This window comes from Meriones unguiculatus, chromosome 11, assembly GCF_030254825.1.
Source record: "Meriones unguiculatus strain TT.TT164.6M chromosome 11, Bangor_MerUng_6.1, whole genome shotgun sequence".
Taxonomy (NCBI): domain Eukaryota; kingdom Metazoa; phylum Chordata; class Mammalia; order Rodentia; family Muridae; genus Meriones; species Meriones unguiculatus.
The window spans coordinates 109753410-110038133 of record NC_083359.1 but is presented as its reverse complement, the minus strand read 5'-3'; the positions used below and the strand labels follow the sequence as shown (position 1 = coordinate 110038133).

At 50.3% G+C, this 284724-nt stretch overlaps 3 protein-coding genes and 4 long non-coding RNA genes across 13 annotated transcripts; 4 read left to right on the top strand and 3 right to left on the bottom strand.

The window, feature by feature from the left end:
* The first annotated feature begins 34469 nt into the window (after positions 1–34469).
* LOC132646513 (uncharacterized) lies at positions 34470–38369 on the top strand. Its single transcript, XR_009584812.1, has 3 exons — positions 34470–34589; positions 36225–36958; positions 37616–38369. It is a non-coding gene; the product is annotated as an uncharacterized LOC132646513 (long non-coding RNA).
* Positions 38370–85324: 46955 nt separating this feature from the next.
* Positions 85325–92716, top strand: LOC132646432 (uncharacterized). Its single transcript, XR_009584699.1, has 3 exons — positions 85325–85519; positions 86283–87135; positions 88468–92716. It is a non-coding gene; the product is annotated as an uncharacterized LOC132646432 (long non-coding RNA).
* Positions 92717–96520: 3804 nt separating this feature from the next.
* Positions 96521–142651, top strand: Ppp2r5a (protein phosphatase 2 regulatory subunit B'alpha). The gene is made up of 13 exons (XM_060364926.1): positions 96521–96701; positions 119572–119768; positions 122781–122882; positions 132681–132773; positions 135243–135373; positions 136252–136311; positions 137177–137285; positions 137747–137800; positions 139501–139551; positions 139731–139850; positions 139934–140061; positions 140595–140696; positions 141604–142651. Exons 1-13 carry the CDS (start codon positions 96521–96523, stop codon positions 141734–141736), a joined length of 1461 nt encoding a protein of 486 aa, XP_060220909.1. The 3' UTR covers positions 141737–142651.
* A 1363-nt stretch (positions 142652–144014) lies between these two features.
* On the bottom strand, positions 144015–170611 carry Pacc1 (proton activated chloride channel 1). 3 transcript variants are annotated; one of them, XM_060364928.1, is made up of 8 exons: positions 169839–170611; positions 162214–162310; positions 154465–154674; positions 152938–153089; positions 149255–149397; positions 147631–147775; positions 146295–146402; positions 144015–144814 (listed from the first exon to the last, which is right to left on the bottom strand). In XM_060364928.1, exons 3-8 carry the CDS (start codon positions 154574–154576, stop codon positions 144653–144655), a joined length of 822 nt encoding a protein of 273 aa, XP_060220911.1. In that variant the 5' UTR covers positions 154577–154674; positions 162214–162310; positions 169839–170611; the 3' UTR covers positions 144015–144652. The 3 variants fall into 3 exon arrangements, with proteins under 3 accessions (XP_060220911.1, XP_021506725.1, XP_060220912.1); XM_021651050.2 differs by lacking the exon at positions 169839–170611 and adding an exon at positions 164826–165000; XM_060364929.1 differs by lacking the exon at positions 169839–170611 and adding an exon at positions 163925–163987.
* Positions 170612–172078: 1467 nt separating this feature from the next.
* Positions 172079–180426, top strand: Nenf (neudesin neurotrophic factor). Its single transcript, XM_021651053.2, has 4 exons — positions 172079–172453; positions 176140–176200; positions 176936–177039; positions 179935–180426. Exons 1-4 carry the CDS (start codon positions 172190–172192, stop codon positions 180109–180111), a joined length of 606 nt encoding a protein of 201 aa, XP_021506728.2. The 5' UTR covers positions 172079–172189; the 3' UTR covers positions 180112–180426.
* A 2881-nt stretch (positions 180427–183307) lies between these two features.
* On the bottom strand, positions 183308–194758 carry LOC132646431 (uncharacterized). The gene is made up of 3 exons (XR_009584698.1): positions 194335–194758; positions 193914–194072; positions 183308–192400 (listed from the first exon to the last, which is right to left on the bottom strand). It is a non-coding gene; the product is annotated as an uncharacterized LOC132646431 (long non-coding RNA).
* A 20592-nt stretch (positions 194759–215350) lies between these two features.
* On the bottom strand, positions 215351–251844 carry LOC132646430 (uncharacterized). Of its 5 annotated transcripts, XR_009584696.1 has the most exons (4): positions 251433–251844; positions 235014–235218; positions 225937–229000; positions 215351–218567 (listed from the first exon to the last, which is right to left on the bottom strand). It is a non-coding gene; the product is annotated as an uncharacterized LOC132646430 (long non-coding RNA). The 5 variants fall into 5 exon arrangements; XR_009584695.1 differs by lacking the exon at positions 225937–229000 and having other exon boundaries at positions 217563–218567; XR_009584697.1 differs by lacking the exon at positions 225937–229000 and having other exon boundaries at positions 217571–218567; positions 235154–235218.
* Between the last annotated feature and the right edge of the window lie 32880 nt (positions 251845–284724).

Here is a 284724-nt window from a genome sequence, read left to right as displayed (position 1 = left end):
CTCAGACTCTTATAAACAGCTGGGAAAGTGAGTTCAGGAAACAAAGCGAAGATTTCCAGATATTGGACAAGAGGCAGCAGAGATCTGTGATTCAAGAGAAGGGAGCCAGATGGAGGAGCACACAGCTGTGGAGCGAATTGTCACATAGCAGCCAGAATGGAGAACACAAACAGATCAGAGGACTTGCTGAGTTTGAGAAATGAGGCTGAAGTTTAGGGAAATCAGGTCATCGGGAATTTACTAGATGAAATGCCCAAGAGGGAGTAACAACCCGGGGAAAGAGCTCCATGGAGAACATTGCGTGCGGCTGAATGCCAGCCTGTGTTTGCATAGGAGAAACTCCCTCAGCACACAGCCAAACATCAACCTCTGAAGAACAATCTGAAAAGTCCTGAGAACCCAACTCTGGCTGGAAACATTATAGTTCTGGCTAACCAGACTACAGAGACCTTACGACAGACAGTATTTTCCAAAGATGGCGGGGCACTTCCAACTTCACCCACGTGCTCTTCCACATTCTGCTCTTCCATGTTAAGGACAAAGTTGAATTCCATTCTTCTTTAACCATGGTCATCATGGCTTCTACCAACTGAGCACATAGTGAGGTAGTGTTAGCTTTGGGGCTAGACAGGAGAAGGCAGTGAAGCTTTCCGACACCACCTCTCTCAGCTGGCACCTGTGCCAACACAGGTGGTCTCTGAGGATCCTGAAAGACCTTGGGAGTGCTGCAGGAGGAAACAGCCACACGTGGGAGTAAGTCGGAGTGGACTGATGCTGGCGGTAGCCCATTTCAAGGTGACCCTGGAATGCAGGTAAGGGGACAGCTGAGCCGCTATGTGCCTGAGTCACTGATAAAGAAAAATCACAGAGAATTTAAGGAACGGGAGCCAGAGAGATGGCTCAAAGGGTAAGAGCACTGACTGCCCTTGCAGAGGACCCAGGTTCTGTTCCCAGCGCATACACAGGGATTCACAATTGCCTGTAACTCCAGTGCCTGGGAATCCAATGTCCTTTCCCAGTCTGTGGGCTACGCAGTCATGTGGTATACATACACTCAGTCAGACAAACACACAGAAAGTTTTTTAAAGGAAACAGATTCACAGATAGAACGGGGAGTCCAGAGCAGGCATGGCAATGGGAGCCTACAGCGGTCCAGTGAGCGTCCATTTGGATCAAACCGTCAGCAGTGTGGTGCTGAGAAGGGCTCAGAAGTTGGCTCAGTCGGTTTCGGCCTGGGGACAGGGACTTTCTTTTTGCTTATTGCACTGTAATCTCCAGTTCCTGCAACAGCATTTGGCATGCAGCAGATTAACAAAAAAGCATCAAATAAAATGTTGGGCCTGTTAAGTGTTTGAACTGTCCTCCCCCATGAAGACAGCTACCTCTTGCAATACAGGTGCATCAGACAACCACAGACAAGCTGTATGCACGTGACAGGCTGACAGTTCATCTTGACTGCCACCTGGGAGACACAGGTTCATCTCTGGGCTCATCTTGTAGGAGTTTCCAGGCTGAACTGATTGGGTGGGAAGCCTCAGCTGTGAGGGAAAGCCCTCATTCTGTGTGCTGAGGGTCTGGATGGAAAGAACAGGAGAACGGGAGCACCAGCATCCATCTCTACTTCTTGATTGCGGAGACAGTGTGGCCAGCACACTCACACTCCTGGGGCTGTGCCCCAAATACCATGGTGGACTGTGTCCTCAACCTGTGACCCAGACGAAAGCCTTCCTAAAGTTGCTCCTATGCTGCTTAGCACCAACCTCCGAGTGAATCACCCACCATCTTCCTAAGTCTACCTGTGGCCAGCATTTGCTACTTTGTGAGTTCTTCTTTCTTCCAGCCTTCTTCACCCCTTTCTTCTTCCCTTTTAACCCCTGACACTAGATAGGAGAGACTTGGCGGCATCCAGCTCCCTGGGGAAAGTTGGATCTTTGCTCTCAGGATATCTAATTTCTTGTTGTTTCTTCTTTGTGCACAACTATTTAACAAACCGCAATCAGCAGCAACCAACAGCATGCCCCACCTCTCAGGCTCTAGAATGTATGTGCCTCCTGAAAAGACCCCAGAATTCCAGCCAGCACACAATCACAGAAACTAGCTGCAGCTGGCAAAATTGCGCCAGCGCTAGAGCATGAGGCGAATTACAGTCAGCTGCTATGAAGCAGCCCGTATCTCCACCCCTGGGATTAAAATGAAAACACAGCCTTGCAATATTTCTGTGTTTTTAAAGAAACAAAAACTGCAAAACTCTCATTGCATCTACCTGCAAGAAAGCTCACCCCAGCTGGGCTTGACTGTTGACATTCCCTCATAGGAAAAGGGCAGGGGTGGGGGTCTTTGGACCTTGTCTAGTGTATCCAGCATCTCTTCCCAGGCACCTGTACCCAGTCCTGCCCCGCCTGAACAGGGCCTTGGGGTCTCAGGGAGGGGCTGTAGGGGAGGAAGGCCAGCTGCCCAGCCTTGGGCGTGAGTAGCCGTCATCCAGCCTGCCTCAGACCTTCCAGAGAGGCTGCTCTGTCACCCACGCTCTGTAAGTGAGCCTAATAAACTCATTGGTACCGCAGGGTGAAACTTGGTGGACTTTATGAAGAGGGGAAAAGAATTTGAGCAACCTTTTGTCAATGTTTCTGTCACAGAAATGAAAAAAGTACCTAATGTAGGCAGGAAAAGACAGTGTGGCCAGCCACAGCCACTGTTCCGGACACCCTCGCCAGGGACAAAGACCTCCTTGTGTGTGAACTCATCATTTCAGTCCATCTGGCTTGCAACAAGACTCAAAAGTGGTAGAGGAGGGAGAACCGAGCCTGTGTGGCCTGATTCCAGAGCCAGGCTGCCATTTGAACAGAGGTGTAGAGCTCAGAGCTGATGGGATGCTAGGGGCCTACAGGAACATTTTAATCTTTAGAGTCAGAAGAGGATGACAATAGCGATAATGAATATATGACAAGCCCAGGGTGGCTTCTGCTCCTGTTTGGCTGCGCGGCTACGAACTGTCACTTTAGGGATGTTTATGGAGAAAGCCATCCCTGAAAAACCACAGCGTGGTCCCAGCTGACACAGTTCTCCTCTAAGGTGCTGGGTACTGTCAAGAGATGGAGGAGGGGTGGTGCCCTTTCCCCTCCCTTTGTCATCCCACATAGTTTCTGATTTTGTATTATAAAAGAGCAAACAGAAGCTCTGGTAGACTAGAGAGAGAAAAGGCCACACTGAGGCCTGAGCCCTCCCATGGACAGTAGCTGCCTAGTCATGCCTCAGAGCCACAGGCTGATCCATGCAGGGACACCTTCCCAGATATGCCCCTGCCTGTCACAGGCAGTCCTCCCCAGAGCCACCCAGCTCCACCCTGCCTTCGTAAGCCCTTATCCATCATCTACCTCATTCCCAGGGCCACACCTGTGTCCCACAAAACTTTGGGCAAACAGGGCTGAGTGGCTCTACCCCACCCTAGCAGCGGGCACAGCTCGGCCTCCTGCCTGTCAGTCCTTCCGGAGAATAGGAAGCCAGGAGCAGCCTGGGAAGGCCTTGTCCTTATTATTCCCACTTCAGGCCGAGTGCCAAGTCCTCTCCCGTGCCAATGGAAAGGCCTGCTAAGACCCTGAGGGCCTCCTCTGCCCTCATCCTAACCCTCAGTCCAAACCCGGGGTCCAGCTCTTTTCCAAGGCCTACAGAGAAGCTGTGCTTCGCCAAGATGCCATTGTTAGCCTTCTTCCATGCGCTGCGCCTAGCTGGTGGTCGGGCAGTTGGAAGTGTCTGAAAGCCTAGTTTGGACCTGGGAAGAAAGGGCTTTGCAGCTCGCTCCGGCTGGTGGTGTAGCTTGGTTGGTGAAGTGCTTGCCAGGCATGCATGAGGCCCTGGGTTTAGAAGCCACCACTGGTACTCTGATGCCTTTTTGTGTCACCTCTCACCGTTGTGTGGTGGCTGCGCTCTGGGCTTCTCATCGGTTCGGGCCCGTCACATGCTTGCTGAGCATGGCATATGGCCACAGCTAAGCTCTAGTGGCACCACGCTGCCTGTGCGGCCCGAAGACCTGAGCCTGGTTCCTGCAGAGAGCTCCCCCACAGAGCTGTCCTCCGACCTCCACACAGGCTGTGGCGTGCAAGCCTCCAGACGCGCACATGTGTGGCCACACAATGATTTTCTTAGTTAAGCTTGGCTATGTGGAAAGAAGACCCCCATACAGCCTAAGGGACTAAGTTACTCATCCTCTGGAACCCTTCCCAAGAAAGAACCCAGTAAGGACCTCATGGATTCAGCCTTGGAGTTTTCTAAAATGAAAACAGACTCTTTGTTTTGTGTGTGTGTGTGAGCGTTGGCTGTCTTAGACTCACTTTGGAGATCAAGCTGCCTCTGCCTCCTGAGTGCTGGGACTATAGGTATGTGTCACCATGCTCCGCTCCTGCCTTGACTTCTTAGGTGCTGGACTTCCAGGTGTGAGCCTCCACCCCTACAGACAAGACAGTTTGTCAGGCTCATGAATCAGCAGAGAAAGGTGCCATGCACATGTGATTTCTGAGAGAAATGAGGGACATCTCACACACATACACACACACAAATGCTTCCTCCGTGCCACCGTGTGAAATGCCCATCGCTCGGTCCTGGGACCTCCTCGGCCTGAGTCTCTATCTAAAGGCACCCTGCCACTGGCTCAGCAGGGAGAAGCACTTGCCACCAACCCTAACAGCTGCAGCTCCACTCCTACCCCACCCAGCGAAGAAGGAAAATGCAGTAAGTTATTTTAAAGAAATCAGAAATGAAGGGAGAACAGAAATGTTAGGGGTTGCTAACGTCTCACAGAGCGCACAGCACACAACAGACACACTGTTCTGGGAGAGACAGAACGAGATCAGGACGTGGAACTCGGGTTAGTAGAATCTGGGTTTGGCTAGCTATCCCCACCGGTCAAATCTGCCTCCATCTCTCTGCCTGTTTCTTTTGTTACTCTTTTTTAGATATGATCCTACTACGTAGTCCAGGCTGGCCTTCGACTCCTCTTTCTGCCTCAGCCTCCCAAGCATAGGATTATAGGTTTTTAAAGCAGGTGCTTGAGGACCATGATCATGCCCATCTGTTTATATCTCGTTGGGGGCTACTTTTCCACTATAGCCATGTGAGAAATAATAGCAGCCAAGAGGTGCTGGTCAGCTTTTCCTTGCTGTAATTCAGTGCCTGAAGCAGGCTGCTTAGTGAGGAAAGAGGCCTGTCTGTGCTCATAGTCCCAGAGGTGTGGGGTCTAAGCAGCATGGGGAAGGCTATGCTGAAGGCGCCTTTGTGCGTCACCACAGGCAGGAGCGTATGTAGGTCTTTGTAGTCTGCCTCTTCCTCATAATGTCAACAAGGATGAATTATGGGCCCTACCCCCCAGTGACCTAATCACATCCCTAAAGCTACTGAAGACCGAAATCTGAGAGGTTTCCACCCTCTTAATCCTATTCACACATGGTACAGTCCATGAGAGAGTAGAAGCCCTACCTCCATGATACTGTAGATACAAGCCCCGCCCCCCAACATACAAAAGTATCCTTCAGGCTTCCTTTCCCCATCACTGCAAAACCATCCCAGGATCACAGTGTGTGGATCCTGAGAGGGGATGTGAGGCAAGAAAGGCCAGGAGTTGGAGAGACTCGGGTGGTTGTGAGTGCAGTGAGGACAGACTCAGCTTCAGTGAGACAGCTTGTCTGATGGGGGAACAAAGGCACTTAGGGGTGTGGAGGGGCTTTCAGGGTGTGTGCACGTAGTTGGCTGAGCCAGAGTGCCGGGGCTGCCTTGTTTGCATAAAGAGGAACTCTAGGTGCTGCTGGACCTGACTTACAAGGGGAGAGGAAGGTTAGCCTGGCTACCAGGCTACGTGACCTCCTTCAGGGGGCAGAAGTGGGGTGCAGGCCTCAGGAATGGCGGAACCATCTTACTTCTGGGGTTCTCAGGACAAGATTTCTGGGATTTTGACTCACCTCGACCCCACTCCTGCTCTGGGCTGGCTTCCCTTAGTCCCACAGCTCCCAGGCCAAAGGAGGTGTTAATGGTAACTTTTGTTCAAGCCAAGGGGGGAAAAACCATAAAGAATGGATTAATAATTGAATATATGATGGTGGAGTCAGCGTGAATCATACTTTGGTGCCAATTATACAAGTCTTATCACCGTTGCTCATGTGTGTGGTCCTGTAGATCAAGTTCTTGTTTTTCACTCAGGCCAAGCAGGTGCTCTACTGGCCCCACCCTAAGTTTTCAAATTAGTTTTATTGAATTTAGTTTTGTTTTTGAGGCCTGGGCTGGCCTCAGTCCCGGGCTCACCCCTCCCAAGCTGCTGGGACTATGGGCACATTCTAAAAGGCCCAGCGTGTAACGTATGTGTGTGCATGTGCATGCAGATGCTAGAGGAGGATGTTGGGTTCTCCACCACCCCCAGCTGCTTCCAACCAGACTCTCTCCCTGAGCCTGGAGTTCAAGTCTTCCCGCTAGGCCAGCAGCCAGTTACAGTCAGCCTCCTGTTTCCGCCCCCGACGGCACTGTGCTACAGGTGTGTGCGAGAGCGCACCTGGCCTATCATGTGGCTGTGGGACCTGAACTTGGGTCCTCACACCTCGTGACCACTGGGTCGCCTCCCCCGTCTCTCACATGTATATGTGTGTATTGTTTGTTGATTTACTCATTGGAGTTTTTAGGGGGCAAATTTAAAGCAAGATTTATTCATTATTAAATTAATATGAGAGATGGACTTTGGTCAGGACCATTCTCTGGAGTTTCCCAGCTGGAATGGCTTTTTTTTTGGAGACAGGCTTATTTATTGTTTTTGTTTGTTTGTTTTTCTATGTAGCCCTGGCTGTCCTGGAACTTACTGAGAACACCAGGCCTCCAGAGTGTTGAGATTAAAGACTTGTGCTGCCATACCCAGCTTAATTAAAAAAAAAAAAAAAAAAAAGAGCCACAAATGCAGATGGACCACGGACTGACAAGTCGTGATACAGCCCTCCTTCCTCAGCTCTGAGAATGCCTGCTCTACCCACACAAATGCTGGAGAGCTGACCACAGCTGCGACTGACATTTAGCCAGGAGGCACAGGGGAAGATGCTGTTTTGGGAGAAGCTGAGGCCTTCGTGGGACGTCGTCACGCTGGTGCCCCCCAGTCGGGCCCACCCAGCATATGCAGACAGTGGAGCCCAGCTCCTGTCAGGCCCAAGTTGCTTCAGGCCCACACAGGTCAGCTTAGGTGCCCTGGCTCCTTGGAAAGAGCGCACCCTGGGGCAGGCTCCCCAGCAGCAAGCGTTGCCTGCAGCCACCTCTCACAATGGTCTGGCGCTGGGGTTTAAAGGGCTCCATAAAGAGCCAGGAGGGACTTCATGTATTTATTAACCAGCTGCTCTTTCCTCCCCAGAACACTACCCCAGCTGGCCCCCTTGCTTCTGCCTCAGCATTTCTTCTAGGAAAGCAAGAAAACATTGCTTTTCCTAAAGTTAGAACAGGTGAGTCTCTTTCCCCATAGTCTGTGTTCTGAGTGGGCTCCCCAAAAGCCACTCTGTGGCACTAAAACCCAGCCCCTCGGACCATGGCTTCATCTGGAAACAGCCATAGCACATCGCACGGAGTTACAGCCATGTAGGCGAAGAGTGACCCTAATCCAGGAGGACTATTGTCTTGATGAATGGAACAGGCTCACGCCTGTCATCCCAGCACTCAGGGAGGCAGAGACAGGTGGATCTCTGTGAGTTCAAGGACAGCCTATTCTACAGAGTGAGTCCAGAACAGCCAGGGCTTGTTACACAGAGAAACCCTGTCTTGAAAAAAACAAAAACAACAATAACAAAAAAACAAGGAGGAGGAGGAGGAGAATGGACCACGCACACCAGAGGGGAAGGTGGGCAGAGGTTAGGGTGAGTAGGCAATGCCATAGGAATACGTGGCATCACCAGCAGCTGAAGGAGGCCGAAAGGAGCTTGCCCTAGAGGCTTCTGGGGAAGCACGACCCCAACAGCTACCAATTTCAGTCTTCTTACAGCGGTGATAGCATTTCTCATGTCTTGTGTCTCCTGAATTGTGGTACTGAGCTCAGGGAATTGAATCTTCTCTTCAAATTAAATACTCTGGAACCTTCCCAGCCAGCTGGCTCCTAAGCCACACCAACCCCATGGAGGGTGCGGCTTTCCTTCACACCTCATGCTCCCTTCATGGCTCCTTTGTCACACTTTATTACCCGTCCTTTTACAGATGTGAAGTACAAAGGCAGGATCAGAGACCGAAGCTTAGAAGAAAAGACCTAGGAAGGAATATTTTAATAAATCTTTAACACGAGGGTAAAATAAAGAGCCATGTTCAGAATGAAAGCTGAGACACACCCAAGGGTGTGGGCTACTCGGGGAGGAGTAGAGAGAGCGAGAAGTGCCCAAGCGCCCTGGAGGAGACGCGTCACAGCCTGCCCTTCTCCTCCTCTTCCTCCTTTTCTCTAGTGCTTTTTTCCTGTCTTGACTTTTATTTAAAGATAAATGATTTGTGTGTGTGTTATGTATATGTGTGTGTGCACGCTGTGTATTGCAGATGTGTGCACATGGAAGCCAGAAGAAGGTGTCCCCTAAAACTCTCTGCCGGTTCCTTTGAGGGGAGCTCTCAACCTGAACTGGGGGCTCATATATTCTCTAAGAGGCTGGAAACCGGCAAGCCCCAGCAATCCTCAGTAAGGAACTGGGGTTACGGGTCAAGATGCCTGTCCAGTCACAAGGGTGCTGGGAGCCAAGCTCCGGTTCTCACCCACGCACTGTCCTGCCAGCCTCCTCAGACATCTGAGGGCCTCTGACAGCCCAGGTGATAACATGCAATTGCAGTTTAGTGTGGGCCTCGGAGCCCACTGCATGAATGCCTCGGTTCTGCCCTGAGAAAGCCAGCTGGGAGTTACAGGGCAGAGAGGGCCGACCTCCCCACCGGAAATGACTCCTGTGTTTGTAGCAAAACAGCTTGGAGTTTGAGATGCAAACTGAACCAGGTTGCTCCCACACCTACTACCGTCTGGCTGCTCTCGACTGGCTTAGCTTTGGCTGTAAAGGTGGCAGCTGTCCCAGCTTGCAGCCTCTGTGGTAGTAGCAGCTCAGAGAAGCCAGTGCCTCCACCAGGGCCTGCCGCTGCCTATTCCAGAGGCGTAGAAGTGAGCTTCCGTCACACCAGTGACGCCAGCAGTAATCTCTTGTACATCATTGTTTTAAAGGTCATTTTCAAGATCCGCCCCCTTTCCAGAGTACTGCCAGTGCTCAGGGATGTCTTCCTAGGTGGGACTGGACGCCTCATGAAGCATGGCAGGAGGAGGCTGTAGTAACACGGACCTGTGCTGATTCTGAGTGTGTGTTGTGGAATACTAGTGCGTCGTTATAGTATGGAACATGAAAGCACCCTATCTGTCTCTCTTGCCCCATATCAAAACCTGAGCTGAAGCTAGGCTTGATGGCACATACCTACAACCCCAGAGCTTAGGAAGCACAGGCAGGTGGCTCCCCCGAGTTTAAGGCCAACCCAGTCTACTGAGCAGTTCCAGGGCCACAGAGCGAAACTTTGTCTAAAAAACAAAACAAGCAAGCAAGCAAGCAAACCAAAGCCCAGCCATTTGCCCCTTACTGTGGGGAAGCAGTCCTGAGTGGGAAACCGCGGCAGAATGGGTCTGGAGGCGCTGGTCCTGCCGAGTTACTCATGGAAATAGTCCAGCTGCCTCCACCTCCCATGACCCTGGATCTCTACCCTCCTTTTCCTTGGAAGAGAGTTCATGATTAAAAAAAAAAAAAAAAAAAAAAAAGAGCAGGTCAGGCAGGGCTGCCACCAGGATGAAGGGAGCTGCCTCTTCTCAGGAAGTGGGCGGAAGTGACCTGAAGTTCAACCTTTCCCTTCCTGGAAGCAACATATCAAAAAGAAGAAAGCTATAAAATGTGGCTTTTTTTTTTTTTCAACGAAAAAGAGGAAAATGAGCGTGAATTTACCATCCAAGTGATGTTTATTATATATAGAAAAAAAATAGTCTCTGAAATTTGACACCTGTCTGTATCTGTGTGGAAAGCTTAGAATTTAAAGAGAGATTTATTTACATGTCTGTGCTGCGTGCCTGTGGAAACCAGAAGAGGGCATCAGATCAGACTTAGAGATGGTGTGGGCCCCTTGACATGGGTGCTGGGACTGACCGTGGGTCCTGTCTTAGTGACTTTTCTGATCTAACAAAACGCCATGGTCGAAGCACCCTATGAAAGAAAGCATTTCATGGGGCTCGCTTACAGTGACAGAGGGTCCGGAGGCAGAGCAAGGGTGCAGAGCTTGAGCTTGAGCTTGGTCTCACATCTGGATCTGCAAGCAGGAGGCTGACAATACAGGGGGATGGCTCCAGCCTTCGGAAGCCTCAAAGCCGGCCCCGGGGACACATCAGCCACTCAATCCCAGACAGTGGGGACCAACTCTTCAAACCTACACACACAAACACACAGAATTAAAAGTATTAAAAAAAAAATTAAAAAAATTTAAGTATACTCAACTGTTCAAGCCTTTATTTAAGTTTTCACTTCCCTCTGTTTTGTTCTGTTGTTTTTTCTTCTTTGTGCTGGGAACTAAAATCAGGACCCTGAACAAGCAGGCTGACACTGAGCTACCCCTGAAATGTTCACGTCTGTCATGAAAAGGTTGTGTTTGCCCGGGCAGATTTGTATTCGTTGATGGCTCCTTTTACGTGTGGCCCTGACTGGGCCGTGAGGGGGTCCAGCGTTTTCCCAGAGGATTTTTCTGGGTGTGTCTGTGAAGACCTGTCTGAAGGAGAGGAGCACTGCGGTTTGCAGACCATGCAGAACATTCGGGTGGGTAGGCGGGGCTCTTCCTCAGCGGAGGACCTGAGGAGACCAGCGGCTGCAGGGAGAGAGCGCATGCGCCGAGGGCTGGGACTTCGGCCCATTCCGGTTTCCAGATCTCAGAGGTCACCTCATCTTGGAACTCAAGTCTGTCAGTTTTCAGCTGAAATTTTCCCAGGAGCTCCTCTGAGAAGCGATGGCTCTAACCCGGGGTGACCGTTTGGAGGCAGGAAGGACCCTTGGAAGTCTTCAGGGCTAAATGAAGCCCTAAGAGTGCTTCTGAAATGGGATTGAGTGAGGGTCTACAGGAAGGGGGGACACACACCAGCGTCTTCTCTTTCTCTGAAGGAAACAGTCGCCTAGGCCTAGCACAGCACCAACAATCTTGACCCCTCACGGGGCTATTAAGCTTCTTCAGCCTCTAGAACCGACGGAAAGTAGATTCTCGCCGCTGAGCCACGCAGACTCCGCGCATCGCTATGGCGATTGTACGGCAGTGCATGCCTGGCGGCATTACACAGGTGAACTAATGACTGGGAGTGTTGCTCAATGGTCAGAGCACTTGCCTAGCGTGAACAAGACCCTGGGCTCTCGATGAAGTTCCCAGTGGAGAGTCCACAACGAACACAGTATTTCAGACAGCAGCTTTTATTCTTACTCAGAGGCATTTACGCACATGTAATGGTGAGAATATGTCCTTTTTCTAAAAGGAAAAAAAGCCTACTGGAGAAACACTTTTCTACATAAATAAACAGGCTTTTTCACCTAAAAAAACCATGGCAAGATGGCCAGCAGGTGTGGTGGATTGAATGGGAAGGGCTCCAGAGGCTCACAGGCTTGAATCATCCGCACTCAGGGGAGATGTTTGGAAAAGATTAGGTGTGGCCTTGCTGGAAGAGGTGTGCCGTTGGGGGTATGTGGGGGGGGGGGGTCTGAGGTTTCCAAAGCTCATGCCAGTCTCCCTCAGCCTGCCCCTCAGATCAGGGTGCAAAGCTGTCGCCCTCAGCCGTGGCCCTGTGCCTGTCTGTTCCCTGCCATCACGGTCTGAGCCCCCAGTCCTGAGAGATCTGACAGCACCAAGTCACCCTCTGATGTCACACACTGTGCCGTGCACCCCCAGCTAGAACACAAAACCAAACCGAAAATAAAGTCCTTTTTATGGAGAGCATCCTTTTTAAAATTGCATTCACTTATTTACCTGTGTGTGTGTCTGTGTGTGTGTGTGTGTGTGCACGCGCGCGCTTGCGTGTGCGTGCACACGTGTGGAGGTCAGAAGACATCTTGGGGGGACTGGTCCTCTCCATCCGCAAGATGAAACTTGGGGGTTGAGCTCAACTTATCAGCTTTCGTGAGAGGTTTTTGTTTTGTTTTGTTGGTTTTTCAAGACGGGGTTTTTCTGTGTAGCTGTGGCTGTCCTGGACTTGCTTTGTAGACCAGGCTGGCCTCGAACTCACAGAGGTCCTCCTGCCTCTGCCTCCTGAGAGCTGGGATTACAGGCGTGTGCTGCTGCACCGGCTTGGCGGCAGGTTTTCTGATGTCTCCTCAGCCTCTCTTTTGTAACCAGTAGAAACCCCTCTCCAGGGCCCCTCCCTCCTTGTACACTCATCTCTGAACTCCTGGGAAAGTGTATGTGGCTCATAAATTCCTCGGGAAAATCACTGGGTCAAGAGCCCCGTTAAAGAGTATTTGATTTGCCTTTTAATTGGGGTGTAATACTCCAGGGATGAACGCGCCCTCACTCGGCTATTCACGGTGGACATTTTGAAGCTCTTAGTCAAATCTGCTTCCCAAGCAGAGAATTGAGACAAGGAGCCGGCCTGGGGACTGTCTGCCTAAGTCCCTCCAGTCCAGGCCTTGTCGTGCTCTTTGCTGGACTGTAGATGAGCCGGGTCTCTGTCCAGAACACATGTGCCAGGCTGGCCTCAGAGCCACAGGGTCAGCCACCTCTGCCTGCAGGGTGTGGGTACTGAAGGCTTGTGCCCACAACAGCTTGGGTTCTGTGGAGACAGACGGTGACAGTGTCTCCCAGAAGAGGCCATCGACCTGCATGCCCCTGTCACACTCTCAGGACTCAGTGTGTACTGAGCGGGTCAGGGAGGGACGGAACACAGTCTTGTTGGGGCAGGGGTGACAGGCGCTCTGCTCTGTCAAGGTGAGAGATGGCAGGATCAGGGGTCCCTTCTAAGGCAAGTGACACTGTATGCGTCAAGACACAGGACAGTCAGGGGCCTTGGACTTGGTCAGTCCAGTCAGACAGGAAGTCAGCAGCAAGCAGACAAGCCAGTGCCAACCCGGACAGCGAAGAGCAGCAGCAAGGGCCAAGAACCTGGGCGTGGGCGGGCGTGGAGACTGCAGGAGCCTGAGGAGCCTGCAGGAGCGGAAGAGCAGGCCTGACCGGTGGCCGCTTCCTGCCCCACCTAAGCAGCGAGAGCTCACCAGGTCTGGCGGGGACCCCTGGACCGTGACGGGACAAGAGCACCGAGGGTACCTCGTTCACAGATTCTGACACCCAGAGCCAGTTGGGCACAGTCAGTCCAGCAAGCATCCCAGAGGACAAAAACTGAGCGCAACAGTGCCAACTTCGGGAGGTTGAAGTGAACCAGGGCTACACAGAGAACCCCTGTCTCAAAAACCAAAACCCAAAACCAAACGAAACCAAAACAGAAAACTGCCATTCTTGATGCTACTGTCTCTAGACATTATTTCCTCCACTTTACTTTTTTAAAGTTAATATTGTGTGCGCACACTTGTGTGTGTGCATGGATGTGTGTGTGCAGAGATCAGAGGGAAATCCCATGGAACTTTCCTCCATTTTCTCCCCTGAGCCATTTTGCTGGTCCTCCATGTCAGATGAGGAAAATGGGGCTCAGAGAGGGGCAGAGCTGCTGAGGCACAGAGCAGGCAGCTGTCAGTCCCGGCTCCGGTCTGTTTTCTCTGAAGCTCACTCTTCTGAACGCTGTTCTATGAAAACAGAAGCTGTTTAGTCCCAGTACTCCGGAGGCAGAAGCAGGCGGGTTTCCAAGTTCAAGGCCAGCCTGCTCTACAGAGTGAGTTCCAGGACAGCTGGGCTACACAGAGAAACCCTGTATGTAAAAAACAAAGCAAACAAACAACAACAAACCCCCAGAAACTGTTTCCCTGGTCTGAGCCCAGCCACAGGTGTTTAGAAAGCAGTCAGCAAATGCTCACTGAATGAAGACTCATCTGACATGTATTTAATCCTTATGCTCCGTGTGGACACGCTACATCCTGACTCCACTGCTTGAGCCTACAGTAGAGGGCTATTTCCTTCAGTTCTAACAGAACTTGGAAGAAGACATTCTTGTGCTTCTGACCTTGCTTAATTCCCAAACCGTGACCTCCTGAGACAGGGACTTCAGCCACCAACACGTTAGCCTAATGAGTATGAAGCATTCAAAAACTGGAGGTGAGGCAACCCAGCTGTGTCCCTTAGTCGTCTCCTGACCGTGGCGGCTGAGGGTGGGAAGGCTAGTGTTGGCTCACACTCCCAAGATGTACAGGCCAGCCCCGTGCGAGAGGAATGGCGCCATAGTCAGTAAGAAGGTGGCCATCCCGGTGTGAGAGGAATGGTGCCCACAGTCAGTAAGAAGGTGGAGGCTGGCATATCGCTTGCCAGCTCGAGGACTGGCGCTGTCCCTATCAGGATGCACCCCTCTCTTCAGTGAAGGCTGAAACATCCCTTCGGGGTTCTGTGGTGACTGTACTTTATTTAGATTTATTTTATGTACATTGGTATTGTGTGTATGTCTGTGTGAGGCGTCAGATCCCTGGGACAGTAATTATAGACAGCTGTGAGCTGCTGTGTGGGCGCGGGGAATTGAACTCAGGTCCTCTGGAAGAGCAGCCAGTGCTCTTAAACGCTGAGCCATCTCTCCAGCCCCCCACGGTGACCCTAAGTCTATCAAGTTGTCAATGACAACTTAGCACCTCACCGGGTGTGCTGTGCTGGCAAAGGCAGCCTGGGCGGGGATGGACATGGCTGCTTAATTCTCCCTGCATTAGTGCAGCGCTTGTTGCATTTGCATTTGATGCTCTCACAGGGCTGGGATGTGGCTCAGAGGGCAAGCGCTTGCCTGCATGTATGACGTTCTAGGCTCAGTCCCGGCACCACATGGTCTGGGCATGGTGGCGCACACCTGTAGTCTCGGGACTTATGTATAAGTCTGTGGAGGCAGGATCAGAAGATTAAGGCCAGCCTGAGACATCTGAGACCCTGTCTCAAAAAAATATATATATATTCTTTTTTTCCGAATAGCTAAATGAATAGATTTTGCCTTTATCCTCACTCCAGCTTGTTTCTTACGTGTGTGTGTGTGTGTGTGTGTGTGTGTCTGTGCCACAGCACTCATGTGGCTGGAGAATGACTTGCAGGGGTCATTCTCTGTTTCTAACGTGTGGGTTCTGGGAACTGAACTCAGAACATCCGATTGGCAGCCCCGGTCCGTGCTGCCCCACATTGATGGCCCTTGTTCTAGTTTCAACAATAAAACCGTATCTGCTCTGTGTAGTTCTAGTGCCCAGAGAGAGATCGCTACATTCTGGGGACCCTCCAAATCTAATGACCATCATTATGTCCACCCAGGGCTCAGTTCCAAGAAATGGCACCGCATAAACATGGTCGCAAACACACCCACAAAGGACCGGAAGCAGGAGAAAAGCACTCCAGGGGAGGCCGAAGTCCTCCCAGCGTCAAGAGTGTTTCTAAACAAACACAAAGCGAATCAATCACACCTGCTCTGGAGCCTGCCAAAAGAACAGAGAGCAACTCCAAGAAAGTCAGGCTGGCGCCCACAGAGCCCGGCAGGGCCAAGCAGGAAGTGGGGGAGGCTGATTAGAGGCTGGAGGGAGACACATGTGGACACCGTGTAATCCCAGCAGAGATGGACAACAATTGGCTTGTATGGGATGATCACTGAGCACACAGGTCACCCCCTCCCTGAAGCCGCTGCCAAGGGGCAGGCTGGTAACCGAGTGGTCGGTTATCCGGGCAGACCAGAAAAAAGCTGCCGATACAGCCCCTGAAGCAAGGACAGGGTCAGAAGTCACAGCCAAGTGTCTGACCCGAGTCCCTTCTCTACAGATGCAGTTCTCAGCAGTCAGCGGAGAAAGGGTCACGTCTTCTGAGTCATCTCAGACTTGCTGAGAAATCTGTACTTTATGTTAATTTTTGAAATCTGCATTAAGAACATTGGTTTTTAGAAATTCATGCTTGCGGTGGATTACCGAAGAGAACACGAGTGCTAAAACAGTTCGGGACCTCATGGTAGCTTATTCCCCAAACTGCTTTTTTTTACACCTTGGTCCCACAGACAAAAGTTCTGGAATCCAGAACTCTGGGTCTGAGGAGTCAGTGTTCCCCTGAACTGTTTCCAACCTTTGAATCTGGGACAGTCCTCAAGTGATTTGAGTTGATTTGACCCTTTTGGTATTTTGTGCCATGACATGTGGCGTGTCTTCTCACCTGGGAAGTAGCCAAAGGAGCCTGCCATCTGCACTGTGGCTCAGAACACCAGCATCTCACATGGTTCTGAAAGATGCACCCACAGGCTTGCAACCTGCTTCCTACTAGCAGAAAAATGAATGCTCTGCAGTCTTGGCCCAGCCAGAAGGGAACTCAGGGGACTCAGGGACAGGAAGGATTAGCTGTCTGGACTTGAAGGTCGAACTTAGACCATCTTGACTGCTCCCAGATTCTGAATCCTATTCCCGAATCTTCTTTCTCCAGCATTAAGAACCAGCCACCCATGCTGGTCTCTGAACTCCGCTGCTGACCACAGGAAAACACCTCTGCTTGTTCTTGGCAACGCTCGGTCCCACAAGAACAAAAATAGAGCTGTGCACCTCTCCCGAGCACTTTGCTTTCACTGATGAAGAGCAAACACCCATTTGGTTTACTTTCTCTTCCAACCTCAGGAAACCTCTTGACAGAGAGATTGGGAAGGTTTAGTGAAGCCAAGAGTTTAACTTTTAAAACCTAAACCATCTGACAGGCCCCATAAAATGATGAAAGCCAAGAACCTTGTGGGCGGGTCAAAACTCTTGCACTTTGTGTCTCGTTCACTAAACGCGGTTCAGCATTTACTCAGGCGCTGTAGTGCAGACAGAAGAACATCGGGGTAGCTCTGTACGCCACACAAGATGGAATGTCCTTGTTTCCTTTGCTTGTTTTTGGTTTTGGAGGTTGGGTTTTTCTGTATACCTCTGGATGTCATGGAACTGGGTCTGTAGACCAGGCTGGCCTCAAATTCACAGAGATCTGCCTGCCTCTGCCTCCCAAGTGCTGGGATTAATGGCGTGTGCCACCACTGCCTGGCAAGACAACTTTCTTTTTCTTTTTTAAAATAATTTGCTTATTTTTATTTTATGTGCATTGGTGTTTTGCCTGCATGTATGTCTGTGTATGTGTGTGTGGGGCGGGTCCAATCTCGGAGTCACAAACAGTTGTGAGCTGCCACAACTGTCCGAGTTGTGGGTGCTGGGAATTGAACCTGGGTCCTCTGGAAGAGCAGCCAGTGCTCTCACCTGCTGAGCCATCTCTCCAGCCCAAGAGAGAGCTTTCTTCCATCAAGAGTGCCCTAGCAGGTGGGAGGCACTTCTGATGTGACTGATGAGCTCTTACACTATTGGTGTGATGTGGAGCAGGATGACCTTCTGCTATCTCCAAGCCCTGGCTTTGTTTCTGTGAACACTGGACTGGCCTGTGATGGGAAAGTGTACAGACTCAGTAAAAGCAAATTCAGGATCACAGCTGGTTGGGTTCTGAGGAATATTCCTTTGGTGCCGTGGCCATGGTAACTACCCAATGTAAATACTAGCAATATTTTTGGATGTTTCCATCATGGAGAATCCAGAGCTTAGAATTCTTGCTTAGAATCCTAACCTGGAGGCAAGCGAGGCTGAGATTCTGCCATCAAGCCTGTCCCAGCCTCCACCCCTCCCACCCCCGTCCAGCTCCATCAATGACAGTCCTAGCTCCTGGGCCAAGCCTTGGAGTCACACACGACTTTTTCCTTCACAGTTTATAGCCAAACTGCCAGCAGAACCTGCTGGCTCTACTTTCAGTCTTCAGTCACCACTCTCGTGTTCTCTCAGGCTGGCCGTCATTTTCCGTCACCAAGACTCTTGCTCCAACCTTTGGAGCTGTCTCTCAGCTCTTCTCATCCAGATTTTCACAGTGCAGAACCAGAACAGGCAGCGGAAATGTTCTAGGTGACGGTCGCCATTCGAAGCAGCTACACATTTGCTAAAACTCACAAACAGTACACTTAAATTGGCAGAAGCTTATTTAAACTGTATTGTGACAAAGCTAATTATTATTAATATTTGCTTAAGACTATGAAAAACAATTTGCCATTTCATTCAAAGTAAACCGCAAAGGTCTTGCAGTGGCTTTTAAGGTCCTATGGAATCAGTCTCACAGAAAGAGAGAGGGTGCATTTAGTATGAACCCCACAAATTGTTGCTGATTTTTGGTTAAGACAAATATTGTCCTTTCTGTGGGGAAAGCTTGAAAATACATAAGTGTGTGCATGTGTGTGTGTGTGTGTGTGTGTCCTAGCCTTCCCTGTCTCTCTCTGTGGCCTCAACACTAAGAGAATGAAAGCCTTTATGACCTTCATCCCTGTCTCTCTCTGTGGCCTCAACACTAAGAGAATGAAAGCCTTTATGACCTTCAGCATGCTCATGTTTGCTCAGCCCTCTTGTTGGGAGCTAGAACCTCGTCCATTCTGGAGCCAGTCCTGGTCTCAGTGCCCCCTGGTCACCATAAGGAACGTCAGGACCGAGGTTTGCCTCACCAATCCCCACACACCCTGCTGAAGCCATCGACGGACTAAAGCGGGTTCCCTGCCCCTGGCCCGGGAAGGTGGGGCCGGGGCTGTCATCTGCTGAGCAGGTGTGACAGGAGGACGGGCGAGTGGAGTTACTGTGGCTGGGCACGGGCTACGGGCAGGATGCTGAATTAAACATGGCAGGAGGCCGGCCGGATGGAAGCAAATGGAAATCTTGATTAAAAAAAAATATCAAAGAATTGTTCCCTCAGTGATTAAGCTATCTGGAGAACCCAGCCATTTCCAAATAGCCGGCCAAATTTCTGATTGTCTCTGCGCTCGGAACAGGCTGCCATGAGAGCCGGTCCCACCGTCCTTCCATTGTCAAGAGCACCACGTCCGGGGGAACTGCCAGCAGACTTTTCCCGAACGGGGATTACAGGTGCTTCCCTCCAGGAAAGGCGAGGAAGCACGAGTGTGCTGCCAGCCTGCGGGGAATGCTGGCCCTGTCCTCAGGAAGTCAGGCTCCGAGCAGGCCCTGTGTCCCCAGATGGCTCTGTCGGGAGAGAGCCCGGCTGGCCAGAGCCTCTTGGGCTCCTGAGTGGGTACGGGGGTATCACTGGAAGTTAGGGAAACTGTTACCAAACAGGCGTGCAAAGGAGCCTAAGCTGGGCCCGACAGTCCCCGTGACGTTTCCAGACATGTGAGGACAAGGGGAATTCACCCAGGAAGCAAATCAGGGAAGCCACCAGCATGCCGGAGCCACGCGTGCACCTGCGCTGGGGGTGACACCCTCTGGGCGGTGGTGAGGCCCCCTGTGCTGTCGGCCTCCTTCCTCCCCGTGACACACATCACCCTGGGCAGAGTCTCCCCGAGAAACGCCGACGGCCAGGCAGGCTTGTGTCAGCCATCCGTGTGTCTAAACGAAGGAGGGCTTCTCCTGCCCAGTCAGCAAAGCGGCTCTGGCCAGACTGCACTCCTGCCTCTTCCCTTCCTCCACACACAAGCGTGCGTACATATGCATGCACATACATGCACGCGTGCTTGTCACACACCATCTCCCCAGTTTCTCACCCTCAGGCCTTTTTAGATTCTTTCCTAAAGACATGAGCAGCAGGACAGCGTTACCCTTCCGGACCGCCTGGTGCTGAGGCTGTGTCAGTTGCTGAGGCCTTCCACCTTCGAGTACAAAATGCTGAACCAGATGCCCCGCCCTGCATTCTTCCAAGGGTGGGGCCCTGTGTTAACACGTGGGGCCGGGCACAGGTCAGCCTTGAATGGGGAAGACCGGGTGCCATCCCCTGGGGCCACACAATGGCTGTAACTCTAGTCCCAGCAAATCAGGCCTCCAAGAGCACGAGGCACACACACACACACACACACACACACACACACACGTGCACAGGGAAAACACGCATGCACGTTAAATAAGTCTTTAAATGTGTGGAAATGACTGCAGAAACTCTCATAGTAGTCTTGAAGGGATGAGGAAAGGCTGTAAGCCCATCCGGCCCTGGCAGCTCCTCTCCCACGAACAGGACGGGGCTCTCCAGAAGAACGAGGCTCTCCAGAAGGTCCTCTGTTGGCGTCATGTTTTCTGCAGTCTGAGGACCACAGGAAGACCTGCCTCAGGCACACTGCTCTTGGTTTTCCTAGGATCCACAGGGGAAGAAGAATATTCTCAAACTTAGAAGCCGGACAACTGCACAACTCGTGACAATAGTGCAAAGCACGCTCAAATGTCTGCTTCCTCCTTCCTGGAACAGCCAAACCTGAATGAAGATGTCCTTAGAGAGACTTAACCCTCTCCTCACGTTACAAAAGTAATGCGTGCTTGTTAAAAACGCTTAGGAAATGAAGAACAGTGTGGGGAAAGAGCATAATCCTGGCTCTGTGTTGTTCTCTCTCCAGAGATCCTTTGTTCCAGTTTACAGGTGTCAACAGAATAACTGACTGGGCAGGACAGTGCGTCTCTGGGCTGAGGCAGGAGGATGGAGGGTTCATGGCCCATGGCTTATGTAATGAGAGCCTGTCTCACGAAACCAAACGGTAGGAATACAGACAGCTTTCTGCGCCAGGCTGTCCCTAACGTGAGATAGCACTCACACACATAGGTATCAGGTCGCGGGCTTTCTGAGGCTCACTCTTGGAAGTCTGGCTGTTTTTATATATATTTTACGTATATGTGTCTAGTATGTCTTCAGGTTTTAATTCCTCAATGAAAAAACAAAAACAAAAATCCCTCACATGACAAGATGTGTTTCCCCTCAAAGCTCGGCAGAGCTGGTCAGTCTGCTCACTCAGACCGGTTGGCAGTGAGGCCCAGCCTTTGTTCTCCTACTGTGTGGCCATGGCCTCAGGCTCTGAGGTGGGTGTGTGCATGCACAAGCCCAGAGAGAGGTTGAGGGTGAAAGCGCCATTGTCTTTTCTTGTACCAAAGTGTTTTGGGTAAAGCTGTGGCTGAGGGGCTTGGAGACCACAGCACCCCTTGTCTTCTATCCTAGTCCCTGTTCCCTCCCATTTTCCTCTTCCTCCTATCGGCACCCTGGGAAAGGCAGGAAGAGCCGCTGCACACTTTTCTGTGGGTCCTGGAAGGCTCTGTTGTAGGACAACAGGTGCGCTCCTCACCCCGAGCTGTCCCGTTCAGGAACCTTGTGCTCCCGGCACAGTGAGGTCAATGTCTCAGGCCCTTTGGTTTTTGAACCAGTGAAGCTGGAGGGACTGAGTTGCCAGAGGAGAAGCTCGGGGGCCTGCAGGCGATCAGAAGGCCAAGGAAGACAGCCCAGCTGACATTGGCTTAAACAGACCAGTAAAAGGCTGATGTGTAAAAAACAGCTTTGTAGACCACACACACACACACACACACACACACACACACACACACACACCAGTGCATCACGGGCCTTTACATTTGTGAGTCTGTTTGAGCCTAACCACAAGGCTTTGAGAGGGGTGTCAGTGTCCTCATTGCACAGATGAGCTCACCCAGGCTCACCAAGATCAAATGCTCTGCCAGGGCCTCAGGAAGAGCCGGAGCAGAATCTTCCCATCTGGGTTTTATTTTTTGTTGGGCACATTTACGTTCCATAGACATTTTCTCATGCAAGAACATTCACAAATAATCCTGAAAAGTGAGAATAAAAATGAAAATCTGTCTTGTCCTAGAAACTTTAGTCAGGAGACCTGAACTAACAGTCCTTTCTCTGAGATTATTTTATACACATAATCCCATATCAGGACCACTGGAAAAAAAAAAACCAAAACAAAACAAAAACACCATCCAGAAGTGCAGGTAGCCTTCTCAGCCCAACCCCGTGGAACCAGGGGTTTCCTCACTGTAGAATCAAAGACACAGTGGGATCCGAGGAGCCAGCAGCTCGCCTCAGCAGTCGTGGTCAAACTGGCCCAGGCCAGGCCACAGTGGGCTCTTGGTAAAGGGCCCTGTGTGCTGTGGGGCATAGGAGAGGCTGGCAGAGCCTCGCCCCCGGCCTCTGAGCCAGCAGACGCAGTGGGTTTGGTGTTCCAGCAAACCTTCCTGCGCTTGCCTGACTTCCCTTAGCTTAATTCATGTCACTTCTTTGTGGTTGGTGTGTAGAGTGCCTGTGTGTGAGCATGCAGGCATGCTGTGGCGTGTGTGTGGCAGTCACAGGCCAGCCTGCAGGAGGTGGTTCTCTCCTTCCACTATGAGGGTTCTAGGGTGGCTTGGTGGCTTCTGAGTGGCCTCACCACCCTTGACTACTTTTAGAGCGTTCTCCCTCTTTCTAAGGCTTTCCCTGCAAGTGACTTCCCTTCGGACACTTGCTGAGTGGTCACAGGCACGTTCACGACCGTCCACATGGCCCCTGTCTGGTGTTTTCAGGGGCCTTTGGCCCACAGCGCCATCATAGGGTATGCAATTTACCACATCTGCGGAGGGCACAGCCCCGGACCCTGTGCATGTCCCTCACCAGTCAAGAGTCATCTTTTCAGTGTCCAGGAGCTCACATCTGGATAGAAGCAACAGCGGGGCTCACTTCCCCAGAAGAAAACGTAACCCCCCAGTTTTAAAAGCGGCCTTTCAGTGCCGAGACTGAGCCTGCAGCCTGGAGCTTGTGCGAGAAATACTCTGCTGCGGAGGACGTCTGTCCGGGCCTTCCCACACTAACGTCAGGGCTCACCTGGGCTAGCCTCGAACCCACTCTTCAGCCCAGGCTGCCCTTGAACTTTAGATTTCCCTGACTCTTTCTTTCCAAGTAGCTGTCTGCAGGTGTGTCTGCACCACTTTCTTGCCTGGAGTCCGAGGAAGCCGGAAGGCATCAGATCGTCTGAGACAGCAGTTATGGATGGTATGAGCCATGCTGCAGGCATCGGGAGTCCAACCACAGTCCTCTGCAGGGGCAGCCAGAGCTCTAAGTGCTGAGCCATCTCGCCAGCCCCAAGATCCCATTGAGAGGGAGAGACAGAGAGACAGACAGAGGCAGAGACACACACAGAGCTAAAGAGAGAGACAGAGACATAGGCAGAGAGACAGAGACACACATAGAGCTAAAGAGAGAGACAGACATACACAGAGAGACAGAAACAGAGAGAGACAGAGAGAGAGACAGAGACACACACACAGATAAAGAGACAGAGACATAAGCAGAGACACAGAGACAGAGAGACAGAGACAGACAGAGAGATCTGTCCTTTGACTCTCCTTCATAAGCAGCTCTGGCAGCTTCTGCGGACTGTGCTGTTCCTCACCGCCCGCCTCTGGTGCTGTCTTCACTCTCCTCAGCCCTCAGCCTTGCTCTCAGTGGTCACACAGGCTGAGGTGTTCACGAGCATCAGGCTCCAGGTGGATGGCAGCGGTGGATTTCTGCGTGTTTCCCTGCACCCCCACGCCCATCTCTTCCACTCCGTCTATATGTGTGTGCATCTGTGGACACAGACTCACACACAGACACACATATACACACAGACACACACGCACACAGCCCCCCGCCCCCAAATCTAGACTCTGAGCTGGCTAGGCAATCACTCTACCACTGGCCTGGATATCAGCCTTTGGTGACTTCAGACTGCAGCTGAAAGGGTTAGACTAACTTTGTAACCTATATGTCTTCTAAGGCCTATAGTTTTGAGTTTTAGGTCCAGGTTAAGCTAAAGCCTCTTAGTACCTTTCCAGAGAGAGAAGGAATGTGACCCTATCTGTGAGGACAGATATAAAAAAAGGACAAGCAAGCAATGACCTTCACTCAGCAAAAGAAGGACCAGACCCTTGTCCTTGAGATAGCATTTCTTAGCAACGAACCTAGACTTCTTCTGAGTAGCTTTTGACCTCCAGCCAAAAGTCCGCAGCCCCTAATCTTCAAGGATGAGCTAACCACCCCCACCTTCAATTGCAGCTGCATCCACACTTGACAGGACTGGCCAAGCTTGAGCACCTAAGACTAACCAATTATCTTACTTTATAGCTTCCTCATCCAATCCTAAATTGCCAAAACTGCAACTTCAAATTTCCCTCAATTTTTCTTTTAAAAACCTAAAGGCCTTTGTCTCCTGGTGCCACTCTTTGCTGACTGGCAGGGGTGACCCCGTTGTACAATGGTTAATAAACCTCTTGCTTTTGCAACGAGTGTTGGTCTGGGAGAGTTTCTGGGAAGGGCGCGATTGAACTCCTGAGCTGTGAGACCCCAGGTCTTACACAGCGACCAGGGAAGAGCAAGCGGGCAACTGTCAAGGTCAAGGCCAGCGTGGGCTGCAAACCAAGTCCCGCCTTGGACAGACAGGCCCACGACAGAGCTTAGGTGTTCTGCTAGTGGCCAGAAACAGTCTTGTAGTCGCATCACCCCAAGGGATGTGGTTGCCCCCAGGCCTGCGTGTGTGGGCACGCTGCTTTACCCGGCGTCTGTAGAGCCAAGGGAGACCAAGCGTGACTGTGGCCCAGGCAAGCTGCCCATCCGACTCTGGTCCCTGTGCCCTCTGCCACCACCGCAGCCCAGCGTCCTTCCCTCCTTGGACCAAGCTGGGAGCAGGTGGAGCCCAGAATGCTTCCGCATTCTCACCTCCGCGCATGGCCACGACCACATCCCAGCCTGGGAGCCTCCGAGGGCAGGTGTGCTGCCCGGAGCCTGGGCTGGGGACGGTCCCACTCCCTGAAGAGGATTAAGGAACTTCCCGGGCCTGTTGGGTGGCTCAGCCTTGGGAATCCGTCCAGGACAGAGCTGGTCTAGCTCCGAATCACAGCATGCTTTGTCATGAGTCAGAGCTGGCGAGCATAGACGTTCCCACTGCCGAGGCTAGGACAGCCACCACGATGGCTCCTACAGCCTGGGCTTGCTGGCTGCTTTGCTGGTTGGTGTAAGCTTCTAGCGAGGCTCTGTGCGGGGTCAGGTCTCATTTATTCCTGTGAAGGGCCACAGGGGGAGCATGGACGACCCAGAGGGAGAGATTAGGAATTAATGAGTCAGATGTTCTGTGTCAAGCAGCTCGTTTACCCTCCTAACGACTCTTCTTACTCTGGGGTGGGGAGAGGAAGAGGCTGTGTCAGGATGGAGGAGCTGGGCAGGCGGTGTAGGACATGGAGAGGAGGAGGGGAGCCAGCAGGCAGGCTACAGAGCAGTGTCCCTGTGGTGATCACACACCCCTGCTCAGCCCCGCACGTCTGATAGCATGGGCAGAGGGGTGGGTGAACACAGCAGCCATCTTTCTGTTCCGTACAGAGGTCTGCTGCCCCGGGACCATCAGAGGAGCAAGGCTGGGAGATAAGTATCTCTGTGTCCAGGAAGCAGGAAGCTGTGCCCTAAAAGTGTTTAAAGGTGGGATTTTACCTTGTCTTCCCACGAGCAGGGGAAGGGCCCCCTGAGGCAGGAACGGGCCTGGGGAGCCCACCGGGGGCCATGTCCTGTTGCCCTCTACGCTCAGTATGAGCACGTTTAGGAAAGGGCCGAAGGGACCTCGTTTGCTCCTTCTCTTACGTGGCAACCCAGCACCATCTGTGCCCCATACATGGAATCCGCTTCGTGGCTTGATCTAAATTCTCCAGACGTGTACAAGTCCTGTGGTTTCTGGTCCACTCAGCCTGTGAACAGAGTGAGACAGTGGAAGATGAGAAGTGGCGGCAAGGTGTTCTGAAATCTGCAGCAGCCTGTGCACCCTTAGCTGTCACTTCGCCCGTGATAACCCGGTGTGACAGCCTCCATGTGGCCAGTCCCCCCAGGACGCAGAGGACTGTGTTCTCGCACATCTTCAGGCATGTGCCTAATCACCACCATCCTGGTTCTGCTTAGATGAAGGACAGCGTGCAGGGTGAGGCGGGCTGCCTTCTTGCAAACCATCCTTCTGGGTCCCCAGCATCTGGTGGGGTGTGTTAGCCACTCTGGAGTCAACCTTTTCGGTGACTGGGTTCTTCAGAAATGCCTCTCATTGAGGAGTGACAAGGAATCTGCTCGGACTGTTGATTGATTGACTCAGAGTGAGCTTGTCCAAGCAGTTTGTACAAGAATCTTCTTGACAGGGGCTCAGAAGAGGCGGAGTGGGGGGTGAAGTTAGCCTGTGAGTGTGTGTGTGTGTGTGTGTGTGTGCACATGTGAGCATGTGTGTGTCTGTGTGCACGTGGGCACATGCCTCTGTGTGTATGTATATGTGTGTGCATGTGTGTGTGTGCTTATGTGTATGTGTGTGTGTATCTGTGGCCACTGCTAAGCTTCAGCTTTCCCATTTGGCTGTCTTTTTCCAGAGAAGATGGGGTGGGTCCTGATCAAATTGTGAGCTACCCTAGATTTCCTTATTTTGTGCCTGTGCTTTCTTCTCTCTGCTTCTTCTCTGCTTCTTTCAGTCATTGCTCCTGGCTTTGGCTTTGGTGTTTCTGATATTTAATTTAAATCTTAAACTACTGGGCCTCTGGGATCAATGGTCAGTTCTTCTGGGGGGCCATGGGCTAGCCAGAGTTCTCCTTGCTGCTGAGGAAAGAGAACACGCCCTTCTGGGTGATCTCAAACAGGCCTAACACTGGCCTCACACTTGCTGTGTCACCACAGCATGTGCTCTTGAGCGTTCACTGAAATGCGGTCCACCCCACACAGCCAGCAGTCCTCCCGAGCAGCCGCGACAGAATACCTCGCACTGCGGACTCAGAAGCATGCAGCCTGAGGACTTCAGTTTGGTGTAGAACCCTCGGGTTTTTGATTGCTTGTTCGTGTTTGTTTTTAAAGCCTCAGTGGTACAGGGTTGTAATTCCAGCTCTGGGAGGGCAGACAGCAGAGTTCCTGGGGCTTGCTGATGGCCAGCCTTGCTTCAGCCCCAGGCCCCAAAGAGAAACCCCCTGCCCACCCACAAACAGAAACCCAGGGAGCTGGCTCCTGGAAAAGAACAGCTTCTCACCAGAGGCAGCAGGTCAAGAAGGGCGACATTCGACTCTATCAAGAATAAAAAATGTCCATTTAGGATTCTGGACTCTACGAAAATGTCTTTTGGAAAGAATAGCAAAGTGAAAGGCGATTTCAGGCTGGCTGGGGTGACTCATGCCTGTAGCTTCATCACTTGGGGAGACCAAGACAAAAAGCCACATCCTGTGACAAACAAACAAACAAACACAAGCTGAGAGGATTTGCTGCTGGGAGTTACTCAAAGACAGTTGCTTGAAACAGAGGGAAAGAAAAATAAAACAAAACAAACATCTCAGAGGCCTATGTTCTGTTGGAGGGGCTGGAGAGATGGCTTAGAGGTTAAGAGCACTGGCTGTTCTTCCAAAGGTCCTGAGTTCAGTTCCCAGCACCCACATGGCAGCTCACAACCATCGATAGCGAGATCCGGTGCCCTCTTCTGCCGTCCAGGTGTTTCTGCTCAAGTCAGGAAGCCTACCTCGTGCCTCGGGCAGCGCTCACTGACACACAGATGGGCTGGATCCATTAGCCGGGGACACAGTGAGTGTGGGAGGAAGGAGGGGTTAACAGCAGGACTGCTGCACTGCCAGTGAAGAGCTCACAGTGGAACGGGTCCTGAGGAGTCACCTGGGCACCCGGGGCTCCATCTTTTTCAATTGCAAGGTCTCAAATTTTGACTGGCTGATAGAATTTGGCATATTAGAAAAGCTACAATGCTAAAACGACACAAAATCAGCAGTATTGTCTGCTGCTTCTGTGGAATACTCTGACCACCCCACGGAAGGAGCGCTGACTGCGCCCTCTTACACCAGGGCCTGTAAAGAGCCGCATAAGCCCCTGCACGCACCGTCTCCTCCATGTTCCTGAGACACAGGTTTTGGGAGTTCCAGTCAGAACTGAAGTTTTTGTCTGTTGCGGTGGGACATGCTGGCTCTGTGTTACATGGTTCTTTCTTCTTAGAAGAAAAAAGTTTGACTCCCTCTCTGTCCCCATAGTACGATGGGCTTGATACAGCGTCCTGCCCGAATCCTCAGCGGAACAAAGAAAAACAGAAAAACGCCGTTCATTAACCCAGCTTTGCCCGTGCCCTGTGGAAGGTTTCCCAGGGCCAGAGAGTAAATAGGAAATGGGGTTCCAGCTCCAGGAAATATCACTAAAGTTGAAGTTGACTGAATTCCGGCTCTGCTGCTGTCCAGACCCTGAACGGGCCTGGACCTAGCAAAAGCCCAGCGGGTCTGGCTGTTAAAAGGAAACCATCAGCTGCCCACGGGTGTCTCTTTCCCTGCCCGGAGCTGCTCGTGGGAGTTTCTTTGCCAGGAAGCAGGTCACTTCCTGGCAGATGATGAGGAATCCAAACTGGTGGACACTTACGTTGCTCCGCAGTCCTGGCTACTGTGAATTATTTGCAGTGACCATGGGCGTGCAGAGGCCTCTGGCACACACAGTCCACTGCCTGCGCATATGATATGCTGTGAATGGGACAGTGGCTCCTTGCCCTGTCGTTGGTCTTCTGGGAGACCCCAGCTGGCCCTGTGGCCTGTATAATGGATGCTTTGCCGTGTGCGAGGACTCTGCCCCCCATGCTCTCAACAGCATTTGCTCCCTCGGGGTTTTGGTGACGCTCACTGGGGCTGAGGCTCGATGATGATCAGATCATTTCCTGCTCCTGGTTTCCTTTCCTTGGTTCTGAAAATATCTGTTTAGGCTTTTGAGTGTGTTTATCTGTTGTCTTGCTTATAGTGACTCCGCTTATAGTCATTCAGTTTTGCTGTGAATCTGTAGTGTTCTAAAAAAAAAAAAAAAGACAGAAGACCCCCAGTCCCCAAAGGTGTGACTACGTAAATGAAGGCAGTGAGGCGATGCCCCACGCAGAGCAACTGCAAGGACCCTGTACAGGCGCCGAGCTCTTGGCTATAAACCCCGCTCCAGCGCACAATGGGCTGGAGAAACAGTTAAGAGGTTAGAAAGTGCTGGCTGCTCCTGAAGGACTGAGGTCTGAGTCCCAGGACCCAGGTCTGTGACTGTCTGTAGCTCCAGTTCTCGGGGAAGCCATGTCTTCTGTGGACTCTGTGGACCCAGGCACACACACGGGACCCAGGCACACACCCATGCAAAGGCTCCCCATTCATAAAATAAAAGGGCCAAGGAGAGCCTCTGCAGTATCAGCGCTGCAGACACCCCTCAGGACGAGATCAAGGGCAGCGTGAGCGAGACAGAGCGCCCAACGCTGCCAACCCTGGCGGGGTGTGTGACAACGGGACCTCACCGCTCTCAGAGCGCACTCCCACACCAGAACCTTCTCACCAGGGCCATAGTCTAAAACATACCTGGTCCGAACTTAAAACTGCCAGGTGGGCGACTGTGAGAAGCAGGCGAGGCCTAGAGAAGCTAGTAGTCGAAGCTGCTGTCTGGGCCTGCAGTTACATGCTTGTGATCTCAACACTCCTGGGGCTGAAGCAGGAGATAGTAAGGAGTTTGAAGCTAGCCTAGTCTACACAGAGAGAGATCCTGTACTTAAAAAAAAAAAAAGGTGAGGTGTGCTGGACCCCGACACTCAGGAGGCAGGGGAATCTTTGTGAGTTTGAAGCCAACCTGGACTACGTAGGGAAGAGTAACAGGCCAGGGTGATATGAGTGTGAGCCTGTGAAGGTCAAAGGTCAACCTCAGAGCTACCTAACCACCTTGGCTTTGCTTGTTTTTTGAAACAGGGTCTCTCACTAGGAAGGACCTTGTCTTAGTCAGGGTTTTATTGCTGTGAAGAGACGCCATGACCACAGCAACAAAGGAAAACATTTGACTGGGGCTGGCTCACAGTTTGGCTCACAGTTTAAGAGGTTTAGTCCACCATCATCCTGGTGGGAATCATGGCTGTGCAGGGCTGGGCTGGCAGGCAGCAGGTATGCAGCCTCGCTGTTGTCCACACTTACCCGTCAGTGAGGCCAGGACAGCTTAGCCCATTTTCCACCTGAGTGTGTGTGCCTTGTTGTCCCTATGCTTGACTTCAAACACAGACTATATTCTATTAAAAAAAAAAATTAGTTGTGGCAAAGTGAAAATTATAAAACTTTCTAACCATTTGTAAGTGTGCAGTTCAACCCAGACTGTTATTTTTGATGCTTGTTTTGTAGACTGACCTGAATCTAACTGGTAGACACTATAAGCGTGGTATACAATACCTATTTTACGAAACCACGAAGTCCCTCGGATGCCTGAACACCACTCCCAGAGAGAGGCTGAGCGAAGTTGTTTATTTATTTATTTATTTTTTTTTTAAAACTGTTTAGCTGTGTTTAATGGCCAAACATTTCTTTTTGGAAGAAACTCCAGTAATGTGGCGGTGCTGGGGAAGCCTTAGTGGGTGACTCGCAGCACGCCCTACCTTCTCCTTTGTATAAAAGACAGAGAGTCCTCGGCTTTCCTCAGCCTTCTGGGGAGGAAAGGAAAACCATAGGCTGCTGTCTGGCTAAGGAGGGAGCTGGGTGAGCAGGGATGAGTCCAGAGTCCTGGAGCATTCTGGGAAGGGGAAGAGAGAGGCACAGAGCGAGCTGCTCTCTCAGAAGAGAACTCTGTTTTCAGCACGGCAATGGGCAGCTCACAGCTGCCTATAACTCTAGCTCTTCTCACCCTGGGAGTGGGCTTTGCTGGATGAGGTTAAGTCTGCCAACTCCAGAGAGCCATTTACTTGCGCTTGTGATGGTGGACCCTTTCCTCAGCAGGGCCCTAAGTCTCCGGCGTCACACAGGCCTGGGGGAGGGTGCAGACCAGGCCCTTTCCTGATGAGGAAGCTGGTGCACTTAGCAGGTTATTCCCTGTGCTAATATGCCTTAGGCCTTGACCTTCCAAATGACCTTTGACTTGGAGAGTCCCTCCCACCTACGGGATTATTAAGAACTGCCTTTTCCTTTTCCTGACAAGACCAGGCTACTGCACAGGCACCGCACCACTACATGCAAAGGAAGCATCCCTGACCCCTGACCTGCCGAATCAAACACGCTGCAATCCCTCCCGCTGCCAAGGTTTATAAACCCCTGACTTCAGCTAAATGTGCTGCTGGAGTTGCACGCTGTGTGATACCTGCAGCCTTCCACCAGGCCGGCTGAGATTTGTCATTGGTCCCCCATTTGTCACACTTACATTGGCCCATTTGTCATTGGGCCATATCTCTCGGCCTGCTTTCTGGACTGCTGGGCCTGGGACTCACTGGGTCTGGTTCTCGGCTGCAAGCTTAGCACAGCAGCTTAACCAAGAGCCGTAACACTTTGGTATCGCCATAGGCTTTGGAACGCCCTAGCTTCCGCTGCCACTGGCGATCTCATTGTAAAAGAACGAAACTGTAACACTGTGGAAAACCTTTCCACACCCCGGCTTAGCACATGGCCTCGCCCTAAAGTGCTCTAGCTGCTCCTGAGAGAAGTGGAACCCCTGTTCTCCACCCAGAAGCCATTTCAGGCCGCTGCTGAAATCCAGGCCCATGCCAAATGGAGAGAGACACTCACGGGCATACATTGCACATGCACACGCAGGTCAAAATGACTTTTTAAGGCCAAATGTAGCGGTGCATGCCTTACTCCCTGCAAGTTCAAAGCCAGCCTGGTCTACATAGTGAGTTCCAGGACAGCTGGGGCCACATAGAGAGCTCCTGTCTTCAAAGAGTTTTTTAAAGGTTAGTTGAAGTTGCTGTGATTGGCTTATGCAACAGCGAGCAGCCCAGCATCAGGGTCAGACTGTCGGGGTCTGTCTCGGCCTCTCCTATCTTTCCTCTCCTTACCCGTCTGGTTCCTGCAGTTTAGCTTGGAAGAGAGGGCATCTGGGCAGCGCGCCCTGGGCAGACTGTCCCCCAGGAAACACAGTGTCTTTATTTATGGTCTTTCCTTTTCCCCCATCAAGTCAGATCTCACTTTCTCCACTGAGGAAGAAGGGACAAAGCCGGTGCTTAATATGCAAAAGCAGTCACTCACATCCGGATCCCTGTTACCCCACAGACAGGCCCACATCAGCGCCAAAGCCCCGGGCTGTGGCCTTCACTGAGCGGTTGTACTCACCTCATTTTTGTTGTCTTCCAGAGTAACACAGAAGGAAATTTGTATATAATCACAAGGAAAGCAAAGATATTGCACCTACTGCTGTCTTTTCCTGACACATCATCTCATTGGATTTTGTTCTGTTCTGCGTGAGACCGGCTTCAGGCTCACCACGCAGCCAAGGGTGATCCTAAGTTTCTAAATTCTCCTGCCTCCACCTCCCCATTGCTAGAAGTACAGGTGTGCACCACCACACCCCACTTATTGAGGTTTTACCTTAAAAACTTTTCAAAAGGAAAAAAAAGTCATGTAAAGGAATTGCAAGCAAATATTAGATACAAATAAAGAATAATTGCATATTGGGACAGTAAGGTGGCTCCGCAGGTAAGGGAGCTTGCTGTCAAGGCTGAGGGCCTGAGTTTGAGCCTCAAGACCCATGAGGAAGGAAAGAGCAAAGCTGCTCTGTCACCTCCACATGCAGCACCCCCAAAGAGAATAAATGAAAAAAAAAAAAAACCTAAAAAAATCAAGAGTGTTGATATGTTAAGTCATTACTAAATTGAGGACACTCTAGAGCAGCAACACCCAAGAGGCATGTGGGTAATTTTAAATGGTCCAGCAACCCCATTTCAAAAGGTGGTTGAAACCAATAAAACAATCACATTGTCCTTTAAATTTGTAATAAATATTAACTTAATGAGATATTTAATTTTCACGTAAACCTTTGGGGTCCGGTACATCTTTTATACTTTCTGTCCATCTTAACTTGAGCAGCTCCATTTTAAATGCTCAAAGCTGCCACACACCCGGCTTTCACGGGGGAACAGGATAGTTCTAGGTTTCTTGTTACTTCATTCTCACCCAACCGGGAAGGAAGAGAGGCCCCAAAGGCGCCTCTCTCTTTCAAGCCGCCCATTGCTAATTAAATCCCTAAGCAACGGCTGAGTCACTCTCAACTGTGGAAAACAATTTAAGAAATCTGTCTCGGAGCCAAGAACACAGCTCCCCACGTACAAGGAGGGAAAAGGGCGAGTCCTCCTGACGAGAGGCCTTGGGGATGAAGAGTGTGGGAATCAGGTGCTGCTGTGTGGGAGGGAAGAGGTGAGCGTCACTAAGGGCCAGAGGGGAGCCGAGGACAGCAAGGGTCCCCCGCTGAGTCATGCCCCTGCCCCTCCCTGGGACAGGCACTTAGAGGCAGAATCCAAGATGTCCTCGCTCAAGTCTGGTGGATGGCTCGCTAATTCACGGCCCTGAGCGCCAGTGGCGCCTGCCCACAGCGTACGCAGACTGCAGGACACGGCGTGTCCACGCGAGCCGTGTGGACAGACTGCCTTGTCTGCGTGCCGCACGGTCTGCTGGCAGGCGGATGGCGGGCCCCACGCTTCCCAGGGAAGGAGCTGTTTCTTCCCGCTCCCCTGCTCCTCCTTTTCATCCGCCCCCTCCTCGTGGAAGACTCCTTTGAGAAAAGCAGTATGTGGCTGGGAGGCAGCAGGAGGCTGAGGTGGAGATGGGGGCTCAGAATCAGCAGGGCTGCCCCGTGGCGGCTGACCTGGGGCGGGAGAGGACTGTTTGCCAGGAGTTTGAGAATGCCCTTGACCTCAGCCCTCGTGCGGTGCATGATTGCCTGGCTACGCTGGGTAACCCAGAGGGAAGGCATTTTCTCCCGCAGACCCCGGTAGGGGAAAGCAGGGCTGGCCTGGAGGCGGCGGGCAGCTAGCCTGCCATGCTGCGCGGACGCCGGGCTGGCCGCCCTCCAGCTCTCCCGCTTCCCACAGCTGACCTTGCGGAGCGTCTCTCCGTCAGACTGTTTAAAAAGGCTGGCTTGTTTTTGTTTGGTGTATGTGCCTTGTTCGCGCATGTGTGTATGCTCTGTGTAGTGGCTGAGGAGGCCGGAAGAGGGCATCAGGTCCGCGGGAACTGGAGTTACAGATCGCTGGGAGCCGCCACCCAGGCTGGGAACCGAACCCCGGCCTTCCTCAAGAGTCGTCTCTTTGGCCCCTCTGCCTCACGCTCCTAATTTTAACGCTGAACAGAAAGATGCTTTTACCAGATAGAGTTTTCTGGAGGTGAGCTGAAGCCTCATGGTGGGTGGAGAATTGGTGCTGGAGCATCCGGCAGACGAGCCACCGTCCTCGCTGGAACCGCAGCCCAGAGGCAGGGGGGAGGCTTGTGAAGAGTGTCCAGACTGTGCCCTGAGTGGGAAGCCCCTTCTGGGAGAGCAGACTCACTTTTCCAAGAGGGGAGGGTCACAGACAAGCCCGACTGTCCCCGCTCCACGGCACTGGTGTTCCAGAATATTAAGTGCTCATCTGAATGGTGCTAAAAATACTCAGAGGCCAAAGGACGGTGGGAAAGACAGGCTGTGGGACCACACAGGTCTCCAGGGGGACTGTCGCTGGCGCTTGCATGCTGAGTCTGAGCCTGCCCCTCCATTATTGCCGGGGAGTTTATGACAGCTTTCTTTAGGCTTTGGGGTGAGGGTTCCTTAGGTCTCATGTCTTACGGTCCATAAACAGAGTCAAATGGAGCACCCCTTCATGAACACAAGGCTCCAGGGAGCCCTTGACAGCGGTGGTGCGGGCCTGGCCCTGGGAGGCAGATCAGCGAGGACCAGCTGTGCGGGCTGTGGAGAAGGTCATTACTAGATTCTCCCTCGTCCCTCCTCCCCATCCTCCTCCCTCCTCCCTGTCCTCCTCCTTTTTTCCTGCTGTCGCTGATTTATACCTTTGGCTCCTTTTTTTTTTACTTTATATTTGGAGACAGGGTCATACTAAATTGCCCAGGCTGGACCTGAACCTCTGATCCTGGTGTCTTCACTCCTGAGCCTCTGGGATCACAGACCTGGCTCACTAGCTGTGTGTGCATGTGTGGTATGTGTGTGTGTGGTATGTGTAGTGTGTGTGCATGTGTGGTTTGTGTAGGTATAATGTTCTTTTGAAATGTATACATGTTACCCTTGTTCATTCAAATGCCTCTCCTCTCCCCCACTCTCTGGTTTCAATCCCGACATTACATTGTGATACTTATTCTAAGTATCACCTGTCTCGACTTTGTGTAAACATGCCAAAATAAAGCAACCAGCCACAATGTTGAGCAAGGGGAAGGAAGCAGGAAGAGAGGGAGGAGCCAGAGGACAGAAAGGTGGGAGGCAGAGGAGGGAGAAGGACAGGAGAGAGCTAAGAGAGGAGAGGCAAGAGAGAGATCTTGAAACAACATAGAGAGATAGACTGGACCTAATGTATCACTAAAAGCAAGTGTAATGTGGAAATTCTAAATGTTAGGAAACTATGAGGGCTTGGAGGTTTAGGATGGAGTAACTATTGCCCAGCATTGTGTTCTAGGTTAACTAAATAAATCATAGTCTCTGTGTGGTGATTTGGTTAGACAGCTGTTTAGGATTAACAGCAGCGTTACTAAAAGATATATTAATAGTAAATAAATCACCAGATACATCAGGCTTGTGTGTGTGGTGCTCACATAGGAATGCACATTCATGGAGGCCAGAAGTCAACCTCCAGTGTCCCTTCAGAACCGTCCACATTTGAGGGTCTCCTATCGGGACATGGGGTTCAGCAGCTTATCTAGACTGGCCGTGCTCTTCTGCCTCTGCCCCCAGTGTTAGGATTATAAGCCACGTGGCTACATGGGCACAGGGCTCTAGGGGTCAAGCTCTGGCCCTCATGTTTGCTGGCACTTGTCTAGCTGGGCCCAGTCCCCGGCTCCAAGGCCCTGAGTCAAAACCGCAGCAGCAGCAAACACTTTCACAGTGCTTCTCAGCTAGGCTTTCAGAGTCCCTGCTCAGCGAGGCTCCTGCCCCCAGATGGGGGAGGAAGGCTTCCCAGGCAGGGTTTCTACGGAATGTGAAATAAAGGCCTCTACTTGTCAGAAATACCTAAACAGATAAAAAACTGGTTTTCTAGGGCCGGGAGAGGGGCCCTCAGTGTCCACTGGGCCAGGTCATCAGCATATATACAGACTAGGATTGTTTCCACGGTTCACCCTGTGGTGAAATGGTGGCTTGTTTTCTGGTCTGTTGGTGTGTCACATAGCCAAGGCTGGCTCTAAGTTCATCTGTCATTGTGTTATTTATACAACAAATAGGTGATTTTTAAGAAATACAAGTTCAGCGCTCTCGCTTTCTTCACTTTTCTCTGCTGCTGGGACCTGGATGTTCATGTCATATTCTGCTCCCTGAAGCGCCTGTGATCCGGTGCCTCTGTTTCTTGTTCTGTTGACTCTCATGTGTGTGCTTTGGTTCTTATGTCATAGGAGGCCACATGGAATCCCAGAATCAACAGATTGCCTATGCTGAAGAAACACAGGGTTCAACAGGTACAAACCTTTCTGGGTCTTCTTTATTTTTCTGAGAGCCGGGAGACGTGGAAAGGCAGCTCCTACAATTCCTCCTCAAGGCACGTCCTCCTGAAAGGGAGACTCCAACCTATGGCAAATCCCTTCCCTGAAGGGGTCATGAAAGTTATCAGTATCTAAAGAGAACTGCTAGCATCAATCACCAACAAAATGGAGCCTGGAGGCCATGGAAGAGGGCATGGGCGCCTATGATGGATTCCTCGGGAATGCAGCCGGGCAGTTCTGTCTGGGCGGCTTGCCTAGAGAGGGGACATTTGCCTGACTGCAGCTGTCTCTAAAGGAGCCATCCAGTTCTGGCTACTTCAGAATAGCTTGCTTGGACTCCTTTCTCATCTTTAAAGGCTCACCCTCTGCCCTAGCCTCCTCGAATGTGCCCTGATTCAGCATGGCGTGTGTCCTGTAATCCTCTACTGTTCTCCACTGTGCAGAGCTGACCAACAAAATAGGCCGCCTAGAGCTGTGAGGTAAACAGAAGCACACAGAGGTGTTTGTTCCCCTAAAGGATCCGTCTTTCTTTCTAAGCAGCCGTCAGTTTTCTGTGAACGCCTTTCTGCCTCTGCGACTTCCCTACTCTATTTACAAGCCTCAAGTTCTAGCCACTCTTTTCGAGCTGGGTAAAACCCTATGACAAGGTAATTGATAGAAGGAGTTGGCAGCAGGCAGGAAGGCCTGGGCTGGGGCAGAAGCTGAAAACTCACATCTCATTCCTAAAAGCTGCAGGTGGGGTGTGGGGGGGAGAGTGGGTCTGTCACAGGGTTTTGAAACCTCAAAGCCGATTCCCAGTGGCATCTCCTCCACCAAGGCCTTACCTCCAGTCCTTCCCGAACAGTTTCATTAACTGGGACCAAGCGTTCAAGCATATGAGCCTATAGGGGCCATTCTCGTTCAAACCACTGTACTCACTCTGAATGTGTATTTATTTATTTGTATCTTTTTATTATTTAATTTATTTTATGTGTTTTGTCTGTACTTATGCCTAGAACTGAGTTACAGACAATTGTGAGCTGCTATGTGGGCACTGGGAATTGAACCTGGGTCCTCTGGAAGAGCAGCCATCCCTCCACCACCCTTTTGGCAGAGCCAGGGGCGAAGGATATGATGCAGTCTCACTAGGTAGCTCAGGCTGACCCGGATGCCCTAAGCCAGTGCTCCTCAACCTCGCTAACGCTGCCCTTTAACACAGCTCTGCACGCTGTGGTGACCCAGCCACGAAATCGTTTTGTTGCTGCCTCATAACTCTAATTTTGCTGCTGTTATGAACTGTAAATTGGTGTTTTCTTTGGTCTTAGGTGACCCCTGTGGAAAGTTTGACTCCCAAAGGGGTTGCGACCCACAGATTGAAAGCCACCTCCCTAAGGCACCAGCACTCGCAATTTGTCCTCCTCCTGTACTGAGGATGGTAAAATGACCAGGGTGTTTGAAGGACCTCATGGAGACTGTCATCAGAGAAGGCCACCTCATCCTGGGTTTCTTTCCAAGAGCCCTCACCGACCCTCGCATCACTGGTCAGACCTGAGTGACGTGCTCTTTCCTAAGCCAGCGTCTGTCAGTGTGGCTGGAAATGTCACAACTGATTTGGTTGACACCTGTGGGGTATGATCATTCTTTCTAAGCCTTGAGAGGAAGGGTTGGATCAATGGAAAGGGAATTCTGCTGACAAAGAAGAGAGGAGAGACAGGAGCTGAGTGGACCAGCTGCTGTCGAAGGCAAAGAAGAAAGGAGACACAGGAGCTGAGTGGGCCGGCAGCTGTCCACAGCAGTCTGAGAAGGTCACTTCAGGAGGCCCAGCAGCTCTGTCACTGGTTTTCTCTACCATACTTGAACCCGACCTGCACACACTGATATAAGGATGCCCTCTTAATTCACCTTTTCCCTCAGAGATTAAGTGAACTGATGGAAGCCCTTTGTTTATTAGTTATCAATTACATTATCATCTTTTATTTTGAGATTATGATATAAATATGTCATTTCTCCCTTCACTTTCCTTCTTCCAAGCCCTCCGTGTACCCCTCCTGCTGTCTTTCGAACTCTCAACACTCTTTCTCATTAGTTGTTAGATGCACATATGTATATACCTATATATCCCTAAAGACAGAAATGTAACCAGCTTATTCTGCTCAGTGCTACTTGGATGGGTGTTTGTAGGGCTGGTCGTTTGGTGTTAATAACCGGTCAGTGTGCCCTTCCCTGGGAAAGACTGTCTCTCCCACTCTCAGCGTTCCTTGGTTACCTGCAGTTCTTTGTGAGGGCTGAGGCCTTCATCCTGTCTGCTTCATCCTGTCTCGTGTTGACCTTGCTCAGCTCACATCTGGGCAGGCACGTTGGTGAGACCTTACGGGTGTAGCCTCTGAGATTCCTAGGTGACAAATCTCGAAGCAAATTGCCAAGTCTCTGGCTCTTATACGCTTTCTACCCCCTCTTCCACAGGGACCTCTGAGCCTCATGAGCAGGAACAGTTCTGTAGATATATCCGTTGGGCCTGGGCTCGGCAACTCTGCGTTTTGATTGGTTGTGGTTTTCTGCAATGAGCTCAATTTCTTACAAGGAGAAGCTTCCTTGATGAAGGGCGAGGACCACCCTCACCTGGGGTCTAAGGACAAGTGTTTAGGATGTAGTTAAAGATGAACAGTGGTTGTAGGTTCTCTTCCAAGATCCACGACTCCACCGCCCTGGGTAGTTGGCTGGCTTTTCTAGTTTTTCCTCTTATTGAGCATGTCTCAAGTGTGGCTAGAGAGCTGGAGAGCACCAAGTGTGCGTGCCGCTGCTGCGCCCTCAGGTTACCGTGCCACGTGGCTCCTAAGCAGCACGGCTGGGTAGGACTGTCACAGTTGCTTTCACAGTTTGGAAGCGTGTACGGTGCCTCCTGCTTCCCTGAAAACCAGCCCTCAGAAAAGAGGGTTCCGGGTGAGCTCCAGCTGCCGGCTTTCCGTCCAGCATTGGAAGGGCGTGGTGCCTTCAGCCTTAGGGCCTACCTTCCCGCTCTGGGGCAGGCCACCCACGGGCAGCAGCCGTAGCTGGCAATGTCTCAGGGGTCTCTGGAACAACCGTGACAACAGCTCGAAGAGAGCTTCTCGTGCCGGGTGCTGGGATTTTGGTTAATGGCCTTTGGCCGGGGGAGCATTTTCAGCCCAGGTGAGAAAATTTCATTTAAACTGTATGCGTGTATTTATACCCAGACCTGCCTGTGTTGTGGGGGTTTTAAAGGAAGGTAGTTAATAGTGCAGACACTCTACAGGTAATTCACCCCACCATCCTCTTCTGTGCTCATCTTCCTTCCCCCTCCCTCATCAGAGTCCCCTCCCTTTCCCAGTGATGGGAAATGGGAAATGATGGAAGGTTTTTAAAACCTAATTGACAGCGTCCAGGAGAGAGGACACAGCACATCCGACAAGTGAGGGTTTGGAGGCCGTGCCCTCTTGACTGAGGCCCCTGTCTCCTCTCTGTTGTGGGCTGGGCCTCTTAATGCCTGCAAGGCTTTGCTCCCCAGCTCACTGGGACAGGGCCCGCCTTGCGAGGGGGTTGGGGGGAGTGAGTCCCACCCCTTTCCTTTCCAGCGAAATGTAATAAATATGAAAGTAAAACAAAAGACAGGCAGACACAAGGCAGACTCAGGAACTGGGAAAACATGCTTTGAGAAAAGCATGAGAGAACAGATGGGCAAAAGGGCAGACATGCTCTGCCCATTGGCACTCTTTTACGTATAAAGGCTGCTTTTACGTATAAAGATTTATTTATGGCCCCTCATTTTGACAGCTTCTTCTAGCAGTTTCTTTAGTCATTCAGAGGCAGGAGGACGAACAAAGAAAGGGTCCATCCCAAGAAACACCTCCTCCTCCTTCATCTCCCTGCCACTGTCTGGGAATGCATGGCTGCATGGCTGCAGGAAGCCGCTTCGACAGCCACCCAGCCGTCATGGGGCATCTCTGCGCTTTCCTCCAACCCAGCAAAGGAAGAGCTTTGCTAAGTGACAGTGACGCGCTATGTCATCTCAGTGTTGGGCTCTCTCTGTGTCACCTCCCGTTCCCCAGCCCCACCATGATGAAAGACTAGCAGCCTGTGTGTGTGTGCGTGTGTGTGTGCGTGTGTGTGTGTGTGTGTGTGTGTGTGTGTGTGTGTGTGTGGAGTTAATGTAATAAACAAATGCCACTCCAGCATGAAAACAAATGAAGGAAGGGGAGAGATGGAAGGGCAGAGGCAGCCATGGCTTGACTATCCTCTCTGGCAGCCATGATGAAATTCAGTCCTGTTGTAGCAGAGTTGGGGGGCAGAGGTGGTTGGTTGCCTCTGAGAATGGCTTTACATCCTTGTGGGATTGCTTACGATAAAAGAAGTTTGCACACCCTGGCTCCCCTCCATGGATTCCTTAGCCTTCCACCATGAGTGACAAACGAGGGCCACCCTCTTCATGCAGGACTTTATAGCCTCCACAACCATGAGCTGAATAAACTCCTGGTGTTTATAGTTTACTGTGGTCCCTGTAACTGCAGCTGCTGGGCAGCGAAGGCCGAGGAGCCTCGAAAGCAGTCACGGTGGCTGTGAGTGCTCAAGCCATGACTTCCAGAACAGCCTAGGAACTCAGGCTTCATTCTCTAAGGTCCCTTCCCACCCAAAACACTGAGGCCCTGCTCTCTCCTGAGATGAAAACCGAGTCCTCTCTTCTCCCCAGACAGTGGTTCAACACACATGGTATACACAGGGAGTAGGAGGGGGAAACCTCTTTCCCTAAGCCCGTTTCCCCTGCTTGTAATTTTTTGGGGGACATCTCAACAGAGAACAGTGTGGGAACATTCTAACCAATGCCTTCCACTCCTTTTCAGGGAGTCACAGTTTTACTCAGGGTGTTTCTAAAGAAGCAAAGCCTGGCGGACAAGCTCAAGTTCTCTTAGCCCCTCTCCCGACTCTGCTTTCCTCCTCCTCTCTGGATTCAGTCTACCCTGAAGAGCGCTCCCAGCCCATGAGGGCGTCCTGTCCTCGGCCCCTTCTGTTACTGTGTGTCCTGGCCACCATAAGGCGAGCCATTCTGCTCTACCATCACCATCTTATATGACATGGGATTCTGAGGCAGGGGCTAAGCCAGGGAAGGTTGAGACAGGGAAGTTATCGGGATGGACTTGGTGTCTTAGTCAGAGGGTCTTTGTCAGAATCCCAGGAGACATGGTGCTGCGGCAGGGGACTGGTGACAAGGACGCAGAGGCTGCTGTGGCATGGCTGCCTCCATCATTTTCTGTTGCTATCACTGGGTAATCGACAAAGAGCAGAAATCTATTTTTACAGTTCCAGGGCTGGGGAAGTCTGAAGCCTGGGGGTGGTGGGCGTCTGGTGAGGGGCTTCTTGCCATATGATTGTCACAGTGGAGAATGTCACCTGAGAGGAAGAATGTGCTGAGAACACGGCAGAGGGAAGGGAAGATCCCACTCTCAAGGCAACCTCACTGGTCTCTCCACGAGGGCAGGGCCCTCGTCGCTTACCTCCTGGGGTCCACCCCTCAGGGTGGTGGGATGGAATTAAGTTTCTAGCAAACAAGCTTCCAGGGAGCATTCAAACCATAGTTGTGGTCTAGGGTCAAAAGAGCCAGGCTGCCTCTTGCGTGAGGGAGAGGCAAGGGTCCTCCGCTAGGGTTTCTAAAAAGGTGGCAGCCCTGCTGACCCGCTGCAGCTTCTGCCCCAAGGATTCGCCATCACACTGTTGTTTCAAGCTTTCGAGTGATAACCTGGTGCAGCCGAGGCTGGAGGCCAGCAAGGAGCTGGTGAGCGCCCACTGGCCCACTGCATTGCAGTACTGATGCTTGATTGTATTTCTGTTTTGTCTTTGAAATAGGGTCTCCTTTTGTAGTCTAGGCTAGCCTTGAACTCCAAATCCTCTTTCTTCAACCTCCTGCAAAGGTGGGATCGTGTTTATATTTGGATTACAGAATTAAAACAACGATATCTTTGTGTTTACTGATTGGTTGGTTAAGGGAGAATCTTCCGATGGGGCTCTGGCTGGCTCGGGACTCTGTGTGAACCAGGCTCACCTCAAACCCATTGGGGTTTTCCTGCCTTTGCCTGCTGGGTGCTGGGCTGAAATTATGCTCCATCATACTTGGATCTGAAGCAGTGGTTGTGTTTTACGTGTTTTCTGAGCTCCCCTGGTGGTTCTGAAATCTCGGGAATGACTTGATCTAACAACACGTGGTGGGATTCTTTTGGGGAAGCATCCCAGGGTTTACACGGGGCTGGAAAACAACTGTTGGATGTTCCTCATTTCCTACAGCAGTGACTGTCCTGGCTGTGTCAGTCTGGCAAATAAATACCTAAGGGAAAGCTGGGAGGAGACAGCTTCATGGCGGTTATGCTCTGCAGGTGTCAGTTCAGGACACGTGCGCGATTGTTCCAGGGCTGTGGTGAGGAAGAGCTCAGGAGTGTGTGTGCCAGAGCAGGGGTGTTCACATGGTGCTAGCCAGAGCAGGGAAAGTGACAGGAAGGGCCAAGGACAGGACACCCTCCACAGGCACGCCCCTTGTGGCCTACTTTTCACACGTACATCCTGCCTCCTAAAGTTTCCACTGCCTCCCAAAATAGCATCGTCTGCTGAGAGCCAAGCTGCGACGCACAGGCCCGCCAGGCACGCTCCAAACTCCAGCACTTGCACGTATTCCTGTGTACACTTACACACAAGCTCCACACGAGTACCTAGAATGCTCATACTAGAGATTCATTTCATCCTCCAGACTACAGAATAAACCTTAAAATCCTTAGCATGTGTGTGCACATGACAGGGGTGACCCCGGAGAGAGACAGGATGCAGGGAGGCACGAGGAAGAAAGCTTTCTTGTTGACCTCAGTTCCTCCATCTTAAGTGCGGCAGTACAGGCACCTATCGCTATACTTAAAAACCCCACCCAGGCGCTTTGCCTGCTAGACCAAAAGCCAGCAGTCCTCGGGCCAAATCCAAACATGGCTTTCTTTGGTCTACATGTGCTCCAGGTGTGCCTGGTGCTTGAGGCGGTTATAAGAGGGTGATGGATCCTTGGAACAGAAGTTATGGGTGTTTGTGAGCCACCACGTGGGAGCTGGGATCCGAACCTGGGTCCTCTGCAAGATCGGAAAATGCCCTTAACCACTGAGCCATTTCTGCAGCTTCTGGATGTTCTTTTTTAGCCCTCTTTGCTGACAACCTGCCTCAGCTTTTATCTCATCCTTAAAATGCCAGGGAGCTGGAGATTAAGAGTGAAATCAGCTTGGGGAGAGGGTGGGGATGGTGTGAGTATCTGAGCCCTCAGGACTTACAAAAAGAGACGCCTAATCAGCTCCAGGAGAAACAGATTAGAACCAGAGACTCTTAAGAACTGGAGTTGACCCATACTCTCTCTTAACTCCTAAGAATGTCAAGAATTTCCCAAGATTATAAAAGGTAGATTCCTGTGGGCAAGGCAGGGGAGCTGGGAGAGGAAACAGACAGATCTTATGGACGGCACCGACAAGGCGGGCTTCCTAATGAGCAGAGCTCAGGGCAAAATAAAAAACTCAAGATTAAATGATTAGAAATTTCAAGATGGCAGATGCAAAGCATGGGGTCTGCCGAGTCCAGAGAGCAGCGCAAACACACACACACACATACACACACACACACACACACACACACACGGACAGCTGTTGCTGGACACAGGTGGCCAAGCCAGGAACCCGAAGGAAGAGAGATACCCTCCAAGGCAAAGCATCACCAACACGTGTCTCATGTGCATTTTAGAGATGGGCAGAGGAAGTGGGCATCCTTCCCGCACCCAGAGCTGGGGCACCATCACTCCCTCCTGTTTGCGGGGCACTCGGAAGCAACCGGCTTTCAGGAGCCCAGGGTAACCAGGCACTCAGGAGAGAGGCTGCATCCTGTCACCACGAGTGTTCCCCGGGTCCTCTGAGAAGGGTCTCAAAGTCTTCATGAGGGCTGTGCCCACTGAACCAAACACCAACCAATCTCCTGGGGAACAGAAACTGGAGCGCTGACGGGGTAGCACCCGCGTGTCCAAGACCGCCTGCTCTTCTGTGGGGGAGGCCTCTCTCCAGCAGCTGAAGGTGTGACCACCTCTCCGGAGCAGGCACACCAGGAGGAGAGGGCTCCGCCCTGTGTCTCCTGTGCTCATCCAGCACCTGCTTGAGAGAGCTTGGCCCCATCCAAGCGGGAAAAGGAGAGATGCTGAACCTGCCGCTGAGGTAACCTTCAGGTCTTCAATGTGGTTTGGCTTCAGGTCCTGCTTCCAGGTTCCCAGAGTGCTTTGTGATATTCTACTTGGACTATGCCCCAGCCTAGAATAACTCTATTCCTCTTCCAAGATCAGCCATTTCCCTCCCCTCCTGCCACCAGACCCAGACACTGCCAGCCTGAATGCCAATGCTTGCTGCCGGAACCCCTGAATGCTATTAGGTTTCTCTGTGTAGCCCTGGCTGTCCCGGACCAGGCTGGCCTCAAACTCACAGAGACTGCGTGCCTCCAGTTTGGGTGATCTTAACAATGGTTTCGTCACGTCGGCCTCCCTAGGCCGCCTGTGCTCCCCTCTCTCCAGCAACAATGCTCTGGCCTTGCTTTATGTCCTTAGCACTTGTCCATTCCTCGACTCCGTGACGTATGGATTCCCAGCTAACTGACACTCAGCAAGGATTAAAGGGTTCAGCTGCAAAGGCTTTGAGAGCCTCTGTGAAAGTCAGAGTGACAGTGCATCTGGCCTCTTTCCTACTGGGAACAAAACTCTTGGCCTCCTGCCAAGATCTTAAGGGTTAGTTTTTAAAGAACAGTTGGGACTAGATGTGAAGAGAGAGTTGATAGTTGAGGGTGCCCACTGCTTTGCTGGTAGCTCCAACCCCAGGGCCATTTTGAATGTTGCGTTCTACCTGGGTGCTGGGGACCCTGCCTGTAGGCAGCCTTCCTAACCAAAGGCCTCCGGGCAGAGAGACTTCAGATAGGTGATGACAACATGGCAGAAGGCCAAGGAGAGTCTTCTCTGTGTCTCTCTCCTTTCCTAGATGCGCATTTCAGGATTCCTGAAACCCTGGTGGGGCGGGGGAGGGGAGAGGGAGTTCTCCAGTATCATGCTGAAAGATCCAGTGTAGATAATGCTTCCCCTTAGGGCCACCAGCTCACAGCAGGTTGGAGGTACAGGCCTCCTCGCTGAGCGCCACCGTGGCTTGCTTTCCTTTCCTGTTGCTATGGCACGATACCCTGGAAAGAGTTTAAGGGGACCCTACGTCATGGCAGGAGCGTCAAAGCAGCAAGGAGCTTGAAGCAGCTGCTTACAGCACACCCACAGACATGGTGGGCGACCGCTGCTCAGCAGGCCGTCTCCATTTTATACATCCCAGGTTCTCTGGCCAGGGAGTAGTCTTCCCACACAACAAACTAAAGACCCTCCACATGCCTGTCCAGAGGCTCACCTCCTGGGGAGTCTCTCAAGCTGACCATTAACTCCACCTCACACCTAGGAGCAAAGGTCAGGGTTCTGCAGAGGACCTGAGAGGACTTGGGTGTATAAGCCTGGGGTTGCCTCTGACCCCATTCGAGGGGGAGACCATGGAGAAGAAAGGGCAAAGAGGAAACGGCCAGGGCAAGGCCAGAGCCTCTTCCTCCGCAGGCTGCTCTATCCTGCATCTCCCAAGCGTCCCAGCTTCCTCTTCTAAAGGCTTCAGACCTGTAGCCAGGCAGTGCGGGCACACGCCTTTAATCCCAGAACTTGAGAGGCAGAGGCAGGTGGATCTCTATGAGTTTGAGGCCAGCCTGGTCTACAGAGCAAGTTCTAGGACACCCAATGCTGTATAGAGAAGCCCTGTCTTGGAGAAAAGAAATCAGACCTATGAGTAGGTACAAAGTAAGGTTTACAGGTTTTTGTTTTGTAAACTAAGAATTTCAAAAGCAATTACTGTTTTTATCTTAATTATTTTGATGTCAACAACTAATTAATGAAAAAGTAATTAATTAGTCAACAACATTTAAGCCACCAAAGGCTAATGAAAAAAGGGAGGCAGCTTAATTGACCTCAGCAAAAACTTTAAATCCTAGGAAAAAAATTTTTTTTTTTTCAGTGAGACAGAAGTTTCGTGTCTGACTTGATTTTAAAATAGTAGACAGCTGGAAACGCAGAATGCGAGTCTGGCCTTTCAGGCTGTTGGATTCAGACGACAGAGCATCTATGGGTGCAGGGCACCGGGTGACGAACAGAGAACAAGATGAAGGTTTCAGGTCGAGGTAGTCAGACCGCAGACACAGCCAGGTCAGGCCTCCAGCAACCCGTGGGCACCTCGCATGTCTGTGCAGGGCAGAGGCGGGGGCGACGAGGGTGCGTGGGGAGCTGGGCACTCCGGGCACGCTGCACTCGAGGCTCAGCGTCCACGATGGGTTCATTGTTCCAACGCAGAGTGGAAGGAAGGTTCACCTGACTCACTCTCTGAGGGTGGGGCCAGGGTGTGCTGGGGGGAGTGGCCGCAGAGGCTTTGCCTCCACAGTTGGGGGGCTGCGAGAGGAATGCCGGGATCCCCTTGTTTTCTCCTTCTCAGGCCAGGACCCTAGCTGGCAGAGAGTAGCTCCCCAACTCAGGCTAGGCCTTCCTTTCTCAGTAAACCTCTCTGAAAAGGAAACACAGCCTCAGACACACCCAGAGACCGCTCCCATGGTGACTGTAAATCCGGTCAAGCTGACAATCACCAAAGAGCAGCTAGCGAAGGCGAAGGACCAGGATAGACAGACAGGTGCTGCTGGGATGGGACAGGCGTGAATTCGGGAAGTCTGCTGACAGGAACAAAGGATGCACAAGCCTGTGGCAGCGGAGAGATCCGAGCCAAGCGGGAAGGACAGATCAGCTGGGCCTGCGCTGTGCTCAGTGTGCGCGTCACCCTGCCGAGAGGAAGCCAGAGGTGGTGTAGGCGACAGAGGAGCGTAAGGTGCTTCCAAGGGACGGTCACCGGGAGAAGGGAGCCTTGCTGCTCAGAGAGGCCAGAGGAAGGGAGACCAGACAGGAGGTGATGGGGTTAAGGGGGCACAGAGGATTCGTTAAGGGAGGGTGGTGGGTTAGTAAGGGAGGATGGTGGGTTAGTTGGGGATGGATGATGGGTTAGTTAAGGGAGGATGGTGGGTTAGTTAAGGGAGGATAGTGGCTTAGTAAGGGATGGATGATGGGTTAGTTAAGGAGGGTTGTGGTTTATTTGACTTAGTTGAGGATGGATAGTGGATTAGTTGGAGCAAGGAGCAGAGACTTTTAAACAAGGACCTGTTTATCAGCAGCTCATGTCAAAGCTGTGTAGTGTCAAGCAAGATTGAAGGTGGGCGTGTCATTTGGGGTTAGGGAGACCTTTATGAAAAATGTCCCTTGGAGCCATTTATTTCAACAAACGGTTTCCCATTCCTCCACTCCCTCTTCCTCAGGAAGCACTTTCCGTTTTAGGACTGGTAAAACGGCTGGCATTTCTGTAACTTTTTGAGGTTGGGAGAAGTTTCCTTCCGTCCGTGTCAGGATGGAGTCCACACAGTAGGCACCATCAGCAGACTCTGACTTCTTGGTTCTGAGACACGGCCTATCTTTGTAGACCCTGGGGCCTCAGACTTGATCCTCCTGCCTCTGCACCCCTAGCATTGGGATCACCAACACTGGGCACCACAAACAGCCGGACTTTTGCCTTCTGAGACCAGCTTCCAAGGGCGTTCCCTGGGCTCCAGCAATGGCGGAGGTCTGTGCTTGCAAGAATACACTGAGTTTTCTGGAAATATCTGAGATTTGGTGACATGAGTGGCTGCTCAAAGGAGCAAACATCCAGTTCCACATGAGGAGACCTTCGACTGGCTGCACAAACGCCCAGGAATGCCACTTGCCAGATCAGCCCACTTCCCAAAGGGTTTGCGAGAAAAGCTGGCTGGGAGGAAAGGCCGCTGGGGGAACTTCTGCCCTAACGCGCAGCCCTCGGAGACTCGCTTGAGCGTTCACGTCTTTCTGACTTCTTACACAATCTCTGCAGTTCTTACATACTGAGAAAAGTAGGGCTTGACCCGGGGTGATTACAAGATTGGCCTCCCGTCTGGCAGGGGCTTGAGCTGTGGGCATGGGCTGATTAGTCAAGAGGCCAGAGCAGAGGCCAGCGAAGGCCATGGTCTTGGAGGAAATTCCTGCAAAGGCCAACTGGCTAGGCACAGCCTGCCTTCTGCTCTCTCTGCTCAGGTGGTAAAGGGGACCAGGAGAGAGGGCACGGACAGCTCCTCACAGGACAGCACACTTCCTTAAATTGCACGCTGGGTCAGAAGCGGGACCTCAGACACGAAGAGGCCTTGATTAGGCACCTTTTTGAATGAGGCAGCATAGCAAGATGGGAAAATTTCTGGGATACTGAAGAGTTCCAGGAAAAGAAAGGAGAGGTGATGAGGGTGAAGATGATCAAAATACACTATGTACATGTATGAAACACTCAAAGGGGGAGCTGGAGAGATGGCTCAGTGGTTAAGAGCGCTCTCTGCTCCTGCAGAGGACCTGGGTTCAGTTCTCAGCTCCCACATGGCAGCTCACAGATGTCTGTAACCCCAGCTTCAGAGGACCCCTCCCCTTTCGGGCGTCTTCAGGCACCAGGCATGTATGTGGTTCAGAAACACTCATACATATAAAATTAAAACAAATAAATCTTTCTAAGAATTCTGGTTAGATTTATTTTATGTGTACGAGTGTTTTGCCTTCGTGTGTGTCTGCAGCACACATCTTGAGGAGATGGTGAGCTTCCACGTGGGTACTGGGAATCCAGCCTGGGTCCTTTGCAACAAGAAGTTATTAACCGCTGAGCCAACTCTCCAGCCCAAATCTTTTAAAAGTAATAACACACATACACACACAAAATCGCAGTGCCCAGGAGACAGAGGCAGGAGAATTTCTGTGAGTTCAAACCTAGTCCAAATAGTAGACTCTAGGTCAACCAGGGACAAATAGAGAAAGCCTATCTAATAAGAAAAAAAAAAAAAAGAAGAAGAAGAAGATAAGATGAAGAAGGAGGAGGAGGAAGAGAAAAGGAAGGAAGGAAGGAAGGAAGGAAGAAAGGAAGGAAGGAAGGAAGGAAGGAAGGAAGGAAGGAAGGAAGGAAGGAAGGAAGGGCCATGAGAAGGGAAAGGACTCCCTCATCCAGAGTCTGGTTGAATCCTCATCAACCGAGAAGCCAGAATTTCCACACAATTTTTAAGAAGGTCCCAACATAGAGGCAGGGTCCTTCCATACTTAGATAGTTTTGTGACAATAACAGTGAACACCAGGCTTTAGGCCCTGGGTAAGACCTCGCTGCTTTCCCAGATGTGTTCTGGAAACTTCAAACAGGATCAGTGACCTCATTGACAGTGGAGACAGCCTGCCCCCCGCCGGTGACCCCTGCCTGCGTTATCCACTACAATCCTGCCTGGAGCCAACAGGATTTGCCCTGCGGCCCTGGGCTTCTTATCAACCCTCTGAAGGCAAACAACGCCAGAACAGAATTCATGGCCACAGCTATGGCTGCGGTGAAGACAGCGGAGTGTGACTCTCTCAAAGCTCTCAGGCACACCCTCGTCTCCTAATGCCTCACCTGCGCTTCTGGTACACGTTCTGTTAACAGACGCACACCTCTGCTGAACACTGGCCCATCCTGATCTCTCCCACTCTGAAACTGAGGATTCAGTTTTACCTGAGACCAGTTTCCTGAAGATTGAGATAGCTGCTTGGACCACTAGCGGTGACAGGGTGGAGCTGTCTCCCTGTGCCTGTCACCTCTGGAGGGAAGACTCCCCCCACACACACACACTTCAGCTGTGACTCCATGGTGTGGAACAGCCCCGGCAGATGCAACCTTCCTGCTAACAGAAAAGCCAGGCTGCCTGCTGCTGTATTCAGAAAGGTCTGCTGCAGGCTTCAATTTGCCTCCGAGCAGCTGAAGGCCCACAGGGCACAGCCCCTTCATCCGTCCGTCTTCCACGTCCTCTTGCCACACTCTTTCCTCACTCACCTGGCCCTGTCTTCCTGGCAGCAATGGGGTTTTCTTCTCCCCGTCTCAGCAAAGAGGCTTTTGTGCTGGTTTTCTTACTCACAGCACAGATGCCCTTCATCACAAGGATTTCACTTTCACGGTTTTTCCGAGTGGCTATGGACAGAGGCTGATGGTTAACAGGCTGATGGTGAAGCGTGGGCAGCACAGAGCCAGATCAAGGCCTGGCCCGGTCTGGCTCTGCTAGCTCCTATGACTTGGGATAAACTTCTTCACCTTACCAGGCTTCAATTTCTGCTCTGGAAGGAAAGCCCGTATGTGTGGCAGTGTTGCCATGGGGACTGAAGAAGGAAATGCATATCCGCACTAAGCATTGCCAGGCCTACGACAAGTGTTACCTGCGATCATTGTCTGCCAGTCTAGAAGGAGCTGTTCACCAGAGGCCTCTGTAGAAGAGCTTGAAGTAGAGAGGACGTTTCGTTTTGGTTTTGTCTAGCTTCTGTTATTGTTGTTTAGTCTGCTGAGGCAGCCTCATGCTATGTAGCCCAGGCTATCCCGGAACGACGACACGTCTTCCATTCCTCAATATCCCAAATTCTGGGATTGTAGATGTGGGCTATCATGCCCAGAAAAATGTCTTGTTATGAAAAAATGCAGATGTGCAGTGAAAATAACTGTATAAATGACCATATACCCCCTCTGTTGAATGATATAATTGCTCACATTTTATCCTTTCTATTTTTCTGATGCACTTCAATGTGAGATGTAGAAATCAATTAAAACACATGAAAGCACATCCCTTGGAGATGAAGACATTCTCCTGCCTGTTGGCTTTTCTATGCTTTAAGAAGCTGACACCAGCAACCTAACTTCACCGGTTCTCAGGCCGTGTAACCATTCCTGTAGCATTCAGCACCGTCTTCTAAAAGATTTGTATTTTCTCAAACAAGAGCCAGTCAAAACCAGATGTGCTATCTGTAATATGAGTGCTTGGAGACTGAGACGGGAGGATCTCAAGTTTGAAGCCAGCCTTGGCTACTAAGCGAGTTCAAGGCTAGCACCGGCTAACAGCCAGGCCTGTTTTAAACACCCTTCTGCTGGGCTTATCCAGTGTGGGTCTGCTCTGCCATCACAGAGCGCAGCGCTCAGAGGCCTGTGCTGTTGCTGATTCAGCTGCTCCAGCCTCTGCCTGCAACGCCTCACTGAGGCCCTGGACGCAGGTGCACAGCCGGGTTATTGAACTTGTTGGTTGTTAATTAGTTTTACGCCATTACCTGACGTCTTCTCGTGTGTTTTATATCCCCTGTGCTTGCACCTAATATGAAGGTTGTCAAGAAAAGACGCAGGAGGGGCAGCCATGGCAGCACACACCTGTAATCTCAGTGCTTGGGAGACAGAAACAGGAGGATCAGTAGTTCAAGGTCATCCTCTACAATATAAAAAGGCTAGGGTTGGCCAGAGTTACACAAGACCCTGCTTAAAAAAAAAAAAAAAAAAAAAAAAAAAAAAATTAAACGGGGTGTGGTGATGCAGGCCTGTAATCCCAGCACCCAGGGAGGCAGAGACAGGTGGAATTCTGTGAGTTTGAGGCCAGCCTGTTCTACAAAGTGAGGACAGCCAGGACAGCCAAGGCTACACAGAGAAACCCTGCCTCAAACAAACAAACAACAATAATAATACTTTAATGTGGACGGAAAGAGGTAGGTACGAAGGAAGGCGCTCTAAGCTCAGGGACCCCCCCCACAGCACCTTGATCTGAGGAGTGTGGTTCCCTGCTGGGGAGTGTGCTCCACCTACCGGTACTGTGTTAGCCACCCCGCCCCTTGCTGTGACAAAACTCAGGAGCATGAGGGGCCAAGAGTGCTTTGGCGCAGGCCTTCTTTGGCCTTGCAGTCCACCCTGGCGAGGAAGGCCCTGGTCACGCAGCGGCAGTCAGGATCCGGGCAGATGCTCTTCCTGCAGCCTTGCACCCCCCACCTCAGATGCGCTCATGCCCCTCCCAGGCGCGCCAGAGGCCTCGCTCTCCCTGGGGGAAGTGTGTCATCAGGGGTGGGCTTGGAGAGTTAGAACCGCCTGAATCCATACACCCTCTCTGAGCCCAGTGTTTGAGTGAAGATGGAGGCTTCCAGCTGCCTGCTCCAGAGGCCTGCTGCCTGCTGCCATGGTCCCCACCATGCTGGACTCTTAGCCCTTGGAACTCCACAGAGGCGGAGGCAGAGGCAGAGGCAGAGGCAGGCAGATAGATGTCTGTGAGTTCAAGGCCAGCCTGGTCTACATAGTGATTCCAGGACAGCCAGGGCTATCTAGAGCAATCCTGTTGTTTTCTGTTTTTGTTTTTGTTTTGTTTTTAAAGTAACTAAGGCAACGACTCTAGACTTTAGGTCTTGTCATGCTGACAGTTTAATACAGAACAGCGATGCCTTCTTCCCACACAGCCTCCTCCCTGGGATGCCCAGACTCCACTTTAATACTCTGCCAGAAACAGGGACCTACACTGGACTGTCTTTTCCTCCAGTCACATTCTGGTTGACCCCCACTAGAGTCTGCACAACACTGAAATGTGTGAGCACAAAGCGAATCAAGAGAAACGTACACGCTGTAGAGAGCACTGGCCTCTCAAACAGGTGTGGGCCACAGAGGGGAGAGGACTGTCAGCAGCAGGTCTCAGAGCCGTGGGCACAGCCCTCCAGACGCAGCCAGCACCCGTTCAAACCTCAGGTCAGGGTCAAATGAGGAGCTAAAACATTTTGAGAACACTGGCTGAATGTTGGGTACACAACTGTCACCCCAGCACTCAGTAAGCTCACTCAGAGGGGTCGCGGGCTTGAGGTCAGTCTAGACTACAAAAAAGACCTTTTCTTAAAAGAAAAAAATGAGAACACTAGAGGCGACGAATGCGCGACCCTGGACTGTCTGCATGGCCAACTCTCATTCCTGCCTACCCTTGTCACCCTGTTTCCCTGTTACCTCGCCTTGCCCAGATATTGGCTCCTAGTCAAAATACACACGGCCATTTAATTATTAATCTAAGCACAGCATGGCTGGGGAGCGTCACTGCAGGGCCTCTGTGCGTGCACGCACAAATAATCCCCTGACTGTCTGGCTTTCCTGCTCCTCTGTGTGTTTCTGGGCCCCTGTCCCTCTCCATTTGTGGAGATGGCCACAAAGTGATTAGCAACAGGGGACTGACTACTAAGAACTTTTTGGTTCTCTTCCTTGAAGGTGTGTGGAAAATTTTGGCTGCTGTGGAGAGCTTGTGTTTACAGGAAGTGAGTGACCTTGGGTGTGGAATGGAGTGTGTATCTGTGACCAGGAAAAAGGCCAGTGTTTGTGTTTGGTGATGGTTTTAGGCCTCACTGTCAGTAGGGACATTTACAAGCTTGCTGACAGCCCAGGGCTCCAGGAGCCATGATGGTGACTTAGCCAGTGGTTTTTACGGATCCGTATAAATGCATTCTGTTTTTATATTAATACTAGGGAAGTGAAGCTGAAAGATAACCACAAGAATAGATTTGAGAGATGCTATTTGGAGCCATTGGGAGGTCTAGAGAAATAGATTCAGCCTGCTGCTATATCCTTTCCCCCAGGATTCTAATTCCTCATCCTGAAAAAGCAGTAAACGCCAGTGAAGAACTTGACTTTCTAGGGAGGGTGCGAGCAAGCAGGCGAAGAAGGACCGCTTCCTTCTTCCATGTGTGTGTGTGTGTGTGTGTGTGTGTGTGTGTGTGCTTGTGTGCTTGTTTTGCTACATAGTTCAGGCTAGCTTTGAACTCCTAATATTTCTGCCTCAGCCTCCTGGGTACTGGGATTATAGACATGCACTATTCTGCTTGGATATTTTTTTCCTTCATCCCTCCCTTTTTTTCTTTCCTCTTTTAATATGCTTGTTATATCTTTAACCTAACTCAGTGCTAAGTGCTAAGGATACAGAAATTAATAACATATCCTCAGCCCTCTTGGAACTCAGAAAAATCTGGGAATAAGGAAGAGAGAGAGAAAGAGAGAGAACATTAAAACACTGGAGGAGTTCCTGGTCTTGCTTGGCTTGGGAAAAAGATAGGAAGCTTCCTAAAAGAGATGCTTGAATGATTGACTAAAAGTGAAGCTGGGCCCAAGGCCTTTCTTTCTCAACAGACCAAGACACTCATGTGGTTTAAGAACGATAGCTGAAGGGAATGAGGTAGAGGGCTTTAGGGATGTGAGCCTTCCACAGATGGAAGATGTATTAGTCAGGGTTCTCTAGAATTACTTATAGAATGAACACACACGCACATACACAATGGGGTTTATTAGAATGACTTACAGGCTGTGGTCCAGCTAATCCAGCAATGGCTGCCTATGAACAGAATCCAAGAATCCAGTAGTTGTTCAATCCACAAGGCTGATGTCTCAGCTGGTCTTCAGCGTGTGGCTGGATCCTGAAAAAGCAGTAAACGCCAGTGAAGAACTTGACTTTCTAGGGAGGGTGCGAGCAAGCAGGCGAAGAAGGACCGCTTCCTTCTTCCATGTGCTATAAATAGGGTGCTGTGGTTCAGAGTAAAAATGGATCTTCACGCCTCAGAAGAGCTGAATTAAAGGTTTGTCTCCCACCTTAAAGATCCAGATGAAGAGTGGGCTTTCCCGCTTCAAAAGATTTCATGAAGAGAAAAATCCCTCGGCTGGTTGTGGTGGTGCACACCTTTAGTCCCAGCACTCAGGAAGAAGGTGGATTTCTGAGTTTAAAGTCTGGTCTACAGAGTGAGTTCAAGCCAGGCTAGACAGAAAAACTCCAAAACTCCGCCTCAAAAGACAAAAGCAAAGCAAACCAAAAATGTTCTAGTAGATGTGTCCAGTCACTTGGGTTTTGGTTAATTCCAGATGTGGTCAAGTTGAGAACCAAGAGCATCCATCACAAAAGACAACAGATTTTGATGTCACTAGGAATAGTTAGGACCACAGAGGCAGGGTAGGGATAACACTAGCATGGTTTGAGTCGGAAATTCTTGCTCCTTCTCCCCTCGTGCTTTGAATCCTTGGTCTCCAGCTGGCAGTTCTAGGGGACTGGCTGGAAGAGGCTGTCACAGGGAGAGGCCCTGTGGGAACTACGGATTGAGTCCTGGCTCTCTCTTTGTTCTCCTTCCTAGCTCGTCGTAATGTGAGCAGCGTGGACTGCACACTCCCACTGCCCATCTTGTTCCCCCTGCATGAAGGACAGAGGCCTCGGAAGGCTCCCTCAAGTTGTCCCTGTCAGGAGTTTTGTCACAGCTGCAAACGTGACTAACACAAATGTACCTAGCACGAACGTTCTGGGAAGGTACAGGTGACTCACCCCAGAAGTCTGGGCTTGTTTCAAGGTACAGGTGGCTGGCAGCAGAAATGAAAGCTGAAATTCAGGGAGGGGCCGAGGCTCAGCCGGCGGGGTGCACAGCCAGGTGTGGGAGCACACCAGTGTAATGCCAGCCTTTAGGAGATGGAGGGCAGGGGGATCAGAAGTTGAAGCATCAAACACCGTTAATCCCAGCCTTCTGGAAGCAGAAACAGCTGGATACCTGTGAGTTCAAAGCCAGCCTGGTCTACAAAGCGTACCTCATGTCATCCAGGGTTACACAAAATAGGTTAAGGTCACTTGTGGCTATATAACAAGTCCAAGGCCAGCGGGATTCACGATACCCTGTCTCCAAAGACCAGTGTGGAAAACCCGTGGAAATGAAGGTTGATTGCCTCTGGAGAACAGTGAGTGACGTGTGTGGTGGTCAGCTTCACTGGACTGAGGGATGCCTAGAAAATCGGTGAAGCGTCCTTCTGGGGATGTCTGTGAGAGGACTGCTGGAGAAGACTGGCATGTGTGTCAGAGAGCTGAGTGTGGAGGTCAATCTAAACAGGAGTGCCACAGGCTCGACCCAGGTGGAGTACTAAAGTGGAAGACGGGGAAAGCACACACGCTCGCACATATGCGCACTCTCATGCTCATACATTCGTGCTCGCGCGCACACACACACATGCTTGCACACATGCACACATGCTTACACACATGCACACTCTCAACACATCCTGTGCAGGTATAGTTCCTGCGGCCGCCACCATCCATAGACAGATCCCGCCGTCAGGGTAATACAGTGTGTGTGTGTGTGCTCAGGGTTGAAGAATCATGTCCGGAGAAGGCAGTGGGTCGCTCCCAAAGTTCAAATGGAGATCAGTGCTTGCTAGGGTGAGGTGGTAAGGCCCAGGGGTAGAGGAAGGCGACTGGCCTCCTTGAATTTAAGGCCTACGTTTCATTGCAAGTGTTTTCAGGTGTTCTGGACCCTGGAGGAGTTCTTTGGGAGTGAGGCGGGTGCCCCAGCAGTTCCAGTGTTGGCCACGTCTGGTGATAGTTCAAGGATGAGATGTGTTTGTTTGAGACAGGCTCTCACTATGCAGCTCTGGCTGGCTTGGAACTCACCATGCAGACCTGGCTTCTCACTCATAGAGATCCACCTGCTCTCGAATCTGGGGTGCTGGGATTGGTGACATAGGCCACGGTGCCTGACTAACAGAGATCCTTTAATCTCAGGAGGATGAGAGCAAGTTGTGGAGAGGAGCCGTGCAGACCAGCTTTGTGCCAACTTGACACGTCTAAAAGAGGAAGCCTCCATGGGGTCTGGCTGTAAGGCATTTTTAAATTAAGTGATTGATGGGGGAGGGCCCAGCCCATTGCGGTGGTGTCACGCTGGGCTGGTAGTCCTCAGTTCCCTAAGAAAGCAGGCTGAGCAAGCCATGGGGAGCAAGCCAGTGAGCAGCCCCCTCCATGGCCTCTGCCTCAGCTCCTGCATCCAGGATCCTGCTCAGTTTGAGTTCTGATTTACTGAGGATTGAACTCAGGTCCGGTGCTTCCAAGGTGACTGCTTTGCTGGCTGAGCTGCCTCTCTGGCCACTTCATTCTATAGATGAGGAAACCAAGTTTGGAAATGTCATGGGCATAAAAGCCCTTAAAACCAGGTTTTAACCAGGTCATTCTAACTCTGGAGTCCCTCTGCTTCTCCTTACTGGGAATTCTCAGTGTGCTGCTCTTTGACCAGACCATGGATCCAGCCCATCAGAAATGGCGTAAAAAGGCCCCAGAGAGCAACGCACTGCATTGCCACAAGACTACTGATTATAATGATGCACAATTAAAATATTTCCATTTGCATGAAATTGCTGGGTAGCTGTCCCCTCTGGGCTGGCATGACCATTGTCACCTTGAAGCAGAACAGCTGGGATGTGCTCAGGAGACCCTGTGAGCCTGGACCCACAGCATTCCCTCCTGAAGGGAGAGGGGAGGAAGGGAGGCTCAGTGGACAGACAGATGTGGGGACCCCTCAGTAGGGTAGCTGCCCTTCAGTCATCCATGCTCCTGTCAGAAACTTCAATAAACTCAGTGGCTCACCAAGTCTGGCCCCAACAGAATCTCTTCTTAAGCCTCTTGGTGTCTTTGTGAATCATGATTAGAAACAGATGTGAATCTTCCCAGTAAAAGTCATATGACAAATTTGCAAGCAAGCATCCTTAAACTGTATTAAGAAAATAAGATCTGAGCCAGGCGTGGTGGCGCATGCCTATAATCTCAGTCACTCAGGGAGGCAGAGGCAGGTGGATTGCTGTGAGTTCAGAGCCAGCCTGGTTTACAAAGTGAGTCCAGGATAGCCAAGGCTATACAGAGAAACCCTGTCTCAAAAAACCAAAAGAAAAAAGAAGATCTTAAGAAAAGAATACGGGCTAGAAAATTGACTCCCTGAAGTCTGTTACTTTAATAGCCACTATGAAGTGAATGTTTGTGTGCCCAAAGTACACAAGTTCAGAGCCAGACATGGTAGTACATGTAATATGTGATCCCAGGACTTGATCAGGAGTTCAAAGGTGGGGTTGAGACTAGTCTGTTTTCTGAGGGCCCTTTTATACACACACACACACACACACACACACACACACACACACACACACACGTTTAGGCCCAGGCTTACATGTGTCTGGGGTAGTACCCCAATGGTGCTTGTGTTCATAAGTAGACCTTTCACTCCCCATGGGTGCACACAAGGACAGTCTCAGGAAGGCATTGCAAAAAGCTAACCACCCATAATCCAATTAGAAAGCCCTTCAGAAAGACTGGATCTGCCGGCACCTTGCTTTATATTACCACACTAAAACATTCTGGCCAGAAGAATCTTGAAGAGGAAAGGGTTTATTTGGCTTCTAATCCCACGTCACAGCCCACCGTTGAGGGAAGTCAGGACAGTAACCTGGAGGCAGCAATGGAAGCAGCAGTCATGGATGAGAGCTGCTTTCGCCCAGGACCCCCTGCCCAGGGATGGCCCTGCCCACAGTGGGCCCTTCCACACCAACCATTAATTAAGAAAACGCCCCACAGGCAATCTGATGGAGGTTCCTCTTCCCGGATGGCTCTAGATAGTGTCAAGCTGACAAAACTAGCCAAACACTTCTTCCAGAACTATGAGGAAACAAGTATGTGCTGCTCACGCCACTGCTTGGAAGCAACACCAGCATGCCTCAGTTCCCTCGTGCCAGGGCCCTCTGCAGAAGGCGGGTGGCTTTTTACAAGGGGAGGTTCATCAACAGTGGCGAGACTGCAAGGTTGGAGGCTGGTGCTGTCTGTAGGGCTCTGGTGTTGATCTGGGAACTGGGTGACCAAGCAGAGTCTTCTGCATAGATGAGAGCAGGCCTCAGAGCGTGCTGGGCCACACCTTGGGGCTGGGAGGGCTTGCCCCACCTCTCTGCAGCAAGGTAGGCTATGTCTCAAAACCGTTCTAGTCAGTGAGGGAGCCGACATGGAAAGAGAAAAGCTAGTGGGAGGAAAGACATAGTGGGGGAAGGATGTGTTCACTGTGCAAGATCAGATTGGAAAAGTCATCAAGGGACCCATGTCTTGTACAATAAACATACACTACATTTTTTAATGTAAAAAACAAAACATAGACACACACGCACATACTCAAATCTCTTAACTGCTGAAAAGGTGTTTTGCTTAGCAGCTTTCTCCACTTTTTGGAGTTCTTAGTGAGTCAAAACCCTTTCATTTTGAGGCCATTTTGCCAAATTCTGCTCTCAGCAGCACTAGAGGCTCAAAGCAGGCCTTCCCCATCACAGTCCTTTGTTATCTGAAGTCTACTCAGATAATACTCAGCACTATTAAAGAGGAAAGTTTCTACGTGCTAATTGTGTAAGGACAACATGCAGGAGTCTGCATTTTCCTTCTACCGTTCTATGTTGATCCCAGCAGTTAAACTCAGATTATCAAGCTTGGGGATAGGGGCCTTTACCCATGGAGCCATCTGGTCAACCTTCAGAATTTTGTTTTTGTTTGTTTGTTTTTAGCATGTTTTTCTAGTTTTACACCTGCTTTATCTAGTTGGATCCAGAGCAATGCTCCTCTGGGGGAACTTGGGGCTGGGAATTACTGTTTGGAATGTCCTTGATCTGCTCATACTCCCAGGTACCCTCTTTCAGTGTGCCGTGCCTCCACATGGGGCCTGTGACTCACCAGCCTTGGTCATGATTCTGCGCAGCATTCACACATCTTCCGGAATTAGCGACTGGTGCACACACCCACGGAGCAGCTAGACAGTTCCCATAAACAGAGAAGGGGAAGGCTTAGGATGCTCTGGATGGCCCCGGCACTCTGGCTGGCCTGCGGAGGGAGTCCTCTCTGATACCCCCTCATCCAATGTAGGCCTCTCACACGCCGGGAAAGCGCCCTGTCACTGAGTTACATCCCAGCTAAGGACTACTAAACGTCTTCCCGGGTCTGGCTCCTGCTGGGTGTCAGTAATTGGGCAGTCTTGCAGAATTCATCATTTGGTGGAGCCTTGGGTCAGTGAGCTAATCTCTTACAGTGGATTTTGGGTCTCTGGAACGGGGATAATAACACACCTGGCTTGTTAGGTAACGTACACAGAGTGCTCACGCGCAGACCTGGCACTTAGTGGACACTTAATCACTGTGTGCTGTTAACCTCTATTAGGAAATGACTGGTGTGGGTCTGGGATTACCTGTGTCCCGCGGTGCCTGCTGGCGCTGTAGCAAAGTCTTCATCCAGGGAGCTTTGGGCCTTAGCCACTGCTGGGATGGGAGTCCCTGGGCTCAGAAGGTGCTTCTGCCCTCCAGGTCAAACCTCACCCTCCTTGTCTGAAGGACAACAGGCGATGAACGAGAGCCTACAAAGGAAGAGAAAGATCATCCTGAAGTGTAATCATTTTATGGCCATCGTTTGTTTCCTCTTTCATGTGGGGAGGCACCCACATGAAAGACAGGCTGGGGATGCCAAGCTGTGTAGCTGGTTACAGTCCCGTAGCCAGTCAAAGCGTGGTCAGGTTCCAACCTGCAAGGCCTGCCTTCATGCGGGCCCCAGACCTCCCAGGCCTGCAGCTTCTCTGGGTCTCAGGTACCACCCTAGCCTCCTCCTTTCTGAAATTTCTGAGTTCCCCAAGGCATTGACGATTTCTGCTTTTCATGAGCAGAGACATCTGATCAGATCCCACTTGCTCTGTGTTCCCAGGCCTTCTGGAAAAGATGGAACAGGGTCTTTGAGGTCAGTGAGGTGGACACGCTGCCTTCAAGGGGCAGCTTCTGGACTGCCACTGTTGTGTGAGTCCAGGTAAATGCCAAGGCGTTTGTGCCCCAGCTGATCATTCAGCCCCATTAACAAGGGCAAATCTCCCCTAGGCAAGGAGAAAAAAATGAACAGTGCAGAGGGGATGCTGTTGGTTTCTGCAGCCTTAAAGCAGACAGAGGGACACTGAGCCATCTTGAAGGCTCCTTCCAGGTCTGTGATCTCTGATTATAGCCGTCTTTCAGTTTTTTATTTTTTTTTATTTTTCCCTTCTGCAATACTGGAGGTTGAACCTAGGGCATTCTACATGCAAGGCAGACCTTTATCATGGAGTTGGCATGTCCTAAAATTGTAACTGTGAGCTGAAAATAGCTGGAAGCTGGGCAGAAAACCCTGCAGGAAGAGGAGAGGAGAAGAAGGAAGAGAAAAAGAAAGAAAGGGAGATGGAGAGATGGAGATGGAGGGGAAGAGGAAGAGGGAGAGAGAGAAGGAGAGAGAAAGGGAAGAACAAGACAAATAAAGAAATGAGACAAGATGTCCCAGGAAGTGAGTGGGGAGGTCTGGAAAACTTTGGAATTCCCATCTGAGCTTTGTCTGCATTCAGGGCTGGTGTCTAGCATGGCAAGGCTCTGCTCTCAAGAGTGTCTAGATTTACCACCATCAGATGTTAATCAAATGCCCAGTCTGGCTAATCACTGTGGCCTGAGGTAACCATAGGGCAGGTGATCAGAGGCTTGGTACCTGGGTCTCCTGGGTACCTGGGTACCTTTGGGTCCCGAGTGCCACCTCCAGCTGGCTTGATCTGCCCTTCCAGTCTGTGTGGTCACGCCTTGTCCTTTCCTAGGCCCCCTGAGCATTTGCCTGTGGTTTTGTAGTGTGTTCTGCTTGTTGGGGCATGGTGGAGATAGACAGACCTATGTTACTATCCACTCGCTAACCGGGAGACCTGAGTGAGAGATATTTAACCTGTGCTTCAGTCTTCCAATCTCCAAAACAAAACCACAGGAAACTGGTGTGCAGAGTTACAGTGAAAAGTGAGAGAGGCCTTGTCTCAAAAGACCCCCCCACACACAATTAAAAAAAAACCCACAGATAAATAAAGTCATATGTACTGGTGCCCGCCTTTGAGCTCAGAGCTTGGGAAGCAGAGGCAGATAGATTTCTGTGAGATCCGTTCAGCTTTGCATGAGTTCTACGACACCCAGGGCTACAGAGAAAGACCCCATCTCAAAAACCAAAAAGTAAAATAAAATAAGAACTAAGTAAAATACATGGAAAATATGTATATGTGTGCCCATGTTCTGTTTAAACTATGAGCACACCTGGCAATGCCTATCAGGAGCTGTGAAGCCTTGAGCAAATTACTGTGCCTCAGTTTCCTGCACTGTAAAATGCAGAGGTGGTGCTATGCACTCCAGTGAGCTCTAATTAAACGAGTTAATACTTGTTAACATGCTTGCCTGGACATCAGCGGGTGGTGTGTGCCGTGCCCCAGCTGTTAGCGCAGCCGGGAAAATGCCAACCAAACCAAACCAACCCCAAATCTCTGCCTGTGGAACCTGGGATTCTAGCCTAAGGCAGATCCTGGGGGCTCCCCGCTCTTCGGTTGTTCTGGGCAGTAGACCTCTCCCACTCATACGAATATAGTGTCTTGGTGACTGCTGAGCCATCAGGCCTGTGTTCTGAGGCACAGGTGTATCAGCAGGTGCACTGGAAGGGGAGGCCAGCACGTGTGATCGGGGTCATCCTAGGAAGAAGAAGCCAGGCATCCTGCAAGGGGCTGTCCCTCAGCGTGAGCTCTTGCATCTTATTGGCACTGCTAATGTCCAAGGCAGCTCTCTGGGCTAACTATCAGGGGATGATCCTCTGCCCTGCAAGCAGAAATAGGAGGCAACCAGGGTCGCCTTGCTGCTCCTGGCAACTGGCTCTGTGCTCTCCAGGGAGATGTCCTTGGGAAGGCTGCCATGGGGGAGGGGAGCTCAGCTGCTGGCCCAGCTGCTCACTGCACTGGTCCAAACTGGTTGTGCTGGATCTGCGGGGAGAGGACACTGTTGCCAGTCAGCAGGATCAGTCACAGGTGGAGTACCATCCTGTGCCAGGCCTGGAGGACACAGTGGCATTCAGACACTACCCAGACCCTCAGGCTCACCAGCCTGCTAGATGCGTGGCGTTTGCTGGGGCAGGTGCCGCTGACTTGTGACTCGTTAGCTCTCGGGGTCTGGGGGCATAGGGGTGGAGGGTTCTGGTCCATCTGGCCTTACTGGTGCCAACATCCTCTCTCCTTCTACTTCCCAGGATTTTGCTTCTCTGGGCCACATTGTCATCTCCAAAGTTCATGTTTGAGAAACATGATGAAGTTGCCGAAAAGTCACTCAATGTTTTAAGCGCTCTTTACTGCTTTGTTGGGCCACAGTCACAGTTACTCAGAGCTAAGTGAAGCCAGGCTGGCACAGCACTGCGTCTAGGTGTCCTCCCGAAGCCCCCCTCCCCCACTTATTATTCACAGCAACATTTTTGAACAGGTATCCATCCGTGTGCTCATTCAGATGAGGAAACGGCGATGGAAAGTGATGGGGACAGGACAGAGCGGGCTTCCTACCTGCTCTTTGCTCCAGAAGGTCATATGGTCACCTTCCAGGCTAAATTTCTTAGAGCTGGGAGGGTGGAAAACATTCCCTCACCTCTCAGTTTCAGGCCACCCCGGCGACTTCATTTGTGGGGCTTTAGCCGGTGGCTGTGTCCCTGTGCCTGCTCCTTTCCTAGGCCTGGAAGGGGCTGATAGGCCTGAGGGACACCTGCTCAGCCCACCCTGTCACCACCTCGGACACAAATCCCTCCCAGAGGCTCTCCCTGCATTTCTAGATGGCTGTACTTGTAGAAGACACCAATCCAGTTCTGACTGCAGTGCTGGGAGGTGCGTGGCTGAGTCAGGTGGTTCCCTGTGACCCGGAAGAGCTTGCCTGGTGCGTGATCGGACAGTGAGGGCATGCTGGCTCTACCACCATGCTTGCCCTGAATCGATGCTGGCTGCTCACCAACACTGAAAAACATACACGCCTGCATGAAATATATACCTGAGTCTGCTAGTACCCAAAGTCAGTCTAACCAACCATCTGTCTATCCTAGAATATTGGTTCAATAAATTCAGGTGCTCTAAAACACCGGTTACTCTGTGCCACCACAGTCAGGCAAGGCCAACAAGACATTCCGTGGGCAAAGGTGCTTGCCCCCCCCCCGTGACCCGAATTTGAGCCCCAGAACCCGTAAGGGGGGAGGCGAGAACAGCGCTGTCCCCTGACCTGCAGGCATGTGCTGAGACCCCGATACACACAGGGATAAGATGTGGTCTCCATCTAGATTCTTTCTCTGTAACAGAATCCCACAGGCCCCACACTTCATAAAAGAATATGGATTTACTCAGTTCATGCTCTGGAAATCAAATAAGGCGCTACCAGCATTTGCTGGGCGTTTGGTGAGGCCTTCCTGATAGGTTATAACATGATGAAGGCCGCTGTCACACGGCGAGACTGAGTTATCATGCTGGGCTAGGCTCTTTCCCTCCCTATAAAGCCACTAATTGCATTGAGAGGGCCCCACCCTCATGAGCTCATCTCATCCGAATTCTCCAAGGCTCCGTTTCCAAATATAATTAACATGATTTGGGATTAAGTTTCCAAACCATACAATTTAAAGGAAACCTTTCTGAGCCATAGCATGCTTACAAAAAAAATTATATTTGTTATTAATAGACACTGCTTCAGTCAGAAAAAATAATGGTTCGCTTTCCGTCTTTTTTTTTTTTACAGAAAACATATTTAATATAATCCAATTAACTTGGGGGGGGGGGTTTAAAGATTTGTCATTTTAAATTCTATGTATAAGTGTATGGGGTGTGTGGCATGTGAGGCCAGGAGGGTCGGGCCTCCCTAGAGCTGGAGTTACAGATGGTTGTAGAGTTAAAGATGGGGGCTCCAGCTCGGATGCTGGGAATTGAACTGGGATCCCCTGCAGGAACAGCAAAAGCTCTTAACCAAGAGCAGTTCTTCCAGCACCCTGCTGTGGCCCAGAACCTAGAGATCTGTGAGGAAGAAAGAGAAAAAGAATCACACGGTCTGAGAATGCCTTTCTGTCTTTCCGTGCTTACCTGATGTTTGTGCTAGAAGGCAAATGTACTGTCTTGCAGTGGTCCTCAAGCTTCCTAACGCTGCGGCACTTTAATGCAGCTCCTCACGTTGGGGTGACCCTCAGCCATAAAGCATCCATTGCTGCTTCATCACTGCAACTTTGCTACTGTTATGAATCCTAATGTAAATATTTGATACACAGGAGATCTGATACGCGACCCCTGTGGGAGTCAAGACCCGTGGTTGAGGACGCTGCAGGAGTGAATGGTTCTGGGCCACCTGTCTATCTATCCTGGAGGGGCACAGCTGAGAGCCTGAGGCATTTTAGAAACAATCCCAGCAGGTGAGGAAACTGGCCGGGACTTTAAGGGGCGGGGCAGGGGCTGAAGGGGCGGAGCAGAGCCCATGGCTGGAGTTCAGGTTCTCACGTTTCCAGCCTCAGGAGGCTTGATTTGCTTTGGTTGCCCACAGGGAGGGTCAGAACCTTTGTGCTTGGAGGCGCTCTGTGCTGAGGGTGGGCCTTCACTATCCTGAGGCTCTGCTGAGGGGCAGACATGGGGCCGCACTAAAAGCATGGCAAAGAGCGATGGAAAGACCATTGCTGTCATCTCTTCCAGAGTTCTGCTCCCAGGAAGCTCATCCCTCGTGAAGCCAGAGGCCAGGCTGCAGGCCTTTCCTCTTCTTCAGCTGTTTGGTCTTATATTTGTCTTGAGACCTTTCCACCCTTGTTCCCTTTCTGGAGAGCACAGCCTAGAGACTCGCCCCGGGAGGCTCCCCTAACGGGAGGCTAACGTGAAGGGCTGCCCCGGTATTTGTCAGTGTGTCTGCAGAGTCCTTACCAACAGCGTTCGCACTTATGCTGGTCAAGGCGTTTCTGCCCCACGCACCAGAAGCCCCATGTTAGTGAGTGGAGGCCACAGAGGGAGACTGTTAGCTCATGAGACTCATGGAATAGTTGAGACCCCACATCAAGCAAAGGCTGGAGAGTCTAGACCCTAAGAACCGTAACAAGAAGGGACTTCTGTGTGCCCGGCCTCTGCGGCCGCCATTTCTCTGCTGCTTACTTCTGCTTGCTGCTTTGTTTCCCACAGGCGAGCTGTCTCTGTTTCCACGCATGGTCTGTCCAGCACCTCCATCTCTGCAGGTTCACTCAGCTTATCGTCTCTCTTGGTGGCAAGGTAAGAGAGCGAGTATGAGTTGTGACCTGGGACATGGTATTTCATTGGTCCGTGGGAAGATGAAGATTCTCAAAGGCCCGAGAGGTCAGCTGGACAGGTGGCATGTCACCCTAGCTATGCAGGAGGCTGAGGGAGGATTACAAGCTCAAGCCTGGGCTGCAGAGTGAGTTCTAGGCCAGCCTGAGAAATTTAGGAAAGATCCTGCCCAAAATCGCAAAATTTTAAAAGGGTTGAATGCTGGCTTCACGTGCAAGGCCCCAGGTTCAAGCCCTGGTGCTGTGTGGTAGTAGGTGAAAGTAAACTGTCCCCCTTAGTGACAGTTTGATGAAAAGAGGCTGAATAATCAGACATTGAGTGAGAAACCTTAAGAAGTCATGATAAAAACCTGGCCAGGCGGACCTGTATGGTGGCTAGGTAAAAAAATAAAAAGCTCTTGAGGGCAAGACTCATGACTTGAGTTCAGTGTCCTGAACCCACACGGTGGAGGGAGAAAACCAACTCCCACAGGTCGTGTACACATGCACACACAGTCATAAAAACGACGCCTAGCCAGCGACACCCTCCTTCATTTTTTAAGCTGTGTTTTCACATCCGGCACGGGGGTTGGGAGAGCTGCTCAGCTTGGCCCCTAAAGAGTCCCACCTGGGTAGTTTAGGACCTGAGTCAAGTTGAAGAAGCCTTCTCCTCTCTTCCCAGCCCTCTCTTCAGAGGACGAAACCACAGAGAAACAATCCTATAATTTTAACCGTATTTATAAACCCTCTATCCTTTATGTAATGCTTTTTTCTGCTCTGCGCTTAGTCCTGATGTTGCTATTTTTTTCAGAGGAAAGAGATGGTAATTATAGGTCAAACACCAGCTCCGGAAGCAGGACGGGCGGCAGAGAGCTGTGTGCTCCTTACCCTCTTCCGGTACACCCGGACACATCTGTCTTCTCTGTGCCTGGGTCAGCTTTCCACCTCTGTATCTTTGTGTCTCTGCTGTCTGTAATTTGGCAGTCCAGCACGTGACAAGACAAAAAGGGAATGGTCAGACTAAAAAAAGTGAGTTAGAACTACATGATGCTTGGGCAGGCCTGCCTCTTGGAGACAATTCAAATGGAAAAGAAAAGAAGAAGAAAAGCCCACAACATTTCAGGTCATTGGCCTTTTTAAACAGACCGCCGGCAATATTTACTGCTCCTGAAATAGCAGTCACATGGAATAAAACCGTGTTGGTAAAGCCTGCGAAACAAAAGGACAATTTACAAGCTGCCATGCTCACTGAGGGCCCTCTGTTTGCGGCTGATCCGGCTGTGCTTCCTGGCTGTCTCTGCCACCTTCTGCCCAAGGCCTTCAGGAGAAGGATAAAGGTCAAGGTCAGGCTGCCTAGAAACCCTTCTCACCTTAAGTAAATCCGAAAGGTAACTGAGTGATGAGAAGCAGGGAGATGAAGAGAATGTAGAAAATGCATCCTCCACAGAACCAGTGCCAGAAAGGGAACACTGTGGCTGTACAAGGGTACCTGCCAGTGGCCTCCTCCCTCCCCCTCTCTCTGTCACACACCCCCCACACACACACATACACCCCCCCACACACACACACATACACACACAGCCCTTACATTCTCCTTTTGGCTACTCTCCTGCTCTCTTCTGGGGCTCTTCCTGAATCTCTATTAATTAGCTGTTTCCTGAAGGTCAAATACAGTCACTAATCGTGGTGGGGTTAATGAATAAATACGTCAGTCTGGTTTAGGTCACTATGAACTCAAACTGAGACAGACTTTGTTGAGAATCCATTGGAACCTTTTGACCCTTATTCTCTACATCTTCCTGCTCAGTTGTCCAACATACAGTGAAGAAACCCAAGTCATTAAAAAGTGTTATATTTGTAAACATTCTATGCTTCTCAAAACCCTTCCATGTCCATTCATTTCATGCTCTTGCACCACTTTGAGAATTGTGCAAAGCAGTTGAAGAAGCAGAAAGAAGTGTGTGTGTGTGTGTGTGTGTGTGTGTGTGAGAGTCAGAGACAGAGAGAGAGAGAAAGAGACACAGAGACAAGGAAGAAGAGCAAAGAAAAATGGTGGTAACATGGCTGCATCAGAGAATGTGACAAAGAACCAACAAAGGTCATGTAGCAGAGGGTACTCTGGTGAGTTCTACAACTTGAACCCCTGGCTTCTCTCTCACTCTCTTTAGTTTTTCCAAACAGGGTTTCTCTGTGTAGCCTTGGCTGTCCTGGATTAGCTTTGTAGACCAGGCTGGCCTCGAACTCACGGAGATCAGCCTGCCTCTGCCCAAGTGCTGGGATTAAAGGCGTGTGCCCGGCTGTCCCTGGCTTCCCAAACACTGAGCACTTTGCTGACAGTCAAGCCCACTGCCAGGAGTGTCATGGTGCAGACTTCCCTGGGTGTCTTTGCTTTCTTTCTTTACATCAACCACCTGGAGGTGACCCATTTTGTTTTCTTTTTCACCTGCCAAAATGTAAAGTGAGTGAAAAGAGTTGGAGATGAGTAGGCTTGGCAAAAAGCTGGGATCTCAGCCTTTGGAGACCCTCTTACAAGCCTGAGGCTAACCTGGTCCACAAAAGGAATTCAAGGCTGACCTTGTTTCAAAACAGATACACAGACAAGCAGATGCTCAGAAAAGCGTATGATATAGTCCTCCCTTCCCCCACAAGGGACCGACTGTTATGACCATAAACAAAATTATTTTTAGGTCTCCTGTGAAGTCTGACTGACCGTCTGTCTGTCTGCTAGTCAACAGAGCTTGAGTGTTCAGCTCTGCACTGGATGGGGTGGGAGATTTCACCAGTGTTTGTGGGGAAGCGATGTGGGAGGAACCGCTCCTACTGCTAACAGCACCTCTGCAGCCCTCAGAAAGAGGGCGCACTCTCGCCCGGGGCCACGGAGAGCTGAAGGGACTGGCTGCATCTGAGAGCAGCCTCAGCCAGCGACCAACAACTGTGGGAGATAAGCATCAAGCCGAGATCCGGTTTGCATCATTACTGCCCCTTGATGGCACTTGGCTGCATCCCTGACCCTTTCTGGGTCTCACACATTCCCTGCACTGCTCCACTGTCTCTCACTGGGCTCTTCCTAATCCACTTTTGCACCAATGAACTTCTGGGAAAACCTGGCCAAAGAAAGTTTGGTTGTGTGGGATCCGGTCCAACCCGCGCCTCTACAGTAGAGGAATGAGAGATGAAGGAGAGAAGTTTGGGTCTTCCATCAGGCAGAAAAAATGAAATTAAAGGACTGGTGGCTTGCTGAAGACCAGGAGCAAGGGAGTGAGATGTGTCCCCAGGATCTGTGTAGAATCTGCCCGGGCGCAGGGAAGGGAGGCTTGCTGGGAGCTAACCTCCGCCCTACACTTGGGTTTGCAGTTGTAGAACCCCAGGACGTAGAATAGAGACCGGAGAGCACAGATGTACGTGACAGCATGGGGCCCCCCAACAACATGGTGCTAAAATGAAGACAGGCACAAATGCCATGGAGGGCAGCGTTATACCACACCAAATGCCAGGATAGGCAAGTAACAAGGAGCAGCGGTCAGGGCCGGAGGCAGAGGTGGGAAGAGACTGAGTTTCTTTTTCAGTGATGGAAATATTCCGGAACAAGATGGCGGAGATGGTGCATGCCATCCCGAGGTGATGCATTGCCTCAGAGATGCTCACTCTACAGGGTGCCTTTTGTGACGCCTGGGCATGTGTCAGTTTTCCAAATGACCGACGGGACGTTGATGTGGTAGGAGGGCTGGGGACCCGCCTGACTGGGAGGCCGCAGGTCGGTGCCCTGTTGGTTATTGGTGCTGCTGCTGCCCTTGCTGCCCGCTCTCCTTTGGTGCCCTAGTTCGCACCTCTGTTGCTCTGATAGAAATGTCAACTAAAAGCAACATGGGGGGGGCACCTGGCTCACACATTGCAGCCCTCCGGCAGGCAGGGACCAAAGCAGCGCCCGTGGAGGGGCGCTGACTGGCCCGCTTCTCCACAGGCCTTGCTTCTCTAGCTTCCGTCACAGCCGGGGACCATCTGCCCAGGGGTGGAAGCACACACAGTGGCTGAGAGCCCAGCGACATCAACCAGCCACCAAGAAAATAGGCTACACGAACGCCCGAGGGCCAATTTAATGACGGCAGTTCCTCACTGAAGCTCCCTCCTCCCAGCCAACTCTGGCTTCTGCCAAGCTGATGAAATGCTGAGCTGCACCTGTAGGCTGTGCCCACCAGGCCTCTGTGAGGCAGCACACAGCCCAATGCTGAGAACAGTGCATATCCTCAGAGCTGAAGACATCAGAGCTGAGACACAGTTCATAGCCTCAGAGCTGAAGACATCGGAGCTGGGACACAGTGCATATTCCCAGGCCTGACGACATCGGCTGGCAGGCCATTCACAGTGCAGCCTCTACAGATGCTCTGTGTGTGGCAGTCCTGGTTAGTTACTGGGATGATCCATGTTGTCACCTTGACGAGATCTGGAAGTGTCTAGGACACACACAGCACAGCTGTGAGGGTTATCTGCTTTAGTCAGCCATTGTCTACCAACTGTGGCTCAAATAAACCCTTTCTTCCTCCAGTTGCTCTTCTCAAGTTTGTTTGCTTGTTTGTTTTAGTTTTTGAGACAAGGTTTCTCTGTGTGGCCCTGGCTGTCCTGGAATCACTCTGTAGACCAGGCTGGTCTCAGTCTCAGAGCTTTGCCTGCCTCTGCCTCCTGAGTGCCCGACTAAAAGCATGCGTCACCACCACCACCGACTGTCAGCATATTCTATCACAGCAACAGGGAAAGAAACCAAGGTAGTTACGCATTTAATGGGACAGAACAAGCTAGAACATTGTGGGTTTTTTCTTAACTGTCTCAGGAGTGTCCATTTGTTTTCTCCAGTTATAATGTAAACTTTTTAAAGAACCCAGACTGTCTCTTTAGTCAACGGGATTCCCTCTCTTTGCTGGTCTAGCCTGGGTAACAGTGAGCAGGCCACAGCATCTTCTCTGCCAGGTCCTGCCCCTGAACTGGGCTCTGTTCTGTTTGCAGGAAACCTTCCCAGGTCCCCCTCTGAGACTTAGGGCTGCTTCTCAGGCCTAGATGTTTGCCTCATCCCTGCCCCGATGCGCTCAACACTACCTGATCCCTTCTATGATTTCTGGAGGTCGTTGACCAGGTTTTTCCTGGTCAGAGTGCACCCTCACACGTGATAGGCAACCTTGATTACACCATTGATGTCAGACCGAGGAAGACCGCAGCCAGGCCCAAAGCCTGTTTCCTCATTATGGAAGAATGTGTCCACCTACAGAGTTTAGCTTCCTCTGTCTGGCCCCCAGCCCCCAACATTTCCTACATTTTTCTGATTCAGAATATATTGCTTTCTGACTGGGGGCTGTGCCTTTCCCTCTGACAGCCATGGTTGGGAGCTCACATAATGTCCCGGCATTCCGGGTGTTGAGCTATGGGTCTTTTCCTTCTCACCTCCCAGCAAAGGAGCCAGCGCCACCATGTCCCCACAGGTCTGCATCCTCAGGGAGTCTGTCTCCAGACATCCACTCTGGTGTCCCTGGACACGGGCATGAATAAAAATGTCACTTCCTGGGTCCACAGTTGGCACTGAGCCTGCCCACCTGACTACTGGCTTTGAGCCAGAGATAGGGGGAGGACTAAGGCTTCTCTCTAAACTAACATGTTTCAGTGTGCTTGAGTCACAGCTGTCGTTTCTGCCTCCTGAGGGACTCTGCATTTCTGTGGTTCCTGAGGTTTATCAGTCAGATCAGGGGTTGGAGTGTTTGTGTATATGTTTGTGTGTGTTGGCAGCTGAGGTGACTATCTATTAAAAACCAATATTTACAAAGAAATACCAAAGGAATCAAGAAAAGGACAAACAAATATAAGTTTAACAAAACCTACCCTGTCAACCAAGAGAACATTTTCCCATGTGTCTTGCCACCCCTGACACACAGATGCCTGGGATATTCCTTAGATGGCTGCTTTCTAAGCTGTTCCTAATACCAGGACATTTGAGCACTTGCTATGTGCAGGCGGTGCGCTGGTCCCCTGACATGGCGTCATCTTGGCCACTCTGTGAAGTGGGTATATAGATGGAGACTGTGGCAGAGAGGTAGTAGACATGAAGCTAGTGTCTCCTTGACTGGCAGAGACAGGCACGCGGCGGCACAGCTGAGACCAGGCCTCGGGTCTCTCTCAGAGTATCTACCTCAGACTGGGTCATGGAGTTAAAGAAGGAGACACAGATCTTAAGATTCACAGTCTTTGGGGAAGATAAATCTATAAATAAATTACTTCAAGTCAGGGTCATTGGGCAAATTACCAGGAGAGCAAACAGGAGGGATTAATGTCACCAAGGGGACTTGTAGAGGTGACATTTTAAATGTATCTCAAAACCACACATTCACGTACAAGCAGAAGGGGAAAATATTTGCCTAAGTTAAGGTTGGGCAGAGTAAGAGGGAGGAGGGAGGCCATAGGCCATGCACGGCTGAGCAAATAGCGAGTGTGAAGGTTCTGGAACTCCCAAGTGCACGGCGTGGCTCCGGGCCATGAGTACAAGAAGGAAAGTCAGCCTGTAGGCAAAGGGAGTGGAATGAGTGAGGCTTCCACAAGGTCAAGAGCATGGCCAGGACGGTGTCTGTCTATGCCCAGGCTAGCCTCAGACTGGCTCTGTAGCTGAACTCCTGATCTTCCTGCCTCCACCTCCCAAATACTGGGAGGGCAGGTGTGTGCCTCCATATCAGGCTGCCTCCATATTTGAAAGGAACAGCATTCTGTAGGCAACGCAAGAGTTCTGCAGGCTGGAGCAGGAAGAGTGGCTAGGACCTCCTCAGGGCCTATGAACTTGATTGCCCAGAGGCAGTCTTGACTGAGGGGCCCTAGCCTCAGGGTGTTTGGCTGTCTTTGATCTAGGTGGTCTGGAATAATGTGGTCTAAAAAGCTCTCAACCAAGTGTGGGACCCAGGAGCATTTGAGGTTAAGAACAGAGGTTTGGGGGATAAATGGCTCAGTAGCTAAGAGCATTGGCTGTTTTTTCAGAGTATGCGATATATGTTTGATTCTAATATCCTCATGGCAGCACACTATCCTGTAACTCTTGTCTCCAGCCCCAGGGTACCCGATGCCGATGCCCTCTTCTAGCCTCCAGATCGTGTGGGGCCCAGACAAGCATGCAAGCAAAGCACCCACATACATGAAACGAAAGGGAAAAAAGAATAGAGGCTCTTAGGTATTACTAGCAGCAAGCGAGGGCTTTTGGTCAACTTATTTAGGATTCTCCTGCCCTCATCTGTAAAATGTGAGAACAACTGCATCTTTAGCTTTTGATTAAGTCAGATAAGATGTGTGATAAGGGTTTGAAGCCTGTTGCTGGCCCAGCAAGCCGTTCATGGTAGCTCTCCTTTTTACCTTGAAGTGATCCAGGAAAGAGCTGGGAAAGATTGGAGCTGAGTCAAAGAAAGGCAGGTGGGGAGGACAGAGAGAGACCGGAAGATGAAAACATACAGTGCACAAAGGACGGGGCAGAGGTAGGTGGTGGCACGGATAGCATCAGTGCCACACCAGTGGGCAGGGAGTGGCACCGTGGCCTGAGCAAGAGGGAGATCTGGCGTACTGGCCACGAACATACGGTGAAAGCTGAAGCTGCAGAGAGAGACGACATGGCAAGGCAGGACTGTGAGCGAGAAGAGAGGGGCGGAGTTTAGAACATAGAAATTGCTCAAGTATGAGAGAGGGGAGAAGAAAAAGGAGCATGTCCCCAGCAGTGAAGGAAGGAAAGAGCAGAGAGCACAAACGGTTAGAGACGATTGTGAGGAAAACGTCAGGGAATGGCTGGCAGTCGTCTGTGAAGAAAGTCTGGGGTGGGAGAAGGCTTGAGAGCATGGAGAAAAAGAACAGGGTTTAAAGTCAAATCTCCCTGGGTGCTGTGGTACACACCATTAGCCCCGCTCGGGAGGCAGAAGCAGGTGGATCTCTGTGAGTTCAAGGCCAGCCTGGTCCACATTGTGACCTCTGGCCAGTGAAGACTACATAGAGACCCTGCGAAAAAATTCAGGAGGCTGAGGAGACAGCTCAGCAGTGAAGAGCACCGGCTGCTCTTCCAGAGGACCCGGGCCCGGCTCAGCACCCGAGAGGCAGCTCACAACTGTCCGCAGCTCCAGCTCCAGGCAGTCTCCCACACTCACACGTGCGGGCAAAACATCAGTGCACACAAAATAAAACTTAAAAATTCAGTCACTTGCTTCCAGGAGCCACAGAGAAGACTTGCAAGTTCTCTCGTGTTGTCTGCACCCTGCCGACGCTGTGGTTGTTGTCTTTTTTCCGTGTCCAGGGCACAACCCTAGAGCAGAGGCAGCGACAGCCCCGGTGATGGCCCGCCCTGTTGTTGTTATTTTGAGAAGCGGTGCCGGCTGTCCTGGAGCTCAATGCATAGATCAGGCTAGCCTCAAACTTGCCAAGTCCTCCTGCCTGGGTCTCAGGAATGTTGGGACTATGGAGCAGAAGGCCACCACAGCCAGCTTTCAGTATGCTTTGTCTGTTGTCCTGTTTAATTTCATGTGCTAACACTGGGCAGGAGGGGGAGGGGCAGATGGCCTGATGTGCGAGTACCAATCAGAGGACACTGTATGGAGTCAGTGCTCTCTGACTTCAAGCCAGGTTGTCCGGCTTCTGTGGCAAGCTGTTTCACCCACTGAACCATCTCAGCATCCCTGGTCTTTTTCCTTTTTTATTTTTTTTAAGATTTCTTTATTTATTATTTATGCAGCATTCTGCCTGCACACCAGAGGAAGGCACTAGATCTCAGTATAGATGATTATGAGCCATCATGCGGTTGTTGGGAATTGAACTCAACACCTTTGGAAGAGCAGTCAGTGCTCTTAACCTCTGAGCCATCTCTCCAGCACCCCCCCCCCCAGTTATTTTTAATACGTACATATGAATACTCGGGTCTGTGTGCAAACCACATGCATGCAGAACCCAGTGGAAGTCAGAAGAGGGCATCAGATCCTCTGAGCTGCCATTCGTTAACTGGTTCGCTGGAAACTGAACCTGCGTCCTCTGAAAGAGTAGCCAGTGCTCTTAAACACTGAGCCACCTCTCCACACACACCCCAATCTGGTTGTTGGTTTTGGGAGGCAGGGTTTCTGTGTGTAATAGCCCTGGCTGTCCTGGGCATGCTTTGTAGACCAGCCTGGCCTTGAAATCCCAAGTGCTGGGGTTAAAGGTGGGCACCGCCATGCTGATCTGTCTTTAACAAGCCCTCCAGTGGTCCTGAAGTGCCCCGGTCCGCACCTGTCTGCGAACCAGCACCCTGTGCAATGACAAGACAGCAGCTGCTCCTTTCATGGCTCTCCCCAGAGCACACTGCAGCGGGCGTTATCCAGCAGGTGCTGCTGGGGACCTGGCTCACGAAGGCTTTTCTTGTGGCTGCCACACACGTTCGGGCATGTGACAGGCTCTGTCTGAGAGCTTGCTCTTTCACTGGGAAGCAACAATTCATACATAGACAAAAGTGAGGCCAAAATGCAGAAACTGCCAGGCAGAGACCTTCTGTGCACCCACAGGTCTCAGTCAAGCCTCAGGTGACTACCGTGGACACGAGAGGGTGGCAGGCAAGGAACATGGCTGAGACGAGTAGGTGAAAACGCTGCCACAAGGAATCAGTCAGGTAACCCAGGAGCACAGACATTTGGTGTTCACCCTGGTTTACCATACGCTGATTTAGTCAGTGGCGTGGAAGGAAACATGAGAGTCAACCCTTGTTTAACAAAGGTTAAAAGATGGCTGTGGTCTAGCTCAGTGCTAGAGCACATGCTTAGCATGGGCAGACTCTGTCTGTCTGTCTGTCTGTCTCTTTCTCTCTCTAGGCTCTTTACTGTGTAGCCCTGGCTGGCCTGGCACTCACTATGTAGCTCAGCACTCAGAAGGCAGAATCAGGCAAATCTGTGTGAGTACAAGGCCAGCCTGGTCTACATGGCAAGCTTCAGAATCAGCCAGGGCTACACAGTGAAACCCTGTTTCAAGGAAATGGAAAAATAGCAACAACAAAACAAATGAACAAAAAGCCTAAATGATGCAAAGTCCTACATTCAGCCTCCAGTACCACATACAGAGGAAAGCAGAGGATGAGGCCCTGGTACAGGCCTGTGATCCCAGCCACTTGGAGACTGAGGCAGGAGAACAAAATTCAAGAACAGCCTGAGTATAGTGAGTTCAAGTCTAGCTTAAGAAATTTAGTGAGGTCTTGTCTCAAAAAAAAAAAAAAAAAAAAAAAAAGAATAAAAGAAAACAAACAAAGGGGTTGGAGAGATGGCTCAGTGGTTAAGAGCACTGTCTGCTCTTCCAAAGGACCCGGGTTCAATCCACAGCCCCCATGTGGAAGCTCACAACTGTCTGTAACTGCCAATTCCAAGGGATCTGACACCTTCACACTAATGCACATAAAATAAAATTAAATAAATTATTAAAAAAAAGAAAACAAACTAAAAAGGGGGGGAGAAGAAGAGGAAGAGGAAGAGGAGGAGGGTGAGGTGGGGAAACAAATAAATATGGTGAAACTTGTTGGCTACTGAAACCAGCAGAGAGTTGGTGACGCAAGACTGGGAGTTTTTGTAACCTTAAGGGTTTGGTTCTGCTTGCCTGTATTTCAGTGTGTGGAAGGGCTTGGGGGGTGGGGGTGGGGGTGCTGACTGAGAACTAGAGTCCTTAGAGGAAGATTTGTGAAGCCCAGGTGTTCTCCCTCCCTCCCTCCCTCCTTTCCTGAACTGTGCCTTCCTCTCCTCCCTCTCCCTCTCCTCTGCTCACCTCCATCTTTCCCTTCTTTCCTCCTTCCCTCTCCTCTCCTTTCCTTCCTTCCCTCTGTTCCTCCCTTTTTCTTCCTCCTTCTCCACATCTCCTGCGTTAGCATCCCAGGAGCCCAGAGGGCACAGAAGCAGTCATCACAGCAGTTGTCAGGAGGAGAGTGGGAGGGCGAGATGGCTTAGGGATTTTTGCGGCCAGATGACAGGCCAGGCCTTGTGCCCCAGGTGGTGATAAAGGTCTGTGTGTAGGAGAGACACAGCGAGGAAGTTCCTGTGGTCAGACAGCCTCAGGTAGGGCTGTTGTTCCCTCCAGGCGGAGAAGTGATAAGCCCAGTTCACAAGGGAGTGAAAGTCTGCTGGTGGCTCTTCAGGAAGCTGCCGGAAAAGGACCGGAAAAGGACCAAAAAGGACCGGGTAGCACTCCTGAATGCCTGTAAACCTCGAATTTGGGAGGCTGAGGCAGAAGGATTGCTGAGCGTTTGAGACCAACCTGGGCTGCATAGTGAGGCCAAGGTTAAGCCTGGGCTAAAGATCAAAACCCCCGTCTGAGAAAACCGACTGTCACCAGCGGCGAGGGAGGGGCACACAGATGACACTGTGAGGGGCATGGGGAGGCCCCGAGGAGGCCCACACTTCTGAAACTATGCTTTCCTGTGGCTTTCGCGTCCTGATGCGCTAACAACATTCTGGTGTGCCATGGGAGTGAGTTCTTCATCTGACCCAGCAGTTCTGAGCGGGACAGCTGTGGGCCAAGGGTGAAGCTCAGCCTTGGCTCTAGAGGTGGGCGAACCCTGTCACCCCTCCCGGCTGCCTGGGACACCCTGAATCCTCCTCAAGATGCCACCCAGACTATGCACCACGGAGCTGGGGGGGGGGGTGTTTACCACTCATGACTATTTAATTATGGGGCTGACAAACAAGGAAAAAATAGTCACATGATGATTTCAAGTCTGAGATTGCTTCAGCAGCCGGTAGAAGTAACACCGGGTTGTGCAATTTTAGGGTGAAAAAGTCATATCTGATGGTCTGATGGCCTGACCATCCACAAAACACCATTATTCTGGGGAGTGACCCATAAGACAATGACACCCCTCCCCCATCCTATCAGCAAACAGAAGGAGAAAGAAAAAGGGCTGTGTTCAGCCATACCTAAGGAGCCACTTGTTGGCTATTTTATTTCAGAAATGACAGCAAGAGGCCAAAGAAGTAGAAGGTAGATTTTAATTTTTTTTCTCACCCGCCTTTGTTCCGGTTAAAAACATTCCCAAAGCTCCACCTGTCTCTCTTTATCCCGTGCTCACTCCACCACAAACCCACTTGCTCCTGAGTCTCAGCCCACCCATTGACACCCCCTTTCTCCCCTGCCCCTTCTGCTCCTTCCCCCACAGCTTCCGGCTCAGGGGTCATGCCCAGGCAGCCAGATGCTGGCCAAGATTCTTACCTCACTCAGCAGCTCTGGACGGAGCTGGCAGCACAGTGCTGGGTCACCTTGGGAGAAGGCAGGAGTGACTGGGGCAGTGGCCTGAGGGCACAGCCAGCACCACTCTGGTCTGGCAGTCCTTCAGCTATGGCACATAGAGCCATTTCTAACCATACATGAAGATGTCCTAAACTCAGTGCAGAGCTTGTGCTCAGATTTCCTTCTTCAGCCCCGGGCGGCTCCCTTTAGAGGGCTCAGGCTGAGATAGTGGCCCAGTGGCAGCCTGCGGGATGCGGCTCAGATTCCCCAGACCCTGACCGTCAAGGCATCTGTTTACCTTGACTTGTTCCCACCTGCTGAAGTGAGAGAGGCTCTCAAGGACCGGGAACCAGGCTGAGACTGCTCCAGAAGCCCCAGGGACCTATAACTGGTCATCTGCAGGGTAGCCTGCTCTTTTTCAAAAGGGCTGTTGCCAAGTTGCCTGTTTGCCAGGCCTCTGGGCCTGCATCCTAGTTGCTTTAGTGTGATCAGGGCCAAGGTCACAGGCGTGCTCCGAACTTCAGCTAACATTTCTCAAGTGAAGCCCATGGGGTGTGGGTGAAAGTGATTTAGCTCGACCTCCTAATCTTTCAAATAAATGAATAACCCACAAAATCATATGTGGTACAGGTGGACACATACAGGGTACAGGCAGAGATCTAGTGTTTTAGTGACTCTCCACCCTGGAAAGGCCAGATTCCAGATCTGCCACCTTCTCCCTGAAAGGCACACTGGAGGGAAGATGGCAGGTGTGAATTACCCCAAAACAAGTCGGGACTAGTGAAGAGGGAAATCCTCCCGCCTCAGCCTCTCAGGTGCTAGGATTACAAGGCATGAACCAATATGTCTGGCTAAGATGGAAGGTCTTGGTCAGGGAAATAATAAAATCAGTGCTTGATTCAAAAGCATGGGTGAGACAGAAAGCAGCTTTCAGAGAGAACGTGACATGCTCCCCACTGTCTATCCCTCTCACCCACTACCTTGCCCCCTCCCAGCATCTCCCTCTCCCGTTGGGGTGAGCAGTGTGTGCCCCAAGAATATTGTGAAGGCAGCAATTCTGCTTCCGCCGAGGAATTCCGGAATTCCGCAAGCCTGGTGCTCCCCATGAATCCCCAAAGCTCTACCCAAAGTGTCCTAAGTCACCAGAGGACCGACGTGACTCTCTAGGAAGATGCGGCCAAAGCCTTTTCTTTTTCTTTTTCCTTTTCTCTCTGGTGCTGGGGGCTGGGCCTGGCCTGGGCCTGCTAGGCATGTTGGCAAGCACTCTGTGGGCTGTTGAGTTCTAGGCCCACCCAAAGCCTTATTCTCTCACCTGCGTTCCAAAACCCGAGGCAAAGTTCTGTACCCAGTACGAGGAGCCCGTATATTTGTGGACATCGTGCTACCAGCCGAGAGCAAGCTGAAGGAAGGTGGGGGGAACGGACAGGCCGCAGGCGGACCGCGGCAGTGGAGTTACCCTCATGGCCGCATACCTGATGCCAGGGAGCTGTTTCCTGTGCGAGAACTTTAACCTCATTTGAGCCGTTTGTTTTCCTCTAGTGTAATTTAAATGTCCATCTGATTTCTAATGCACAGCAGATATTGGGGGACAGAGCAGCTGAAAAAAAAAAAGATTTATTCATGTGAGTGCTCTATCTGCATGTACGCCTACACACCAGAAACGGGCATCAGATCACATAGATGTTTGTGCTGCATGAAGAGAACCCGGGGCAGTGATCAAGCTGTCTGAGTCTCCCCCCCCGCTGATGCTGCCTGACCCTTCCCGGGAGACATGAGCAAATGTCATTCCCCCCAGACAGGGCAGCAATGAGGCAACAGGGCAGGATGAGGCAACGCGGCACTCAAGTCCAGCTTAGCGAACCGCTGAGTTTAGCTAGATTTGCTTACGGCAGCCTGGGTGAGGGGTTTCTTAGAGGAATGTGGACAACTTACAGGCGGCTACAGTGCCAAGGAAAAGTGTCTTCCCAGCCATTGTTAACCATGTGTATGTTCTCAGTGAAGAAAGCATCTCAGGCGCCACCTCATGAACGTGCCTTCTACTTCTCATGTTGACAGGAAAGCTTGTGACAGGGCTGTCCGTCATAACCACCATGACTTATGACCCCAACAGCCATGGGGATTCCTGGAGGGCAGAGTCCCCCAAGCCCTGGTCTCTGTGAACCCCGTGCCTTGGCGCCTCAAGCCTAACTTGACCGTGTCAGACACATCCCCTTCGCTAAGTCTAGTGATTGACAGTTCTTTCTCCATGGATAGTGTCCATCTCTACTGAGAGTGACCGCCGCCAGTAACAACAGTCTAACTTTCGAATAACAGAACTTGGAGGTGAGAAGTCACCTTAGCATTTTGCACAACCAGCCCAAGCTCACACTACAGTCTGTGAGGGTGACAAGGAATGAATCTCGTCTCTGGGCTCCTCAACGCTGGCTCCCTCTCGCCTTGCTAATTCACAGTAAGTTTGGACCCACAGAAGTTGAGGACAAAGCTGGACCCCGTGCTGGGCAGGAAGCCCAGGAGTCACAGCTGAACAGCGCCTTCTTTCTTTCCACGTCGTCTGGGACCCAAACAAGAATCAACTCTGTGACAATAATTCATTCAGTGCTGCCTTGGCGCAGGCACTGTTTTGGGAGGTGACAAGTTCCGCAGTGACCCAGGTAGCCGTGTGTCCTCTGCGGAGAGGCTGTCGGAGTACAGGGATGGCAGCAAGGCCAGCAAGCTGGGGACCTGATTCCGTTCACTCTCAGAGGTCAGCAAAGGCTTCCTGTGGAAGAAAGCCTTTCCAAATGGTTTTGTTGTTGTTTGTACTATTGAGACACTGGTTTCTCTGTGTAGCCTTGGCTGTCCTGGACTTGCTTTATGGACCAGGCTAGCCTCAAACTCACAGCGATCCACCCCTCTGCCTGCCTGCATACTGGGAGTACAGGCATGTGCCACCATGCTTGGCTTTCAGAAAAGCCTAGGTGTGGGAGAAGACTCCAGAGGCAGGCGAGAGCAAGCTAGCCCTGGGGATGAGCATTCTGAGAGCCACAGTGACTGGATCAGGACCAGTGTCACTTTCTGAAACTGAGTGTGGCCAAGAGTCGTTGTTGGAAGTCGCTGGGAAGGGAGGTCCCCTTCAAGTGTGGGGTTGTGTGGCAGGGTGGCCGTCAGCTCGCTCATGGCCACTACCCTTTGTGTGCCTGTCAGCTCTGCTCAGGCCTTCTTGCTTACCTCAAACTTGTACCTAAAGCTTCTCTCCAGTGGCATTTTTTGGGAATACTGGGGTCTACAGGTCAAATTCTTTTTTTCTCTCTCTTTTATTTTTTCCAAATGTTCCCCTCTGCTGTTGGCTAAATATATATATATATTTAAGCACTTATGCCCTGTTGGATAATTTGCAAATTTTAAAACATTAGCCCTGACATAACAAGAAAGAAAATACACTCAACTCCCTTACCCAACAATGCAAGGCAGCACAGAACTAAATGCCAAACATACACACCAGACAAGAAATGATTAAGGAATGCAGGGAGAGGGGGGTTGTCTTGTGGCTGAGGACAGACCTTAAGAGAAGTTAGAGGCAAGTGGCTAAGGCAGTTACTCCAGAAGGAGCCTCCAGCTGGAGACAACAAAGTAACAGCCATTAGGAGCTCAGAGCTTGAGTCAGCCCACTGTGGAAGGAAAGATTCAGGAAGATGCAGCCTGGTGCTTACCTACTCTAAGCTGTAGCCTGTCTTCTGTCTCTCTGTCTCTGTCTCTTTCTTCTTTTAGTTTTATTTTTCAAGGCAGGGTTTCTCTGTGTAACCCTGGCTGTCCTGGACTCGCTTTGTAGACCAGGCTGGCCTCCAACTCCCAGAGATCCAATGCCTGCCTCTGACTCCTTGAGTGCTAGGATCACAGGCGTGCACACCAGGCCCAGCTATCCTGCCTTATCTCACTCAGCTGAAGCAATGATGAAGGACCCTCTCGGGACCACAGGATGAATAGCGCCGGTAAAGCGCCGGTGAAATGAACAGCAATGGTGAGGGTGATCCCATCACAGAGGGCCTTTACTTAGTACCAGACAGGAGGCAACCATCCCTAAAACAGTCCCCCGGGGGGAAAAGCAACCTTACTTATCCTCAGGTCTAAGTAAGAAAACAAAACCCCCAACGCTTCCACTGTGTATAAATAAAAAGTGTCATAGGCTGGACTGGTCTGCCTAGGGTGGGGCTCCCCCTAAGCACAGCTGCCAACAGAAGCTGGACTCGAGCCGCATGCACACCAGAACATGCACTTGGAGTAGCATGAAGAGAAACAGGTTGAAGCACTCTTTTGGGGGGGGGGGTTGTTTTGAGAGAAAATGCATTTTAATAACACATTTGCTTTCTCCAAATATCTCAAAAAAATCATTTACACATACATAGTATAAAAATTTCATTTCACTTTGTTTTTTTCATATGAACTCTTCCAAATTCATCTGTGTATTTTTAAACCCACAGCATATTTCCACTCAAATGCTAAACTTGCATCAGAAATACTTGATATGTATTTATATTTCACTTGATTTATGGCTGAAAAAGTATTCACATACCTGATTTATTCCAAACATTCCATAACTTAAAAGCTTTCCAATATCTAGTCTAAGTACCAAAAATAATTTTCTTTCTTAATATCTACATCCATATTTTCCAGTCTAGTTATTTTATTTTAGAACCGACTTTAAACCCCATCAATTTCAAAACTGTCTAAGTAATTGGTTGACTTTGTGTAAATCTGTGCTATTGTTCATGTATTTATTTGTTTGTTTAGCGAACACATGGTGGGTGTCGTCACAGCCCTTCTGTATGCATGTCATCATGCCTAGTTTCTGTGATGAAACACCCTCACAAAAAGCAACTTAAAAGGGCTTATCTTAGTTCATGGTTCCAGGCTACATCTATCACCAAGGGGTTGCCAAGGCAACAGGGACCTTAGCAGCTGGGCCATCACATCCACAATCAAGAGCAGAGGGACATAAGCGCGTGTGCACGCGCACACACACACACACACACACACACACACACACACACACACTCACTGCTTGGCTTGGTTTTGCTCTCAGATATAATCCAGGGAATGGTGCTGCCATCTTTAGGCTGGCTCTTCTCACACCAGCTAACACATTTGAGACCCCACAGACACGCCCAGAGACCAACTGGACCTAGACAATCCCTCACGGAGACCCTCTGCTGAAGCAGTTCTCAGCAGTGTCCAGCTGACAATTAAAAGCCACCTGCACAGCACACACTCGAGAAAACATGGGATACTTGCCTTTCTGTCAACTCACCAGCAACACGAAATTCAAAGGGGTCGTCAGTGAAACAAAATTTCTAAAGTCTACTTTACTGTCTCAGTCTTTGCAACTAATTTGCATAATGTTCTTGATTACAATGAAAATCTGCATACTAAATGATTGATTCATATTATTTAAAAATTCAGTTTCAACATAGGCCTTTGTGCCCCCCGAGCTAGATTACAGATAAGCTTTGCTCTCCTTGGGGCTCCAAATCAGCTCATTGACGTACAGGCTGTGGAGAGACAGAAATTACCCTGCTATCTTAGGTTATTGACTATCTGCAAATATTCTTCCGGCTTCAAGAAAATCTTACGGAAGAACTAACCATGAGATCGTTACAAAGATTCTCCACCTCTCTGCCAATGCTTTTCTTAACAGGTAGGTGCCTGCTCTGCTGCCCATCACCCTCTCCACTCCCCAAACACCCTCAAGACCTCTTCCTCTCTCATGATCACCTCCCTAGCTTTATGATCCACACACACACACACACACACACAGCCTTGGCAGAGAGCACACTGTCTTCTATTTCTGCATTCCGCTGAGGATGAGTCATAGACGCGCACACCTTCAGGATAACTGAGAATTCCACCCACCAGCTCACTGAAGCCGAGCACGAACATCTTCAGCATGTATCAGTTACTTGGAGCAAAGAGCCAGGTGTTGGTGGGGCATGCCTGTCAGCCCATCAGCACCCAGGAGATAAAGCAGGGAGATTTCCGTGAATTTAGCCAGCCTGGTGCCACAGTGAGTTCCAGGCCAGCCTGGGCTGCACAGTGAGACTCTGTCTCAACAAACAAACAAACAAACAAACAGAGGAGTAAAGAAACAAGCAAAGGATGAGCTTCTTGCTTTGAAACTTCAACAGTCCACCAAGGTGTGGTGAGACCCAGGCAGAGACAGGAAGAGAGCTGAAGCCAGCTTCTTAGAAATCTGGAGAAGACCCTGTCTCAAAAGCCAAGGGTCAGAGGTGTAGAGCCCTAGCCTGGGGTGTGAAAGGTCCTGGCCTTGGCACTGAAGCCAAGCAAGGAAGCAAGCATCACAGGCAACCCAGGCCTCGATCTGCCTTTTAACCACCCTTCACAGAAGTTATGCATTTGTCAAAACAATTGTAAAATTTGCAAATGCCTGTGCCATGAATTCAACGTTCAGCTACAGGATGACAACACTTAAAAGAAAAGTTTGAAAACCCTGTGAGGCAAACATATCCAAAGTATCAGTTTGTTGTGTCCTGACATCACATGACTTCTGCAGCTGGAGAAAGTCCTTAAGAGCTAGACGAAGCCACCGGGTTTCAGGAAGACTTTGTATTCAAGGTCGATTGTTCAGTTGTTTAACTGTAGAACTTTCAGGTTTTCCCTCCAGCTTCATTGAGGAATGACCAGCCCTGATGAGACCTGATAGGCTAGGGTCAGATGGAAGGGGAGGAGGTCCTCCCCTAGCAGTGTACAGGGAGAAAGGCATGAAAAGAGAAGATGGAGAGAAGGTGGGATTGGGAGAAAATGAGGTAAGGGGTTACAGCTGGGATACAAAGAGAATAAACTGTAATTAATAGACAAAAGCTGTATGTGTTTAAGACACATGCATCTGATAAGCTCTGTGACGTGATTACCAAACAAAGCCAAGTATTTAGCGAAGGAGTACCCTTTCCTGAGTGGTGGGAATACTTCAGATTAATATGCTTCATCAGTATCTAATTAATACATTGTTAGTTTGTCTTTTCCTGGGCTGGAGAGTGAGCCGTAGGCGAGCATTCTGCCATGCAGAAACCCCCACCCCAGGAGCCATTGTCCTAACCGCGGCTGGCAGATCTCCACACTGTGACGCAGATCTTCGGCTTACAGGCCAAAGGCAGCAGCAGGTGAGGAGCTCTCCATTTCCCTCACCCCACGCCCACTCCCGTGACCACCATGCTCTTTAACTCCTTGGGCGCCACACGAGAGCTGGTGCAGCATTTGTTCTAGTGTTTCTAGCTTATGGTACTTAGCACAATGTCTTCTTCCAAGTTTACCCATGATCCAGGAAATGTATTTCCTTCCTTATAAGGTGGGATCCTATAGATATAAATGAATGAATGAATGAATGAATGAATGAATGAATGAGTGAATAAATAAATATTAGTTAGTTAGTTTGTTTTTTGAGACAGTTTCTCTGTGTAATAGCTCTAGCTGTCTGGCTTCCTGGACTCGCTTTGTAGACCAGGCTGGCCTTAGACTCATGAAGATCCACTTGCCTCTGCTTCTCGAGTACTGGGATTAAAGGCGTGTACCACCACACCTGGCAGATATAAACATTTATCTGTCTGTCTGTCTGTCTGTCTGTCTATGTCTATCTCATGTTTTCTTTATCCATTCATCCACTAGCAGGCATTAGGCAGTTTCTGTGTCTTGGCTACTGTAAAATTGTAAATTCTACTGGAGAGAGCAGAGTCTAAAGATCTCTTCAAGACGCCGATTTCATCTCCTTAGGACCAATAGCCAGAAGTGGGATTGTTGAACCATATGGTAGTTCTGCTTTTAATTTTTTTTTTTTGAGGAACTTCCAAACTGTTTCCCTTAACGACTGTGCTGAGCTTATAAAGTTATAAAATGTCTCTCAGATCTTTGCCTTATATTTTCCAACAGAATTTCCAAGATGAAGATGGTAATGTCTTTGGACACCTTTCCATCTAAAAGTGTTTCTCTTTTAAGTATGGGAATTCAAGTCGGTCATCATCCTTACCTGTCATTCATCAGGACCATCCTTACCTGTCAGTCATCAGGACCTTCCTTACCTGTCAGTCAAATCCAGATCTCAAGTCCAGAATGCCTTCCTCAGTTCTTACTGGGTCTCCGGAAAGACCCCTGGCCTCAGTGTGGCCTTGGAGCTCCCACAGAAGAATGTGGTAAGCAAGGCTACTCTTGAGTCTCAAAGACCGCAAGGATTCAGAAGGTCTGCCGTTCCCTCTTGTTGGAACTGAAATGTTTCCCTGCCTCGCCAAGCTCAGGAAACTGTTCGTTTTGGGCTCCCAAGGACTTTCTTTGTCCAGTCGCCTGACTGTACCTTGTGAAGCTTTGTATCCGCTACAAGGAAGCTCTTTTTGGCAAGCTTTCCCTTCTCTAGAGCCTGTCTGCCTTGCCTCTGGAACAGGCCACCAGCCTCTGGAACAGGCCTGCTGGAATGGATATCTTAGACACTGGTTCTCAGTCTGACTACTGCACTGTTAAACCAGTGGACCCCAGAGAATGGGAATGTCCCCAGGGATCTCATGCTGGGAGGAGGAGGTGCTAGCCAGAACGGGAACCTGTGTCCCAGAAAGAGATCCCACGTTCCTGCTGTGAGCACACCTTACAAGGTGAGAACTGAGCCACACAGGACCACCCTTGACCAGGATGCTTAGACATGCGTGGCCTCGGCTCTGAACTTCCATCACTTCAGGACCCTGAAGATGGCCTTGGAGGAGTTACTGGATCTTTTTGTCGGTCTTGTCAACATGGAGTAAGTATCCCTTTTCTGCTTCTCACTTTGAATTTGGCTCTTATGATTGGCTTACAGAGAGCATCTGGCTCCATCTGGCTTGGGCCGTAGGATGTGCTGCCTCTGTGCCTTCCAAATGCTGATTTTCTCCTCTTCACCTCAGAAAGACTGTCCCTTCCACCACCTGTCCCCTGTGGTCTGGAGAGCCCCGGCACAGAGCCAGGGGTACTGCAGGGGTGGATAGCTCACTTCTCGCCCGGTGCCACGTGCTGGGAAAACAACTGTTCCGTGTGCTTTCCCCGGTTTTCTCCTGTTTGCTGGTGAGCAGGCAAGCCCCGTTCTGGGAACATTTGTCTGGAATCTCCACAGCAGGCGGTCTGCACTGCCTACGTGGGTCAACACAAGTGCTTTCCAGACAGTTCAACAGCTTTCTGCGCCTGCTTTCTTCCCTGCCACCACAGACAGGCTCTCCCTTCCTCTCCTGGCCTTTTTTTCTCCCCAGAAATCTGAAGAGCCTTCCCTTGCCTTTGTTTTAGCGACCCATCTGTCCCTGCAGCCTTCCCTCTGCTGCCGCCACTTCCGAGTTGCTTTTTCAGCGGCGGGTTGGGGGGGGGGGGGCTGGAGACTGTCTTCCGGGATCCCACTCTTTCTGTGGGAATTCCTCCGCTGTGTCTGAGGTTGGCAGTCTGTCTTCTGGCTGGATCAGATGTAGGCGGCAAAGGGTTCTTCCCTCTGTCGGAGCCCGGATGCCAGCTCAAGCTCGCCATTCAAAAACAGAAGACCCGACCCTTCTCTCTCCAAGACCTAAAATTGCATGCGTATATCAGCATATTATTCCTGCAACACGAACGCTGTCGAGAATAGAACAATCATCCAGTCACTGGAGCATGTAGAGCATTGTGGGTGGAGGCTGTCTTCCCCTCCTGCTGTTCTCACAGGGAGAAGCTTTCACTGAATTTGCGTGTTTGAAGCTGTTCCTTACTGATACCATTGGTGTGCATGTGTGCCGTAGCACCTGTGTGGAGATCAGAGGACGAGTCTGTTCCCTCAGTTCTCTCCTCCACCTTTACTTGGGTGCCAGGGATCAAAGCGAAGGCTCAAGGGCGTGCAACAAGCATCTTTACCCACTCTAGTGAACCATCTCGCTAGATCTGAACCGGGGTTTTCAGGGCCCATAATGTGCGCATGCATGTGTGTGTGTGTAAGAGAGAGAGAGTACACATTGTGTTTATAGTTTAGGGACATGAAATACGAAGTTTTCTTTGGATGAATTTGTACGCATACACATTTAGACTTTCCGTGTCTTAATAAGCGATCCATGATACTTTACCTGTTTTAACCTACTTCATTAAGGTTTTCACTTTCATGAACCCTTGTGCACGGAGAACGAAGACAAAACCAACTTCCATTTACGGAGGCTGAGCATCTACCCCGAACGTGGCTGCTGTGGGGAAACTGGAGCCCGTTAACCGTGGTTTCAGTGCAGCGTCAGCCGCTGCAGGGAGAGACCAAGGCTGCGCATGTGTTTTTGTTTATGTCGCTTCGGGAGGGTCTGGGGAGAAGGAAAGGCTACGAGGAGGAGGCATGCCCACCTCTGCTGTAAACACGGCTCGGGGAACCTGCAGTGAGTCAGGCGCTGTGCTGTTTCCTGAAGCAGCGTGTCCCCTGAGCAGCCTCAAGTGAGTGTGATTGCCCGGCCTCTGGCACGGAGAAGCTGGGGCTGCGTAGACTAAACCGTATCTTCCTCCTGAAGGCCAGGCCTCTTTCCACTCAGAGAATGCACAGACACGTTAAGCCCGACGTGTCCCAGACTGCTCCGTGCCTTTGTTCTCCTCACTCTGAATTCCTCCCACTGAACGGAACCAAGCCTTTAGTTTATTTCCTATCACTGCAAGAAAGGCGGTGACCTACAGCAGCCTTCGGAAGACCGGGTGAGAGTATTTGGCTGATACATCCCTGAGGGAAGCAAAGCAGAAACTCTGCCGGGGCAGGAACCTGGAGGCAGGAGCTGAGGCAGAGACCCCGGGGAATCCTGCTCACTGGCCTGCTCCCCAGGCTCTGCTCAGCCCATGTTGGTATGCCACCCAGGGTCACCAGCCCATGACTGTCACTGCCCAGTGCTTTGGGCACTCCCACAGCAAACAGGAAGACACTCCACAGGCCCATCGGATGGAGGCCTCTTCCCAGATGACCCAAGCTTGAGCAGGTTGTCAAAACGTTAACCAGCAGAAGCCTCTTAGAGGAAGGTCGAATCCAGAACTTCCGGCTGCAGATACTTCGCTCTCCAGTGCCCAGTCCTCACCTTTGACATTCCAATTCCCACCCCTCCTTTAACCACCAGGCTTTCCTGCCTGCTCTGCTTCCTAGCCCCTGGCCAGCCGCACTGTTCCGTGTTCTCCAGGTAGCTGCTCACACCCCCAGCCCACTGCCTGCTCCCATTCGGCTCTCGGTGTCCTTCTGTGACTGTGTGTGTCCACAGCCCACTGACTCCTGGAGTAGACTGGCCGGGTCTGGCCTGTCACTGTTTTTCATCCCCTAACCAGAAGAGAGGGGGCAAAGGTGAGGGGGCAACAGCTCCTTGTCTGGGAGTTTACAGTTCCACGGGGTTGGGAAGGCAAGCGCACAGGATTGAAGGATAATTCAAGAAGATGCTTTAGGTGTTGCGCAGACCTAGTTTCCACAGTCGGGCTTTACTGATGTGAATTTTCACCTCTGTTGATGAACTTGTCCCATTTGCTGCTGTACCCCAAACAGCTGGCAGGGAAAAGCCTGTTGTTTAAGAATAATGGATAATTTTGAACGAATGAAAACACTAAAGACCATTATCTCAGTTTCCATCTAAGCAGTGTGCTCTATGGTTACACCCCCCCATGCAATTCTTAGCAAGAACAAGGGTCTATGGTAGCAAACATCCAGTCCATCCTGTTGTCATCTTTTGTCAGAACTCCTGTTGAGCATGGATGGATGGGAGGCCTGTGGTTTCAGCCCTGAGTTTCAGCAAAAAGCACAGCAGGTGACTCCTGCCTGGATCCTTGGAACTCAGGAGACTGAAGGAGTGAAATTGGTGAGAGTCTAAGGCCATCGTGGGATATAGAGTAAACTCCAGAAGAGCCTGCTTGAGGAGTCTCAGAAAGAAATGTTCCTGAGCGTGACAGAACTAACCAAGGAGCACAGAGGAGTATCATACATGTGAGCATGACCCTAAGAGAAGCTCTGCTTCATTGCTGCCATGTTCTTCACGAGGAGCCTGACACACAGGAAGTGCAACATGTAAAATGGAGCTTATAGTCATCGGTACTGAGACTCGTGGTGGCCCCTCCCCCTTCTCCCCTTCCCCCCTCTCTCCCTCCCTCCCGTTCTTTCCTTCCTTCCTTCCTTCCTTCCTTCCTTCCTTCCTTCCTTCCTTCCTTCCCTTTCAGTAAGATGCTGAGTAGCCCAGGCTGGCCTCAAATTTCCAACCTTCCTGCCACAGCTTCCTAAATGGTAGGATTTTATGAACGCACTCATCTGGATTCATACAGTTTGTTGGTGGTGGTGAGGGTTTGTTTGCCTTTTGTCATTTTTGAGACAGGATCTCGCTAAATGGCTGGCCTGAAACTCACTATGTTGAGCAGGCTGTCCTGGAACTCAGAAATCCACCTGCTTTTGCTTCACCCAGTTCTGAAAAACTGACAGCTTTTGTTCTGGAAGTCAAAGCAGCAGCTCTGAAAATGCCTGAGTATTTCCAACTCAGTGATTGCTGACCACCCCGCCAACACACACACACTGCAGTTACTGTTTCACCCAGGTGTAGACAACAGCACACTCCTGCAGATAAAGATCAGTTTGTTGGCTTTTCATTCTGATTTTTCCCTGCTTGAGCCTGAGCAGTAAGCCAATCGGCGACTGCTGACTGCTGACATTCAGCAGCTGCGTGGCTAACAACAGCCTCGAAACTCCCAGACGCTTCTTCCAGGTACACGGAGAAAGGTCATGTGCACGCGCAGACTTACATAAACGCCAAGCACACACGCAGGTTTCTACTTCACTGCTTTTCATGACATGCCCAGAGGACAGTCATGTGGCAAGGCCTACCCCTCTGTTCTTCCGCCAGGTCAAACTCGAATACAAGACGTGGCATAAGGTATTCTCCTGTGGCTTTGGAATTTTCATTTTCGGCTGTGTGTTGTGTGAAACACGCAAACCTTTATGGTGAGGAAGAAACGTCAGGAAGCTGATTTCTAAAACAGCAAGCTTTAGAAAGTTCTGAGTGTTGTCTGAAGTTTGTTTTCTTCCAGTCTCATTTATTTCAAACATGGCTTCTGTTAAACTTCCTCTGACTCTTTCTTCCCAAACCAAGTGAGGTGTTTTCCATGGTACGGTAAAGAACACGGGTGGTAAGCTTCTGCTCATCCGAGTTGTTGACTGTGCTCATTTCATTTTGTTTTATTTCATTGTGCTTATTTCATTTTGGTAGTTTTATTTACTTTTTCCTTCTGTTTGTGTTTTTCTCACAAGGTCTCATGTTGCCCTGGCTGCCCTCAAACTTGTTATGCATTCAACCTGGCCTCGGACTCCTGAGCCTTCTTCCTCTGCTTCCCGAGTGCCGACACTGCAGTATGCGCCAGCTCAACCCACAGAGATTTTTGCATTTAAGTTTGTTCCTTCTCACTGGGCTGATTGTAAGGTCCACGCTTTCTCTCTTCATTTCTAGCAACTGGCCTACTGCCCAACATAAAAACACCTATGGAATACGTGTAGGATTTTATTTTTATAGGGTGGGGAGCTTGGCCAGCGCAGGCAAGGACAAGGGTACACAGCAGGAACTGTACAATTCTGATTCCTCGTCTGTAGAGGTCAAACACTGGGTAGAGCAGGTGCAGCAGACATTTAGGATTTCAGCCCGGTGGATCACAGCTTCCCAGCTGTGGAGGGAGAGTGAGGACAGTCTGGTGTATTCACACCTCGGCTCCCCTTCAGTCCACCTACAGGCCCCTGTACCCTCACCACAGCAGTCCCCCGATTGCCAGCGCCCTTGTGAAAAGTCCTGGTTGACCAACACAATAGCCCACAACAAACTGCATTAAAGTGAAGAACTTAGAGGAAAGTTTATAATGACAAAGAGAAAAATGGAACCAACAGGAAGTTGACCTCCCACCTTGCCCTGCTCTCCACTCACTGGAATGCTAATCATCTCAACACACCCCGAGATAAGCCACCTGTAACTTTAGTCCTTGAAAACCTATAAAAGGGCTGGGCATGGTCGTACTGGTCTTTAATTCTACCACTCTGGGAGGCGAAGGTAGGAAAATTACAAGTTTGAAGCCAGCTTAGGTAATTTTGCAAGATCCTGCCTCAAAAAACAGGCAAGTGCAGAGTTTGGTTCAGGAAAACCAGATTTCCATAACTTCTAACTGCTCACATGGCAAATTATTACTCAAAAGATCGTCTTTCACAGAGTGAGGAAAATCTTTGGTAAGACAATTTTGTTCAAGGCAGGGTCACACTGTGCAGTCCTGGGTGGCCTGGAACTTTCTGCAGTCTTCCTTCCTCTGCCTCCCAGGGGCTAGGTGGACCCGTGTTTGCTATCCTGTCCAGATGTGGATGGTTCATAGTGTCCAAGGTTCTGTCTGGGACCCTGATGTATCTACTAGTACCTACTTTATTCAAGACAGAGGGTGGGAAATAGATTTTTGACAAATACCTGTGTGTAAAGGACTGTGTATGGAAGGTTCATTCCTTCAAGTGCTGTCTTTCAGGTGCCACATTAAAAACCCATGTCAACCCTTCCAAGGAGGCTGTGCACGCTTTTTCTTCTTTTTCTGAGTTCCTGTATGAATGCAGAAAATAAGCTCTGACAAGGTGAGAGACGACGGGACCATGACTTCACTGGTAGGGTTCCCACGCTCTCGTGGATGGCCGTGTCCACGCACAGAAGGGCTGCCATGACTGGACTCAGTGGCTCATAGAATACATTAAGTTGGGTCTTTTGATTTGTTTGTTTGAGACAGGGTTGCGTTGTGCTTTTCTTCCCCCAACCTCTCTCCCTCCCTCGTTTCCTCTCTCTCTCACTCTTATATCCATCCCCTTTAGCACTCCCCTGCCTTTTGGACAGTCACCATCTCTTGAGGTGCTGGGCATTGAACCTGTGGCCTTGTGTATGCCAACAAGTGCTCTACCTCCGAGACACACCTCCAGACCTGTACACTATTTGTGATAATATTTAGGTGACTATAGAGAATTTTGATATCAGACTTCTCTTGCATAACAATAGAGAGCATATTAAAAATAGATGCCCAATCTTTTCTCCATATTTTCTGATACAGTGCATCAGATTAGGGGTCCAGGAGTTTGCATTTCAATAATCACCTCAAAGATTCTGACACAAGGAATCCAGTAAGTGCACTTTCAGAAGCTACTGAGAGCTGAAAATGATACTGCTCGATACTGCCTATCTATTTCAGTAGAGCTAAGAGCAGCGAAGTAACCCAGTTCCTGCTTTCTTGGTGTTTCCAAGTCTTCAGAGGAGGAGCATGCCGCCATCTGGGAGAGTCTGGGGTGGCAGGTCCTGTGAGGACGGGAGTAACACACACAGGTGAACATAAGGAGGCAGATCCCTGAGAACAGCTTCACAGAGGGCAGCTGTCTAGCTGGGCTTGGGAGGAGAGACGGTTCAGCCAACAGTGATGAGGGGATCATGTCAAGATGCTGGGACAGGTGCAGTGTTGAGGAAGCATGAGCACCCGTGGGTGACCGTTCGAGCTAGAAGAAGAAAGCACACGCAGTGGGGCTTGCCTCTGGCAGGTCCGGAGTCTCACTGAGTTTGGATCCTATTCTGTATGTACTGGTCCAGAAGACAAGTACAGGCAACCAAGGAAATGCTGAGAACTGGAGAAACAGTCTTCCCCAGGGAAGAGCACACATCTGGCTATCCAATCCCAGATGGTCACCCTGAAAACATTACATGGACTAAGCAGGTTGTATTTACATACTTATGAATGTATTACATATACATACACCCATATATACATACATGATACATATAAATGTCTATATAATCTCAACAATTAAAGAAAAATAGGTTATGAATTTGAAAGAGAACAAGGAGGGTGGCTTGGAAGGCAGGGAGAATGATCTAATTATAATCTCAATAAGAAAGTACCCTCTGGAAAGGCAGCTGGCCGGGATCGTGAAACTTATGAATCGTGATTCATTTCCAAACTGTTAAAGAAGTTTTGAGCCTTTGTGAGGTAGTCAACTTACTCTGGATTGGATGAGCGAAAGAAACCTTCTAGTTGCTGACGCAGTCAGAGCTTCCTTGATTGGGAAGATTGGATACAACCTTTTTTCTTTTTCGAGACAGAGTTTCTCTGTACATCCTTAGTTGTCCTGTAGCCCAGGCTGGCCTTGAATTTACAGAGTTCTGGGATTAAAGGCAGGAGCCACTGACCACCTGCCTTTTTTAAAAGTCTTTTTTTATATTGGAGATTTCATACAAGTATTTCTTGTACATCAAACATATCCCCCCATTAATCCCTTTAAGTCCCTTAGCCAACGTCACATCTACTTTTGTTTTGCAAATACATCAGGATTTAATGTACCCATGTAAAAATCTAGGAACCACAAACGTGAGGAAACAAGGGATTTATGTTTTGAGACTGGCTTAATCAGTTTAATAAGATTATCTCCAGTTGGATCCATTTTCCTACAAATGGTAACTTTGTTCTTTATGGTAGAAAAAAATTGTGTATACATATTTCCTTTATCCATTCTTCTGGACACCTAGGTTAGTGCCGTAATTTGGCTAAGCAGATGCTTTGAGTGTAGGTCTACAACTCTACACTTCTCGATGCCCCTCACTCATCAGGTCAGGCCCCTTCAACTCAGTTGTTTTTATTACGTCAAAAGGAAAAGGTGTGGCACTTAGGAGAGACGGCAGAGTAAAGGGGACACTGTTGGGGTCACTTAACTGTCGAAGCAGCGTATGGAAAGCGCTAACAAAAACTCACACGAACAGTCCTGGCTTTAAATGTACCGTCTAGACGGTATCTCCCAGGAAGAGGTCCCCGACCCCCAATCGGAGAACCCCAACTGGACCAGAGGGGACCGAGGGGGGTCACGCGGGGCTAAGTTCGAGACGGGAGGCTGCTTTTCAGAGGGCGTGCACTCGCGGGCGCCTTTCAAGTGGCAGAGGCAAGCTCGCCCAAACCCCACGCGAGAGCAGCGCGGCACCGAAACCCCGGGGAGGTACACACGCACTCCCCAGTCCCCAATTACGCGGTTTAGGACCGGACGGGACGAAGGCCCGCCCCCGAGTCCAGCCCCGCGCTCCGATTGGACAGACCCCGCCCCGCCCCCTGACGCATCCCCGGGCGTTCTCGGGCGCCCCGTCCTCGCCCCGGTCCTCGTTGGCAGGGTGCGGAGGACGCGCCTCTCCTTCTCAACTGCCCGGCTGGCTTTCCCTCGCCCGCCGTCCCGAGGGCGCGGAGCCGAGCGCAGGCGGACGCGACGGCCCCCAGCGGCGCGGCGCTTCCCCTCGCTCCCTCCTCCCGAGGGCGGTCTCCGCAGTTGTGACGCACGCGGCACCGCGCAGCGCCTTCACTTGTGATTGGCTGGGGCCCGCGTCTGTCACGCAGCCCCTCCCTTCTGCCCGGCCGGCCCGGGACTCCTGACTGACACCCGGAGGCCACGCCCCCTCCCCGCGCGCCGCTGAGCCCTGCGATTGGCTGAGGGAACGGGCATGCTCTCCCGCCCCGGCCCCCTCCGGAGCCTCCGCGGGCTGGTGGGACCCCGCGGAAGTTGTCAGTCAAACTCCTCCCCGCACCCCCCGCGAGGACCTCCCCCGGGCCGCGCGAGCGCGCACGCACGCGCACCGTGCCCCCGGCGCCCGGACCAGCCGCCCGCCCGAGTTGCAGCGGTCGCTCGCCCGGCGTGCTCCGTGGGCGGTCGGTGGGCGCGTGGGGGCGAGCGGGGCGACGCTCCGAGGACCCGGGCGCGGGCGGCCGCCCCGGGCGATGAGGGGCCGGCGCTGACAGCGGAGCGAGCGCTTGGCGGCGGCTCGCGCGGACCCGCGATGGAAGCGCCCCGGGAGGAGGCGCCCGGCCGGGCGGACGGCGCGGGCGGCAGCCGCTGAGGAGCCGCCGGGGCCCCGCGCGCGAGGGGGACGCCAGCGCGCCCGCCGCGGCCGCTCGCAACTTCGGGCTCGCCGCGCCCGCCCGCCCGCCCGCCGGGCGTCAGCGCCTCGCGCGGCCCGCGCGCCCCCGCTCCGCCCGCCGCCGCCGGCCCGGGGATGCGGCGCTGAGGCGCCGTCGGGCGGGGAGCGGCTCGCGCGGCGCCGGGGCGCAGGGGCGCAGCCTCGCCGCGCCCGTCCCTCGCCGGACTCGCCGGCCGGCCTCCGCGGGAGGCGCGGAGCGCCGGGGTCGCCGAGATGTCGCTGCCGTCGCCGCCCGCGCCGACCGCCTGCGCCGCCATCTCGGCCTCGGAGAAGGTGGACGGCTTCACCCGGAAATCCGTGCGCAAGGCGCAGAGGCAGAAGCGCTCGCAGGGCTCCTCGCAGTTCCGCAGCCAGGGCGGCCAGGCGGAGCTGCACCCGCTGCCCCAGCTCAAAGGTAACCCGCCCGCCGCGCGCCCCCGCCCCGCCCGGCCCCGCTTTCTCCACCTTCCCCGCTCGCCCCTCCGTCGCCAGAGCCAGCGTCCCGGCCGACTCCGCTCACACCTCTGGCCCTGAGACGCAGCTCTACAGAGAAGGCTTAGAGCCGGGGGGTGGGGGCTGTCCCGCAGAAGACCCCGGCGCTCTGGGGAGAGGTTCGCAGGAGAGCGGGGACTCGCCTCCAAGGACCCCCGAAAGGTTTCGGACAGCAGTTCCGATTGGTATCCGTGCCCAGTGCCTTGCGGGAGCGCTCGGCCCGCCTTCGGCCTCACTTTCCCCACCGGCTTTGGAGGCTGTCCGTGAGTCGCCTCGTGGTGTTCCTGCCTGTTCTTCGAGAATGACTGGCTTCTGACTTAATAATTTTGCTTCTTACGAGCCAGGTGTCATTATGGAAAAGGTGGTTGCGTTCCTAGGTGTTTGAGAAGTTCTTGCAACCTGATAGAAATCCAGAGAATGATTTACAAGGCCAAGAAACTACAGGGTCAGGCCAAAATAGATAACTGACCAGCAGATATTTGAGTTCTTTTGACTGCGATCCAGCATCCCTTTCGAGGCCAGTCTGGTTCTGGTGTGTCTTTGAGTCTATGAATCCTGACTTAGTTTGTCGAGGAGTGTAAAGAGAATCCCAGATCAACTCAGCTGTTGACCAGCGACTGCTCTGGAGCCCCATTTAGACCCTGCTTCTGCCTGCCTCTTGGGGTGCTCTGAGTCAAGGGCACGCCGCACCTAGAATCGAACCGCCCTCTGACCACAGTGTACGTAGGTTTAGTGTGTGCGATCTCATTTACGACTGATTGTTTAACGTACATACCGCAGTTGTAGAGTTGGTGGAGCAGGGCCGTAAGGGAATGGAATGCCTTAAAATGGCCCTGCCGGCCTGCCAGGATGGTGGCTTGCCGCGCAGAGAGCTTTAATCAAGCTTTAATCCTTAATCAAGTTATTTTATGCTTTGACCGTCTCTCTTTGGTACTTCATGGCGAGCGAGAGTTATCCTTGCTCTTAGTGGAATACTCCGTCCTCTGACCTAACTGAATTCTGAGCGGAAGTTTAAACATCTGGTTAGCCTCGAGAGACGCAGCTTTGAAGATTTTGCTTTTAAAGCTGACAGGAGTTCATCAGATTCTAAGTTGCATGCTCTTTGGTTCGGGAAGTTGCAGCTAGCATAGATGTTTTTATGTAGAGTTTGGTCAGTAGTAGAAAAAAAGGAAACTATTAATTTTAGGCATTTGCATGTATAGTATCCCCTATAAGGTATTATTCACAATAAATTGGTGCAGACTCAATCAAGGAAATAAAATCCTCAAATAAGAAAAACTCCTTTTACTCCAGTTGTCAAAATGCTTGAAAAGTGATTTTTACGTAGAATTGTTTTACTTAGTACTTTGTGGGTGCCCTTGATACCACGGCGTTGTGTTTTCTGTCAGGAGTATCCCCACCCCCATTTGTGGGTTTAACACAAACAACAGCAGAGGAAACCCTTTAGTATGAGAGAGTTTTCCTTCCTGCTCCGAAATACAGTCTTAACTGTGGAGTGACTCAGATCCGTGGGCACCCAGCATCTTTCGAGTATTTATACCAGCCTGCTTACTTTACGCTTTGTCCACGCGCATCTAAACTGGAAAGGCGCCAAGTGGTTTTCTTAAAAGCAGATTGCGAGTAAGGATTAACAAAACAGTCCAACCTTTTCAGTTTATTTTTTGCAAAATCATGTAGGTGAGTGGGTTGCTGAAAATGTTAAAAATAAATAGTAAGTTTTTCCGAGAGCTACATGCTAGAAAATAAAATTAGGAACGTTTTATGTGAATCATTGTTTCTGGCCTTGAAACTTATGCTCATGTAGGTTGTAATTTTTCCGCCTAAAACTTGTTATTTGATAATGAACAATTAGGAAACTCGTTATTTAAAATAGGTAGTCTTTCAATGTGTTTATCCTATTTTGATTTATATTTCTGGAAAGGATTGGATTAGTAAAATAGCTGATCCCTTACATGTATACAACAGCCTAGTATTTTAAATAATTATCTTAAAACAAAATGACAAGCTATATTGTCTGTGACAGCTGGACAACCTAAAACTGTGCATCGTTAGTCCTTGTTATCTGTGTCTTCATACCCACGATGGTAATCCTGATATGCTCTTCTGTGACAGGCTAGAACTCTGTTGAGGCTTAAGCAGGTTAGTTCCAAACCTGTGGTTATTTGGGTGGTGCTCCGTCTGACTGTGCAGCTCTGGTGAGTCGGCAGCAGTGTGACCAGTAGTTTTGCTGTAAATTTATTTTACATAAACTTGAAGTAGTATGGCTGAGGAAGTTACAGTGGAGGGAGCCCCGGGTGAAAGTAAGGTTTTACTCTTCCTGAATTATTTTCCTTATCAGTAAAGTGGGAATGATACTGTCTCCCAGGATTGGAGGGACTAAGTGAAATAATTTAAGTGCCTAAAAATATGCAAAGAATGCCAACTCCTGCTCTGTTGTATGTGAGATCCAGATTAAGATATTTTTAAATGAAGAATTATTATAGTACCTAAATATAAGCTTTCCTAGAACATTATTTTTAAATATGCGTGTGCATGGCAGCGCAGGTGTCTGCAGAGGCCAGAGTGCTGGGGCTCTGGGAACGGAACTGGGGTCTGGGGAGGAGCACATGCTTTTAACCTGGGCTCATCTCCCCAGCCTGTAGGAATAACTTTTTTTTTTTTAAAATAAAAAAAGGAATCAGATTAGTCATTATGACCATACAGACATGTATTTCTCCTAGAATGTAGTCAGTAAACAGCAAGGAACAGAAACTGATTTGAGATTGAACTCTTCCTCCGATGAGGTGAAGAGGTTCCTGGAGAGGTGGCTCAGTGGGTAAGAGCACTGGCTCTTCTTCCTAGAGGTCCCAGGTTCCGATCCCAGCGACCACGTGGTGGTTCACAAGCGTCATCCGGGGACCCAGTGCCCTCCTCTGACCTGTGAGGACACCAGGTACACGAGTGGCACACAGACACACACCCCAACACAGGACAATAAATAACTGAACAGGAAGGTGAGGTAAAGAGCGTCCTGGGAATCATCCTTTACGTTGCTGATCTCTGAAGAACTGAGGCCAGGGCGTGGCTGCTAACTGAAGTAGCTTGCGGAGCAGTGGGGAAATGCATGGCTTGTTTCGTGCAGGTGTGTGGTCTTCTGGGTGAACTGTGACACACTTGGTTTGTTAGTTGTCCTGATTTGGGGAGGGGCTACTACCCATTTAACTTGAAGGCTGATGGAGATCCACAGGTTGTTATTACTGCAAACACAACCCCTTTGTAATTGGGAAAACAGTAAGGTGAGGTTGAAATTCATCTCAGCTGAGAGATGTGTTTTCAGCGGCCTATAACATTTTAGTTATTTTGGGACTATTTTCTGACTATTGTCATATCCCTTCCTTTTCCTTTTTAAGGATATACTTAGAAATCGCTAAATATAGCGTGCGTTAGTCTTCACGTGAAGAATCTTTTTTCCATTAAGGCTGACATCTTCAGAATTCCTATTTAGGATCACCCCCCCCCATTTATTTATTTATTTATTTGGTCATGTTTCTTAATTTGATTTTGGCTTATTTTTGGAAGCATCTAATTGAGAAAAGTGATAATCTAGGAAAATATATCTAGCAGATTGGTAAGGCCATTGGGGTAGAGTGCTGTCCTGTAGGTAGCAGGCTGGGATCATGTCCCTGCTTCGGTGAGGACTCGCCATTGCTTTGGGCTAGTTGATCAGTCCCTGTGAACTTCGCTTTCAGCTGTGAGAAAAGCTTTCTCCTTGGTAATGACTCTGAAGACAGGCCTTTAGGTTAGTATTGCCCTTTTGAGTTTTAGAGACAAAGGTTTAGCTACAAAATAATACATTTGGGAAATAAGGTTTTTGTTTTTAATTTTCTTGCTTGTTTTGTTCATCTATCTTTTGACATAGTGTCATCAGGGGTAGATTTGCGTCTGTGTTTTTGTTTTGCATACTGTATGCTACACTGCGTAGCCTTCTATCCACTTGGAAAGCTTAAAAGTAACGCGCACACCTGGCCCATGCCTTGGTCTGCCTCAGTTACTCTAAGGCCGTGGGCAGGCAGCGTGTTTATCTTTGACACTCCCAGGATGATTCTCACGTGCAGTTCAGAGTGAGATCCCAGCGTCACTAATACAGTGATACAGCATTGGGCATTTGCTGCTTTAATTCATAACTGAAGCTTTGTCTTTCTCTCCGGTCCGGCTCCTTACTCTCAACTCAGCCCATTAACTTTTCCTGCCCTCATTCACCCTCTGGAGTTTACAGTTCACTCTCTTAACTCTGCTGCCCCCCTATGGCTGGCTAATTCGAGCTTTTCTAGAGGGAAGGATGTCAGCGTCCTTTATTTCTTGCTTTATTATCTAAATGAAAGCCCAGCTGTTGTTATTCAGTGCCCAGTGATCAGATTTGTTTTAGAGCTGAGATTGAGCAGGCAAGAATTGAGATCATATGATTGAGTTTGGCTTAACTTTAATCCCATCTTTCAGGATCACAGGTAATGATGCCAGTCACTTTGGAGTATCAAACTGATGTCTTCTATTTCTTGAAGATCTTAGCCTAATATTTCTACTGGGTATATCAAATAAAGTGTAATGGTTTTGCATACCCTTGATCTGGCCACTCTGGAGTCAGACAGAACTCCGAGTTTGAGGCCATTCTGGCCTACATAGCAAATTCCAGGACAACTTAGATTGCATAGTGGACCTGTCTTTAAAAAAAAAAAAAAAAAGGGAAAGTGAACTGTTGAGTTTTAACTGTTTGGGGTCATGCCTTATGTTTGTATTATATCAAGTGTTTTCTTCCAGAGCATCTTTCTTCCTTCCTTTCCCTTTTCGATTTGATTGTTTATACAGTTTTTTGCCTGCGTGCCAGAAGAGGGCACCAGATCTCATTGTAGATAGTTGTGAGCCACTATGTGGATGCTGGGAATTGAACTCTGGACCTTTGGAAGAACAGTCAGTGCTCTTAACCTCTGAGCCTTCTCTCCAGCCCCAGAGCATTTTTCATGCTGACAGTTAACTTAACCTTGACCATGTTTTTTTGTGAAAGGTAATGGTGAGGCTAAAAGCCAGTTTTAATCCATTTTCCTATTGCCGTTGGCCTTTCTGCTAACCACTTTAAATCATACTAGCATTTGTTGATTTTAATATGTGGTAGTTTTCTTTCCAGAACAACATGGCAGATTTTATTTTGCAAAGTGGCTGTCTAGACTAAGGACAGTGTAACAAATGTCAGGTCGGCACAGCTGCTGTTTTGTGAGACTGTGGTTGTCTGTACTCATGACCTTCCCACCTTATAGTGGGCTCCAGGGTGTTCAGCATTGACTGTCAGAGATACGTTCTCTTTTCATGCCTAAAACAGTGCAGGCTAAGTAAAGGAATTCTGATTTCTTAGTACTTTGATAGTAAAAAGTAAATATGGGGTTGGCTTGGTTTTGCTTTAGTGTATGTGCTGCTGAAGGGAGCACAGTAAATACTGGATTAAAACAAAGGTACTTGCTATTACATTTGCTATAGTGTGGGCTAATACAGATTATTCTAGAAAAGCAGTCATGTAAAGTTGTGTGGAAAAGTAATATAACATTGATGCAGATAAAGATTTATGCGTATTTAAAATTGGATAAAATGAGAGCTTATATTTATATTTTGTATTCCATTTATCTATCTATCTATCTATCTATTTATCTATGTATTTATTTATTTTGTGATAGGTTCTCACTGTGTAGCCTGGACCTCAGACTTACTACTGTGTAGCCCAGAGTGGCCTTGAACTCATGATCCTCCTCCTTCCCAAATGATGGTATTACATGCCTGTAGGACCGTGTCCAGCTAGTTTACATTAATCTCTAAATTTGAAGTTCAGTCTTAATTTACGAGGATTCCTTGAAGGAAGTAAAAGAAACAGATTAATGTATGACCACTCTGGAAATCAATCTGGTGCTTCCTCAGACAACTAGGATTAGTGCTTCCTCAAGTTCCAGCTATACCACTCTTAGGCATATACCCAAAAGAGGCTCAAGTACACAATAAGGACTTTTGCTCAACCATGTTTTGTAGCAGCCTTATTGCATAGTGGACCTGTCTTTTAAAAAAAGTTAAAAAAAAAAAAAAAAAAGGGAAAGTGAACTGTTGAGTTTTAACTGTTTGGGGTCATGCCTTATGTTTGTGTTATATCAAGTGTTTTCTTCCAGAGCATCTTTCTTCCCTCCCTTCCCTTCTTTCTTTTCGATTTAATTGTTTATACAGTTTTCTGGAAGAGGGCACCAGATCTCATTGTAGATGGTTATGAGCTACTATGAGCCTTATTTGTAATAGCCAGAAGCTGGAAACAACCCAGATGCCCCTCAGTGGAGGAATGGATACAGACATTGTGGTACATCTGCACGATGGAATATTACTCAGCAATAAAAAACAAGGAAATCATGAAATTTGCAGGTAAATGGTAGGATCTGGAAAAGATCATCCTGAGTGAGCTATCCCAGAAGCAGAAAGACACACATGGTATATACTCACTCATATAGAATAGGATAAACATACTAATATCTGTACACCTAAAGAAACTAATCAAGACGGAGGACTTTTGCTAAAATGCTCCATCCCTATCCAGAAAGTCAAAGAGGATGGACATCATAAGAAGGAGAAAAAAGGGAACAAGTCAGGAGCCTGACACAGAGGACCTCTGAAAGGCTCTGCCCTGCAGACTATCAAAGTAGATGCTGAGACTTATGGCCAATCTTTGGGCAGAGTGTAGGGAACCTTATGTAAGAAGTGGGAAACAGTAAGATCTGGAGAGGACAGGAACTCCAAAAGGAGAGCAACAGAACCAAAAATCTGAGCACAGGGGTCTTTCCCGAGACTCATACTCCAACCAAGGACCATGCATGGAGATAACCTAAGACCCCCTGCACAGATGTAGCCCATGGCAGTTCAGTATCCAAGTGGGTTCCATAGTAATAGGAACAGGGACTGTCTCTGACATGAAATGATTGGTCTGCTCTTTAATTACCTCTTCCTGAGGGGGGAAGCAGCATTACCAGGCCACAGAGGAAGACAATGCAGCCATTCCTGATGAGACCTAATTGACTAGGATCAGAAGGAAGGAAAAGAAGACCTCCCTATCAATGGACTTGGGGAGGGGCATGCGTGCAGAGGGGGGAGGAAGGGAGGGTTTGGGACTAGAGGAGGGAGGGAACCATAGGGGGGGATACAAAGTGAATAAAGTGTAATTAATAAAGAATTAAAAAAAAAAGAAACAGATTAAAATGTGTAGTTACTTTTAGTCTATTATTGCATAACAAGAAATCCAATTGCTGAACGTTTGACATGACTGGCTGGTCTGTGTAGAACAGACTATTTGTGTGAGCAATAATTGAGTAATAAGTGGTTTCAAGACTATTTTTTATATACATCTTTTTGAACTTGTCCCTGGAGAACTTTGATTTTGTAAGCTTTTGAGTAAGGAGGAATTTTAGAAACCCTATCATTTTGGTTCACATTTCCTTAAAGAAACTTAGTGGGTTTCATTTGCTCATGCCTATCGTTTCTGTAGTTTACTTGCTAGGGTAGGTTTACATGGTCAAAGAGAACCTTTTCTCACTCGGATACTGAACAAAAGAGATTTCTTGGGATCACACCCCTCCTGGAACAGCTAAATCACCTCCTCCAGCCACCGTGAGTTCTAGTTGAGCCCCTAGCTCCGAACAGGAAGCCTCAGAAGCCAGCCTCCGGGGCCTCCTTTGGGAGCTGGTTTCGCTCTTGTTCCAAGTACATAGCAGTCTAGGCATTTTGTCTGAGAGTCTCTGAAGAGAGGAGGGGTTTGCTCAGTTGCAGGATGCCAGGGGAGTGTGTGAGAACAGCCCACTCTATTTTTGTTATGGGAGAAGGGAAAAGAAAACTTCCAGGAGAAAGAATCAGCTGAGACCTAACAGCTAACTGGCCGGAAGGTGTTAGCAAAGAGAGACGGGGTCTCAGGCCCACCATCAGGATGCGCAGACCCGCAGTGGAGCACCGCACATCGGAGGGGTGCCAGCTTTTGTGGTTAGGGAGGACTCCGGAGCAGCGCTTTGGAGCTTGCTTTACTTTGGGATGTTGTGGTAAAGAGTGGGGACAGGCATTACACTGCGGTTACCCCGACTGTCCCCGTGAGGAGTGTGGGAGATGGAATAGGGACGCCAGCCTTGTGATCTTTACACGAGATGATGACAATAGCCTTCCTAAATGGAGATGGAGTGGCGCCTTAGACAGGGCTTAGTGAAGAACTCACTTAACACCTAGGTGTGTGATAGCAGTTTGTCAGGGGATAGCCCAGGGTAGCCTCAGACTCAACAATCCTGCCTTACTTAGCTGTCTCAGTGATAAGATTACAGGATTTCAGACAAATCAGATTTGGGGGGAAATAATAATATTTTTGTTGATAGTGCTTAAAAATTAGTTTTTGAGGCAGGATCACACTGAGCACAGGCTGGCCTCAAACTCGTGGTGATCTGCCTTAGCCTTCCAAGTGCTGAAGTTACAGATGTGAGCCACAGGGCCAGGCTTTAAAAGTAACTGCTGTTTGGTGGGGCACTGAGGCGAGGCTGCCTTTTGGGAAATTCCTTTGGGTGTACAGCTGAACACATGTGCATGTGGTGGTCTTCAGCTCGCCGGTGGTGTTGGAAGCAGTGGAAGCTGAAGCGCTGCTCAGGAGAAATGTGTAGAATGAGAAGAGGCCAGGGCACACCGGCATCTGGAGAGGCGGGGGAGACAGTATGCACCACACCAAAGCCTCGGGTAGGAGAGGGCTAGTCGCTGGGTGGGTAGAGCGAATGACAGCAGAAAAGTCACTCAAGTCCATGCTGTTGGCAGTCTTCATTCTGGGGTCATTGGTTATTTGGGGGTGGGGAACATTGCAGAGGTTTGATAGACTTGAAGTGAGACACCTGTAGGGTAAAGATTAAGAGTGTGTGTGTGGTCATTTAAACATGGGCTACTAAGATGGTTCTTCGGTGGTTAAGATTACTGGCTGCTCTTCCACAGGACCTGGGGTTCATATCCCAGCACCTATATAGCATTAACAACAGTTCTAACTCCCAGCCCCGAGGCTCTCTCACACTTTTCTGGCCTTCTTCAGGTGTATGGACGGTATACAGACACACATGCAGGCAAAACCACCCATACACATTAAAAAAAAAACAAACCTTAAAAAGATATGTGTTGTAGCTGCAAAAGGGGGAATGGATTGTGGACCAGTGTATTGAGGGAGGAGTACCTGGTTGGGAGGTTGTTTTTACAGCCTCATTAAGGCAAGCTACAGCTCCATCCAGAGGGTAGCTGCAGAGCCAGGGAGGGGTTTGTTGGGGTTTATTGGCAGTCCTTACAGGTAGGGCGGTTAGCTCATTGTCTGGAGTGGGAAGAGGTGGCATGTGAAGGGGAGTCATCTCAAGGTGTTTTCTCCTGGACACTTGGATGACCACCACCACGAGTGTTCTGGAAAAGAACCAGGTAGAGATGGAGATCCCATTTTATTTTATAAACTTTACATTTTAAAAATACAGTTCTAAATATCAAAAAGGCCTTTGGATTTTTTTGTTCCGCATTTTTATGTGTGTGCACACTCATGCATGTGTGATGGTCAGAAGACAACATGCAGGAGTTGGTTCTCTCTACCACGTGTGTTCTCAGCATGGATGCAGGTCGACAGACGTAGAGGCAGGCGCCGTGATCCTGACCCACCTCACCAGGATCAGTACCTGTGAACATTGTTTTACCTTCAGCAGCTGCTCAGACTCCCAGGTTTGCTTATGAAGGACCTGTCCATTGGGGGGGGTCTTCTGTGTGCACAGTGCAGGTGTTAGCTGAGGGGGACAGGATTCTGGGAGAAGTGTGTGAGCTCCTCAGCTGTCTGCTGTGTGCCTTAGACCAGAGGCTTTGAAAACTGGTATGTTCCCACACCACACACACAGCCTGCAGGTTGTTTATTGAGTGGGATAAAGAGGCAAACACTATTGGTAAGTTGATTTAAAGGAAAACATAAGGTCATAGTTAACAATTCTATGTTTTATGACTTGTTTTTCTATTGCTGCAAGGAGACACCGTGAACAAGGAAGGCAGCTTGTAGAGGAGAGAGTTTATTGAGAATCTATACTTTGAGAGAGTTAAAGTTCATAACCGTCACGTCTGAGCATGGCAGCAGGTGGGCACGGTGCTGAGAGCCTGCGTCTTATCATCTGCACAAGGCAGGTGGGCTGGGGTGGGAGAACTGTCTGGGACTAAGCTTTAGAGACTCAAAGGCCACCCTCAGTGCCATGCACCCTTCAACGAGGCCACATCCACAATCTCTCTCAGCCAGTCACACCAACTAGGGACCAGATACTGCAAACCACCACGGTAACTGAGTACCGTGTAGCTAGACCAGCGTTCTGGTATAGCGTCTAGGTTAGGTTTATTCTTTGCTGACCCCTCACAGTTTAACCTTCTCACTTCCCTGAAGTTAAACTGAAGGTGTTTGTTGAATGCATTTAAGTAAAACTGAGCACTTGTTTCTGTCTGTGCAAGAGAAAGACTAGTGGTTCAGAGCGTTCCAAGAAAGCTGCTGGCTTCTTAGGTGCTTGACAACTGGGGAACATTTAACACTGTCCCTACTGCCCTTAAATCACCTAAAGTTTGTTCTAAAAATAATGGAGAACATTGGCTTTCTGAATGGACCCTGATAATTGTCAGTGGCACAGCACATTTGTGACACAGCTAGATTTGTAATCAGAGTCACTGCCACTCAGAGTTACAGTTATCTGAAAGTGTTAGCTTGAATGTGCAGTCCCAGATTGCCAAGAGCTGAGGCCACTTACCCAGCTCTCGTCTGGGGATCTGTGCACAGGGTACTGGAATTCTGTTATGCTGCAGCCACGTTTACACGTACTGTCTTTCCTATTGGCTCCCCCAGTTTGAAAGCTGGAAATAATGTGGGCTGAGATAACTGAGATTTGCATATAAACGTAGTTAGGAAAACTTGTCAGACACTTCAATAGTTTTGGTCTCCCGAAGTCTCTAGAGATGAAATTGGACAGTTCTGTGCCATCTCTTTAAGGTGTCAGGTGCGTTTGTGCGGGCAGTCGGTGTGCAGCCCTAACTTGAAGGAAGTGGCCCCGGAGGCGGCTGTGCTTTGAAGTCCTGCTTCCTCCCTGGGGGTCATGGGCCTCCCATGATGGCCCTGGTGCTTGGTCTAGCTGATAGCTGGCATGGCTGTGGTACCTGGATGACCCTGCACACACTTGGAAACTCATTTTTAGTTCTAAAGCAGGAATGACTATTTTAGGATGTAATATTTGGTGTGAGTCACAAGTCTCAGTTTTCATTGTTTTCTGAAATAAACTGATTTAAAGAATACACAGTGAGAAATACCTTTCTTAACTACCTTGTTTCTTTATGCGGCTCTTTAAAAAGAGCTTGTGGATTATTGAAAACAAAACTCCCCTTTCGGAGCAAACCTCAGATTTGACACCGCATGCTTCGCTGTCAGAGGCACCGGGGGCTGTGGGTGGTTCACCTGGTGCTTTAACTTCATGGGACGTTACAAACAGCATGATTTTTCTGAAAGGGAAATAACAGTTTTGAACTGATTCTGAATAAAGTACTTCTGGAAGTGCTGAATTGGAACGTTTGAAACCGTGGTTATAAATTCTATATACTAGACGGGATGGTTCAGTAGGCAGAAAGTGCTTGGTGCCAAGCCCAGGGACCACCCCATGCCCCGAGACCAGATACTCAGCCTAAAATAAATAAGTTTCACAAAATAAGAGGAAGTTTCTTTTTTAAACTTTTATTTCCTTACTTATTTCTATGTCTGTATACATGAGTTTAAACTTTTATTTCCTTGCTTATTTCTATGTCTGTATACATGAGTGTTCAGGCACAGGCATGCCTTGGTAAACATGGAGGGGTCTGGGATGCAGCTCAAGCTGTCAGGCTTGCCTGCCTGCTGAGCTGCCCCTCTGGCTCAGAAATGGTTTCTTCTTTAACTTTTGTTGTTGCTGTTTTGTTTTTTTGAGACAGGGTTTCCCTATGTAGCCTTGGCTGTTTTGTGCTTACTTTGTAGACCAGGCTGGCCTCAACTCACAGAGATCTGCCTGTCTCTGCCTTTCCAAGTGCTGGGATTACAGGTATGTGCCACCATGCTTGGCTTATTTAAAAAAAATTTTTTTTATGAGTGTTGAGGATTGAATGAGAAGCAGTAACTGCTGTGAATATTTCTAAGAGTCTTGTTTAAGGAGTTTATACATTGATCTATTAGAAAATCCAGTTAAATCCATCCTTTTTTTCCAGAAAAATTGATTGACTATCTTTAGGTTTTCACACCCAGCTGAGGGTGAAGGAAGTGGAGCCAGCCAGCAGCTGAGCTTCTGCTGCGTGTTGGAGTGCCTGCTGAGGAAGGTACCGTGTTCTGAGTCAAGCAGGGGTGTAAGACTTGTTGAGATAGACGTCCTGACAGCTGTAAAGTGAGGGAGCTGGAGCTGCCTTAGCTTTCTATTCCTTTTGTAAAGATCTGTTTAGAATCCCACATACTCTTGTCTTATGAATGGCGGGTTTCATATTCAAATGAGATTAGGGGGATGACATAAGTTTTGCATTTATTCTTCCAAGAGGCAGTTGTCAGCTGGTTGGTTTCCACAGAGGGTCCATAGAGCATGCCTAGGGGCTCGTCTTTGTTCCTGCTCTCGCCGCTTTACCAAAAGTGACATTTGAAATTAAAAAGGTAATATATAATTAGCTTCCCTTCTTCCTTCCCTCCTCCTTCCATCTTTTGCTGCCTCTCCCCTCCTCTCTTTTCCTCTTTCCTTTCTTGACTGGGTTATGTAGCCCAGGCCAGCCTGGCGCTCTCTGTTCTCCTACCGAAGCCGTCAAAAGATTGAGATTATAAGCATGTGCCACCTTACCCAGCTTACCGTAAGTTTTTTTAATGATCACTGTGCTTTCACCTTTCTATAGCAATAGTTATAGATACAGTTTTATTTGGATGGAATTAAAGCTGTTGTTAAGTTTTAGGCAGTGTTCCAGTGGTTGATCTTTTTTTAAAGAATTACTTATTTATTTATTATTTTAACAGCATTCTGCCTGTGTGTGCACCTGTGCACCAGATCTCACTACAGACGGCTGTGAGCCACCATGTGGTTACTGGGAACTGAACTCAGGACCCTTAGGAAGAACAGCCAGTATTCCTAACCTCTGAGCCATCTCTCCAGCCCCCCAGTGGCTAATCTTAATACAGACATTAAAATATCAGACTGACAGTGTGAATGTTAGTTTCCTAACATATGATGTCTGTACTTTTTTCTCACCATTTTCAGTTGTAATGAAATTCTTAACTAAGTCATACTTACTAAGAGTGCTGAGTCATTTTTTAAAATTTTTTTAATTTTTTATTAATTACAGTTATATTCACTTTGTATCCCCCCATAAGCCCCTCCCTCCTCCCCTCCCAGCCCCACCCTCCCTCCGCCTTCTTCTCGATTGCCTCTCCCAAGTCCACTGATAGGGGAGGTCCTCCTCTCCTTCCTTCTGATCTTAGTCTATCAGATCCCATCAGGAATGGCTGCATTGTCCTCTGCTGTGGCCTGGTAGGGCTGCTCTCCCCTCAGGGGGAGGTGATCAAAGAACAGGCCTATCAGATTATGTCAGAGGCAGTTCCTCTTCCCATTACTATGTAACCCATTTGGACACTAAACTGCCATGGGCTACATCTGTGCAGGGGTTCTAGGTTATCTCCATACATGTTCCTTGGTTGGAATATGAGTCCCTGGGGAGACCCCTGTGTTCAAAATTTCTGGTTCTGTTGCTCTCCTTGTGGAGCTCCTGTCCTCTCCAGATCTTACTATTTCCCACTTCTTACCAAACTCATTCTATGAAGCCACAGTCACCTTGGTACCTAAACCTCACAAAGACTCAACAAAGAAAGAAAATTTTAGGCCAATTTCCCTTATGAACATTGATGCAAAAATACTCAACAAAATACTTGTAAACCGAATACAAGAACACATCAAAGATATCATCCACTATGACCAAGTAGGCTTCATCCCAGGCATGCAGGGGTGGTATACGGAAATCCATCAATGTGATCCACCATATTAACAAACTGAAAGAAAAAAACCACATGATAATCTCTCTAGATGCTGAAAAAGCATTTGACAAAATCCAGCATCCATTTATGTTTAAGGTATTGGAGAGATCAGGGATACAAGGCACATTTTTTAGTACATATAAATATTTCCATTGCTTCCTTACTATAGCCTGCCTTTAGTTTTAGGTAAAAGCTAGTTTAAGCTCTTGGTTACAATGTTCTTGGGCATTGCTAAAAGCTGCATGTCCTGTATTATTCTCTTCGTTAGAATTCTGGACCACATCCTCAGCCTGCCCCTGAGTAGTGGTGCTGGCGGCTGGGACACTGCACTTGTTTTATGATTTGTAACATGACTCCTATGTGAGGTGTTGCTTTAGATTTCAAATAAATGAGCAGCAGTAACTGGGGGTATGGTTTATCAAATTATCTTATTACAGATTATGCCTGCTCTTTCAAATACTTGTAATTAAACACAGCGCGAACAAATGAAAAAGTTGAAATAACTCAATTGTGCCTGGGTGTCTCACATTGACTTAATGAAGATGGTGAAGAAGAGGAGAGCTTTAAGACAGGCTGGTCAGGAATCAGTGTTCCCTTTCTGTCTGGCAGCAGCCATCAGGTGAGCTGAGATACAAATGCACACAAATACACCCAGGAGCTCTGGAAGCACCAGCAGTCTGGTGTGAGAGTCCGCTGCTGGCAGTGCTGACAGCTTGCTGTGCTGCACAGGCCTCCCACCTCACCCAGCCCAGGGAAGCTGGGAGGCTGGGATAGAAGGGGAAGCAAGGCTGTGTCAAGGTGTTGACCAGCTGAAGTTTGTCTGAAGCCTTCCGTCTGTTGCTGAGGAGAGAGCCAGATGCCATTGTGAGTCTTTGAGAGTCCTGAATTCTCGCTGGGCTGCTGAAGATTTCCCATCCAATCCTTTGAGTTATTCTCATTGGTCCATTCCATAAAGCTATCAGAAGAAACCTGACACCCAGCAAATCTCCACCCCAGTCCATATGGCTGCAAGGGCTATGGCTTGGAAAGGGCCAGTTTCACCACAGTTGTTGGCTGCGGCTCCTCATCTCTACCGTTACCATGAATGCACTCACTGTCCTTAGAAGTCATACTCAATAAGTAATTTACAAGAGAAAAAATCCAAATACCAGTTTTCTTCAACGTGGTTTTGAAACCTTGAGAAGTGAGATTACAGACTAGCCAGCGAGGGCTGGCGCACTCCTTTAATCCCAGCACTTGGAGGCAGAGGCAGGTGGACTTCTGTGACCAGATCTACACAGTGAGTCCAGGACAATCAAGACTATACAAAGAAACACTATCTCAAACAAACAAACAAAACGAAACAAAACAAAAAAACAGGCTAGACTTTCTGCTGAGATGCCCTTGTGTAGTATTAGCAAAACTATACTTTAGGGCCACATTGCTGTAGTTATTTAGTTAAAATATTTTTTGTTTGAGACAGGGTCTTGCTATTTGCTCTGGCTGTCCTGGAGCTCATTTTGTAGACCAGGCTGGTCTCGAACTCACAGAGATCACCTGCCTCTGCCTCCTTCGAGCTAAGATTAAAGGTGTACACCATCACACCCATCTTCACTGTAGCAATTTTTGACAGGTTGGCAAAGTGTTCTGCAAAGTAATCTATGTAGCCATCATTGTTCCATATGCTTTTGCTAGGTCTTTATTTTGTTTGTGGATTTTGGAGTTCTCATTTACTGGTCCTTATAAAATTTTCCTGAATCCAGTTTAGTGTTACAAGGTACAGATCCTTTATAAAGATAAAAGAAGGGATCTGAGCACGTGTGTGTGTGTGTGTGTGTGTGTGTGTGTGTGTGTGTGTGAGAGATAGACTGACATTTGTATGATGTGATTAGAGTTGTTAGTACAGCTGACATGTAACCTGTGCTGTCTCTCAGTAACGTCAGGTAATTTGATAGGAAAGGATTTGGAGCTTAGAACTGGACTGCATTTTAAAAAGAGCCTTATTAGGAAAACATTTACCGGACTGAAGATGTTCAGTTGCTGGGGTGCTTGCTGTGTACACACAACCCGGGTTCACATAAGCAGGGCTGCACAAAACAGACTGGAGCCGTGTGCTTGTAACCGCAGTTCCTGGAAGCTAGGGGCGGGAGGGTCAGGGGTCAGGGTGGTCCTCGGCTGCACAACAGATTTGAGGCCATTTTGGGATACTTGAGACCCTGCCTCAAAAAAAGATGAAGATTCACACAGCGTATAACCACCCGTTTCCATAGCTAAATAGGCCAGTACGTTCACAAACGCAGGCCACCGTCAGCGTCGGCTTTAGAGTGCCTTTCATCACTCAGGTTTTTATCTGATGTTCATCTTGCTTTCCTTTTTAAAAATGGCCTTGTTGGGTATAAGATTTGTGGTCCAGTGTTTTGAGACTTTGAATGTGATTCTATACTCTGGCCTCTGTTTTCTTGGTTGACAATTCAACTGTTAATCTTATGTCCTACAAATAATTACTTTTATCTCAGTATTTTAAAGATTTTGTTCTTGTCTAATTTTCACTGCACTGACTGTAGTTTATGGATCGCCTTGGTTTTATCCTTCCTTTTGGTTTTTCAGTTTACATTTGTTTGTTTGCTGTGTGTGCCTATGGATACCACAGAACGCGTGTCAGAGGATAACTTTCAGAAGCCCATTCTTCCCTTCCACCGTGCGGATTCTAGCTTGGTAACAGGCACCTTCCTGGATGAGCCATCTTGCTGGCTTGAATTGATTCATTTTCGGAACTCACTGAGCTGCTTAGATAGACTGGGTTAGAACTATTCAGTGTATTTGCAAAGTTTTTGTCGCTCTTTCTTCAAATGTTTTCCTGCTCCTTTTATCTCTGTGGTACTTCCATTATGAATACTTTAGGGCACTAAAGCTCGGTCCATTTTCTTCCATTTCTAAAAATTAGATTTATTCGTTTTATTTTATATGTGGACGTTTTGCTTGCATCTGTATTATGTGTTCCACCATGTGTGTTTGGTGCCTGTGGAGGTTAAAAGAGAGCATTGGATTCCCTGAAACTGAGTAATGTGTGGTGATAAATCACCGTGGGGTGCTGGGACTTGAACCCAGGTCCTCTACAAGAGCAGCCAGTGCTCTAAACTTTTGAGCCATCTTTCCAGCTCTTCTTTCAGTCTTTAAGATTGGAATGTATCTCTTGATATGTCTTTCAGTTCCTGATGAGTTCCTTTAGTGATTGTTTTCATTTTGTTAGATTTCTTTTTTTTTTAAGAGTCATTTATTTATTTTATGTATATGAATGATCTATTTTCATGCACAGCAGAAGAGGGAATCACATTCCTTATAAATGGTTGTGAGCCACCATGTGTGGTTTCTGGAAGTGAACTCAGGACCTCCGGAAGAGCAGTCAGTGCTCTTAACCACTGAGGCATCTCCTTAAACCTGTAATTTCCATTTTTTAATTGGTGTTTTTTCCTCTTTATTGTTGTTCTCTATCTGACATGACATTGTATGACAGTTTTCTTTAATCAGGGTTTCTTTTGAATAATGGCTACTTGAAAATCATGTTCTGTTAAATCTAGTGTGAACTCTCACAAGCAACTAAGTTATGCGTTTCTTCTTGTTAACCTATGGGCTGTACTTCTCCAGACAGCGAGAGGGAGGGCTGCGAGTAGGAAGGGTGTGAACATGACGTTTAAAACGTGTGTTGGGTGCTGATCTCACCCCTGGGGATTGTTGTCGTTACTCGCTTGTGTGTTTAGTGGCTGGGTACACAGTCCCTCACCCACATGATACTGTGTTCCTCAGGGAGGCGCAGCTTTGGGTGTGCGCAGTCGACCTGGGGAGACACTGGTCTTAGTAGGCTTCTCTTCTCCTGGCAGTACTCCTGCCTCTCAGTTCTGCTTATTTCCACCTGACTGCTCAGTGGCTTTTAGCAATGCTATAGGGCACAGTTGGTCTAATCCAGTTCAGACTGTAAGGGATTTATGCCAGTGATCTTGTTCTTATACCAGAAGGCTCCTCCAGGCTGTCCCCTTTTGCAGATCTCTTCTGAAAATGAGTGGGCCTGGGGTTATCTCATGTCCTGGGTGAGTCTAGAAATCTCTCTCCTTCGTCACAGCCGCTGCTGTGTCTGAGGGTACCTGTAAGCTAAAGGGTCCTTTGAGAAAGCAGGGCTGACTTTATGGAAGGGTCATTGTAGGTTAGCCTGGGGTGGTTGGTGCTGCTGTCCTTGGCTCTCTTCATTTTTCACACCAGTCTTTAAATGCTCTTTTATTGTTTGTTTTAAAACTTTATTTTGAGAAAGGTCTTGCTGTGTAGCCCTCACTATGTGTAGACCAGGCTAGCCTTGAATTTTTGGTGATTCTTCTGCTCAGCCTCTCAAGTGCTGGAATTACAGGCATGAACCACCATCCTGGGCTATATGGTTGTTTTAAAGTGAACTTTGGGGGAAGGAAGCAGGAGGTCTGAGGAATTCTTACCCTTGTCTTCTTGGAAGTTGGTCTTTGACTTAGTACAATTTAACTTGTTTTAGAGTAGTAATTAGTACCTTTTATCTAGGCTATCATAGCTTTTAGGTACAAAATTATGCACTTGTATTTTAAATCTTAGAGGATATGGGGAAATTCTTGAAGTAAATAGCTTTCTAAAAATGACACAAGAAACAAAAATTTCAATACGTGTGTCTTATTTGATTGAATCTGAATTACTAAAAATAAAATTACAGAGCAGTGTCACTTATGAACATAACTTGAAAATCTTGAGTAAAATATTGGCAAATTGAATTGAATTCTGAAATATATAGGTAGAATATAGTGTATTGGCCATGTTAGATTCATGCCAGGGATGTAAACCTGGCTTTTTTTTTCTTTTTTAATGACAGTCCTTTCTTGGCCTTTAGCCCATGATCTAGTGTAAAACATGACTATCCTTGGTTTTTGACAAAGATGTAAAGACTAGGGTTTGAAGAAAAGCCCACCTCCTTAGCAGCAGAGCCAGAAAAGCTGGGTTCCCGTGTAGGAGAAGGAGACCTCATCCATGTCTACCATGATGCACGCTAATCAGCTCAGGGTGGATCAGAGGCCTTAAGTTAGTAAACTTGACTTTGAAGCTTCTGGAAGTAAAATGCTTCCTAATAGTTGTCGGGCAAGGGCATGCTGGAAAGGATTCCAACTGCCCAAGAAATAACCCCAAGAATTGGCACAATTGGGATTACACGAAATGAAGCTTCTCCACAGCAAAGGAAACATTTCAGAGACAGCTTACTGAACAGGGCCATCTTGAATCTTGGCTGTCTACTCATCAGACCAGGGATTTGTCCAAATATATAAAGAAAGCTGCAAAAATTTAACACATATAAATTATCCAGTCAGTAAATGAACTAATAGCCAAATAGTTCTCGATATAAGAAATAAAATGGCCAGTAGTACTTTAAAAGTGTTGACTATCCTTAGCCATTAGAACTTGCAAATTAAAACTGTCGTGAGAGCCTGCCTCACCCATGCCGGACGGCTAGCAAGAAGACAGATGCCAGCAAGGTACCGCTAGGGAAGGCATGCTGGGCAGCCACTGGAAATGACTGTGGGAGTTCTCTAACAGCTAAGAATAGGCCTGCCCTAGAGCCCAGCTCCTCCACTCTTGGTGGATGTCCAAAGGACTCTTAGGTCAGCATGTTACAGAGATAACTTACACACTATGCTAGTCACAATAGCCAAAAATGAAGCCAGCCTAGATTCTTTCACACAAAGAATGTCGTACGTACATATTTTATTCCCCTTGTATTGGGGTTGTCTAGAGGAACAGAATTGATTGAATCTATATTAAAAGGGAATTTATCCATCAATGTTAGTTTTCTCATTGCTCGGACAAAAGCACCGGGTACAAATGAAGGAAGAAGGGTTTTCTTTTCAGCTGGTGATCTTGGGCAGAACAGAATCGTGTGGAGCTGGAGCTTCTTCACCGCGGGTGGACAGGAAGCTGTTATACTTTTCAGAGGCGTGCCCCAGGACCTGTTTCCTCCAGCTAGGCTTACCTTCTGAACTTTCCATTGGCCACCAAAGTGCCACCAACCAGCTGGGAACCAACAGTTCACCCCATGGGCTTGTGGGGAACATTGCACGTTCAAACCGTAACTGTTTGCAGTAGATAAACAGCATTATGATAGACAGAGGCTGGCCTCTGTCAGAAACCCCCTCCATCGTCTCTAAGGGGTGAAGGGAGCGAGCCGCTCCTGGCTAAGGTTTTGAATGGGAGGCATGGCTTTTATAGACTGAGGAGAAAACTGGCCCACTTGTGGAAGTGGGAGGAGAGAACAGGACTTAGATGGTAATTACATGTAGAAGCGGATAAAGCGTGAATTTGTGTTCATTTCAACATCAGGGAGAAAAATACTAAAAAATACTGTTAAGACTGTTAAAACCATCAGCTTCTAACGATGGCCTGTTACACTCAAGTCGTCATTATAATGGAATCATATTAATTATAAAGATGCAGTACAGAGCTGGGGTTAGGTCAGTAGTAGAGCACTTGCCTAGCGCGTATGACTACTGTGTCATCCCCAGTATCACAGACACACAAGCGCAAGATGTGGTAGAGATAGCGACCTGAGTAAGGGCAGAGCTGTGTTTGAATAGTTGAGAGAACTAGGAGTTGAGAAAGGGTTCTTAGAATGGGGTCATCTTCAGCGGCTTGAATGGATAATACATCATATTGTTCCAGAAAGTTCAACATGCTAAAAGCTTACAAAAAACAAAGATGTCTTATCTTCTAGTCTTTCAAACTAATGAATTTGGTACAGTGTTAGGAAATATCATTTATTAATTGAAATTAACCATTTAACAGGAATCTCCAAAAGATTTAAGAAAAAGGCCACTCAGACGCCACTGCCTTAGCCTAGCTGGAGCGGATTCCACTGGTGGACACCTGCTGGTGTTTTGGGAGGAAGGAGGGTGGTTGGCCTGGCTGCTGGCTATGTGAGTCAGGTCTTCTTTGTTCTCACTATCCAGAGCACAGATGACTCTTATGATACACGGCTGCAAATTTAATGATGCTTAAAAAAGATATCTTAAAATATGCCCACTTCAGAGTAATTCCATACGAGCTTGACTACTAAAACGGTAGTAAAAATGTTACTTACTTTGTGTCACAGAGGCCCATGCTGGCTCTCGGACAGAACAGGCAATGACCTCTGTGGACATAGAACTGTCTCAGGCACTTTCAGCCACAGATGGCTGTTAGAGCAAATACAAACTCTATTTTTTGACTTTCATCACTCATCCAGCAGTCATGGAAATCATGCTGTCCTTATAACTCCCACAGCAGAAAAGTACAGGGGGCTGGGAGGATAGCTCAGGGTGGGCCCTGAAGTGATGAGGACAGAGCTAGATTTCCACAGACAGAAGTCAGGCACCTGTATTCCCAACGCTGAGGAGGCAGAGATCAGAGGCTCCTGGGGCTGTCTGGTCAGACAGATGGACAAGTACCAAGTTCCTGGCTCAGTGAAAGTCCTGACTCAAAAACAAGGTAGAAATTGATTGAGAAAGACATCTGACATCAATCTCGGCCCCTACATGTATACCCACACACATGCACCCACACCCAATCACGAGGACACACAACCCCTACATGTACACTCATACTCATGCACACACACCCACATGCAGGTACCCGTAGTGAGAGTTTAATCTTTTTGAAGATCTTTTCTGTGTATTTACATAAAATAGGTACTGGTTTTGGATGGAGAAATAATTTTACATAGTATGAGCCTAAGCATCAGCTTTTAGATATATGATCTTAGAAATTTAACCACGGAAGTTCAAAAGACTTAGACAAGTAAGTGGCTGGCGGGTTCCTGTGGACAGATTATGAAGTCCAGAGTTTAAGTGTTGTAATGCTAAAAACAAAAAGCTGTAATACATTTGTTAGGGTCGATGTAATGTCCCTTGTTTTTGTAACAGACAGAAGGCAAATACTTATTTCTGTGCTAGGCTCTATGCTGGGGGTTAGAGGAAAGAGACGAATTGGTGGGTGGAACCAGTTAACACTTGATTTCTGCTTTGGGGGACCTCCTGGATTAGGAGTATAAAAACACAAGATACAGTTTCTATCCAGCACAAAAACTGCTGCAGAGATCCACAGCTAAAGTGCTGTAGGGTAAGGTGGGTTATTTCAGTTCTGTTGGGAAACCCCAGACTGAGGCCAGAATGGAACCAGTGAGTAGGGTTTCCAGGACAGTAATGTAGGGAGATGGCTCTTGTGGGCTTAGGATGCAGGCGTGCTCTTCAGAAGCCTGAGGGCTGCAGCCCACCAGGGTGGGTGGGCACGCTGGCTCGTGTTGTGCTCCGCCAAGGCGGCTGCACCGTGATGGGACTCCGAGGCTTCCTTCCTGAATTATTGATTTTCTTACGGGAGTTTCAACTTTTTAAGAAGCTTGGGTAACAAATCAAATGAATAATTAGTTATGAACGATTAGTCTGCTGTGGCAGAATCTAGATGAGGGATGATAAGCATCTGAAATAATTGGGGTAGTCACAAGAGATATGACTGCTGTTAGAATCGGTAATGTTCGCTGACCTGTTGTGGGCAGCAAGAACAGCCCTGCAGAAATGACAGACACCTGGATCTACCACTCAGTCACCTAGAGGATTGCATGCGTGCAAATAACTTCTACAAGTTATATTTAAAGAACACAAAAGTAGCACTCGTGTTTCTCTATTCAGAGTTTTTCTCTTTCTGTTTGTAGATGCCACGTCAAACGAGCAGCAGGAGCTTTTCTGCCAGAAGCTACAGCAGTGCTGTGTGCTGTTTGATTTCATGGACTCTGTTTCAGACTTGAAGAGCAAAGAAGTTAAAAGAGCAACCCTGAATGAACTGGTTGAGTATGTTTCAACTAATCGTGGTGTAATTGTTGAATCAGCGTATTCTGATATAGTAAAAATGGTAAGCCTCTAGATTCTATTCCTCAGATTTATGTAAGTTCAAAGATCTGAGGTGTATGTTCAGTAACTGACACGCCGAAAAGAATCTTCTCAAAACATCCTGCTGGGGCCTGGCATTGCGGCACACCTCAGAGACTGAGGCAGACGATCTCTGGGAGTCATACGTCAGCCTGGCTACATAGTGATTTCCAGGACAGCCAGGGAAGCATCAGGAGAGTCCGTCTTGAAGGGGGGGAGGGGCTCCTTTCTCTATAGGAGTCTGAGAAGTTCCTAGTTACTGTGGCTCCTGCATACCTTATTGGATAGTGCAGATCTCAAACTTAGGAGAAAGATGTAGGCTCAGGAATAGTGCTCTTGCCTAGGACCTCTGGAGTTGGGTTCCCAACACCATATCTGCAGCTCGTTGCCTGTGTATAGCTCCAGCAGGGCTGCCTCCGGCTTCTGGCACCCGCACTTAGGTGCACGCACCTGCACAGACACATGTAACTAAAACTGAAATCATTATAAAGAAAACAAAAAACAATGAGACCTTGTCTCCAAAAAAAAAAAAAAAAGAGTGAAAGGAAAAGAAAAGACACAGAAAGCAGTGTAAATTCATCTGTACAGATGATAGGTAATGTCTGAGCAAGTAGTTCCTGGGGATTAAAGGGCAGAGAAGACAGTGAAAGAGCCTGTGGGCAGTGATTAGGGATCCTCATGTAGTAGTTGTAACCCATCAGGAGTTAGTAGTACTTCCTGTCAGGCCTCCTCAGTTGGAAGCCAGAAATCTGAGGCAAAAACATTTGAGCACTGACATGACTCCACAAGTGGAAAATTTCACACCTGACTTTAAAGTCCAAACAGGTGAACTAAAAATATTGACAGTATGTGATAAACAGGTCTCATGTTTAGATGCCCGGGTACCTCATCATAGCAGTGTACAGGTAAGCAAAGTCCAGGGCATTTTAGACAAGGAGCACTCAGCCTGTATATATATACTATGGGATATCTCATGTGCAAAAATAAATTGTTGCCATCTTTATGCAGTGAGGTTGTTTAGGATGATGCTTCAGCCGTGGAAATTGGTCCAGCATTTGTAACTTGCCTTTTCTCCCACACTAATGAGATAAAACAGTTGAAAGGGAATGGTTAGAATCACTGAGAGCATAATTTAAACTACACCAGGACAGAAGAACCAACAGCCTATACATGCTCTAGGAGAAGAATAAAATGGATTTAGGAAAAACATATTTGCCCCTAGTAAATTAGTTGGGTTTTCTTTGTATGATTTTTGAAGACCTGTCAAAGGAACTTAGGAATTTGTGTTATATTTCTAAGAACAGAAATTAATGTCTTAGTGGTTCTTTGTTTGTTTTTAAAGATTGGCTATGGAAAGAACATTAATCAGAATAAACTCCCACAGATAGTAAAAGAGAATGTAAATCTTAAATACCGATGAACTTCCTTTTTTATTTTTATTTTATTATTAAAATTTCAAGAGTTTTATTGCCTTCTGTTGACTGATTTCCAGTGATTTTTATTGAAATATTTTTGAAATTCCAGTGGAAGACACTCTTTTATAAAGTTGATAAGATATTGGTTACTCTAGAATTCTCTAAATATTGTTCTGGCATTCAGTCTCTTTATACAAGTGAAAAGATGTGTGTTTCCTTGTTTTTAATTTCTGTGCTAGTTTCTAGGTAAGTGTTTGGGCCATCTGATCAACATTTCTTTTGACATGCTTCTGGACATTTGTCACAGGGTATTTTATTGGTGATTTCAAGGTTAACTTCTCACTTCACTAGTGGCAGTCGGGAGACTTGCTGCCGTTCTCTGTGAGGCGGATGCCCATCAGTTGCTGGCACATAGCGAAGCAGTTTGCTTCAAACAGTCGTCTCTCACTGCAGTCACAGTCCCTCGTTACAGCCATCTCTCGCTCTAGGCAGAGGCAGGCGGATCCCTGTGAGTTTGAGGCCAGCCTGCTCTACAAAGTGAGTCCAGAACAGCCAAGAATATACAGAGAAACCCTGTTTTAAATAACCAAACCAAACAAACAAACAAAAAAACCAAAAACAACACAAAAAAGCAAACAACAGCAAAAACCCAATAAATAATTTCCTCCTTTGCATCATCTGTGTCAGCCAGGACCTAAATAACCACAGATATCCTTTTCTCTACAGCAAAGTCTACACTGTAGTCCCAACTCACAATTCTTTTTGCTTTCTAGAACTCACTGGCCTCTAACTCAGACATTTGCCTGCCTCTGCCTCCAGAGAACTAGGATTAAAGGTGTATGCTGTTAAACCCAGCCTAATTCTTCCAACGAGATAGAACAGACCAGATAGTTTAGTGAAGTCTAAGGCTGAGCTCGTAAGGGGGTGGCTGTAGTGAAGGGGTGACTATATCGAGGGGGTGGCTGGCTGTAGACCCTCTGCTGGGTTAAGCTGTGCCCCGCCCCACCACGCCCAGTGTGCCCAGTGCGAAAGGATAAAGTACAACAGCACTGTCACTGACTTTAAAATGAATGCCAGAGCACTTCCTTGTTTCAGAGTGATTTGTGTTTTTAAAGTGTCATATCTCAGCGTTTTGAAACCTAGAGTTACACCATCATAAGGTTTAATAACTAGTAACAAGGAGAGTGTTCATGTTACAGGTGTAGAACACGGCTGAGTTAGGGTTTGGGAGGAACTGGAGAAGGATGATTCAAGACAGAGGCAGTTGGTTGTTTTGCCTCTTGCCCAGGCTCCCCTCTCTCCTCTCCCCTGAACTCTTTATTTCAAGTAGAACTCAGAAAGAACAGCTGGTGTGGAAGCATTTGGAGGTATCTGCACCATCAGTTGCTTGGTGTAAGGAAGTTAGCTACTTCACAGAGAGATCCCTGCCCTTCATATCTTGAAGATTCATAGACCTGAGCTAAATTTATAGCTGTATGTTTTTTTTTCTGTTAAAAAAATGGTGTTAGAATGTTTTATTGTTCATTTTTTAATTCAATTATATAACAAAGGACGTGAATCCAAATTTAATTTCTTTTCAGATCAGTGCTAACATCTTCCGCACCCTTCCTCCAAGTGATAATCCAGATTTTGACCCTGAAGAGGATGAGCCCACACTTGAAGCCTCTTGGCCTCACATACAGGTATGTACTGGAATTCTGTGTTACATAGTGTCCATATTTCCGTAGTCTGCTGGTTCCGAGGGTTCTTTAAGATTTAACTTTTAACGTGCGCATGTCATGCGGCTGTGACCCTAGCTCCCGGGAGGCTGAGGCAGGGAAGATAAGAGCTCAAGACCTGTCCCCAAAACAAACATGTGGGCCACTGAGGTGTTGCAGTGGGAAAGGGCACACACCGCCAAGCCTGAGGACCAAGTCAGTCGTATGGTGGGCGAGAGAGCTGACCCTGCAATTGTCATCTGACCTCCAGACTCCAGGTGTGACTCACACCCCCCATTCACAAACACAAAGTAAATAAGTGACACATTTTTTTTACAGACAAAAAAATATATTTAATTTGACTGCATTTTCTTAACATTATTTTGTTTTCTAAAAGTAAAGTTTGGTTCTTTTGAGACAGTCTCAGTGTAGCCCTGGCTGGATTGGAACTCACTATGTAGACCAAGCTAGCCTTGAACTCACAGAGATCCACCTGCTGAGTGCTGGGATTAAAGGAATGCCACCATGCCCAGTGATAAAATACACCTCATTAAGATAAAATATTATCTTAATATTTTAAGGTGGCATTAGGTTGGTTTAGAGAACTGTGTAAGTGCCATTACTGTATAAGCTCAGTCACCTTCAGGCTCCAGAGCCTTCATCAACACAGATGGATACAATCTTGTCACCTCTCTGTTTCCCATCTCATAGCACAGAACAAACATTCAAAATATCTTGTGTCTATTGGTTTTCTTACCTAGTTGGATCTTTTGTATACATGGAATCATAATATGTGGCTTTTTATGTCTTGGTTTCTTTACGTAGTTTAGCATTTTCAAGATTCATCCATGTTGTAGCATAAATCATTACCTTTTGCAGCTTAATAATACTAGGGATTTTTTGTTTTAGTTTGGTTTTTCAAGACAGGGTTTCTCTGTGTAGCCTTGGCTGTCCTGGACTCGCTTTGTAGACCAGGTTCGCCTCGCACTCACAGAGATCTCCTGCCTCTGCCTCCTAGAGTGCTGAGATTAAAGGCGTGTGCCGCCACGCCTGGCTGTGTTCTCATTTATAGATATGCTTTTTTAAAGTCCATTTATCAGTTATTTCATATTAAAGTTGTTTTATCTTTTTGGCTGTACAACCAGCGCTGCTAACACATTCCTATGTAAGTTTTGTTTGAACATTTGTTTCCGATAAGCTATAATGTTTGTGTTGTTTTTATTCATCTAAAATACTTTCTAATTTCCCACATGATTTTCCTTGTTTAGAGAATATGTATTGCATGATTTTAGTTTTTGTGGAGTTTATGGCAGTGTGCAGTGTGTCCTGGAGAACATTACGTGTGTACTTGTGCTTGTCAAGGCTGTGTGCTGCTGAGTGGACATGGAGCCATGCAGACTAGGCCATGCAGTCTGTGGACCTACCTGCTTTATAATGTCAAGTCTTTCATTACTTGCTGATCTGTTCTGTTCATTGAAAGAAAGGTTTTGAGTCAGGCACAGTGGTGCTTGCCTGTGATCCCAGGGAGGCAGAGGCAGGTGGATCTCTGTGAGTTTGAGGCCAGTCTGGTCTACAGAGGGAGTCCAGAACAGCCGAGAGAGAGAGAGAGAGAGAGAGAGAGAGAGAGAGAGAGAGAGAGAGGAGAGAAAGAGGGGGGTATTGAATCACCATACGTTGAATTGCCTTTACATTTCTGTGAGTTTTTACATCATGTGTTTTGGGACCTGGTTGATAGGCACCTGTTTATGTTTATAGCTGTGTCTTCCTCATGGATTGGCCTTAGCATTACAGAGTGTTCTTTGTCCTTATTTGGAGTTAGGTTGTCTGTTATTAGTACAGCCAGTCCAGCTTTTGGCTGCTGTTAACGTGACTTACATTCTCCATTCTTTTACTGCTAGCCTCTTTGTTTCTTTGAATCTACATACTTTTAGTTGGAGGTGCTAGATTTGTTGTTTTGTTCTGTTTGAAGGTAGGCTCTCTCAGTTATATAGCCCTGGCTAATCTAAAGCTTGCTATGTTGACTAGGCTGGCCTTGAACTCATAGAGATCTGCCTGCTTCGTGCCTTTTAAGTGCTAGGATTAAAGGTATATACCACCATGCCAGTCCCTTGAGTTATTTTTTTAATAAAATTGAGCACAAGTTCATCTGAAATTTTCTGCTATAGTTGGTATAAAATTAGTGGTACTGTATTTAAGAATAGGAGGGTTTTTAAAGCATGAAATTCTCATTAATGGATGTTACTTTTATTATTATGTATAGTTGGAAAGTCTTTGGAAAAGACTTAGTTTTTGAAATTTTAAAAGCAAAGACAGATTTTCCCATCAGAATATTCTTATATACTCATATAAATTAACATAAGAAATTCAGCCAAGTAAACAGTGTGTTTTCCATTTTCCCTTGTATAACTTGAGGCTCCATTTACATTCCCTGACAGAAATGGTTCCTAACATTTTAGGAGATGGTAATTGCTGTCAAGACACAGTTTCTGGGGCTGGTGAGATTGCTCAGCAGAGAAAAGCACATGCCATCAGGCCTGGTGATGTGTTCAGTCCCATAACCCTGTGGTGAAGAGAGAGCCAGTCCACAGGTTGTCCTCTAACTGAGCACGCCATGTGTACACACACGTTCACACACAGAAATTGACAAATTAACAGTAAATAAGTGTCATTCAAAAACCGGGCTCCTGGGAGCTGGGGTGACTCAGTTGGCGAATGCCTGTTATGCAAGCGTGCAGACTTGAGTTCAGATCCCAAGACTCACATGGTGGAAGAAGAGAACTGGCTCCTTCAAGATTCTCTCCTGACCGCCACCCATGTGCGGTGGCCCGCTCAGCATCATGCATGCACACATAAGTAAGTGTAGTTAGAATAACAACAGAGGATAACACTGAGCAGTGACTTGTGTCTTCCACAAGTATGTGTGCTCTCACACAAGCAAAACACGATTCTCTCTCCCTTTAAAATGGGTTCTCACCCAAGACACATTCAGACTGCACAGGCATGCAAGCGATTTTCATTCATCTGTGCTTTGTGTATGTCTACAATTCTAATTTCTTGAGTTTCTGATATTTGGTATAGCATTTAGATTTGGCGATTAGATGTTTGGGGGCTGTCTGAAGCTACTGTATGTCTCCAGGGTGCTGTAGTCACATCTTAAGCAGGTTTTATGATGGAATAGAACAGTTACGTCTTGGAAAGCTACCGTGCTGGAAAAAGCTGTCAACAGAAGGTTCCTTTTGTGCCTTAGAGATTAACTCATGAACATTTTAGTTGCAAGTAGGCTCTACTAGTGATTTTTTGCTGATCTCCATATGTGGCAGGGGAGGCCTGCTGTGCTGCCCAGGCTGGTTTTGAACTCTTGGGCTCAGTGATGATTTGTCTCAGCTTCCTTAGTAGCTAGATACAAGTGTTTGCCACCATGTCCAGCACATTTTTGTAGTTGTTTAGTTTTGAAATTATATTCAATTGTAACGTTTCTCCCTTAAGCCCTCCCCTCTGCTAACCTTCCCCACTCCTTCAAATCTATGGCTTTTTTCATCACAGTGACTCAACATTATTAACTCATGTTGTTGAGTACATATGTTACCTGTGTGTAGTTCCAGGGCTGACCATTTAGCACTGGACAATGGTGTGCTCTTCCTGGGGAGGCCCGCCTCTCCCACTCCTAGCTTTCCTCTGTTGCCTGCAGTTCTCTGTTAGAGTGAGGCCGCTTGGGTTTCTCTCTGTCCAGTTTGGCATATTTGTTGATGAATGAAGGAGCAGAGAGAGAGAGCATCCAGGCTGGACATACTTAACAGAGTCTTGGCCTTGCTTTCTCAGATATTGAGAGGGAAGTATTGATAGGAAACTGGGCTTCTCTTGTTGCTCTCTGTGCCCAGGCAGTGTTCTGTAAACTGTCTGGTATAATATATAGTCCGGGCTAACATATATAACATATATGTAATATATAGTTGCTCCTCCTCCTGATTTCTTTCATGGAACAATCCTTTAAAACTCCTTCACATCACTTTCCTGTTAACAGAACTTGGAAAGCTCATCACCATACTCCTTGTAAAGGGCCTTTTGTAAACCTATACTCTTTAAAATTGCTTCTCAGTCATCCTTTCTTCTCTGGGTCAGATGTTTCCAATTTCATTAGCTTCCTATATAGGTCTTATTTTCAGATTCTTTAGTATTTGTACTGTTTTCTACTGGACCTGTATTTTTTTAAGTATTTATTTATTCACTTTACATTCCAAATGCAGTTCCTCCCTCCTTTGGCTGGCCCTACCCTCCCACCTTCTTTCCCTTCCCCCTCTCCCCTGCTTAGAAAAGGAGACACACACACACACACACACACACACACACACACACACAGGTTCTTTCTTTTATGTATCACCCATTCTAGCACATCAAGTCACACCAGGACGGAGAGCATCCTGGCAAAGCAGCCCCACTAAGGGGAAGTAAGCCCAAAGCAGGCAACAGAGTCTCTGTCAGACACAGCCCCTGCTCCCCTTATTATGGATACCACATGAAGACCAAGATGCCCGTCAGGTATACTGGGTCAGGGGCCTAGGTCCAGACCACGTATGCTCTTTGGTTGGTGCTTCCGTCTCTGTGAGCCCCCATGGACCTGTATCTTTTTAGTGATGAAGAATGGAACTTTCTGATTTTACTGGGGTAACTTCGGGAAGGCATTTCAGAACCGAGTAGCACAGTGGAGCTGGACTGCAGCTCACTTGGCAGAGTGTGTGCCTAGCATGCATGGAGCCCCAAGTCAGTTTGTACCCCAGCGCTCAGGAGGTGGGGGTGGAGCCTTTTGAAGTTCACAGTCATTATCAGTTATATTTTGCTTTCAGAGCCAGCCTGGGCTACATGAGCCATTGACTGAGTACAGCAAGATTACCCCCAGGTTCTTTCTTTTATGTACCTCTTGTCTTTAGGGTGTAGGGTGTGTACTTACACAGCCTTGTAACAAACGTGTGAAGTCTGTCGTTTTACTAATGCCATTACTGAAGTGTGCTTTAAGACTCTTAAAAACAAATTATAATTCGTCACATGGACATAGACAAACTTCAGTAACTGCCCAGAAACAGTCTCATCACTGTGTTTTTGTATAGCTAGTAAATACTCATTGAACATCTGCTGTGCTCTTCCAACCTCAGGAGTAAAGAGAGTAACCACTAAGCCTCCCCCTAACACCATAACTGCAGGTTTTACAGTGTGCGCCCAGAAATAATGGTAAACATCCTTTGTCAGATGTGAAAGGTCTGAAATGATGTAGGACAAGAAATGTAGAGCGGCTCTGGGGACAAGCTTCATTTCATGGAAACATCTTACTGTGACATTCTGAAGACTGTCAGGTCTGTAGGCCAATGGTCTCTCCCTCCTGTCTGCAATACTTGTTCACGTGTGTTAATAAACCTTCGTCATGTTGTCAGTGCTGTTAAATTAGCTCCTGTCGGCAGGTATTTGCTAATCTGCACTAGTCAGGGGAATTATGTAGATGAAAACTACTTAAGAAATTAGGCGTCTGGAGAGATGGCTTGGCAGTTAAGAGGTGACACTGGCTGTTCTTTTTAAAATTTAATTAATTTTTTTATTACAGTTTATTCATTTTGGATCCCAGCTGTGACCCCCTCCCTCATCCCCTCCTAATCCCACCCTCCCTCCCTCTTCTCCTCCCTTGCCCCTCCCCAAGTCCACTGAGAGAGGAAATCCTCCCCTTCCCTCTGACCTAGCCTATCAAGTCTCATCAGGACTGGGCTGCATTGTCTTCCTCTGTGGCCTGGTAAGGCTAGCCCCCTTCAGGAGGAGGTGATCAAAGAGCCAGCCACTGAGTTTATGTCAGAGACAGCCCCTGTTCCCATTACTAGGGAACCCACTTGGAGACTGAGCTGCCATGGGCTACATCTGTGCAGGGGTTATAGGTTATCTCCATGCATGGGTCTTGTTTGGAATATCAGTCTCAGAAAAGACCCGTGTGCCAGATTTTTTGGTTCTATTGCTCTCCTTGTGGAGCTCCTGTCCCCTCCAGGTCTTTCTATCTCCCCCTTCTTTCATAAGATTCCCTGCACTCTGCCCAAAGTTTGGTTATGAGTCTCAGCATCTGCTTTGATACCCTGCAGGGTAGTGTCTTTCAGAGGCCCTCTGTGGTAAGCTCCTGTCCTGTTCCTTGTTTTCTCCTTCTTATGATGTCCATCTCGTTTGCCTTTCTGAATGAGGATTTACCCAGGGTCCTCCTTCTTGCTTAGCTTCTTTATGTGTACAGATTTTAGTATGGTTTATCCTATATTATATGTCTAATATTCATTTATAAGTGAGTATATACCATGTGTGTCTTTCTACTGGTGGGAATGTAAACTTGTACAACCACTCTGGAAATCAATCTGGCACTTTCTCAGACAATTGGGAATAGCGCTTCCTCAAGATCCAGCTATACCCCTCCTAGGCATATATCCAAAAGATGCTCAAGTACACAACAAGGACATTTGCTCAACCATGTTCATAGCAGCTTTATTTGTAATAGCCAGAACCTGGAAACAACCCAGATGTCCATCAATGGAGGAATGGATACAGAAACTGTGGTACATTTACACAGTGGAATACTACTCAGCAATTAAAAACAAGGAAATCATGAAATTTGCAGGCAAGTGGTAGGAACTAGAAAAGATCATCCTGAGTGAGGTAACCCAGAAGCAGAGACACTGGCTGCTCTTACAGAGGTGTGTGTCCCAACAACTAACAGCACACTCCAGTTCCAGGTTCATGTCGCACCCTCTTCCGGTCACTTTGGGCATTACACACACATGGTGCACAGACATGCAGGCAGAACCACCCACACACGTAAAGTAATTATCCAATTAAAAATAAAACATGCAGTTAGGAACAGCACATTGTCCAACCACATACTGGCTTAGGAATCTGGGCTTGGTGTCAGCTCAGTCTCCCAAGGCATACGCTGTTTCCCTGAACAGCTTGAATGCTTAAGAAAGTGCTGGAGGAGCCGAGGCTGCGATTCCACCCACCAGCCCTTACCCTGAGGTCTCCATCTCAAGATACACGCTGCCCTTCTGTAAAAGCCTCCTGTGTTTTCCAAATCAAAGGGAGTGTACGGCTCAGGTTCTGTGGCCTTCTCAGAGCCTTTCCTGCCGACTCCATCCTGCACCTGGAAGGCTGCTTTTCGGCTGTCCGCGGCGCTCCGTCTGTGCCTCGGGGCTTTGTGTGTGCCCTCACTCCCCTGGTTAGTTGGATGAGCTTCTGAGCGGTGTGGTGCTTATTCCTGCTCACGCCATGCATAGCTCCCTGCCCCAGTGTGCACCAGGGGAACGGGCACAAATGAGTCACGCTGTCAGCGGAGCATCCCAGACCCATGTTCTGGTGTGCTTGTGCCCCAGAGCAAAATTTTTATTATGTTCTTAATGCATAATTAACATCAAAATTAGGTATACCTGTCTCAACCAAATAAACTCTGCTCCCTGTACCTAGATGAGTAAAGGTGCATTTAAACTTTTTTTTGAGACATGGTCTCACTGGGTAGCCCTGGTTGGCCTGGAATGTACTGTGTAGACCAGGCTTTGAACTCACAGAGATCCACCTGCCTCTACTTCCAAGTGCTGTGATTACAAGTGGGCCACCACACCTGCCTACCTTTTTTTTTTTTTTTAGGATGGAGCGTGTGTGTGTGTGTGTGTGTGTGTGTGTGTGTGTGTTTGTGAGAGAGAGAGAGAGAGAGAGAGAGAGAGAGAGAGAGAGAGATACACACATGATTACTGGTGCCCACTGGGGCCAGAAGAGGGCATCAGACCCCTGAAGCTGTAGTTCCTGGCAATTATGAGCTGCCGCTGCAGGTACTGGGAACAGAACTCTGCTCCTCTGAAATCTAACTGCTGAGCTGTCCAGACCCTGTCCAGTCTCTCATATAGGTGCTGAGGATCCAAATTCCAGTCCTCACACTTCTGGGTGAGAGATTTGCCCATCGAGCCATCTTCCCAGACCCCTAAGTGTAAAAGGTGTAAGTGACCTTTTACTTGGGGATCTAATTCTCTTATATGTTGCAGGATATTTGATCCTGTTGTGAACCCTAAAACTGTGAACTCTAAAACCCTGTTTCTTGATTGATGTGGCTCAGCCCTATCACACACCTTTAATCCAAGAACTTTTTGCACACAGGATTTACTAAAGTTAACCCTAGGTCAAGCAAGAAACCAGCTGACAGGGATAAAGAGTAGGAGGGACTCTGAGTTGAGGGGTGTTTAAGACAGCGCGGAGAAGAAGAAAGGGCTTTTAGTTCAAGCTCTGGCTTTAGCTTAGGCTTCAGTGTCTCTGCTTCCTGGCCTTTGGAGTTTTGAGCTAGCAAGCCTTTGGCCTTGGGTTTTTTTAGCCTTTTGCTCCTGGGCTGTCAGCTGAGCTAGTGAGCCTTTTGGGTTTTTTCCATCCAGACCTGAGCTGAGAAGGAAGGTCAGCTGGTGCTTTCTCTGCCTCTAAGGCAGGTTTGCACCCCAGCATCGGGCTCCTGCGTCATTATTGATAAAATAGAACGGTTGGGGTTTTCATTTTTGTTTATAGCAACTTGAATTTTAGGTTGCTTAATTGACATACTGTTTGTGTTTATAAGTTAAGATGTATCTTGAGGCTATTCTCTTACCTTTAACAGCTATTAGGTTATGGTTTTGTTTTGGTTTTCTTGAGACACTGTTTCTTTGTATAATCACTCTGGCTATCCTGGAACTTGTTCTGTGGATAAGGCTGGCTTTGAACTCACAGAGTCCACCTGAGTCTGCCTCCTGAGTGCCGGGATTAAAGACTTATGCTGTCACCGCCCACCTATTTGAAGGCTGTAGCTGTGCTTTCTCTGTGATCATTTAGTAATTCTGACTCAGTCGTAAGGTGCACATGGCTGTCATACAGCTTTCATGGTTGAGAGTCTTGATACATGACTCCCATGTTTGCTCTGTTGTGCGGACGCTCCTTCCTCAGGCTCGTGTAGTTTGGTTTGTTACTCTCCAGTTGTACTGCTTTAGTTTCTTTTTTCCCTGCTCTGCTTTTACATTTGTGAGTGTGTGTATACATGTGGAGGTCAGAGGGACAAGCTGTGGAAGTCTATTTTTCCCTCACCTCCCACCACCTTGATCCTGACTCGGCAGTGGTTGGCAGCAAGCCCTGTTACCTGCTGAGCCCTAGTTTAAGAGCAAGACTTGGTTTTCAAAACTGCCAACTCTGATTCTGAGCCTGTGCTTATGGGACCCTAGGGAGAAGTTGAGGTGGGTAGATGTGCACTGGGGGAGGAACGTGACCTCATACTGCAGGGTGCTACGATTGGTTCCCGGCCGCCCCGTGAGTGATGCAGAGCCACATCCCTCAGACTGTGGCTCTGTGGCTATGATGAACACCGGGGCCATGAACAGACTGGGGAGAGGGTTATTTGCCCTTCACTTCACATCACAGCCTGAATCAGGAACTGAAGCCAAAGCCGCCTTGCTCAGTTTCCTTTCTGACATGCCCCAGGACCACTTTTCTGGGGATAATGCCACCCACATCCATCGCTAATCAGAACAGGCCCCGCAGACTTGCCTACAGGCCGTCTTGTGGAGGCATTTTTATCAGTTGACTTCCTCACCCCAGATAATTGTAAAGTTGATAAATAGCCCATTAATGAAAAGCCAAAGATTCTTGAAAACTTTGTTTTTAGAAACAATTACCAACGTAGGCTGGTAAGGAAGTTTTCTTTTAAACACAGGAACTGTAATTCAGAGTATTATTTTATAGCATCATCTTGACTTTATTTCCTTTCTCACATAGTTGGTGTATGAATTCTTCTTGAGATTCCTGGAGAGCCCTGATTTCCAGCCCAGTATTGCAAAGCGATACATCGATCAGAAGTTTGTACAACAGGTAAGGGACTCTTAGATCTCACACATTTGTATTTTAGCGCCTGCTTATTAATAGTCATCATTAAGAGTAATCACTTAAAAGTACTGGGTAATTATTCCTGACAAGCAAAATAAGCAGCTTCCAGGGGTTGGCAAGATGACCAGGTCAAAAGCACTTGCTGCTTTTCCAGAGGCAGGTCAGGCAGCTCAGAAAACCTGTTAATTCAGGGGATCAGGTGCGGTCTTCAGGTTTGTACACGCACGCGCACACACACACACACACTTTCTTTTAAGTGGCTTTTAGAAGTTGGGCTTTGAATCACAGGTGAGCACCTAATGAAATTAGTCAGACTGCCCCTCATGCAGTGCCTCAAAGTTTGGGGTGACCATTGAATCTAAGGGTGAAACTTTTGTGTAAACTTTGTGTGTTTTAAACATTGTGATCAAGCTATGCATGGCTTCCTGGTTGCCTGTCCTCATCTCTCCTCAGCACCACAGTCTACCCCCCCTCCCCCCAAGCCACAGGTAAAATCAAATGGGACCATGAAGGAGAGGAGGTGTTAAGCACATGGAATGCCTTAGTGGCGCTTAGACACTGGTATCACCTCTAGTTCTGGAACTTAACTGCAATTAACTTGTAAGGATGTATCTGTGTGTTGTCAGATCCTTTAAGACAATTTAACAGGCTCTTTTCAGTCATTTGAAATCGTCTGGCCCTAAACAGAACTGTCAGGTAGACCATTTTTATCCATTTTCTCTGTTAAAGCCATTATCATACGTGACCCTTGTTAGGAATTTGATGCTGAGAGCACAATTAAACTCCATTTTGAAGACCTTTCAGACCACTGTTGTTGCCCAGGGTGATAAGACAGATCGAGAACTGTTCCCGGCTCATGTGTGGTAAACAGCACTGCCTGCCTATCCCTTCAAGGGCCCTCCGTGAACTGCATAAGACCCGATGTCAGAGCAGAGCAGCCTGCAGGACATCAGCCCAGCTAACCTGGGTCTCTGGGGATGTTGCATGTGACGCACATTTACTTTCTTGGATGGTTCACCCGTGGAACCCTCAGGCCCCTGGGAAGCTGCACACATGAAGCTGTTTAGGGTGACAGCAGGCTGAGGGGAAGCTTGCCTTAGTGCTGCTGAGCCTTGGAACTTACACTGCTGGGCTTGTCTGAGGGAGCAAGGAGAAACGTGGCCTGGCACAGCAGGAGCCAGTCTCCACCCTCCACCCCAAACTCCTAAAATATCTGGGAAGCCAAGGCAGTTATCTGATTTTTACAGTTCTGGCTACTGCCCTGCAGCTCTGCTCCTTCAAGGCACTGATTTAGTTAGAGTTGGTGGGGGGAAATCTGCAAAATTTAAATTTATGTTCAAATCAGAGAATCTCCAAAGACAACTAAGACGTACTCATTGTTTCTGTGCCGTGAACCTGTCACTTGAGTACTTCATAAATGCTTGTTGGAGGGAGAGCCCACACCCGGTGCCATACACCTAGTAAGGGCACAGTCTGGATTTCAGCGAGAGCAGTGTCGTCCTTCCTGGTGCCGCGACCCTTTAATACAGTTCGCATGTTTTTCCCCGAGACAGGGTTTCTCTGTGTAGCCTTGGCTGTCCTGGACTCACTCTGTAGACCAGGCTGGCCGCAAACTCACAAAATCATCTCTCAAAGTAAACCCACATCAGAAACAAGAATTTAAGGCTAAAGGAGAAGGCTAGCCATTTCTCATAATGAGAACCAGTGCTTTGGAAGTATTTTTGGCTGGAGCCTCACACAATACCTTACCCTAGCCAGAAATGAGTGCAAACCACAAGAAAGTCACTTGTCTAGGGCACGTGAATGTGACCTAGCACCTCAGGATATCTGCTTGGGTTTGAAATGCACACATAATCAGAGACAAAATGAAGTTGAGGGAGTGTCTGCTGGGGCCCAGGGCCTGTCAGCCGCCTGTCTACCAGCACCGCAGCTGAGAGCAGAGGCCACACGACTCTGGAGACTGCATGTCTGCACAGGGCTCATTGTTTGACAGTCTCACCTTGGGGCTGTGGAACTCACTGTGCACATCAGGCTCCCTCCAAACACCAGTGCTCAGCAGGCAGGGCGACTGAAAATTCAAGGCCTGTGTGGGCCTCACGAGTCCCTGTCTCCAATAAAAATATCAAGTTTTAACTTACTACCAAAGAACATTAAACATAACACTAAAAATAATGTTAGGAAAGAATCTTAAAGTCACTGGAAAGGCCAAAAAATTTTATGTCTAAAAAGTGTTTTATATTCTTTAAAATGACAATGTATAAAGATGAATTTAGTGAAAATATTCATGCTTTTCTTAGTTTCATTTACTTAGCAAGGATAAACTCTAAGAAGGCAGAGTATTTAGCAGAAAATGTTAGAGATTTCATAGCTAAGTCTTAGAATCAAAATTAGAAAAAAAAGAGCAGTTTTAGCTCGATTATTTTTTAAAAGTAATTTGTCAGATTTTCCTTAAAGCTCCTGGAGCTTTTTGATAGTGAAGATCCGAGAGAGCGTGATTTCCTGAAGACGGTTCTGCATCGGATCTACGGGAAGTTTCTCGGACTGAGAGCGTTCATCAGGAAGCAGATTAACAACATTTTCCTCAGGTAATCCGTCACTGAGAATACCTTTCTCCTGCCGCCTTCTTTCTCACCAGGCTCCTTTAGGTTAATTGACCCCTGCTAGGTCAGCAGCATGGCCGAGGGCGGTGGTTGGCAGGGATGCCAGTGCTCTTGGAGTTGGAAGAATTGCTGAGAAACTGTCTCTGAACTTTGTTTAAAAAAAAAATCACTATTTAAGCCAGTCCCTGCAAAAATGCTTTCGATCTGACAAAACTAGTTAAATAAAATCTACATGGACTATGATTTAAATACTTGTGAAACATCTCCTCTACATCAGATTTCACATTGTGCCCGTGGTTTCAGGCTAGTGGGGGAGATGAGAGTCCCCTGGGGTTTCCGTCAGTACCCCGTCTCCTCAACACTGCTGCCCTGTGCCCCCTCACGCCATCATCTGCCTTAAAGACTGTCTGCTAGTAGAAAACTAGGTAGCCTAGAACAATTCTGAACAATTGACAAAATGGACCCTTTGTCCTTGGGCTTTTGTGAGTAGTGGTTTCCTCCTTTGAAAAGGTTTCTTTGAGCAATCCATCTTTCTTACATAAAAAGTAAAATATAGTAATCCAGAGGATGCTGCTGTTCTCACACTTTAGCAGAGGTTTCTGTGACTCTGGGACTAGAGCCTTTGTTATGTTTGGATGTGGGCTGGCGTGTGGCTCATTGTAGCTGTGGCCAGCATAGTCAGAAGGTCACGGCTGGCTGCAGAGTAGGCAGGAAGACAGCCTGGCGGGCGTGAGACCTGTCTTGGAACACACAGCTGGTGTGAGCAGAGTGCCCCAGTCAGTGCCAGCCCCCACACTGTGCTTCGCTTGGTCTCTTCACCCTCTTGCCTGTTGGTATTACATGTGTCTTTATTTCAAATTCAGGTTTATATATGAAACGGAACATTTCAATGGTGTGGCTGAACTCCTTGAAATATTAGGAAGGTAGGTTGGGGTGGGGTTGATAAGTAAACAAACGTTTTATGTACTGCACAGCTGGAGTTGAAATGCCTTCCTACTTGAGTTTAGAACACAGTGCCAGAGGCCAGGGCCGCGTCAGCCCCTGACAAAGAGCACAAGACAGTGTCAGGTTTCGTAGGGTCCACTGCGTATGAGGTCTACCCTGCCTTCTTCCTCGGCAGCTCTTCCCAGCTGCCAGCTGATGAAGGCCATTCCATCAAAGGCTCAACACAAGAATTCTTACCCAAGTACGGACAGGCTGTTCCCAATCTAGCTGTTCTTTTAGAAGAGTCTTTGGGGTTTTTTGTTTGTTTTCAAGACAGGGTTTCTTTGTGTAGCCCTGGCTGTCTTAGAACTCACTCTGTAGACCATGCTGGCCTCAAACTCAAGAAATTCCCCTGCCTCTTGCCTCCCCAGTGCTGGGATCAAAGGTGTGCACCACCACTGCCTCCTCACTCTTTGGTTTTATAGACACATTTCCTTTCTGTTCACAATATATAGATATGATATATAGATAGATATGATCTATATAATATATAGATGATAGAATTATCTTAATTCCAGATTATTCAAAAATGTAGGAGAAACTCCCCACTTCACTGATCGTGTGGAAATTCTAATAGCATTGAGACAACCTCCCCTGTTGCTTTAGGGAGGAAAATTAAAGGCAGCAACGCAGAGCTAAAGTGGCGCTCTGTAGGTGTCGGCTCACATGTGCTGGAGGGCCAGAACGCAGTAGCAGTTCTGCCTTCCAGCTCGGCGCGAAGCATCCAGCCGTGTGTGCTATAGATGTGTGGCCTTTGGAGAGAGAGTGACCACTTAACCCTCCCCTGCCTTTTCTTCCCTCTAGTATCATCAATGGCTTTGCATTGCCACTGAAAGCAGAACATAAGCAATTTCTAATGAAGGTTCTTATTCCTATGCATACTGCAAAAGGATTGGCTTTGTTTCATGCTCAGGTAATTTCAGAAAAATTGCAAATGAAATGAGTATTTCCGATAACATAAAGGCAAAGAACTTGAGAGAAAGTAAGATGCTAGGTTGGTGTGTAATTATGGAGTCTGCTTTGGCACGTTTGGTTAGGAGTTTGTGTATTACTAGTGCATTAGATGTGGAGAGGATGGTCAGGTCTAGGGCCTAAACCGCTTAGTGTGTGACCCTGCGTGGCTCTCACACGGATGGAGATGGCGTCTGACCTCTCAGGACGGCCGTGGTCACTGTGACCTGAATGTCACGTCAGCATATGCTGTGTGTGTAGATACAGTCCGGAAGACTAGACGGGGTGTCAAGGTTGAGTCTGGAGCTGTTATATTCACTTCAGACTGCAGTTAGCACTGGAGGCACGTTGTGTGTCAGTGTGACAGTGTCCCGTCATCCCGTTCCCTCACTAACGTCTCTTCCACTCGCCTCTGCCCCTCAGCTGGCGTACTGTGTTGTGCAGTTCCTGGAGAAAGACACAACGCTGACAGAGCCTGTAAGTGCGCACTCCTGCTCACGCACGTGTCTCCTGTTCATGTGCGTGTCTGAGCAGTGGCATTTCATCGCGGCCCGCGTAGTCAGTTGTCACACAGTAGAAGCAACCGTGGGGAGACTGGGAGGGGAGCACAGCCGGGAGGTGGTGGGTTAACAGTGTGTGGCTTAGCCAGCCTCACTGGAGCCTGTCTGTCACCTCTTACAATGAAACCCCCAAGTCCCAGAACCATCCCTCGAGTTCTGTTCAGACAGAAAGCATAAGAAGACTGAAAATGTTCCTCACCTTAGCAGTCTGGGTTGCCGGCTTAGCAGAGTGAAAAGGTAATAGTTGTTGAGATGAGGCAGGTGAGAACAGAAGGCGCAGAGGCATGGCAGACCTTCAGGCCTACCTTGTTCAGAACTGTATTTAGCCTGGACTGGCCTCAGACTTGCTGAGCTCCTGTCTCAGCCTCCCAAATGCTGGGATTTTGAGCTCATCCAACTATACAAACCATTGTAACCTTAAGTAAAATGAGTGCAAATATAAATACTGAAGCTGAAGGGTTGAAATTCATCTATTTCAGGCTAACCCAAGGGGTGCTTGAAAATGGATATGCATGGCATTCATCTTTCACTTGAAAAGTAGAGACCTGCAGGGCAGTGATGGTACAGGCCTTTAGCCCAGCACTCTGGAGGCAGAGACAGGTGGATCTCTGTGAGTTCGAGGCCAGCCTGCTCTACAGAGGGGGTACCAGAACAGCCAAGGCTACACAGAGAAACCCTGTCTTGACATAGTTTCTCTATCACAGCTGCAAACAGATTCTAAGGGTAAATCAGAATTAGCCCAGTGATACACACGAAACCATAAGCACTGAAGAGACTACCTGTAAATCCTCAGTGATTCCCACTTGGTAAACAGTGTAACTAGGGCTGGAGAGACGGCTCAGAGGTTAAGAGCACTGGTTGGTTTTCCAAAGGTCCTGAGTTCAACTCCCAGCAACCACACAGTGGTTCACAACCGTCTATGATGAGATCTGGTGCGCAGGCACACATGCAGCAGAACAGTGTATAAATAATAAATAAATCAACCTTTAAAAAGAGAGTATAACTAAATGTGTCTGCTAGAGTTTGTAAGGTCATTTAGGTTTGTTTTTCCTTCTAACCTACTGAATTGAACCATTTTGCTATTTCTAGTTTTTTTTTAACTCATGTTATAATTTAGTAAGCTAATCTTAGTAAATTTCCTAGGATCAGTAAAATTTACCTGTTGAAATTTAACTGTTTTAAAGTTTTGTTGTACCTTGATTTTGTCAGTCATGAAATGATTTGGGAACTCTGGCTTTTATGGTGTGTACTTACAAGTTCAGCTGATGAGAAGCTGTTAGGTCACACCCTCACGAGCTGAGGCTAGAGCTCAGCTGGAACTGTCCACTTGCGTTGGTCTCCTTCATGAAAGTCGCTGTCTGCTCATCTATGTCAAGGATCTAGAGATGGGCCTGGTCCGTCCCGTGCCCAAGGCTAAGGAGAAATAGGAATTTGCATGTACTGACTGCTTTACTTCAGAATGAGATTAAGTAGTGGGAGTGAAACAGCATCTGGCTGCATCCCAGGCTGGTCTAGAACTTGGAATTCTCCTGCCTCAGCCCCCCAAGTGCTAGGATTATGGACATGCACAGCCACGCACGAAGTTCAACTCACCTTTGTTGGTTGTTGTTTTTGTAGGTGATCAGAGGACTGCTGAAATTTTGGCCAAAAACATGCAGTCAGAAAGAGGTGGGTGTTAATAAAAATAAATGGATTCAAGTCAAGCTTTGTAGCCTTAACCTACTCCAGAGTAGGAGGAACAGGGAGGGGCCAGGGTAACGCAGCTCTGAGCCCTGCCCAGTTCCTAGTGTACAGGTTGCCTGCTGTTGTAGATTTTCTAAGAGAACTTTTTTTTTTTAAAAACCTAGGTGATGTTTCTAGGAGAAATTGAAGAAATCTTAGATGTCATTGAACCAACACAGTTCAAAAAAATCGAGGAGCCGCTCTTCAAGCAGATCTCCAAGTGCGTCTCCAGCTCTCACTTTCAGGTACCGGCTTCCCCCTTTGGGCCATCCTGATTCTGTGCCTCCCCCTTCCCTGGGAACGTTGGCATTTCTGATATCTTTCGTAGGTTGCAGAAAGAGCATTGTTCTTCTGGAACAACGAATACATCCTCAGTTTGATTGAAGACAATATTGACAAAATTCTGCCAATCATGTTTGCCAGTCTGTATAAAATTTCCAAAGAGCACTGGAATCAGTAAGTTGTTTTTTAATCTTAACAGTGTAAACTGCATGGGCTAGCCTTGAACTCAGTCTCTTGCCTCAGCGCTGATTCATGTGGAACCTGCACAGATTTGTAACCTCTGCGATAGTTAACATCACAGTTGTATAGCGCTGCCTGTGAGTGTTCCTTAGCTCGGTCTTACCCACATGTGGTCCAGTGCCACTGTGGAAACAGTGTGGCTGAGCCAGCAGCAGCTCGTGTTCTGGAGCCCAGGACCGCAGGGAAGCATAGAGTTCACACACTCCAACTTCTGTGACATTCCTTACCATGCTGCCCACAGACTACAAATCACAGATGAAGAGGACCAGAATATTCTGTTCTTAGCTAGCATGAAACCTAAGCATATCGTGTGGGTGGGGGGGGGTGGGGGGTGGAGGGGGGGGGGCGGTGCGCACTTCACCCCTGGCTCCTGTGAGCCGTTTCTGACTTCAGTCCCACCACCTGACACAGCCCCGCTGGGATGAGAGCTGCCGGCCTCTAACCCAGAACTGGCTTCTTTCTTTCAGGACTATCGTGGCTCTCGTGTACAACGTGCTGAAGACCCTCATGGAGATGAACGGCAAGCTTTTTGATGACCTTACTAATTCCTACAAAGCCGAGAGGCAGAGGTACTTGATGTGTTTTGATATTTCAACGTTACTCAGATGAGAAAAGTCCATCTCCTAGTCATTGGGTCTACGCTGAAGGCATCAGACATTATAATCTGAGAGTCTCTGAGCACTAAACCACTATCTGGTAAAGTGACTCACTGCGTGACTTTCCTGTGATGGTTAGGTTGTGGTCTTCCATTGAGCTCTTGCTGAGACGCAAGATTTCACTGTCTAGTAGCATGTACACTGTAATGTATACAAACTGTTGTCCATACTGCCTTCCTGAAAGTCTGGCAGTTCCAGGGCTGCGGATCCTCAGAAATACGCTGTAACAGCTTTGACTTAAGATGCCAGTCAGATCTCTGGCTTCAGGGCCAGGACTGCATAGCCGAGACTGTCAAACAAACAAAAGCTTCACAAAGGTCAGACAGAAATGAAGATGACCTGTGCCCAGAAAGCAGCAGACAGAAAGGAGTGTGGGAAAATGTAGATGACTCACGTTCATGTCACCAGATTATTTTTTTTCATGTTAAAGATCTATTTTTGGTTTATGTGTATGACTATTTATTACAAGTTATTTACTTTGTATCCCAGCTGTACTTTACCACAGTCTTTAAAGAGAGAGCTAGAAATAAGAGCCCATGTTTATATGTTCATCCTGTACCCAAATTACCCAAATTCCTCATTTAAAGATCAAAGTTTGAACATAAACAGACATGTGGGTAGAAGACTGCCACTCTGTGGGTGTGGGAAGGGCGGGGCTTCGGCCTGTCCCCCAGGGCCTCAGTGTTACTCTAGTGACCACACCAAGTCAGCACCGTGTGGCACACGGCCTGCATCCACAGGAACGGAAATGCTCTTTCCCCAGAGCTGCCAACCAGTGGCTTCCCTGAGCTTCCGTTTAAAACTGTTGGTTTCTCTCCAGGGAGAAAAAGAAAGAATTGGAACGTGAAGAATTATGGAAGAAGTTGGAAGAGCTGAAGCTGAAGAAGGCTCTGGAGAGACAGAACAGTGCTTACAGCGTGCACAGTCTCCTCAGCAGCACGAGTGCCCAGTGAAGAGCCGCCCCCCGGGAGGCGGGCCTGTCCGCTTCTGGGAACATCGGGAACTTGAGAGCAAACCTCGGCAGTGTACCTAATTAGCCAGTTCTTCCTGGCAAGCGTAAGCGAGAGAAACACGGACTGAGCGTAGCCCTGTGCTATGTCATGGCCATGGTGTACTGTAAACTTTGTCATCAGTTCCGTCACGTTATCTGTGTTGAGTGAGGTGACTGTGGGAGTGAGAAATCACGACTTGAACGCTGATTGTGCTGCACATAGATCAAGTCGTCTTCTGGACCTTTCCCTTTTCTCATGTGCTTTCACGCTGCTGCAGACCTCGGTTCCACTGGAGGGAAGAACCGCCGTTAGATGACCTGAGGTGTCGCCCTTCCCTCACCCCTCCTAGAGAGGGGATGGGCTGAGGGCTAGCCTCGGCAAACACTGCCATCCTCTGGATTTGCGCACCTTACATTTCCAGGCTTCTGAAGCACACGGTATTAAAAGCTGGGGGAAGCAAACCAAAACTCTGACTGTTCCCAGTACCCCTTCCGCAGCAGCACCCCAGGGCGTGACCAGAGCAGACAGGCGGGGACCCTGGGCCCACCTCGCCTCCATTCCTCCGCAAGGCTGGAGCAGGGCCTCGCCAGTCCTCCCGACCTGGGCCTGCCTGCAGGGCAGAGGCTCAGTCCCCACGGTGTGATGCAGGCTGCTCGCTGGCACTGCCTGGCTTTACTTTGGGAAGCGCAGTAGGGTCCTCTGAGCGGACTGTGTAGAAGCCGTGTATGTTCTTACCTGGTCAGGTATCTCTCACGCCTGTTGTCAGTACCATTCCAACCTCCCGCCTTGCAGTTGCGTGGAAACTGTTTTATAATGAAAGCTCTTCACTGGGGATTGAGCAGCATTTAATAAAGTCTATGTTTGTATTTTGCCTTATGTCATCTGCTCTTTTATATCTGGAAGATATTTGCAGAAAATTGCCACAATGTACATATGTTCTGATTAAAGTTAGGATGTTCCTGGTCCACGGATTAACAGTCTAAAAACCTTCATCAGATCTCCCGCTTCCCATCCCCATGTGTTCTAGGACAGGTTTAACATTAAAGCTAGTTTTAATTAAGTCAGTGGGTGGGGCGTCTCCTAGTCTGACAGCAGCAGCAGCTCGAAGGGCTGGGGGATTGTTGCCCGGTGTCCGGTAGACACCTGGTAAACGCCGGCACAGCGGCCTCTGGCCCTGGAACGTTCCTTGCAGCACAGCGGCTTAGATTTTTGCTGTGTTTTCAAGCAGAGGGCATTCCAGGGTCACTCTGCTCTCAGCCCAGACGGCCCCACCACAACACACAGGTTGCCTTTCCGGGAGGTGAAGTGGTTTTCACGCCGAGTAGGCAGGAACACTGCTGAGCCACCTAAAGCAACTGTAACAGCGCAGCTTTTCACAGTACAGGAGAGTGACGCTCCAGTGTTCACCGAGGCAGGTCTCGGTAGATGCCTGGTGAGGAGTTTGTGACCAGGGCCCCACGTGCTAAGCACACACTTCCTGCGCTGGGCTGCGCCTTGCCCTAGACATTGTCTTTCACTTATTTTTAATGCCACTGATATGTGTTTACACACTATACTCTAATGGTATTTTATAAAAAAGATTTAGGTTAAAAATCTCCATTCTTGGGCTGGAGAGACTTCTTCCAGAAGTCCTGAGTTCAATTCCCAGCACCTACATGGTGGCTCACAACCATCTCGTGAGAGCTGGTGCCCTCTTGTGGCGTGCAGGTGTACATGCAGACAAACATGTACATATTTATTTGTTATATATATGTAGACATATATGTACATGTTATATATGTATACCTAACAAATCTTAAAAAGAAATACATTCTTGTACATCTAGGAAACAAAGGCAGCAGGGAATATTTCATTACACAAGTTCATTTCTAGGGATTTGGTCAAAAGTTTCCTGCTGCTGAATGTGCAGACAGAATGCCGCGTTTACCCCCACAGGCGGCTCCCTAAGGCCTAATCATGCGTTCTCCCAGTGTCACCATGCTCCTCTGGACACGTGCAAAGCAGAGTTTTGGTTTTAAGCAGGTGCGGATTGTCAGGGCCGGAAGTGGCCAGCTTACTCACTGTGGTGTGTCCCTCGTCCTGCCACCAGTGCCCAGCTGACCTCCCGGGAAGCAGTGACCTAGCTCAGGTCGGAGCCTCTCAGTGACAATCCAGACTCCCGCTACCTGGGCTGGTGGTCACAGCGTCAGTGAGTCCAGCACTGGTGCCTGTCGGGTTATTGGGCACTCACACTCACTCCTTTTGTATTAGCCCAACTTTATTTACCTGGCAATGAGACCAAGATACACTAGGTAGGCGCGCACTAGATACACTGCGCCGTGCGTCTGGTGCCTCAGAATGCGACCACTGGTTTCCAGAGCCTCTGAAGTCCGGAAGGCCAGGGTGGGGCAGGCTTTCATTCCCAGCCCCGGGAAGGCAGAGGCAGGCCTGGTCTACACAGTGGCCCCACCAGGGTTACATTTAAGGAGAAAAGCCTGACCTAGGCTCTGACAAGTTCTTGTTTGTCTAGTAACAGCAGACGGTGTCTACAGGGCACATGAGTCCATTTGAAAGAAAAAACAACCTAAGGTGAAGGAGCCTTAACCTGGAGCTTAACCATTTAATGAACAAATCGGAAGAAGCTGCCATCTGCAGATCTCTCCAAGGCTCGAAGCAGCTCTATAAAACATCCGTCAATAATTTAATACTTAAATAAGTTTCCAGTTATTTACTGGCTGGTTCCCTCTGGGCTCGGAACAGCCTCCTCCTGGGCCGGTTTGGCTGCACAGAGCGACAGGCTGTCCTTCCCTGCAGCGTCCTTTCAAGTGAGTACAGGATTGCTGGTGGCTCGGTCGTCAGCGGGAGAGTTCGGCGTGGGCTCGCGGGCTGTGACGCGCTTCAGCTTATGTGGTTTGTCGCCTGGCCTCTTCTTTTAAGGTACCGCTTCCTGATCTTGATCATCCATTTCACACTCAGTTTAGCAAACTCTGCTGCTTTAAACAACGCCAGGAAGGCCCCGCAGAGCAGAGCGATGGTGTCCCAGGGATTGGCCGTGATTATCTGTGGAACCCACAAAACGGGGCTGTTGGGGCACCAGCCCTGACTCCGAAGCCTCAGACTCTGGAGTCACGGGCCTCTGCGTTCAGACCTACGGGGCAGCTGCTCAGAAGGGCTTTAAGGAATGACTGGAGAAGCCTCAAAACTGTACAATCAGACATCCAGACTGAGTTTTAATTCTGTGGCTTAATCCAAAAAGTGACTCAAGTAAATTCCCCTGAAACTATACCCAAGCCATACACAGGCACGCACACAGATAAACACAGGCACACACACACACACACACACACACACACACACACACGCAAGCACAGGCACACAGGCACGCGCTCAGGCCCGGGCACACCTCGGCCCCTAGAGGCAGGTGTGAGAACGGGGTGCTGTCACGTTACCTCAGCTTTGAGCTCTGTCCCGCAGGCTCATCCCGTGGCCTGCTCCTTCCTCCCTTGCTGGGATGTGGTCCCAGCTAGAAAAGCTAATCCTTAAACTTGGCACTTCCTCCACCCACTCAGCCAAACCTTTTTTCCTTTGCCAAAGTTGTTTATCCCACAGAGCTCTGTTTACTGTCGTGATTTAGAGCAATAGCGGGGTGCTCACTAGGGACTCTCGTCTGTGCAGTGGTAGTGCATGGACTCCGGGCCTTGTGCATGCTACACGAGCTCCCTTCCTCGGAGGGTGCTCCCTCACCAGACTCGGCAGAGTTAATTTTGGAATCCCCTGTGTGGTTTAAACAAAGAAAGACACCTGCAGGCCTGGTTCAGTGGGCCGTCCGCCCACGTTCACACCTCCTGTCAGGGTCAGGCGGTCCACTGGCCTGCCCTCAGGGCCCTCGCAATTGCTTACGTCATGGCCCACCACCACCAGGTGAGTGTGGCCAGATGAAAGGCCCGCACGGCAGCTCTCCCTGCTTCCGGCATCCTCCCTCTCCTCTTGTTCTAGACATACGCCCCCTCTCGGCCCCTCTTCTCTGCTTTCCTGGCTCTGTTCCTGTCTGTCTGCCTGTCTACACGTCCACCGCCTCTGCCCCTTCCCCAGGCCCTCCCTCTTCTCCCTCCCCCAACAGCCTTTCACGCCAGCCTGCTGCCTGGGGTAGTGACTATGGCGCACATCGTGGTGTGGGCACCATAGAACCCCGCACTGCATTAGATTTCGTAGCACCTCTGCCTTCAGGACTGCACGATTCAGGGGCTCCAGGGGCTCTCCTTGGCCCATAAAAGCCTCTCACAATAGGTAGATCAGAATAAAGAAAATCAGGGCGCACACCATGGCACACAGGGCCCCAAACTGTTTCCTTTCACCCTGTTGGTCTTAGTAAGCGTCACGCCTTCACCCCTCACACAGAGCCTGGGCCAATCTTCAGTGTCAGGGGCGACAGCACAGTCTGTCCACCTGGGATCTGAAGCTTTAGCATCTCTTCCCTGTTGCTACGGTCCCTCAGAGCATCTTGGGATAAAGTGAAGCACACGCTCTTGGCGGTACTTACATCCTGGACCTTCTGGATAAAGGGGTCTTTCCATTCGAAGACCACGAAGAACAGTTGCGCGCTCCTCTCCGAGGCAGGCCTCTGGTCGATGTAATTAACCACACTGGTCTAGGTGCAGAGCGGACAAGCAGTAAGAGCAGGAAGGGGCTCTTGGCCTCGGCTCTCCTAACAGCATCTCTGGGAGAAAGAAAGCCAAGCCCCACATACGAGACCTTTGAACTGGTTCAAGAGCCAGGGCTTTCCTGCAGCTGCTAGTTCTTCAGGAGAGACCACAATGCCTGCTAGTGCTTAGAACGGTGACTGAAATCTGCAGACTCACAGGTAAGCCATTGTCAATCCACTTCAAAAGACAAATTCAAAGCAATGAAAATCCCAATTTTTGGGCTGGAGTGATGGATCAGAGGTTAAGAGTACTGGCTGCTCTTCCAAACGTCCTTGAGTTCAATTCCCAGCAGCCACATGGTGGCTCACAACCATCTATAGTGAGATCTGCTGCCCTCTTCTGGTGTGTAGGCATAATGCAGGCAGAACACTGTACACATAACAAGTAAATAAATCTTAAAAAAGAAGAAAAAGAAAATCCCAAATGTCAAAATACTTAAAGAGCTGAACAGCGCAAGCCTTCGAGTCTACGGGGACGAAGTGTGGCCTGCACTCCACACTAGCAAGTGTAAATATTCAGCAGGCACACACGAGAAAACGCCCGTCGGCTATGAAAGCAGCTGTGCCACAGCCTTGGGAAGACGCTGAGGTTTGTCGCAGGGCTGCCCAGGAGTGAGGGAAGCCCTTGTGGGCTGGGCAGTCACCGTCTTGCTGTCACCACCTAAGGTGGGGAAAATCCTGTCCCTTGACTAGACCTGGGTGTGGACGCTCTGTGCGTGGAGAACAAGGCCACCGCCTCCTCTGGGGGAGCTGCAGGTCTGCTGCGAGGCGGCCCTGCCATCCCCATGGCCCTGCCCTTCCAGTCCTCCCAGATCTCAGTAAAAGATACCCAGCAATCCTCCTGCCTCAACACCCAGCATTCTGGCTCCAGCCTGAGGAAGCCCAAGCTTTCCAATCAGCTCGTGTTCTCCTGCTTCCTCACAGGCACTCACGCCCTCACAGGGCCTGGCCTCGCCTCAGCTGTACCAATCCAGGCAGCATAAGGAAATGCTTCCCAGTTGTACAAGGCAGAGATGGTTCTGTGGAGAAGTCTAGCTGCTGAACTGTGCCCAGCACGGGAAGCCCTCCTGAGGGCCACCAAAGGTCTCCCTGTCCTTGGGACCTACCCCAAAGCCCCGCCCTCAAAGTCCCCATCCACCCCAGCCTCAAGTGTGACAAGGAAACAAACCACTACCTCCTGCCGGAACTCAACAGCTTCTCGGCCGTCCTCCTCCTTGGTCTTCACCAGCGACATCTTGACCCAGGTGCGGAAGCCGCCAGAGAACTTCCAGCTGGAGTAGGCGCTCTCGCAGGCCTGCATGAAGCCTGCCTTGTCCGGGCTTGGGAGGGAAGGGAGGTCCAGGCTGACCGGGCCTGACGCTGGAGCCCACTGTGGCCAAAGCAAACTACTCCTGTCTCAAGCTGGGCCCTTTCTGTACAATCGGGATCGTGGGGTCCCTGCCCCCTCAGATCTGGGCACCTTATCAGGCTGGTTAGCCTCAAAAGCAACGCGCAGCTCTCTTTACCTCTATTTAGTCTCCACCAGTTGGCAGCAGTGATTCCTGCCCATAACTCCACCTCCACCATGGGCACACCTCTTTTCCACAGCACCCCTCCCTCCATCTTAGTCACCCACACTGGGGTTTCCAGAAGTTCCCTGAAGTACGGCTTGCTGCACTCAACGAACTCAGCCTCCCTCCGAGCGTCTCCCGGGAGCTGTGTGTGCAGACCCAGCACGAGGAAGCAAGCGCAAACCGCAGGGCAGAGCCAGGCAGAGCGGTACAGACCCGTCAACCCAGCACCTGGAGGCTGAGGCAGGGGGATCCTGAATCCAGAACAGCCTGGGCTGGAGTAATACCCTGCCTCAAAAACAGTGCTTGGCCCTAGAAGGGACAGCCATGACACGCCCAATCTGAAGGACAGGGACCACTGGAGAATTACAGAAGAGGGGACAGGAGGTATGTAAGGCCAGGAAGATGGCGACATCTCTGGATGCGACAGCCGCTGACTGCACTGTGGTGCCTGTCTGCATTGCGGGGCCTGTCAGTCAGCATATCCTCCCAGGGAACCTCAGCAGCCACTGGCTGCTGGGAGAGGCTGGAGCAGCCACCTCGGCCCCACCCACGCTCACGCAGGCAGCTCTAATTAAACAGTACTTCCCATGGGGAAAAAAAAAAGACACGAAGGGAGGTAGGGCATTCATTGAGAAGAATAGGGATTCAGCGGGTGGAGGGGGACAAGAGCAAGAGTGGAAATGACCAAAAAGCACCGTATACATGTGCGAAACTGCTGGGGAATAAACACAAAAGCAACAGTGCCAGGCTGAGGGCCCTTCCTGAAGTGGCTCAGGGTGACGACTTCCAGGAGGCAGGACAGGCAGGCTACAAGCAGGAAAGGTGCTGGCTCGGAGATCCTGAGGCCAGGGCCCAGAGCTCCCCAATGGAAGGAAAGCAGAGCAATGTGTGACTTCCTGTTCAGCTGGACTAGACAGGGACAGACAGGCACATTCCTCCCCTCCCAAGTGTGCTCGGCCCTGGAGACAGCAGTGCAGTGCTCCCCTGAGCAGGCAGCAGGCAGGACTCTGCAGCCCGGGAGGCTCACCTCCAGAGGGCAGCGCCCTGTTCCTCAGCACCTCAGGCCGACAGAGCCCTCCCCGGGACAGCGCTGCAGGCAGAGAGCCAGCAACCCTACACCCACGCCTGCTAAAGTGCTGTCAGCGTCCTGGGCCACCAGGTCCTGTCCTGGGCCAGCTCCCCTTTCCCACCCTCACCCCCACATCTCCAGCAAGGCAGGGGAGGCCATGAACTGTGAACAGCCACCTTTGCATGAACTCCTGGAAAGAGGAGAAGAGGAGGTAGTCAATGGCGCTGAAGTCCTCGTTGCTCTGGTTCAGGCGGAACTGGAGAAACACCAGCTCTCGCTTCTTCACCTCCTGCGGCCCCTGGACAATCAGGGCCGACTGCTGCAGGGACAGAAAGCCAGGGCCTCAGCGCTCAGAGCTGCGTGCTCCTGACTCTCACACATGCACAGATGCTCGGCCACAAGCCCTGCCTGGCAAATGCAGAGGGTCCCCCAGCAGCCTCCAGGGACTACAGCCAAGCCCTCCACCCAGGGGTGCAAGCTGGCCGTGGGGACTTCTCAGCCCAGCTGGCTGGGCCGTCATGGGACATTTCCACTGGATAAGGGTGTTTGCTTTTATGAGTCTGTGTGCCCCAGTTGACTTTGTCCTAATGTCTACTACACGTGAGTCTTCCAATGCAAATCAGTGAGTGACTCCTGTTTCCTCTTGCACCTTCTGGGCAGGCTGGCTCGCTAAGGTGTGCCAACCCTCAGTGTTCCCCAGCATGTCCCTGTCATGATTTTAACCTTACATGTACACACCGCAGACCCCTGGCTTTAGTAAGCACCCGGCTCTCAGCCTTGCCCGCCTTCTCTCACCCTCCACTGCCCCCGAGCCAGGGCTGCGCTGCCCGAGGCATCGCCTGCTCTGTCGGGTGACTCGGGCCAGGCCAGCCCCCTCCACGTTATTCTTCCAGTGTCCTAGTTGTTGGAGTATGCACTCCTCACCTCCAAATGCTCTTTAAACTGCCTCGAAAGGTCCAACTAAACGCACCAGGATGCTCTCACCGGAGAGAACTGAAGTGATGTTAAGACGAGAATGCTACCTCACCACCCCGCCTCGCCTTCCCTCACCTCTCACGCCCCTGACCACGGGGACAGGACAACAGGGAACACTGCTGGGCAGCCCCACGAAGCAGCAGTGAGTGCCCCTGTGAGCCTGCCTGCCAGCCAGGCCGCTCAGGGACAGAAGCTGCCCTGACGGCAGCTCCACCAGGAAGGGGTTTGCACACCGGCTAGGCCTGAACTCTGATTAGCACACTTGGTCTGCTGTGACCGAATTATACGGGAGCTAGCAAAGCCCCAGAGGCGGCGTGAGCGTCAGCTGTGGTGGGAGAGGAAGCGGTGAGATACCAGCCCGCAGCCGGGACAGGTGCTGCTGCCTCCTGTACAAAAGCAGATCACGGCCACAGGCAAACTGCAAGTACTCCAAAGCACAAGAAACCAGAAAGTCAACGAAAGCCTCAAGACTTATGCAGAGTGACCCCACAAGACCCTCAATGGAGGTCACTGTCACAGGACAATGCCTGCACAGTAACATCTGGGAAGGGCAGGGTGAGAACAGGCCTCCTCCTAGCCGGCCACCTCAGCCCCAGTCCCCAGATGACTCAAGCTGGGAGCTGACTGCAAAAAAGCAAACCAACCAACCAAAAAAGTGCCGATCCCAAGCGCAGTTTCCTAACAGTCTGCTGCGGCTCCAAGCAACCCAGCGACGCAGCAGCCTGTGGGTGAGGCCAAGGCAACCGGAGTTTCCCCGAGAGCAGCAGGAAGGCCATCTGCACACTAGCAGAAGCGCAGGCCCTGGGTGGCTGTCACCGGAGTGTCTGAGCAGCTGTGGACACTCTGGTGCGTGCATCTTACTCGTTTCCTTTTCTGAGACAGAGTCTCACTGTGAGCAAGGTCCTCACACCTCAGTTCTGGGTGCCTGGGACTCCACACCAGTCCCATTACATCATTTCACACTGGCTTTTGCTCAGGGAGCAGTTGAACGGGAGGAGGAAACTTCTTTGAGGCTCCCAGCTCGTGGCCAGAAGGAGTTGATGAAGAAAATTAACCATCCCTCAGAACTGGGGTAGTGAATGCATCGACCTTCCTTCCTTTGAGAACACCCTTCCTTCTGTGTCCTTGTTTCACAGGTTTTATATTTAAATTATGAACTACAGAAAATAAAACAGCTCTATGTGAGAGCAGCTGCCTCCTAGGAAATATGCCAGCCAACAGGGGGAGAGGAAGAGGTTCCCAGAATGGGCACAGCGGCACCCACAGCCACTGTGTTTCTCAGAGGGGTGAGGAGAGCCGGGAATCCAGACTGCTTTCCTGGCTACAGCCTCCCTCTTCCAGACTGGGTTCTGCTCCTTCATTTCAGGCTCTTTCATTTAGTGTTGGCTTCATGGAAAAGTCCAGTGACTACCAACTGTCCATTCTCAGTTAGGAATAAAGGATTCTGATGCCAAGGGTGGGTGTCTCCCTCGGGGCTTACATCTGCCTGCCTGAAGGCCAGCCATGGAGGCACCGTGGTCAGAGAACACCAGAAGCCCAGGCCTTGACCCGAGGAGAGTCCTACAGCAGTCCTGTCTCCACGCCTGAGCTAAGGGCCTTCCCTCCGCCTCGGCTGAGGCCTGGCATCCAGAGAAGCACCTTGCCCTGCAGCTCTGCAACCAGGGAGGGCAAAGTTCTTGAGTCACAGCAGTCAGCCGTGTTCCAAACTCAGCCATGCTGCGCTGGGGGCCAGAGGCTGACACCGCCTGGCATTTCTGTCCTGGGTTGTGAGCCTTCTCTGACTGGCAAGCCTCGTCGACTAATTCCAGGCACCTTACACTGGCTCCTCCGGCCTTCTGGTCAGCCTGTGCAGCCTTCCTCAGTGTGTGGGGCTGTCCTCATGCCCTACCCTACCTTGTTTTGCAGGGAACAGAAACCACATCATCAGGCTTTCGGAGGGGCCTGGGAAAGGATCAGCCAGTCTTAGAGCAGCCCTTCATCTTGAACACAGCGATTCCTCTCACCCTCAGGGGCAGGAGGCCCCACAGCAGGATACACGCACTGGCCTTTGCTTCTGTCCATAGCTGCATCTCACATTCTCCTCTAAGGCCCTCTGAGCCACCCCCACCATCCCCCTTCCCAGATGGGCAGTGTTGGTCCATGGTCAGTGTCTCAGTCACTGCTCTGCTGCTGTGAAGACACACTGTGACCCAGACAACAAAATAAAGCATTTAACTGGGGCTGGCTGACAGCCTCAGAGGGTTAGTCATTATAATCATGGCCGTGAGCACAGCAGGACACGGCAGGCACGGTGCTGGAGAAATAGCTAAGAGCTTACATCTGACCCATGGGCAGGAAGATGGGGAGAGAGAGAGCATGCCAGTAGGCCTAGCATGGGCTTTTGAAACCTCAAAGCCCACCCCCAGTGACACACTTCTCCAGCCAGGCCACACCTTCTAATCCTTCCCAAATGGTTCCACTAACTGGGGACCAAGCACTGAAACATTCAAAATGGGAGCCATTCTCACTCGGACCACCACAGGCGGCAATGTCCTGTGTCGATGGAAAGCTTTCACTGGCCCTTCAGTCCCTCTTGACGAAGGAAAAGAGCCAAGACTTAAGAATGCAAAGCCATGTCCCTGGCCAGGAACCCTGACAGGTGTGCTCTGCGGGAGTTACCAGCGAGCTGTGCTGTGTGGCGTGTGCTGCCAGCTCCCTCACCACAGACCAGTGTACCATCTTCATTCCTGGAAGCACACCTGCCCCCACCAAGAAGCCCTGAGGGTTATCAGCCCCAGTAGCACACACACCACACCACTCATCTGCCAGGGACTGAAGACCCATGCCAAGACAATACAGGGAGGGGAAGGCTGGAGTCCTTAGGGCATGTGACTAGTGGCATTACCACAGTGTGATTGGAGAAGGGGTGGGTGTAGTTGATCCTCTCCGTGGTGCAGTTCCTGTCTCCAGGCTGGCCAGGGCTGGCAAGAGGCGGAATGACCTCATAGTGATGCTTACAGCTGAGCAGCTGAGCCTGACCGGGGTATAGGGCAATCCCTGGAACACACACAGATTGGCACAGGTCAGTCACAGTCCTGAGCACCCAGCCTTACCTCACACCTACCTCCTCGGTACTGTGCCAGGAAGGAGGAGAAGAGGGAGAGGAGCAAGGCATGGCCCTACTCCAGTGGGGGTCCCCACCACCTCAGCCAGCCTCCCTTACCCTGCCTGGAATGTGGCTTCCGCCAGGACATCTCCCTCACGGCACAGCGGTGCCCCGCAGGGCCTGCCTGCCGGGTGCTATAAAGGCTGTGCTCTGAGGCTCCCAAGAACTCATTTTAGGCTCTGCTGGAGCCAAGAACACAAATCACATAGAGTGTCCTTGTTCTCACTCAGGCTCCCAGAAACACTGACAACAACTCATGGCACTGAGGCCGAGCCGAGGGATCAAAGACTGCAGGGAAGTCCCACAAAGAGGCAGAAGCAGACACAGCAAAGCCAGGGAAAGAAGGAGATAACCAGGCCTGGCTGCACGGTGACTGTCGGGGAGCCCCTGGCAGGCAGAGATCTGGCCCTAGCCTTGAGCAGGAAGTCCCGGGTGTCATTCAGGGTCAGAGCAGGTGGCACACTCATGGTGGGCAAGGCTTGAGCCCACCTTCCTTCTCCAATGCCAACTTAGGGTGCCAGCCGATCACCCACTCTGGTGGACAACAGAACTCAGGGATACGCAGAACGGCCTGGAGCCCTCACGGCTGCTCACCTGCCTCCACATCCCATCGCCTTCCTACGCCCTGCTCTGGCCTTGACTCTTGGGGCACTGGGAAGGACAATGGCCCCTCGGGCTCCTTTGCCATATATGCCATCCCCAGTTGGTGGAGCTGTCTGGAAAGGACTAAAAAGTGTCTCCTTGGTGGAAAAGCTGTGTCACAGGGGCAGGCTGGTGCTCTCAAAGGCTGGCACCGTTCCCAGCGTGCTTTCTGCCTCCTGCTCTCCATTCCAGCTGTTACTACCACGCCTTTGTCCACCATCATGGCCTCTACCCCTCTGAGCAGTGAACCAATGAAATGCTTTCTCTTATGAGTTGCCTTGCTCAGGGCGCTGTCTCGGCAATAGAAAAGTAACTAAGACACTGCCCTTCATCTCTGGCCTTCAGCTCTAGCCAGGGTTCTCTCTCCACCGAGGCCCCTGCCTCCCCACACACACCCTGGCCCCTGCTCCTCCCCTGCTGCCCACCTCATGCCTAACAAAGCCTGGCTCCAATGCTGCTCTCCTTGCTCCCCCGCCCGCCCCCCCGCCCCAGTGCTCCAGGGTCTGGCACTGACTCCCAGACCCACGTCTACAGCTCCACTCTGTCCTGCTCCACCCTGCCTGTGCTGGGAACACAGCGGTGGCTCAGGGCGAGGCTCCCTGGCTGAAACCCTGGCCACCGTACCTGGAGCGTCATAGCGGTCCACCTCCTTGTACGATACGGACATGACAGGGTGCTTGAGCTTTTCTCGGAAGTCTGTGATGGTCTGGTAGACGAGGAAGACGGCCACCGCCATGAGCAGCAGGTAGATGAAGCTGAGCAGCACGGAGAAGACGTTCTTCAGGCAGGCCTTGCTGAAGCGGATGCTGCTGGAAGCGGACTCGCTGTCCACGCCTGTCCACGGGACACCACAGTCACCAAGCCGCTGGCGGCAGGCTGCCTCCTCCCAGCCCTCAGCACAAAAGGTGTGGAGAAACACCAGCTCTGTCTCTCCCCTCCCAGCCACAGCCACCCCGCCTGCCACTCCTTGCCTGTTTTGAAGAATGGTCATCACCAGCTCCACCCTTTTCACCCAGAAGGCCCCTTTCCCAGGAAACCTTCCCTTGAGGTTAACAGGACACAGTCTCCCTGCTGAGCGCCTCACTCGCCTCCCTTTGCTACCTGATACAGGGGTCACGTGACCAGCAATGCCTGTTCCTGCCGCTGAGTAGGGTGGACTGTGTCTCTCAAACCGTGAGCCAAACTAAACCCTCCTGCCTCCTGTTGCTCCCCGTTGGGTATTTTGTCACAGGAATGAGGAAAGTAACACACGCATTAACCCCCAGTGTGAATGAACATGGAACGGGGGCTGTGGACGTATTATCCTAAATGAGACCCTGAGGGCGGGTCTTTAGCTGAAGCGGAACCAAGTGCAGAGCCGGGGCAGGGAGCAGGGGAAGGCAGCTTTCTCCAAGCTGAAGAGAGCTTTCACTGGAGACCAGGTCTGCAAGACCTTGATGGAAGACACCGGGCCGCAAGCGTGGGCGGCTCCTGTTAGGAGCCACCCAAGATGGCAGCTGTCACGGCAACCTGGGTTCACCTTCCCATGGTGCTTCTGCTCCCCAGCTCGAACCACAGCTCCAGGAGTGCGGGATCACACCCCCTGCCTCAGGTGACAACTGTGAGACCAGAACAATGAATCTGAAATTTAGTGACAGCGGCATTTAAGAATGGGCAAACACAGGAAGACAGCAGAGGGCATCTTCCTGTGGAGAGAAGGCCTGTGAGAGGCACAAAAGTCTAACTGTTTGCTGGAGATTCATGCCACCCCCCAAATGACATTCTGTGGACCTGTGATATGTACAAGTCACTGGCGGGAGAGTCCAAGGGGTGGGGAAGCCAAGCGGGTGTGTGGGGGTGTGGGTGGTGTGTGTGTGTGGGTGGGTGGGGGTGTGTGTGGGTGTGTGTGTGGGGTGTGTGTGGGTGTGTGTGTGTGTGTGTGGGGGGTGTGGGTGGTGTGTGGGGGTGTGGGTGTGGGGGGGGGTGTTGGTGTGGGGTGTGTGTGTGGGGTGTGTGTGTGGGGTGTGTGTGTGTGGGTGTGTGTGGGTGTGTATGTGGGGGTGTGTGTGTGGGGGGTGTGGGGTGTGTGTGTGGGGTGTGTGTGTCGGGGGTGTGTGTGTGTGTATGTGGGTGTGTGGGGGGGTATGGGGTGTGTGTGGGGGGGTGTGGATGTGTGGGTGGGGGTATGTGGGTGTGTGTGTGCAAGTGTGGGTGTGGGTGTGTGGGTATGTCTGTGGGGGTGTGGGGGTGTGTGGGTGTGTGTCTAGCTGAGTGGCAGCCAGGCCTTCAGGGACCCCAGCAGGGGACCACACTGGTCAAGAGCCCCAAGCAGCTCACACACAGAAATGCCTGTGATTAAAGACTTCAGGGAGACAGGATGCAGGATGCGAACAGGAAACACGGGCCAGTGAGGCCTCAGGAGAGGGAGAGGGCGTGTGCACCTTTCTTCCAGTTCGTGGAATACTCCACAGCTGCGTGGAAAACACTGAGGGAACAGAAACCTCGATGAAACGGACAGAAAACTTTCTCAGTCCTAGGAAAGATGTGTACAGAGGCCAGAGAAGCTCAGACGGGTGTGACCAGAGAGAGTGCTGCACCACAGCCTGTCACGATGCACACGTGACCAGAGTTACACCACGGCCTGTCACAGTGAAACTGCCAAAAGCACAAGACAAAGCTGCTAAGTGTGCACACAGAGGTGATGCCGCGCCAAGGGCGTACCACTAGAGCAACAGCCGGCCCCAGCGGGAACCCTACAGCCGGGAATTTTACACCCAGCAACACAGCCTGCCTGTCAGGAAGGCCAGAGGAGTAAAGGCCTTCTACGACAGCACACTGAGGCGTCCGTGTGCACAGACCACCCTGGAGGACGTTCGCAGTGTCCTCTGGGAGCCATGTTTGTGTCACTGTGACAGCAGACCTAAGAGAACAACTTACAGGGGTTGAAGTGGCTCACGAGGGTCAGCGGCCGCATCTGTGGGGAGACGGCCACAGGGCAGAGTGGCTCGGCTCAAAGCAGCAGGAAGCAGAGAGTGGCTCTGTGACTCTTCCTCCTCCCTCCTTCCTCAATCTGAGCACCGACGGGTGCCATGTCCGTCCACATGCTTCTCTGTGCTTCTCTGTGCTTTGTCCTCCTTAGAGAAGCGGTCACACTGCCCAGAAGTGTCACTGCCCCTCTTGGCACTCTCAAAGTCAATCAACAACCACGACTTAGCAGCAGAAAGACCTATAGCTGTAAACCCCAGAGAGGCAAAGTGACCAGCCTGACCGGCTGGTGAGAAGCCACTGAGCTGCAGCAACCAGCAAAGCGGGAGAGCAGAGGACTCTGGGAACAGCAGGAGGACCCACGCAAGGCTGCAGCAGTACCGCTGCTCTGAAGGCGCAGGTGGGACAGGATGGCACTGCTGGACTGCAGAGATGGCTCAGTAGTTAGGACACTTGTCGCTCTTGTGGAGGACCTGAGGACCTGCACCACAGGGCACCTCACAACTGTCTGCAACTCCCAGGCCCTCCAATGCTGGTAGACATTTGCACATGCCAAATAAGTAAACCTTAAAAATTAAAATATATACTTATTACATTTATATATTAAACATATATTATATTGCCTAAAAGGAACTGACTTCACATACAGGATTAAAGCAAAAGAATGGAAAATGACATTCAAAGAAAATGAAAACCCGAATCGTAAAAACCTTAAGGAGAGGCCATACTGCACTGGACAACAGAGACTTGTGACCGAAGGCTAATTCACCCAGGAGCTGCGATGACTGTAAGTTTAGCACACCCACGTCAACTCCACAGAACACAGCGCTACACAGCTGAAGGGGAAGAGAACGACCAGCCTCAACGCAGCCAGACAGAAGTTCAACGGTACACAGACCAGCATGGCCAGCTCCTGCCGCGGCAGACACCCCATCCACGGCTGAAGAACGCTCTCGGGTCGGCAGGCTCCTTAGCTCCGAGCCATCTCCCCAGCTCGTGAGGAAAGTCTGCGCTGCCAGTCTGGCTACATTCACAATCACCTTAGCAAACTTCCAAACGCCGATTCCCAGACAGGTCTAACCAAGAAGAAAAGACCCGGATTACATGTGTCACCATTCATAGGCTGGAACAGCTCACACATGCACTCACGTGTGCACATACATACGCATGCTCACGTGTGAACACACAAAGAAAAGTGGAACATGCTACTTTCAGAACCTTATGGATCTAGACAACTTTGAGTTACAAGACGTAGATTCACAAAGGCAAGTCCCCGTGCTCTCTCTCAGACGGAATTACAGGGTCAGCAGTGACAGAGCGGGTTGGGAGGACAGAGGGCAGGCACGGGCACACTTTTATTGGCGTACTACATGCAGGTATGAAATTACACGGAACACCATGTGAGGCACAAGCAAGGAAATGACACCACCAGGGCCCAGTTCTCCAGGAACTAGCGGAAACGCAGGAGGAATTCCAAGTGACAACTAAGAACAGTGAGAGGAAACAAGCAGTTCCTCAGTGAAACCAGAAAAGCGGCTGCTCTGAAGGACAGGCTCAGTCCCTGAGAACCGAGAAGAGAAGCTCTGAAGAACAGGCTCAGTCCCTGAGAACTGAGAGACGAGTTGGGTGTGGCATTGGGGAGGAAGACACAAGCAGTCTCTGCAAGTTCAAGGGCCAGCCTGGTCTACAGAGTGAGTTCCAGACAACCAGGCTACACAGAGAGACATTCTCAGGGGTGAGGGGTGAGAGATAAATCGGAAATACAACTGGAAAGGCAACAGCAGACGAGACCAAGCAGCACTGGGGTTGGGGTTGACGTTGGGGTTACTGAAGTAAGCCAGCTGTAGCCAAGCCAAAGCTACAAGGAAAGCCTCTAGCATCTATGCAAAGCCAGCAAGAGAAGGTCCACACAGGGGAGATCAGAGGAAAGGCAATGAAGGAAGCACAGGGAACATGTTTTCTTAAAATAACTAAAAACCACTGATAAGGGCTGAGCATGGACTCAAGTTCTAGTCTCTCCAAAGAAATTGCTCTGTCAAACACTGTAGGCAAGCTGTCCAGAGCAGAGATAGAGACCCAGACAGAAGGATGGATGGACAGACAGAAAAGAGAGAGGGAAGAGAAAGATGAAGAAAAGGGGAGAGGGAGACATCTAAAACCACAAAGGAAAAAAAAAGCTAGGTCACTGATTCCCCAGTAGAAACCTGGAAGGCCAAGGCACAAAGGAACAAGACAGGACCGCAAACTCCTGCTGGCAGAAGCACCACAGTCAAGAATACTATCCTCCGTGACACGACGTCTCAGAAATAAAGATGATAAACAATCCTCTGGTGATGAGCCAAGCTGGGAGTCTTCATCATTGGTAAGAAACAGAGATGGAACTGTTTCAGCCTCGAACACAGGGCTGATTATGACACACACACACAGGATAACCCTCTGGGAAGGGTAAATTCATGATGAAATTCAGAATACTGCATTACTGTGTCACAAAACATCGACCTGCAAAATTTAAGCTAATTTAAGTGGGGGAGATGCCTGCAAAGGCCAGAAGGGGCGCTGGCTCTCCCAGAGTTAGCTATAGGCGATGTGAGCTGTGCTGCACAAGGGCTGGGAAACAAACTCGGGCCTCCGCAAACCCTAAATGGGAGGAATAAGAGTCAGTGTGGAGTCAAGTTACAGACAGGCCCAGTTCTGTAACCCAAGCAACCAGAAAGCCAAGGACTGTGAGATGGCAAGGCCAGCAAGGCCAGCCTGGACGCCTGCGACCCAGCTTCAAAAAGGAGTTCCCAACAGCAAGTATCTACATCAAAATAGGAAAAGCAGGGGTTGGGGAGGCGGCTCTGTCATGAGGGATGGCCTACACAAGATGGCCAGCCTGAGGTACATAAAACCCTGTCTCAAAACATAAAAATAAAAACATGAAAGAAGAGAAATGTGTGATCTGTCAGTGTACCCAGGGAAGACAGAATTGGTATCAAAGAGCTGTGTGTGCACAAAAGCCAGGAACTGGAGCCAATGTGAGGGGCAGGACGTGAGGAGCTAATCCCCAGGACTGAGAATGTAGACAGGCACAGCTGGGAGCTCGCTTGTGGTCCCAGAGCAGGGCCGGTTGAGACGGCAGCCCTCTGGGGCCTTGTGGGCCATCCAGCCTTGCCTAGGCAGCTTGCTCTAGGCCAGGGAGAGCGCGCGTCTCAAAAGACACGCAGAGACGGATAGAGCTCTACCCCAGCCAGGAGACCCCACGGTGAGAAATGACCCCACCAGGCACGACGCCTCCTGGCACTGATCCCCAATGGTCCGGAAGGGAGAGTAAGGGGAAACTGGGTCACAAGCTGTATGGCCACTCTCATCTTGCACACCAGGGTTTGGAGTAGATCAATTACAAGATGACCATCTAGATGCTTACAGCAGCCTAATGGCTGCCTGCGTCTTCAGCCCAGGTGAAAGCATTCCGTATTTATGCAGACTACCTTTCAACCAAAATCTCAGTCAGGGTGGAATTAAAAGTTCCAATTCGTCCTCAGTGAGTTCAAGACCAGCCTGGACTACATAAGCCTCTAAAAAGGAAGAGGGACTCTTTTCATCTGTGATGTGGACGGACCTAAGGACAGACACTGGCCCAACTGTCATGATGAGCTCACTCATGTGGGCTCTGAAACAGCTGACCTGGTAGAAGAAAGCAACGGGTCCTGAGAAGGATGGGGAGCAGGAGAGGTGTGGGCCCCAGGTATGAAGACACAGCGGGCAGGAGCAGTGTGCCCTGAGGGCTCCTGCACAGCAGCAGTTAGCAGTGGCATGGCGCAGATCTGAGAGTTTTAATGGTCTCACCACAAAGCAGTAAGTGTATGAGGCGACGCACTAGTTCCCACGATGGAATCACCACAGAATGCACTACTGAACTATCACAGCGAACCCACAAATGTGGACCACTATGTGTCAGTTTAAAAAGAACCCAGGCAGGAAGATGGCTCCGCGGACAAAACCACTGGCAAGGCCCACGGCCTGAGTTCAATTCCTGGATCCCACATAGGGGAAGATCTGACTCCCACAAGTTGTCCCGACTGCCACAATGCCTACCCCATTCTCTGTCACACAAAATAATAAACGTTTAAACACACACACACACACAAGTCAGCAAGGGAGCTGGGGTCAGAGTGCCCGAGTCTGAGGCCCACGTCTACAGAACGAAGCTGCCACCACGAGGAGCCCTTACAAGAATTAAATGTGGCAGTTGGGGCACGGCTGGCTGGGGGTGGGATGGCGCAGCCCAAAATGGGAGAGCACTGGGGCGTTTGCTCCACTCCGCGGTCCTCCTCTTAGTTGGCAGAATCACAGGACTTCCTCTCCCACACAGACAGAGGAACCAAAAGAACAGAACAGAACTCCCCAGCTCACCCAAAGAGCTGGAACCAAGCCAGGCTTCTGTCCACTCACTCACATCCACTGGTAAGGCTAAGGTGAACAGCTGTGCCGCTGTCACTAGGTTTCCCTGGGGAAAAGACTTCGGTGGGAGACAAGCAAACCCCAATCTGCAGCAGCAACAGGGCCAGGGGCGCAGAGGACAGTACTGGAGGGTGGACACTGACCCTGTCAGGAGGGCTGAGACACTGTAGCCAGCGATCAGCAGGGAGCCGAGGAGTCATCGGGCATTAACTAGCAGAGGAAGGGCAGCCACGGCTCACCCCACGAGCTGGCAGCCTGAGCTCAACTCCGGGAGCCCATGTAAAGGTGGAAGGAGAGCAACTACACAGAGCTGTCATCTGTTCTCCATGAACACACCACGGCCTTCGTGCCCACATGGAGGTATCAGGTGCCCCCACGACACAGTAATGATTTAAAGTTTAGAAGGGGGCTGACTGATGGCTCGGGAGACAAAGAGCACCTGCTGCTCTTGCAGAGGACCCAACTTCCAGTGCCCAGCCCCCACGTCAGGTGTTCTCAATCCCCTCCACCCCGCCCCGGGAAATCCCATGCCCTCTTCGGGCATCCGCACATAGGTGCCATGCTCCCACACAGACACACATCCACAAATGAATACAAGTCTTTAAAAGACAGGGTTGAGAATTCCAGAAAGAAGAAGGAAACAGCTCAGGCCGCCCCTGCCGGGCAGATGGACACGAAAGACACATAAGCCCAGCTGAAGGAGCCCACCGGGCTACGATGGAGGCATGGTGTGAGCTGTTTCACCAGCACCGCCTCAGGGGGAAGGGATGGCCTGGCCTCTGAACAGTTTCAAACCCACTATCAAGAACGCAGACCTTGAATAGGCGCGTCCCCAGCCGGAGGCCGATTAAATACGTAGGGCTGTAGAACTGGGGCAGAGCCGAGGCCTCCCCTCCCTCAGCTGGCACAGCGCCTGGACTGGGGCTGCAGCACATGGCCAGCTGCCAGCACCCTGAACCCACTTACCCGGCAAGACACCTGGACCTTGGACTTGGACCAGCTGCTTGTCTCGCTCGTCCGACTGCTCTGAGTTCTCAACGACCTGGTCCAACTCTTCGCTGAGCTAAAGGAGAAGGAAGGGAATGAGCATCAGCCTTACTTCCCAAGACTAAGGAAACAGAAGCTGCCACCCGCAGAACTGTCACACATGCACAGAGACCACATGACACCGTGTGTGAGGCCAATTCCACTGCCTTCTCTCACAGCCCGAGACTGGGAAGCCACAGAAGAGGTTTCAGCAGGGCCGGCTCCCTGAGCTGTGAAGGAAACTTGTGTTTCCAGCCTGTCTCCTTGCTTCTGGAGTTGGCCAGCCACCCCCGAAATGCCCAGCTCGTGGCTGCAGCTGATGTCCGACCTCTGCCTCCGTCGTCACTAAGCCCCTGTAGTGTGCAATCTAAGTGGCTGCATCTTTTTCTTTCTTTTTTTTTTTTCCCTTCAGTTTTTTGAGACAGGGTTTCTCTGTGTAGCCCCGGCTGTCCTGGAATCGCTTTGTAGACCAGGTTGGTCTTAAACTCCCAGCGATCCACCTGCCTCTGCCTCCCTGAGTGCTGGGACTGAAGGAGTGCACGACTTTGCTGGGCTACATGGGTGTGTCTTTAAAGACACTCACCATGCATTCAGGGCCCAGCACAACCTTGTCCTTGTGCCAGACACCTGAAGTGACTCTATTTCCAACTCCAAACAAGACAAGTCCCGGGGTTACACTTCAACATCTCCCTCCGGCAACACCAACCATAGTCAGTTACTGAAGTGGGAGTCACGCCACCTCGGCGTTCCAGAGCCCATGGTCTTAACCACTTCCCGGCAGAAGAGGAAATGGGTCTTAGAGTCTGCTGAGACAGAAATGGGAACAGCGGACTGGTCAGAGCTCTGTGGACACTAAAGCCCACAGATGTCCGTGCACATGGCAGAACAGAAGGAGACGGATATCCAGGTAACAGGCATTAATTAGCAGGGTGCCAGGCAACCGCAATCTCTGCTCATCAGCGTTCTCACCTGACCTGTCAGATGGGGAAATTCTGCCACTGGGCAAGCAAAGATACAAGCATCCCATCGACATAGTTAGAAGGCAGGGGAGGTTAGTTTGGAAGGCTTCCGTCCAGGCTCCAAGCCTTATCATGAAAAGCGACAAGGTACTTTTTTCACCCTCGGAGACAGGGTCTCATGTAACCCAGGCTGGCTTCAAACTCACTATAGTGGAGCGTGACGGTGAATTTCTGACCCTTCTGCCTCTACCTCCCAAGTGCTAGGATTACGAGCACTAAGCAAGTACTGAACCACCTCGGCTACAAACACCCTCAGACCTCAGGCATCTTTCAGAGTTATCCCAGATGATTTAAGTAAGAAAGTCTCAGCCAGGCACTGTGGCACACACCTGTAATCCCAGCACTCTGGGAGGCAGAGGTGGGCGCAGGCAAATCTCTGTGAGTCCCAGGCAGGCCTGTTCTACAAAGTGAGTCCAGGACAGCCAAGGCTACAACAGAGAAACCCTATCTTTAAAAAAAAAAAAGTTTCAAGAGAGACAGTGGTCCAAGCCTGGCCCAGGTCACCCTGACCCCAGGTCTACTGGTACCTCCCTTCCCTCGATTCCCTTCCCGACAGACAGCAGCCATCACAGCCTCTGCCTGTGCCAGGCCAACTTCTCAGAACGCTCCTTTCCGGAACGGAACCTCAGTACCTAACCCAGAGTCAGGTCCACTCTCAAAACAATCCAGGCAAGAAAGACGCAGGCCCATCTCGCAGTCTTCTTTGGACTTCAAAACAGACCTGAAGACAGCAAAGGAGTGGTGGGAGGGCGTTTCAGAACCTTCTACCCTTGGGCATGACTCCAGCGAGCACCTGATTGCACCTGTGGCCTTGCTCTGCGAGCGGGACAGCGGCCTGTATTTCAATGAATTATCTTCTAGGCCCTGCTAGGGAAGGAGGCACCAGCCAGTGTGGCCGAGCCGCGGTCCTCTGAAGCTAGGACCCCCCCCAAACTCCCCAGCAGCAAGAGCTGACTGCATCCTGCTGTTCCCTCGGGGTCACTAACTCAGCCGGAGCCCAGCTCAGCACTCTGCCAACTCGTTTGGAGAGCCAGAGTTTCCAGTGTGGCCAGAGCCTCCGTGGGTGGAGATGGCCACCGAGACAAGCTGCTGGAGTGGAAACCCAGAGAAGCTTGGGCTGCTCTGGTAGGGCGGTGTGGGGTGGCGGCATGGCCTCGAGCAAACCTGCACAGAGGTGGCTGAGGGCCAAGGATGCGGCGCCGCGGGCGATACCCAGGGCAGAGCAGGGCCGAGCCGGCCCCGCGCCAGAGGAGCAGAAGGCGCCCGGAACCCGCGCGGCTGTGCACGGGAAAGCCGGAGGCTCCGGCGGCAGACAAAGGGCTGCAGGGGTCGTGGGGCCGCGGAGGCGGCGGGGCGCCACAGAAGACCACGCGCTTCCCCACGGCCGGACGCCACAGTCCCCGCTCTCCCCACGTGCGGCGACCACGCAGCGGCTCCACCTGCTGCAGTGCCCGCACGCCACCGAGTGCCAAGCATCCACCTGCGCGGGGGTCGCAGCGCCCCGTCCGCCCTCCGCGCCCGCCCCGTCCGCACCTCCTGGTAGGATGTGGAGAGGTCCTGTCGGATCATGGCTCCGGTCTGCTGCGGCTCACCCCGGACCCGGACGCCACGGGAGGCACGAGCTCCGCAGAGAACCCGCTTCACTGAGCTAGACCCGCTGGAGTCTACAGCCGAAGAACAGGCGTGGCGGCGCTCGGCGCATGCGCAGCTCCTGCTGCCGCCGGGTCCGCGCGGGTAACGCTGGGAGTTGTAGTTCTGCCAGTCGGGAGAGGCTGTGAGAACTAGCTGGGCTACACCTCCTGCCAGGGAGGCAAGCACTTCCTCTCTTTGTTGCAGGCAGAGAAACGGAGTGTCTAAGTGCAACATGCACAGGGGCCAGGTCAGCGCCAGAGCACCCAGAAACGGGAAAAGGAAACTTGGCCTTGTGGTTTATAGTGGGAACGAATAAACGTCGAAAGAGCCCTATGTGCTACCAAGCGCTCCGTGCGTTTATGTCTTGATCCTCCAAGGAACCCTGCAACGGAAATACTTTTCTGACTATTTTAGAGATTAGGAAACTGATGTAATGGGGATACCTTGTATCAGAAAGGATAGGTAGAGAGAGGTGAAGGAGAAGTTATTTCATCTGGGAAAGGAATAACAGAATTCTGAGGGGAGGGGAAGGTGAGACAGTCTTTCTCACTTTGTAGCTGAAGCGGGCCTCGATTCATCGGCAGTTACTGTGCTCATCGTCCCAAGTCCTAGGATCACACCTTGCTTCAACTCACACAATTTCCTTTATTCCTTTTTAAAAGACCTGGGAGTGTGTGCGCGGGCCTGCGTGCACCCGTGTCTGAATGGGAAACTGTGTGCTGTGTGTACGTAGTTGACCGTGGTGGCCCCGGAGGGCATCAGACACGCCCAGCCCCCTATGTAGTGATGGGAACCAAACCCAGGTCCCCTGCAAGAGAAACAGGTTCTCTTAACCACTGAGCCACCTCTCCAGCCAGTTCCGTTCTCAGGACTGCACACTTCAAGTTTGGCGCTGCCCCTCACCTCCAGAACTCACCCTGCTCTGGGCCCTCCTCTTCTCTGACCCTGCAGCAGCTGCCACCGCCTGCTTAGTTTCACAGGACCTTGGAAGAGGCCAAAGGGATCACTCAGCAAACACCCAAAGACCTGGCCAACCACACGGGAAGCCTTGAGCCACCAGCCCTAAATGTGGGGAGGCTGGGGTGTCTTCCCTGTGGCTGGGTGATTTGAGGGGCACATCTCACAGCCTGCGATCCCTCAGCTGTGAGGCAGATGAGGCTGCTTATTACCCATCACCTCTGTGCCCACTGCAGCTGCGGCTTGGAGGTCCTGTCCCCAACCTACCCATGCCACTGGCCTTTTCCCCTCTCAGTGGCAAGCACAGAGCACGCTGGCCCTGTGCGTGGACACTCAGTTCGGCGCTCCTCTCTGGAAGCTTATGTGTGGTCTGGCTGTTTAACAGCAGCAGCTAGCAGTGGCCGCAGACTGGTAAGAGCAGCGGCAGTGGCTACCTCTCATGTGACAGCTCCCATCCTGGCCTCAGGTAACAGGACCCTGAGCTGCCCCTTAGCTTCTCATAGCCTAGGGACCGGGACCCTTCACTACAGAGTTACAGCTTTCACCAGGCACAAGGAAGCAGGACTCCTCGGCCTTTATGGCAGCCAGCACCCAGCTTACAAACCTCGGGTGTGTGAGACCCGTGGCCCTAAGGGCCTGGCAGTTCCCTGGAAACCTTCCAGGAACCAGATCCCTCCGTTTCTCTTTGAGACTTTCTCTAGCCTTGCTCCCCGCTCTCTACTTCCGTCACCCTCGTTCCTGCGCTGGCTATTCTCTCGGAGTCCCCAGCGGCTTCTCCTGGAGCTGACAAGCAACTGACTATCTTGCTGCTTTTGCAGCTCAGCCTGCCGATGACCACTCAATTTTAGCTGCTGTTGTTGCTCTCTTGCCTCTACTGCTGCTTTCTTCCTGTTCCCGGCTCAGCCCGCACCAATGAAAGCATGCAATTCAAAACCACTAAGAGCAGCCTTTCATGGGGCCTAACATCAGGATGCTAACTAAGGGAGGCAGCACTGGGGGCGAAGGGTCATCTCGCCAAGTGAGCCAAACAGTCTGTTTATATGACCAGAGAAGGGGTGTCTGTACCAATACAGAAAACTTCACATGCAAATGAAGGTTTGTGTTTTCACCAATCCCCCTGCCAGGTCATCAGCTGGGTTTGCTCTTCTTCTGGTCTAAGTAGAAATGGTTGCAGGAGCACCTAAATTTTGCCAAGGCTTTTGACAGCCAGCAGTCTGGTATGGACTGTGGGAAACAACCCCGGCCGAGGCTGCATATTCAAGAGCCAAAGCAACAGTCATAATACTTGTTCCCTTCTCTAAGGTCCCTGTGGAACCTTATGTACAGAATGGCTGGTACTGCTGTAAGGTAGTCAGTCAGCTGGTATCTAACCAGTCTTTCTGCTTAAAACAGCCAGGGCAGCAGGGGGAGCCCAACAGGGCAGGTCATGGCATCCAACTGCCCCATAGGCCTTTGCTTATTTATCAGAAATGAGCCTCAGGAGGAGTACTTAAGAACTCAGCAGGGGCTGGAGAGATGGCTCAGAGGTTAAGAGCACTTGCTGTTCTTCCAAAGGTCCTGAGTTCAATTCCCAGCAACCACATGGTGGCTCACAACCATCTACACTGGGATCTGGTGCCCTCTTTCTGGCTTACAGGCACATAAGCAGGCAGAATACTATATATTGTATAAATAATAAATACATCTTAAAAAAAAAAGAACTCAGCAGATCTTTGATTAATTTGATCAAAGCATACCAGAGAGAAGTGGGTTCATTTTGTTTAGAATCACCCTCCCCTGCCCTAGGTCTTCTGTTCTTACATCTCATAAATGAGCCAATATAGAGACAACATACACTGGACTGTAGTGAAAGTTTGGGGAGCAGCTGTAGACAGTATGTGTAGCACCTTACGCAGTGTGGGTACCTCAAAAATGCTGGTTGAGTTTATCAGTGGAATCCAATGCTCACCGTGCTGGCTAGTTTATGCCGACTTGACATAAACTAGAGTCATTTTGCAGGAGAGAACCTCAATTGAAAACTGACCCCACCACACTGGCCTGTGGGGCATTTTTCTTGAGTGATGACAGGTGTGGGAGGGCCCAGGTCACTTGGGGGGAGACACCTGGGCTGTGCAATAAGAAAGCAGGCTGGTCAGGCCTCGAGGAGCAAGCCAGTGAGCAGCTCTCCTCCATGGTCTCTGCATCAGCGCCTGCCCCGACTTCCCTGGATGATGGAAGGTGAAATAAACCCTCCCCCCCACCAAGGTACCTTTGGCCATGGCATTTTATCACAGCAATGGAAACCCTAACCAAGACATTCACCAAACAAAAGTACAAGCACTAATTAAACCTCTTACTGTATTGATAAAAGGGTAGCTGATGGAATGTGTCACACATAGGATTTTATAGCCGAGAGGAACCAGATAAACCTACACCAGCCATACTGGACAATGACACAATTGATGTCATTACTGATTAATGCAGTAGTCAACTCACTTTAACAAATACACTGTGCCATGTCCACACTGGATCCAGAAGTGAGCAAGACACCCAACTCTCTCATTCCCGAGGTTCTGTTGTGCAAGTGTGAAGGCCATAAAATTGGGTTTCAACCCTGAGTTTCCGAGGCCTCTCCTCCCACAGTCACTCTTCAGGAGAGTGTGACTTGTTTTCCAAGCCATGTGGCTGTTTCCTCATGTTTCTTCCTGCTTGTTTCATGTGCATGTGTGAGACGGTGGGTGGTGTGTGTGTGGAGGTCAGAGGAAAACTTTTTGTAGTCTGTTCCAGGAATTGAGACTTGCAAGCGCTGACCACTGGGCCATCTCTCCCCTACGTCTCTTATGCTAGTACTCTGCTGCGCTGGGCCCCAACCTTTCCCAAGGACACACTCCCGGCTTCCAGGGTCTTTATTGCTACCCTCTTCTTCCCCAGTCTTGAGTTCCTGGTTTTACAAGATGACCATTTTCAAAACTAGCTCCTGGATCTCCTTTCCACTTGTTCCCCAGGGGCCAGGGAGTGGCCATCTCCAGTCTCATGGCCTCAGTTACTGTCTCTGTCTTAGAGAGTCTTGTAATAAGTTTATATCTCCGCAAACTATTTGGAAGAACCTTGAAAATGTGACTTTGTCGGAAATAAGGTCATTGAAATTGAACTGGATATAAGTGGAATAGTTAAGTCCTACCCAGCAGGACCTGTGTCCTTATGAAAAGACGGAAGGTGCCTACTTGTTTTTCTATTGCTGTGGTAAAACACCACAAACACAGCGACTTAGAAGAGGAAGGCACTTAACTTGGCTTTCAGCTTCAGAGGTGAGAGGCTGTGATGGTGGAGGGCAGCTCATATCTTGATCTGCACCCATAAGGCAGAGGGGACTCTCTGAGGTTCCCCTAAATCTTCTGAAACCTCAAAGCCCACCCTCAGTGGCACACCTCCAACAAGGTCACACTTCCTAACCCTTCCGAAACAGTTCCACTAAGTGAGGACAAAGCATTCAAACATATGACCCTATGGGGGACATCCTCGTTCAAACACCACAAACAGTGATATGAGGTCAAGACAGGAGGACACCACGCGATGACAGAAGCAGCCTGGAGCGACACAGCAGGGAGCCAAAGTGGCTCACGTGATGGCTACAGGTGTGCACTCCATCCCTGGGCCGGTATGTGGCGGGACACCTCTGAGCCCAGCCCAACACAAAATTACAGACTCAAAACTTCATGAGATTTTTTTTTTTTGTAACTTGATTGCACAGTTCTCAAAAATGAACTTTGCACATGGCAACATCATGTCACAAAGCCAGAAGACTGGACACGCCTATAACTTGTGTGGTCTGTGGTCCTTCGGTGCCCTGGGAAAGGAACCCCACCCCCAAATGCATGGCACCGCCAGCTTCCTGAGACCTCGGCTTAGCTAGGGTTCCCACTGCTGTGCACAGACACCATGACCACAGCAACTCTCATTTAGCTGGGGCTGGCTTACATTCAGAGGTTTAGTCCATTGTCTTCACGGCAGGAGGCACGGCAGTGTGCAGGAGAAGGAGCAGAGAGTTATGCTTCTGGATCATGGGTCAGCAGGAAGAGCCTCAAAGCCCACCTCTTAGTGACTCACTTCCTCCAACAAAGCCACACCCACTGTAGCCAGGCCACACCTCCTAATAGTGCTACTCTCTCTGGGCCATTGGGAGTCATTTTTATTCAAACCACCACAGCCTGGATGCCCTGTTGTCTGTGTCACTTCTTCAAGGTCCACCTAGGAGCAACTGCCAGCAGCTAGTAAGAACACTCACCTGCACCCTGATGCCCAGTTCTGTCTCGGCTCTGCTCTGACTGACCTTGACCCTGGTATTCAGCCTTCCTGTGCCTCAGATACATTGTGTGTATTATGAACACCTGTCCCAGATGTGGGCAGCATCATTCCACAGGAAGGCTCCAGGAATGAAGAGAACGGGGAAAGGAAAAGTAAGCTGAACACTGGCATTTTCTCCTCTGCTTCCTGATCACTAAATGTGAACAAACAGCCTCCTGCTCCCAGGATTCTCCCCCATGGTCAATATCCTCAAAATCGTGAGCCAAAATAAACCTTTATCTCCTTAGGATGCTTCTTGTACAGCATTGGTTGTGAACAGCATATTAGTAACTGATATGCACTAGTCATTAATTAGCATATTAGTTACTAATAAGTATTCATTACTAATTAGCACACTAGTTACTAGTATGTATTATTTATGCATTAGCATATTCATTACTAATATGTGTTAGTATTCATTAGCATATTAGTTACTAATAGGTATTAGCTATTAATTAATTGGCTACTAATATGTATCAGTTATTGATAAGCACATTGGTTACTAATAAGTATTAATTCCTGATTAGCACACTGGTTACTAATATCTATTAGTTCTTGATTAGCATATTGGTTACTAATCCACTGTTCACAGAGCTCAGGGGATAAAATGGATTAGCAGAGCGTATTTAGAGTGGGATTTCCGCTGACTTCAGTCAGGGGGAAGAGCTGCCTGAGATGGGCAGGCTCAGGGTGGGGAAGGGGCCAGGATCACCGGTGCACCTCCTTCACCTCTAAATGCCGCTCTCACACTCCAGCTTCCGTCCCAAGATCCCAGCTCCCAGTCCAAAGGCTTCTCAGTTCTCTAGCCCCAGCAAGGCGGGCACAGCTCTCGAATCTCATCCTCAGCACCACCTCCTCCCTGTGGCTGGTTTCTCTGGGTTCTCTCAGCCTCTCTGTCACCTGTGTGGCCAACAACGTGCGTCACGGCTCCTCTGTCTTACTGTTGGACACAGCTAAGACACAAACACTAGTAAACGGTAGTGGAAATAGCTTCTGCTTTCTTTTAAAATCTTATCTATTTCACGTGTTTGGGTGTATTGTCGGTGTGTGTGTCTGCACCACATTTGTGCATCAAGTCCCCTGGGACTGGAGTAACAGATGCATGTGAGCTGCCATGTGAGTGCTGGGGATTGAGCCTGGGAGGGCAGCAACTGCTCTTAACCGCCATTTCTTCAGCTCACTTCCTGTTTGCTTTGTGGAGAACCATGCTTCTCAGTGTTTTTAAGAATGAATCTGGATTCGAGTGCCTCTTGGAGCTCCTGGAGAGGTTGGGTTCCAGTAGACTCCGGAGGCACCTGTTGGCTGTGACACCATAAGCTGGGAGCTGGTGGCTGCTGTGGCCAGCAGAAACCGCAGGGAGGCCCTGTTAGCATCAAGAGGGTCCTGACACACAGGCCTGCAGAGAGAGAGAGAGAAGGGGCTGCAATAGCCAGGAAGAGGCCAGAGGTGTTGTCAAGATGTGTTAGGCCTCAAGAAGGCTGTGTGTGTGCTATTTCACCCGGGGGCTTAGAAAGGCCTCTTCAACCTTGAGATTCTGTGAATTGGTGTAAAACAGATAACGTTTGACGCAGCCTCCAAAGCCACAATCATGTTAGTTGCAACACGGATCTAGAAAAAAAATCCTAGGTAGGAGAAGCCCTAGGTCAGCCTTGAGACATAGCCAGCCTGAACTACAGAATGAAAATCCGGAAGAAGAAGGAAGGAAGGAAGAAAGGAAGGAAGGAAGGAAGGAAGGAGGAAGAAAGGAAGGAAGAAGGAAGAAAGGAAGGAGAGAGGTAGGGAGGGAAGGAGAGAGAGAACAGAGGGAGAAGGAAGGAGGGCCAGAGGGAAAGAAGGAAAGAAAGGAAGGAAAAGTGCAGAGTTAGCTGGGCCTGGTGTCACTAGCTTGTGATTCCAGGCTGATGCAGGAGAATGGCTACCAGTCCAAGGACATTATAGACTATAGTAGGACCTAGCCTGGGAAAGAAAGGAGGAGAGTGGGGCCAATGAATAGGCTGGGTCCTGTCTTACAGGGCCCCTCCCTAGGTGCCGTCCGTGCCCCGCCCCGCTGTCCTCCCTCCTGCTCCTGGCGGTTCATGGCTCACCCCGCGCCCGGGTGGCGGCTGCGGCCGCTGGCGGCGCTCGCCCTGGTGCTGGCTCTGGCCCGGGTGCCTCCAGCCCGGGCCGGGCAGACACCGCGCCCCGCACAGCGCGGGCCCCCGGTGCGGCTCTTCACCGAGGAGGAGCTGGCCCGCTACGGCGGCGAGGAGGTAGGCGGCGGCCTGGGCCGGCTGCTGTCCCCAGGCCCGGCCGCTGGCCGGGGACCCACGCGAGGCCCCTGGGGGAGGCCGCGTTGCCCTCACGCCCCACCCCGCGCTTCCCGCGCCCCGCCTTGTCGCAGAGCAGACCTCAGGCCCTTCGAGGTTTTAGTACGAGCATGGGCTGCGGCCACACGGCCTATGGCCGGCCAGGGCGCGCGGGGCTGCGGGTACCCGGGCGGGCCCGATGATTCAGGCCTTCCCAGCCTTTCCTTTTCCTGCCCCGGTGTCCCAGGCCTACTGAAGCCCGCCTTTCCGACCCCATTTAGTGTCTGGGCCTGTGGAGATGAAAGCAGAGGGGAAACAACGCCCCCTCCCCCTTCCCCTCCCCCGAATGCGCAGCTGTTTGGATGGGGAAGAAGCTGGGATCTAGTTTGGGAGAATCAGTTCCAAGGCATTGCAGTGATTCCAGGATTAATCACTTGCCTTTACAGACGGGAAACTGAGGCACGCGCTCAGTGTTACTGGAGGAAAGTACCGGTGTTGCTTTGCTGAATCTCCGTGGCCTGTGCGCCCTAGCCCCTGAGGTAGCAAGCTTTACACAGACCAGACATGCAAGGGTCCCTCGGAAGCCGAGCCGTCCGGGATGGCAGCTTAGGACAGAGGTTCTCAACACGTGGGCCGAGATCCGTCTTTCACAGGGGTGGCCCGAGACCACGGGAAAACACAGGGACTTCCATTATTCATAACAGTAGCAAAATTACAGTCATGAAATAGCAATGGAAATAACTACGGTTGGGGTCACCACAGCATGAGAAACTATTAAAGGGTCGCAGCGTCAGGAGCACCGCTTAGGCCCCTGGGACCGCGAGGACTCAGGCATGGGAACGTGACAGGGCGTGACAGGGGTGAGAACGGGTGTTAAGGGGCAGCGGGGCGAACCTGGGTGCAGATGCACGCGGGGAGGTCGGCAGAACAGGCCTGCTGTGCTAGCCAGGCGCCCACCTCGCGGGGTGTGCCGTGGGGTCTATGGGGGACTGCAGGGAGCACCCAGGTCAGCTGGGGAAGAGCTCGTGGGCAGGGAACTGGCTCTTGATCGTTTGCTGCTGGGGAAAAGAACCCGGAAGCGGACTGGAGTCTCCCAGGACAGCCCTCTGCAGAACTATCTGCTTTCACCCACATGTGGGGGTTCTTGAACCCCCAGCCCAGAGCCCAAGGAAAGGCACATCCACCGGCTGCAGGACAAGGACTGAGGAAACACCCTAATTTTTCTATTTCATGTTGTGGTTTGAGACTTACGGATGGGAAGAGCCAGGGGAGAGCTGTTCGGGGGCAGAGGAGTGCCGTGGGTAGGGTTAGCTTCGAGAGCAGGAAGCGGGTCTGGGCTGACCGAGGGACCCCCGAGCAGCGTCGTGGTGTGTGCGGCGCATTATTTGGTCACTCTGAAGCTCATCTCTTAGGACGGCACCTGGGCTTGGAGTCCCGCTGCGCCAAGGTCCTAAGCCTCACGGTGGCCATGTTTTCAACCGCACGGTATTGGCCTCAGAGAGAGAGGGAGGCAGACAACAGTTTGCAGATGGTGGGGCTGCCAGGCTAGACGGGCTGACCAGGAAGGAGGCTGGATTCTCTGGCAGGGGCTTCCTCTCTGGAGGGGAGGGGTTGAGACAGGGTTTCACCCCGCCGTTCTGGCTGTCCTGGACTCACTGTGTAGAGCGGGTGGTGGAAGGGCTCACACAGAGCTCACAGGGACATCAAGGCAGGCGCGGTGCCCGGCTAGGCGGAGTTTCTTCCTTGGGGAACCCCGTGGCCTTTCAGTGGATTGGGAAGGCCACACCCACCCAGGTTACCTGTGATGACTTCCTTCATGTAGATTTAGCCTTTTCCGGCAAACCTGGCTGAGCACTGATGAACTTTGGCTTGGCCGCACTTCTGGGTAGGTACGTAAAACCCGCCACCCCATGTTACGGTGAGCGCTGCCTCTACGCAGGCATTTTGTGAAGAAGAGATGAGTCGGGGACAAACGCTTGGCACAGCCACCCATAACCCATGTCAGCTGCTGCTAACCTTATTAGCTCAGAGGAAAGCTGACAGAGAGCTGAGGAAAACCTCCCACTCAGGCTCTTCCATTTTCCTTTGCTTTCTATTATCTTGTCTGATCCCTTTCAGTCTACTGACAAACCCCTGTTCCATGACCTACAAACAGGTCCTGGGCGCCACCTGCAGCTAGAAGGACATGGCTCCAGACCACAGGAGGGCAGTTTGCTATGAAAACAATAAAAACCACCAACAACAGCAAAAAGACCACCCACAGCAGGTCCCCTCTCTTCCAAACCCTGAGTACTGGTTGGGTCAGTCCTTGGCCAGGCACGGAGAGTGGTGAGGTGCAAGGCCCTGGCCAGTGGCTGAGCTCCCCTGCCTGCCTGCCCACATCTCTCCACCCAGTGCCTCCCTGGCCCTGGAGCTGTTGAAGCACGTGCCAGAAGCAGGCAGGAAGACCAGATGGGAGGCACCCATGTCCCGGGTGAAGGACAGTGAGGCTCTGTCCTGCCTGCCACCCATCTGCTCTCCTGGAGCTGGAAGTTCTGAGTGGGGGCCCTGCTAACGTGCCCCTATACCCAGGCCTGAGGGCGCCCTCTGGTGGGGAGGGAGAGAGGAGGGGAAGAACCTGGTGTTCCAAGGCTCAGCGTTTGGTCCTGCCTTCCCGCTCTGATTTGCTCTGTCCTTTAACCTCCTTGGGCCCAAGTAGCCTTACTCAGCAGGGTGTGGTGGGGAAAGCCTGGAATCTCAACCCTCAGGAGACTGAGGAGAACTGAGTTCAAGGCCAGCCTACCTTACACAGCAAGACAGTGTCTCAAAGCTCACACACACACTCTCACACGAACACACACATGCAAGCACATACAGACCCATGCACATATGCACAACAAATAACATTACCCATAGGAAAGTGTTTGATTATCTTCTGAACATCTTCCAGTTTTAGCTTCAAAGTGTAATTATGGAATTACATTTTTCTTGTTTCTTTTCTTTTTCTTCTTTTTCTCTTTCTTCTTTCTTTCTTTCTTTCTTTCTTTCTTTCTTTCTTTCTTTCTTTCTTTGACAAGGTCTCACCATTTGACTGTGTCTTAGGGTTTCTATTGCTATGCTACAATGCAATAACCATGACTAAAAGGAACTTGGGGAGGAAAGGGTTTATTTTAGCTTACACTTCCAGGTAGCAGTCCAGCACTGAGGGAAGTCAGGGCAGGAGCTCAAGCAGGGCAGGAAACTGGGAACAAGAGCTGATGCAGAGGCCATGAGGCGTGCTGCTTCCTGGCTTGCTCCTCACAGCTTGTCTAATACCCGGGACCACCAGCCCGGGTATGACACTGCCTAAATCATCAATCAGAAAACGCACCACAGGACAGCCTGTAGGCCAGGCCTATGGAGACACTTTTCAAGTGCGTGTTTCTCTTCCAAAATAACCATAGCTGTGTCAAGTTGACATAAAACTAGCCAGCCTACCCTGCCATAGCTCCCTGTGGCACCTTATGAGTCTCCAAGCTTCGGTGGATGGGCATGACCTTGCCTGGGAGGGGTGAGCCTGTGGGGCCAGGCCTGGAGACTCTCCACCATTGCTCACCCAGCCGCGGCAGCCCTCGCTACCTGTGAAGAGAGTGCGGGGTTTCCCGACTCTCATGCCTCGCCCCCCTTTCCAGGAGGACCAGCCCATCTACTTGGCAGTGAAGGGAGTGGTGTTTGATGTCACCTCTGGAAAGGGTGAGTGGCTCTGGGGACCTGGAGGAATGAGGTGAGGCCTTTTCCCTTCCCTTTGAAAGGCCCAGATGGAGCTAAGCCTTGTCAGTGTTTTACCCAAACAGGTCTGTCTGCTGTGGATTTCCCATTAATGCCATGTTCCCACTTGAAGGGCTGTGGAGTTCAGTGCAAACCGATGAGCATTCTAGTAGAAGCCAGAAAAGTGTCCTTAGCTAAGAGTTGCTGTTGTAGACGGTGACATGACAGAACATTTCAATACCATGTAACAGTTTCCCTGACTGTATCCACATAGACTACCAGGAGGGGGATTTCATGACTCCTCCTATAAGGCCACAGAGAACGAGACATGGCTTCCTAAGGCATCTGAGGCCAGAGGCTCTTCTTGTCTGTTTGTGTATACATCTGTAAACATACATACATACACACATGTATACATACACACATGTATACATGCACATACATACATGCATACACACATATGCACATACATAAATACATGCATGTATACATGCGCACATGCTTTGTTTACTAACGACCCATAGGCCTAGCCCTCCTCCCCCTTTTAAAATACTTAAATATGTATTTTGAGGCAGGTGCAGGCTAGCCCTGACCTTGTAATCCTCCTGGTGTGTTCATCCTCAGAACTGCAGCCTGAGGACTGGGGCTTCTGGAGAATCCCCAACTGCAAGCTCCTGGCTGCTCTCCATGCTGACCCAGTCTTCCTTCCTCCCGCTGCAGAGTTCTATGGCCGAGGAGCCCCCTACAATGCCTTGACTGGGAAGGACGCCAGCAGGGGTGTGGCCAAGATGTCCCTGGATCCTGCGGACCTCACACATGACACCGTAAGTGGGACAGGCTTTTGTCAAAGTGCACTGCGCCCAGGCCGTGGTTTGTTCTTGTTTGAGGCAGGTGTCACCTGTGTAGCTGTCTGGGCTGGACCTCTATGCAGACCAGGCTGGCCTCAAACTCCCAGGCTGGCCTCTGCCTCCCGAGGGCTGAGATTAAAGGCGTGCACCCCAAGCCCAGCTGCTTTCCGTTTTTTGCTTGTTTAAGTCTCTGGGTCAAGTCGTTTTATTACTTTGGATTTGACTTTAGGCAAACGCTCGGCCGCTGGGCCGGATCCTCAGCCACAGACCTTCTTATTCTTAGTAAGCCTCTTAATTAGCCTGTGTGGTGTGCTAGCCAGCCGCTTTCTTGAAATGCATTAGCTCCCTGGGTCACCCTTCTTAGGAGCCTGTGACGGCTCCTCTCTGCCTACAGACGTAAGTCCAGACTCTGTGAGGACTTATCATCCAGCTGTGTGGACTTGTCCTCACTGTTGTGCCCAGCGGCTTGGCACTCCCGTGGCCGGCACCCCACCCAGACCCCCATCTCTAGGTCCCACTCTGGGTAGCTCCCACAGCTTAGTGGCTGGACTGGGACACAGCTTTCCAAGCTCATGCTTCTGTGCACAAGAAACTGTCATTTTAAAAAATGGGGCTGGCTATAACCAGGCGTGGTTGTAGCATGCCTTTAGTCCCAGGGCCCTGGAGGTGGAGGCAGGGGCAGGGGCAGGGGCAGGGGCAGGGGCAGGGGCAGGGGCAGGGGCAGGGGCAGGGGCAGACAGTGAGAGGCAGGGGCAGGCGGGTCTTTTATTTTTCTTAAAACCTGTCATGGTGGTGCAGAGGATACACACACGCGCACACACACACACACACACACACACACACACACACTAGTGTGAAGGTGTCAGATCCCCTGGACTTGGCAGTACAGACAGTTGTGAATTGAACCTGGGCCTTTGGAAGAGCAGACAGTACTCTCAATCACTGAGCCACCTCTCTAGCACTGCAGGCAGATCTTTGAGTTCAAGGTCAGCTTGCTCTGCAGAGCAAGTTCTAGGACAACCAGGACTACACAGAGAAACCCTGTCTCAAAAACAAAGCAAAAGAGAGGTGGTGGTGGAGATGCTTGCTGCCAGGGCTGGAGAGATGGCTCAGAGGTTAAGAGCACTGGCTGCTCTTCCAAAGGTCCTAAGTTCAAGTCCCAGCACCCACAGGTGGCTCTCACCCATCTATAGTGAGATCTGGAGCCCTCTTCTGGTATGCTGGTACACATGCAGGCAGAATGCTATATAAATAATAAATAAATAAATAAATTAATTAATTAATAAAAAGATGTTTGCTGCCAATCCTCATGACCTGAGTTCACCCCTGGGACCCAAATGGAGAGAGAAACCAAATGGAGGGAGAGAACTGGCTCAGTAAGATGTCCTTTGACCTCTGCATGCATGCCAGCATGTGCATGCACACATATAAATAAATAAAAGGAATAGTAATCCCACAATAGGCTGGCATTCACTCATCAAATTAGTATAAATAAATAGGTTTTGTTTCTTTTTTTTATTTTTTTGAGATAGGGTTTCTCTGTGTAGCCCTGGCTGTCCTGGAACTCTCTCTCTCTGTAGACCAGGCTGGCCTCTAATTCAGAGATCTGCCTGCCTCGGCCTCCCAAGTGCTGGGATTAAAAGTGTGTGCCACCTCAGCCTGACTAGTGATGAGTCATATTCTTAAGCTAAAACATTCTAGAAAGAAATGAAGGGGAAGGATTTAGTCGGCTTTCCATTACTGTAATGGGATCTGGCATAAATAACTCTAAGTTTTTATTTTTATTTATGAGTATGTGTGTGCCTGTATCATTTTCTGTGCACCACAGGCGTGCAGTACCTGTAGAGGCCAGAAGGGGGAGTCAGGCCCCTGAAGCTGGACTTAGAGGCAGTTGTGAGCTGCCGTGTGGGTGCTGGGAACCAAACCTAGGTCCTCTACAAGAGCAGTAAGTGCTCTTAACCACGGAGCCGTTCCTCCCACCTTCTAAGTAACGTCTGAAGAGAAAGGGTTCAGTTTGGAGCTTTAATCCATGACTGACTGACCACATGGCTAAAGCATGTTGCAGAGAAAACCTGTAAGACTCGTGAACAGGAAGCAAAGGAGGAAGGGGGTGTGCCCCGTGTCCCACAGTTTCTATGGAGGGCACACTCTCCATGCAAGGGCTCTCACTATGCCCCACCTCTTACAGGCTCCATCACCGTGCAATAACTCCACGCTGACACATGGACCTTTTACAAAGCGGCATTCTCCATCCAAACTACAGCAGAGGCTGTTTAAACATATACTAGCACAGAGAGGCGGACACGGGCGACAGTGCTGCCCACCCCACATGCGTGTTCTGTGGACGGCGACTTCCCTGTCAGCTGACCAGCAGAACTGAGAAAGCCATTGCTTCCCTGCACTCGCAAACCCTGCACTCTCAGAGCATGCACGCACCCTGCTCACGCATGCACCCTGCTCACGCACTCCTGCACACACAGCCCCCACTTCCCCTCTGCACACGCACTCCCAATGCCCAGGCTGTTTCTTTAAAAGTCCATTGTCCATTCTCTGACTGAAAATGGTTTCTCATACTCCTCTGGCAAGGAGAGATGCCATGAGCACAAACGCGGTTTCCGGGGTGAGCCTCATCCATCGGACTCCAGATGTGCCGACCTCTGCCGTTTCCCCAAACTCGGAGGCTCCCCTACATAATCTGTGATGGCGAGGACTGTGTTCCTGCTTCCAAACACTTTCTGTTTCGCTTTAGTTTGTTTTTCTCTTTCATCTGGAGTTTGGGGTGGGTACGGCAGGGGCAGAGGAGGGCAGTGCCAGACACAATGTGCTCAGACTCAGTTTGCTCACCTCTATCTCTCATTTCTTCTCCCCAAGACGGGCCTCACGGCCAAGGAGCTGGAGGCCCTGGACAACGTGTTCAGCAAGGTGTACAAGGCCAAGTACCCCATCGTGGGCTACACGGCCCGCAGGATCCTCAACGAGGATGGCAGCCCCAACCTGGACTTCAGGCCGGAGGACCAGCCGCACTTCGACATAAAGGATGAGTTTTGACGTCCAGCTGCAAGTGGCCGGTTCTGGGGAGGTGAGGGCACAGGTCAAGTGCCCCACGGACTACTGGGGCAGTCTCCGACGCCTAACTGGGACACCGCTGTGCACTGTCCTTGGTCAGGGGCTGTGCCTGATGGCATGACCCAGCCTGCCAGCCGCCGGGGCGGTACTCAGCTGCAGCGTCAAGCCAGCATCGCCATCCTGCTGTGGGGCTGTGAAGGACCTTCCCCGCTTCTTCACGTCTGTGCTCCTCACACTCCCCCACAGCCCTGTTTACTTTGTAGTAAGGATAAAAATAAATATCCCATGGCTGCAGAAGGTTCTCCCGTCCCTGCATTCCCTACGCACAGCTTGAGGCTCCTACCTAGGTCCTGCCGTCCATGGCTCCTGTGAGGAGGCCGGCGGTAAGGACCGTGGAAGCAGTGACAGGAAAAAGCAGATCCTCTGGACGGAAGATGGGAGTGATCATGGCGGCAGCAGACTGGTCGGGAGCATGGCAGAGCCTGGCCAGGGCTCACGCAGACAACGCTGACACCCACTCCTCAGACTGTTTCAGGTCCCAGAAGAACACCCTCTTCTGGGGTAGTATCCTTGCTGGTGACATGGGCACTATTTGAAGATACTTTCTGAGGCCTGCAGGGAGCTAGTGCTCCTGTAACGTGGGGCCCCCCACACTACAGCTCTGTGACAGAACTACCTGTAATACATGGGCTCTCCACCCCACCCCCACAGCTCTGGGACAGAACTACCTGTAATACATGGGATCTCCACCCCACCCACACACCTCTGGGACAGAAAGAACTACCTTTAATACATGGGATCTCCACCCCACCCCCACACCTCTGGGACAGAACTACCTGTAACGTGGGCTCCCCACCCCACCCCCATTCCTCTGGGACAAACAGCACTCATACTGAGGCTAACTCACTGTGTTAGACTGAATCTACAGACCCTGGTGTAGCAGAAATGTCCTTATATAAACCTTTGTTATTTATTTTTGAGACAGGGTCTTATGTAGCTCTGTTGTTCTGGAACTCACTAATAGACTAGGCTAGCCTCAAACTCAAAAAGATAAGCCTGCCTGATATATATATATATGCATGATACATGATATATGTATCTTTCACACACACATATGTATATATATCTATATGTATGTGTATATATATACATATATATGTATATATATATATATTACAAGCTTGAGCTGGCAGCTGCATGGCACACAAGCTCCAGTTGGCGGTGATGTGCTAGCCAATCACAGCAGATAGGCAGATAGGCGGTCACAACACGAGAGGCTGTTCACGCGATAAAAACAGACGAAGTTCCCAGAAACCATTTCCAAGTGCCTCTTTCCGCTCCCTTTACTGACCCGTGGGCATTGCTGTCTTGGCAGGGGATGCCCTAGTAATGACAGCAACCTACAACATAGAAAAAGACTCAGGCCTAGAATTCCAAAAATTGTTCACTGAGCCAGTGTAGCCTGTGTGGGGGCTTTTTGCCCCAAACCAATGGCACAGGTCAATCCCAGCAATGTACAGCCCTCAAAAACACCCAGTATGCCGCCTGCCTGAGGTGCTCATGACGTCCCATGCCTTCTGACTTGGCAGCAGGCTGGAATGCCGCTCCTCAGGCCCCAATCTCCACAGAAGGGTACCCCCTCCGAGCCTGGCTGGGGCTTTCCACAAGGCTGGATCCCCACATTTCCCCCAATCCTGCCTCACCAGGGTCCAGCTTCCTGCTGGCCTCAAGCTCCTTCTGCTCTTCCTTCAAAGCTGCCACCTCACAGCAGGGCCTCTTCAGTATGATTAGTCTCCCAGTAATCTCCATTCCAAACCAGAAACTTGGAGCACACAGAAGCCTGGGCGCTGCGCGGGCTGCAGGAAGGTCGGGTTCAGAGGGTTCAGATGGGCAGGAGGCCTGCTCCATGGGCACAGATCCCTGCAGGCCCAAAGCCTGCTGCCCTGTGCCCATGCTACTCCATGTTTGTTTGTTTGTGTGAGTTTCCTGTAGTCCAGGCTGGCCTGGAGCTGGCTATGTAGCCAAGGATGACTTTTTTTGACCTCTTGACCCTCTTGCCTCTATTTCTTAAGTGCTGGGATCACAGACAGGCACCACCAAGCCTCCAGCATTTGCTTAGGATGCTTCCTTTTCCCTAAAGGCTCATACCCGCCCTGCAACACTCAGTCTGGTCTCAGCTTAGGCGGGGCACTTTCCCCGTACTCTCCTGGAACCTAGGAAGGAGTGCCAGCATGCTGTGATTGCTGTGAGTGTGTGTGTGTGTGTGTGTAGGGGGTGATTGCTGTGAGTGTGTGTGTGGGAAGGAGCTGGATTTGGAGTGGCCTGGGAGAAAAGAAGGCGGAAGGAAGCACACAGAGAGTAGAAAGCTGGATCTCTGCCCAAGTTTAACCTTCAGCACCTGTCAGGTGCTGGTGTAAGTTGGGAAGTTATTTGCCTCTGCATCCTCAGGTGAGTGTCAGTGCCCTCACGTCTGTGCTCTGGGTGTCTACAGAGCACAGGTCACACCCTGATGTGATGTAGAGCCAGCTCCTTTGCCAGGACAGAGGAGAAGCAAGGGCCGGAGCATGGAGCCACCAACAGGCTGAAGAGACAGCTTAGCGTCCCGAGCGCTCGCCGGTGCAGAGGCCCTGAGGCAGTGCCAAGCAACCACGTCGCCCAGCTCACATGCTCTCTAACTCCGGTTCCGGGGGATCCAGCGCCCCCTCTCGGCTCCATAAGTAGTGGGCATGCATATGGAGCACATTTACACTCAGGCAAACACATGTGAGATAAATAAAATAAATAAGAATCTTTTTAACAGAGGTTCAGCCTGGTGTGCTGGCACATGCCTTTAATCCCAGCATTCAGGAGGCAGACTCAAGTGGCTCTCTGAGTTTGGGACTAGCCTGGTCTACAGAGCCAGTCCCAGAATAGCCAGGGCTACACAAAGAAACCTTGTCTCAAAAAACAAAGAAACAAACAGGTTAAGTCCAATAGTGATTGGTGCTCTCTCTTCCTCCGTTCCTGTGTGTGTGTGTGTCTGACCTTCCTGCAGAGGAGCAGGCAGAGCAGAAGAGACCAGCAACACAGGCCTCCAGAGGTGAAGGTCATGAGAGGTCACCTGACCCAGATCTCAGCTTTACCGGGGACAGAAGGCCTCCTGACTCCCACCCACCCTCACCCCCACCTCCTTCCGGCATCTGCTGCAGGGATTTTCTTGACACCTTACCTGCTGCCTCCTGGTCACTGGGCATCCTCAGCCTGCTGATAACTTCTGCCAGGGGCCAAAGCTGGAAATCTGTGTTCAGAGTCCAGACCCCAGGAGGTCCTGCAGGGAGGGCCGGGGCACACCCCAGGCAGACACCATCCCTCTGGTGCAGGTCTGAAGCCTGGCCCTGCCACTTCTGTCCAGGACACCAGGTATCACGTCACCTGGACAGTTGTTTCATGCTGTGAACCTGTGGTGTTTGGCTCTCTGTTTCACAACCAGGCAGCCTGACAGCATGATTCCACTTTCCTCCCTGGGCTCCCGGACCATGCAAGGATATTTGCAAACCAGCAGGTGCAAGGCATTAACTTTTTCGGTGTGCAACCTTCAGCTGCTGTGGGGTTTCTCTGTGCCATGCTCATCCGCTCAAAGGATGAAAACAGTTTTGCCCACTGTTTCAGAGGCTTCAGCCTACAGCTCATCGTTCCTTTGCCTCTGGGCTTGCAGAGTGGCATCGAGAGGGTGGGGTGAACGGAGCCAGCTCTTCACCTGACGATAGCCAGGGATCAAAGCCGTGGAAGGGAAGGCTGACAGTCCAACATCCTCTTCAGGGCTAAATTCCTTCTACTAGGCCCCACGCCTTGCCCTGGTACCATAGCCTGGCAGGCAAGCTTTTCACATATGTGCAAGCCAGACCCAAATTAGAGCGAGCCCCAACTGCTTACTGTGGTACCCAGTAAACAGTACGGCCTGTCCTGGCTGAGTGTGAGTGCTGGGGCTGGAGGTGCTGCCCCTCGCCTCACCCCATTTTACACACTTCCAGCTCAGGTTAGTAAACCAGCTGCCCCCAAGCTTGGTTCTGTTTACTGCTGGTTGTTATGCTCATTGCCTCTGTGAGCCAGTAGCAAGGAGCACAGTGGATTGTGTGTCTGTCTGGTGTGCGTGTGCATCTGTGTGTGTGAAAGAGACAGAGATAGAGAGAGAGGAAGAGAAGGAGGAGAATGAAGAAGCCTGGGAGCCCTGCTTCTTTCTGTGGGTGACTTTTTCTGTCATGATCTGAGGACAGGCAGCCACCATCATTTCTAGTCTTCATGGGCATAGGTTGTTTGGGACAGGTCCGGCCTCTGTGGTCCCCTCCCACGTTAGGTTCTCATGACACGGTACTTGTCATCTTGGACTCTGCAGCTCCTGAGATGCATCGGGTATTCGTGCCCTTGTAGAAATGGGTTTCCGAGTCACGCCTGTGTTTGAATCCTGACTTCATCGATGCAGCTCTGGTGAGGCCAGGTAGCTTCTTGGAACTTCAGTTTCTTAATGTTCACAAGGAGGGCAAAACTAGTCATGTCACAAGACTGTCCCGGTACTGGGGGAGGCAGGTGCTGTGTCCAGCTGGTTCCTGACACCTGTGGGTGCTAAAGCTCAAACGGCCATGTCACAAGGCTGCCCCAGGCCTGGGGGGAGGCAGGTGCTGTGTCCAGCTGGTTCCTGACACCTGTGGGTGCTAAAGCTCAAACGGCCATGTCACAAGGCTGCCCCAGGCCTGGGGGGAGGCAGGTGTGTGCTCAGCTGGTTCCTGACACCTGTGGGTGCTAAAGCTCAAACGGCCATGTCACAAGGCTGCCCCAGGCCTGGGGGGAGGCAGGTGCTGTGTCCAGCTGGTTCCTGACACCTGTGGGTGCTAAAGCTCAAACGGCCATGTCACAAGGCTGCCCCAGGCCTGGGGGGAGGCAGGTGTGTGCTCAGCTGGTTCCTGACACCTGTGGGTGCTAAAGCTCAAACGGCCATGTCACAAGGCTGCCCCAGGCCTGGGGGGAGGCAGGTGCTGTGTCCAGCTGGTTCCTGACACCTGTGGGTGCTGCGTTCCTCCACATTTGTCCCCCTCTGCTGCACACCACCTCCACCTTCCAGCAGGGGTATGGCCCCAGGCTGGCAGAAGGCACTTGGAGGCATGCCCAGTGTGCTTTGGGAAGGGACTGCCAGCCTGGCCCTAGCCCTCGCCTGGCTCTCCTAGTGGAGGCTCCCTCCTGCAGCCTCCGGGCCTAGCTGCCCTGTGGAGCCTCCCGAATCTCATGGATGGCGGGGAAGCCTCTCTCCAGGGAATGGCCCGGGCTGCATTTGTGCCACCTGGGGCCTGATCATGACTGCTTTGGCGGTTCCAGATCATCTCATCCCCCCCCCCCCCAGGATGGGCTGGCTCTTGGCCTGGCTCCTGCTTCGCCCAGGGTTGAACACACACTCTGGAAGTGCATACTCAGTCTCTCCTGGCCCACGCGTGTCCCCTTCCCACGCTGCCTGCAAACACCTTTCATCTTCTGGGGACTTCAGCAGGTGGGCTCCTCAGACTCAGAGCCCAGGCCAAGATGGCAGCAGACACCCACGAGGCCCGGGGTCGCATGGGTCCTGCTGAACTGCCGTGTCTTGTGTGGCAGCCCGCCGTGGGACTGGGACACCTCACTTGATTTGTTGTATCCGTGCCTAGCAGGGCGTCCAGAGCCGTGAACGTTTGGTCCTGTGGACAGCAGGGGAGAGGAGCACGTGGGAGCGAATGAACTGGTTCTCCTCTCTCTGGGCACAACCTCTCCCCGCCACCCTCTCCCACCCCACACTGGGGCCTGCGTGTGTGAGTGTTGAGCCTTTCCTCTTCCCGCCAAGCTCTCCCTTCTGGCACAGCCTCTGAGCGTCACCTCCAGACCAGCCTTGCCAGAGCGTTTCCATGGTTCCTTATTTGGAGTCTACATGAAAATAGCAAGTGGTTCCCCAGGCAACCACAGCAGCAAGTGGTGACCAGCCTGGGTAGCCCGGGAGGAAAACAGACGTTGGCCTTGCTGCTGATCTTGGCTGTCCAGGGAGCCAGCTGGGCCGCCTCTCCTGGCCTCAGACCACCTGCTCTGGGGCCCAGAGGGAAACGGGAGGGAGGACACTCCCTGGAGCCAGACCATCCGTCAGTCCTGGGGTTGCCGCCATGTCCTCTCCCTGTGGGGTCACTGAGAGCTGCTTCTAGCTATGCTGCTATTCAGAGACCTGCCTGAGTGGCCAGAAGGCTGTGGGTGGGCAGTTATCCGCAGGGGTAGGACACTGTCTTGCAGCCCAAGTCTCCTGATGCTTTAGTGTTGGCGCAAGTCCTCAGTTCCCTGGTTCTAGGCCCTCCTGCCCTCCAGCAAGGCACAGCCTGGTTCTGACCTTTTCCTGTCTAGGGTGCTGAGAGGGTGTGGGACGTCCAGGGGAGAGGGGACAGGCTATGAACTGTAGCAGTTACTAGAAGAGGGGGGCCGCAGGGCACAGCTTGTGTAGCAGGGCTCTGGTGCCCCCTGCGGCAAGGAAGCCAGCGGCTGAAATCCAGGCTGGTCTGGAGGCCGAGCCTGGTGCTGACCCTGGACGTGTGGAACACGGTGGCTCTTTGGAGCTCCTGTGGCTCTTTGGAGCTCCCTGGCTGTCTGCGGCTCGTCTCACACGCCACCTCCTGGAATGTGGAGCTTGCTGCGGATCCTGGCTCTGCCTGTCTCTTCCCCTCAGATGACACCGGGCACATTCAGGGTGATACAGCCACAGACACCCCTGTGGCCTCCAGTTGTGCTCTGGCCTCAGCTCATCCTGTTGGGCTTGTCTGAGTCTGTGGCATGGTACACGGTGGCTACAATGGTGCCGTGCGGTGGAGCTGTGCGAGGACCATGTGCTGGAGCTCTGTATTTGCTGCTTCGCACACAAAGGTGCAGTCTTCCCTTGCAGTCCTGGCCCAGGGCAGTGACAGTGAGGACACAGCTTGGGAGCAGGGGGCAGTGGCAGAGGCTCTGGGTCCTGGGCAGGGAAGACATTCGGAGACACTGCTCCCTCACATCCTTCCGATAGTTCACCCTTTAGTTAACAAAGTGTGTTTACCGCCTTCTAGGCTGCCTAAGAATTCTGTAGGAAATGGCAAGCCGATGGCTTCCTCTGAGAGAAACTCCTTGGAACAATAATGTGATACTGACCTGGGGTACGGGGCCCCATGGCGTCTTTGACAGGAGCCTGTGGGAGTCTGTGGGAGCCAGTGAAAGTCTGTGGGAGCCAGTGAAAGTCTGTGGGAGCCAGTGAAAGCCTGTGGGAGCCAGTGAAAGTCTGTGGGAGCCTGTGGGAGCCAGTGAAAGCCTGTGGGAGCCTGTGGGAGCCTGTGGGAGTCTGTGGGAGCCTGTGGGAGTCTGTGGGAGTCTGTGGGAGCTAGTGGGAGTCTGTGGGAGCCAGTGAAAGCCTGTGGGAGCCAGTGAAAGTCTGTGGGAGCCTGTGGGAGCCAGTGAAAGCCTGTGGGAGCCTGTGGGAGCCTGTGGGAGTCTGTGGGAGCCTGTGGGAGCCTGTGGGAGTCTGTGGGAGTCTGTGGGAGCTAGTGGGAGTCTGTGGGAGCCAGTGAAAGCCTGTTCTGTGGGAGCCTATGGGAGTCTGTGGGAGCCTGTGGGAGTCTGTGGGAGCTAGTGGGAGTCTGTGGGAGTCTGTGAGAACCTGTGGGAGTCTGTGGGAGCTAGTGGGAGCCTGTGGGAGTCTGTGGGAGCCTGTGAAAGCCTGTGGGAGCCTGTGGGAGTCTGTGGGAGCTAGTGGGAGCCTGTGGGAGCCTGTGAAAGCCTGTGGGAGCCTGTGGGAGTCTGTGGGAGCCTGTGGGAGCCAGTGAAAGTCTGTGGGAGTCTGTGGGAGCTAGTGGGAGCCAGGCCCCCCAGGGGGAGCTCATAGCTGATGGTGGTGACTAGGAACCACCTCAAAGACATAAAACGAATATGGCCTTGGGGGCCAGATAGAACAGCTGGAAGCCAGGTGGGAAGCAGCTGGGAGTCCCTGGCTGGCCTCATCTTCCCCATTTCCTGGTACCGTCACTCAGGACCCTGAAGTAGAGGGTTTGGTCTCAGCATTAGGGAGTCTCCCAGCGAGTCCCCAAAAGCCCATCCAGTGCCTTCCTGCCTGGGCCTGCCTGACTCTCCTTTCTCCTCTTCTCTGCTTATCCACGGTTTTCCCTTCCAGCCATGCCCTTCTCTCTGCTACAACGCGCTCACCTTTTCTGTCGCTCCATCAAAGCTCCGGCAACTTCTGCTTGTTAAGTGAAGTGCAGGGCTGGGGCAGTGGCTCAGAAGGTAATGGCACCTGCTGCCAAACCTGACGACCAAAGTTGGCTCCCTGACTGAACCTATGGAAAAGCAGGTCTGGCACACGTCTGGAGTTCTAGAACTCCTGCTCCCACGTGGGAGACGCAGACAGGAGACTCTCCTGGAAGCTCATGCAGCTGGTCTGGACCACACAGAGCAGTGGCAAACAAGAGAGATCCCGCCTCAAAGGCAAGGCAGAAGATGAGAAACAGCACCCAAGGTTGCCCTCCGACCTGTGTGCCATGGCACACATGCCCCTCATATGCCAACACGGATCCTACACACATACGCAAAAACAACTAAATATTTGAAGTGAACTAAAATGCACGGAAGGCCACTGACTTGCCCTGAGCTCCCTAATAGGACAGCCCAAGTGGAACCCCACAGGCTACTCCACAGCACCAAACCCAGCCCTAGGCTCTGCCCTTCCCGGAAGCAGGAGAGAAGCAGCCCAGTCCCACTGAGCAGAGACTCCCTAAAAGGACAGGAAGTTTAAAAAGGACCAGCCTGGGACCTGCGGCTTCCTCCTTTCCTCGGCCTTCTCTGCCCGTGAAAGCAGCTGTCCAAGCCCATGGACGTCTGTCCACCAGCCGAAGCTGATTACAGATTTAAAACTGTTAACATGTTTGCTCTTTGGGGCTGCTGGCAATTTGTGAACCACACTTTCTACACATCTATCCGCTGGACACTCAGATGTGTATTTCACACTCAGCGGGCAGTCAGGCCCGGGGAGGGGGGTCCTGGAAGAATCCAGGAGAAGAAAAGTCAGGAGCCAGCCCAGCTCTGAGGGGTCCCCAGGGAGGGGGGCACTGGGCTGATTTTAAGTTGCTTTTCATCAGATTGGGAGGCGGAGGTCCGTGGGGGGGCCACAGAACCTGGCGTGGAAGGCTTTCCTGGGGAATCTGCGGGGCCCGAATTCCAGCACCCGCACAGGTGACAGTGCCCCCTGGTGGCCGGGTCGCAGTCCCTCCAGCAGCTGGCCTGAAAGCCAGGAGTAGGATTAAGCTTTGCTCAAGAACTTCTATTTTTGGTTCCCAGTGTTTCCAAAACGAAATGCTAACAGGAGCAGCCGGTGGCTCCTCAGAGGACCTGGATGCGCCCTGCCGGATCCTTGTTCTACACCTCCGTTCCCAGGGGTAGATCCACTCTTGGCTCCACAGGCTTTGATGGAAGGGTCCCAGGGGTGGTGGCTTTGCTGGTCGCAGTCTGGCTGCAGGCCGGGGCTGTGTGCACTCTCGGAGTGACGTGTTGGAAAGAACAGCAGATCCCGGTCAGGAGGCCTGGGCGTGCGGCACACGTCAGCAGCTGAGAAGTGGTGAGGTAGCAACTGCATTAATAGCCAGGCTGACTCACCAGTGACTGCAGCCAGCCTGACATACGTGGTCGACGGGGATCCGGAGACCCTGTGAGGCTGACACCACCTTCGCCTTCCCAGTGGAGAGTCAAGGCACAGGGGAGGCTCAGTGGGCAGCGGAGCCCGGGCTCCCGTGTTGGGGAACGTCCGCGGTGCCCTCGGCTCATGGGTGGACGAGGCACATTTAGGGTGTCCTTCCTCCTCAGTTACCCACAGAAATGCCCAGGGATCTGCCTCTGAGGTGACTCCAGGTCCCGTGAGGGGGCTAAGCATCACACCTATGATGTCATTTCCACTTGTCACTTCCCCAAACATGTTTTTGCCTTCGTGGGTCTCTGTGTGGGGCGAAGTGGGGAAACCATGGGCATAAAGAGCTTCATGATACCGCGCAGGTTTGGGTTTTGATATACCGTCTTGTATAGCCCACACTGGCCTTGAACTCAACATGTAGCCACGGGTGACGCTGAGCTCCTGACTCTCCTGCCTCCACTCCACCCCGGTCACACCGATTGTTTAGGGCAGGCGTTGCGTTGCTCAGCAGATCACTGGCGCTCAGCTCCTTTTTGAAACACAAGCTTTATTCCCATGGTTTGTTTGTTTGCACTTCTCATCACCACCCTCATTCTGCTTCCAAGGGTTTTACTATCCACATACCTCACACACGTGACCTCCTACAGTGTCTGTCACTCTCACTGTCCGGCTACATCAGAATAAAGTCCTCTTGGCTTTTCCCTCCATGCTCTGCAATTGACAGGAGTCCCTCCCCCTTCTAAAGCCTCAATAATAGGCCGCTGTGCTCAAATAGCACATTTCCTTTATCCATCACCTACTGACGGATATCTGGGTTGTTTCCGTATCTTGGCTGTTATGAATAAGGGCAAAAATACAGTTTATCCATCCAAAGCAAACAGAGAAACGCTGGCTGAAATATAATTCCATTTATACTGCAGGAAATTGTACTGCAGGAAAAGCTGGCTTGGAGAGCTAGCACTCGCTGGCTGACAACACATATAAACCGGTGAGGGAGGACGCTGCCTCAGGCCGGCCTCTCCCAGGCTCGGGCGTCTAGAGCCCTGCAGAGTGTGCCCTGACGTACAGAACTGCCAGCTCTGGTTGGCTCGCCATGCATGCTGCCCTGCCCAGGTGCGTCGACAAGGACTGGTGTGAAAACCCCCGTGGGTCTGGCTCTTCTTGCATCGTTTCAAAACTCTTTGGTAGCCACCAGCTCTGGCAGAACCAGGGACTTGACCTCACCCGTCTGAACACGTGGGGGATGAACTTTCAAGCCACCTTCCCCAGCTCTGGACGAGCTGCAGCCTCCAGCAGGGTCCCCGGTTTCCCCTAGGTGGGTGTCTCAGGCTGTGTCCCACCTGGCTCGGGGTCTCAATCCTCTGCCCAGCTGCTTGAGGTGACCGGTGACGCAGACATGGGTGGCCTCCAAAGCTGAGGTGTGGGCACGGGATGCGGCTGGGAACTATTTCCCCGGCAAGCGAGCCGGGCAGCGTGGCTGTGTGGCCTCTCCCCTCGGGCCCGTCGGTCCCACACGCCGGCTGTCCGCTCCTCACTGTGTGGCCTCTCGTTCCCAAGCATTACCAAGATTCTTGAGGAAGCTTTCCCTGAAGAGCACTGAGGGAGAGACGGCACAAGTTGCAGCTCAGAGGCTCACCTGCCTGGCTGGCACCACGTGGCCTTCCATGTCCTCCCCCTCCTGTCCCTCCTAGGGCAAGGGACTGCTGCCCCTGTGCCAAACCCGTCTGCTGTCTCTCTTGTGGTGAGTTCTTCCTCAGAAGACACATTTCTCCCTGGGGTCAGCGGAGCTCCAGGGTCCTCGTACACAGACACGCGGGTGTCCAGGCAACACACACTGCACACTGCCACCTCCTGAGGCAGCTGGGGAACAGAGGCTCCTAGGTTAGGTGACTTGCTCAGGGTCCCTAGCACTGTTAGCTGTGCTCACAGCACGGCCTCACACCACACACAGTCTCCGGGCGCCCAGCCACATTCTCAGATCTCTACCCTGAAGGCTTGGCTTAACTGCTCTGAACGTGGCAGGCAGAGGTCCCAGCCCAGGGCCAGCGTCAGCATCACCCATGAAGCTAAAAACACAAGCCCCAGGCCAGAGAGCTGCTTCTCATTCGCTGAGTCCAGGTGGGCCCCGGCATTGCACCTGTAGTCTCGTTTTAGAAATCTGCTGTGATTACGGAGCTGGTGACCGTGGAAGCGCTGCTCCCATGAGAAATAGGGCTCCTGTGAGCCTCTGGACACAGCTTTCCCCCGACCTGTGGCCCTCCTGTCTACCTGTGCTTCTGTTTGAAAGCACCTTGTTTGTTACATGTTGATCCATTAACAGTGAACTTACAAGCCGGGTGGTGGTGCTCGCCTGTAATTCCAGCACACGGGAGGCAGAGGCAGGCAGATCTCTGTGAGTTCCAGGACAGCCTGGTCTACAGAGTGAGGTTTAGAAGCCAGAGCCACACAGAGAAACCCTGTATCGAAATTCCAAAAAAACAACAACAGTGAACTTGTGGCCACCAGTGACAGGATCGCATGCCTGAGTGGGGCTCACCTCACAGTGGGATTTTCCCAGCTGACACATCATAGCTGCTTCTTGTGTGAGGAACGCCAGACCTGGTGGGCATTTAAAGCAAAATCAACAAAAGGCCCAAAAGCCCCAGACCACCATGTTCAGTAGATTGTGACAGGGATGCATGGTTCTGGAGCCACGGCTGAAACAAGGGGCCAGGGAGATGGCTCAGCGGGTGAGGGCTTGAGTCTGACGACCCAAGCTCAGCCCCCAGGACCCGCCGAAAGCACCAGCTACGGTGACAAGCATCTGTGGTCCCAATACTCCTGGGTAAGATGCCGACAGGAAAAATCTGGTGGCACAGAGAGACTGTGCCTTAAAACAAGCAAGCACCCGAGTGGGAGCCTTAGCACCCACACGGCCAGCATGCAGATATGCAGCCCCAGCGCCTGGTCACAGGCGAAGACAGCATGGTCCGGGCTCATGGGCACTAGTCTAGCTAACCAGTGAGCTCTGGTTTGTCAGAGGCACCCCAGCTGGGTTTGAAGGACTGTCAGGACTAGACAGGTCTCCCCAAGGCGGGTGGGGTGCCCAACAGGGAGGACTGGGGCACGAGTGTCAAACTGCAGTGAGCAAAGGCCCGTAGGTGAAAGGCTACCTTGGTAGGGTGAAGGCAGGGCCTGGTTTGGAAACCTACATCCAAGTGTCTCTGCTGACTAGATCAGGCTGCCTCCGACCTGCAAGAGGAGTAGACCCTGGCGACCCTGAACCTAAGCCTTCGGCTGTCAAAATCTCACAATGTCTGCTGTCCTTGACTGGGATGCTGTGTGTGTGTGTGTGTGTGTGTGTCTGTGTCTGTTTGTACGTGTGCTGTCTGTGTTCGTGTGTCTGTCTGTCTATGTGTATGTGTCTGTGTGCCTGTCTCCGTGTATGTCTGTTTGTATGTGTCTGTTTGTGTGTGTGTGTGTGTCTGTCTGTCTGTCTGTGTCTGTGTGTCTTGCACCTGGGGAAGGAGCCACACTTGCTTTCAAGGGTCTGTAGCCTGAGCCCTCTGCCACTGACTGACAGTGGGCAGTGGAGAAGGCAGTGCCCAGGGGTTGTTCAGGGTTGTCTGCTCTCACACCCACATGGGCATGCTGAGAGGCCAGAGACCCTGACAATGCCCTGACTTGACTAAGAAACATGGGGACCCAGGCACCCCAACTCAGCAGGCACAGTCTGTGACCTGGCCTCCACTCAGCAGCCCTGGGAGCCCTGAGGAAGGACTCAGTTGCTAAGTCCATGACCATGGCAGCCTAACTGGCATGGCACCAGGGCTGCTCTCTAAAGCCGTGCTTTGAAAGTGCCCGTGCTGCGGCCCCTCCCCTGCACTGGCTCTGGCCTCTGGCCAGCTTCTGGTGCTCTGGTGGGTGCATGCTTCTCAGCCTTCAGACTGGCCCTTCTGAGCGGAGTCTGAGGGAAGCTAGAGGCACATCAGGTCAAGCGTGGGCAGTGTTCCCTCCGAGGTCAGCCTCGGCTCTGCTGGTGTCTGGGGTTTGTCAGGAATGGAACGGGTGGCCCTGGAAACCTGGGCTGGCCCCAGGAGAAGCTGGGCACAACAGCGGGTGTTTCACTCACCCGCACTCTTCTGCCAAGCCCTCAGGCTTATCCAGGTTTCCTCCAGGGGGAGCGAAGCCAGCGTGGCTGGCTTCACCCAGGACGGCCAGCTGAGCAGGAGGCTCACTCTGGAGTGCCTTCCACACCTGAGAACTCAACAGTACTGGGCAGGAAAATGTCCTAGGAGGTGGAAAACAGGCAGGTGGTGAGTGGGCAGCTGGATGGCATGTGGGCGGCCAGCTAAGGAAGTGTAGAACTGGTTTGCACAGGCAGTCCCCTTCTCCACTGCTCTTCTGACTGCCCCACAGGACGTCGGCAGTCCCTGCTCCCACCCTCCCTTCCAGCAGGGCCAGCAAGAAGGCACCTAACCCAGGGGAAGGTAAGGAAGTGCCCCGTGCCCCTTCCCTCGACTGGCAGGCATGTCTGTGCAATTGCTCCTCACCTGCAGCTCCAAGCTTGTGAAAGAATGGGTTTGTTGCACATGGCGGCACAGCTGGAGCAACCTCAAGCCAGCTCTGGAGTGTGTCATCTGGTCTTACAAATGTGTGCTTGCAGCAGGACTGTCTTCCTAGATAAACGAGGTTCTGGATGGCCTGGAGCTGGGTTGATGGAGCCTCGAGCTGTCGATGGAGTTGGGCGGGTATTTATTGGGAGGATGCAGAAAGAGTGCGGAGATGATGTGAGCTGGCGCAGGGAGATGCGAGCTGGCACAGGGGCTGGGCAACATGAAGCGGTTCCAGGTGCAAGCCAAGCAGCCCTGCTGTCTCCTTCACATGGAAGTCTTCTTTGGGTTAATAAGAACCTACTTGAAGGGCTGTGTGTGTGTGTGTGTGAAGAAAGGGCTATTTGTGTGTATATGTGTGAAGAAAAGGCTCTGTGAGAGAGAAAGAAAGAGAGAAAGAGAGAGGGAAAGTGAGAACACAGCTGGTCCAGAGCTTGCCTGTGTGAGAAACTTGTTTCGTTAAACAGAAGGTAGACAGACCAGCAGGAGCCATTTCCCGGCCTTCTCCTTCCCCTTTTCACCAACTAGTGGGTCCTGTCAGTCCCCAGCTATGTCCAGACTAAAGACGGGGGTGGGGGGTCATGTTGGCCTCAGTATGCCTGCCATCTTAGTTGGGGTCTGGCACACCCTTTTAACAAAAATCCTTGGGACTGGAGAAACAGCTTGCTCAGTGTTAAAAGCATCCATTGCTCTTACAGAGGACCCGGGTTTGATTCCCAGCGCCCATAGGGGGATTCACAACTAGCACTAGCTCCAGGGGATCTGACACCCTCTTCCGGCCTTTACAGGCACCAAGCATAACCAGGGTGCTCATACATGCATTTGGGCAGAGCACCCATACACATACCAGTAAAAATAAGCTTTAAAAAGAATTATGTTACTAAGATACACTTGCTTTGTGTTCCTCCGTGTAACACCAAGATTATTTTTTCTCTGTTTCTAACACCTAACATGTGTGAGGCCCTGGGTGTGGTCGCACAAGCCTGCAACCACAGCACTCAAAGAGGTGGAGGCAGAAGGATCAAGAGTTTGAGGTGTAACCTTTTAGGGCCTAATAAGGGCCTTATAGGCCAGACTTCATGAGATCTTGTTGCAGATGGTGGGAGGGGGCAGAGGAGAAAGAGGTGTGAGGAGAGAGGACAGAGGGAGGAGGAGAAGGAGCAGGCATCCACAGCCAGCTGAAGCCAGTTTGCACCACCTCATGATCTCCTGAAGAACGCGTAGGCTGCGCCTGCCCCTCTGGCCCACCTGTCCTGCAGTGTGTCTGGCTTGGCTGACCTTTCCTGAATGCCCCTGACCCTCGTGGGGGCTCTGCACTGCAGCTCAGCGCTTGCCAGGTTTTGGAAACCAACCATAGGCCACCATGAACAACCCAAACCGTGGGGCTCCAGCCTAGAAAAGAGGACCACGGTTCCCCAAGCCAGATAGACCCGGTGAGGCCCGAAGAGCCGCTGACTAGCTGTGTGACTCCAGCAAACATCCAGCCTCTCTGTGCTGTCCCATTGCTGCTGTGTGATTAAATAACCAGCACTTAGGGGAAGGGCTGGCTTAGTTCACAGCTCCAGGTTACAGAGCAGCGCTGTGGGGAGGTCGGCACTGTGGGGAGCACCGTGGACAGGAGGCTGAAGCAGCTAGCCACGACCATGAAGGATCCAGGAGCACTCACCGCTCAGCTCACTCTTTCAGAGCCCAGGACCCCTGCCTAGTGTCCCACAGCAGGTGGGTCTCCCACCTCAGCTAAGGTGATCAAGCAATCCCGGCCTGATCCCGGCCTGATCCTGGCCTGATCTACAGAATCCGTCACTGGGACTCTTTCCTGATTACTCCAGGTTGTACCAGTTTGACAATGATCATCACAGGGCTGAGGGATGGCTCAGCTGTCAGGACCGAAACACCAGCCGCCTCGCTGGGGGCCAGCCCCGTGACTCCTGGAGTTAGTGTAGCACGCGGTCATCAGTACCCTCCCGCATTGCTGCTCGGAGGATGGATGCGGATCGCGCATGGGAAGCACAGGGCACCCACGGAGCATCCCACACATCAGCCACTTACAGCAGAGCTCAACCACCTACCGAGAGGGCTAGGCTTCTCACTAGTGGTGCGCCGTCCTCGGCAACCTGCGCTCTATGTCTGGGTAAGAGTTTCTCATCTATAAAGCAAGACCTTCGGCACAGTCACTGCTGGAAGTAGGGTTGCGCGTGCCCCGGGTGCTGTCCCCTCTACACTTGGCCTGAAATGGGGACCTTGTCCCCTCTATGTGGGAGATCTGGGTATGACGGAAAATTTGGAGCAGAGGACCTGGGTCACACTCAGCCTGCAGCGGTCCACCTCTTCTCCAAATTCTCCCACCCTGATTCTCCACCCCATCACCTCCATCCCCAGTGCTCCCTACAACCTCCTTGGTTACCCATCAGCCACTTGGGGCAGAGGCAAGGGCCCCTTGCTCCTCCTAGGAGGGGCTGGGTCTACCCCATGTGTTACTAAGTGCTGGGCAAGTGCATGCTAATGCCCATGCCAGGCAGGCTTGGATGAAGCATCCGCAACTCCATGTGTTCTCCGTGGCTGGCAACAGAAGCCCTGTGTGCTCCTGTGTGGTTTCTTTCCACCCCATGAGTCAGATGCCGCACTCTCCTGCCTGGGAACGGTGGCAAAGGACTTCGAGGTGGAAAACCCTCGAAGAACAGGGAGAGCAGCTGTGGCTGCCAGAAAGGAGCCTGAGCTGAGAGGTCTGGGCACTCCTTGTGAGATTAGCATCGGGAAAGGGGCTCTGGTCCCATGAGGCCAAGGGCCCCCATGGCAGCAGAAGCTGCTGGTGAAGGGCCCAAACCCAGGTCCCTACAGTGCAATAACACAATCGTTTGGTCTAATTATACACAGCAAGCTTTTTATGTAAAAATTCTGGTCAATTAAGAACTATAAAAAGGGGATGAGGGAGGGGGCTACAGCTGGGATACAAAGTGAATAAACTGTAATTAATAAAAAATAATTAAAAAAGAACTATAAAGAGGAAGGACTGATCTAGCTGCCCCCATGAGACACTTTTCATTTATTAATTTCTTTAGTATTGGGCTTTAAAAAGCATTATCATTATTATTATTATTACTAAAAACTTCCTGGGATTCACTGTGTAGACCAGCTGGCTTCAAATGCACAGAGATCTGCCTATCTCTGCCTCCTGAGTGCTGGGATTACAAGCACGGGCCACTCCACCTGGCTGATTTCTTATTTAATTATGTGGGTGTGTATGGCTATGTGCATGTGTGTGCAGGTGAGCGGAAGCCGGAAGCATCTGATCCCACGGAGAACTGGTTACAGTTGACTGTAAGTCCTCTAACAGGGGTGCTGGGAATCGAACTGTGGTCCTCTTCAAGAGCACTATGCTTTCCTAAGCACTGAGCCGTGTCTCCGGCCGCTAGTTTTTGGCTTTAGGGAGAGGTCTCGCTTTGCGGCCAGGCTGGTCTCGAGGCTGCCGTGTCGCTCCAGCTGGCCTCCTCGTACAGAGAGCTGGGATCACAGACCTGCCTCGCTGTTCCAGCTTACCAAGATGTCTCCTGTGCGTGCAGGGCGTCACCTGCCTGGCTCTGGCCATCCTCCTGCTGGCCGCTGCCTGAGTTTGGTCTTGATCCTCCCTGAAGCCTGGATACCGGGACTCCAGGCCCCCAAGATGGTGGTCAGGGCACCGGCAGCAGCCCCCTTTCCCATGCGGCTCTTCCAGGCTCCTGTGCTCGCTCTGGCTATGTGCGCTGCTTGTGGAAATTCTTTCATGGTTCTCTGAGCCATGTGTGAGTTGCAGCTCTGCTGTTATGGGGTATTGTGAAGCTAGAGTGGAAATGTTGCCAACTGTAGAGCCACAGAGTCAGACTGGTACTGCTCAGTGCCCTCCTCAGTCTGCTTCCTGCTCCCCGAAGGCGTAAATGAGAGCCTCTGCTCAGACCCTCAGTGTTTGCCGCGCCATCCCTGAGGGTCCGTGTGTTCCCGTCCACATAAGGACCAATGGGGAGGACACACGTTCTGGCCCGGGGAACTTTGTTTCCAAGGGAGAGTTGTGATACATGAATGACCCAGTCTGTTCCTATTGTAACTGTTAGTGTGTGTGGGTGTATGTATGTGTGTGTAATGTCTTGCATATGGTGTGTGATATGTATATGTGGTTTTGTATGTGTGCATATATGTGGTGTGTGTGTCTGTGTGTGGTATGTGGTATGTATGTGGCTCAGGTGTCTGGATGCTTCGGTCCCCACTTGGTGTCACTGTCTGGGGAGGAGCTATGGAACCTTTAGGGGTGGAGGCTGCTGGGGAGCCCATAGCTGAGAGCTTATAGCCTCCCTTGCAGTGTGTACTGGCTTTGTTTTACTGTTGAAGATGTGAGCTCCCCATGTCCCGATTCTGTTGCCATGCCTACCACCTGCTGCCACGCCCGTTCCCCCACCCCCACCATGATGGACTGACCCTCTGGGATCATAAGCCTAAACAAACCCTTCCTCTGTAAGGTGCCTCGGCTATGGCTTCTTAGCACAGCAAGAGGTAACTAATAAGGTATTATAACACATAACAGTATTTAGTCCTCACAGGGTTTTCCTTGGTGGTGTTTGTTTTTGTATTTCTAGACAAGGTTTTTCAGTGTCCCAGGATGTCCTGGAACTCACTCTGTAGACCAGGCTAGCCTTGAATCCTGCCTACCTCTGCTCCCGGGGTGCTGGGGTTAAAGCTGTGCGGCACAGGCCTGGCTGGACCTCAGTGGTTAGCTACTCAATATGCTGGCTCAGAGAAGGCCACCCACACACCGAGGCTTCAGCCACGGCTGGCGACGTAGTCTGAGGCCCAGAGTGGACCCTGGTAAGTGGCTGCTGTGATTTAGAGAAATGTTTGGTATCAGATGACAAAGGGGATTTACAATGCTTACTCTTCATTGTCAACCTTGCTGTGTTTAGAGTTGCCCAGGAGACAGGGCTCTGGGTGTCTCTGAGGTATCTCCAGCGTTAACCGACGGAGACACCTGAATGTGGGTGCCAGCGGTCCATGGGGGCTGAGTATCGTCCTCCCTGCCTCCTGACTGTCCATGCCACGTGACAGCTGCCTCCTAGTCACACAGTATTGACCATCATGTCTGCCCGCCATGACTTGTGAATCTTGTCCTTAAGCCCTGGGTCAAGATAACTCCTGCTCGCCTCACTCACGGGTCGGGTATTCTGCAGCGGAGCTGCCGTTGGTCCACAAGAACAGTGAGTGCTGAGACCTCAGAGCTGCTGCACGGCACGGAAGACCCCACACCCAGACAGCAAGGTGGGGTCCAAAACACCCTCCCAAAGTCAAAGGCTCTCCTGGCCAGACGGGGCCCAGGAAGTGAAACTTAGGACCCACCATGCTCTGCGTGCTATTTCTGCAGAGATGCACGCTTTCTGGAATGTCTTCACAGACAGTTTGTCCCCTTCCCCCCCACCCCTCCACCCTAGCTGGTACAGCTCCACCTCCTGGGGGTGCCAGGGGAAAGCACTGTGGCTGCCTGAGTGGTTGACAGAGGTCGTTTGGGGCGAATTCCTAGCCGGCTGCGTCCTCTCACTAGATGCTGTGAAGTTCAGTGTCAAACCCTGTCTGGCTGTCCCGGGTCCCTCCAAACGGCGTCAAGATTCTGGAGCAGCAACGCTGGGCGGGCCAGCACTGGCTCCTGTGCGGCCCTCTGGCAGCCTGCGGCCATCCACACTGTGTGGGTTCTGACTAAAAGATGGAAGAACAAGCGTGCAGTGAGCATGTCACCTTCCCCGCTCACACAGCCCAGGCAAGGCCTGCCTGCCTTACCAGGCAAGTGCGGCTTGCTCCAGACAGGCAGCACTGCTCCTCTCTCTCTCTCTCTCTCTCTCTCTCTCTCTCTCTCTCTCACACACACACACACACACACACACACACACACACACACCGCCCCTATGAGGGAGCGAGTCTCCGGTTCCAGGTAGGAAGCCCCGCTTTCGGAACTCTTGCTTTGCTGCCCATCCCTGCCCACCAGGGGGCCCCACTGTGAAGCTCCCGGAGTGCTGCTGTCCCATACTCTGGTGTTGACTGTGACAGCTGACAGCCACCCTAGCCCTGGCCACTGGAGGGCAGTGTTCTGTGCTTAAGTGACTGGGCACACCCAGCACATGCAGGATGAGGGGCGTGGCTGGGCGCCTCCCTCTGCAATCCTTTATGCATGGAGCTGGCTCCACTGTCTTCTGTAATCTGCATTTTAATCTCTCTCCTTCCTTGCTCCATCACTCTCCTATTAACCCATCATCTGTACTTTCGGTATCTTGTTTATGAAGCAACATTGCAACTTCAACAGAAACTTAAAAACAAAACTGAATCCACTCATAATTTTCTCTTTGCTTATGTATACACACACAACACAACACACACACACACACACACACACACACACACACGCTTTTGCACAATCTGGAGCACACACAGGCAGGCATACACATATGCACGAAGCTGGATATGCAAGCATACCCATGCACATTTGTGGGCGTGGTCAAGTCATAAATACAAATTAGAACTGTTGTTTGGGCCTATGCTGAGACCATGGGCTCATGTGTTTCATGCTACTGTTTTGACTGTACCACTGCCAGGATTTTAATGTCAGTTTGGATTTCAGGCACAGGGCCCACAATTCCCCTCAAGCCTCAGCTCTGCCTGCTGCCAGATCTGCCAGTCTCTGAGGCTGGGGCAGTGGCCAGGTCCCCCTCATGCTGTCTGGATCCACAGCGTCTCTCTGGACACCCTACCCTGCCCCTCTCCTGCCTTCTAACTCAGTTTCTTCCAGACAGCCCCTCACACTTCCTTCCACCGGAGCCAGCATCCCACATGTAGGGCCCCCCTTTCCCGACAGCTCCTGCTGCTTGCTGGAAGCTGGGCGGCACTCCTGGAGGGTCAGGGGGGTTTCCATCTGCAGCACGTTTAGTGACTTCCCACAACAGAATCTGGCCGCCGTGGGTCCGGAAGCTGGACGTGTGCCGTGACGGTGTCACCGGATCATGCCGGCTACACCATCCACTTCCAGGGGCTCCTCTGGAGGCTGACGGCATGTCCTGCCAGGGCTACCTCCTTCTGGACCCTCTGTGTTCACAAGGCCTTCTCCTGGTACCCTGACCTCACCTCCTGGGCCCCTCTTGTTTGCATGTGCTGAGGATTAACCTCAGGGCTGCAGGCTTGCTAGCAATCGCTCCACCACTAAGCTAAGCCCTGGCTTCCCTGCGTCACCTTTGGAAAGACACTGTCACTGGGCCACTATGGCCCAATAGCTAATCCAGGTTGATGCTCTGCTTCAGGGGCCTTAACTTAATCCCATCTGCAGGGACCCCATCCCTCACCACTGGACCAGCTCTTTCTAGAGGGCGCCATTCAGCTCACTACAGTCTCCCTTGTGAGGCAGCTCAGAGCTGGTCACAGATCCACATGAAAGGCAGAAGATTCCCCCAAACCCAGCATCCCAGAATACCACAGGTGGGGATGGCATCTAGGAGAACACTCATCCAGGCCTCCCGGAGGTGCCGGCCATCGGGGTTGTTAGTCAGGGCTGGGAGGCCCACGCTGTAGGAACAGCGGACAAACCCAGCCCCTTAGGGGCTAGTTCAACACAAGCATGCAGATCTGGACTCTGATCCTTCCTCCTTCCTCTGATCCTTCCTCCACCAGACACCTGCCCAGAAAGTCTCTGGCCTTTATTGAAAAATGAAAAACCAACCCACCAACCAACCAAACCAACCAAAAAGCCCTGTGGTGAGTTAGAAACCGGTGACACTGATAGTTTTCAGTTGTTCAGTTGGCCATAGTACACACCTGTTGGAAAGTGCCATCTATGACCCTAGAACAGCAGTCCTCAGCCTGTGGGCGTGACCCATTGGGGTAGAATGACCCTTTCACAGAGGTCACATTTCAGATCTCCTGCCTGGCAGATATTCACATTACAGGTCACGACAGTAACAAAACTAGTTATGAAGCAGCAGTGAAAATAATTCATGTTTGGGGTTTAGCACAGCATGCGGTCGCAGCATTAGGAAGGCTGAGGACCACTGCTCCAGAAGAGGAGACACACAAGTCTGCATTTTCAGAAAGCAACAACAGGCTTAGGAAGCACAGGATCAGATGCCTTTGTGATGACGTCATCTGGTGAAGTAATCTAAGCCCCCACCTTTTCCACTAGCCAGGCACTGGTTAAAAAACAAAACTCCAACAGATGTACTTGACAGACCTAGTTGGCTTTTGTGAACGATCCATCAACTAGGAGGCATCCAGGGCACTCCCGTTAGCAGCAGGGCTTTGTGACCCAGCCGGAGCAGGAACGGGAAACAGTGACAGCAAGGCACTTGCTTCATCTTGCAGGCAGAGCTGGGGCACTCCCCTGTGAGACAGTGTGCTGCATGGGTTTCCGTGCTCAGCCGTGTGGCTCTTCACACAAGTGACTTCATTTTGGTCTGGCTTGCTGGGTGTCACGTAGAAACCCCACGTCCTTCTGTCCATCTTATTCAATAACACCAGCAGCCAGAGGCCAGGGGACCCAGTGCTGCTGTGACAATACTGGCTACTGGATTCTGCCCCACGCTGAAGGAATCTGGGGCCAGAGCCAAGGCTTGAAACCTGAGCAGGCCTTGGGGTAAGCCTGGGACACACATGGGCCCAAGAGGACCATCTGCTCCTGTAAGGTGCCCTTAGGGACCCCACACACAAGCACATGACGTCAGCAGATGACCTCCCTGAGGCACCCCATGTCCTCTGCAAGTGAGCTGGTACTGGATCCCACCAGGAGCCACCAGGCCTCATGGATTCTCTGAGGAGACAGAGTACAGACAGGAAGGTGGGGTCCTGACTGATCACCCGCCCAGTGCTGTTTCCCAGAGGCCACCAGGATCCACTCAACAGAACCAGGATGAGCTGTTTGGACGCAGCCATCTAAAAGGAGAAGACTGGGGCAGGAAGGAGAAGGAAAACACAGGAAGTCTGCACAGGGAAAGGAAGATGGAGACCCCAGTGAAGACGGCCTCAAGGATCTATGTTTAGCCTTAACCCATAGGGTCTCCCTAATTCTAGTATCATATATGACCAAATTAAACTAATCTTGGTGCTACAGGCCTACAATCCCAGCTCCTCTGGATCCTGAGGCAGGGGCATTGCCAAGTACAAAATTACCTGGGCAAGCTGGAGAGGTGGCTCAGAGGTTAAGAGCACTTGCTGCTCTTGCAGAGGACCTGGGGTCAGCTCTCAGCACCCACGCTGGTGGCTCACAGCTGCCTGCAACTCCAGCTCTGGGGGATCCAGCACCCTCTGGGGCTTCAGGCACTGTGTACACATGGTGTTCATATATGCATGCATGCATACATACATACAAAACACCCATACACATAAAACCTTTTGTTTGTCTATGTGAGGATGTATCTCTGTGGTAGAGTTCTTGCCTAGTGTGCAAGGTCCTGGGTTCAGTCCCTAGAACTGATATAACACACAGCTGGTGTGGAAGCTTGCATTCAACCCTGTACTTTGGGCTTTAGTCTGCAAGGGAAGAAACCTGTTTTTCCTTCTTTTGTGTGTGGGCATGTGCACATGTATGCACACAGGTGTGTGTGGAGGCAGCAGACATCCTTAGGTGTTCTTCCCTGCAGCTGTTGGTCTTGTTTTATTGAGGCGGGGTCTCTCTCCAGCCTGGAATTTGCCGAGCAAGTTAGGCTGGCTGGCTGTGCTGGGATTCCAGGCCTGTGCTCCACGCTCAGCTTTTTTATCTGAGTTCTGCTGACCAGAACTCATGTTCACGCTCTTCACCCACCAGGCCCCTCGTCAGCACGCAGTTTTCTTCTTTATGTTGTATTTTTATTGGTCGGTCTTAGTTGGGATGGCTGACTTTTCTCCGGTTTTCACAGAAGCTTAGTGAGATTTTCTTGGAATAAGGATTGTTAGTGTCAAAAGAATTCCAGGGGGGGCTAGGGAGATGGCTGGGCAGCTGAGGGCATGTGCTGCTCCTGCAGAGGACTTGGGTTCGGTTCTCAGGACCCACATGGTGGCTCACACCATCAGTCATTCCAGTTCCAGGGAGATCCAGTGCTCTCTTCTGAATTCCCAGGGTACCTGGTACATACCTGGTATACATACATACATACATACATACATACATGCTGGCAAATCACTCACATATGTAAAATAAATAAATAAAATCTATTTTCAAGTGTGCAAGTTTTGTATTGCCAGCTGCATCGGAGAGCAGCAGCCCGGGCGCCGTGTTATCCCCTGGCTACCGGCCTTACCCGGGACTACAGGTGATGAGCAGCAGTGAGCTGACAGCGAGGGGTGCTTCAGCAGACACGTGGCTGGAGGTGTGGCTTCTCCTCCCACAGCATGCCTTGGAGCTGCCCCAGGTGGCGGAGGACAAGCAGGAGGCACTGAGCAGCAGCTTGGCAGCCAAGAGGAGCGCTGCTGCCAAGAAGAACTGATATCCCCCCAATAACGCTGTGCACACACTCAACAAACAAGAGTGGGAGATTAAAAAAGGAGGAGAAGCTGGGCATGGTGGCACACGCCTGTAATCCCAGCACTCAGAAGCAGAGGCAGGCAGATCTCTGAGTTCAAGGTCAGCCTGGTCTATAGAGAGAGTCCAGGACAGCCAGAGAAACCCTGTCTTGAAAAACCAAACAAAAACAAAAACAACAAAAACCAACAAACAAACAAAACAAAGAAATCGAAGCTTTGCTAGTCACAGCATACTCACTTTTCTCTCCATACTGAAAAACTGAGTGTCAACTAAAATTTAATTAATTTCCCTCATGCCTATTTATAAAAAACTATTTATTTATGTCACACAGACTGTCACCGTGGGCACACGTACCATGGGGTGCGTGTGCACAGCAGAGGACTTTTGGGAGTTGGCTCTCTTCTTGCCTCTGGCCCCAGGTCACACTCTGGCCGGTTCTCAGGCTCACCCTCAGGACGTCTGCAGAGCGGCCAGTGTGGTCTGCACACTGTTGCGCACTGGGACACCATCCATTCTCCAGGGCGCGCTCTCAATTTGTGGAGGAGGTGGAGAGTTGGCACGGACCGCGAGGAGCATGGCCCAAGTGGGAGGAAGCTGGTGCTTCAGGCTGGGCACAGCACAGTGCAGCAGCAGTGCCTGCAGGGCCGAGGGCCTCAGCTCTGACCAGACCACTGACAGGGCCCCAGGGTGCAGCAGCCACCACCAAAGCCTGGCCTGTCTTTAAAGTGAGCTGGTGAGCCAAGTCCCTGGGATGTTAGGGAGGGTGGGTGGAGGAGAGAGCAAGTGCCGGGAGCCACCGTCAGCAAGGTGCTCTAGGCTCCGTCCAGATCCCACCCAGTGACAGAAGCATGGCAGAGAGAGGTCAGGAGAGTGTGAAAGAGGAAGTCCAAAGGGCAGCACGCAGTCCACCTTAGCAACTCCCAAATAAACACAGCAGAGGCCAGGAACCCGGAGGAGCCCAAGGCAGGGTGGGGCTGCTTCCCAAGAAAGCAGGAAGACTAAAATGAGATTTCTCTGCTCCCAAAAGCTGCTTATTGTCCCCTCATCTGTTTTTAGTCATCTGAAAAAATTAATTTCCTTTCAGGGAGAGTTTGTTTTGAAAACTGGGCCTGGCTGTGGGGGAGCACTGTGGACCAGCCTGGCTGTCAGGGAGCACTGTGGATGGGTCTGGCTGTGGGGGAGCACTGTGCACCAGCCTGGCTGTCAAGGTGAACTTTCCATCCCCTCTGTGGCAAGGCCACCTGATGAGGGAGACAGTCTAAGGTTCTTCTACCAGGCACATGGCAGGGCCCAGAAGTGGTGTCAGGACCCTGGTCACACTGGGTTAAGGCGTGTGCATGTGACCAAGTTGTGATAGGCTCAGTGATGGGTCATGTGGACAGGAGCTTAGAGACAATTTCATGGAAAAGCAGAGCAGCAGCCCTGACGCCAGGGATGAGCAAGCCCACCACAAGTGTGCAGAAAACAAGAACGTGGTTTCTCCTGCTCCACTGGAGCCCAAATTAGAACTCTGCCCTTTGTCCTTGCGGAGTCCAGGCAACTGTGTGTGGGTGCCGTGACCACAGGCCTCTTTGTTCCTCTCTCCCACACAGGCCTGTGTCACTGTGCTCTGACCTCCGCCTACATCCTGGCAGGCGGGGCAGCTGGTGCAGCTGACTGTCAGCCTTGTCAAAGGAGCATGTCCAGAGCACCCTGGTGCTGGCGTGGCTCACTGAAGGCTCTGGGTGTCACCAACCAAGGCTCGGTGGGGCATCCTGGGTACCAGGTGTGCGGGAGAGTCCGTCCTCGAAGGCCTTGGCTCCAGCACACTTGGTCTTCTTTGGGTTTAGCCTGGTGGGACTCAGAGGAAAGGCGAGGAAAGCAGGGTTTATTTCCTCTGGGATGCTTAGGTTGTCTTATGTTGGCAGCGACTGTCCAAGCTCATTATAGCACTCGGATTCTGGGATCTAGTCTGCTCATCTTTAAGCCTTAGGGGGATGATTAAGCCTCACTCACAGCTTTGTAACATTCAATACTAAATACTCTGATTAGAATTACCACCCAGAGAGAGGCTCAGAGACACAGTTCAGTGGTTAAGAGCTGGCTGGTCCTTGGTTGGAGTATCAGTCTCAGAAAAGACCCCTGGGCCCAGATTTCTTGGTTCTGTTGCTCTCCTTGTGGAGCTCCTGTCCCCTCCAGTTTTTCTGTCTCCCTCTTCTTTCATAAGATTCCCTGCGCTCTGCCCAAAGTTTGGCTATGAGTCTCAGCATCTGCTTTGATACCCTGCTGGGTAGAGCCTTTCAGAGGCCCTCTGTGGTAGGCTCCTGTCCTCTTCCCTGTTTTCTTCCTCTTTCAATGTCCATCCCATTTGCCTCTCTGAGTGAGGATTGATCTTCTTGCCTAGGGTCCTCCTTCTTAGATTCTTTAGGTGTGCAGATTTTAGTATGTTTATCCTATATTATGTGTCTAATATCCACTTATGAGTAAGTATATACCATGTGTGTCTTTCTGCTTCTGGGATACCTCACTCAGGATGATCTTTTCTAGTTCCCACCATTTGCCTGCAAATTTCATGATTTCCTTGTTTTTAACTGCTGAGTACCATTCCATTGTATAAATGTACCACAATTTCTGTATCCATTCCTCTGTTGAGGGACATCTGGGTTGTTTCCAGATTCTGGCTATGACTAATAAAGCTGCTATGAATATGGTTGAGCAAATGTCCTTGTTGTGTACTTGAGCATATTTTGGATATATGCCCAGGAGTGGTATAGCTGGATCTTGAGGAAGCACTATTCCTAACTGAGAAAGCGCCAGATTGATTTCCAAAGTGGTTGTACAAGTTTACATTCGCACCAGCAATGGAGGAGGGTTCCCCTTTCTACACATGCTCTCCAGCATGTGATGTCACTTGAGTTTTTTATCTTAGCCATTCTGATGGGTGTAAGGTGAAATCTCAGGGTTGTTTTGATTTGCATTTCCCTGATGAGTAAGGATGTTGAGCATTTCTTTAAGTGTTTCTCTGCCATTCGATATACAGCTGGGATACAAAGTATATAAATTGTAATAAATAAAAAATTATATTAAAAAAACAGCTGGCTGCTCTTCCAGAGGAAGCTCACAACTGCCCTCTTCTGGCCTCTTTGGGCACTGCACATATATTGTACACATACACATAAAAATTAAGTCTGATATGTATCCTTGTAGCATCTATGTGTGTGTATATAAATATATATATCACACATGCATGCCTTCAGGTACACATGCACCAGACACTGATAAACTAATACGTCCCACCCTGCAAGGCCTTCTGTTTCCTGTTTTCTTCTGTGTAGTGTTTACAGGTAAACACATCTCACCCAATGAACCAGTTCTGTGACCACACTTCTTGGTCTCCATCCCCAGGGAAAAAGGTTCTGCTTTCAGACCAGCTCTGTGGGGGGCACAGGCATATGGCAGAGGTCAGCGTGGAAAACAGCCTGGGTCCCCCTGTGAGCTGGCTCAAGGGTGTGCCCTCCCCCCTTGGTGTCCCGCCTGGACTTCCCCAAGAAGACACCACAATGGGTAGGTCCTTCTGCAGTCACTGATCCCTCAGAAAACCCAGGTTGGTTAGATGCACACTCGACATACATGCCATGGAACCGGCCTCTCATGGTGAGCATTCACCAGAGAGTGGCAGGGTTTACCAGTCAGAACCTTTCTCTGGTAGGAAAGCTAGTGGCCGGCTGGAGCGTTGGTAGAACTGGGCAGCAGCTGCGTCCCAGCCCCAGCCCAGGCTGCTGTGCCTCCTCTTGCTGCCACCACCTTTGCTGACCTGTGGGATCTGTGCTGCCACCCCAGAGGAAATGTGTTGGAAACTGAATCCTAAGTTCATTGTCTGGGTGTTTGCAGACCGCATGCCAGAAAACAGTGAGCTAATGCTGTTTTCTTCTGTTGGGGGTGGATGGTGTGGCCAAGGTCAGGCGAGCAGAGTGACAGGAGGCCCCAGAAATGTCTGTGACTCTGACTGCATCGGGCCGCAGGGACAGGGCTCTACCTTCCTGCTGGCTCTTACTCCCTGGAGGCAGCTAGTGTTGTCTAATGTCCTTCCCACTCTGCTAGCCACCACAGTGCTGAGGGCAAACTCAGTACAGCACCGGTCCATGTGCATACTAACTAGCATGGGCAGAGGTCTAGCTCTTGCTAACGAGGGGAAGCCAGTGGGGGCATCGGGCCACGGGGAAGTGACTCCACGGAGGTACCGGACCACGGCAGGATGACTCAGCTGCCCACTGGTAGATGGACGTCAGTCCCCAAACTTGGCCCTTCCCTTTTCTTCCCGGAACAATAACAAATCCTGCTCTGTGCTCTGTCACCATAGGAACTAGAAAACACTGGGTACACAGAGCCTCCGGACAGGTGGGCTTGGGCACATCTGGATCACAGCCATCTTTCCCTGAGCCATTACCCAGAATCCAAGGCACCTCACCTGCATGGAGTAGTCGAGGAAAGCCAGAGCGTAGCTAAACTCAGAAGGATGGGAGTCACAGTTACTCAGACCCCACCAGGAAGGAAAGGAATGGGATTTCTTACAAGAAACATACTTCAAGAACTGCGTCCAGGGCCCTGAGTGTGTGTGCCCGCAGCCTGTGTGATCCTGTCCTGGACCCTATGGAGGGTGGGCAGGAAGGGGTGGAATGCCATGCTCAGGAAGCGCCAGGGAAGGACACTCATGGAAAAGTCCTGTCAGGGAGCCAGGGAAAGCATCAGGGCAGAGCTCAAGGGCGTTCTGGGAGGGGGTAGGGCTGTGTGTGTGAATCGGAACTCCATTCCCCAACAAGCCTGAGCTCAGTACGGCATGGTGCCTGCTGGCACGCGTGGGGCTATGGGATTACAGGGTGACAGCTAGGGCTGCCCTGGCTATGGCCTCTGCCTGATGCTTTCTGTTGCTAACTCTTCACCCTCAGTCTTTCCTTGACTTAGCTTCATCTCTGGCTGTGACAGGACAACCTGACCAAAAGCAATTTAGGGGAGAAACATTTATCTGGGTTATGATTCCTGGTGATAGTCAGTCATTTCTGGGAAGTCAAGGCAGGAACTCATATGCACAGTGCAGAGCAGTGAACAATGCTTGCCTGCTCCTCACTCTCTTAGCTTGTTATTACTTACAGTGTTTTGCTCTCTGTGTGTCTCTGTGCCCTTTCAAGCATGGTTCCAGGGCTTCTGGAAGAGCAAGCAACGCTCCACCTGCTGAACCATCTCCCAGTGCACTCCTAGATTGTCTCTCTCAGCACAGGGTGCAGCCTAAAAATGGCACCTCTGGCACTCAGGGCAGATTTTCCCACCTCACAAGACAATCCTCACAGACATCCCACGGGCCACCCTGATCTGGAAAATTCCTCATTCACAACTCCCTTCCTCGGTGACTCTAGGTGGGCTGACACTGAAAACCCACCACCTTGGGGCTGGAGAGAAGCCAGTGGCTACCAGTACTTGCAGCTTTTGCAGAGTCCTGGGTTCAGTGGCCAGCATCCACACAGAAGCACACAACCCTCCCTAAGTCCAGGTCCAGAGCATCCAACGTCATCTTCTAAATCCCATAGGCACCAGGCATGAGCACAGTGCATATACATATGTGCAGAAAAACACTCATACACATAAAATATAAGACTAAACATCTCACCATGTATTCTGATACACCTGGGGAGGCAATGACTTGTACATTTTTTTTTTTTTTAAGATAGACTTTCTCTGTGTAGCCCTGGATGTCATGGACTTTGTAGACCAGGCTGGCAGAGATCTGCTTGTGTCTGCCTCAAGAGTGCTTGAGAATAAAGGCGTGCACCACCATGCCCAGCTGGCTTAAGCATCTTTTATCACTATTAATTGGTAAATAACACACTGTGCACATTTATTGTGCAGCGTAGTGTCCTAATACACAACACACTGGAATGTTCTGCAGCAGCTTCACCCCGATGGGCCAGCCTAGTCTAATGAAGCAGGTGCACACCAAGCTCCTCACCGAACACACCCACCAAACGCCTCCTCTTCCCTCACACATCAACCTTATTCCAGACTTAAAGCCATTCCTGTGCCCGGACTGTGGCCAGTGTAGAAGCAACAGCGAGCGGCAGCTCACAGCTCTGCCCATCCTTTCCCCATCCTTTCCCCAGCTGCCTTCCTGGCCCTCTTGCTGTCACACTGTCACCACCTTCTAGAGCTTCCCTCACACCCTGTGCACCCCTCCCTGGCCCCACCCCACAGCCCCCTCTACCTTTCTGTCCCTCGGCATTCATCCCAAGACCTCTGGCTGGTGACAGCCACCTCACACTACCCTGCAGGCACATGTCAGCCTTTACCCCTCCTCTCCTCAGACTGGGATCCTCCCGTGCTGTCTGGTTGCCTTGACAACTTTTCCATGTTCAGTGACAGAAATCAATGCCATGTCACACTTGTGTTGCAATCAGTGAGTTTATCCCACTTCATGTAATGATTCTACACATTTTCCCCACATGCATGTACACATGTGGTGTGTGCACCTGGTTGCATGCGTGTGCATGTGGGGAGGCTGGAGGAGGTTAATGTTGGCCGTCCTCCTCAGCTGGGTCCGCCTTCTATACAAGGAAGCTCTCACTGGAGCTCAGCGCTCATCGCACCAGCCGCTCTAGCTTGCCTGCTTGATGTGGGGACCCCACTTGCATTTCCTGCACTCTGGGGTATTTGTGTGAGCACTGGGAGCCACACTCTGGATCACGTGCTTGCTCGGAGCTCCCTCCCCAGCTCCAGCACACTTGGCTGGTGTTGTTTGATTATTATGTTATTAGTGTATGTGATGCATGATGGGAAGGTCACATGCCAGAGAACAAGGAGCACTGAGAAACACCACAGGTGAGTGGCTGAAGGCCCCATGTGAGGGAGGGAGGGAGGCCAGGGGAGGCTGCAATAGCCCTCCAGACCAGACAAGACTGCATGAAAGCCCACAGGAAAGGGGGTCAGCAGAGAGCCTTAGGCAGAGGATGACATTCAAGTATTGAGCAGTTAACATCATTTCTATTCATGTGATGGTAAAATTCACAGGGAAGGTTGGCACTGGCCCTAGTCCACATTCAAGGAAGAGACTAATAAGAGCAGTCTAGAGCCAAAGAGCCACAACAGGTCAGAACCATGCTAGAGGCCACTCCTTGCCTTGTCACCCCATCACAAGCACAGGTGTTCAGAGGTGGTGAGAAGGAGCCTGTGAACAAGCTGAGCACATAGGGTATATCCCGAGAACATGCCAGGAGTCCTGTGGCTCCTCTGACTCCACCTTAAGGGTCACCAAGTTATGTTCTCTTGAGCCCTCCAGGGAATTCTGTGCACACACAGGTGTGAGAGCCTGCAGAGCATGGCCCCAAGCTGTGGCCTGTGGCTTGGAGAATGGGTTTTTCGCCTGCTCCCCTTCAGGGCCTAAGTGGTGAGGAGGGGGTGTGTGAAGCAGGGGGAGTCACTTCGCTGGTCTCATTCTCTGCTGATCTGGCCCAGCCCTGGCCTTCCACAGGCCTAGGCAATGATTCACCTGAGGGCCACAGCAAGTGTATTTGCTGTCTGGTTGCCTTGACAACTTTTCCAGACTCCATTCCAGCTTCATATTAACCAAAGACAAACAACTTAAAAGCCAAGTAGCAGAAATGATGCAACTTCCAGTTGGGCCCAGGAGGCTGTGAAATACCTGGGCAATCAGCAACAGCAGTGTGATGTCATGCAGAGAAATGCTTGCTCATGGCGAAGGTGATCATGTGACCTGGCTTGAGGCCCCCAGTCACATGAGGGGAGGGGCTTCCCTCTGAGCTGGGATTCCTATCAGAGAGCCAAACTCAAACAGGAACCGTGGCATGCTGATGAAATCCTCCACTCCTCTGATGGGACCTTTTCCCTCCTCAAAGTTTTCAGTTTAGAGCAAAGATTAAGAACAAGTTCTGGGATCAGAAGCAAGCTGCCAGGAGGGAGGGCCTGCCTTTTGCTGTAAGGACTCTCTGAGCCTCGCTGCCCTGTCTTATAACTAGAGACAGCAATCTCTGTCTCATAAAATTGTTGAGCAAATGAAATGGTAGTTTCGAAAGAGACAGTGAGATGCCTGTGTGTTGTAGCGCCTCTTTCTTTGTTCCTGAGATGGGCTAAAAGCTTTTTCCTCTGGGCTCAACCCCGGAGCAGATTACAAGTGGAGAGACACCTGGCACAGTGGCACATGCAGGCCTTTAATCCCAGAGTCTGAGAGGAAGAGGCAGCCTGGTCTCTGAGAGTTCAAGGCCAGCCTGGACTGCATAGTGAATTCTAGAACAGCTAGGGCTATGTGAAGAGACCCTTTCTCAAAAGCCCAAAATGAGGCCAAAACAAATCAAAAAAGAAGTGGTGAGATGCGAGCTCTTCAGAAAGGACAGGAAAAGTTCAGCCTGAGGGTAAGGGAAAAGCCAGAAAAGGAAGATAAAAACACACAACCAAGATGGCGCCCAGGACAGGTAGGTGTGGGGACAGAAGAACAGCTGCAGGAAGGCAGCGATGGCATGGCACACTTGGAAAGACCTCCTCACCAGAATGTAACGTCTAAAAATCTTATTATTAGAGAAAGGATCTTACTGTGTAGACCAGGCTGGCTTGGAACTCTTAGAGATCCTCCTGCCTCTGACTCCACAGTGCTGAAATAAAAGGCTTGTGCCACCACACCTGGCTAACCTTAACACTCTAGAGAGTGAATTTTATAATTTTTAAAAGGACATTTTCAGGTGTCCAGGAAACTTCCTGTGACACCAGCAAATCTGCTGGAGTTTTTGCTTTTCTTTTTAAAAGATATTGTGTGTGTGCATGTGTGTGTGCACACGTGGGCATATGTGAATGTATGTGTTTGTATGTGTGTATATGTGTGCACATATGTGTGAGTATATTTGTGTGCACATGTGTGCATGCATGTGTGTCCATGTGTGAGTATGTGTGTGTGTGTGTGCGAATGAAGGCAGGAGGATAACTTATAAAAGCTGCATATCTCTTTCCCCGTGTGGCCTCCTGGACTGACCCCAGGTCACCAGGCTTGGCAGCAAGCACCTTGAGCAGCCGAGCCATCCCGCTGGCCCTCGGCTGGTTTTCACAGCTGGTTTTCATGTCTCCTCTGCATCTCAAGGAGAGGAGGTACAGGGTTCGGGGGCCCCGCACCTGGTCAGGCAGCACGGACACACAGGTCCTTCGCTTTCACGCTTTATCCGTCTAAGCATCATGTGAGGTCTAGGATGGCTCCAATTTACCTCAAAGCAGAAACGACTGTGTCTAGCTCCGCCAAACCACCCTTCTGTATTAGAATACACATTAGTGATGACACCATTACCTACCACAAACAGTAACTAAGGCCATGGAATTAGTGGGTAGGAAACTATGTTGTTTCCTGTTGGTTTTGTTCTTTTGAAACTCGGTCTGGCTACATGGCCCAGGCTCCATATGGCCTTAAACTTCCTATACAGTCTAGACAGCACCCCAGGCACATGTCACCATGCCAGTTGGTGCTGTGTTAGGATCCAGAGCAGAGACTCTCTGCACTCGGCCAGTCCAGGCAGGATCCCATGTAGACCTGAGAGTCAGTGGGGTGGCATTCCTTGCCTCGGGTCAACGGTGGGATACTGACGTGGCGACGTGACGTTGTCACCCATGAAGCTCATGCTCAGAGCCCCACAGTTAAGTCACGAGGAGGATGTGTGAACCCTCATGAGGTTTTGGTAAGTCTGCAGCCCTGTGCTGCACCACATTCCTGGCTGCCCTCCGCCAGGGCTGCGGTCTGGGCTCAACGGCAAGGAATGCAGATGTCTGACCCCTAGTCCCTCTGCTTGCAGTCCCAGATTCTACCCATGAGGGAGCGGGGGAAGGGCTCGGCCACAGCCGCTGCCAGGCCACAGAGCAGTCTAACCCCTGAGGCCCTCACAGGACACCCAAGAGAGGGCCTACCTTTCTCACTGATGGGGGCCTCGGTAAGGATGTGGTCCCAGCCACAGGACAACTGGAGTTCCCTGGCTGCCTGCCTGGGCACGGACACACCCAGGACTCAGAGGAGCACTGTGCTTCTCACATGAATGCTTTCCAGGAGGGCAGAAGCGGCCAGCTTCTAAGAGAAGGCTCACTTTGCTGCCCCACCCTCTGGCTCCCTGCCTTGGCCTGCATCTGGGGTCTCCAATCAAAAGGCTCCTAACCTCTGAAAATGTCCCCTTCCCTCAATTAATCTCCCCTTCCCAGATTGCCTAGCACTTAATAAGGGGTGTGGCCCGGGAAAGGGGCTCCTATGTGTTGTCCTTGATTTTTTTCTTTTCTCTTTTTAAGATTTATTTACTTTGTATACAGTGTTCTGCCTACATGCCAGAAGAGGGCACCAAATCTCAGTATAGATGGTTATGAGTCACCATGTGGTTCCTGGGAATTGAGCTCAGGACCTCTGGAAGAGTGGCCAGTGCTCTTAACGTCTGAGCCCCGTCCTTGATTTTTTTTTTTTAATCAAACCTACTTTATTTAGGGTTATTAAACACTTCTACCTCCCTTCCAACCCCTCAACACCAGGTAGGAGAGAAAGAAGGTTAGCTTAACGGAGACGGGGTGGAGCTCTCTTGGCTACTTCCCGATGGGTAGGGTCAGAGGATTCTTTTTGGGGCAATACCAGTATCAGTTGTCCAGAAATCCAGAAGTCCAGGTGACCAGCAAATCAGCAAACAGCAAATGCAGCAACAGGATGAGAACCCTCCTCCAAGCATCTGCGCTGTCTTCCTCTGGGCTGTCATATTTACACCCCTCCCTCCCTCAGAGTACTCAGAATCCAACTAATTCCACCTGGCAAAGACCATGTTCCACACTTAACAGTCTGAAACCCACAATTTGGAATTTAACAAAAACATGTTTACATATCATAAACCAAACCATCCACAAAGGTGACCTCTCATTCATAAACACTACCCATTGTCTCAGTGGTGACGGGGTCCATGCCACACCACCCCAACAGGTGAGATCATGACCTCCAACCCTGTGTACTCATTCCTTTCCTTCTTAGAGACTCCCACTGTTTAGTTGAGGGAGCAAGGCACCTGGCTGCATTTCCCACTCACTTGCAGGCAGGATGCAAGCCATGGCCAATGAGGTGAGAGACACTGCTCAGAGCGCTTCCGAGGCAGCTCTTCAAGGTGGCTCAGCTGACCTTTGCCCACTTTCCTTTTCCTTTTCTGGTCTGGACCGAGGCTGTGATGTCTGGAGCCATGGTTACCATGCCATGACCATATGGCAACCTTGAAAACAGAAGACACGCCATATCCTAAGCATGGAAGAAGAGAAAGGCATAAGGAGCCTGGGAAACCGAACTCGTGGTGGAAGGCTGCTACACAGGCCCTGGCCCATCCACTTCAGGAGGCCAAAGAAACCAGCTATTTAATGCAATCATTTGGGTAAATGTCTCCCAAATGTGGTGAAGGCCTGCTCCCTAAAATAGCACCACTGGAAGGCTGTGGGACCTTTAAGAGGTGGGGCCTAAAGAGAAGCAAGTCTTTGTGGAGGACATCAGGGACTTAGCTTCTTTCTCCTCTTCTTTTTTTTCCATTCCAGGCAAGAGTTGAAGGGTCCTGCCACCTGATCCCACCACACTGTGCCCCTGGCCATGGCCCCAAAGCAATGGGCGAACCAGTCATGGACTGAAGCCTCTATAAGTATGGACAGGAATCAGTCACAACAGCTACTGAGTGACAACAGCATAAAAATCACAAAACATTATAAGAGTACAGATAAAATAATTCACATCATTGATACAGGTAAGTGCAGACAGCCTCTACCTGTGGGTCCTACCAACTGCAAAACAAAACTACTTCAAAAGCCCCGTCTATACTGAACAAGGTCTTCCTTTCATCCCCTGAACAAGCTGTTCAACAGCTATTGTTGAAGTGTTTATGTATGGTAGGCATTATACGTGCTCGGAAAAGGCCCTGACTGTAGGACACTTGTGTTATATTCAAATGCCAAACCATTTCATGTAAGAAACTTGGAGTCTCCATGGACTGCGTATTCTCTACCAGTCCTGGAAGCACCCCTGGCTCCCGCAGACACCAGGGATAACTGTGCGAAAACTAATGAGTTCCTGGGAAGGAACCGGTTTTTCCACCTAGGGAAGCGTGGTGGACACAGATCTACCACTTGACAAGCAATGATTATTTTAAGAGGCCCTCTATGGAAACGCGTGGGAGGAGACGTAAGAGACAGAGAGGATGTGTGCATAATGTCATCAGGAGACACTTCACACAGCCAGGGGGAAGGTGGTGGCCTACGGGAAAAAGGCGACAGCACCTGAGCCAGGTGACCAATACTGTAGCAGCAGTCTCCCGTGGGACCTCCTGGACCACTGCCTTGAGTCTGGGCTGCATCAGCATAACCTACGGTGTTCCCGTCACCAGTGGCCAGTGTGAGAAGACATCAGGCAAACCCCAATTCAAGGATATTCTGCAAGCCAGGTGGTGGTTGCACATGCCTTTAGCACCAGCACTTGAGAGACAGAGGCACGTGGATCTCTGAGTTCGTGGTCAGCCTGGTCTATAGAGAGAGTTCAGGACAGCCAGGGATACACAGAGAAATCCCATCTTGAAAAACAAAATAAATGACATTCTCCAATGAACAGCCCAGTAGCACTTTTCAGAAGTATTAAGATCTCAAAAGAATCAGCTGTGGGACAATCTCAGCCCAGGGACCAAGGATACACAGCAGCTGAATGCTCTGTTGATGGCCGATGGGCTCCCTGGCCAGACACAGACAGCAGTGGGGCAATCAGACAGCACATGAATCAAAGTGTACAAAGTACAGTGTAAGCTGGTAGCTAATAATTCCCTGGTATTAATGACTGTTCTCATGTACAAAGTTGGGGAAAGATGATGAAAAGTATTTGAGAATTGTTTATACCATTCATGTAGCATTTGCCTAGGGCTTTCATTGCTGACAGAAAACACTATGACCAAAGCAAGCTGTGGAGGAAAGGGTTTATTCAACTTACATGTCCACATGACTGTTCATCATAGAAGGAAGTCAGAACAGGAACTCAAGCAGGGCAGGAACCTGGAGGCAGGAGCTGAGGCAGAGGCCATGGAGGTTGTTGCTTACTGGCTTGCTTCCCATGGCTTGCTCAGCCATCTTTCTTATAGAACCCAGGACCAGCAGCCCAGGGATGGCTCCACTCCTCCACAATGGCAGGGCCCTCTCCCACCAATAACCAATTAAGAAAATGCCCTACAGCCTTGCCTACAACCAGACTCTATGGGAGCATTTTCTCAATTTAGGCTCCCTCCTCTCAGGCAACTTGAGCTTGTGTTAAGTCGATGTAAAAATAGCCAGCACAGCCTGACACCATTTTAAAAAATACAAAACAAAACCCATCCTGTTTTGACCAACTTCGCTGGCTTCCCAACAGCAATATGTAGAGTCAGCTGCCTGACGGATTACATCCTGCTGTGGGCCTGCAGGTCTGCTTTCCTTGTTTCGCCTCCTCTAATAAATCCATCTGCAGGGCGTCTGGCCCGGTCTCTTTGTCTTCAAAGCTCTCTCAGCCCACTTCACTTCTCACCGTAATCACAGGTTGCTGTTTACTAAGTTGATCTCCCAAACCCCAGAGGTCACCACCAAGACTTCTACCAAGGTTTGTGAGCTTTGTCTTCATCTGTTTTTCTGTTGCTGTAACAGAACACCAGAGTCTGGGTATCTGTAGGAAGAGAGGTTTGTTTAGCTTGCAGTTCTGAGGGCTGGGATGCTCATGGTTGGCTTGCCCTGTCTTCTGAGGTTCTTATTGCTGGGAGGACACTCTATAACAGCGGTTCTCGACCCCCCCAATGCTGCCACCCTTTATACAGTTCCTCATGTTGTGGTGACCCCCCAACCATAAAATCATTTTTGTTACTACTTCATAACTGCAACTTTGCTACTGTTATGATTTGTAATGTAAATACTTGCATTTTCTAGTGGTTTTAACTGGCCTCTGTGAAAGGGTCGTTCAATCCCCAAAGGAGTCACAAACCCACAGACTGAGAACCACTGCTCTGTGGCACTCTAGGTGCCATAAGGCATCACATGGCAAAAGTTAGAAAGCGCTAGTTGGCTTTTTAACAGACTTATTGTGTGGGAAACTCCTGTGGTTTAAGAAAGTGTTCCACAGAGGCGTGTCTGAAAAGCTTGGGCTTCAGCCCATGGTGCTATTAAGAAGGGTATTCCCTTTAAGAGGTGGAGGCTAATGGGGGGTGTCTGGCTACTGTGGGCATGCTCTCTATTAGCACCTCAAAGTCCTTCTCCTGTGTTCTCTGCTTCTCGCTACCAGGAGGTGAGCAGCTCTGCTCCACCACACCCCACCGATGCTCATCCCAGGCCCCTGAAGCTGTGAGCCCTTCCTCCTTGTAGGTGGAAGAATGCTGCAAGCACACGAGCCCATGGTGGCTAATCTATGAATGAGGACCAAGCTCTCACGACCCAGCTCCACAAGGTCCCTCAAAATACTTAACAGCGGAAGCTGTGACACGAGGTTCGAACCATCGCAGGCACCCTTCAGAGTTTATCACCAGCCAGGCTGCTCTGCACCTCCCCTCTGCCAGGGCACTTGTCAAGCCACCGTTTCTAAGGACTGTGGCCCTTGCCCTCCCAAGTGTTTTCCTCCTTTCAGCCTGCCGGTCCCCTTTCCACTCAGCAGCCCGAGGGAACCTCCAGAGGGGAAAGATGTCCTCCTATCACTGTCACGGGCAGTTCCCCTCTGTGCCCTCCCTGAGTCTCATTATCCACACCTGCCCAAGCGGCCCTTCCACTTGCACAGCACCTCTGGCTGATGGAGTAAAGACAAAGAGAGGCCTGAGGCTGAGCTGCTGAGCCTCCAATGACTCTGCAGGGCCATTTCCTGGGAACTCTCTGGCCTAACGCTGTGTGGCAACAGGCTCACGTAGCCACCACCAGAGAAGCTGACCTACTCAACCCTCTTACTTCCTGATTTAATACTAAGTCCAGACAAAGCTTTCCACAGATACATGCACCAAGAACCCACAAGAGCTAAAAATAGCCCCTCCACACACCCTCATCCCTTTTTCTAAAATTATAACCCAGGAGACCAGAAATTCTGTCAGAATAGAAACCTCTGGCCATGGGCAACAAGAGGACCACAGGGCAGATCTTGCCTGAGACACTAGGAGTCCCACACCCACGTGCTCCTGTGGCTGGGCCTGGCCATAGCTCAATGGAACAGCAGTAGAACTTGAGGGCTGCATTTCCTCAGCTCTTCCCTGGCATCCGGTGTGACACAGGATGAGCATAGCCCTGCTCCTGGGAAAGACAACTCAGGCACCTCTGAGCCACTTGCTCCCAGTCAGTCCTTTGCTGAAGAATAGGTTCTGGTGTTCTGGCCCCCTGCAGTGTGTCAGACAAAAACCCCGTCCTCCCGGGAGCCTGCATTCCCTCAGAAAGACAATAAAATAAAAAGTATATAGTATGTTCGATGGGGGCACCACGGACAGAAAGGGCAGGGCCGTAAGGAAGAGCCTAGGAATAAACACACAGGCGACGTTATGCCATGCAAGCTCTCAGGAGACATGTTCCAAGCAGAGAGGAGGCCGCTGTGCAGGCCTGGAGGTGGGGTGTGCTTGGAGTTCTTCAGCCCATTGCAGCTGGCTGCAGGGAGCAGATGCCACTGTGCTGGGGGCCACTGTGAGGATGGGGCACATACTCTCAGAAGCCTGGGAGTTGAGGAGGGGCCTTGGCTGATCTTTGGCTGAGGGGGGATTCTGAATTAGCTCTTAGAGGAACTGGAGGAAGCAGGGAGGCATAAGGATAGCACAACAAAGCAGGCAAGGGCTTGCTAGGGCCCACAGCAGGACCATGGTGGGTGGGTGGGGAGTGTCCACAATCCATTTGTGGGTTGAAGAGATGCAGACATGAGAGAAACAGAAGTCAGCCGTGTCTCCTAAGAACAACAGCCAGTGGGGAGTGGGGAGTGCAGGGTGAGGCCTGGGCTGCAGCAGCCCCTGGAGGTCCTGCTGGGGCAGGGGGAAGGCCCAAGTGGGAAGCCCAGGGCACAGCTGCATTCCAGAGGCAGAAGGGCAGGCTGGAAAGCTGCCCGTGACCAGAAAGCAGAACGTGCACAGATTTGCAGCTCCTGTGCTACTCTGTGGCACTGTAATTTACAGCCTGGAATTAGGACACGGCAGAGTGGCCAAGGAGAATTACAAGAATTCAGAAGGGCAAAGGCTACAAAAGAGAGAGGAATCCTATGATGTTTTTCACATGGAGGGAGAGCTCACACCACAAAAACAGCAGAGATGACCTTTAGAAAGAAGGAGCTTGCGCAAGAGCCTGGAGACGGAATTCCCAGGAGGAAACCGAGCGTGGAGTGGGGGAGATGGCAAGCCATGCTTTCCGGCTGGTTCCTAAAGGGAGAAAGTACACCCACAGCTTGGATGCAGACACGTGGAAGACCCTTCACCAGAGAAAACCCACACCTGTGTGGCTCTCCACATGGCAGCCTCACATTTGGGAGAGGTAGGACAGAGGGCCACTTAGCCAGGCTTGGTGCCCCGAGGTTCTCATGGTGTGTCCTTGGGAGCATGTTGTCATCCTTATTTTATGAATGGAGAGATGGACCAAAAGTCACTTGTTCACATCTACAGCTTTAAGAGCAGGCTGCAGGTTCCAACTTGACGGGATGCCTGGAGAAAGTGGCCTGGAGGAAGCAACCTGAGGAAGTAGCCTGAGGAAGAGGCCTGGAGGAAGTAGCCTGAGGAAGAGGCCTGAGGAAGAGGCCTGGAGGAAGCAGTGCTGTGACCTGGAAATGGAGGCGTGCAGGTAGAGGAGTAGGTTGTAATGGGCTACACTGGAAGGGGTCACAGAGCACCAGGAAGTGGGACCACAGGGAGCAAAGACAAAGCTGGGGTCTGGAGCTTGTGGAAGGGTGGAAGAGCAAAGAGAAACACTCCTCCTGGACCCTGTCTCAGCTCCCCCGTTCTCCCCAAAGCCAACCCAGGCCCCAGTGCAAAATACTTAGGAAACTGACTGAGCAGAACACAGATAGGTCACAGAAATGAACACACAGGGTTTAGACACAGGGTGAAATAAGAGACAGTGATACAGGCTCTGGGTTGCCTCTGGGCCCTGCCAGAGGAGAAGACATGCCTCAACTGTCTCCACATTCCAGGGCCCCAAAGGGAGCTTGTGGTGTTTATCTGCTGCACAGTTCTCACTCCAAAGGGAATATATTCTGAGCCAAATGAGAGCCCGGGAACATGGATTGTTCAACCAGGACATGGTTACATGAACATGTTTTCTTTGTTGGGGGGATGAGACGGACGGAATCTCATGTAGCCCAGGCTATCTCTGAACTCAATATATAGCCAAGGATAACTTTAAGCTCTTCCTGTCCTCAGCTCTCATGTGCTGGTTGTGCAGTCACTGTACACAGATAGTCACAAGTCACTACATTTAACAAACACACCGATGGGGACAACGGCAGGCGGGTTCCAGCAAGGTGGGCCAGGTGGTTGACTCTGTCAAGGTTTCAGTGTCATGGAACAACATTCTTAGCTAATCCAGAGGTTTGTGCTACAGCAGCCAGACACAGGTGGCTGACAAATGACCATTCAGGGAATCAAAGAGCCCCAAATGACTTTGACGTTGGAGCCACAGCATCTCAACTCTCTAAAACCACCATATTCTAGCCAGTAAGTGTGTCTGCAGACTCTTCACGGAGGCAGCTTTTCTCAGGAACTGCAGCTCACAGCTGGGAGGAGTGCTTTGGGAACGCCATGCAGAAGTGTGTTTTCGTAGCAGCAACTTCCCATTTACTAGGCCTGTTTCCCTTCCTTCCAAGTCTTTATCCCCGGCCCCTGCCTCCAGCTCCACTGCCTTCCAGACTGTGGAATTTGGGGAGAGGGAGTGGCCACGTCCAGGGCTGCCCCTCCCCCAGCTCCTGTGAGGCTCTTGTGTCTTCTTGGTCTGCTGTGTCATTTCCCAGGGTGGGTGACTGGATCACCCTATATGAAGGGCAGTCCACTAGGGTCCCAGTGGCAGGGTTTCTGTCTGTTGACTGTCCTAGACAGCAAACGAGACGAATCAGGTTAAGCCGGGGGCCTTCCTCCTAGAGAAAAGCTATTTGAGAACGAATACAGCCAAGGACTGTAATGTGTTTTATTCCATTTGAATGTCTAAAATTGAGATTTTTCCAGTCCCGAAGGACCATTTGGAAGGGCCAGCAAAGACGGCTGACACTGAGTAGGTTCCAGCACCACAAAGACTCCCCTCCCACAATACACACACACACACACACACACACACACACACACACGCATTATATATGCACATATATACATATATATACATTATACACAGGCATATAGACAAACACATGTACATGCACATACATATATACATATATACATAAATACACATATACAACATCCACATATACTTGCACACACATACACGCGCGCACACACACACACACACACATTACAGATCAATAGCTCCGCTAAGTTCTCCCTCTAAAAGCTTTAGTTCAGTTAACCCTCCTGACAACCCTATGAGATAGTGTTCCCATTTTACAGAGAAGAAACTGAGACTCAGTGAACGACTTGCCCAAGATCTCACTGGAACATACTTGTCCCGTCTTCACGCCTGTGGCCTGCCAGGGGCTGTTGCTTTCAGTCTGCATTAGTCCTCTCCAGGCTCTGCTTCCCTTCCTGCCCCATCGCCCTAACAACCGCCCTAACAACGTGGCCAGTGCTGTGGCTGGTCCCTGTGTGTCTCTTGTCGTGACACTAGCAATGAGAAAGAACTCTTCAGGAGCGTGAGCCATGGCTGGGGTCAGCGGTGACCCAGAGCCCATCCGAGATGCTCTTTCGAGATGAGACTTTGAACAAGTCCTGAGTTTTGAGGAGCCTGAGTTTCCTTTCTGCAAAATGGAGCAGGTCGCCAGGGTCCAGAGAAATGCAGGGCAAAATCCTTGATGTCAGTGATGGTGGGTGCACAGGGCACTGATCTCAGAAACCGCAGCAAACCGCAGCAAACCGCAGCAAACTGCAGCACATGAGGAAGGGAGACAGGGCAAGCACAGAAGGGAAGGAGGGAGGGAAGGAGGGCAGAGTTCTGCTGTGGCTCCCACAGTGTCTGTAAGGATTAAGTTGGATTCTGGTTGTACAAACATCTCAAGCATCTGGTGGAGCCTTCATCCCTGTCTGTCATGACTTGCCCTTGTCTGTCTTATGGTCACTAGCTGGGGTCAGAACTTCGCCCTTAGGCCTGGAGTGGACATGCTTGTTCTTTTCTTCACGCTTGTTGCCTGCCAGGGGCTCTTGTTGGCCTCAGTGTGAGTGTTTGTCCTCTCCAGACCCTGCTACCCTTCCTGCCCATTGCCCTAGCCATGGCTCCTCTTTGGGTTGTCAGTGGTGGGTGAAAGGTGGAGATTGTCGGCAAGGTATGGGTGACTTTGAAGACCTCCAGAAATAAAAAGCAGCTTTTCTTTAGAATTTCCACATTTCAGCCACAGGTGTGCCCTTGGGTGCCCTGCTGGGCCTCCTTGTCATGGTTGGGCCCAGTCAGGGGAGGGCGCTGAGTGTGTGGAGGGGACTGGGCTCTACTGGGTGTCCATCCTGCTCTCTGAAAGCGGTTACATTGCTCTTTCTGCTATCGTTATGTAGCAGCTGCACCTCCACAGCCGATGCCTGGGTTCCAACTCTTGGGGTCTCCTCATCAGGATTAGGAACTGACCGACTGACTCTCACAAGTTCACTCTGAGGGCTGATTAACAGCATTGCAGGAGCACCCTCTCCTTCTATTCACAGAACTTTATACGGTTATAGGCAGATGGATATGTGTACCCTTGTGAGACAGGGACTCACATACCCAGGCTCTGGTTGCCAGCTGCCCCAAGTGTCTTCCTAAGACTTCTAGGGGCCAGAGGAACAAATCTCTCAGCTGAAGGTAACTTATTTTAGGACCCTGGGAGTTTCCTTCCTTTCATAGATTCTGTGCCTTTTGGTCATTGTATTATGCTGCTTCTGCTGCTGCTGATAATGATGATAATAAAGATGACGATGATGATGACAAATATGATGATGATAAAGATGATGATGAGAAGGAGGAGGAGGAAGAGGAAGAGACAGGGTCTCTCTACGCAGCCCTAGCTGTCCTAGAACTCACTAAGTAGACCAGTCTGGTCTCGAACTCACAGAGATGTGCCTTACTCTGCCTCCCTACACCAGGATTAAAGGTGTGCACCACCACACTGCTACATTCTGTTCTTAACCAAAACTGCAGAGGGAACAAACATGTGGTCACGGTGGACAACTAGAAACACAGAAAAGATAAAGTTCAGTTCAGCCTAAGTCCCACGCCATGAACTGTGGCTCTAGCATCTCAGAGGACAGCCCTCAGACTCCCCGTTCAGTACACTTGGTGAAGACCTACGCACACACACTTAAATCAGCTCAGCACTGCACCTCCAGCCCCACAGAAGGCTGCTCAATGGGGCCCAGAATCCTCGGGGGCTGCTCAGAGCCCAGGCCTGTAGGAGGTCAGGACAGGACCTCTCTGCCTGCCTCTAGCTCTCAGCTTTGCCTAAAGCAGGACTCTGCACGCAATGCCCATGCTTGGATAGCTTGTTGTGTGGGTTCATTGTGTTGGAAGGAAAACCTGCAGGCATGATGGGGAATTAATCAGGCCTTTGTGTGAAAAGCTACTCCGCCACGACCCAGCTTCTGGTAACCACTCTGAAAGCCAAGTAAGAACAAGATATGGAAGGAGGGGCGGGAGCCAACAGAACATCGCCAGCTTTACAACACTGGAACTTACTGACACACAGCATGGCATTTAAGTAGGCTATTCGCAACCCCCTCTTTCCCCTCTTTAATCAGGCTTCCTTGATTCCTTCCAAACTCAAGACGGGAAGACGTTTTAACTTCCCCGGAATTTCCAACAAATCTTAAGAGTTGAAATGCCTATGATTTGCTGGGTTCATATTCTGTGCCAGGCCCTGTAAGAAATTATATTTAATCCGCATCTCGCTTGTGTGGGACAGATAAAACTGCTGCTCAGCCAGCTGGGTGACTTACTCGGTCTGTCACTGAGGCGAAGTGGAACCAGTCATCTAGAAACCACGCACTCTCAGCATAACTGTTATTTCAGGTGTACACGTCCGTGTGTGTTCTTTTAGTCTTGACACAGGTCTCTAGTAGCTCATGCTGGCCTTAACTCACTATGCAGTCCAGGATGGTATTGTACTTCTGATTTTCCTGCCTCCTCTCGAGGGCTGGGATTGCAGGTGTGCACCACCATACCAGGTCTACGTGGTGCGAGAGGTCAATCAAACCCAGGGCTTCCTATCATTTCCCCTCTCAGAAGCACGTATCATAATTTCCTCAGCTGTAGTCAGTGGCTGCGCCCTGACCGTCAAAAGTCTTTCTTGCCCAGTGGCTGGCATGCTTACTCTCTTCATCTTTTCAGCTTGCTGGCTTTGTAGTTTATTAGTGGGCACAGTGGGATTTGGGAAGACCTATGGGTTTTGAAGAATAGAATCACGGCTGAATTGTCATTTCCCTTGATGGCGTGGTTGCCAGGGCTCCTCTGTGGCATCACCTAGTGTCCCCTGCATGCCGTGCAGAGCTGAAAGCTAGGCTACAACACAGGGGTCTTCTTGGCATGTGGTGCTTGGTGCTGGCTGGGATGTTCTGGTTCTTCTGAGCGCCCCCATCTTCCATCAGTGTTGACAGCTTATGTAAGGGGTGCTTTCAGGGTAACATGACAAAAGTTAAACGCAACATCACTTCCAACAAATTCTACTGCTCAAAGCAAGACATTTCCGACTAAGACTGTTGACAGGAGGTCTGGCCGTCATATTGTAACAGGACATGTGCAGTGTGGAAGATTTATTGCAGCTTTTCCACAGGAAACCCAGGAGATATGAGAGCCCAGCTCCAGGAAAATCAGGAAGTTTGACATCTCCTGCACTCTTAATCTACTCCACTAGAGCCTGTGTCCTGAACATTAACATATTTTTAGACTTTTAATAACTAGGGCTGAAGAGATGGCTCAGTGATTAAGAGCACTGGCTGCTCTTGCAGAGGACCCAGGTTCAGCTCCCAAACTGTCCATAACTCCAGTTCCAGGGCATCCACTGCCCTCTTTAACCTCTTCAGGCACCAGACATGCATATGGCACGCATGCACACACACACACACACACACAAATATCCATATACATAAAAAAATAAGTGAATGTTTGACTTGCTAACCAAACCCTCCGGTCCTAGGCAATGGTCACTGTATGCTGCAAGGCTGTTGGGGACAAGGTAGAGCATACTGAGTCTTGTCAAAGAGTTTGGAACTGCAGAAACCAGGGTTAGTAACTCTATACCACGAGTGAACACTCTCTCAGCCTCAATTTCCTTAGTTATAAAATATGGCTTTGTGACCAAAAAATGAATTTAATATCAAACTCAACAGGATGCCTTGGCCCAGTGAATGACCAGTAAATAATATACCATCAGGAGGCTTTTGCTTACTTCCTGAAGCCAAGACAAAGATTGTGACTATTTCCTTTTGGGCCTGCTGTGAAAGTAAAGTAAAGGTGCCTGGCAGCGCTCAGCCATGTCCGGTGTGAGCCTGCGGCGGGTCACGTCGCCGTGCTGGAGTGAGGCTGGACCGGGGCCAAGTGTGTGCCCCTCCGGTGCCGTGCCCAGGCTTCGGGGGTGAGGCACCCGCATCACCTAAGGGAAGCAGGCAGCAGTGAGGACAGCCATGAGTTCCCTTTCGACCCTCGCCTACCCTCTCCCTCACTCTGCTGGCCAGCTCTCAGCTGTACACGTCCATACAGTTCGGGTGCTGGATCTGATCACTCCATGAGAGCGCATGGACCATGAGGCAGGTGTGCATGCACTTAAAATATATTCACTGCTTTAAGTATGCGTGTGTGTGTGTGTGTGTGTGTGTGTGTAGGCTTGTGTATGTAAATGCAGGTGCCTATGAAGGCCTGAGGCATCAGATCTCCCTGATCTGGAATTACAAGTGGCTGTGAGTAGTCTATGGGTGCTAGGAATCAAACTTGGGTCCCTGGAATAGCAGTGTGGTGGCTTAGATGAGAAACGCCCTCTGCAGCCTCACGTTTGAACACTCGGTCTAGGGGCATAGGTGCTCTCTGGGGAGGTTCTGGAACCTTTAAGAGGCTGAGTCTTGCTGGAGGACGTGCGTCACTGAGGGTGAGCTCTGACAGCTTGCTTTGACATTTGATAAGCCTGGCCCCTCCTCCTGAGTGTGTGGTCAGCCAGCTTCCTGCTCCTGCTGCCATGTTTTCTCTGACTATGGCCACACCTTCAAAGTCATGATAGTCCTGTCTCAGTAGAACACATGCCAAAAACAACCTCGCTTCCCCAAGTCCTTGTGTTCTTCTGTCAAGATATTTTATCGAAGCAACAGAAAAGACGAGCAGAGCTTGCTCTTCACAAGGCGGCTCTCTCTCCAGCCGCATCACGCTCTTGTCCAATTCACAACTTTCATCAAGTTTTCAGAGGCCTTCCCTTCCAAACTTCCAGTTAAGCAGCCCAGCTCTCGGGCCCCTCCTGTCCAGTGCGCATGCTGCTAACGTGGCTCTAACATTATGAGGGAATCCTGGTTAGAGCAGGGAGGCACTGAGAGAGATGAGGTGGTGTCCCGTGTGGCAGGGGTGGGCACCACAGGAGATGCAACTCCGTTCCACTCCACGGTACCCGCTTAGCGCTTCTTTGGGCGCGCAGCGGAGTGCGCCAGTCTTCGCCTGGTCCATCTCATGTCTGCTTCCTCACACTCCTCACATCGCCCCAGACCACACCTGGAGAGCTCAGGCTTGCTTGGAGAGTTGCAGGTATTTCTGGCTGTCTGCCATATGGCTGTCTGCCCCCTGGAAGGTGCTTCCCACAAGGCTCTTCTCAGTAGCCACATCTGTAACTAATCCTTCAGGCTTCTCACAGAAACAGTGTTGTATGATTGTCAAGAGAAAAGAACAACCCCACAATAGCCGTAGCACCTAGATCTCTCTCTCTCTCTCTAGGTTTTTTGTTTTTTGTCTTAGTCAGAACAAGAAATTTCCTGCAGGCTCTGAAATATCTGTTCCTTGGTCCATCACGGGAGGGTAAGCTCAAGCCTCCTGGAATACAAGGTGGCAAACAGAGAGGTAATTCTAGACCTCCCCCGCCCCCCCTTCCCCGCCCAGTGACACCAGTGACAGTTAAGCAAACTCACTTTCTCTCTTGTTGGGCACAGTTTTCCCTCCTTCCCCACTTATGCTTGTCTGGCCTCAAGTGGGGAGGGAGGGAGTCTGACCCAGGATGGACAGGGGCTCATCAGCCTGAAGGCTGTCCCTCATGCTTCTCCCACAGGGCTCTGATGACATTCCAGTGAAGCAGCATGGATTTCTTCCTCATAGCCATTTACCAATGAACTGTCCCAACAGTTCAGCTGAAGCTCAGAGGTGTCCCCAATTCCTAAAGTGTCCCCTGCTGAGTTCTGGAGAATGGGAGGGCCACAGCTGTTTGGAGTTGGCAACTCATCAGTACTTTAGAGACAAGAGTGTGGAATCACTGACAAGAAAGAGGGTTTCTTCCTCGAGCCCTAATGAACAGATCCTGGCTCTTCAGCCCTCTTTGGCAGCACTGAGGGTGGGGGTTGGAGGGATGGGAGCAGAGGGCTTGTTGGTAGGTATTTAGGGTTCAAATCCTGTGGCTTCGGGCAACCTCAGGCAGATTTCTTAATTCCTTTAGGCTCCCTCTCCCCCATCTGTGGAACAAGGATAAACCTGTAATTTGGGAGCTGTGAGGCTTTGAGCAGAGGGCCAGCAGGCAGCAAGTGCCCCTGAACACAGCTGTGCCCTCTCGGCTCCAGCCAGTGCTGCTGGCCTTCTTGGCTCACCACCTGCTTCCTCTCCTTTGTGACCAGCCCCCTGCTGTTTCTTTTCAAAGGTGGCCACCAGCTGATTCTCAGCCAGCTCCTGAGCCAGGCACTCCTGTCCCTACTTGACAATGCAGCAGCTGGGGCAAACCTGGTGATTTCCCCAAGGCTCAGGCCATGGCTACCAGGCTTTGAGCTTGGGCCAGATTCTAAATCCAGTTTCTAACAGCTCTCATGGTAAGTCTCCGGTCCTGGATCAGCTGCCATCAACGGAGACCTGGATGTGGTCAAGTATTCCTGTCACCGACCTCTTCCAAGCAGTTTACTCCCTGGCCTCCGGGCAGTGTCAGAGGGAAAGGCTTCTTTTAGAGGATGCAGGAAGTGCAGTTGCTGACTGCCCTTGCTGTGTGATAGGCTCCTTGCAGGTCCTGAAGCTTTGAATGTGTGAACCTCTGCACTGACCTGCCCCAGCCCACCCATGCCCAGGGCCCTTGCTTTCCTGAGTCGCCTTCAGCCACAACAGGGCCCACCCTTCAACAGCATCTCATTGGCTGACTGACCCACCAACAGCCAGGTCAGTGAGCATAGCTGGCGTGTGCTGGGCTGCTGAAGCCTGAGGGAAACCAGACCCTTGCCTGTGGAGAAGAGGGGTGGCACAGGTTTGAACCCGTGGAGGGCTGTTGTCAACAAGGAAGGTCAACAATAGTGCCTCATGGGACTACTATAGATGAAGGAGCTAGAAATTGGGGGTGCTCAGCTTGGCTCCCCCAAATCTCCTCATATCTAAAGGCACCAACTCTGGGAGGATGTAGCATCTCTCATACATCTAAACAACTACTTAGACGGTCCTCTTCAGGCAATGCTCCTGCTCCTCCCTGCATACCCTCCCAACAGGAAAAGCCTGGCCTCACAGGAGGGATGTGAAGGAAGATGATTAAAAGGATGGAAACGAGGCTGATATGGGAACAAGGGCTGAGGCAAATGAAGCGTTGAGCCAAAGGAGAAAGGAATGAGGAGCAGGCCAGTCAACCATCTCTCTGTGCACTGTAAAGCCATGCCCCCATTCTTCCTCTGAGCCCGGTCTCTCTCCTCCCTCCATCTCTAGCTCCTCCACTTTTTTACTCTACTCACTTTCCACTTCATTTTAGCATGATTCCACATACTGTAGGCCACACACTGCCAGGCCCTAGAGACAACGGGGTCGAATGGGAGAAAAGGTCTGAACCCAGTGGCCTGTACTCCAGAACCATGGAGCTGTGTGTGGGTCCTGTGTGACCATCAGAGGCAGGAAGGCTGAGGCACTGACCTACCCATCCTGATCAACGAGCGTGAATCGGAAAACCAGGGGAACACAGTCCAAAAAGGAACACAAACTCAGCACAGGCCCAGGATGTAAAATGCAATGTGGTTAGGCAATGATGGACAGGTAAGTAATGATGATGGACAGGTGGGCAATGAAGGACAGGTGGACAATGATGATGGACAGGTGGGCAATGAAGGACAGGTGGGCAAGGATGGACAGGGTGTGATGATGGACAGGTGGGCAATGAAGGACAGGTGGGCAATGATGATGGGCAGGTGGGCAAGGATGATGGACAGGTGGACAATGAAGGACAGGTGGGCAAGGATGGACAGGGTGTGATGATGGACAGGTGGGCAATGATGATGGACAGGTGGGCAATGAAGGACAGGTGGGCAATGAAGGACAGGTGGGCAATGAAGGACAGGTGGGCAATGATGAAGGACAGGTGGGCAATGAAGGACAGGTGGGCAATGAAGGACAGGTGGGCAATGATGATGGACAGGTGGGCAATGATGAAGGACAGGTGGGCAATGAAGGACAGGTGGGCAATGAAGGACAGGTGGGCAATGATGAAGGACAGGTGGGCAATGAAGGACAGGTGGGCAATGAAGGACAGGTGGGCAATGATGATGGACAGGTGGGCAATGAAGGACAGGTGACTTTGCTGAAACAAAAGGCAGAGCCATGCAATGCAGTGTGGCAGGGCCACATGGCACCCAGACCCCAGGGGAGAGGACATGGGAATTACTAGAATCTAGCTCTCCCAGTGTTCAGTGCTTGCCTGGCATGCACCGATCCCTAGTTTCTCAGTTCCTAGTGCTGCAATAGAACCAGGCATGCTGGTACACGCTCATAATCCCCACTTTGGAGGTGGAGGCAGAAGGATGAGGAGTTTAGGGTTACCTTCAAACTATATGGGTTCAAGGCCAGCCTGGGCTACAGGAAAACCCTTTTCAAACAATCCAAATGCCACCATCAACAACAAAAACAACAAAACAAACCCAGGGTGATGCTTGGTCAGAACATCTGAGAAATGAAGATTCTCGACTAGAGGTGGTTTCATGCGGAGGACGAGGCCCTGATGGGGCTTTCCATGTTCTGACTGGGGTGAGATACTGTTCCTTGTCCCTCCCATTCAGGCGCAGCCAGTTCTGTCCCGGTCTGTCTGCTGGCTGACTGTCCTGCTGTGCAGCGCACACTGGAGTGGCTGCTTTCACAGTCAGGCCTGGAGAGAGACAAATCCCTGGGACAGAGAGCATGCTTGCAGCGAGACGGGGTCCACTGGGCAACAGGCTGAGCTCTGGCTCACCCGGACACATCTGCTGGTTTGGGAGGGAATCTCGGGGTCTCTCTATGTCGTAGTCCTGGCCATGAGGTCTGGGCTGTGGAGTCAAACCTGCCCTGAGGAGCCAGGGGCCTTCTCAGCAGCGTGCTGCGTGCGCTAGTTAGTGCCTCCCTGCTCTATTATTATCAATCATCATCGCCACCATCATCTGACAGCGGGCTGTGGCAAGCCCACGCTCACCAGCTCGGAAGGCCTGCCCTGTGAGGGCCAAGCTTTCTGTCTGTATGGTTTACTGCTGTGCACCCAGTGTGTTCACTTACAGAGTTGTGAATGGGGGCTGAGGGGACAGATGGCTCACGGGTCCTGGACGCCATTCCCGGCTCACACCTGTCTCCTGTTCAAGGTAGCTGACCCCTCCCTCCTCCACGCACTGTGGGTGGGTGGCAGGCACATGTGGTGCACACAATCACACGCTTGCGGGCAGACACTCATGAGCACAGAATAAAAACAAATGTCTTTAATATGTGACGGGAGGACCACGGCACAGCTCAGAAGGTAAGGAGCTTGCCGCCAAGCCGGCAAAGCTGACGACAGCCCGAGTTCAGTCTCTGAACTCACATGACAGAAGAGACCCTGGGTTTTACAAGTTCTCTCTCTCTCTCTCACACACACAAACACATATACATGCACACGCACATGAGTGTGCACACATACACACAATTAAATGAATGTAAATTTTAAAGTGAAATCAACCCTGCTCTCTAGCCAAGGGTTCAGGCATTGAAGTTACAGGCTACTGCCATGGCCCCTCCTGTAAACCGTCATTCGGACAGATGTTTCCCTACTGAAACATGCAGCGATGCTTCATTATTCCTAACAGTCATCTTGAAATTGCTTTGGGGAAGATTTGTACAATTTCATTCTTACACACAATTATTCCTGAAAGAAAATCCAGCATAATGCAGGGGTCAGGGCAGTGTGGTGCACAGGCCAACTAAGTAGCAGCCAAATGAAATTGTAGCCACTTGATAGGCCGTGGCATGAGCAGAGGGCTCCTGCCGCCAGAAACTGCTGCCCAGCGCTGGGACACATGGCCTCACCCCACAGCTGGCAGGGCTTCAGTCACTGCCTGTTTGCCTGAGGACGCCCATCCATCACAGCACTGGCCCCCCGTGCCTGATTACACAAGGGAGTGATGACCCAGAGGAGAGCAAAGGCTGAAGGGTCCCCTAGAAACAAATGCAAGAGACAATCCGCACAGTAGAAGCATGAGCCCAGGCTAATCCATGCTAACCTGGTAATTCTGTTAGTTAGGGGGGGTGGGGAGTGGAGTGGGGGAAGGAGGAAGAATGGGCGCCGGGGTGGGGGGGTGTTCACCCTCACGGTAGCAGCCACTGGGCTTCAGCGTAGGCTGGGACTCATGGCTTCGGCTCTGTAGAGCAAAGCTGTCAGCAAGATTCCTGGGCAAGCCTGAGCTGAGCTGCATGCTGCCAGCCTCCAGCTTGCTGAGGCCAAGGAGCTCGTACTGTCCCTCTGAGCTGTGGTATCGGTCATGTATGACCAAAATGATAGAAGGCCATGTAGAGGTGTCATGAGGTAGACCAACATGACGTTGGTCCCAGCACTTTAGGTTCAGGGACTTGGAGATCTATGTGAGTTCAAGGCCGGCCTGGTCTATACGGTCAGTTCCAGGCCAGCCAGGGCTACACAGTGAGACCCCCGGGTATGTAGCAGCTGGGTGATGGCTACTCAGGGAGTACATGCGCTCACTGTGCAAGCAAAGGGCCCGAGTTCAGATCTCCTGTATCTAAACAAAAAGGTCAGGCTTCCAACCAACAGCGATGGCTCCACAGATTCGGATGCTTGCCACTACCCTGACAGCAGCAGGAGACTGGGCTCCTGCCAGCCGGTCTCTGACTTCCACATGCACACGTGTGTCTCCACAGAAAGAAATAGGTATAGACATGCCAGCTAGACTAGGTCCCAACCTGTAACCTCAGGGATGGAGAAGAGAATGTCTCTGGAGAATAAGACAGAGAGGATTTCCTCCTTCGGCCTGTGCACATGCACACACATACAAACGAATGTACACACAGGTAAGCAAGCACACCACACACATGCACACACACATACATGCATGCACACACGAGCATGCAAATACACCATACACAGGCACACGCACTCACACGCTATGCCACACACACATGCTATGCTGCACTTTGCAGGGCATGTGCTTTCATTAGCAACTTCATGGAAGTGCAGGAATACACGCGTCATGTGGGCATCTGAGCAGTTTTGTCAGAGATGTGAACTCATAATCATTTCAAAATCAGTCGGAGTTCTTATGATTGTAAAATTCTTTCCTACAAATTTAATCCTTAAATAAAAGCGAGAATTAAGTATTCCTGCTCTCACTTTGCAGAGGCTCAAGAGAAGCTAGCTGGGTTTCCCAGGCTTGCGTGTTAGCTTGCATGAGCACCGGGCCTTGAGGCCTCTGTCTGACACAACTGTTTCTCCCCACAGTGTTCCCTCCCCTTTGCTTTCAGCGTCAGCTTTGGGGTCCACTTCTGTGGTTTTCACCACCCTCTCCCAGCAGTTCAAGAAGCTCTCCGTTTCTGAAGGAGGCAGCCTGGAATGCAGAGTTCTGTCCAGGCTAACAGACGTGCCCAGGCTGGAGGTACTCACAGGGAATGCTGGGAGACAGGCGCCCTGGGGACCTGGGTCAGGCAGAAGGACATCCTGTGTGATCTGCCTCAGGCGGTGGCTCTGGCCTGGTGCTCACTGGTAGATGAATGAGCTTTGGTGCCTGAAAGAACTTTCCTTACCTCCCAGTGAAGTCTGCAGGGCCATTCCAACGCTGGGAAGAAAACAGAAGGAAACCAGCTTTAGTCTGGAAAAAAAATTAAAATACTGAGTTTTAGTTGAAGGCTCACTTTTTACCAGTTAATTTCATAACCATTCCACTTAAAACTTACAGTCCAAACAGCCTTCCGAGCCACTGTATCCCAGATGTTTACATGTTTGTTGTGTACATATGTGCGTGTATATGTAAGGTATGTGCAGGTGTGCTCTGTATGGAGGAGAGGAAAGCTCTCTTGCTGCTCAGTCTCTGTGGGATTCCCTGGGGCACAGCCTCTTCCCTGACACCACCGCCAAGGCCAGGACAGAGCTCCACTCTTCCCTGGTGTTCCTCTCACTGCTGAATTTCCAAGACTCTCCATCTGGAGGTCCTGAGCTTGGCTTCATTACTCAGAAACAACTGCGGAGGTGTGACAGAGCAGGCACCTAACGGACTCTGAAGTCCTGGGAGGTGCTGAGCCTAACACACACACACACACACACACACTCACACACACACTCACACACACTCACACACACACACTCACACACACACATACACACACACATTCACACACACACACACACACACTCACTCTCACACACACACTCACACACACACACAGTCACACACACACACACTCACACACACACAGTCACACACACACACACTCACACACACACACACACACCTCAAAGCCATTTTCACAGTGTTCCTCCCAGCTACCAGCCTCCTCGAGTGCTCGGGAGACTCAGCTCATTCTGACTTCCACCATGGCTCTCTGGGCCTTGAGACATTGCCCGGGTAGAGAGAGCCATAAGATACAGCTCAGTGTTTCTTAGCTCCTAAAAGCTTTTGACCATCAAACCTGGGACTTACTGACACAACCTACGGCTCTGATTATAATTTTATATTATTTCACTCTCATGTACTTCCAGTTGTGTCTGGGGGGACTGAAAGGTCATCTTTTAAAATTCTAGACTTGGTAAAAAGAAATCACATAAAAAAAAAAAAAGACTGCCAAAGTGTGAAACAAAAAAGTAATTCTTGGGCTGGCTTTTTCCAATGGGCACACATGATGCCTGCCTCTTCTTCCCCTCAATAATGTCTGAAAGACTTTTGAAGGGAAGATTTTTTTTTTTTTACCAAGTCCATTTTCAAAGTAAGTTTTGTATTTCTAAAGGTGACTCAGATTAAGAACCCAGAAACTGGTCTTGGCTTGAAGCACTGCCCCATTCTCATAAACACTGCATCGCTAGTTCCCTTGATGATGATGAATTCTATTGATGGCTCAGACCAGCTCGTGACCCAGCAGTGGACTTAGACACTGGCTATAAAGCATTGCCGAATGAATTTTTCATTGGCTTAAGTGTCTGGAGAGCGGGGCAGTAGCCTTCCGGAGTGCCCACCCTCCCTCCTCCTCCTCTCTGTGTCTCAGGGCTGATGACGCCACCCAGCAGGGCCACATTATTGGATCAGGACGATTACGGCCTGATTTTGTTGAGCAGAATCCAATTTTCCTTGCTTACAAGTAGTCACATGCTTTTTGCTGGGGATGGCATCACAGGATTACTAGCAGATACAGTAAACTTATATCATTTCCCGAAAGGGTGCTCTTCGTGAGACTAAGACAATGTGTCACTCTGCACTAGCCTCCTCCTGGTCCCCGGAACCTTCCAGGAGATGGAGTGCTCCTGGCAGCTGGGTCATTGCCAAGGCCCTCCCAAACACCAGCCTTCAGTTCCCATCACCACAGAGAAGGAACACCTCTTTCTGACGGTGAAAGTAAGTCACCTTCAAATAGGCAGGTGTCCCCTGTAGGCTGGCTAAGCTCACAGTGAAGCAGGTGGGAAGATGAACCCCAGGATCCCATCCTCATCTAGGGCAACAGGAAACCCCAAGACCCACTTTTCTTTAACCAAAAAGGGAAAGCTTTCCCAGAGTGTATCTGTCCTATGGTGAACCTCCAGATTTGGACAACATGAAATAATTCAAATTCTCCTGCATAGAATGGAACTTTCTTCCCGATAGGTAAAGTATGTGGAAGCTGTGTCCAAGCACCAATTGTTTTCAATTTTAAAGACTTATATTTCCCCTCTCTCTCTCTGTGTGTGCGCATGCGCGCTTGCAAATACACATGTGGGGCTACAGGACAGTGGGGGTAAGTTCTCTCCTTCCACCATGTGGGTCCCACTGAGGCAGCCAGGGACATCGGGGACAAATGTCTTTCCCACTAAGCCATCTCAGTAAGCATCAAGCAGCAAATTTTATAGAGAAAACACATGTTTAAAGGGAGGGGTAAGGCTAGTGGTAACTGGAGGAGATGGAGAACTGGATGTGGGTATACAGGGCTTTGGCTTTTGTTGTAGCATCTTTTCTGGTTCTGTTTCCTCCATAATACACAGAGAAGCCATCAACATAAAATGAGGAAACTATGGGGGGGCTACTGCCAAATAGTTTGTTGTATGCTCAAAGAAGAAAGAGAAAGCCACAGAATTGGGAAGTTCTGTTACAAACAAGGCAAGACTTCTTCCTGATTTCCATCCCTGCTAAAGGAAGGAGACCTGGGAACCCTGGCTCACGTGAACAGTGCACCCTCCATCTTGTCCACAACCTGGTACCCGAGCCCCCCAATGATGGTTGAAGAAATCACCTTTATCTCTTCAGTGCTTACCGCCTGGCTATGACACCAAGTGGTGGTGAATAGAAACAGGCAGAGGCAGCTGAATGCAGATACTGCAGTGCTCCGTTGAGCGTCGCTTCTGGATGCTGGGCCTTTTCTTCTAACTTCCTCCTGACTTTATGGGCTAAAACCCACAGGAACCCAGAGAACTGACAAGAGTTAGCTCCCAAGTCAGAGCAAACCAGGGTGGTGTAGACTGCCCGACTCTAACCAGCCCTTCTCTGGATTCTTCTCATTTCCAGATGGCAGCTATGGGCACATCCACCCAGACACGAGGATGACAGGTTCCTTTGTCACTCTTTGCCAAGTGTCACACCATCCCCACAGCTTCCAAGCCCACAGGTTTTCCTGAAAATCTGAATCTATTCACAAACTTTTAATCAGAGATGTACAAACACTGCCTTAAGCTCAAGCACCAGAACCCTTGGATGTCACAGAGCTCCCTTCAATCCTCTGCCGTTGACAGCCCTGTTCCCCAGATTTAGGAGACATCTTCTCTTGCTTCCTGCTATTTACCCTGGGGAAATGGCACACCACTGTAAAACATTATAAAACCACTCATAACCATTTCTGTCTTATGCTTTAGAAATCTCATTTCCTGTGTCTTTTTTTAAAGCCCACACTAAGCTGGGACTAACTCTCTCTCTCTCCCTGCCTCTCTGCCTCGTTTGTGCTCTCAGCTACTGCTCCAGTGCCATGCCTGTCTGCCTGCATGTCACAATGCTCCATGACCACCATGACAGTCATGAACTCACCCTTCTGAAACTACAATTGGATCCCCAATTAAGTGTTTCATTTTATAAGTTACCTTGGTCATGGTGTCTCTTCAAAGCAATAGAAGACTAAGACAAAGAGAACTTGGAGAAGATCTTAGCGAATACTGGGTCTAAGCACACTACCAAAAGTGAAGTGGCAATGCCGTATGTGGTAGCACGTGCGTTTAATCCCAGCACTTGGGGTGGCAGACGCAGATAGATCTCTGTCGGTTTAAGGCCAGCCTGGTCTACAAAGCAAATACCAGGAAAGCCAAGGCTACACAGAAAAACCCCGTCTCAGGCAGGGAAAAAAGTGAAGTGGCTTATTACGAAGGAAGGAAGGTAAGAAGAAAGAAAGGAAGGAAGGAAGGCTCATAGTTCATTTGTCCCAGGGGTCTGGAGAGATGGCTCATTGAGTATAAGCACTTGCTGCTCTTCCAGAGGCCCAAGTTCAGTTCCCAGGACCTATGTGGTAACTTGGAACCACCTTTAACTCCAGCTCAGAGGACCTGACCTCCCTCTTAACTCCATAGCACCTGGACTCATGGGCATATACCACCACCATCACCCACATTATCAAAAACAAAACCCCTTTTTTTAAAAAGGTCTAATGTCAAGTGGGACTAAGAAAGTCAAGGCTCACAAAGGAAAAAAAATGCAGCCAGTGTTGATGAGACCTGATAGGCTAGTGTCAGAGGGAAAGGGAGGAGGACCTCCCCTATCAGTGGACTGGGGGAGGGGTATGAGAGGAAAAGAAGGAGGGTGGTGTTGGGAAGGTAAAAGGGAGGAGGCTACAACTGGGATACGACGTGAATAAACTGTAATTTATTAAAAAAAAAGTCAAGGCTCAGCTAGTTTCAATAAACTCCTTGGAACAGAACTTTAGTCACATGCATCTTTGATCTCATGCCTAGTCTCATGACCACGGTGACACCAGATTACAGGGACCTAGGAAGGCTTTTGCATTCTCCTGATCACAGGGGAAAGGTCCTTCACATGAACACCACAGATTGTGGAAATTTATTTACTTCATTATTTTGGTTGGAATTTTTTTCCTAACCACTAGTGTGCTGGTGACATCCAGGTAGCCTCCACATCGCAGGGTGGTGACCTCTGTTGACCAATGGCTACCTTTCAGGACTCCCTCTGTAACTTCACTCTCTCCTAAGTTCTCCACATCCAAGGCAGTCATGGGGAGAATCCACAGGCCCTCAGGAAGGCAGTCCCCATGCTCTGTGTTGTCTTTAAGTGTGTCCTGCAGTTGAAGGTTCCCATTTCCCCATTCGGGCTCACACAGGCCAACTTCAGACTCAACTCAGTGAGGCCATCCCTGCTCTCCCAGCCGCTGAGTGCTCCAGGCGAGAGCTGTCCCACATGCTATCAGGAAAATACCTTCATCTCTGCCTCCCTCTGTCCCATTTCTCCTGGGAGTGCCTGGCATAGAACAATTCTCACTGCAAACATGCTGAGGACTTCTGCCTCTGTGTATGTCTCCCACACTGCTACCCTCCACCTTCCCCACATCCCAACTAATGCTTTAGGAGGTCACCGGAGTCTGTTTATTTACTTATGTACTGGGCACATGTGGAGAGGAGTCAGCTCTCCCCTCACACCATGCAGATCCAGGGACTAACCTCAGACCATCAGCATCCTTTCCCACTGATCCACCTTTGCAGTCTCTACCAGCATCTGTTGACTGGCTATTGAGTATAGACTATACCACAGGACATTACTCAACACACAGATCTGACACTGGTGTGAGGTGTACATACATTACCTAGCTGTTCCCTTAATAATGAGTGTCTATAAGGAAACATACCCACACCCCTCTCTTGTCTGCCTGCTAAATTTCTGGAGAGGATAATCTACTGCCTTTCTCTTAGACTTTGTTCTGTTTACTCTGATTTAACCTCCTGCCTTCTCTCCAGACAGATGCCAGCTCTAAATTTGCTTGCGTTGAATGCCAGCTGTAACTGTCCTAATGACTCGGGTTCATCTGTTCATTGCAGTCCTCAAAATCTTGCCTGGGCTTGCAGTGATCTGAATACAGTGTGCTTCCAACTTTAACTTGCTTCATGATCCTCTGTTGGGTGCCCTTGCCCAGTTCCTTTCACCCTCTACATCTCCTTCTGGGTGTTGAAAACACTCTACTTCAATCACACATTTAACTTAAATATTTAAGAGACTAGGCTGATTGTCTAGGTAAACGAAGAATGTGCAAGTAGAACTCTGTAGACAGGTTGAACAAAGGATGAAAATCGGGAAGACACTACATGTGTGATTCACAGCTGTAATCTCAGCACTTGGGGGGCTGAAGCAGGAGTTCAAGGCCAGTGTGAGTCATGCAGTGACAAAAAAAGACCCTCAAACACAAATGGACTGAAAAAGGGGGGGGGGAAGAGTGTGGAGACAAAGAAAGGGAAAGAAAAAGTGAGTGTGGGCTGGCAAAACAGCGGGGGGTGGGGTGGTAAAAGCTCTTACAGCCAAGCCTGACAACCTGAGTTTGATCTCTGGGTCCCACCTGGTGGAAGGAGGAGGAGAGAGGAAGGGAGAGGGAGGGGAGCAGAAGAAAGAAGTCTATTAGTTTTTTTTTTTTTTTGTCTTGTACAAGCACTTTACCCACATAGCCATTTGCCTAGTCCCTTACCTACACATATTTCTTCTTGTTCTTTTTTTTTTTTTTTTCCTTCATCTGTTGTTTGTTCTCTGTCACTCTAGACCTGGATCAGAGCAGTGAGCAGTAACCATGACACAGCCTGATTGCTATCCTTTCTTGAACTTTCTCCACCAGACAAATTAAGCCACTACTTTTAAATTTAGGCCTGCAGTTATATGCACGGTCATTTCCACCACTGATCACATACTGTGGTAGGGCACCAGGGCAACAAAGGATAGAGAGGAATCAGATGTAGTGGTGGCTTATAAGGGAAAAGCCCATGTTATGATGGGTGTTTAATTTTAATTGGGCATGTTAATCAGGTAAACCAAAGGGGGCTTTTGATTGATGAACTTCAACACTTCCATAGCTGGATCTTGGCAGCCTCAGGAGGAGGAGGTGGCTAAATAAGGCGATGGACCTTGGGGCCTAGCTTCAGGAATGTAATCGAATGGTCTTCCAGCAAGGCAGAGGGAATGGGAGAAGGACAGGGCCAGTGGAGCTGTGGCCAGCATGCTCCACCTAGCCAGCGTCCCTTCAGAGACAGCCTTTTTTTTTTTTTTTTTAAAGAAAAAAACATGGATGCATGAAAAACTTCTAGAAAACTCTTCCTGGCAATGTTCATTTGGCGTCTGCATAGTGCTCGTCTGCGCTGACCAGTCCGTGGGTGTGCTGTGTCATAGGCTTCCCGGGAACTGGGACACTGAAGCTCCTCTAAAGGGCACTTAGTTTTGTGCTAGCATGTCTCTGCAATTTTTTTTTTTTCTCAAAGGCAAAACTCCAAATAAAACAGAGCTGTTTTTTTTGTTTTGTTTGTTTGTTTTTTAAATAAGATTTTGGATTCTTTGCCTCCCTTATGGTGACTTACCCTCTGAGTGGGTATTTTAAACCTTAAGGCAGGTAGACTAAAGATGTTTGGGATGCGAAGGAAAGGTTTGGAGAGTGGTGGTGGACTGGCAGCTGCATGCGAGGACACTGACCGTCTCTATCCTTTGTCCCCCTCCAGGACAAATACCATTCCTTCCTCTCCTGTGTTCCCTTCCCCTTCTCCCTCATCCTCTATCACCTGTCTTTGTCTCTTATTCCCTGTCCTCTGTCCCTCTGGGGTAAATAAATCTCCTCTGTGCTAAGAATTTAGTATTGGGGGTCCTGAGCCAATGTTTTTCCTTTTAGTCTAAAGACTGGGCAGTGATGGTGTTTTCTCCTTTTCCCTTTGTATTCTCCAAAGTTTTAGAACAGAACTACAAATAAAGGAACACAGATGTCAGCAGAGGCCAGACACAGTGGCACACATCTTCAATGCCAGCACTCAGAAGGCAGAGCAGGGGGATTTCTGTGAGCTCAAGTCCAGCCTAGTCTTATATAGTAAGTTTCAGGCCAGCCAGGGAGTGTAGTTTCCTGATGGAAATTAAAGAAGATAATTTCTTCTCTGCTTTAAAATAGTTACATGACATTATGCTGGCCTAGAACTCACTACATAGACCAGGCTGACAAGCACAGATATTACAGCCATACATTGTCAGCCTGGTTTGCTGAACCATGTCTTAACTTTCTTATGCTATTGTACTGATTCAAACTCCATAGTTAATATTTTAAAGAAGGGAGAATGGGGCTCTTTCTATTAGTAATCACCATGTAAAGCTACTAGCTTAAAATACAATTTTATGGTTGTTTATTCCACATAACATCTAATCTTTCTTTTTTATATTAAAAATTTACTTATACCCTTATCAGGTTTCGCTTTCAAGGTGAACTACAAAACTTAAGTGAAGCAGGTATTTGGCAGCTATTCAGTGACAGGATCAATTACAGAGTGCCAAGCCAGATGACTTAAATCTTAAATTATGAGTCATTTAGTCCATGTTTATTGTTCCCAAAAGAACTAGTAAGCATACATTAGCCTTTGTGCTATTTAGGCATGCATTTTCTGGGAAACGGTGACAAAATATGAAACAATTCATGCACTTACTACTGTTACATACCAGATACTAGCTACACCACATCTGGGTTGTGAGAACAAGAAAAAGTTTCTGTTTTCATTGTAGACAGCAAACAGTAAATAGATTAACTGATGAGTTAACAGGTAATCAGGCAAGCTTTAAAAATGATGAAATGAGGCGACACATTAGAAAGCAGCTGATGGACTATTTCAGCCCAAATGATTATAAAACGTTTTTCCAAGGAATATTTGAACAGAGACCTAAGTGACAAGAAGAAGCGATGGTAAAGAGACCACTCCAGCTAAGCAAACAGCAAATGCAAAGATACCAAGGTGAGAACTGGCACTTTGTAAGAACAAAAAATGCCAAGTAGCATCGAATGGAACAAGGTATGCGTTGGAACGCTAAGTAGGTGGAGAAACTGGGTGATGTGCTCATGAAAGTGACATTTATATATTAGGAGAATAATATATTTGAGAAGTTGGAATACATTTTTAAGATTCACAATCAACATAAAGGGAGAAATATTGTGTGTGTTTGGGAGGTTAGCCAGAGATGGGTGTTGTGTAAGTTTCCTCCCAGGCTCCATCCTGTAGGGAAGCTCCTTAAACCAGAAAGCAAACAAATCAAAAAAGCTTCAGGAAGTCCCTGAAACTGACCAGATTCACTAGGCCCTTCCCTGACAGGATAAACAACAGAGTGCTGAGAGTCACTTTCAGACAGCTAAGCTACAAAAAAAGACTGTGAGACCAGACCAGCTGCCTGCAAGCAGCAGAAACCAGCTGAGCTGCCTGGAAGGGGTTTGGACTAACTGAAGCACCTGGAAAGGGCACAACTTGTTGGGCTGCCTGTAGGCTGTGTAGTGTGCTCCAGATTTCCAACTTTTGTGAGCTGTCATCCATGCTGGGGTGGACCTTGGTGATGTAGCTGTCTTTGAGTCATTTCTCCTTCTGTAAGTAACCCCAGTGAAACTCATTGGCTCACCAACTTGAACCTAGCCACTGTCCATACTTTGGTCTGTTGTGGACGCTTTATCTCCCCCCGAAATCTTGTCATACAACCATTGGTAGATGGGGAGAGGAAGGGATTAGGAAGGGTCAACCCAAACTAAGGACTTACCAAAGAGCCAAAAGGAAACCAATACTTTGTAGGCTGATTAAAAATTTAATTTAAAACGTTTGAATATAATTAACTATATTCCTGTGAGAGGTGGAATACCTCACTATGAGTTTATGAGGCTCCTCAAACAGTAGAGGCAACTATCACTGCTCTTCCTAACAAAATGGTAAGACTCTATTGGCCAAAGATCCCACACTCCTTGAGTGCAGGATAGAAAAATCAAACTGGAACTAACCTGTAAACTTTCTCCCTGCTTTCATCATGCCAGAAGCTGGAAAGAAAAGTCAGCAGTCTTATTCAGGTGTGAGCCCTTGTTAGTACTCACTACTAACAGGATAGGCAAGAAGTGCCCACCGATGCAATAGTGGCATGACTGTTAGGACAGGGGCAACCAACTGTTTTCTGACTAGATTTCAAGCCTGTTCCATAGGAGGAAATTTATGCTTGTAAACCTGGTAAAAACCCTGTGGCTTTTTCCTGTATACTACTATGTTGTTGTTTAAGGGATATATTGGGCCCATTAAACTATCTTCTAAGTATAAACTAACTTCTAAGTATTTATACCCATAGATTAGTGTTGTTCTCAGCTGTGGTCAGAGAAACATCTTTTTATGGTGGTCAGCAGTTACTACAGATTCATAAGCAGTTAAAGTACTGAGATTAAGTAACTGCATAGCCCTAAAGGACAGATCAATATCAGCATCTCTGAAGCTCAGAGAACATAACAGAAAAGGTGTTCTGGAACAATGTGAGAGCCAGAGGAAGGGAAGAACACGACGGACGCTGTCTTCCAGTAACTTAGCTTGGAACAATCTTGAAATCCAGTCAGAAAACAGTTGGTTGCCCTGTCTTAACAGTCATGCCACTGTTGCATTGGTGGGCACTTCTTGCCTATCCCGTTAGTAGTGAGTACCACTAACAAGGGTTCACACCTGAATAAGACCGCTGACTTTTCTTTCCAGCTTCTGGCAGAGCAGCTGTGGTTACTTGTACCAGCACTGGGCCTGTCAATGCTGCTTCATGGATAGGAGAGGGGCGTAGGAGGCTCCACCCTCCTCTGAGCCCCGAGGGACTACCAGCAGTTAGTTGTTGCTTAGGAGAGGGAGGGTTTTCTTCAGTGATGCAGCTACTGGTAAGGTAAATTTCCAGTGTGCTAGTAAATACTTTCTATTCCTGATAGTTGGAAAGAAGGGGGAAAGGGAGGAAGACAAGAGAAAGTAATTTAGGGATATTATCAAATGCATTATATACAGGTGTTTAAATAAAATTATAGAAGAAAATTATAAACACAAAATTACCTCAACATCTTAAAAAGTTATAAAGCCTAAATGAGGCAGCAAATATGCTCCTTCTTCATTCTGTTCCATGGAAAATTCTCACTAGAACCTGTTGAAATGTTAAATTGCTTTTTAGGGACCTAAGTTTTCTTAGGAAAGGTTGTGAGGATGAGGTCTTTTTGGCAGTTCAAATGAATATCACCATCCTCACCAAATGGTGATGGTCTTTCCAAAGGTAAGGAATTGCATCATCATAGCAGTGGCAGTCTGTGGTAAGCCAAACAAAGCCACATGACTTAGCTCCTGACCGTTTGGAGGGAAGAACCAGCAAAGGGAAGCACTTTCAGTCCCACTAAAGTTATCCAAAAATAACATATGTAGCCAGTGAGTTTGGGTGACTCAGGATGGTCACTCTCTGTCTTCAGGCAGAGGGCTATTTTTGGTTTTCAGAACTAGTTGGTTGTTGTGGTCTCAGCCAGGCTCAGCAAATTGGTCAAAGCAATGCTTTGTCATCACACAGAAGCTTGTGACAAAAATCTCTTAAGTTTTTCTGTGCGAGAGGGCATTGAACTCTGTGGTCAGACCCTGCTACAAAGGCCTGTGGAGGCCTGGCTGGTCTGTTACAGTGGAGTTTCTAACTCAACAGTGATTGTGGTTTTGGAACAATCACCAGTGAAGTCTTTGGTGTTGAGTTGGCTTTTGGGATCCTTCTCACAAAGATGACCAGCACCGCCTCTGCTCAGGCAAGCAAAGTCTTTTGGCACGGACAGTCGGGCCGGAGCCAATAGGTTCCCTGCTTATGTCTATATTCTACAACCATCCACCCTCCAAAGGGCTCTGTAGGAGTTCAGGGCTGTACCAAAGAGTCAGTGCACAGGATTCAATTAGTCCATTTTCTCTAATCTTTGACAATATGAAAAGCTAGTTTAGTACACACTTAGGGGACTGTCTAGAGGTATCTTTGTTAAGTCTTGTGGATGACTTTACACTGTCACTTTTGGACTTCCTATCGGGGTTCCACTGTCTGCATGCTCTTTTAGCAGGAACTAGTTGGGAAGTATGGGGAAGCCCTACAATCCTGTCTTGCCCCCAGCTGTGCTAGTGTTACAGCCATGCCCAGCTTGTTGCACAGGGGCTGGAATCCAAGTTCTGGTCCTTGTGTTTGCATACTGGTCATCAGCTCATCTCTCCAGCCCAGCACTTTTCTTTTTGGACTTGTCTTTATTTCAAGGATAATCTGACACTTTCTGCAGTTTTATTGAACTCAGAACCTAACTCTGGAACACACACACACACCACCACCACCACCACCCACCTTGTATTGTTCACTGGGCTAGTAAATGTGTGTATTTCTCCCATCGTTTTCCTATCTGTTCCTCTGGTTCATTATCTAAAGAAATTTTAATGTCTCTATCTTGTGTTTTTACTCTGATTTCTTGGTTTGGGTTTTCTGTGATTATCACTCTTTGATCTACTCTCCTTTATTCCTCTGGCTTTGACCGGTTTTCCAGTTTTGGTGTGTTTTCTTGTTTTGGTTGCTTATATAGCCACATTTAACATTAAAAAATTCTTACTCTGTGTGAATGCACATGACAGTTGTAGGGCAACTTTCAGGAGTTGGTTCTTTGTTGCCATAGTAGAACTGAACTGGTCAGTCACCATGCTTGCATGGCAAGCACCTTTACACACTCAGCCAGCACACCAGTCTCTCCCCACCCATTAAACACACACACACAAACACACCTTCCTTCATGTAGCCCAGTCTACTCTCAAACTGGGGATGTAGTTGACAATGACCTTGAACCCTGACCCTTGTGCCTTTACCACCAAAGTGTGGGAATTACAAGTATGAGACACTGTATCTGGCTAGGATTTTGTCCCATCTGTCACTAAATGCTATCTAGTTTTCAAACATAAATAGCTGAAAAGTGTTTCCCTCTAGGTTTCAAAAGGAAATTTCTGAACTGGCTTATAATTCCAACACTGTGGAAGTTGAGGCAAAAGGATCATTACTTAAGAGGCCAGCTTGGGCTACCTAGGAAAACTGGACTAAAACAACAACAACAACAAAAACGTTCTCCACTATAAATTATACTGTATTTGTACATTTTACTGCAAAGGATTATAATGTGCCTAGAACTGTTTTATAAAGAAAGGTTAGTGACAGATGATTAACATCTTGCTGAGTTGTTGTTCTACCTGGTTATCTTTTAGAGACTGTCTAATGAATGATTTGAGAACACAGAATGAAATTTATAAGTAGAAACGCTAGATTGTTTACAAATATACAGAAAAAAAATCATTAGTCTTTTAAATAAGCCATTATTTTACTCAATATGCTTTTGATTTGTGTTGTTAAAGATCCTACTGCCTCTGCTTAGGTTTGAACCCTGCTCTAAATTTCTTGACTTCCTTGTAGGTTTGGTGGAAACCACCTTTAGGTGCAAAGTATAAATATATCCATTCTTTGTAGTATGTTTGCTTCATAACTTATGGAGCTAAAAACAGTGTGGGAATGGTAGGTCAAACACGTTGTCTAAACATGTAAGTTACATAAGCTAACACACCTCAAGCATGTGCTGTACTACTGCCTTGACAAGAACGCCTGCTGCACCCATGCTGAGAAACAGGTAAAAGATGCAGTTCCCATATGCAGTAAACAACATACTCCCCCTGTCTCCGCCATGGGTGGGTGTTCTGCTGGAGTGACAGTGCAGGTGCTACACATGTATAACCCACAAATGCTACAGGACAGACTTCAAATGAAGTCACAGCCAGGTCTTCACATACTTTATGTCCTACAATCTTGATTAAAAATGGAATGTAACTGTATTTCAAGTAGTTTTCTCATATTCAAAATTACTAAGTGGAAAAAGTAGCGTGTATAACCCATATAAAGTTCTAAAATAAAGTTTTTATTATAAGCTGAAGTATTATATTTTAACAAAAATAACAGTGTTCCCAATTCTACAATCAGTGTTCATCCTGTCACATACTCAATATCATTCTGAGCACTTTGTGGTTTTGCCTGTATACACACAAATTAAAAGGTAATATAACTTATTTAACATTCTATTATGTGCCTCCATTTTTCACATCCAACTTTTGAGAACATCTTGCAGATACAGACACATTGTAGCACAGAAGAGCAGGAAAGTTTTTGTACACTGCTAGTACTTCCAGGACAGGGTAAGTCTTTGTACAACATCCACTCAAACTCTCTCAATACCAAACACGTCTAGCTTTTTTAAATTTATTATTATTATTTTTAAAGAGGGCATCAGATCATATTATAGATGGTTTTGAGGCACTGCGTAGTTGCCTGGAGTTGAACTCAGAAGAGCAGTTAGTGATCTTAACCACTGAGCCATCTCTCCAGCCCCCAAAGTATCTAGCTTTAATGTTGGTAGTAGCACAAATCCCCAGATTTCCTAGCGATAGACGTGGGAAAGCAGTGTGCTGACATCTCAGCCAGCCAGCCACTGGAACAGTGTCCAGGGTGGAGCCCGAGCATCAGAGATCAAGGAGGCACATGCCGAGAGTGTGGTACCACAGACAGGCTCAGTTTTCCTGTGAGGGCATTCTTAAATGAAGAACGTTTATACACCAAGGCACACATCAATGTATCTAGGCTCTGGATGTTAAAATTACATACTGCACATGTGATTCTTTGTTTCACTTCAACTTTAAGCATCTTTGAAACAATCTAGACTCTCCCTTCCTTTTCCTGTAAAAAGCCTTGAGTTTGTTTACAGCCAGATAGTCTTTTTATATACTTTAATACTTTCCTCACATGAAGAAAACAGTAAATAGTACTAAAAATACTGATTTTTCTTAAGTCTTCAAAGCCTTCTCTTGTCCTTTTCTTGAAGAGGATTTACAAATTAATATTGTTCCTGTTTTGTTTAGTTGCTTGGTTAGTTTTAAGTGAAAGTATTTTTTTCACTCCTCATCCCAAATAACATGAAACTATCACTAATACTTCTTTTAGTTTCCAAAATTTCCTAGGCATACACAAGAACTTTAACATTAATAATGTGCCATACATACTCATCTGATTCCTGGTTTTTAAAAGTAGTAACAGTCTGACCTGGAAGCCAACGACCTGTGGAGCAATATGGCTAACTCTTATTGACTACTGTGACAGGTGTTTTACCCATCATTTTCCATCTGTGAGAAAGACACACTACAGTGGTAAGAAACACAAGAAAATGTGTATGACAGCCCTCATGATGCTTGTGGGACCTGCTCCTGTAATGAAGCCACCCATGAGAGGCCACATGTCCATGGTGCCTTTCCCCCTACCTGCCCTGTGATGATGCACACACAGACAGACACAAAGGGAAATCAGCTCAGTTGGAGAACATGATTCATCATCATTCACATCAATTTAAAACGTTCAAAATAGAGCCTGATGACATGCATTCACTCATTTATTTATTTGCTTTTTAAAAAGGCTGTTTCTCTGTTACAAGGCTCTGGCTGTCCTGGAATTCACTGTGCTTACCAAGCTGGCCTTGAACTCCGAGATCTGCCTGCCTCCCTCATGCCTGGAGTAAAGCAGTGTACCACCACACATGCATTTAATGATCACAGACAACGCCAGCACTTGTGAGGCATAGGCATGCAGGTCTGAGTTTTGAGGCCAGCCTGGTCTACTTGGTGCGTTCCAGGACTGCCAGGGCTACATAATAGTAAGATGCCATCTCACAATATAATTAAAAAAACAAAACACAAAACCTTCCAAAAATAGACATTTATATCAGAAATGAAAAATGGGGCCCGAGAGTGACAGACCAGGCAGGCATGGAGTCAGGGAGATGAAGTAGGCAGATGAAGGATAATGGTAAGGAGGATAGCAAGACGGTACAGCAGGGAAAGCCTTGTAACACCTAGTTGACTTCTGACCTCCTCATGTACCGCCCATACAACCAAAGTTAAAAGGGGGTGCACCTGTTCATGTGTGCAGGCAAAGGGAAAGCAGGGCCAGGAGGCACAGCTTTACAATCCTTGTGAAAGTTAAAGCAGGAAGAGCACAATTTCAAGCCAGCCCGTACACCTGAAGAGCATCTCAAAAATAAAACTGAAATAAACTAAGTAATAAAAAGGCAGTTCAAGGACCTGTAGAATGCGCTAAAGCCCTTGGTTTAATCCTCAATAGCGTACATAAAAAATTGGCCGAGTAGTTATTCTCAACCTGGGGGTGGAGACGCCTTTGGGAGTTCCAATCAGATGGCCTACATATCAGATATTTACATTATAAATTATAACAGCAGCAAAATTAATTATGAAGTAGCAATGAGAATCACTTTGTGGTTGGGGGTTACAGCATGAACTGCATTAAAGGGTCCCAGCATTAGGAAGGTTGAGAACCCATGGTCAAGAAACAATGGTTGCTATATAGAGATGTCGAACAAAATACCGATACTGGATTTTAATCTTCAGCGCCTTTCCACTAGTTAAAGGTGGATAATTACAGGGAATAATGCTCTAAAATGCTTGCCTGTCCGTGTTTGCATGAGAACATTTCCCAATTCACAAGGGTGAGTTTATTTTTAGAAAGCAAATGAAAAACAATCACCTCAGATTCTCTCCTGTTATAATCTCCAAGACCAACCTTTTTTAAAACACCCAACCATTGGAAAATGCTCCAACATTGCTGGTTTAGTAACTTCACTATTAAACACTTCAAGTTCCCCAATACCATAAAGGCCGAAACTACCGTTTCACAGATTGTTCTCAGAGACAATCATGCGAAACCCGAGGATCCCTCACTAGCGGAATGCAGGTCACTGTGACAGGGCAAACGACTCTGCGTGTCAAAGGTGCGCTCACTTTCCGCCGACGGGGCGTTTCTTTCCTGGACTCCTCTCCAGCGCGGGGCCGTGGGTCAATTTCACAACGTGCGTGCGTTTGGCATTCACCTCTCAGCACCAACTTCTGTCTGGATCCCGGAAGGTCACTGTGGCACCCTGCGTCCTGGCCCCTCACTCGCCCTCCCCTCGAAGGACAGGATGCGTGGGGGTCAAGCGGGGCTGCGCACCCTCAGGTCTTCCCTCCCCACCTAGCCGCACCCCACTGGCCTGAACGCCGGGTCGGGGTCTCCGCGGTCAGTCCCCGAGGAGTCCCACGCTTCCGCCCCACCCCAGCGCTGGCGAGAAGCGGCCTCCGGGGAGGCTCCCCCCCGCCGGGCTCACGCGACCCCGTCCCGCGGGGCCCCCGCCCGCGCCCGCCGCGACCCCCGCCGCCTCACCTCACGCGACCCCGCCACCTCACGGCTAAAATTAGAGCCGGCGAGCGGCGCGCTCACGTGCGCGCGGCCGGGCGGGGCGGGGGCCGGGCTGCGTGAGTCACCGGCCCCGCCCCCCGCGGGGACGCAATGACGTCAGGCGCGTTCCCGGGGGCTGACGTCAGCGCGCCGCCCCGCGGCGGCGAGAGAAGGTTCCAGGGCCCGCCGTCTTAAAGGGGCCGCCGCGCGCAGGCCGCCGCAGGCACACGCGACCCGTCACACACGAGGCCCCCTTCCCGCCCGGCTGCCCCACACGGCGGTGCCGAGGCGGGCCGGGCCCGGCCGTGCAGTCCACCCGGGGCTGACACCGGGCTGGCCCGGGCAGAGCTGCCCCAGGCAGGCCTTGCGCCTCTGGCCTGCGGAAGGAGAGCCCAGCAGGGCGGCGGCAGCTGGCGCCTCCGCCCTCACCACACCATCCCCAACACCACAGCCTGGCTTCCCGCTGCGCCTCCCGGGCCACGGAAACCCCTAGCACAGTTGCAGGGGCCAGAGAGTGGGCTCGGCAGGCAGGGGTGCTCAACCAGGCCCGGGAGGACTGGGGAACGCGCGCTCAGAAGCCAGGCCTTCCCTCAGCCTCCCTGCCGCGTGCCTACCTCCTGCCCTCGCTTCTGCGTTGCTGTTTGGCCCAAATGCCTGCAGTCTGTGCCCAGACACCTTTGTGCCCCCGGGGGGATGGAGGCGGCCTCGTGTGCCGCCCGGGGACAGTCCTTCATGAGGCCCAGGGGAGGCCTCTGCCTGGGTCTTGTGGCATGTCGCGCGCGGCTGGGATTCTAAGTCAGCACATCACAGAGGCACCTGTTCATCCATGCCTATTGCGGCAGTTTACTCACAGGCCGGGTTAGGGGATCGGCCCCCGTGTCAGTGGACGGGTAAATGGTTACAGAACTCGTGTTCTATCTGTACAGTGGGTTTTTCTTCTGTTGACGTGTGTGGGTGGGTATGGGACCTCCACCGCGTGTGCGGATCTGAGGACACTCGGGTCTTCCCTTGCTCACGCAGGTTGTAGGGACCGAACTTGGTCCTCAGGGCTCTCGGGCACCCTTACCTGCTGAGCCGCCTTTAGGCCCCTACAGTGGCGTTTTGTTAGGCAAAGAATGGCAGCTGCTGTGGGAAAGTGGAAGGAGTCGGAGTCGCTATTTTAAGTGACCTCAGGCACACACTGGAAAGCCTAGCATGTGTTCTGTCGTATGTGGGCTCTGTATTTAAATCTGTATACATGTGTATGCACGTGTATCTGTACACGTGCGCATCTGTATACATCTGTACACACGTGTGGCGCAGAAGTCGAAAGGAACGTCTGGGGGCTGCAGACATGGCTCAGCAGTTCCGCGAGAGGACTGTCCTGTAGAGGACCCGAGTTCAATTCCTAGCACGTTCAGCTCCGTGCAGCTGTCAGTAACCCCAGCTCCCGGGACCCAGCACCTCTGGCCTGTGCACACACTGCACTCGTGCACAAGCTCACACAGACACACAAACACATAACTAAAATAAACCTTTAGAACAAAGAGGGAGGGGCTCGGGAAGAGGGGAGTAAAGAAGGAAGGAGGAAGGAAGGAAGGAAGGAAGGAAGGAAGGAAGGAAGGAGGGAGGGAGGGAGGGAGGGAAGGAAGGAGGGAGGGAGGGAAGGAAGGAAGGAATGGGGAGGCCAGGGAGCGGTGTGAGGGCTGAGGGGGTAGCGAAAGAGGAGAGTAAGAAGAAAGGAGGACGTCTGCATGAACATGACACAAGCAGAGCTATTTCTTTGCATACCAATGCAAGAAAATAACTAATAGATGGGGGTGGGCATCAGAAAAGAACTTACAAAAAGAAAAGACCCAGGTTGGACAATGGGCACAGATGTGCCTGCAAGCTGTAGTAGGTCAGACATGTGACACGTGGACATGGCACTGCAGACATGTCTCTAGGGTTGCCAGCCCCCATCTCCCCTCTGCCTCCCCAGCTTCCAGAGAGGGGACCGGCTGAGTCTCATGGAGGGACACTGTGAGGTCCGCTGCTGTTTTTAACTCTGCAGTAACCAGGACCCGGTGTGTCATTGCAGCGTTTCACTTTCTGAGCTGCCCGTTTTCACCCCCCACCCCAGGAGCCCCAGCAAATGTCAGCACGAGTCATAAACACACTAACGTGGCAGGATTGTGGTCCCCGGCAGACAGCCTGGGCGAGCAAGGAGCAGGAGCCCTTGGATCATTCCCAACCGTGCCGGTGACTCATTTGCTGCCACTGGAGGCCGGGGGCAGGGGACACACGCTCTCACGGGAGGGGAAAGTGGTCCAGGGGCTGGAAGTCTCCAGCACCGCCTGCATCCTGGCGAGGAGACGCTCAGAGGGTCCTGTCTGAGCCTGACTCCGTGGAGATTCCCGTGGTGTGCTGGCGAGCCATGAGCCCTGTCTCCCTGAGTATGCTGGTCTCAGACAGAGTTCATAGACAGCTGGCCACTGTCCTTCGTGCCTTCCTTCTCACAGCTCGGAAGTGTGCCCTACTTTTCCCTACCTCTCCCGTGTGACATCTGCACCCCTGGGAGTTTATCTGAAATGGTCCTTACTTCTGCTGCAGCCTGTCCACTCCTTTCAGGCGTGAAGTCGCCTTTTATGTAAAAGCTTAGGTCTTGAACTGAAGGAAAAGGATTTGCTACAATAATAGCAACAGTGACTTTCTGCTCAGAACTGTTCCATAGAAAGTACAGTTACAATTTGATAAGTTACTTGTGGTTGTCTCTGAGGTCAGAGGACAACCTGCAGAAGTCACTTCTGTCCTTGCACCATCCCCATCCCGGGGCCTGCTCTCAGGGCAGCAAGCTCAGAGGCGAACGTGAACACTGAGCTATCTCACTGGCCCAGTCAGCACTCACAGGCTTCTTCTTTATTCGCTGCCCATGCCCATCCTCATTTCCAAACAGGAATCAATGAGGGAAGGAATCAATGTCAGGCCTCGAACGCCTCACCGTCTCAGGTCACCTATGGGAGATGTGTGTCTTAGCTAGGTCAGTTTTTATCGTCAACTTGACACAACCCAGCACCAACTGGAATTCGGGGACCTCAAGTGAGGAATTGTCCTGATCTGTGATTGGTATGGGAGCGCCCAGGCCACAGGGGTGGCGCCGTGCCCAATCAGCTGGGCCTGGACTGTACGAGAACGGTTCTGCTTCAAGTGGACCCCGTGACACAAGTTTTCTTTCTTACACTCTGGAGTCCAGAGCGTCCATGTCCGAGGTGCAGGAGGCCAGGTCCCTGGGGCACGCCGCCTTCCTGTGGCCCACCTGACTTCTGTTGGTGTATGTCCGTGGGAGTCGGGCTGTCTGTGTCCTCTCTTTTTCTCTGGAAGCTAACCCCATCTGCAGGGGTTAGCTCTGACCCTCCTGCCCTAACCTACTCATCACCTCCCGAAGGGTTTGCTTCAACTTGATCTGTGGCTCTCATTTGTAGTTCCAGTACTGAAGAGGCTGAGGCAGGAGGATTGCAGTGAGTTTCGAGTCATCCTGGCCTATTTGGGAGACCCTGGCAGTACAGACATACCCATGCCTCTCACCCTGCTGCACTGGGCTGCAGCTTTAGCCCCAGTTTTCTTTATTGGAGTGTCAAGATCCAAGACAGTCTCACCATCTAGCTCAGGGTGGCCTGGACCTCACAATCCTCCTGCCCCAGCCTCCCGCATGTTGGGATGGGCAGCAGTGATGCTCATTGAGCTTCTGCATGCTCAGTGAGCACTGAGTGAGGGGCGGGTGGCAGAAGGGAGAAGCAAAGCCCTGTGGTGACTGGGCCCAAATCACAGGGATTCCTGGGGTGTGCGGATGGACAGATAGATAACACAGTGACCAGAGGAAGAAGGGAACAGTGTGAGTGTGAGTGTGTGTGCACTTGTGTATGTGTGTGCTCGGGTGTGTGTGAGTGTGTATGTGAGAGAGAGACAGACACAAAGAGACACACACAGAGAGAGCCAGAGAGAATGAGAGAGAACGAGTGAGAGAGAGAGAGCACTGTCCCACATCAGCCTGATACTCCCTCCTGGCAGTTGCACTGCTTCCCCAGCTGCTGAAGCGAGCAGAGAGGTACTAGGAAGGGCACGCCCGTGGGCAGGTGCTGTGGGCAGGCGGGAATGAGGAGGTAGGAACAGGGTCCAGAAGCAGAATTTGAGGCCCTGTGGCGTCTGTTTTCAGTAACAGTCACACCAGAGGGAAGAGGTCCTTGGGTGGGGAAGTTGCTTGTTTGCATTGTTTGGTTTGTTTGTGACAAACAGCCTCCATCTGTACCCAGGCTGAGATGTAGCTCATGGAAATCCTCCTGTCTCAGCTCCCTGAATGCTAAGATTGCAGGTGTGGGTCACTGTGCTCAACTCAGAATCCCATCCTCCTGTAGATAAAGGAACAAATGGTAATCCAGGCACTAGACTATTGTTCAGCATTTTTGAAGGAGAGACAAGCTCTGCGAAGAGGTGGTGGGAACTAGGGTGTGTCTTGGTGAGTGAAGCCAGTTCCGCTCCCAACTGGGTGACATTCCAGGAAAGGGCAAAGACAGTGAAAACACGAGGGGCAGCTAGGGGCTGAGGTGGGGCAGTCAGAGCACGGAGCTATTCTTTTCCTCTTTTATTATTATTATTATTCTTTTTAGAAAGAGGGTTTCGTGTAGCCCAGGTTGGCCTCAAGCTCGATATACATAGCCAAGGATGGCCTTGAACTTCTGCTTTCCTGGCTCTACTCCTGAGCACTGGGACAATGTGTGTGTCCAGAGCACAATGAGATGGGTGTCACAATGAGTGCCAGTGTCACGGGGATAGCTAAGCCAGGTGTGGCGGTCCATCTGTAGTCCCAGCACTCTGATGGTTGAGGCTGGAGGCCTGCTCTGCTTTGGGTTCTAGTCTAGCCGCAACTACATAGTGATGTCATATACAGCCTGGGCTACAGAGCAAGACTTTCTCTCGCTCACACGCACAGTTTTAACTCAAGTTTGCAGAATGTGCACACCATCAGGAGTGGGCTGCTGCTGATGCTTCCACTGAGGAGTGCAGTAAGAATGGTTGTGCCCTGTGTGGGGACAGGGGGCCTGTGAGGAACCCCTAGACCATCTGACTTATTTGTACAGAAAAAGGAAAGTGTAAACTGCTCTACAAATTAAGTCTACTAAAAACCAAGCAGAGCCAGGCCCCCACTGGCCCGGCTGCAGAGCTCAGCGCCCTCTGAGTAGCACAGATGTGGACTGAAACCCGAGCCCCAGCCTGTCAGCCTGTAACCTTGGGAAAGTCACTCAACGCTCCAGTCTCAGTTTCTCCAGCTCTGCTGCCAGCGTCCTGGCGTCCTCAGACGTCTGAAACCAAGAGCAGGCCTTCACAGAGAGTCTGCCTCTGCCCCTGACATGTGTACAGCTCCTCTTCCTGGCTTGTGCTAGCACTCACTCTGGCAACTTTACACTCAGCCCAGGGGAAGATGGCCGTCGGGGGCAAAGACGCTTGGGGAGGAATCCCGCACGTGGCAGTGCTTCATCCGCAGATGCCTAGGGTGCAGCCACTTGAGCCCCGGTCGCCCCTCACTCAGCTTCTCCCTTCGAAAGGTCAGGATGACAGGGGTCACCATATTTAGACCATGGCTCGCAAGGAAGCTCTGGTGGGTTAGTCAGCTAAGGTATGACATCACACTGCTGTTCAATAGACTAACAGCTGTTACTTGCTTTGGGGGGCAGGGGAGGGGTCAGCCCTGGACAACCAATCCTGCCTTGAGGATAAATTAGGTAGAACCAGACCGGTCAAGAGTGGGGAAGAGAGACTCCTCTAAACAGGCTCTCCTACAGGATCCCAAGGATTCCCAGCACCTCACCCCAAATTGTGAGTCCCTATTTGTCTTTTGGGGAACCAGTGGGAGAAGAAACATTGAGGAATCTTGTGGCTGGAGCATGCCCTCCATGGCCAGGCTGAGTGGGTGCCACCCTGAAGATGGTGGCGAGTGTGAAGTTCTGTGAACCAATCATATAGCAGCCACATGGCATGGTGGTCTGCAGAAGGAGGCCGGGGGTGGGGGGCTCTGCAGAAGGAGGCCCGGGGAGAGGGGACCGCAGAATTCCCAGGCCCGGGGAGGCTCTGCCTGCCTTCACAGGTTCCCCAACGAGGCCGGGCGGCTCAGCCTCATGAGAGGCAAAGCTGGGGTTCCACCTGGGATGCTGATAACTCAGCTCGCCCTGGGAGACCCCAGGTGAGGTTTGGCTGTGCCAGTTATCCCCGTGTGCTGTCCTGACACTCCTTATTCTCGTGGGCTCTCCTGCTTCCGGAGTTCCAGATACTTTGGGGAAAGTCCATTCTGCCAGCAGCCACACTGCACTAAGTCCAGAGTGAGCGCTGAGACTCCCGCGTGGAAGACTGGAGGAGGGCGGGGAGGGCACATGTCTGGAAGCCGTTTGCGGCCAGCATGTCTGTGCGGCTGGGGGCAGGTCGTTGTCCCCTCCCTTTCTATTCTGTCTCTACCTCCGGTGCCGAGATGTGCACCCGGCGCCTTCCTCCAGTCTGGCTCTCTCCAGTTCTTTCAGTCTGAATCCAGCTGTTAGTTCTGGCCAGAGCAGAGAGCGCGGGCTGGAGTGCTCTGCTGCTTGCTGTGCAGCTGCGGCCGGGCCTTCTCTGAGCCGTTCCCCTGCTTAGAACATCTGGTTGGAAGGAGACCTCGCCGAGAGGAAGCAGCTGAGAGCGTTTCCTGAGGCAGCGGGAAATGTGTTAGTGGGTTTGGCAGGGATGCCAGTTAAGGCTGCTAGGATGGCCGGATTACTGAGGGTGGGCTGAGCAGCGCTAGAGCCAGGAGGGTCATGGCCAGCCAGGCGGTGGGCGCTTCCTTCTGGTCCAGCCCTCCCGGCTCCTGTTTCTCCCACAGAAGCTGAAGGCGAGAGGACAGGTTAGACATCATGCCCAGAATAGCCTGGAAAGCGGCCGCCTGCTGTGCGTGGTACCCGAATGGGTACATGGCTGAAGAAGCTGGCCAGGCGTGAAGGCCCCTCAGTCAGGAGTGGCCCCTCAAGTCTTAGCGGCCCCCAGACGATGGTGCCGAGCAGCTGCTCGGGAGCTCTAGCCACAGGCGTGGACACACTGGAGGGAGCGGTGGACATCCGGACCGGGGTCTGGTCCCCGCCCGCCCCGGGACAGTCAGCCGCCCTGTAGGGACGCCGCACGCGGGTCCCTTCGCCCCAGGGCCGCGCGCCCCGGACTCGTCCTCCCCAGAGCCGGCCCTCCCGCTAGGGCTCTGCCGCTCTCCCGTCTTGGGCAGCGACTGGCAGCCCCCTGAGGCTGTTCTTGGAGCCGCCGGTGACTTCACTTCCCGCCCGGCAGGGGTGGGTGCAGCTGGGTTCTCCTGGCCCCGAAACCCGGGTGCTGCGGCTGGAGGCTGGGGACGTGCCCGGGAGGAGCTCGGCTGCCCAGCAGCTGACTCATCCGGCGCTAACAGAATTACGGCGGTTTGCGAACTATGAGTAATGCCGGGTGCTGGAGAAGGTTCGAGGATGCTCACTGGGCATCCCAGCTACTGCCCGCCGCTGAGCCCAGCCAAGGGCCAGGAAAGCGCCCTGGGGTTCCAGGGCTAGGCGGGCGCCGCGCACGGGGCTCCGAGGACCCAGCCCACTGCTGCCTCTGCTGTTTAAACGGGGGAAAATCTTTACAACCTGATTTTTCATTATCCAGTTTTAGGAAAAGATGTGCTTCAAGTCTTCGGGGATTAGCTGGGACTAGCGGCTCACAGCTGTAATCTTAGCGTTTCAGAGGCTGAGGCAGGAGAATTGCTGTGAGTTCCAGGCCAACCTGGGCTATGTAATGAGATCCTCCCCCCCCATATATATACATATAATTAAATTTTAACAAGCTGGGCATGTGGTGCACACCTTTAATCCCAGCACTCAGGGAGGCAGGAGCAGGCGGATCACTGTGAGAGGCCAGCCTGGTCTACAAAGCAAGTCCAGGACAGCCAAGGCTACACAGAGAAACCCAGTTTCGAAAAACAAAACAAAAACCAACCAAACAAAAAAGTTAATGCTGTCAAAGAAGTTGCAAGCATTAAGCATTTTAATTGGAAAATAGCCACTTAGTTCTACATACAAGGAAGGGTTTTTAAGTTTTAATGTCATGGGATCACAGCTATGGCTTTTTATAAAAATCGTTCTATGACAGGTTAGCTATCCAATTTTTATTTTATTCTTAAATCTTTATTGCACTTTATTTTGAGACAGGGTCTTGAATTGTCACCCAGGCTGGCCTCGAATTTGCCCTCTGAGTTCCACTTCTCCCTGTGAGCCACCACACCGAAATAGCTCTTGGTCTGAAAAACGCAGTAACCGCGTTCTAGGACACCGGTTTTAAGGCTGCAGAAGAGCCCTCCTGGGCTCAGGGTCTTTGCACAGTGACTCGCTTGCCTCGTTCCCTGTGGCAAGCGCCCGGGCAGGCGCTGTGAGGTTCACGGGATTCCATACAGACTGCGCAGACCCTCCGGAAACCAGACCTCTGGGCGGGGCCTTCTGCCACAAATCAGGCTCAATTGGTCGTATTTTTGTGTTCTGCTTTTACAGGGAAGCGAACACATTTCAAATATAAATCAGAGAGCATGAATCAGAGCCTGCCTTGGGGATGTGTTTAATTCCAATTTCGGTAAATACACAGAAATGCCCCGTCTGTTGACAAGCTTTATCTTCTGTGTATATATTTTATATTTAATCTTTACGCATATGCCATTGTCTGCCCGAACATTTGTAGAATTTAGAATTGTTACATATATAGAAATACATACACAAATACTTCCATGTCTAATATTTTTAACATATCATAATATCCTGGCTTGCTATTTACATTTTAATTATTGGTTCTCTTCATGTATTTGGGCTAATAGATTTAAATGGACTATATGTGCATCATATAAAATATTTGTGTGTATAACACATAAAATATAATAAAGTACATTAAGGCATACTTAACATTTTTAAACTTAAGAGGTTTTTGGTTGAATTTATGAGACAGGATCTTATGTAGCTCATACTGGCCTTCAATTTGACATGTGTTAAATTTCTGATCCTCCTACCTCCATCTCCAAAATTCTAGAATTTTAGGCAGTTTCTGGGTAGCTCCTGCTGACCTCAAACTCAAACCTGAAACTCCTGCTTCAACCTTCCAACACCTGGGATTGCACGATTCATCCACTATCCAGGCTCTTAAGATTTTAATAACTAAATATTTCCCTTTGATAAATGGCTTTTTTATCAAGAGCTTTGAAAATTATTTCATATTTTATTCTAACATCAAGACTTTGGAGGTGAATTTTATATATTTTATGTATGTCTGTGAAACAGACAGCTTTTAAGTGGATCACTGGGTGAGCCTGGTCAAATGCCAGACCATTATTCTTCTCAAGACATACACATTTGAAGAGTATGAGTTTCTTTTGTTTCCTTTTTTTTTAATTTTATTTATTTATTTATTTATTTATTTATTTATTTATTTATTTATTTTTTTGGTGACAGTGTCTTTCTAGGTAGCCCAAACCAGCCTCCAGTTTGTAGCAATCCTCCTGCTTCAGCCTTCTGAGTGCTGGGATTGTAGGCCAGCAAAGACAAAACCCAGTTCACATATCTTTTAATATAGTTTTTAAGTGTGCCTTTTGACAGGCAGACTACAGATTATGTAATGATGTCTAAGAAAGCTGATTCAGGACTAGGGAGGCCAGCTGCGCCCAGGAAGCTCTGAGGAGGGCCTCTCTTCAGAGGCTGCTCTGACTCTAGTTGCCCCTGCTGGACAGGCAGCCTGTTTTAGACCTTTATCAGCACACCTGAGCCTGCGCCCAGCATGGAGCTTTTGAAGCATGTGTTGGCGTGCTCTGGATTTTGTTGCCATGATTAAGTTTTGGCCCTCTAAGCCTCTAGCCCTCTACTGCGGGACTGTGTGCGCTCAGTTGGGCACCATGACGAACCAAACAGTAGTGAACATTCTTGCGAACAGCCTTTGGTATGGGCGTGGGCTTTCACTTACCTGTGGACACACCTAAGTCTTGAGTTGCCACAGAAGAGCTCAACGTTTAGCTTTATCTGAAACAGCAGGGGTTTCCCCAAGGTGACTGCCATCTTACACTCTCACCAACACTCAGGTTGCTCCGCATCCTTGTCAGAATTTGGTATTGTCAGTTTTTGTATTATAGTTATTTTGTCGTGTACCATTGTAGCTTATTGTAGTTTTATTTTTTGTTAATTAGTTATTGATCATTTTCATATGCTTCTAGGGTTTTGTCCATTTTATTTTAATGTCTTTAATGCAGTTACATCTACTTACACTAGCTTATCTGGCTGAAAGTATTTTGACTATAATTAGTGGTACATTTAATTTTTTTCTAAATCTATGCCTGACTTGTGCTGCTTCTTTTCCATAAACTGTCATATGAGGTGGAGAGCGTCTGTTTTCTGGCCCCGATGTACTCATCTGTACTGTGTCACCAACACCAGCCCCTAAGGGAGTTAGTAATGCAGCCCTCTGTTCCATGTTCAACACTCTCACTGTTTGTATTAACTTCCTGTCAGTGAGGGACAGGCACTCTCACATTCCCAAAATAATCCTGTTGTGATTTCCAGTGGTCACTGTCAAAGGAACCTGAAAAACATTGACACCATTGCCAAATATTTTAATGTTCAAATCTTCTGTATTTTCCAGTAACATTCTAGAGTTGCCTTTACCTGAGTCCATCGCATTTTTTCTCTCTTTCCTTCCTTCCTTTCTTCCTTCCTTCCTCTCTCTCTTTCTCTCTCTCTCTCCTTTCTAAGACAGGGTTTCTCTGTGTAGCTCTAGCTGCCCTGGATCTGTCTCTAGACACCAGGCTGGCCTTACACTCGCAGAGATCTGTCTGCATCTGTCTCTGAGTGCTGGGACTAAAGGCATGTACCACCACCACATGGCTCGAGTCCACTGCATTTTCATGAAGGATGTTCTAAGACATTTTATAGACATCTCTGATGTCATTACTGTTGACTTTTGCTATGGCAATTTGGCCTTTCTTAAAATCACATTTTATTATTACAGAATAATTAGTAATAAACCACATTTTCCCAATGAATAGTATTTTCAAATAGAAAAACTACGGTGGCACACAACTTTAATCCCAGCACTCAAGAGGCAGAAGCACGAGGATCTCCAAACTCATCAAAGCCAGCTTAGTCGTACTGAGTTCCAGGACAACCCAAGTTACAGAGAGAGACCCCTGTGTAAACAAAACAAGAACCAAAACCAGTATGCACACACACAGAGAGAAAGAAAGAACAAATGAAAGGAAGAAAAACAGAGATTTTTATATAATAGGTCTATTAGATTTTAATATAAAAAGTAAAATTTAAAAATAATTTTCTTTAAAACTATTTGGTATTTTAATTATTTCTGTGGTTTTTTTTTAAGATTTGTGGTTTTCTAGAGGTCTCATGTGTCAATTGTAATGATTTTGAGTTGGATTATTTCTTTTAGTTTCCACAAATTTAATAATAACATTTAATACTTTTTTTTTTTTAGAAATGTTCCGTTTCCTTGGTCAGAAATTCAAGATTAAGGTTAAGCAGAAATGGGCATTAACAGCAGCATGCATTTGTTTCAGTTTTACTGGCGGTGCCCTGGCACTTCATTTTAAGGGGATGATCCTGAGTGCTTCAAGCACGTAGTAATTTTCAAATAAATGCCAGCAACAGAATTCTCTGTGTGTGGAGAATATTGTCTTTGTCTGGTGGTGTTCTTGTGGTGCTGAGCACTGAACCCAGGGCTCTGGGTGAGCCAAGACAGTGGTCTCTTCTAAACCTCCTTCCCATGACCTCCTCAGACCACACAGGACACAGACTCAAACATCCAGAGTTGAAATACCGGTTTATTATTATTATTATTATTGACATTTTGTTATCTGTTTCAATTTCTTCCCTTATATTTATAATTTGGCAACCCTTTTTCTTCAGGGTACTATATTGGGATTGCCTTTGTAACACAAATTATAGATATGTATTTCATATTTTCCAATGTTTTGAAATAATCATACATGAGAAGTAGTGATTCAGTTTTCTAAGAGTTTTCTCCTATGATGTTTAGGTCTGCATGCTTCTCTAGACAAATCCTTCTCTCTCTACTCTTTCAGTTTCTTTGGTTGTAAGTGGTGCATTAACACTTATATTTCTAATTTAACAAGGTAGATATTTCTAGGCTATTCATTTCCTTTTTCAATTTTATAACATAGTATTGCAAAGTATTGTCTTACATTTGGGATATTACCTTTTTTGGTGGTGAATTTATTCTTCTTTCTACTTGTAATTTTATTATGTACAGGTTTTTTATTTTCTTATTTAGTTCTGTTTCATTGCCTGTTTTAAAATATAGCCCTTAGATTAATCCTATAAAATATCCTGGTTTCAGCTTGGGTTTTCCTCTTTTCTGTGTTCCTGATTCCTTGGACATTTTGTTGTTTCTGTGTTTGTTAGAGTTGAATGCTTTCACTTTTGTTTTTCTTGAAGACTATTAAAACATGAACTACACCTTCACCGTTCAGGGTAGATCTGATAACATTTTATGACTTCGTCATGGTGGACCTTCTGAAATTACCTTTTAGCTGCTGTGTTCTTTGGACTTTTTTATTTTCTTTTATTTCATTTTCATATTGAGTTCTACAGCCAGTACTGTTGCTTGGGTGGAAGAAGCTTATGTAATTTCTGCTTCTTAAAATAACTCCTTCCTCCTCTTGTTTTTGTTTATCTGTGTTTTGTTTTGTTTTTTGTTTGTTTGTTTGTTTGTTTGGTTCTTATATGCCCTGCGCATTCCCCTGTTCCATACTTTGCTCCTGCTGTGTTTATTGCATCCCTTTTGTGATACATCTTTTATCTTAGTGCAACCAAATGCATCCTCTTATTTATTGTTTGTATATCATGTAAGAAATCTTTCCTTAGCTGGGACTAATCAATGTGCTTTCTTCTGAGTTCACAAGTTTTGGTTTTCATGTTTATACTCTGACCTCTGTGGCTGATGTGAGCAGGAAGCCACTTCTTCCTCCCACATGAACAGTGGCCTCAGACCTGCCCCTCCCTGTCACCACCTTGATCCGGAATGATTATTTCCTCAGTATCGCTGGATTTCTGAGTTTTAATTCTCACCCATTCATCTATTTGCGATCTCCTGTGTCAGTGCCACTGCTCCTTCTACTAAGCTTAACAGATCCTGCCACTCTCTTCATTTCCATCAACATTTTCTTCCCTTCTGGGCCCTTACATAGGAATTTTAAATTTAGCTTGTTAAGAATCACACATGCTCACATCTGAGGCTTTCAAAACTGAGCTTCCACCAAGTCACACGGAGGTCATTGAGGGCTTGATGCTGTTATTGACTTTCCTAATTAACAAACACAGCATTTCTACTTAGATTTTCTTTCATTGTTTGATTGTTTTCTTCAGGGACCTCACATATATTTTAACAAATCTGTTTCTAAGCAGCATACAATATAGCTATGTAAAATAAATTATACATGACTTTACAATTAATTTATGAGTATAAATATTCTTCTATATTTTCTAGTTATTATTGTCAATACTGTCATTGACTTTGGTGTGGTTTCTGTTTTCTTGCTGAACATTTTGAGTTTTCTGTTAGTTTTCTTGAGTCCTTTATTTTGAGACTAGTTTTTTTCTCTTTCTCATCTCTACTCCTGCTGCGTCAGTGAAGCTCTGTAGTGTGAAGTGTTTACAGTCTTAGGTTATTCCTGACTTTAGTAGATGTGTCTATAAGATATCCCCAGTTCTGATATCTGCTTCTAGAGTTTTATTAGTGGCCTTTTGTCAGGTAAAGAAAACTGCCTTTAAACCTCGTCTGCTAAGGGTTTTATTTTTCTAATCATGAATGAACACTGCATTCTGTCAAACATCTTCTGTGTTTTCAGAGGTGTGGATCATAAGATAAAGGATGTAAGAAGCTTTTCTTTTTAATCTGTTAAATTGAAACAGATTTTTAACTTTTGAGTTACATCTTCATTCTTAAGGTTAAATTCTACCCGATTATATTTTCTGTAAGATTTTCGCTTGCTTGAAGAGCGAGATTAAGCTGCTGCTCTTGTTACTGGTGCTGCCTGACTGCGGCTCAGAAGCTGAGCTGAGGGAAGTCCTGCTTTTCCCACTCTCTGAAGCAGCTCTTGCTTTGGAGCAGCGTTTATGCTGAGGGTCTGGTCAGCTGTCGGGCTCACTGCCCTCAAAGGTGGGAGAACCTTTGATTCTCACCGGAAGCTTCATCCTAATTCCATCTGAGTACGTTATCAGACTTTTATTTTCTGAAAAGTTACTCACTTCTTCTAAAGTTCTGTATTTATCAGGGTAAAGGGAACAATAGTTTTCTCTTCTGAGTTTTAAGTCTCCACAGTTTCTTCCTTTTTTGTTTCTATTTGTATTTTTGAGTTCCTCGCTGTCAGCTATGCTTAGAGTTTATTTCTGTAATAATTGTTTTTGGTGGTTTCCTAAAAACAATGATCCTTTGTGTTTTAGCAATCTCTTTTACTGCTTTTTCCTTTCCTCTTATTTCTTATGTTTATTATTTTCTTCTCAGTCAGGTTTCTCTCTGCACCTGCCTCATTTCTTAAGTTGAGCATCTCACTTATGTGTTACATGCGGGCATAGTTTTTCATTTGGTTTTTACTGAGCAGACATGTTTGGTTGAGTTGAGTTTCCCCTCTCTCCTTGGCTGTAGCAAGGCGCCAGCACGGCTGACCTGCATTCTTACTGCTCTGCATCTTGCTGTTGTTTTAATGTGCAGCCTAACCTTTTATAGTCAAAGAGAAAGGGGATTTAAACAACGGTCAGGCCTAACTGCTATTTATGAGTATATATGTCCTTCCCTAGCTCTTAGAGGTCTGTGGCTGGTTACTCTTGCTGTGTGAGGTCAGAGTTCTGAACAGTCAATCACCTTCTCTCGGCACTTTGAACACATCACCCTATCATCGCCTAGAATCTAGTGCTGCTCAGGTGGAGGCTGCCGTCTGACTTTCCTTCCCTTGTAGGTGACCCTTCTGTATCTGGTAAGCAGCTCTCCTCTCTGTGTCCTTAGGAGTCTGCACTCTGTCTGCAGGGCCTCGGGGCTGGCCTCTTCTGAATTTCTTTGCACTCTAACGTAGATTTGACATTTTCATTATGGAAATTCTCTCTCTGTCTCTCTCTTGAATCAATTAAATATTGTTAAATCTGTCACACTGAATTAATTAAATATTGTTTTGCCATCATTCCTTTTTTCCGTTTAGCGTCCCTCCTGCACAATGACTGGTACCCACCAATGGTGGCACACAGCATTTAGGATTGCTTGCAGGAGCATGGGTGGATGGATTTACCGAGGCAGCTTGCTCTGTTTTCACGCTTTCTCCTCCTGCCTGTATTCTGATGTGCCACTCACTGCCCTTCCCACTCCTCAGCTTCACCCAGGCCAGGAGTTTTCTCAGCAGATCTATAACCAAGCTTCACCTCCAGCTAATAGACTCTTAATGTCAGCATTCTCAGTGTGTCTATTATTCATTTAGGAGGCAGGCCAGTGGCCCTTTTCTGAGCCTTTTTTTTTTTTCTTTTTCTTTTTCTTTTTTCCCCAATCCTACAAGGTCTCTTGTAGCTCAGGCTGACCTCAAATTCACTTTGTGGGTGAGGATGATCCTCCTGCTTCTTCTGGTAACCACGGCATCACAGATGTGCACCACCACTCCTAAATCACTCAGGGCCTAGGGAGGAAGCCACCACGTAAGCGGCATGCTCAGCCCCTACCTGCCGTGGTCTGTATCTGTTTTACATACGTCTTACCTTCTCTTAGCAGTCTCTTGACATCTTAGATGCACTTGTTCTAAATTCCTTGATATACTGATCTATAAAGTTAGTTTCAGTCTGGAGGAAAACTCGGATGTGATTACCGACTTTGTGGCCCTTCTTTCTGAGTGTTGGGTTTCTTTGTAGACTTTGGAATTTGAGTTCTAGGCTCCTTTCAGAGGGAAGCCATGTTTGTTGTCCATTTTCTTCTCTCCTCTCTGTGAGCTGTCTCTCTGTCCTCTCAGCTTGTGGGGCCGACTCCAACACCCTCATCTCCCAGCCCAGAACAACAGCTCTTATGGCATTTTAAAGTCATCGCTGCACAGCTCGGGTCACAACAGGGTGACTTGTTCTCAGCCCCCATGGCGCCCATGTGGTCTGCTGTCCCCGAGCTCTGCAGCTCATGGGAGCCCCAGTCCCAGGCATCGGGCAGCGTTTCCAGACTTTCTTCCCAAGTTGGGAATCTCAAACCAGTCTGCCACCCCGCCACAGACCCACCCTCCCCACCACAGACCCACCCTCCTGCCAGGGGAGTGACAGCGTGAGCTCTGATCTGCCGGTGTAAGACCGTGAGCTGAGCAAGTGAAGGCTGCTGAGGTCAGCAGCTGGAGCTGGGCTTTAGGGCTTGTCCTTGTCTTGGGCACCCATCCTTGTCCTAGTTCTCTCTTGCACCCAGTCCCCCTGGAGGGTGCCTGTCACTTGCACAGATCTGTGCTTCTGTCTACAGACGGAGGAGATACTGGTGGAGGCGGTGGGAGAGCCGAGCTTGCTGTGGACCCTGCCTTCTGCCAGCTGGAGAGAGGATGGCTCGTGGTGTCAGCCTGGCCCCGGGGGTGGGGGGAGGGGGGAAGAACAGAGCAGGTCCACAGCAGACAGCAGCAGTGTGGCCCAGGAGGAAAGAGCTGGTTCAAGCACTGAGGCTTTAGGGTTGTTTGTTTCCACAGCATAAGCTAGGTGAGCTAGTGACATTGGTGCTGCTGTTACGTTCGTCTGAGGCAATCTACTCACAAAAAGAATCCTTCTGTTTTGGCTCAGAGGTTTGGAGGTGCCGTCCTTGCTTTGGGTCCCGGATAAGGTGTCCACGGTACAGGAGATGAGGCGGAGCCTGGCTAGGCTCCTGTGCTAACTACTTTTCTCATTGCTGCGGCAAGAAGCAGGACAAAAGCAGCTAATAGTTGGAAGGGCTTTCCCCAGCTCTCAGTGTGATGCTGCCTCTAAGGAGGAGAAGGCATGTGGGGGGAGGGAGTGTGAGGTGGTGTTCACTCTCTGAATGGGAGAGAGATGGACACCGCCCTGTCCCCTATCTCCTCATTCCCTTTCCATCACATCTAAGCCCCCACCCTATAGGGTGATGCCATCCATGTGTGGGAGGCTCCTGTCTTCAGTTAAAGGTCACTGACACGCCCGAAAGTCTGCCTCCTCGGTGATTGCAGGCCAGTCATGTTCACATTGAGGATCACATCCTCAGCTCCCAGCTAGAAGGTGAGAGAGAAGAGCAGCCTTACCATCCTTTTCAGACACATTCCCTGTGACCCCTGAACCTCATAAAACCCCACCCTCTCTCTCGGACCACGCTGGGGACCAAGGGTTCTTGTCCACGGGCCTTTGGACAGGCTAGAGTGGATATGTAAGAAAAGTTTGCCAGTGCCAAGTGTGTGTGTGTAGCATATACATGCAAGTGCATATGTGTGCACAGAGAGGTCATGGAGGTCAGAGGCTGGCATTGGACATGTGCAATAGTGAACAGCACCTGGTCTATTTTTCTTACATTTTTAATTATTCCTCCTCCTCCCCCTCTCTGTGTGTGTTTGTGTATGTGTGTGTGTGTATGTGTGTGTGTGTGGTGTGTATGTGTGTGTGTGTTTGTGTGTGTGTATGTGTGTGTGTGGTGTGGTGTGTGTGTATGTGTGTGTGTATATGTGTGTGTATGTGTGTGTATGTATGTATGTGTGTGTATGTATGTATATGTGTGTATGTATGTGTATGTGTGTATATGTATGTGTGTATGTGTGTGTATGTATGTATGTGTGTGTATATGTATGTATGTGTGTATGTGTGTATGTATGTATGTGTGTGTATGTGTGTGTATGTATGTGTGTGTATGTGTATGTGTGTGTGTGTATGTATGTGTGTGTATGTGTATGTGTGTGTGTATGTATGTGTGTGTGTATGTGTGTGTGTGTGTATGTGTGTGTGTATGTGTGTATGTGTGTGTGTGTGTATGTGTGTGTGTGTGTATGTATGTGTGTGTATGTGTATGTGTGTGTGTATGTATGTGTGTGTATGTGTATGTCTGTATGTGTGTGTGTGTATGTGTCTGTGTATATGTGTGTATGTATGTATGTGTGTGTGTACAGGTAGGACTGCCCAGTACACAGTGTACACACTGGTCAGAGGACAGCTGCAGGAGTTCATCTCTTCTTTTAACTGTGGCCCGGGGACTGAACTTTGCTTTGGGTCTCTGCATCTGTTTTCTCCAGCTGCCGGGTGAATCAGCTAACTGGGGTGCACAGGGCACACAGAGACTGAACCTCCAACCAAAGGGCACACGTGGGGTGGACCTAGGCCCCTGCACACGTGTAACAGGTGTGCAGCTTGTTCTTCATGTGGGTCCCCTAACAACTGGAGCAGGGGCTGTCTCTGACTCTGCTGGCTACCTTTGGACCCCGTCCCCCTAACCGGGACGCCATGTCTAGCTTCAAAGGAGAAGATGCTCCTAGTCCTACTGAGTCTTAAATGCCATGGGGGGTTGGTGTCCATGCAAGGCCTCCCTTCTCTGAGGTGAAAGGGAGGGAGGGGGGAGGGGCTGGGAGGAGAGGAGGGAGGAGAAGCTGTGCTCAGGGTGTGAAGTAAATAAATTAGCGCGTCTGTGGCAATTGCAGCCTGAACGATGGCGCGAGTACACTGTTGCTCCATGGCACACTGAGATCCTGGGACTTGAACTTGGGGCTTTACATGTGCCGGGCAAGCTTCTCCCCCAGGCGGCTTCTGCAGCACCTTTCACGTTGCTTTATTCTGAGACAGGGTCTACATTGCCCAGGCCAGCCTTGAACTCTCTGGGTGGCCCAGACAGTCCTCCTGCCTCAGCCTCCTGAGGGCAGGAGTACAGGTGTGCACCTCTTTCTCTGACTCTGAGACGCTCACAGACAGCACCACCAGCCACTGGCAGAGCGTTTGGTGTCTGAAGCTGCTGGCTTCTGAGGGAGAAGCCCCGGCAGGCTTCCACGGAGATGCAGACTTCTTTCCTACAGCATTCCTAGAACTCAGCTGAGAAAATATTTATTTATTTATTTGCATTTTTGAGGTAGTTTCTCACTCTGAAGCCCAGGCTGCCTGGAACTCATTATATAGCCCAGGCAGACTCGAAATTACATCAATCCTCCTGCCTCAGCCTCCCATGAGCCACCACCCACCATAGATTTAGAGAATTCTCTTTCAGTGACTCCAGCAGAGTGATTTGCAAAGGGCACACTAGTTTGTCTTCTCTGTTTGCATTTTGATGTGTGTTTGCATGTACTGAGCACGTGTGTGTGGAGGTGACGTGGGGAGTCAGCCTCCGTTTCTTTTCCGTTTTGTTTAATGAGGCAGGCTCTCTGGCTCCTGCTTCCCTGCAGGCTGGAACCCGTCTGCAGCTTGCTCTAGCCCCTGGGGTCCCGTCTCTAGCCCCCGAGGCTGGAGTCACAGGCAGGCTGCCACGCCCAGGCGTCCCTCCACTCACCACCATGTCATGCTGGTGTGGCAGCCACTGAGCCCGCAGCCCCGCAGCTGTAAGTATGCCACCACTTCCAAAGTGAACCCGAGGTTCCCGTAAAGAACTCGGTGTTAAGCCCGTGAGATAGCTGTCTCCCCACGCGTGTCACGGCTCGAATAAGCGAAGAAAAGTATCCAGTATTTAGCCCCAGACTATGACTTCAGGCAGGTGTCAGGCATTGCTATGATGGAACCTCAGAAGCAAGTGAGTGAATGAGTGAATGAATGGATGGATGAATGAGTGAGTGAATGAATGAATGGATGGATGGATGAGTGAGTGAATGAATGAATGGATGGATGGATGAGTGAGCAAATATGGGACTCGTCAGGTGGCTCAGGGCTTGCTGGGCAAACACGAGAACCTGAATTTGGCTCTCCAGGAGTCACGGAAGAGGTTGGCTGTGGTGGGCACACCTGTAATGCCAGTGTAAGACTGTAGGGACAAAGCAGAGGCACACTCAGCACACACACAGTGTACATCCACATGCAACATACATACACACAGCATACACACACACACACACACACAGTATATCACACAGCACGCACACACACACACAGGATGCACACACTCAGCGCACACACACACCACACACACTAACAGCAGAGACACAGCATACACACACACAGTAAATACACACACAGCATACACACACACACACAGAGCACACACACACAGCATACACACTCAGCACACATACACACACAGCATACACACTCAGCACACACACAAGCACATTTTTCAGGACAGTAATGATGTGGATGACTGAGTCAGTGTGAGTTTGCCACCCTGCACGATTTGCCGCCCAGAACCACCTTGGAGAACATGCGGTCGGACTTCAGCAGAAGCTGAGGCTGCTTCCCGGTAACGCACGGGACCACTTGTGACCCGGCCACGTGCTCAGAAGCTCAGGTGAGCTTACACACGTGGCTGACAGGTGTGGATTTCCACACAGAGGACGGCGGCGCCTCGCTGCTCTCCGAAAGGCCCTTGTACCTTCCCTTAAAGTCAACACATCGGTCACCTTTCAGTTGCTGTGACAAATACCTGACAGAGGCGACTCGGGGGAGGGAGGCTTATTCCGCTCACGGTCGGAGGGCTGAGATCGCCGTGGAAGGGGGCAGCAGGATTGGGACACGGCTGGACACGCTGCGTCCTCAGTCAGGAAGCAGAGACAGGAGTCCTGGGGCTCACTTCGCCTCCTTTCACACCCCGTCCAGGACCCCAGCACACGGATGGCGCCACATTTAAGGTGTCTTCCCTCTTCACTTAACCCAACTCCAAACTCCCTCAGGTGTGCCAGGTCTGCTGAGAGAGTCCAAGGCCAGCCAGGTGGACAACTGAGACCAGCCTCACAGCAGGCTCGGCAGCGCACACATGCACTCCCAGACCTGAGGGCAGTGATTGCCGCGAGTTCAAAACCAGCTGTTCCAGTCAAGCCAGGCACACCGTAGGACCCTGTCTCCAAAACAACAAAGCAACACTAAACAGATTAGACAGACAGCCAGACAGATAGATGGATAGGTTGGTAGACAGACAGACAGATAGATAGGCAGACAGACAGACAGATAGATGGATAGATAGACAGATAGATAGATGGATAGGTTGGTAGACAGACAGACAGACAGATAGACAGATAGATGGATAGGTTGGTAGACAGACAGACAGACAGACAGATAGACAGATAGGTAGGTAGTCTTAAATCATAGTCTGAGCTGGACCCGGGGACACACACTTGTAGTGCCGGCAGCGAAGGGGCTGAGGCAAGAGGCCGGCTGTGACTTGAGGCCGTCTGCGGCTGTCCAGTGAGTTGGGAGCAGCATGGCCTCAGAATGAGACTCTTGTCTCAAAACAAACAAATCAGCAGAAAGGACAGGAAGGTGGACGGCTGCGGACAGAAGTGTGGGCAGAGCTGTAGCAAGCGGGGGGTGGGGTTGAAAGCCGTGTAGGGAGGTGGCTCAGTGGTCAGGAACACTTGCTGCTCTTTGAGAGGACCCCAGCACCCCTGTCGGAGCCTCACCCCCACCTGGAACTCCAGCTCCAGCGATCTGGCGCTCTGGCCGCTGTGCGCGCTTGCACTCACTTGGGCATGCCCGAGTGCAGGCACACGCCCACCCGTAATTTTAACAACAGCAATAACAGTAATCTTTAATTTGGCAGAACGGAGTAGAGTGGAGTACAGTAAGGCGCGTGCTGGGACCCAGCCTTTGTGCTGGCCTGGGAGACTCAGATAGGTGAGTTAGGCGTGCTGACACCGGAGAGTCGGTTCCCAAAGCGGCGCCTGCCTCAGTAGCTTCCTTTGCACACTGCAGTCAGGTGACGCCTTCCACCTGCTGAGGATTGGTTCTCCCTTACTGTCGTGGGGAGAAGGACAGTAGAACAGCAGTGTTGGCGATGGGGAAAACCCAGAGACAGGACTGGAGATGTGGCTAGTTGGCATAAACCCTGCCTTCCACCTCCGCAACCACCTGCAACCAGGTGGGGAGGCGGGCGGGAAAAGGCTCAGGAGTTCAAAGCCAACTTCAGACAACTAACAAGTTCAAGGCTAGCCTGGACTATGTGAGATCCTGTCTTAGAAAAAATAGGAAGGAAGGAAAGAAGGAAGGGAAGGAGGGAGGGAAGAAGAGAGGGAGGGAAGGAAGGCAGGAGGGGGAAGGAAATAAGGAAGGAGGGAGGGTGGGAAGGAAGAAAGGAAGGAAGGAGGGAGTGAAGGAAGAAAGGAAGGAGGGAGGGAGGGAAGGAAGGAGGAAGAGAGGGAGGGAGGAAGGGAAGAAAGGAAGGAAGGAGCATGCATACAAGCACCCGTGGAAGCCTAGCTGAGAACTTGAGCGTGGGAATCTGTGATCTGAACTTTCCCTGGTTCCTGAACATGGCTGCACCTTGCCCTGGTCCCTGAACATGGCTGCACCTTGCCCTGGTCCCTGAACATGGCCACACCTTGCCCTGGTCCCTGAACATGGCCGCACCTTGCAGGGTTTATACTTTATGGTTCAGACCCCACTCGGTCTAGTCCTCATTCATCCCATCCTTTATTTACCACCTGAAAACCTCTGAGATACGCCTGAAGAGGAAAAGTAATTACACACAATGTGACCCTTGCTGCAGCTACTTCAGCCCGTGGTTTGTTACTAGAAAATCCCTGAAGAAGTAGTTGAAGCGAGAAAGAGTGCCCAGTGCCAGCCTGAGGATCTGAGTTAGGTCCCAGAAACCTACACAATAAATGAAGAGAACCAACTTCCTCACATTGTTCTCTGACTTACACACACACACACACACACACACACACACACACACACAGACACACACAGGGATCGTGGTATGCAGAAGCCCCCAAAAGGGAAAAAAATGGCAAAAGTCCTGTTTCCTGTAATCCCAAACACAAACATCAAGGGTCTGGAAGCTGCTCTGCTCGTTTCTCCTTTGCGGCTGACCGTGGTTTTCTAGTCCATTTCTCGATGACAGAGCCCAGACGCTCACGTCCTCCTTTCTCACTGTCATGGTGTGATGGCATTAGGTGTTGTCACTGGGGGGCGGGGGACGAGCTGTCACATGCTGGTTCTGTTCAGCCACATGTGTGCCCAGGACAAGCCAGCGAACGCCGACATTTCCCCTCATGCCAGGCTACAGCTGCAGCCCACCGTGCAGTTAAAATGGCTCACTCCAGATCACTATAAAAGAACTTCTTTGCACACTTCACACCTCTCCCGATCACGTGTTTCCACTGTAAAAGGCACCTTCCCGTGCCAGGGCAGCCGGGGAGCCATACTGTGAGGGGCAGGAGACCAGGGATGCTTTTTGTATTTGCATTTTCTTTTTTTTTTATTTAATTTTATTTTATGTGCATTAGTGTGATGGTGTCAGATCCCTTGGAATTGGGGTTACAGACAGTTGTGAGCTGCCATGTGGGTGCTAGGAATTGAACCCAGGTCCTTTGGAAGAGCAGACAGTGCTCTTAACCACTGAGCCATCTCTCCAGCCCCTGTATTTGCATTTTCTTAATTTTATATTTTTTAATTCTTCATCCATATCAGCAAGCACATCTCCTGTCTGTGTCCCCTTCCTTCTCCCCTGGCCCTCTCTCCCCAGTCCCCTTTGCTCCCCCAGGCAGTTTCACTTCAACTTTTCTATCCTGCACACATCCATGACTTTACATAACTACCCAAAATCTAGAAACCACAAATGAGAGAAAACATTCACCATTTGTCTTTCTGAGACTAACTTAATTTGCCTAATCATTCTCTCTGTTCTCTCCATTTCCTGCAAATGTTATGACTTCCATTTCTCTTCATGGATTAAAGAAAAGGGGGGGGGGGGAGTTTGGAGGGTCCATAGGTTGGCCTTGAGTTTCTGACCCTCCTGTCTCTACTCCCCAAGTTCTGGGATTACAGGACTGATCTCCCATACCCAACTTACAAACTATGCTTAAAACTTGAATTCAGTTTAAATTTGGGGACCACAGTTCTTGTGTTTGTTTCGCAATGGCCGTTTGTGCTGTTCCTCAGAAACTGCGTTTCCCAGGCACTCCTTTGAGCGGCCGCACAAGCTTAATGGGCCTCTTCGTAAGGCTTTTGCAGAGAGGCACTGGGCACCATTGGAGGAGCAGGGTAATGTGTCCTCACCCTCTTACTGCTGGCGCTAAGGCACGTGTGCCAGCCTCCTAGGTGACAGAGGAGCCCTCTTCACGGTGGGTCTAGGCGCAGGGACTAAGTAGCTCAGTAGCTCTCTCTTAATTTCCTTGTCCTTATTCATGGATGAATAATTGTGTCAAAAGGTGGGTTCAAAGTCTGGGGTGTAACATAGCTTTGACCTGCATAGCCATGTGCCTCAGGATGTCCAGAGAATCACATATTTCCCTCTATCACCCCAACTCCCAGCCAGATGTAAAGCAAGAGGAGAGAGCTCCCAGCCAGCAAGGGTCTGTGGGCCAGTCACAGGCCTCATCACTGTCATGGCCTTCACCTTATTTGCTGCCAGGTCCTCGGTACGTTCATTTACTTTTGATAGGAGGGCACTGGATAGTTATCCTAACATGTTTTTGTTATAAGCAATTTCGGATACGGGGACTGGAAAAATGTGCTGCTCTTGCCAGGTACCGGCATCAGATCCCAACACCATGCTGGGCGTTTCAGGGTACCTGTAAACTCCAGCTCCAGGAGCACTAGCACTTACACACACACACACACACACACACACACGCACACACGAGCAGACACATGCAAATGTACATAGTTAAAAGTAAGTTTGAAAGAAATTTCAGACCTCCCCCTGAGGGGAGAGCAGCCTTGCCAGGCCATAGAGGAAGACAACGCAGCCAGTCCTGATGAGACCTGATAGGCGAGGGTCAGATGGAAGGGGAGGAGGACCTCCCCTATCAGTGGACTTGGGGAGGGGCAGGGAGGAGATGAGGGAGGGAGGGATTCAGAGGGAATGAGGGAGGGCCTACAGCTAAGATACAAAGTGAATAAAATGTGATTGATATAAAAATAAATTTAATTAAAAAAAAAGAAATTTCAGCCAGGCATTGGTGGCTCATGCCTTTAATCCCAGCACTCAGGAGGCAGAGGCAGTAGGTCTTTGTGAGTTTGAGCCCAGCCTGGTCTGCAGAGCCAGCTCTAGGACAGCCAGGGCTATTACACAGAGAAACCCTGTCTTTTGAAAAAAAAGAAAAAAAAGAAAAAGGAAGGAAGGAAGGAAGGAAGGAAGGAAGGAAGGAAGGAAGGAAGGAAGGAAGGAAGGAAGGAACCACAAACACAGGAAGGTATAGAAATTGCTGTAGTCCTTGCGCTTGGGAGACAGAGGCACAGAGACCCAGACTGAAGAGCCAAGCTCCACCACAATGCATGCTTGGAGAGATTCTGTCCCCAAACCAACCAATCAAAACCAGAGAGGCAGAGAGACTCAGCTTCAGGGAGGGCACACATGTGTACATTCATGTTGGGCAGGGGACGAGCCTGTGTGTCATTTCTTCCTTCCATCCATCATCTTGCCTTTAGGCACAGGGTTTCCCAGGGAGACCTGGGGTGCAAAGAATAGGCTAGATTGGCTGGAAGAGAGGGAGCAGCAAGAGAGAGAGTGAGAGGGCGGAGCCACAGGTGGGTGTGGCTGGAGAGATGGGAGGCTACAGACAGAAGCCGAGCTGAGCTGGGATGCTGGGCTCTGCCAGCGTGCAGGACAATGAAACACGCCACGCGAGAGCCGCATATGTACGATGTTCCGTGTTCTTCCTCCCACTCTTACAAGAAGCATGGGGGAGTAATTCAAACAACTCGAACAAAGACTACAGAGGGGGCTTCTGGCCCTCACCCGATAACGCTTGGTAGTATGGTGGCCAGCCCTGCCCGATGCCGACCTCTGCGCTTCCTCCAGGCCCGGGCTCTTGGGTTCAAGCCCAGCAGGAAAGCTGGGCCCGGCCCTAGCCCTGCGCTCCCAGCAGCTTGTCAGATCTGACTGGGTTGGAAGACGCTTGTGACCCTGGAATGGTTTGCTGTCTGTGACTGGTCACCCGTTACTCCAGAGTCAGAACTGTGAGGAGCGCTGCTTTCCCAGAGGCGAGATGGAGGTGCTTCCTCCAGCGGAGTGATGGCTGCTGAACAGCCAAGAAGCCATGCCCCTTACTAAAGCCACCATGGGCTCAGCACTCCCCGGTACCCCTCAGAAAAGGGGACTCCACATTTGCATTCGGTTGCGGGTCCCTGAGTGGCATAGCTAACCCCACATGTGACTGACACCAGCTTCACAAAGCAGTGGCTTTGATGGGGGGAGAGGGGCTTCCGACTAGTCTCTGCATCATCAGTATGTAGGCAGGGTTGAGCCTAAGCTCCTGAGCACCCTGCCTCTGTCTTCCGTGTGCTGGGACCACAGGTGTTCCCCGCCACGACCAGCTTAGAACTGGAAGGTTGAACAATAAAAATAACAGTTTTTCAGCTGGAGACACTGGGGCGGCTGGAAGGAGGAAATTCCAGAAGGAAGAGGATCTTGGAAACACAGAAGCGCCCCAAGTGGTTGGTGCTTCATGGGCCTCAGAGGAGTGAGGTCCCCGCCCGCAGGGCGGCAAAGACAGCACAGCCCATAAATACCTCAGGGAAGAATGGCTAAGCATGTTCTCCCAGACAACCATTACAGGCCGGATGGCCCTCGTCCCGGCCTTGTCCCCGGCCTTGTCCCGTGGAGAGGAGGCCGTCTCGCCCTGTGTGACGGTAGGGTCTCCTACAGCGGCCAGCAAAGCAGCCCACCTCTCACCTCAGCGCTCAAACGTTCATGAATCAGAGAGGTTTCTAAGAACATGTTTTCTCATTGTCTACGGCACAGTACTAGCCTGCTTTCTACGGGGTGACGTCTCTGCACCTAAGTAGAGCACGCCTCAAACGCGAGGGAGCCCGTTGCGTTGGTGATGAAAGAGAAGCAGGGTGGCTCAGGGGCAGCGCTGCTTCCTTTTCAGCCTGTGCTCCCTGGGCTCGGCATGTCAGGGTGGGTGAGGCGCCCAGGTGGAGGCACGTGTGGAGTGATCGGTCCGGCCAAGCGGCTGTGATGTCAGAGCCAGTGTGCTCCTCTCCGGACTCTGGCAGAGGGTGGCACGGCTTCCCTCTAACAATGCCCTGAGCCCTAGGACTCAGCATTCTGATCCCGTTTTTCTTTGAAAAGCTGCTGAGCTGACCCAGGGTCTTCCCTGGGTTTCCATGTTCTCGTTTCTCTTTAGGGTGAACGGAGGAAGCGAACCACGGGAGCTGACTGCGGTTGCTCCGGCTGTGGCCGCACCGCTCGCTCCCACTGCGGCTGGCACATGCCGATGGAGGGCTGAGTGGATGTGGCCGTCATCACAGCTGGGGCACTCTCCATGCCCCCAGAGGACGGTGTTGGGGACTAGGCCAGGTCCGGCCACGTGGGGCCACCGGACACTGAGACAGTACAGCCTCCTCTGTGACCTTACTGTGACCAGCCACGGGCTCCCTTCGTGGAACCCTTGATCAACAGAGCAAAGGGCTTGGCCATCACCACACAGCAGGGAATTTCAAAAGTTAATCGACTCATAGATGCCTCTGCTTACCGTCACCTTCTACATCCAGGTCTCTCTTCTCTATGTGGCGTGTCATTTTTGCAGCTATGTTGACTCTTCATTGATTAATAATGTTTATAATGTATATATCTTGCTACTTTTTTTTTCTTTAACTCTCACAGCATACACCAAATGGGCCTGGAACTCATTATTCAGCCCAGGCTGGCCTTGAATTCATGGTAACTCTCCTGCCTCAGGACTCTTAGTACTGTGACTGCAAGCACGTGCCTCCACAGCTGATCTGCATCTTGTGGCCTCACTCTGTAGCCCTGGCTGGCCTGGGATTTGCTAAGACACTGTTTGCGAAGGGCTGCAAAAAAACTGCTGCTATGACTCTTCATTGTTAGGGGAGGTTTTATTGTACGTGAGAGAGAGAAAGCAGTACATTGGTGCCCAGAAGAGTCTGGAGCAGAAAGAGAAAAAAGTTGACTGATCACGGCCAGCCGACTGCACACAGCAGGCCTAGGGGAGCCGGATAGTGGGGAGGAGAGTGGGAAGGCAAGATAGTGAGGGAGAACAGAGCAGACTGAGAGTGAGCGAGTGGGAGGGAGGTTCGGGAGGAGTGCAGAAGAGCAGGCGTGGAAAGCAGCATGAGTGGCTGAGGGGAGGGCCGGGCCGGGAGCCTGGCTGTGTCTTGCTTACTAAACTCACGTTCTCCCTCGAGTTTCCACTTTCTCTGGTGTGTCTGAATGCCGTGTGTCTCTCCTGAGTCCGCCCTGCAGAGGTAGCCATTTCTAGTTCCAGTTCAACGCTGCGGGCAGCAAACGGGCACTGGGGCTCCTGCGGCCTTTGGGGGAACCAGAGCCTTGGGAAGGCTTCCAGGGTGGTTCTGTCTGTGTGGAAGCAGGACCCCCGCCTTTGCCGGCGTCAGTGTGGACAAGCACTTACGACATCCTCTGGCTGCAGGGTTAGCAGGGGTTTACTGAAGATGGGTCATTCCTCGTGCTGCCTTAGAAACAGTTATTCTGTCCTTGTCCTTTCTTGTTCCTGACACCCGGCAGGAGCTCCATAAATGCTCCTGCGTTCACTGAGCCAGATTCCGTGTGGATGGAATCGCCGTCCTTTATGGCCAGGCTGGGCAAGTCTGCAGTGGTGTTCTTTGAAAGGCACGGGTTTCATTGCTTTTACATTCATCCTGTCTTCATGTACTCACAGTTCAGAAATGTGTAAGTACAGGAGGAAAAGAATCACTCTCCCATGGTTTCACCAGCCAGAATTGGTCTTGCAATAATGAGAGTGCTTTTTAATCTTTGTTTATTATTCACTAGTACTAATCCCAACTGTTCTTTTTACAGTATATTGTCTTGCTTTTTAAACGTGCATTATTCCTACAGCGTTTCCTTTATAAATAACTGCTTATCTTTCTTTCGTTGTTTTGAGACAAGCACTGACCTGGAACTTGCTCTGAGGCTCAGGCTGTTTTCAAATTGACCATCTGCTGGGGCTTTCAGGGTGCTGGAATGTAAACAGGTTTGGTGGGAGCTTCTGTTTTGATGGTGTTTTTCTTTCTTTTTTGTTGTTTTTGTTTGTTTGTTTGGTCTCTTTGAGACAGGTTGGTCTCAAACCCTCAGAAATCCTGAGTGCTGGAATCATAGGCACATGTCTCATGCCCAGTAGTCAACCTCTTTTTAAATAGTGGCAGAACATTGAAAAAACAAAACAGACTTTTAATTATTTTTCCCCAAAGTAAGTGGTTTTTTTTTTTTTTTTTTTTTCCCCAGGCTGGCTTCAAACTGATTTTGTGGCCAAAGCTGGCAATGACCTCATCATCACCCTGCCTCAGCCTCCCAAGCACGTCCGTGCACCACCACACCCAACAAAGAAAGTCTCTTCACAGTCCTTGTGTCAGCGCGTATCAATTACACCTAATAATGGGCCTGGCAGGCCATTACTCAAATAAATTTCCACCTTTTCAAGTTGTCATTTATGCCAGGCTGAAGACTATTGGCTTCTCCGGGTTCTTTGGTTCTTTCCATTGTTCATTTGCCACAACCATGGAAATGTTACTGCCAGAGCTCTGGGAAAGCACTGTGCCCAGCTGAGAGCTGGGTGCGACCACTCTCCCTGACACCTTCTTTTCTGTTTCTCTGCTGTCCCCAGCACACCAGCACTGACAGCCCACCTGTCTGTGGTGTCCTCAGCTAAGCCCTTTGCTGGTTCCTCACCCTTCCAGCTGGTCCCTATCCCTATCCAGCTTTCTCCTCATGCCTGCACCCTTTGAGATGGAGCTTCGGGGCCCACACCTACATCCGTGAATCCCCTTCTGCTCCCATCAGCAGGCCCTCGTAAAGTGGACCCTCCCCCTAAGTTTAGCTTTAATGAAGGAACCCTGAACTGTGCAATGACCAGATCTAAAGGGGGAAAATCCGCTTTACATTTCAGAATATACGACAGCTTTGCTTTGTGGATAATTTTTGTTTCACAGGAAGACCGCACTGAAGTGAGGCCTTCTTGCCCCTGCCTGATGTGCAGCAGCTAGCCAGGCCACCTATGCCCTGGGCTAGCATTCTTCCTGCTCATTTTATCTGCTACTGGAAGACCCTGTGCTAGCCCTGCCTCCCAACACACTCCGCTGTCCCTGGGGACATAGTTTAGATGGGTTAGCAAACGCCCCACTGCTCTTTAGGAGCCTGTCTCCAGCTCTCCCTCCTTAGAGCATTCCTCAGCTCAGCCTGTCTCCTGTTCTTGATGCTTGCTCCATCGCCTTCCCAAGCCTTTGTCTTCCTTCATCGGCTGTGCGGCTCTGTTGTGTGGAACCGGACACGGAGCTGGCACCGGGCAGAGGCAAGTCAGACCCCACGGCTTGCTGTGCACCTCTGTCTGGGATGCCCCTCTCCTCCTCTGCCTGGAACACGGTCACAAGCCACTCATCCGTCAGTGCTTGCCACTCCTGGGACAAGCTCTCTGCCCCATGTCAGCCCATGTTCCCTGCGGCTGCTGCCCCTGTGCTCAGCCTAAGCGCGCTGGGATTCTGCGCTGTGACCCTGAGCTCCTGGCGCGGTGCCAGGGCACAGCGGGTGCTTGTTAAGAGAGTTACTGCCTGAGGTGGTTTATAGGCTCATTTGCCACCCAAAGATTTTAATCGCCTCAAGGTCAAGGAGCGTTCCTACCCTGCCCTTCCGAGCACAGTGTGTCTGAGCGCACCGCTGAGAGCGCTTTCTGGCAATCGGACATGATTTGAGGAATTGACTGATGAGTCTAAGCTCACGGGAGTGACTCACTGGGTCTCAGCCACTCCGGTTTCAAGTGCGAGCTCATCATCATATGACTCAGTTCTGTTTTGGGAAACAGAATAAAAAGTCTAAAAAGCCCTGCTTGGCTCACTCAGTCAATATCGGGCTTGTGTTTGTGGTTAAAGCAAATTAGCGAATAATGGCAAACTTGGCAGAGACTTCAGCCTCACACACGGCACAGGGAGCTGGCATTTTCCAAGTGTGAATCTTCTGGAATTTCCTGGTAAGGTCAAGAAGCTTCTAGCACTCTGGAGGCTGTGTAAGGAGGCCCCGTTTCTTAACACAGACCACACAGTTCAAGAAAAGAAGCCCAGGCGAAGCTGTAAGGCTACCCAGGGCAAGGGCGCTCAGCAGACTCCTCAGGTCCGCCAGAGCTGTGGTGGAGTTCACCCCTGAAGGGCAGTTCTCTTTAACCTTTCTGAGCTCACTTTCCTCATCCGTAAGACAGGGACAACAGGACCAACCCGGCAGAATTAGCGTGAAGATGAAATAAGACACTGGTGTTTTTAAGAGTTCTTACCGTGTGCTTTGCGTCTATATGTTGGCAGTAAATAGTAATTCCGACCAGATCACGTATTCTTTTTTAATATTTCTTTTCAAGTCAGTGAATTTTTGTGAGATGGAACTTTCCCTTGGGGTCTGTAGACATTTCTGATGACTTTGGGATTTATGTGATTAACACACACACACACACACACACACACACACACACACACGAAAAACAGGCTGAGTGTGGTGATACCCACCTTTAATCCTAGCACTCTAGAGGGAGGCTGGTGGATCTCTGTGAGTTCAAGGCCGGCATAGTGAGTTCCAGGACAGCCAGAGCTACATAGTAGGAAGAGAGAGAGAGAGAGAGAGAGAGAGAGAGAGAGAGAGAGAGAGAGAGAGGGAGAACAGTGCCCCTTGACTTTCTCCTGGGTAGAAGTGTAGAGGGCACATTGCTCTTTGGTTTGGTTTGTTGTTTCAGGGCCTCCCTGTGTAGCCTGGGTTGGCCTGGAATTTGCTAGGTAGCCCAGGCTGGCCTCAGACTCTGCTGATCTTCCTGCCTTAGCCTCCTAAGTACTGGGATCAGAGGTGTGCACACCAAGCTCAGCTGCATTGCCCGTTAGTTCTCATAAGTACTGGCCTCACTGTACAAGAGAAACTGAGGACTGTGGACCCACTCAGCCACAGGAGCTGCCTAGCAGAGATCTGAACTCAGTCGGACTGTGGGGACTTCTTCTTTTGATAGATTTTCATTAATTATTTCATACTTGTACAAAATGTCTTTTTATCATACTCACCCCATTATTCTGAACTTCTCCCCGATACACTCTCCACATACCTCCAAGTTCATATCTTCTTCACACGAGTGAGGCGCCATCCACTGTAGCCTGACCGTGGGCTACACCCTGGAAACTGGCCCTCTCTCCCACAGCAGCCAACTGTTGATACCTCCTCAGGTAGCAGGGAGAGCGGGAGAGTCCTCCAGCCTCCCTGCAGGAGCACTGCCTGCCGTGGTCCTGTGCAGGCAGCCACGGCACTGAATTCACGGGGCAGCAGCCCTCCACTTTCAGAAGACACTGCGAGCCGTGAGTGTGCCTGTGCAGGCGTGTGTGCGACAAGGTGTCCCATTTACGGCTGAGCACTGCACACTTACTCTTCGCTCTGGCTAGGTGTGAGTTTCTGCTAATCCGTCCACAAGTGCAGACACTTGCGGCCATGCCAGGCACCTGCCCTCTGCTGGCTCCTCGTCATGACCTGCTAAGCAGGTGCCTTGAACACGTCAGACCTCCTTCTCCAAGGCATCACTCTGTAGCCCACTGGCTTCAAATGTTAATATGTTGTCCAGGCTGGTCGCAGACTTACAGTGATGCTCCTGCCTCAGCCTCCCAGGTACTGGAATTACAGGCCCAGCCAAGTTCCTTGCCTTACAGTCAGCTTTCCTTCACCGTGGTTGCAAATCAAGCCTCTCAGGCAGGGGCAAAAAGAGGCTATGGAGATCCCCTTCCCCCACTGAGCTGTTCCCTCTTGCACCAAATGAAGGCGTCC

Excerpts from the sequence above, each read along its gene's own strand:
- Ppp2r5a (XM_060364926.1), top strand. The coding sequence starts at position 96,521 with ATGTCGCTGCCGTCGCCGCCCGCGCCGACCGCCTGCGCCGCCATCTCG. Across the intron at positions 96,702-119,571 it reads CCCGCTGCCCCAGCTCAAAG|ATGCCACGTCAAACGAGCAG; the intron begins GTAACCCGCCCG and ends TTCTGTTTGTAG. Across the intron at positions 136,312-137,176 it reads CTCCTTGAAATATTAGGAAG|TATCATCAATGGCTTTGCAT; the intron begins GTAGGTTGGGGT and ends TCTTCCCTCTAG.
- Pacc1 (XM_021651050.2), bottom strand. The coding sequence starts at position 164,861 with ATGATCCGACAGGACCTCTCCACATCCTACCAGGAG. Across the intron at positions 153,090-154,464 it reads GGACCGCTATGACGCTCCAG|GGATTGCCCTATACCCCGGT; the intron begins GTACGGTGGCCA and ends TGTGTGTTCCAG. Across the intron at positions 144,815-146,294 it reads TTATCCAGAAGGTCCAGGAT|ATAATCACGGCCAATCCCTG; the intron begins GTAAGTACCGCC and ends TGGGTTCCACAG.
- Nenf (XM_021651053.2), top strand. The coding sequence starts at position 172,190 with ATGAATAGGCTGGGTCCTGTCTTACAGGGCCCCTCCCTAGGTGCCGTC. Across the intron at positions 172,454-176,139 it reads CCCGCTACGGCGGCGAGGAG|GAGGACCAGCCCATCTACTT; the intron begins GTAGGCGGCGGC and ends CCCCCTTTCCAG. Across the intron at positions 176,201-176,935 it reads TGATGTCACCTCTGGAAAGG|AGTTCTATGGCCGAGGAGCC; the intron begins GTGAGTGGCTCT and ends CTCCCGCTGCAG.